This window comes from Diplotaxodon limnothrissa, linkage group LG1, assembly GCF_057381915.1.
Source record: "Diplotaxodon limnothrissa isolate DT_005_m linkage group LG1, D_limnothrissa_male_GT1.1, whole genome shotgun sequence".
NCBI lineage: Eukaryota > Metazoa > Chordata > Actinopteri > Cichliformes > Cichlidae > Diplotaxodon > Diplotaxodon limnothrissa.
The window spans coordinates 39,415,340-39,703,697 of record NC_140596.1 but is presented as its reverse complement, the minus strand read 5'-3'; the positions used below and the strand labels follow the sequence as shown (position 1 = coordinate 39,703,697).

Below are 288,358 nucleotides of genomic sequence, written 5' to 3'. Positions count from 1 at the left end.
TTATTTTAGGGCATATGTATGTAGATAAATGAAGGGAAACCAAAGATAGTGATCCAACGCCTCCCTCATCACTTCACAATCAGAAGCACATAGACTCTAACTGGTGTCCTGCTTTTAGAGTCCTGCAGGAAATGTGAAGAAGTGCAAGCTTTTCTTTTAAAAACAACTTTTAATCAGTTCAGAAACAAAAGCCTATAACTTGATTTTAAGTATATTGATATTTAAAAGAAATCACCACTGAATGAAAAGGCTTGAGCACTAAGTCATGTGATGTAAACGTCAACAGTGGGAAAAAATAATAAAAAGTGAAAATGGTGAATAAGCAAACATCTGGTTAAACTTAATACATTTGGTCAACAAAGGTATTTCGTATAGATCCCAATTTAGAATAGAATAGAATAGAATAGAATAGAATATAGAATAGAATAGAATAGCCTTTATTGTCATTGTACAGAGTACAACGAAATTGGAGTGCCACTCCCTTGGTGCAAGTTTCAATAATAAATATAAATGTAAAATATAAAAAGTACAAAAAAAAACAATCGTAAGTACTCAAACAATAGTATGTACAATATATACAGGATAGCAGCATTAATATAATGACAGTATGAATAGCAGCATAATATAATGACAGTGACGGTATGGAATAGGTTCAATTGTTTTTGTGCTTATTTACTACGGTGATAGCTCTGGGAAAGAAGCTATCCCTGAATCTGTTTGTCCTGGTTTTATGTGACCTGTACCGTCGGCCTGACGGTAATAGTTCAAACAGTTGGTTGCTGGGGTGAGAGTGGTCCTTGATGATATTGCCAGCTCTGCTGAGGTACCGAGAGTTTGCAGTGACCTCCAGGCTGGGCAGAGAGCAGCCAGTGATCTTCTGGGCTGTGTTGATGACCCTCTGCAGTACTTTCCTGTCTGCAGCTGAGCACCCTGCATACCATGTTGTTATGCCGTACGTTAGGATGCTCTCTATGGTGGCTCTGTAAAATGTCACCAGCAGCCTCTCCTCCAGGTTGTTCCTCCTGAGCACTCTCAGAAAGTGGAGACGCTGCTGGGCCTTTTTAACCACCGCTGTAGTATTTGCAGTCCAGGAGAGGTCATCAGATATCTGCACGCCCAGAAACCTCATGGAGTGTACCCTCTCCACACAGCTCCCGTGAATGTAAAGTGGGGCCGGGTCTGCTCTGCCCTTCCTGAAGTCCAAGATAAGTTCTTTAGTTTTCGTGGTGTTCAGTTGGAGGTTGTTAACTGAACACCACTCAGTCAGTCTGTTGACCTCATCTCTGTAGTCCGACTCATCCCCCCTTGAGATGAGTCCAACCACTGTGGTGTCATCCGCGAACTTTATGATGGTGTTTGAGAGATGGGTAGGGGAGCAGTCGGATGTGTAGAGCGTAAACAGGAGGGGACTCAAAACACATCCTTGTGGAGACCCGGTGCTGAGTGTGATGGTGCTGGACCGGTGGGGGCCGAGTCTGACAGACTGTGGTCTATTTGTCAGGAAGTCCTTGATCCAGAGGCAGATGGGGGTGGAGAGTCCCAGGTGAGACAGTTTCTGGACCAGGATCTCCGGGATGATATGATTGAATGCTGAGCTGAAGTCCAGAAAGAGCATTCTCACATAGCTTCCTCGGTGCTCCAGGTGACTCAGCGCAGTGTGGAGCGCTATGGTGATAGCGTCCTCGGTGGAACGATTTGTCCTGTAGGCAAATTGGTGGGGGTCCAGAGTGGGAGGCAGACCGGCCCTGATGTGCTGACAGACCAGTCTCTCAAAGCACTTCATCACTACAGGCGTAAGTGCAACAGGCCTGTAGTCATTTGGGCTGGCCACGACTGTCTTCTTGGCGATGGGGATGATGGTGGAGGTTTTGAGGCAGGGCGGGACGGTGTTTGATGACAAGGAAAGGTTGAAGATTTTAGTGAAGACTCCGGTCAGTTCGTCAGCACATGCTCTGAGAACCTTTCCATGTATTCCATCAGGACCTGCCGCCTTCCTGGGATTCACTGACCTTAGAACACACCTCACTTGGTGCTCCCTAAGTGTTAGTGTGCCAGTGCTGGGGGCGGGTGGAAGTGGTGTGGCAGCTGAGGGCTTGGTCGTCTCAAAGCGGGCGAAGAAACGGTTTAGATCCTCAGCCAGTGAGGCATCAGTCCTAGATGTTGCCTGGTTATTGCTTCTGTAGTTGGTAATGTGATTGATCCCCTGCCACATTTTTCTGGGGTCGTTGTCAGCAAAGTGATCTTCAATCCTCCTCCTATAGGGCTTTGGAGCGTGATGTCACGGGGGGTGGGCGTGGAAAGGATTTTGGCCTGATCCGCCATTTTGGGGGTCTAGCGCAAGTGAAAAGGGAGCGAAGTCACACACACCAGCCATGGTTCGTATTTGCTGTGTGGTCGGCTGCAATGTTCGATCACACGACCGGCAAGAGAATAAGGTTGAAAATGGTTTATCTTTTCATTCTTTCCCAACCTGGAAGCAACATGAGCAGCTCGTGTATTGATGTTACCAAACGAAGGCGTCTAGCCTGGATAGCAGCTGTGAGACGAGCTGACGTGCAGTTCTCTTCCATCTCCAAATATCTATTGGTGCTCCAGACATTTTCATTCCGGTAAGTTCTAAATATGTTCATATCACTCTTTATAGCCTATTAGTTTTATTTTCTATGCGCTCTGAGGTCATAGCAAATTAGAACAAACATCCTACTGAGTGATTTTGCAGAACTACCTTCTATCTATAGAGATGCTAATTATTTGGCATTATTGCAGCAAACCAGCCTATGAAATGGATGAAACATCGTGACTGGGTTCCAGCGCTACACAAGGGACCTGCTGCAAACATACCACCATGCCAATCAGATTACTTCTTCCATGTGAGGGTGAAGAGGGGACCCTTCTGGATAAGATGGTGAAGGTTTGCTGCGTTTTGGTGAACAGTGTGATAATAAAACCAGGGAAGAATGAAACCTGCTCCTGTTAAATATTCTTAAGTCTTGTGCTGTTAAAATTGCTGTATTTTTTCAAAAGATACAGTAAATAATGTTAGTAGTGGGTGATGTCATGTAAACACTCATGATTTTGTGTAAACATTTTGTCATTTGTAAACTATAAATGACATGGATTCTACACTGTTACTGATGTGATGCTCTATAAGGTGGTTTCAATAAAAAAAAAAAAAGAGGCAAAAATTAGTTTGTTTCTTTATTCAACTTTTGAACAGTGGTACTCAGTCAGTATATATTCAGTAAATGCAAATTATTTACACGGCAGTGCACTACAGGCATAAATCTAGACCCCTAGATAAAACATTATGGGTCATTCCCACAACCCACAGCTTTACTGTGTTCCAGCAAAGTATCCAATAGCAGTGACAACTCCTCCAAAGTAGCAGGTGGGATTTTTCTGTTTTGAGGACAGCTCCTTTTACCTGTCACTACAGATGGTCTGTTTAGGTTTTGATCAAGAGCCTTTTTTTGGGCAGCTGAAGAGGAGAAGTCTATCTTATGGCCAACCTCTGGCTGTATCTTGGTCATATTACCCAGTGTTAAGATTCAAAAATTGAGGAAGGGTACAAGAGGTGATCGAAAAATAACCACACTGGTCCGGCCGGGTGAAGTCAAACGAAGATTTTAATTCACACGTGGGAAGATCACTGGAAACAGCAATTGATCTTCAACTTACTCAAAGCATTAAACAGATATTTATACCGTCAGGGCTTAAATTTAATGACGCCCCTTCAACGTCACAGATACATTTTATACATAGATCAAATCAAAACCACAACGACTTTTGACACCGTTTAAAAGAACAATTGTCTCCTATCTTCACAACAGGTGCTTCCTGTCACTGCCGGATGCTCGCTTGTCATCCTGACACCTCAGCAGCAGTTCTGCGACAAACTGCTCTTATTGCAACCCCAGCAAAACATGATTAAACTTTCACCTATAAATGATTCTCTAACTAAGTGTGTGTCTGTGTGCTAACCACAATTGCACCCTGTTTCACCTCGCGACTAGCTCCTAACCTCTAACCAGACAGAGAGACAGAAGCCACTCTGATATGCAACAACTGAAACTATGTATGTGTCCTCTACTAAATAAATGTTTTAATCAAGAACCCCTACTTAAAGCTTAATACAAGAATATGAACATATAAAAGATATTAAAATGAACTGTTGTGTAAGCATGTACTGCAATTCCTTCTATGTTCTAGTTTTCCCTCAGCATGTATCACCTGAACAGTCACGTCAGTGAGGCTTAAGACCTTTAAAGAACCTGAACATCAACTCAAATAAGCACAGATATGCAATATGTATAAAATAGTTATAACTGCACCTGAAATACAAAGTTAACATCATCATAAACATCTTAAGGCCATCTCAAAGCTATCCGTTACATTGTTAAAGCAATGATCATACTGCAGATTATATTATGCTGATAAAATACTTTTTGTTCATCCCCACAATCCCCCTTTCGACCTCTGGCACACCAGAGGTCGATACATAGGTTGTTGTTCACTCCTCAGTCCACTCGGCTACCTCCAGATCCATCATCGGCATCATGGACATAGGGGCCACCGCCCCAGGGTCCACTGCCTTTACAATCACTTTCTCTACCATCCTTCGGGCACAAGGAATGAGACAACAACCACAGGTCACCAAAATACCCACCAATACAGATAGAGACAACATAATTGACAGAACAAGCCCCTTCCACTTTCCGAACACTGAGGTCATCCAGCTCTCCAGCGGGTTGTCAATTCCCGAGTGGTCATGCATGGTCCTAGAGAGACTCTTTAGCCCCTCCAAGGCTCGCGTCACCGAGCCATCTGGGGCAGTGTTATTCGGGATAAAAGTACAACACTGATCTCCGAACATCGCACAAACCCCCCCTTTTTCCGCCAATAACATATCAAGGGCCATTCTATTTTGGACTCCCATTAATGAGGTCGGACCCATTTGCTCCGCTAACCCTTCCATCCCGTCTCTGGTAAGGTTAGAGAGCCTCAGCAAATTATAGTGAACATAATTGATTCTGTCTACATTTTTGTTCGGGGTCACTGGAAAAAGAGCAGAAATTATTGGAAGATTCTCAAAACCCGCAGCTATTTGGTCTACGAGTTTATATTCATTCGGAACTCCTCTGGGGACCCCTATTGAGTCAATCCAGGTTGGCGAGTTCAGCCTAGGGTCATAAGCGTGTGTTCCCTCAATCCCCCTTTTGGACAGGATATGTCTCTTCCGCCTAGCTGCCAATGTGCGTGTGTTGTGCTGTGGAATGTTTTTTACCTGATTTCCAATTAGCATAATAGGTGCTCCTAGCCTCACCATCGCGCACGTCCCCACACTTCCCAGAGGAACACGAGCCAAAAGAGTCTTGTGCCCACAATAATAATAAAGTCCACTTCTAGCCCAAGTCCCAATTAAAGTGTTGGGATCACTTACATTGTTTGTGGTTCTTCCCGTCTGGGTAACAGCGCACCAACTTGGGTCGATTTCTCCCACGTTATATTTTACTTTATCTGTGGAGAACTTAAAGCACGTATAATTATCTTTTTTCGGCAAAAATGGTCCTGGCTTTGTCCGCTTGTCAACTGGAGGAAACAAACTGGATAACACAGTACAGTCTCCAGTACCCACCGCTCCTCTAGTCATTCGCAACATGCAATCATAACCCCACTTGTCCTCCGCATGGAGTGGAGCGGGCTCTGTGAACAGCCGTGGTCTAGCAGAGGCACAAGCAACACAATTGAATACCTCTTGTTCCCTAGCATTTAGAGCCATCCAGTCCAGCCAGAGATTACTGTCACTGAACCCAGTGGCGCGCTCAATTAAATCCTGAGGCTTCAGTCTAGTGTAGTCCACCGCCAGGACTCGTCTATCCTTTAGTTCCTGTTCCTCTGGTACCACATATGACGGCCCATTTCCCCTTTTTCCTGTAGAATTTGCAACAGCGTTTATTTGGTTGTTAATCATGTGTATTTCCTTTTCTTCTCTAACTGGCTCTACGGGATTTAATTGAGCGCGCCACTGGGTTCAGTGACAGTAATCTCTGGCTGGACTGGATGGCTCTAAATGCTAGGGAACAAGAGGTATTCAATTGTGTTGCTTGTGCCTCTGCTAGGTTATCTTTAAAATTTGTTATTGAACTACTAATTAAGTTACTTTTTAGGGGCAGTTTATCACTGATGCCATAAAAAGCAACTTAATTAGTAGTTCAATAACAAATTTTAAAGATAACCTTTGTTATTTGATAAGAGAGAGAGAAATTCAGGTTACATATAGTAAATAAATAAGGGAATGTTAATCTCTGCGTCATTCCACACTTTTAAATTGAGTTAGGGATTTTAAGAGATGAGGCCAGAAACAGTTAAAGTCTTGATACTGGTTAATTGGTCGTAAAAAACTCAGGGAGTTTATCCGCTGGGCGATTATTTTAAATTTGTCTAAATTGTGTAGGCGCTAAAGCTGACAGATCTGACAGTGGTTGTAATATAGAATAAGAAAATTTGGTGTGAGAGATCTCTGTGTGTCGCGTCAGGAATGCACTGACTGCCTGTTGCTATTCTTAGATGAAGAGTATGTGTGAATATCAAATTTGGCGCCTCTAAAATTTTGCTCAACCTTTGTTGCATCAGTGGAGTCATTGTGAATGCCTGTGAGTTCACATAGGCCACTACACTGTGTGTGGTAAGCACTTTCAGTGGGTGTTCCCTCACTATGTGTGCTGTTTTCTGAATTATCTTTGCTACTCCTGCTGCGTGTTGTGTGCATGTGGGATGCCTTGCTTCTGTTGAATTTAATCTTATGCTAACATACATAAGTACATCCCTACCTCCCCCTTTTTTCTGAAACAACACACCATTCACAACTCCCTTTGTTTCTGAAACATCAAGATAAAATGCCTCATCATAGTTAGGTGTGGCCAGATCTGTGGCTCTTGACAAATCCTGTTTTAGCGAAATGAACGCTGTCTCTGTGTCCGGCGTCCAAGGCAATTCAGCCTTCAGATTTCGAACACCAACCTTCTTGATCAGGTCCCTTAAAGGGGCAGTTTTACCCGCATAGTTCGGAATGAACTGCCTGCTGTAACCTGTCAAGCCAAGAAAGGAAAGCAACTCCTTCACAGTTCTTGGTTTTGGATGTGTCAGAATTTGGTCTCTGTGTGTGTTCATTAACCCCACTGATCTGTGTGCGATCACCCGGCCCAGGAATGTTACCTCTGGCCGGACCAACTGCAGTTTTTCTTTACTCACTTTGAAGCCACACTCCGCCAATCTGTTCAACACCACGAGCGATGCTGCCGTACAGGCCGCTGCTGACGGGGCTGCAATAAGAAGATCATCAACATACTGTATTAATGTACAGCCCTCTGGCAGTTGACATGGGGACAATGCCTCTTTCAACACCTGGTTGAAAATTCCTGGTGAGAGTGCAAAGCCTTGTGGTAGGCGTGTGTACCTAAATTTCCGGCCTCTATATGTGAATGAGAAAATGTCTCTGAGTGACTCGTGCAGTGGGAGACAAAAGAATGCATTCGCTAGGTCAATACATGTGAACCACTTTTGGTCCCCAGTAATTTCGGTCAGAGCCGTGTAGGGATTTGGTACAGGCACAGTGTCAGTCCTCAGGATGGCATTTATTGCTCTCAAATCATGTGCCATACGGTACTTCCCTGTCCCATGTTTTTCCACTGGCAAAATAGGTGTGTTCCAAAATGACCATGAGGGCTCAAGCACTCCTGCCTTCCACAGTCCTTCAATGGTTTCAGCTATACCTTCTTCTGCTTCAGTTTTGTGCTTATATTGTGGTCTGTTAATTGGTATGTCAGACTTCAGCTGGAACAGGACAGGCGAACAGTTAGCTAAACCTACATCTGTGGGCCCTGCGGACCACAAAGTATCAGGCAATTTTGAGAGCTCAGCTACTGCATCAGGATGATCCATTCTTTCCCTGCCGTGTATTCTGGAGATTTCTTTATGTTCTAAGATCACTGCATCGTTGGACAAACAAATTATGCGATATATTTTACATTTTGGTGCATACCAGACATTTGGAATTTGGGTGCTTTGCCAGCATGCGTTGTCCAGCGCCCGCTTGACCATTGGTCCCAGATCTCTTGGCCCATGACCGTTGGCCCGCCAATGCACCAAGGCAGCGTCAACCAGTGGGGAATTGGGGGACCGGTGGACCGCAGAGAGGGCGTGGTGGATCCGTGAGGGGAGGACAAAGGGCTCGGAATCCAGGGAATCCTAATAATGTGTCTTGGACTGGCTGTTACAGCTGTGGAGCAGAAGGACACTGGTCCCGAGAATGCCCTGAATCGCAGCGAAATTATCAGAGGCGAGGCTATCAATCCCAGGCACGAGGAGGCCCAAGACAAAGAGCTGCTTACAGGGGAGCACATCAAGCTCCAAACCCGAATGCAGCACCAGCCGCCCAGTACCCGGTAGCTGACTGGGGCTGGGAGGGGGAGCAATACTGACGGAGCCCGGAGAAACCGAACAGGTGTGGGGCACACAACCCAAAGCCAGCAGTAAAACCTGAAGCTGGTAAGTTTCTCATGCCAGAAAGGCCAGGAGAAGAGGTCGTGATTGATTATACCGACATGATTGATACAGGCCCAGGTGGGGTGAGGTATTTGTTGGTGTGTGTGGATGTTCTGACTAGATGGCCCGAAGCATGGGCGACCAAATGTGAAGACGCGAAAAGCGTGATTAAGTGCTTAATCAATCATTACATTCCAAGGCATGGGTTTCCCAAGAGAATTAGGTCAGACAATGGTACTCACTTCAAGAACAAAGATTTGCAAGAGTTAGAGAGGATGTTGGGAGTGCAACATAAGTTCGGGACGGTCTATCATCCTCAATCTCAAGGAAAGGTAGAGAGGATGAACCTAAATTTGAAAAACAAGTTGGCTAAAATCTGTGCGCAGACAGGGCTAAATTGGGTCGCAGCCCTGCCCATTGCTTTGATGACCATAAGATGTTCTGTTAACCAATCCACAGGTTTCACCCCTTATGAGCTGCTGACTGGGAGACAGTTTCCAGCACCCTGGACAGTGGTCCCGGTGGAGCAGCCCAGGACAAGCAACAGGTCTCATGCAGAATATTTTAATGAGTTGAAGGCTCTTGTGTCCAGCTTTACAAAACAGGTCACTTGTGAGAGACCCACGGGGAACGGAGAGGTCCCGGACGCAAAGGCAGTGTGGCTGAAGGTCATTAAGCGAAAGTGGAAGGAGCCCCGCTGGACTGGTCCGTATGAGGTGACCGCCCGGACGGCTACAGCAGTCCAGCTGAAAGGGAAAGGCGACACCTGGTACCACTGGTCGCAGTGTGCACCCGCACACGAGAGCTTGGTGGAGGAAAATTCGTCTTCAAAGAACGCAGGTGTCAAGAAACAGAGGCAGAATAAACCTCTTCACCTGTGCAACGGGCCGACCAGTAGTCCACCTGGAAGGCCGAAGAAAGAAGAGCAGCCTAGGAGGAGATCGCCGCGCCTACAGAAAGGAGTGGTAACAAATTGAGAGTTTGAAAAGGGGTGGTTCAAATAAAAAGAGTAAAAAGGGAAAGAGGAAAACAGAAACAAAGTTTTAAAATTTATGCTAAGTACAAATATACATACAAAATACATACAACACAATGCCATCCCGCGAACCGGAGATTCGTGAGGAGAAAGGACTGATTAAAATGTTGCTTGTGATTGTTAGTTTGATGACTGTGATGATATTGATAATGGCCCTATGTTTGCTTGTTTATATTTTGCAGGGAGGCCCCCGCGAACTGTCTGAACACTGGGGCCAGTTGAATCCAGCACCAAAAGAGAAACAGTTTATTGAAACAGGGCTAAAAAGGAGATCAAAACGCGAGGTTTCGGGAAAAAGGGATGAGTGCCTGAGTACATATGGTGGTTTAGAGTTGAACTATGTTAATGGGTCCACAACTTCATTCACCTTTGACTTATGCGATGTTTTAAAGTGTGAAGGAGCAGATAGTAGTTGGAGAGGATATAATGTGTGGGTTTGTTGGGATTATGCAGTAAGTACACATTGTGAAAGAGGGAGTAGGCCCTTTGCAAACTGGTGTCGGAACTGGAATCAGGTAAAGGGTTACACTGGGGAAAATGGGGAAACGTCAGGACAAGGGTCAGAGAACGTGTTAAAACTCCAAAGAGATTATAGTCCATCTAAGAATCCTTTGACTATGTCACTGGGCAACTGGCGGCGTAAAAACTCTTTGTATTTAGTCTTGGGTGTGGAGACTGTGGGAACTGACCCGAAGGGGTTAATTAAAATTAACTTTCTTTCTTGAAAAGGCCAATCCCGTAAATCCCGGACGAGCCCCCAAATGTTAAGATTCAAAAATTGAGGAAGGGTACAAGAGGTGATCGAAAAATAACCACACTGGTCCGGCCGGGTGAAGTCAAACGAAGATTTTAATTCACACGTGGGAAGATCACTGGAAACAGCAATTGATCTTCAACTTACTCAAAGCATTAAACAGATATTTATACCGTCAGGGCTTAAATTTAATGACGCCCCTTCAACGTCACAGATACATTTTATACATAGATCAAATCAAAACCACAACGACTTTTGACACCGTTTAAAAGAACAATTGTCTCCTATCTTCACAACAGGTGCTTCCTGTCACTGCCGGATGCTCGCTTGTCATCCTGACACCTCAGCAGCAGTTCTGCGACAAACTGCTCTTATTGCAACCCCAGCAAAACATGATTAAACTTTCACCTATAAATGATTCTCTAACTAAGTGTGTGTCTGTGTGCTAACCACAATTGCACCCTGTTTCACCTCGCGACTAGCTCCTAACCTCTAACCAGACAGAGAGACAGAAGCCACTCTGATATGCAACAACTGAAACTATGTATGTGTCCTCTACTAAATAAATGTTTTAATCAAGAACCCCTACTTAAAGCTTAATACAAGAATATGAACATATAAAAGATATTAAAATGAACTGTTGTGTAAGCATGTACTGCAATTCCTTCTATGTTCTAGTTTTCCCTCAGCATGTATCACCTGAACAGTCACGTCAGTGAGGCTTAAGACCTTTAAAGAACCTGAACATCAACTCAAATAAGCACAGATATGCAATATGTATAAAATAGTTATAACTGCACCTGAAATACAAAGTTAACATCATCATAAACATCTTAAGGCCATCTCAAAGCTATCCGTTACATTGTTAAAGCAATGATCATACTGCAGATTATATTATGCTGATAAAATACTTTTTGTTCATCCCCACACCAGCAAAACCCAGTATGCAGGTTCATCTGTAACAGTCCTTGTGCCACGGATCAACACTGTTGCTTCTACATTAAACAGAAGAGCAGCGACATGGCTGCAGGTCTCTGCGACTCCGGCCATACAGGTGCAGTGGGCGGCTTCAACCTTCCCTGTGATGCTCACAGTGACCCATGGCTGCAATGCTGGTTCATTCAGTCTTTGAGAGTGCAGGACCTGAAACACACACAGACAAAGTTCATTTAAAGACAAGAACTATGAGCCAAGGCCGACGTAAATGTTCAAATTCAAATTTTATTTGTCACGTACACAGTCATACACAGTACGATATGTAGTGAAATGCTTGGTGAAATGTGTTTTATCTACTTTATCATAAATGTAACAAAGTGTTTAGAAAGTTAGCACATACATGTAATTTTTCATTTCTTTATGTGTCCAGCTATAGAACGCTGCATGTTATAGTGTAAATCTGCCTGCAGAAAATGAACCTAAAGTATGTACCGGTAATGCAAGGATGTCATCACTTTAGAGATGGAGAAAGCATAAAGTGACAATTATGAATCACTTAATATGATAAGGAGATTCTGCAGGTCATTGATCAATATATAAAATTAAAATAAATTGTATTTTTAGTGACACAAGATACAAACATGGAAGCAAGATGTTTAATTAGGATTATTTATAATAAATATGAATAAATTAGTGCAATTTCTTTAACCATAAAGAATAACAATCCTTCAGGAGAATGTCACATCAATGCACTGAACTCGCTATGTTATCCACCTAACAGCCTCCACATGTTCTCACTGTAATTTCCCCTCATGAATGAATTTATGCTGCACTAATCTGAATGTTTGCAAGGAAATCAAACGCATTTCACTCGCAGTACTCGAGCTGACTTACCTTTGCTTGAATGACGACTTGTACGCGCTGATTCCACAGATAAGGTACGAAAATATGTCAGGCTACGTCAGTAGCGGTTGGTCTTCAGGGTTTCTACTCCACGGCCGTATTTCATACGGGTCCACATTTCCAATGCACGCTATTTTCTGCAAGTACCGCTGCTTCGCCTCTGAATGAAATCGGTCTCTATACAGTTCATTCTCTTTTGAGCTGCTTTTAAGCATCTTTCTTGTAGTCGTCGTTCCAACACAGTGTGTTTGGTTTGATTCGTAGACCCCGAAAATGGCGCTGCGCTCCCATAATGCATTGCGGCGTGACATCAACTCCAAAGCCCTATAGGCAGCCTTAGCTTTCCTGATGCCTCTACTCAGGTCTGCCCTGGCCGCCCTATACGCAGCCCTGTCCCCTGACTTGAAGGCAGTGTTGCGGCTTTTTAGGAGGGATTGCACTTCGCTATTCATCCAGGGTTTTTGATTTGGAAACACCCTGACCCTTTTGTTGACGGTGACATTGTCAACACAGTTCCTGATGTACGAGAGTACAGTGTCCGTGTACTCCTGGAGGTTGTGGCTGGAGAATAAATCCCATACAGTTGTTGAGAAGCAGTCCTGCAGTTGAGAAAGGGCTCCTTCAGGCCAGGTTTTTATTGTCTTTGTCTGGGGCTTTGTTTTTCTCAGCAGGGGGGTGTAGGTGGGGGTGAGGGACATGCAGAGGTGGTCAGATCCAGCCAGGTGGGGGAGGGGTGTCGCTATGAAAGCATGCCTGATGTTTGAATAGACATGGTCCAAAGTGTGTTCTCCTCTCGTAGCAAAGTCCACGAACTGGACAAATTTAGGAAGCACAGTCTTTAGGCACGCTTTGTTAAAGTCGCCGGCGACAATAAAAACCCCATCGGGGTGGGCAAGCTGTTGTTTGTTTATGGTGTTGAGCAAGAGGCTGAGAGCCGTGCTAACGTTAGCATCCGGCGGTATATAAACAGCTATCACAATAACTACTGTAAACTCCCTCGGGATGTAAAAAGGTCTGCACGAGACTGCCAGAACCTCCCAATCAGGAGAACAGTGTGTGTGAATGATCCTGCTGTTACAACACCACTATTTATGCACGTAAACACATAGCCCCCCTCCTCTGCTTTTACCTGAGTTGCTGTTTCTGTCATGCCAGTGTAGCGTGCGGCCTGCTAACTCGACTGCAGCGTCGGGAATCAGCGGGTGAAGCCACGTCTCCGTAATAAGAATAATGCTGCAGTTACGTGCAAAGCTTGTGTTGGCTATCTGTAGCTCCAATTCGTCAAGTTTGTGGGTGATGGATCTGGCGTTCGATAGGAAAAGGCTCGGAAATGCTGGCCGGTGTGGATGTTTGCGTAGCCTAGCGTCTGAGCCCGACCGGCATCCCCTGTTCTGCTTTCTTTCCCTCCGTCGCCTTCTACGCTTGCTGGGCGGGCAGACCATCCACGGTGACCCTGGCGGTCTCGCTATCTCCACCAGGATGTTGTGTGTTCGCTGATAGTCGCCAGAAACAGACAAACTATCTTTAAAACCTAGATCAATTAGGTTCTGGCGACTGTAAGAGATGGCGGCGTTGCAAACATTCAAAAATATCCACATTAAAAGTAAAAACGAGCACCAAACTGGAGAGCTAAGAGCCGTTGCACCCGTGCGCGCCGCCATTTGAAAGCATTGGTGGAACCATCACCTCTTCAGCTTGTTTTATTAAGCTGGGCAGGGCAGAAGTTTCCCTTTCCATTGTCAAAGCTTTCATTTCTAACCACTAGACATGTTATTAATGGTTTAGCAACATAAAAGTCATCTGTTACAGTGATAAATCAGAGTGTTTACTTGCCGATGCTAGCTCTGTGTCCATAGAAATAACAGATGGTAACTGATCTCAAAGCAGTGAAATATCACTCTCCAGTCAGAGACTTTTTATCCACTATGGATGGTCACAAACAACCAGAAAAAACTGCTGGCCTCTCAACTTGATAAGCTCCAGGCACTGTTAATGGGACAAAGACACCTGCCCCATTCATATTTAATTGGCTCAGTAATCAAGTTCAGGAAAAAAAGAAGTTTACATCAAGGATGATGAGCTGGTCCTGATGAAGCTCGGTCCTGTGAAACTGAGATTCTGGGTTCTTCTCATGAGAAAACAGCCGCAGCAGGAAGAATTTCATGGTTTAATCGAGGAGTTGAAGCTGTTGAGGCTTGGAAGCATATCTGAGGTAAAGAAATCATTTCAGATAACCGATCAATCCAGAGCAGCGTCTACCTGACTGTCTGAGGGAAAATAGTATTAGTAATAGTGTTCAGCACTGGTTCGTGATATGGGTCACGAGCGCACTTGTTGCCAAATGCAGATCTAATCTGATTGATCAGATCTGTTTCCTAAAAATTGGAAAATTCAAGCTTGTTTCGGAAAACATATACAGTGGGACAAAAAAGTTTTTAGTCAGCCACCAATTCTGCAAGTTCCCCCACCTAAAATGATGACAGAGGTCAGTAATTTGCACCAGAGGTACACTTCAACTGTGAGAGACAGAATGTGAAAAAAAAATCCATGAATCCACATGGTAGGATTTGTAAAGAATTTATTCCATGCCCTCCTGGGTTTTAATTGCACCTTAGAACACACATGCATCAACACTACAATGAGCGGGTGGAGGGAGGTTTGGAGTCTTCTCCCACCCCCATTCTCTGCGGCCTGCTGGGGCGGGAGGGCTAGGTGGAGTTGGCCGTCCGACTGCGGTCTGGAGTGTGGGGCCTCCCTGCTGCTACGGAGTCGGGGTGGTCTGCCTCTCCCCACCGCAGGGAGAAGGGTAACACCACCTGGGTCTGGGTGCAGTTCCCCCTCCAGGGGCAAGGGTACCTAGACCCGGTTTGTAGAGTACGCTTGGGGAGTGTGATCGTGTGTACAGCGTCTCTTTATGTCTGTCTCCACGTTGGTTGAGTGTGGAGTGAGTGCATATGAGAGCATGAGGGGGGGGAATGGATGTTTGTGTCTGTGTGTGCCTGTATGTCTGTGTCTATATGTCAGGTTGGGTATCAGACGCCACCTCTCTGGGGACACCTCAGGCCCTCCAAGGTTTGGAGGCCTATCTCCACCTACCACCACTTCCCCTGCCGGTGGCGGACTCCCTCAGGTGTCGGTGCGTTGGTGGTTCTTTGTGTCTGGGGGTGGGCGTCCAGGTACACACCGGCTCACTCCTTGGCGGCCGCTTATCGGGGCCTGGAGCCTGGGGCTCACTCGGGCCCCTTCGGGGGTGGGGTGCCCCCGGCCTCTCGGCCTGGGGCTCGATCACTCAGGCACAGCTGGCGGCCGGCGGAGCTCACGGGCGCGTCACTGCAACTCCCCCTGGCTTCTGCTCCGCGGCTGCTGAGTGAACCCTCATCTGGGACTCTCCTCAGCTCTTACTGGAACAGTGGCGCGGCTGCCCCTCTGTTGGTCTTCCATGGTTTCTTGTGTTCTGGGGGCCTCTGGATGTCTGGAGTTTTGATCTCCTCCATACCTGCTTCACACCCTGGAGGACGGGGCTGTGGCCCCCCCACACTCCCTAGCAGATCGTTACATGGAGAAACCTTTGGAATACAAGCGCGCTGATCCACACAGGTATGCACACGGGTGTTCACTGCTCATAGACCCAAATTACACCTTTCTTGGCTGCTACCTCGAAGCACATCTGTCCTGCGTGCTGCACAACAACATTGAATATTTAGTATTTACTGCTGTTTACACTTAGCTAGATTAATGCGATGGTGTTGTGTTTAGTATGTTGCTTTGTTTCTTTTTTTTTTGTCTTTTTTTGCTTGTTTTCTATTCTTCTCTCAACAGGTGATCCAGGAGATTTTTATTTTTTTTCTCCCCCCCTTTCTCACTGTCCCTCTCCCCTTCTGTTTTTCCTTTCCTTCCTCTCTCTTTCTCCCTTTCCTATCTCTCACTCATGTCTGTCCCGTCTGTAACATCTGAAAATAAAATATAATAAATAATAAAAACAAAGATCGACCAAATGGACCAATACGGCAATGCCACGATGATCCATTTGGCAAAGTAAAACCATTGGGTATCCTTGTTGGTCTTCAGACAACAATTCTGATGGCTAAAGAACCAAATGGGACAGGCGAAAAAAAAAAAAAAAGAAAAAAAAAGAATTTATTCGTAAATCAGGGTGGAAAATAAGTATTTGGTCAATGACAAAAATACAACTCAATACTTTGTAACATAACCTTTGTTGGCAATAACAGAGGTCAAACGTTTACTATAGGTCTTTACCAGGTTTGCACACACAGTAGCTGGTATTTTGGCCCATTCCTCCATGCAGATCTTCTCGAGAGCAGTGATGTTTTGGGGCTGTCACCGAGCAACACGGACTTTCAACTCCCGCCACAGATTTTCTATGGGGTTGAGTTCTGGAGACTGGCTAGGCCACTCCAGGACTTTCAAATGCTTCTTACAGAGCCACTCCTTTGTTGCCCGGGCGGTGTGTTTTGGTCATGTTGGAAGACCCAGCCTCGTTTCATCTTCAAAGTTCTCACTGATGGAAGGAGGTTTTGGCTCAAAATCTCACGATACATGGCCCCATTCATTCTGTCCTTAACACGGATCAGTTGTCCTGTCCCCTTGGCAGAAAAACAGCCCCATAGCATGATGTTTCCACCCCCATGCTTCACAGTAGGTATGGTGTTCTTGGGATGCAACTCAGTATTCTTCTTCCTCCAAACACGACGAGTTGAGTTTATACCAAAAAGTTCTACTTTGGTTTCATCTGACCACATGACATTCTCCCAATCCTCTGCTGTATCATCCATGTGCTCTCTGGCAAACTTCAGACGGGCCTGGAAAATGCACTGGCTTCAGCAGCGGAACACGTCTGGCACTGCGGGATTTGATTCCCTGCCGTTGTTGTGTGTTACTGATGGTGACCTTTGTTACTTTGGTCCCAGCTCTCTGCAGGTCATTCACCAGGTCCCCCCGTGTGGTTCTGGGATCTTTGCTCACCGTTCTCATGATCATTTTGACCCCACGGGATGAGATCTTGCGTGGAGCCCCAGATCGAGGGAGATTATCAGTGGTCTTGTATGTCTTCCATTTTCTGATGATTGCTCCCACAGTTGATTTTTTCACACCAAGCTGCTTGCCTATTGTAGATTCACTCTTCCCAGTCTGGTGCAGGTCTACAATACTTTTCCTGGTGTCCTTCGAAAGCTCTTTGGTCTTGGCCATGGCGGAGTTTGGAGTCTGACTGTTTGAGGCTGTGGACAGGTGTCTTTTATACAGATGATGAGTTCAAACAGGTGCCATTCATACAGGTAACGAGTGGGGGACAGAAAAGCTTCTTACAGAAGACGTTACAGGTCTGTGAGAGCCAGAGATTTTCCTTGTTTGAGGTGACCAAATACTTATTTTCCACCCTGATTTACGAATAAATGCTTTACAAATCCTACCATGTGAATTCATGGATTTTCTTTTCACATTCTGTCTCTCACAGTTGAAGTGTACCTCTGGTGCAAATTACTGACCTCTGTCATCATTTTAAGTGGGGGAACTTGCACAATCGGTGGCTGACTAAATACTTTTTTGCCCCACTGTATGCCGCAAATTCATCCAGTGAAATGATCCAGTCCATATGATCGAAGTACAGAATTGCCGATTTAAGTCTCGTGCTTCTGTAAGTGTTTTTAAAGAGACTGCGTTAGCTGCTGGGCAGGCTACCCCTGACCTGTATAGCCCCTGCCTCCAGGATCGGTCCGTACCTTGTTGGGAATTTTAAAAGTCTGCTGGGGCTGATTGGCTTTTGGCTGGAGCCTGCTTCAAGTGGCAGTTTTTCAATGTTAGTGTCATTTTCCTGCCCCAGACATTGTTACTTGACTTAAGCAGTTGGACATATTACACAGTAAAAATGCCTACATCATTAAGTTCATTCAATAGTTGTCAGTTAATAAAGAAACAAAACAGACACATGCATCCCCAGAGCTACAGACTGATCAAGGATTGCTATAATTTTTCATTAAAAATGATAACAGCATGAGAAGAACAACAAAATCATATATTAAGAAAATCATCACTAATCAAACAATTACTGTACAAATTGAAGGAAATGAGCTAAACTAACATTAAAAAGCACATAAAAGTTTCTCATTAAACTGTTGTTCAGAAGGAATTTAAAACATGCGTAGAGCTGACTAATCTCCTTTTCTGGCAAACTATTCAGCAGCCTTCAGCTCTTTTATATGGATAATCCTCTTGAGATGTACCATCTCATTTTCCAGGGGTTCCTACATCTACAAGATGATGGAGTGGATGGACTAGGGGGGCAATTAATCCACAGTTGTTTAACAACAATTCACAGTCACTACTTCCTTCCTCCACAGAGCTCACAGACCAAAAGCAGTACAGTTCCCGTCTCGCAAATCCCTCTTACGTCTGGCTCAAACAGGTACTTTAGCTTCACATCACAACCATACTTTCCTAATGAGCCTGTTTGATCTTAATGACTTGTTTCCTCTGTCTTTGAAGTGGAGCAACGTGTGTGTGTGTGTGTGTGTGTGTGTGTGTGTGTGTGTGTGTGTGTGTGTGTGTGTGTGTGTGTGTGTGTGTGTGTGTTCAATCTGAGTAGGCTGAACAATATACATGTGACAACTAAATCTGCATCTGCAGAGTTCCACCCAATCAGACCACAGCTGGAACTGGGAAGGGATTACAGGTAATCTAACTGTGTCCTGAAATAACCCACTCTGAGACTACTTCTAATCATATTTCACAAGTCTGATGTACAGGCTTTCAAATGTTATGTGGACTTTATATCGCTTAAGCGCCTCATAGATTTACATGTTTTATTCTTTACAATATGACAGTAATGACAGATAAAGACATAGAGAGAGAGAAGTTTTCTCTTGAGTACAGCTAAGTTAATACATTCTTCAGTCACCAACTGTCGTCCCTATAACAGGTGTATGAAATTTTCCCTCTTTTTTCCAAAGATCAGGAGGCTTACAGAGGGTGTTGATGTCAACGATTGTTGAACTTTCTTTTTTATTAGATAATAAGTAAAAATGTATTTCTTCCAAAGTGCAGTCCGACTATGTGTACAGTTCAGGAGTTACACTAAGACGCCCTTCACATATTGGAGGTCAGATTAGCGTAACTAAATATTGCATGTTTCTAAGTAATATTTTGCTCAGTTTAGTATTTTGTACTTACTTTACCCCCACAGTGACTACATGTTGATACGGTGGCTAGTTTTAGGTCCCACCTTTTCAAAGCAGAATTTACAATGAGACAGACGAGTAAAACCAAAAAAAGACAAAAGAGGCCCTGCCTTACAACACACAGAACCCAAAAGCTCCAGTGCCATGTGATTTAGGAGTGGGTTTAAAAAAGAATCCTGAATCATTTTTAAATATAAATGTATTTTGCCAGAAACGCCAGAATCTCAGCTTAAAGCTTTCAAAACTGTTTCAACAACCGCCAGACTATTAAAACAGCAAAGGATTAAAGAGAAGGTAAAACAGAGGCCGCAAAAAGATGATAGCACAAAGCGTGACCCGACGCCACGCATGTGGACATGGCATCGGGTCGCACTTTATGCTCGCGCCGCTTTGAAAGCCAACATCACACAGATTCTTAACCCTCTCAGGCCCAAATTAAGTTTTTTGTTGCTAATGCACAACCAAGTCCTGCAGTGGTACTTCTGAGTAAAAAAAACCTCATAAAATATGCATGTGGGGCAATCAGGTTGTTAGTTCTTAACTGTTGCAAATCTGCAACGTCTGCCTGCAGATGGTTAAAACTGCAGGTTTTGTCACTCCGACCAAAATTCACTGAACCAGCAGCAAAAGAAGATCAGATCTACCCTTGAATTTCTTACTTTGGCAGTTCTGCTTCCACCATTTTAAAACCACACCTTCTGCACAGCTCTCTCAGTGTACTTTAAGACCAGTTTACCATCAAAAATCATTATTTTATGCATTATCACTGTCTGAGTCAAAATTGAACTTAACTGAATGTAGAAATCAGGGATAATACCCATCTCTAATGCAAATGCTGTTATGCTCTCTTTAAAAAGTGATAAATTTACAGATCTGTTATATTACTGTTTAAACTTTTCACAAAGTAAGAAAATTTGTGTTTGGTCAGTTATTTCTTTGCTATAACAATGTTTCCTGGGGATACATTTTATACAGTTGGAAAACCATGTTTATTTTCCCTTAAATGGTGCCACAGGAAGGGAAATGTATGAGTATGTGTTTGGGTTGCCAAATCTTCTCTGCCAAAACCAAACAGCTGATTCCACTGTTGACTCTAGTTCGGTGTTATTTCATGGACTGGATGATTAGAATTTGAAGAAACATGACTTATTGGCAACAGTTTTTTTTCATTTAACATGCAGGAGCCTCAACATGTGTGTGAAAAAACCATACACAGCCACAATAGACTGGCATAGGCTTAAGCTACCCTATGAGACCTTAGATTGGCTTTATGCAGTCTCATCTGGATTGTCTGGGTAGAAATCTGCCGGTCACATCATCCTGCAAACCTTGAAGGCTACCTACAGTTCCTAAGTGCTGACAGGGTGAGGAAAGGGCATCAACTTGTGGCATCATCCTGTTGAGATGCCCACTTGGTGGCCTGTCTCTGACAATTTGGATAAACTGCTCACTCAAAATAATGCTGCAATTATGTTTTCCAGAAGACCAGTTTAGAGCTGCCTTATGGCATGGGCCTTATCCAGATCAGCCAAATGTGCCATCCTTCCATTCTTGGAAAAACTGGACATGGAATTTATTAGCAGAACATTGGCCATTAATGGCTTTGTTCTCTCAGGCAGCAAAAAATGCTGAAATGCGCTTAGTACTGCACCGTGGAACTACACTGCCATTTTAATTAAATGGTTTTTAATAGAGCTTTTAAGATTTTAATCCTTAATAAATAGTCTTTGTTTTACAGGATAAGTAAATGAGGATACTTAGCATGCAGGTCAATGTCATATCAATCTTGATTTTAGGAGGTTAAAAACTGATAAAAGAAGAAACAAAGGTTACTGGTAGTGATATTTATATCAGAAATGCCTGCAAAATCCTCTCCTGCACACACAAGTCCTCAAAAGCAAAAACCATTAGAAACACTGCTGCTTAATGCTAAAGGATCTACTCACTGTGTGAAGAATAAAATGTGTGTTTCTATTAAGTGTTGAGAGGGATTTTCTTGATTCAATTGATTACCCAGTAAAGTTTGTGTTAAATTAACTTACAGGTAGAACAATCAATCAACTCTGACACAGCTTCACCTAAACATGGGCACAGCAGAGAGGGAGTTTCACATTTACTGATGTAAAACCAGCTCAATACGATGATCAGTGGAGGTTGATGAATTATAAGGAAAGGGTAATTTTATACCCCACTTCATCTTAAAAGGTACATGCTCACATGTGACATCAGTAGGAGAGGAGAGAGCAGTTTGAGATTAAACCTTAAATAAGAAATAATTTCATGCCATTAAAGGGGAACTCTTTAAAAATTACTCTTGGGATCAAAGTTTGCAGTTTATTTACCTGGGTGGACAGACTTGTCTCTTAAAATTTAAGCTACACAAGTACACACTTGTCTCTCCTCATTGGAAGTCTAGTCCCTGAATCTTTTGACAGAACCAAAACAATAAAGGGGTTAGGGCGTACTTTGGAATTCACAACATGCTGTACAAAGCATGACGAACATTATTTCCCAGGGACCGTGACTGTGTTTGGCAGCCTTGGGAGGTGTAGTATAAACACTAGTGAACTTTGAGGATTCTACACAGAGAGGAATGATTACTTTATGCATGATACTAAGTTGTGTTATGCTGATATGACACAGATATGAGAGGCCAACACAGCAGGCACTAAGTCTTAAAGTTAAAGGGCCCTGTCCACATGCCAAAAATGCATTTTGCCCTTTTGTCTACATGCAGTCAGCAACTTAGATCAGTTTAGATATTTTTGTAAACTCCTTCCAAGGTGTGGGGTTTTCAGAAACCTTTTATCCAAGTTTCTTCATGTAAATGAAGAAAACTGAGACGTTATCTCTTTTTTTGTCTTCAGACTGTGCACCATGTAATATTTTGGAGCCTTTTGACCGGCCAACTTTTCTATACGATGAGGGTTATTATTTCCACCTCGTGCTCTCGAGAGCATCTGGCATTGTTCTTCAGTTTTTCCTTGAAATATTTTCAAAATTAAAGTGGTAAATTAAAGTCCTACCATTACTTAATGCTTCAGTCTTAAATATCAACCCATCTCTAATAATCGGCTATGTACCACAGGCCTTCAAGGTGGCTGTAGTTAAACCTTTACTTAAAAAGCATCTCTAGACCCAGCAGTCTTAGCTAATTATAGGCCAATCTCCAACCTTCATATCAATCATCCTTGAGAGAGTAGTTGTCAAACAGCTAACAGATCATCTGCAGAGGAATGGTTTATTTGAAGAGTTTCAGTCAGGTTTCAGAGCTCATCACAGCACAGAAACAGCTTTAGTGAAGGTTACAAATGATCTTCTTATGGCCTCTGACAGTGGACTCATCTCTGTGCTTGTCTTGCTAGACCTCAGTGCAGCGTTCGACCATTGAATAAAGTAGGCTGTAGCCTAACTTGCCCTGAAATCTTGTTTTTAAAAGTTTTCTCTCAAAATCTGTTTAGGAATTCGTACGCCCTAAAAAATGCTGGTTATTTTCATAACTCAACTTCTGGGTAAAAGCCATAGGTTCGTAAGCTGGGTTACTGGTTCAAAAGTCATGACTCACGAGTTGGGTAGGTGATGTGCAGGGTTCTTCAATTCACTCCACAGCTTGACTAATTATGTTGGGTCATAGGTTGGGCAGCTTTGATAAAATATTAGGTCAAAATTTTACCAAATTGATGGGCCGAAGATAAGCCTCAGAAGAAGCCACATCATTCTTCACAAACTGCCGTTTTCAGCTGAGATGTGTCCTGATCAGATATCACTGGACTCTTCTAGTATGAAATAAAAAGTAAAAGTAAAAAGTGAATTCTAACAGTTTGAAAATCATAGGGTTGATAATTTATTGGTTTATTCTAGAACTTTACCTACTCATTAAAGGTCTATTAACAGATAACGCCAGCTAGCTTGTGATGAAGAACGCTAGTTCTACTTAAAAATGCTTGATATCATCTTTTAAAGTTATTATTTGAAACGAGGCTGAGGCTGAGGCTGCTCTGTTTGACAAACTATTTAGAGATCACTGTATATAGAACGAAGAAAGCATGAGATTGGGTGTTGCATTTGTGGGAAAACATTTTTTAAAGATAGATTGCTAATACTTTGACCCTTTTTTCCCCTCGTTCACTAGACCGCGCAAAGGGCACGTGCATCCCTGCGCTTAGCTAGTGTGGGATTAAACAAGTTATTTTACTGCTATTTTATTATCAGTATTATCATTGCATTAGAACCACGTAACAAGCATTGCGTTAAAGCATTTATTGAAGCTGTTAAAATTACATTAAAGTCTGTATTACAGGTGGTATCATAATCATACAATAATCTTTCATTGCAGGAGCAACTGTAATCATTTTATACACATTGCATTTTGGTGCTTATGAAAGAGCTGAAGCTCGGTCAGTTAATTGATGGTCGGAAGCTTCGTCCGGCGCGATGTCCGGCCGATCTATTGAGCAAAGTGGCTTAGAGCTATGGAAGGATTGCATACACGCTTACAATACATATATCACATATAATCTAGAAACAGGCCTGAATAAAGGCCTGAGTGTATTCAGCAACCTGCTGCGTTTGAGTTTGCTTGGTAACAGATGACTCAGAATAAGTCAGGAAGTGTACTTCTGAAATGTCTTTGTATCCTCTGTAAAGTGTGCATTTTTTGGTGGTTATTTTGAGGAGCTGTCTGGATAAGGCTATTTGAATAACCAGGTTATTCATTGTTATCTTTTATTTATTTATAATCTTAATATTAAGCTTTGAGTAGTGGCATTCATTTACAGCATTTATTCAATATATTACATATATAGTTTTAGTAGATTGTTGCACATATGAGAGTGGACTCTGTCTGGTTGTGCGCCATATACACACACATCTTAGGTAGATTCATTTCTAGGTAAGAGTTCAGACATATTTTTCTTGCAACTGCATTTTGAGTCTGCAAAATTGACAGTTTTTGTTGCAGAGCATGCCCTGAGGTTTTGGAGAAGCGAGAGCGAGATGGGCTACAGGAAAGGCACCTGGCATGGAGATGGAGGCGATGTTCTTTTCACTGTGTCAAAAGTCGTCACCAGAACATTTGTGGTTTTGAAACTTATGCATGTATTGTATCTGCTTGGCGCATGAGGGGGCGTCATAAACAATACCCTGAAGGTATAAAAACAACTGATTGTGTATTGTTCGCGTGAGATCGATGCTGTCTGCGTACAGTGTTCATCTCCCACACGTGTGTTCATTAAAATCATCGTTTGACCGACTCTCCTGGACCAGTGTTGTGATTTTGAATCCCTCCTGTATCCCTCCTCAATATTTGAACCCTTAACACTAGCTTGCTACTAATGAAAACGTGATGGCAACAGCAACATATGTGAGCATTTATACTGCCACCACCAATATTTAGCCACCATCTTCGATCCTCACCATGAGACCTCGGTAGCTTTAAGGTCCACCACTCCGAAGTTTACGTGTAATCAAAGTAAAATAAAAAACACTAATTTACTGCCTTCTAAATATCGTTTGTATTAAGCCATTTGGTTCTTAGTCAACACACAAGGCTAAGTTGCACTCGGACCCTACTCAGTATACAGCTAATCTGCTCTTCACTTAGATGGAGGCCGTGCTAGCTACTCTATCACCCTGGGTGAAAGCAGCCTGTCATTACTTCACAGACGAAAGTCACCGACTTAATTGTCCGAATGATCGGTCCCGGATACACAAGCTGTGCAATCAGGCTTGCTTATATCTATGTACATTCACTTTAATGAAAATTAAAAATGAGAAATGTTATCCTCGCTAACTTTTGAGTATTGTGACGGACCGAGCAGTGAAGGAACGTCAGGCACAGGTTAAAGTGAAAAAAAATTTTTTTATTTGACCCTAAAACAAACTTGGTTAGATTATACAGAGAATTCAAAATCTTGGGCCCATAAAAGAGGTCAAAGTAACAGAACTCTTCTCAAAACCTGGCAACAAACAATACTACTAACTCAAACAAACTAACCTACCTAAACGAGACAAAGGGGAAACTTAAACAGTGGCTGATCAGCCAACAAAAACACAGAAAGGCGTAGAACACACAAAACTCGGCCCCTTTTCAACCTTTTAGCTCATCAACCAGGGACTGGGAGCAGCTGCCACTGAGGTAACTCAGAAAACAAAGAAAGATTAAATCAGACATACATAACAGTGTAAACTAAAATGTGCGCACTTATTTTAGAATACAGTATTACGTGATTGTATAAGTAAATTCATTCAGCTCCTATAGTGTGTGCACAGGGTGATGAAAACAAAGAGGATCAGTCAAAAATGCTTGATTTCTTTTTTTTCCAAAGCTTCTGCTCTTTGTATTTGTTTATTTTAAGAGAAATCTACAGAAATGTAAAGTTTTTGTTTATGAAACTGTATTAAGTGCAACTGTTTTTTCTTGCAGCCCAACTTCAGGAATAAAGGCAATTTTGGCATCATCAATAGCAGGTCAGTTTCCATGTCTAAAGGACTGTCGTGGCACAGGATATATAAATATCTACACTTCAGTGGATACACACAACAACAATTAAAAAACCCGAATACTGGTCAGTTTTTCAATCAGTATACTGAGTGTCATTGTGATTAGAAAAATAAATATGCAGTTTGTATGTACTCAATTTCCATATCTTTAAAACATGTATGCACATTATATGTCACTCAGTCATATGCACACTATAGATGCATAAATAATAACATTTGTTTAAATCTATTGCAAAGTTGGCAAAAAGGTTTGTACAACCTTGTGACTGTATAAAGTGTGTGAAACATGATACTTGACCTTGGCTTAGTCCATCTCCTAACAATTAACTGCAAGCATTCACAACCACAGACTGGTCTGCTTCATTGTTGTCCTCTCTGAGCAAATGTCAGGCACAGTGTTGGAGCTCACCGCTCCAGGATTACAGACAACTTAACGTTAACCAAACAACTGCAAATAATCTTTGAAATCTTACTTTACTGACCCTTTTATTTTGTTTAAAAATTATAGGACGTGTGGTTCAGCCCTTGCAGAACTCATAGGCCAGCAAGTGGATTTCTGGAGGAGTGTCTACGCAATGTCAGGAAAAGGCTTTGTTCTATCAGGAAGAGGAATTCAGCACCAAAGGATCAAAGAACCCCAAGAAAATGTTCATTTTGCTGGTACTAGAAGATAGATTCGTTTCTGTTTTTGCAGCAATCTAAGGTCTGTTGATGGCTGCTTCAAAGCATTTTTTGTTTGCGCCCAGCAAAGTCATGCACCCAGGTTTGGGAATTCCTTCACACTGTCGTCTGTCCCAGGAATAGATGAATCCCAGAACATGACTCAAATATGATCAAATGAATGAGGGCTCATTTAGCTGTGAGCCCTCTCACTTTTCCAAAGTGTTGATGTATGTTAAGCACTGAAAAAAATCATCAATTCATCAGTTTTTTTAAAAGTTAAGAGTTTTTACATGTAATTTGTTCTAAAAACAGAGCCAGCTTTACATAGCATATCTTCATGTGTATTAACATGTACATGTGCTGTAACCAAAGATTGATTTGAAGTAATGGATATAATAGTCAGAGGGCCCGGTGGCGCCAATGTCCGGCAGCCTCGCCTCTGTCAGTGCGCCCCAGGGCAGCTGTGGCTACAATGTAGGTTGCTATCGCCAGTGTGTGAATGTGTGTGTGAATGGGTGGATGACTGAATGTAGTGTAAAGCGCTTTGGGGTCCTATGGACTAGAAAAGCGCTATACAAATGCAGGCCATTTACCATATAATATAATGAATTATATGTGAGGGCTCTGTGTGCGGGCAGGCGGAGAGGATCCAAGCGCAGGACTCGAACACAGAATTGTAAATCAAAACCTCAGCTTTATTGCTGACATGAGAACCAAACGTGAAGTGACGTGAATACAGAAACCAAAAAACACACAGGCATAATCTGAGGGTACGACGCGACACCGAGCATGGGAAAACACAGGGCTTAAATACACAGGGTAGTAATGAGGGAATGGGCCACAGAAGGGAGACACAGCTGGGGGAGATCAGGGCTAACGAGATGGGGGAGCTAAGCTGCACACACTAACATAAGACAAAGACTTTCACAATAAGACAGGAAACAAGACTTACTAAACCAGATGCAGACATGACACTGAGAGACAGACTAGACACTGAACAGAAACTGCAATACACATGAGAACCCAAAACCTAAGAACTGATCCCTCACCAAGAATAACAGAAACAGATCCATAATGATAATAATAAACAAAGCACCAGAACATCAGAAAACAATCCATAATGCAAAAATAAACCAAAACATAATAAACTCAAAATACTGGGTCCAACGGACCCAGAACCGTGACATTATATACGTTTTTGTTACTTGCATTTTACTTTCATTGCTGTCTATGTATCATATGGCAATAAAAATATTGTTTGAGAAAATCTGCTTTGAATCTAGTTTTTATGAGCTGAATTTTATACCAAGTAGAAATTTTAACCCAAACATTAATGGTAATATAACCCTTGTGATGGGTTCTAAGTTTCGACCCAATTTTTGGATACTATCCTAACCCAGTGTGCTGGGTCAAACCAGTAACCCAACTCTGTTAAGCTGAAACAACTCAGCACTGGCTCGAACCATATTTGACCCAGTGTTGGGTTACAAATTGGGTCATTTTTAATCCAGCATTTTTTAGGGTGCAGAGTGTCACCAGAGTGCAGCAACTTTGTTTGGTGTTTAGTAATAACAGGCTGAACACTTAAAGATTACTGTAATTGGGGACTGTAGAGGTGGAACAAAAGGTGCTTCTCTCTGTCAGTGAGGTGGATGTTGTACAGTGGAGAGACACACACATGCATGCAGAATTGAAGTAGAGGATGTTAAAGTGAAAATTCCCTTGAAATGTCTCAAGCCAGCATTTCCACAAAAAGCATGGATAGGTGTCCTTAAGGGGTCTCGGCCAGGTTATGATGACATTTTGTATAAACTTGCAGAGATTACTTTGTAGAAACGGTTTATCCAAGATAAATTGATACCTTCATTCTGTTACTATGTATCTACTCAAATCACTTTGTCCCTGCTGTTTTTCTATCCATCCAGGATTCCTATAATCACATTACTTTTTACTACAGCACTGTAATAAAAATACTGCTGTAAAGCTGTTAGCTCATACCTGTTCTTTATGATGCACTTTCCAGGATGAAGGAACAGGTCTAAAGCCCTGGCTGCAAAATATGGGTATAATAATATTTAAAGGAATCATACAAAAATTATTTATTCACAATTTATGGAATTTACTGCAAATTGCACTGAAATAGCGTATTGTCAGGAATAATGGTGAGGAGAGGACCCCAATGCAGGACACACAAAGTAACTAAATGTGAGCATTTAGGCTTATGTTTAGACTGATGGCAGATGTTCCCTAGGATGAACACAGTGAAAAGGAAACCAAATGAATGCAAAGAATCTGACGGTAAATGATGCTTCATGCTCTTCTTCTCCACATTTAAATGTCACCTGTTACACATAGATTTGATTAGATGTGGTTATCACAATTAGGCTTCCATCAAATCAACAGAGATGCACAGAAAAGTAGGTCAGACATTAACTTGGGACAAACGGGACAACATTGTCATCCTTTATGTAGCAGTTTCATCAGAGAAACTCAGGAGAGTCTTTTCCAAGCACGACATCCAGGTGTGCTTCAGACTCAGCCACACACTCAGAGGACGAAACTCCCAAACACAAACTTAACAACGTGGTGTATGATGTGCAGTGTAGCGAGGAATGCTCAGACCTCACTAGGAGAGGCCAAACAGCCACTTCATAAACACATGGCACAACATAGAAGAGCCACCTTGTAACAGTCACAATGGTGTGGTGTCTCTTTAAGACAGCCCAAGTCGAGGGTTAATGTTGTCATCGGTATGTGCCACTGCCCTCTCGGTGCTTGTGTGGACATGTGCTTGCACGCTAGTGCATGACGACGGACGGATTTTATGTTTTACCCCTCCAGACACCTTTTTTTGCAACATTATGGGTTGTACGAACACTGTGCACTATGTTTGTTAAGCTGCAGCCGTTCAACCGGGCTTATATGGTTGATGAAGAAAAGGTGTATTAAAGAACACGCTGTGGAATTCCCAAAGAATGTGTATTCTTTTGACTATCCTGCTAAGTGTTTTTACCGCCTCCTCTCAACCACTAAACACAACCCGACGTTACAACTTCCACAGGACAAGACTGTCCATCTGCATCTAAAGGTCAAAGCTCACTCTTTGAGGATAACAATGTTCACATTTTGGATGGAGAAGACAGATGGTTTGAAAGAGGAGTGAAAGAAGCATCTATGTCCACTGTGAACGACCATGTTTGAACAGAGGCGGTGGCAGTGGCAGCGCTTCTGTTATTACCATGGTACATTGACAAAAACATAAACTTTTATTCACAGGATAAAACTGTTGTTTTGTATCACTAATTGCCCAGTACGATTACAGCATACAATATTATTGTCACTGCTACATTTCTGTAATGCGAACCAGAAATTATTTCCACTACTAATTAATTACCGTTGAGCTCAAAGGTCCTATTAATAAACGGTTAACGAATGTGTATTTATGAAGACGATTTGTGAGACTGGTAAACTTATGATACGTACGATGGTCTTTCGTTCTACACGGTGCATTTCAAGGTCCTGCACCCATCCGTCGGTACCTGGGCTTGTTGCAGTGACCTGAAGTTACTAAACTTCATGAGTGTATGCACTCACTCCAAGAACCGTATAATTATAAATATGAGCGCGGTGAAAGTTTGGCAGCACGCTAACGTCTTTTGTCCACTCTGTGTGCTCGTAAGGGTCTGACCCTTTCACTCCTTTGATTTTTTTCCTCGTGTCTTTTCTTTGCCTTTTCGTCGAGTCTGTCTTTGTACAGACCGGCATTGTTCTCCTTCGTTTTGTACATACCTTTTTTGGGGGGCAAAGAAAAACCAAGAAGGTTTTGGAACCGGAGAATGAACGTTTTGCGATGCTGCAAATGCTTGCATTTGATGCGGTACTTGGATTGTTTTGCCACGAGTTCCCGGCATGCAATGTGCAAAAGTCACGTGGTCTGTCAATCTCTATTAAGGATTTTAGGTTAACATATTTTATTGTAAAAACTTTTGTTGGAACCATGCTGAATTTAACCAATATTTATCTCACACATTAACAAACATAACAACTTACATATATTGGGAAAAAAGCACTTTAAATATAAAAAAGAAGTCAAAATAAGACATGCATATCACAGTTATTATATTAAGTGTAAAAGGCAGATACAAATAAGGCATTCCTAATTGCACATTTATCATGTTTGCACTTCACACAACACACACTGATATGAGATAATTGTCATCTAAATCCTAATCTTTCTTGCCTTCCTTGATGCAAAGTCCTCAATAATATCATCATATGAAATCTGGTCAGTAATTGCATGATTGATGCTGATGATGGCAAGGCCAGTGAGGTGTTCCTGAGCCATAGTGGACCTGAGATATGTTTTTATAAGTTTCAGCTTTGAAAAGCTCCTCTCTGCTGCAGAGGCGGAGCCAGACATTTGAAACACCCGGGGCTTAGCCCTAAAGGGTAGTATGCATGTGGTATTTTTTTTTTTTTATTTTTTTTATTTTTTGGGGGGGGGGGGGGGGGGGGGTTAGAAATGACTGAAAGATTAATAGGCTCTGTTTTGAGTTTTGTTCAAAAAAGAATGACTTCATATAGGGAAAAATATATATCACATGTGCAGGACATCTTAAACTAGTTTTTTAATTAAGCAGCAAGGCAGAACAAAGTCGGGGCTGTATCAAGACACAGGGACTAAACCCCAATTCAACCAGACCCAGAACTGATCCGGAATTAAAACAGGACTACAACAGTTCAAAATCAGGACTACTGAGGACTTAACCAAGACAGAACCAGAATCAGAACTAGATGATAGTAGCACTAAAAATCATCATAGACCTGCACTACACTTATTTTTTAATTCCACCAAAGTACAATATTTAGATTGAGAAAAGTTTATATAATTATTTATCCTTGTTGTGCGAACAAGCCTGCATAACTTAATAAATATAGAATTTGAAAAATAGCAAACCTAAAAAGAAACACTAGGTACGAGATACATGAGGACCTATGATACGGTGATACTTTTGGCAAATGACCATTTGACTAACATGTGTGTCTCACCTGCTCTTGTTCATCTCTGTTCTGTCCTCATTCTCCATCTCCCTCTCTGTTCCTCTTTGTGCTGACAATCATCAAATATACAGTTGAAACCAGATATTTATGTACTGTTCAGATCAAAACACAAACACTTTTTAATTGTAACATCAAATCGGACTAAATGTTTATTTTTTTAGATTGATAAATATAAAAAACATATTTGTTAACTTTAAGAGTAAAGAGAGAAACTGTCTGTATTTCTTAATTGTAAATGGCACCAAATTGTATTCAAACTGAGCCACACTTATGGAGCTCCACAGTTCTTTTCCTGGTGTTTTGGTTGACATCTCTTGATTTTCCCATTTCAAAAAAACAGGCTCTGTGTTTTGCCTTATATGCATCCACAGCTGTGCCACCAGTTTACTCACATGGACTCTACTAACCTATCAGAAGCTTCTGCAGCTCAGAATGGAATCGTCTGCAGTTTTCTTATTAATTAACAATAAACTTAATGTATATGTACTCCTAAATTTGATCCAAGTGATAATAAATAGACAGCTCTGTCTCTCTTTATTCTGACATTTAACTAATTCAAAAGATATTTCAATATTTATCTAAAACAAAAGTTTACTCTAAATTGATGTTGTACAGTAAAAATGTTTTATGTTTTCTCCCTAAAGTGTATGTAAATATCTGGTTACAAATGTGAATATCCTGCTGTGTACTGAAATCCCTCTTATTTTGCATAGAAATATACTGAACAACATACAAAGCATAATATATAAAATAACATTTACCTGAGTTTTTTCTTTGAAAGAAGCCTCTAATGTCCATTCTTATGTTTCAGTACATTACTGAAACCGATTTAGTCGGGGAGGGTAAGAACTGAAAATATGAAATAAACACACGTAAGCTAAGACTCTAAAAAAATAGCATTTGTTCTGCTTTTCATTTCGCCATTTGTTGATTCACTTGAAGAGCGAGTAACGTAATATTGGTCAAGTGATCAGTTTGATATCAATCTTTCGTGATGCACCGTCATATTTACATTATTTGTACGGTATGAATGATTTTCTTTGGTAACTGGTCAAACTTAAGCTCTCCTTAGTATGGCTGGCTCCGTTTCTCCAACAGCGCACACAGGCAGCAGCTGCCCCGCCCCCTCGCTCAGTCACTTAGTGCCTGAGCTCGGATCATACCAATATCAGGGGGGATTCATGCACAGTCGTAAATTCCCACAGTGTGCACTATGTGCTTCGAATATTGTGTGTACTTTTTGTTTTATACAGTTGTCAGCCAGACATCTAACTATGAAAAAATTACACTCCAAAAGACCCCGGGCTTAAGCCCAGTAAGCCACCCCCACGCTCCGCCCCTGCTCTGCTGAAGCCACAGTTACAGGTAGAGTAACTGCAACTAGTAAGTAACTCTCAGAGCAGTCCACAAATTTAGGTAAATTTCTGAGAGATCATTGCCATGCACAAAGTTCAGGAGCTCAAAAGAGGTCATAGATTTTGACGGTAAGTCAGGAAAATTCTTAATCTTCTGTGCAAGCTCTCTGGCATTCACGTCTGCTTGGTCCTGAAAAAGCAAAGTAGCGCTGAGGGCTTTACACTGTTCACTGCTCATCATTTGAGAAATTTGGAAAATGTGTCAGTACTCCAAATTTCTCTCCCACATTTTCCAAAGTGGTGAATGTCTCTTGGATGGAAGACACTGCAGCATCAGCAACAACATTAAAAAAGGTCACCTCCAGCTTCTTTAGGGCATCACTCAATGGCTCAGCAAATGACTCATAAGAAATGTGCCGCTTTGTAGATCTCAGTCTTTTCTGTTGCAGAACAGCCTCTATGTTCATGTCCTCACACATATCCTTGGCTGACATTTGTGCACCTGAAAAGCCTGTTGCTCTGTAGTTGTGGAGAACTCTTTCTGTGTTTTTGAAGAGATTGACTGCTACATCCACATGCATGTTGGGAGACTGCATGAGCTTGCTCACATGGTGGATTTGGTTCAGGATGTCATACCACACCACTGTACAAATGCTGAATCTGTATGATCCCACCTCCTCAGACAAAGACTGGGCCTCAATCGTTATGACTGAGTCTTTGGTGTGGTCTCTCACCTCAATCAAAGCCTCCCTCACTGCAGATGCTTGGTACCTTAGGGGCTCAACGTCGTTGATCTTACTTTCCCACCTTGTTTCAGACCACATCTTCAGTGTAATGTTAGCATGTTTTTTCAGGATGGCCCACCTCTGAGTGGAGGCTGAAAACAAATTGTAAAGTTTTTGCAAAATCCCAAAGTAACTTGTGGCACGAATAGATCCCTTTGCAGCATCAGCCAGAACAAATTCAGTGTATGAGCTCCACGGGGAACAAAAAGAGCTCTAGGATTCAGTTCCAGGAGCCTGGCTTGAATGCCCTTGTTTTTTCCCCTCATGTTGGCCCCATTGTCATATGACTGACCTCTGCAGTCCTCAAAGGGAATTTTCAGCTCTTCTAGCCTGTTTAAAATCATGGATGTGAAATGCTTCCCTGTGGATTCATCAGCTTCCAAAAGACCCATGAAATACTCCTCAACATGGGGCTTCTCTTGTAATGACACAATCCAATTCAAACCTGACAGCTGTTCAGTGTGGCTAATATCTGGAGTGCAATCTAGAATTATGGCTATGTGGCTGAAGAGGTGGATGGCTGCTCATCTTGGGCAGTGGCAGTTGCAAAGGGCGCTCCAAAATATTTCAGAAGTGCCCCTGAAGAGAAAACCAATATAAAACTCTGATACATGCCTGCATCATTTTCATAATTAAAACAAGAATATAATTTGGCTAATTTATCAAATATTCAGAATTATATGTATAACAAGCATTTTATTGAATATGCTACCACACTATCAGTGTTTGAAAGTCATTCATTACTCTGTAATTACAGTAAGATACATTACAGTAAGTAACTTTCCTAAAAAATGTAGCCTAATAGTGTAAGGATTTTTCTGTTTTCCTACGTCAGCTAGTTCTTGTCCATAGCCATGTTTATTTTGCCCTCCAGTATCAAGACCCATCCCCCAACCTGAGAATCACAACATAAACTAACAGCCCTACACATTAGTGCGCAGACTCAGTTTGTATGGTTTTTTTTCTGCGATTTCGCACAACCCAGGAAAATGAATTGTGACATAATGGGTTTGGACTTCAGCACAGCAGCGGCAGGCGCACCGAGGGCCTTCAGCTCACTGCCCGCATATATGGGTGTGTGTGTGACAGAATACACATCGATGCAAATTTCAAAGTTTATATCATGATGTCTGTTGCTTTTACGTTTGTTTCTTTGATTTCGCAAGCTGGTTATTAGAAGGCACTCCAGTCAGCCAGAGAGTCCCCGGCCGCCCCACCCCTCTCCTCCCTGTGTGGCAAGCGGCAGGCGCACCTTGCAAATGGAGCTCATCCCCACAAATCGGCGATAGAAAACAGATAGGTGCCTATGCAAATGCAATGCAACATGGGTGCGAGCAAAAAAAAATGCCCATGATGCCGCCCCCTCCACGATGCCGCCCCGGGCAACTGCCCGTCTCGCCCGTATCAAAAAACGCTACTGGGCGGTGGCTTACGACACCAACTGTCTGCCATCTATAATCCAGTTCTGAGATCCTTCCCAGATGCCTTACCTCCCACTCACATTCTGGGTCTTTTGATCTCAGTAAGTCACATGCTTGGTTGGGGCTAGGTCTCACAATGAGCTCACCCGAAACCTTGGCTGATTGTTACCTGCAGCCCTTTTCACACCTTGGCTCATGTGAATAGGCAGTTGATCAATAGTGGGTCCACGACCCTCTTAGGGACACTCCCATGTTGGTTAAAATCTGTGACTCTTCACCACTTGCTCCTAGGACTAAAAAAGCTTCTCTGCTGAGAGGTGAAACATCTTTAAGGAAACTTAAAGAAGTTCAGACGCTTTTCTTTCCAACCTCCTTAGACTACGATGACCTGGATGACTGAGAACCTTCACAGACTCAAAAAAAGTAATGTATTACACATTATTTTTCTTAAAAGTAATGCAATACTTTACTTAATTACTCAAGAGAGAAAGTACTTTTTTTTTTTTACCACCCTTGCTACCAGTGTTGGGACTAACGCATTATGAAGTAACGCGTTACAGTAACTACGTTATTATTGTGGTAACGAGCACGGTAACTAGTTATTATGCCAAAATCAGGAACGCGTTACTCGTTACTGGGATTTAAATAGGCTCGTTATTCGTTACTTCGTGTGGTGGCTATCGCGGAGCTTCCACAGATTCAGTAACATTAGCAAGTGGTGGAAGCCAGCAGGTGGATGAAGGAAAAGGGAGGCAAGAGGAGAGACCCGAAGCGGCCACCCGTCCGAGTGTCAGGTGAACTGAACTTCAGGTAAGACGTTATGACCTGCAGTCTATCTGGGTCAGATATAAACCAAGTTTAGTTGGAGTTTATTTTTGTTGTGTTGCCTTTTTCGTACTGCGTGCTAGCTAGCATGACGGAGTTTCTATACAGCTGGGTGGTGCTATGTTACTGATGTTGAACTTTATTTTGTTCATAAGGTTAATTATTAGAGTTGCCAACCGTCCGGAAAAAAACGGAATCGCCTCGTATTCAGAGAAATTATTACGCGTTTCGTATTGAGGTGAAAAGGAACAGTTTGTCCCGGACTTTAGCTACAATGAAAAAGACACAAAGCTGCAGTTATTCTGTGTCTTTGCTGCACAGCTGCCTCTTCTTCTCTCATCCTCTCACCCTCCCTCTCCTGTTGCTAGTTTAATCATGAAACTGATCAATGATCAGCTGATAGGCTTTTCTCTCTTGTTTATTTATCGTCTACTTTGCGCCAGAAAGAGGAAACCAGCGGATGTCGCGTTAAACAACAGCAGCACGTTTAAGCTTGATCAGCTGTTGTTAGAATTTATTTAATATTACTTTCTAGTATCAGCTGATGTTTGCTGGAGCCACAGCTGTAAAAGCTGCTGGTCATGATATCGGTTTGTATATCTGGTGAGTGGGAAATATGAAGATGAAACCAGGCGATGTCCTTACTGAATCATCAGAGCTGAACAGGTGATGGAGAAACAGGTTTACCTTTTAGGTGACATGAATGAGTTGAAGGGAAGTTATGAACTGTTTCTGAGAGACAAATAACCCCAGGATCCTTTTCTAAGTAGCTGACAGCTGGTAACTGTGCAGGGGCGGATCTAGCAAAGTGTTGCCAGGGGGGCATGTAGGGCATTAACAAGGAGAGGGGGGCACAAAGAAATACTTTCTTATTCTCATTTAAAATGTCTAGCTTTTAATAAATAATTATCTGAGTCTTACAACAAACGATTGATAGATTGATGCATATATACCATCAGAACAGTGTACAACACTGTCACAACAGTGTTTGTTTTCATTCAAAGGCTTTATGATTTTTGCTATAATGGTGGGCCATTATAGGGCCATCTAGTCAAAATGCCCGGGCCAATTTTCTGTCCCAGTCCAGCCCTGTATGCAGCTCATCTGCAGTCTGGTGTTACCTACATCTTCCTATTCAGAAGGCAGAATTTCAGAGTTCTGAGTACAATCGAAAGCACCACGACTGCAGTTTTTGTGTTGGATGTAAAAAGCGCACATGACGCTGTAACGTAGGCTAGAATCGTGGCGGCGGTCAACGACGGTCCAGGTGTGGGATTTCTCTCGTGGAAATATGCACATTATTTTTTCCTTTGGTAGGCGGGGCACAGTGCACTTGTGGCAAGTAAGCAAGCTAAAAGACTGGCAGTCTTGCTGGGTATCCAGTTAGCAACACATTAACAAGAGAAGTCTAAGTAAAACCAAAGTTACTTTCCCTAGTAACTAGTTACTTTGAAAGTAACGAGTAACTTGAAGTAACTGAGTTACTTTTGATGGAAGTAACTAGTAATGTAATTAAGTTACTAATTTAAAGTAACTTACCCAACACTGCTTGCTACATTACTGCATTACATCTCGTTACAAAAGCAAAATGACCTGAAACACACCGTCACAAAATTCCCTGTTAACAATATCAACCTTATAAATCCTTATTATGATGAAGACACACAGGATCTTATTTTATGTTTAAGTATGACCACAAAGCAAAGATAAAAGCCAGCCAAGAGAGACTTCAAAGCCGTCACCTGACTGCTCATCACTGCCTTTGTTACCTGCTGAAGTTCAGGCTCTGCTGGGCTCAACATTCACTCAGCTTTAACGTCACTGAAGGTGTTTGGCTAGCTTTGCATTAGCATGCTGTCTGTGCGAACGTTTGCAAAGAGCCAAAGTTGTGTTAGCAGCATGATGTGGTTGTTTATTAGTGATGGGATTTCCGACTCTTTTTAGAGAACCGGCTCTTTCAATTACACAATTGAAAACATATGTGTATTGGTTGTGTATTTATACACAAGCACTCATATATAGTCAAATGATTTTTTTTTAAAATGTTCATTTACCTGTTACTACCACACACCAAATCCGGTCGTTGGTACTTGCTGGTAGTGGTGGGCGGATCGATCCAAATATCGATAGTATCGAGCCCAAGTCGGGATCGATATCGGATCGATACTAGCCTGGTTAGATCGATTCTTTACTTTGAGTTCTGCTTGTTTGCTATGCTGTGCTTTCGGCAAAAATAAAACAGCCAGGTCGCTGGACTCGCCGCTCCTGTGTCAGCGGAGAGCAGGCACACTCCCCCCCCTTATGTTTTGGTGTTGCGCTGACACATTGTTTTTATTGATGAGAATTTTAATTGTAATTTTTGTATTATAGTTTATCAACAGTATTTGTTTTTATTTGTTTACTGGTTTGTGTGCACTTAAGATTTTAAAAAAAAATTCTTACAATAATCACACGGTTGCTGCTGTAACAGTACATTCAACGGCTGCAGCTCTCCCGCTGGCAGCGGCATCGCAGAACACGCCCTGCCACATACCCCCATCGCCCGCTTCACCCCACCCCGCGAGCAGGGGCGGGAATCGGCCCGGACCATCGGCGCCCCAGCGATGGGGAAGTGTCCACTCTGGCGGTCGCCCATGCCTCCAGCGGAAGCCCGGGAGCTGGCCTGATGGCCACCCATATGGCAAGCAGAGGCGGCGGAGCCGGAGTTGAAGTGAGCCGGGGCTCAGAGGCAGCTGGGCAGACGGCCGGTGTTGTGCAAGAAAGTGATTGCCTGCCAAAAACTGATTTCCAATGTTTCCATGTATTTTTTATGTGTAATATCTTTACGTATGTTGGTAAATACACTTCGGTGAAAAGGGTTTACAAAGGGGTTATATATAGAATTAAAAAAAATATCTGTTTTTCAAGTATCTTTACAACTCTGTGTTATTGCACTTACAATATAACCAACCAGTCCTTTATCGCCACTTAAAATATTTTTGCAGAACTGTCGTAATATTTGCTGCCATTTCTGCTGTCCTCTTGGCCAACTTACTCTTACAAAAGAGATTTTTAATGTTAATGAGATTTGTTTTTTTAACTGCATAAATAAAGGTTATATAAAAGTCACTGCCAAAAACTGATTACGGCTTCTACCTTGTTACACAAATGTTGTTTGTGGCTCAAGATGACTTTATGACATCCATGAGGGATGCATTTGACATATGTTTCACATATTATAGCCCAACAAGTTACTAGCAGTTTAAATACAAGCAATCAGTTTTTGGCAGACAATGACTTTTTGGCATAACACCAGCACGCAGGCATGCAGCCTGCGTGCCGAAGCGGACAGCATGCCGCCGTCTGGCAGGATCCACGCGCACCTCGACCTCCATCTCCAGCTTGGCAGGTCCCGCTGGCGCGCCAGCCTCCAGCTCACCCCGAGCGACCGCCACAATAATAAAGCATTTTTTATTTAATTATAAATAAATTATTTCTCCTAATTATGTCCTGGGTTTTAAGTAATTAATAATACAAAAGGAAAAATCACAAAAAACACTTAAGGTCATGAAAATTAATTGCGATTTAGCAATTCAATGAGGCATCCATCTTATTTATTGAAAAGTATCGGTATCGGTATTGGTATCGGCGATACTGGCCCGTATTTACTTGGTATCGAATCGATACCAAAATATGCAGTATCGCACACCACTACTTGCTGGCTTGTGTAGCCTCTAGATAACAAAAGCTCAACACTGCCCCCTAGCATCCTGGAGCACTTCTGTTGTGTTTTGTACGTGTTTTGGAGTTTGTACGTGTTTTGTCTCTAGGGGCCACCGTAAATATACTTTTATTCATTCACTCCACAGAAAATGTAATAAATAAATCATATAATACAAAAAACAACTATTCACATTTCAACTTTTAACTATTTAAATTTTCAGCTTTTTCCTTTTAAACAAATTTAAAATGAAACAACACAAAACACTGCAAACCACAACACAATTAAATATAAATTAAAATATGAAAACAAAAAGAAGATGCACATTCTCTGTCATATGGACCTGCATGAATAAACTTTCTGAATCCTTTATCATCCACAACTGAAAATAGTTGTGGATGATTACTATACCTTTCTAATGTGACGTTGTTGTCCCTGGCTCTCTTTCTCTCTCTCTCCCTCCCGCTCTGTTCCTGTGCTACTGCCAGTGTAACTATCGCCCCTCACCCCTCTGCTCAGAGCAAAGCACGAGGCTCACGTGCGGAGTGAAGCGGGAAAAGTGCAAGAGAGAAAAAAAAAAAAAACGGCTCTTGATAAGGAGCCGGCTCACGTCAAACATCCGGCTCTAAGAGCCGTTTCGTTCGCGACCGACACATCACTATTGTTTATGTCCTGGAGGTATTTTCCCCTCTATCATTGTGCTCTTGCCACTTTGTGTGATAAAACTAAAGGTAATGTCCACTGTAGGCCACTCCACCATCGACCTCCTCCCACACGCAAACTGAAATCAGCTTATTGTAGCTCATGTGTTTGATTTTTTTTTCTTTCTATCCATCCAGCATCTCAGTCACTGAAGAACTTTTGTAACGTGACAACAAAATTGTAAATATAATGTAATTACTGAAAAATGTCATGTGCTTTGAGTGAAACATTACTTTGTAATGCATCACACTCTGCAACACTGGTTATAACACAGCTTTCCTGTGTGTGAGATTTGTCCCAAGAAGAGGCGCAGTCTTCAACAATTTCTAACAGAAGAGTTGGAAATTATACATTCAACATATTGATTTCCACCATGATTTCCAAGCAGTTCAAATCAATCAGGACCACTGAGAGGTCCTGATTGATTTGAACTGCTTCACTGTTTCCAGAAACAAACAGAAAAAACTCTTCTAACCTTCTATTATTCGGGTTTATAGATTAATCACTCTCTGATCCCGTCTGCTCGGTTGTAACCGACAACTCTTGGTAGAATACTTATTCTGACTTCAGGTAAACACATCGTTGTGTTGACATTGTAATACAACTGTAGTACAACTTATCCATTTAAGTAGGAACATGTTTGCAAATGCAGCATGTTTAATTACTAAATCTGCCCTCAGATTACTCCAAGGGCCTGCAATGACATGCCAACACAAAGCTTGGAGTGGAAGCACCAAACCCAAAGTGATGCTCAAGCTGAGTGTATGTTGACCTGATCCAAGCACAGCTGTTTCACAGTTTCCACAGATACTGCTCCACAGTACAGATTGGGTCACAGGGCAGGAGTCTACCCCAGCTGTCATTGGGCGAGAGGCAGGGTGGTACAGGTTGCCAATCTGTCACATGGAGACCAACCAGCATTCACACTTACATTCCCACTGACGGGCAATTTAGTATCACCAGTTAACCCAGTGGTTCCCAAACTTTTTTTGCTAGGCCCCCCTTTGTTTTACAAGAAAAATGTTCACGCACACGCACCAACACACCTTCCAACCACACACGCCCATATTTTGCTCCATTGCGGTTTATTTCACACCTCAAACATTTAGTAAACAATTAAGCAAATACAAGTAATCTGCAATAAATTACAGGTAGTAATAAAATAAACTACTGACTCTTTTACGCTGCGTCCACACCTACACGGGTATATTTGAAAACGCAGCTGTTTCGTCCACACGTAAACGGCGTTTCGAATCACCGAAAACGGCGATTTTTTAGAAACTTATTTTTTGCGTTTACGTGTGGACGAGGAATACAGAGTTCGTCACGCAACATCAAAGGTATGTGCCTTTATTCACGTCACGCTGTGCGCCACATTATTGTTTACACGAGATGAATTGCAGAATGGCAGATAGAGACGAAATACTGTTAATCTGACTATCTGCAGGTTTTACACATTTACATACACACACACAGTTACTGTCCCTCCATTTACAAAGGCAGAGGCGTCACGGTGTGATTATTTTACGTGTAGCTGTTTTTTTTTCCTGTGTAATAATATTCAACATTGCAATCAAATCCCAAAATGCCTCTCTGTGCAAAATGGGTTTAAAAACATAAACAGCTGTGGGATGCTGTTTGTCCATGATTTGAACCGCGGGACAAATCGTGGCAGGATCAGCCTGATATTATTTGTATCCCGCTGTAACTTTACTGTATAAAGAGCTAACATCTCCAACATGTCAGGAGTAGTTAGTCATTACAACAAGTGTTTGTGAACTAAGAATCAAGAATGTGGGATACTGTTTGTCCGTGATTTAAACAGCCCAGCGCTGCTCCCCATGAAGGGAAAACCAATCCTGCAGGGAGACCTACCTCGGCACTTGTGCAGGTGAAGCCAAAGGGAAGATATGCTTCACCATATTTTCTAGTCTTTGGCTTAGAATAAAGTTGGTTTGGAAACATATTCAGCGATGCTTCATCTCCTGCTTTGCGTTTCTGTAAGGCGCCTGTGCTAGCAGTGTCCAAGCGTTTTGTTTTTTTTTCCTCCCTTTTCATACCGCGCCCCCCCCCCCCCCCCCGCCATGGCTCTGCGCCCCCCCTAGGGGGCGGGCCCCACACTTTGGGAAGGTCTGAGTTAACCCAACATGCATGTCTTTAGACGGTCTATCCGAAGAGAACTAACACAGATAGGAGGAGAACATGCAAAATCCACATAGAGAGACTGCCTTACAAACTAGGACCCTCTGGATGTGAAGTGGCTAAGCCTGTGCCAGCCCTAGCTTTTCAAGTAAACTTTATTTTTCCTGTGATAAAATGAGGTTAACACTCACTGTGGTATTTATTAACCTTATTTAATCTCCGCTGCTAGGAAATACAAGGAGGAATTTGGAGCGGGGTGTGAATTCTCACAGTTACATCACGACTCAATACACCGGAGAATAGTTAGGAATAATAAAATTACCTTCTCATTACCACTTTAGTTTTTGTGGTGACTCTTGCTTGCGTTGTCGTGAAGCTAACTGTTGAGGTGGCAAATGGGTAATGATTTCTAATTGTTCGACTCACTGTGCCGATACAGGCTGACGTCCTAGATGACTTCCTAAGGGGTTTTGTGCTGCTTGGCTTCCACTCAATGATCTGTTCATCTGTAAATTTTCGCATGATGACACAGAGCGCCAGGTACACTGAAGAGGTTTGGATTAATCCCTTATTGGCCTCATCTGTAACAGGTCACTGATGCAAAGAGGAAAAGCTGATTCGATAAACTCAGCGCTTGAGATGACACACATTACCGGAACACTCCAGAGTATTGATCCTGTGCTGAATTTAAAGGGAAGGAAGCTGTCTGGGAAAATAATGTGGATGAAGTTCTTCGGGCCTGAGGGCAGAATCCTCTTAGCTGTTTTTGTCAAAGTACTTCCTGTACAGAGTATATTGTCATAAAGTACAGTTCACTCGGGTTCAGCTTACAGCAAATGTGAAAACTGTAAGACAATCTGTGTTTAGGAAATGTTAAATTAGTTGGCAAAAGAGCTGAAATATGAACTGTACAAACTTTGTTTAGTGCTCAGATTTTCTTCAAGGTATCCAGAAAATTCTGTCACGATCATCTATCAGTGTCCCTTCCTGCTCAGTGTTCTAAATAAATGACATAATCAGCCAAAGTTGACAGTGTGTAACTGGCTGTCTGCTTCCTAAGATGCTTCACTTACTATTAATGAATATTTTTCTTCCTTTGGCCCTTTTTATGCATTAACTGAAACTCTCTCACATTTCCCTAGTGTATATGTTTACTTGTCTTTTAAAGTTTCACACACATGAGTGATTAGTGTTTTAAATGCTCTGCATACGGGTGAAGGACACTGTTGCTCTCAGCTCTCATTCCTTGGCAGCATCTTACTGACAGAAGTAGCAGTGAGCAGAAACATGCAGTTTGACACCAAATGGTGAGATAAAACTGGGGTTCTTAAACTCATCCTTCTGCATCACAGCATCTGCTTTTAGGCTGAACTTGATGAAGTGGCTAGGCTTGAACAAACTGGGAGTAAATATGTACACCAGTTGTGGATTTTCCCAACACTGATTCATTTCAAAACACTTGGATACTTTAGGTAATTTTTCCAAAATGTCTTATCATTATCATTAGGGGTGGGTTATTAAAATCGATTCTAGCTAATTCTAGATATCGATTCATTAAAATCCTGAATCGATTTTTAAATATAAATTTATTTACAAAACGTCAGCATCTCAGGTTAAACCTCACAAATTTTCGACAACCACCAAACAGCTAACACAGTAAATGAGAGCAGGTACACGGATTCTGCACAAAGATCTAAACACGAAGCGCCAACCCACCAACGCATCAAAATCAGTGAGATGTGGCTTTCTCACCCGACGACACGGACAAAGCCGACAGCTCGCAGATTCTGATGCGTCGGCGGGTCCGCGCTTTGTGTTTACGTCTTTCTTTGTGCTACATTCTGAAGCTGCAGGTTTTTATCTCTCTCCAACCAAACCTGACTGAACCAGCAGCAAAAGAAGATCCAAACTACACTTCACATAAACATCGTCACGAATTCACTCTGACTTTTGCTGTTTTGTCTTGACCACGATAAAATCACACTTCCTGCACAGCTCTCTCTCTCAGGAACAGTTTCCCATCTAAAAATCTGTTTTCTGCATTATTCGCTTGCTTCTTACGCACCGCGTGTACAGCGCTGTCGGCTGCTTGTGTGGGATTTTTAATTTAACTGACTTCCGACATGAAAGCCTCATCTCTGCTGTTTAATACTGAAGTAATTTAAACTTTTTAAAATTATGTGGAATTGCAAAACTCTTAGTTGTGTCTGTAATCAAACCTCTGTAACTTTGCTCTGCTTCACTTCAGCAGCTTCAGGTAATGTTCAGATGTTGATTCATGGTTTTCTTCCGTTTTTGTTCTACTGCGGAATATTTTTAAGGTTATCTGTTATAAAAAGCCAGAACAGGAAAATCTCCTTCATGGTTTTCTGTTTTATCCTGAGTTACTTTGATACAAAGGCCTCTGCTGTGATGCTCACACCTCACGTGTGTCAGCTTTCTTTTTATAGATATAAAAATATGGATATGCACTGATAAGTGATCAAAATAATATTAGTGAGAATGATAATAATAGTAGTGATAATATTTCTAACTGTATGAGGGAAGATTTCCCCAATTCAAATCGAATTGAATCGAAATCGTGAATCGGGTTCGAATCGATTCTAGAAATCAGATCACACACACCACACCAGACAGCAGCACACCTGATCAGCCAGATTCCAAGACATGGATCAGATTTAGTCCTAGACTGGAAGAAAGAACAAGTCATTGATCCAAGGTTACGCTTAATCTATATTAATCCAGTCTAATCACTGGCATCCAACCTCTGAATGTGAAGGTGTGATAAATACTGATCTTTCTTTTTTCTGTCTGATGTAAGATTTCAGATTTCTTAATAGCCACTTATGTATTAAACAAAACATATTCATATTACTATATCCTATTTCTAATGACAATTAGAAGCAAGTCATAGAACAGAAACCCCACTAAAAATAAAAACAATACAACACCTAATATACTGGTTTTATACTGGGTGTATTGGACATTAGATTTTTTTTGTCAGTCTCACAACAACAAGGAGAATTACTTCTGGACCATTAAGCTTTGAAATTCATCCTCCCCTCTGTCACAAATGAACGGTGCAAACGTATTCCAGTGTAATGACAGCGTTAGGAGAGATGCATCCTGCAGGCTGGCTGGTTATTGAGGTGTGAGAATAACACAGTCTGAACACCCCACAGGCTTCAGTGGAATCACTTAGCAAAGGTGTTTTCACCCTGGCCTGTGATCTTGACACATGTGTATATGTGCGTGTGAGTGTCTGCTTAAGGCATCTGAGTAGTGCAGAGTGAGATTTTCCTCCAAGGCTGTTTGAGATTCATAGCTTTCCAATTGGAATCTAAAGTGCAGCGCTGCCACTTTTTAAAAGCAAGCACAAATTCTGGCGCCTGTCTGACCCTTATCCTCTGGAGACCTACTTAAAAAGGTTTTTGGCTTGTTCAGAGTTCGGCATCTAAAATCACAAGTGTCAACAACAACAGCTGTGAAAGTGTGGCAAAGACAGTTTCTTTATTAGAAACGCGAGGCGCTGCTTGCCAAAGCTAACCCAAGTAAAATACAGTTTTTAAATCATGATTGCATTCATTAAGATTTAATGTATTAGTTATCCAAACTGCCCCTAAACCTTGGTTGGTTGTGCCAACCTTGGCAGCAAGAACTCCAATCAAGCATTTGTGATAACTGAGTTTTTACATCACGGTGGAGGAATTTAGTCCCGCTGTTCTTTGCAGAAGTGGGATGATTTTTAAGGGTTAAAAAATAAACAGCGTAGCTTTGGGTTGGCTGTAGCTCAGGAGGGAGCGCAGGTCATCTACTAATGGGAAGGCTGGCGGTTCGATCCATGGCTGCTCCACTATATGCCCAAGTATCCTTGGCCAGGATACTTAACCCCAAGTTTCTCTCCAATACGTCCACTGGTGTGGATGCATGTAAAACAAATGAACAATGACAGCGTCTGTATCGACTCCTAAATGCAGACAAATTGGACGTGTTTTGCTGTTGAAACGTTCACTGAGAAAAGTAATTCTCAAATCTTGGTGTGCACAGTATTCAAATCAGAGTGTGCTTCATAAGCTGACAGAACAAATATACTGTATTTTCTATATTTAGGACCGTACAGAGATTTTTTAACAAGTTAAGCACCCACACTCCCAGTCCAAGGGGCATGGGTGGAGGGAGGAGGGAAGGGAGGAGATTGCATTTAATCGGTTATAACACGGAGTCAGAAATATAAATCCCGACATGTGTAGAAAATTCTGAATCTCAGCTAAAATCTCATATAATGTCACGGGGTGCCGAGGCAGGCCGTGTGAGAATATAAACGGACCCAAGATGCAGACTGCTTAAGTTGTGAGCGAGCTTTATTAACAAAAGGGTGAAACAAACAGGGACGAGGAGGAAGAAAACCAAAACCTAAGAATAAACTAAACTGGGAAAAGCTACGCAAAAACAAACCTGAAAACTTGAGTCGAGAAACAGAGATGCAGGGAGAATACAAGAGAACATGGAGGGGAACAACACAGACGAATAAGCAACGACTAAGACAGAAGACACGACTTAAAAACACTCAGAGAACACAGGGAGATTACACACAGGTGGGAGTGATTAATGTGACGAGACTAGGGAGGCAAACTGAAAACACTCACATAAGACGCAGACCTTCACAATAAAACAGGAACTTACACATGCAAGGACACAGACTAAGAAACGCAGACTTGATACAGGAACACACGGGCAGAACAGAGTAAACACTAAACAGAAGAAGAACAGAACCAACAATCACACTAATAGAAAACACAAAACGCTGGGTCAAAAGGACCCAGGACCATGACATATAAACCATTTCTACAACCACCAAACAGTTAAATGAGCAGTTAGGTGAGTTTCTGGAGTTAAATGTGAACCAAAGCATATTTTCAAAGGTGTTAGAAAATACTTTTTAAAATTTGGTGAGGGAAATAAAAAAAGTCTAATGTTTCTATGTTTGAGTCACAGTAACTTTGACATAGTAACATCTGCAGTACTATTTACACCTCTGATGAAATCTCACAAGTGTTAGCTTTATTACCAAGATTGTAAACACAGAGTTTGTAATTGCAGAGAATTACAACATTTATTTTAATTCATTTTGGAGCAGGAAGCTCAGAAAACCCCGAGGGGCTTTTTTTTCTATCCCAGCTTTTTTGGGATGTGTTAAAAATAAGCCAACATTTCTCAGTTTAAACATTTGATATATTGTCTGTTTTCTATTGTAAATAAAATACAAGTTTACAAGATTCTCAAATTCTGTTTTTATTTATATTTTATACAACATCCCAACATCTGGAAATGGCATTTAAGTCCATTTTTACTAGATCTTCACAGACACGCTGTCACTTTGCAAATGGGCATCCAAATGGACAGTGGTCGCTCATAAACCCAGAGGCTCGACCCCTGTGTTGCATGATTATTGTTTTTCTGCTGGGTTTTGTATCAACATGAACTGAATGCTTGACTTTATTTAATGCTTTCTCAGTCTGACCAACAGAAGTGCTCCTGCTCATGTCACAGGCTTCTTCACTTTTACATCAGTTACATAACAGCTGAATTGATCTTATAACGTGCAGCCTGAGAAACCAGGAGAATCAATGACTAACACGTGTTCATGACTAAATAATTATTCGTGACATGTGAAAAATAAAAAAATAATCCAGAAGACGCCGACGTGTCTTTGTCATCTACATTTGCTCTGAGACATAAAGAACAGCACGGCAGTGTGAGGAGACACTGCTTGTTTTTCAGCTGACAATGACTGTATGTGAGCAAAAAAAAAACAAACCTAAGGAGAGATTTGAATCTCTGATTCTTATATAAAGACGCACGTAATAGATGCATGGCGTGCAGCTTGTACAGAGCCTGTGGGCTGAAGGCCGAGCTGCACAAACAGCGTCAGCGTTACTGAGAAGGCACAAAATCTGTCAGCAGCTTCCCACACAGAGAGAGCAGGACAGGAATAACATTAATCTGACTGAAGCCCAAAATAAAGTGCCTCAAAAGCTGAGCACTAAGTCAGCTACCAATAATATTTCACTGACGAGCGCAGATAGACTACGGCATTTCAGTCCTCAAATTAAATCCAGCTCAGTGCATTTTGTCATGAGAAGTGGTCGCTGTGCAGAGAAGCTGAACTGTCTGAATTACTGTTGTCTTGCTTTTATGCTTTCTCTAAGTCTATACAACAGTCAAGATGTACATACATCACATAAACGGAGTTTCCCAACATCCTCATCACTGTTTCTCAATGCAGGCAGAGTCCATGCAGCTGTATCTACATCATAAGGGACACGGGTACTTTTAAATTTCCCTTTGAAAAGCAGACGAGAGCTAACTCCTTAGCTCCTGCTAACTGTCCTGTTCATCATGGGGGGGGGGGGATACTGAGGGGCTCGTGCAGAATATTCAGCACAGCAAAGATTAAGTTTATATGTTTGTTTTTTGGAAGCTAAAGACTCTCAGCATGCCTCTACAGAACTGTGCAGCTATAACGCTATATATATGTGAGCACTTCTACACATCATTGCAGAAGAGTTGCTAGAACAAGTGAAGCTGTGGGTGATAGTTCAGAAATGTGGAAAGAGCCTAGTGGAATACCACCCACAGCCAGCTCAACCTGCTGCAGGGGTTTCTATTCACTCACTCAGCAATGAACCGAATCGTTGTGCTGTTTTCCTCTATTTGTCTATTCGATGGCTTATTGTCAAGTCAATGTTTTTATTATTACTAATATCATTATTATTAGTAGTATACTAGTATTAGTATTATCCAGTCGTTAAGTGATGACGTATGAACCCCGCTTCCGGGCCTAAACGCTCCTGTGTTCAATATGCCGCAACGCTGTGTTCCTCGTTGTTTTAACCAATCTGGTTCAAAACAACAGTCTAATCTGTCATTTTACCAGTTTCCTTGTGAAAAGAGAGAGAAGAGGAAGTGGCTGAAGTTGATAAGGTATGTTACAACTCGTAAGTGGATGAATTAGTGATGGTAAATTTGATTCTTTTTACTGAATCGAGTTTTAATGAGTCACTCACCAAAGTGAATCAGGTTTTTTGAGTCATTTGATTCACTGAGTGATGCTCAGTGAATGCTCTGAGGTCATTTTTGTATTTTTCTCATTTTGATATGTGATTAGTTTTTGTGTCATTTCCTATCTAGCTTTAGTTGGGCAGTTATTGTTTATTGTTCCCTTGGTTTTCTATGTTTGAGTTCTTGCATTATTCATCACGTATTAGGTATGTTAAGTTTGTGTTGTCATGTCTAGTTTTAGTGTTTCCTGTTTTATTCTGACAGTGTCATGTGTTCTTTGGTCATTGTATTTAGTTTCACTCCTCCTGGTCCTGTCATTAGATTCATGTCAGTCAGCTGTTTCCTCATGTGTCTCCACTTCCCCTGATCACCTCATGTATGTATTTAAGCCTTCTGTTTTCTGCATGTCATTGTCGGGTCGTCTGTTTATCTCACCAGAGTTACAGTTATAGTCTTTGTCTTCGTCTGTTTTCCTCACCTCAGTCATAGTTATAGTTTTTGTCTGTTATTCTACGTTAGTTTTAGTCATAGTCTTTGCCTGTTTATTTCCACCACAGTCATAGTTATAGTTTTTGGTCTTAGTACCTCATAGTATTTTGTTTCTTAGTGTTTTTGTCAGTTTGCTCCACAGTGCTTCTTAGGATTTGTTTCTTAGTGTTTTTATTTCGTTTGCTTAGGTTTTCCTGGTTTACCCCTACCGTCGTCTCAATAAAGGATCACTTTTCTGTTACATCTTACAACTCCTCGTCTTCATCTGCTTTTGGGTCCTGTTTCCATACACATCGGCGCACCCCGCCGTGACAGGGACTATCATGACAAAGAGAATTAGTGTCACTTTCAGAGCTTATTTTAGATCAAAACTCCAGGCCGAGCTCAGCGTTAGATATCACGGTGACCTTGCCAGGTTAAAGCGGCACGAAGCAGATTTTATTACTGTCCCTCTGAGCACTAATTAGCTGATATCTGTGTATGGTTCATTGCACCCATATAGTTTATGAATGTTAACCAGGCTAACTAGCTTTAGCTGATAAGGACTCCACCTTTTCACTCATGTAAAGAATCAAAGATTGTTTGTTCTAAGAAACAATCTGATGGCAAAATGTGTAATCCAAGTAAAAGCCTGGTCCAAGAACCCAAGTTGAGAAAGTGGGCTCTTTCATGTGTCATACTCACTAGCCGGTCTTTAAGTGATGATGTATGAATCCGGCTTCCAGGTCCAAACTACTCTGTGTTTAATAAGGCTGTTGTGTTTTTAACATGTTTTAATGTTTTGTATCTTGCTGAACAAGCCCCTAAAAACAGTCACTGATCATTGTCGGCCTCTCTCAGTTTTTATTACCACTGTTCATTTTAAAGCTCAGTTTTTAAACCTTTACGATGTAACTACAGCCCAGCCCACGCAGCAGTGTATGAATGACTAACCTCGTATTGTGGATGGATTATCTCAGTTGTTCTCCTGACTGAAGTTTGGTCCGTTTACAGCATCCTGCCATGCGATTACATTTGTCCCTAACCATCGGGAACCCTCACGTTAACTTTTATCAAGTGGAAAAAAAGTTAGCGTTCATCCTCCAGCTTCACTGTGTTTATGTTATGCTAACATAGCTGTGTAGCTAGCGATCACGTAGCACATCATTATATACCAGCTAGCCCAACTTCAGTAACCCTACAAACATTACTGCTGTTTAGTTTTCTGTCTTCATTTCTGTTGGAAGTGGTAGAAGAGCTGTACGTTTCAATTTTTTTCAGAAATCTCTCAGTCAGAACATGCTATATCATTTTTAGGTGGAAACTAGCGAGCTAACTTCCTGCTAACGTCTAACATTATTAAATGTAATAAATTCTGTTTTCATGGATGGCTGGATGTTAAACTTAAATAGTTAAACCTGGTAAAGCAGCAACGCTGATCATTTTATTGAAGATGAAAGAATTTAGACAGTTTGTAACTCTCAGTGATGCTGCAGTGTTCGTTTGACTTTGGGCCCTGAAGCAGAGTTTGGACCCAGACACGGCTAATGACGTCAGACTTAAAGACTGTATAGCGATATTTTCCCCCAAGCTCTATGCACAAACCACAAAATACTACAACATTTTGTAAATGGAATTTTTTCTTTTGTGTTATACGCATAATGTAAACAGTGTGAACTAATCCCCAGTACAATCTCTGGCCATACAAGGCTCTCCAGAGAATATACTGTAGATACTGTACGTACTGTACTTGGGCTTATACACAATTTTCAAGCTCGAGCAAACAAAGAACACATTAACCAAACTTTCAGGTGTTTTAGATTACTCTGTGTCATTGTTAAGCAGCAGATCTATGAGGTGCAGCTGTCGGTGAATGCTGCAGACGAATAAATTGTTTAGCTCACTTCATTCTATAGTCTAAATACTGCGTGTATACAGCTGCGCCTGCTTGTAAATAAAGTATCTTATAGCTTCAGTTATTGCCCTCAACCATGTAGCATTAACAGCTAATCTGCTCTGAAAGTAGTCTCTGACAGCAGCACTGTTGTTAGCGGTCTCAGACCGACTGTTCCTGCACCCACTGGCATCTTCATACAGTGTCACTTTCACAACATACTAGTGAGGCTGTTTCAGCAAATGCTGCAATTTGTTTTTTGCACACAATACTTCTGTTTGTTTCATCAACTAGCTAACTATGCCTTTTTCTAACACCAATTTTTTGAAAATTATTCTTTACTTATTTTGTTGTTTTAAACAACTGTGCTTAGCCTGAGACTACTGCATTGGATTTCATTTATTACACCACGAACAGAGCTGTAGAGTCTTTACAGTTTTGGTGAAAAAAACAATACAGGACAACTATGAGGAGTGCATGTTGGGATATTGACATTTCATCACTGTTAACTTAACTTAACTGAGAACGTTTTTATCGCTGTAACGTTTGAAAAGACTCGAGAACATGAAGGCCTGTCCTGATAACAATAATGTCTGCTCAGGAGTCGTCTGTCTCTTCTCTTCATCTAACTTCTTTCATACTGACGAGCTACTTTTAGAGAAAGTAGCTTCGAAATGACTCCTAACTGTAGGACTGACTCACTCCTGATTTTTTGTTTCTTTCATTCTTTCTATTCAGCAGTGAGGAGCTACTTTTAGGTTAGAGTGTTTTGCAAATGAGGCTCCCGATAGGTATTATTGATGAGGCAAGTATGATTAAGAAGATGTTAGCTAACCACAGTGTAAATGTATGCAGTTACTTTAGAGCACAGGTGTCCAACTCCAGGCCTCGAGGGCCGGTGTCCTGCAGGTTTTAGATGTGTCCTTGATCCAACACAGCTGATTTAAAGGCTAAATTACCTCCTCAACATGTGTTGAAGTTCTCCAGAGGCCTGGGAATGAACTAATCATTTGATTCAGGTGTATTGACCCAGGGTGAGATCTAAAACCTGCAGGACACCGGCCCTCGAGGCCTACAGCTGGAGTTCGACACCCCTGCTTTAGAGAATACGAAGACAGCAACATATTGCTTTATTGTGTGGTTGTGAAATCAAAGACCAGTCATGCCTGGACTGCAAGTGGAAACCACCAACAGAAGCTTCATGTTTACTAACACTATGGAGCCTGTTAACCTCACAGTACAAACTCAGCTTCATTTTCAAGATTAAGCCAAACTCCAAGAGCTCCAGCGATCTGGCAGTTTTACATCCCCTCTCTGCAAAACGTTGCACAACAAAGAGAAAAGCATCTGTTATTTAAATGCTTGTTTAAATGTGTTTAAATATTCCACCCTGCATCTGATCTCATTCATCGCTTCAAAGTCAGTGTCAAATTCAGTGTCAATGACATCAACCTGCCACTAGGGACTTCTGTCTGTTTAAAAATGAGAAGCAACTCTGGCGACCCTGTCAGTCTTGTCCATGTGGAACGCAGCATTTTTGGTTTTGTTGTTTTTCTTGTACTTTTTAAACATATTTTCCAAAGATGTTTCTGAAATATTACCTTTTCTGTTTTCCACAATCTTTTAAAAATTTTTGATTCATTTTTATTTTTTTATTTACTTGAATTCATGTTTTTACAAAAAGTTGCACTTTCTGAAATCTTGCAGCGTTTGTGCTTTTGCTGCTTTGTTTTCTATATTGACTGTACGAACTTCATGTCCTTCAAGGCGCTTAAACTGAATCCAGTTTAATCTTCAAAATGTCTCCAGCATATCTTCCATCGCTGCAGTTTCCTCCACTTGGAGCGTATGTCAGTGTGCTGTTCTGTACACCTGTTGTGAGGCTTTGTGTTTCCGGTGTGCCTGTCAGGATGGATACGACTGGTGGAGAGCAGGCCATGCGTTAAAAGCCTGCCTGATTACAGCCTCTCTCTGATGACAGCAGGATCTTCAGGCTCCATTAGACTCACAGATGTGCTCAACAGTCTTCACCTCAGAGCCCTTTTAAACAACGCTTCCTGCCAAACTGTTCAACTTGATGGCTTCACAAGTGAACTGAGATAGACAGATGCATTTACCACGGGAACTTTCAGAGGGAAGAGTTGGCATCAGAATATTTTTTTCTTATCGCTGTGCTATCCAGAGTAGTCTCTGTACTGATTTAAAGGAACACTCACATATTGTCATCTCAGATTCGAGTCAGATACATGCTCTGCTGTTTGCACTGCAAAAGTCTGGAAGTAACACATTTAACAACTTATTGGAAACATGAACAGCTTCTGCAAACCCTCTCACCATCGTGTTGCCTTAATGAGGCAGGAAGAAAGAAAATTACAGTGTAAATCACAAATGTATTTTACGTTAAAAAAGTACATATGAAAATCATTTTAAATTCACCATAATTATTATAATTCTGCAAATCTTCCAGGTGTGTTCAATACAAATTTAACATCAGCAAATTTACTGTATCGTTTCTCACTGGTTTGGGTTTGTTTTTGGATAAATGAAGAAACTGAAAATGTTTCTAGATCTTGGAAATTGCCAAAAAATCTGACATTAACAAACCTGCGTAATGGACAACTGCTGCCCAAGTGATAACCTGTAGTGATCCCGTATGTGTCAGGAGAATCACACCAGCGGAGACACATTTTTTCTAAACACCGGGTCTCTGTGGCTTTGAAACCCCAAAACACGCTGCGCCAAACATCGGTTCACCCCAAGGATCAGGTCCCCCGACACAAACAGGGTAACATAGTGTACGCTGTTAAGTGCAGGAGGATTGCCAGGATTTATACATCGGGGAAACCAAACAACCTCTGGCTACAACACAGAAGAGCTACCTTGTCAGGTCAGGACTCTGCAGTCTATTTACACCTACAGGCCAGTGGACACTCTTTCAATGATGAGGATGTAACATCCTGGACAGGGAGGAACGCTGGTTTGAGGGCGGAGTCAAGGAGGCCATTTACGTAAAAAGGAAAGGACCACCTCTGAATCGAGGAGGGGGCCTAAGGGTACATCTGTCACCATCTTACAATGCTGTGATTGCAGCCATTCCCCAACTCTCTGTGGATGGTACTCGTGGCCATTGATCAGTGGGCTTTGGTCAGTGGTTGTTGATCAGTGGTCATGATAAAGACCTCCCAGCCCATTGTTCCTTCAGTGGGCTGGTTTCAGTCATTGTGCAAACCTGCAGTCAGCTGAGACTGGATGAGTGATGAAACGTTTCTCCTGCTAAAAACATCCAGATAAACAGATTCAACCTTTTGGGGATTTCCTTACCTGGATGATTGAGCATGCATCAAGACATGATAAAAGTCCATAGTTGTTAGGGGTTAAAGTGGGATTTTAAAGGTGGGTGAACCCTAACATCTTGTCTTTCATCATCCTGAAATTACCTGCCACTCAAAAAATTATTTCTATTATAACCCTTTTTTCACTGCTCTTCTGGAGCACCAAAAAGCACTGTTCCACCCACTTTATCCCCCGAATATCATGCTATAAATAATGCGTTAAATAATTCATATATAAATAATGTATATGTCTGTTTTGAAAATGTAAGGACTGGAAAGTACAGATAATATAAGAAAGTGTTGTAACAAAGTAATTGTACTTGTTAGCAGTAGTTGATAACAGCTCACTTTACTCAGCTGTAAAATATGTAAATTAGCTGAGACTACAGCATTGTAGGTAACTGAAGCCTGTAACTGCTGTAATGATAAACTGCAACGTGATTCTGCATTGTGTTTATCATTTCAAATCATACTTTTCATATCACAGTTATTTTCAGTACCAGTGTGTTTTACCACAAACTTGCACGTGATTTCATCCTGAGAAAGACGCCCTTGTTTGAAATAACAATTTCACTTTTAATTCTAATGCATCGCCATCACAGCACCACTTAGTCATCAATATTTAATATTTAAATAACGGCAGAGACAATATTTCTGACAGCGATGGCTGCTGGTGGACCTACGTCAAACTATCAAATGTACCTGAATGAAATCTAAATGCTGCCTCAGTGGAACGATGAAACTCATGTTTGTACAAAGGAGTAACCACGGTCGGAAACACAGTTCTTATACAGGATTTCTCTCTGTTTCTGTGTGCTTACAGTCTAACATTCACACTTTGATGAGTACGTCGGAAACAAGGATATTTGGACATGTGGGCTGGCTCCGCCACCTGATCCTCAACCTGAAATAATCTACATTAAGAGTGTTTTGTGTTCCCTGTTTCTCATTCTTCTATTTGCATGTTTTCATAAATTTCTATTTGTTCTCAAGCATTTGATTCAAATGTTACTTTAGCAATGAGTCTGTCAGACTAATGTGTTTTGTGTGAGGTAATGACGGAGCATCGAGTCATAAGATGTACCCAAACACAGGCAAACATTCACCACCTGAGAGCTGGTTTACTATTTATTTCATTGTGATCCAAGGTGGTGTTCAAACTTAAAAAATGAATGAAATAAAATAAATCAGCACAGCAGTAACCATGGCAACTGCAGATAGTACTCATCAGTCGTATGTATATATACGATCTTTTCTGCTCATCCTTTGATCCGTAATCAAGTTTCCCTCTATCAGCAGAACGAGGAGAAGGCAAAACAGAAGCAGCTGTAGAGTAAACACAGTGGGAGCACTGACACTATTATCTTATAGCAGCACTTCACCTCCTCCTCCACCTGCCCCTCTTTGTGCTCTAAATGCAGCCTTTCAGTTTGCTGCTTTTCCTCCATCCTGCTGCGTGATAATACCATTGATTTATGGAGCTGCTGACTCTGGCTTCTAATGGCCCGCTCGCTACAATAAACATCTCAAGGCTAAAAACGGAGCGTTGCCTATTGATCAGCCATGTTTACCAGCTCTGGCACATCGTCTTCCACAAAGGAAAACTTACAAAACAGGTCAACAAATAAGGCGGTGTCACAAATACTAAATACACAGTCACGTTTAGCAAATGACTGAGTTTCTCATTTTGCTATCGAAGTTCGAGTTTTTGTTCTCAGTAAAAAAGTTGCAACAACGTGCGAAATAAAGATTTTTTAAAAAGGATTCAGATTATTGAATGCAAACATCTTTGTACTGACCCTGGTATGACACACACACACACACACACACACACACACACACACACACACAAACAGGCCTGAGTGGCTGTTTAGGTTTTTGTTCATTTACAGTGTTCAGAGCTGATCACTCTGTTCGTGTATTGCTCCTGCTCCCAGGTCGACCCACGCTGCCACCCAACAGGCCCGACCAGCTCCTGCAAAGCCTAATTACTATGATGAAGCGAGCTGGGCCACCTGAACCTACTGCTCCCCCTCCCCGCCCTGCGGCTCAGAACCACACCCCGCCACATGTAAAATCTAACTTTACTCGAAAGTGATGAAAAAATATCAATAAAGAATTTTTCGGACGGCAACATTTTGAAGCATCATCTTCACATACAAAAGTTAGTCCACGAGGGCCTGTGCTGCGACCAGTACTTTTCACATGATACAGTATTTTTCTTTTAGGTGATAGTATTTGAAAGACAAAGCCATATATAAATTTATTGTCCAGCTTTATTTAGTCAGGAACTAGTTAATCTACAAACATCTCTTAAAGCCATACATGACCTCTAATTTACTGCTTCTAAATTCAGACAAAACTGGCCTTATTAAACTTGCTCCTAAAAATATTAAAATATGATTATCTCGGGCTCCGGTAACACTGTGACGAATCTTTGACACAATTTGTCCATCAAGAAAACGTGTAGGACCACCTTTATTCCTCGTTCATTCATTAATCGCCAAAGTTAAAAGAAACATCCTGTCTCAGAGTGACGCTGAAAAGCTTTTGCATGCATTTGTTACTTGTAGGGTTATTATGAAGTGGCTCTAAAAGCTCCCTGAAAGGATTTCAGTTGATGCAGAGCGCTGCAGTCAAAGTACTAACTGGGACCAGAGAGTGAGATCATATTTCTTCCCTGTTAGCTTCTCTTCATTGGTTCCCTGTTAAACTCAGAATTTCATTTAACATTCATCTCCTCACATAAAGAAACTTGAATAATTAGGTGTTGTGGCATAATGTCCAGGTGTGGCTGATTTCCTGTTAAACTACCGTTTGAGCAGCTGTTAAAGAACTAACAGCTGTTAAAATCTTAACATTCCTGTTTGATCACCGTGGTAATGGTTCCCAGCCGGCTTTGCTGTCACTGTCAGGTGTTTCCGGATTCTCCATCTCTGACGGCCTAATAGTAGATGTACTCGCACGTTCAGTCCACCTGCTCCGGTTCACTTCTGTGAAGAGTCCAGGCTCGGCTCCCCAAGCACGACACTCATGAACACACGTTCCATCACAATAAGACATTCGAAAAGCTGAATTTAAAGGCTGAAACCTGGCAGACTGAACCGGGCCTACCTCGTTGAACTGCATCCTTTACATCGCTCAGGATGTGATGGAGAGCTTGCAGCCGGTTTAAGGATCTGCTTCCTGTGCTGACATGTGAGCATAGAGCTGTTTCCTTTGTTTAAGCTCCAGATCACAAAAGTTAGAAGAACTAATCTGTTTTACTGCATTATAATAGAGCGTCTGACATTCCTTGTTTCTGAAAGAGTTTACTGACTTTTCTGTCGTTAACTCTGAAATTGTCACTTATTGTGATTCTTCTTCTGATTTGCTACATAGTTACATAGATGAGTCCACAGAATTCATCGCTCCCTAAATCAGGCCCCACTTGGAACAAGGGACGTGTTTTAGATTTAGTTTTTACTCTAATCGACTTTCCCTGCTCTGAGAACATTTTATTTATAACCACATTTATATTCTTTTTAATTTATTGTCTGATTCTAATCATCCTTCTGGCTGTCAACCTCGCGCACTTTTAATCAGATAAACAGATACATTTTCGCCTGTTTTTAACCTTGATGATGCTTTTTTCCTGAATAATGATATCAATTTCACGCTGCATTCTTTTAATGATCACTTTTTATGTGTTTTTGATAAAATGGCTCCTTTTAAAAAAGCAGAAATACCTCTTTGGCTAATTTCTGGATGAATGACACCGTTCAGCGTTTCAGCTGAGTGTTTGTGGAAATCCACAAAGCTCCAGGTACGTCTTAGTCATCTTTTGCAAGGGATATAGATTTTTCAAACTTAATCCATAAGAGAAGAAGATATCCAAAAGTTCTGACACTATTAGAAACATTCTTACACCTGTATCTCCAGCTGTTCACTCTTCTTAGAGTTTCAAATATTAATATTATCATATTTTTATGCATAGAGATGCATTGTTCTGTTGGATATTTCTGCAGTCTTTTACACAGTTGACCACAGAGTGTAACTTTTGATCTGCCTTTCGGTTTTTATAAGCATGCCCGCTGTGCTGCACAGACTTGTTTGAAATAAATCAAAGCATGTATAAACTGATCATACATGATTCATAATGCATTATTCCTTTGCCTGAGTGTCTATGCCTGGATCACTTGCAAACACTCCAGAGTGACATGTGAAGCTGCTCGTCAAGTCCTCTGAAAGGTCCCGTGTAACACCAATATGGCTACCCTTAAAGGTTTAGTTTAATACTTAGGTGATCACTTTCAGAGCTCTGCATGGTGAAATGCCTCCCTATGTTAGTGAAGTACCTCAGGAGGTTAGCCAATCAAGCCAAGCTTGCTGGCTGTACCTAGGTCGAGGTTACGGTAGGTTTGGTTAAAATTGAGACTGTGCTTTCAAGGTTGTGGCTCCCAAGTTGTGGAAGTCACTTACATTGGACTTAATGGAGTTACTGTTGATACCTCAAAAAGACATCTGAGACCCGCGTGTCTGTTTATACTGTTTGTTTTAGTTACTGATTGATTTAGTTTTCTGCGTTCACTTTCACCCACTGGCTGTTAAATGTTAGGATAAGATCATGGTTTTGGTTTCACAACAGTAACCCTGCAGCCCTGATGAGCTGGGTGTGACAGTGCATCATGGCCCACAACTGATGGACACTATGTTAGCAGCTTTTCTTGCCAAAAATGAGAACAGGTTAGGTCAGCTGGAGCTGTGGATACCCTATCTCCTTTCTCCCCTCTACATCTGTGTAAATCCATCCATCCATTCTCTTACACTTATCTTTATCAGGGTTGAAGGGGGGCTGGAGCCTATTCCAGTGACCATAGGACAAGAGGTGAGGTACACCGATCGTTTGCACTCACATTCACACTTATGGGCAATTTAACCCTCCTGCCATCCTTTAAAAAACTCACACCCATCACCCTAGGGACCATTCTCAGCCACGCCATAAAAAGACCATATATCCATATCTTATTCCACTTTAAATTAGCCAACCTTGTAAAACTACTTCTCCCTGAAATATTCATGTAAAGTTTTAATTATATTTTCGTTGTTTTAACCCTTCAAATCCCAGTGTTATTACATGAGCGCCCTGTGTTATAAGCCCCAAAAACCAAAAAACGAAACTAAATATTTCCACAAAAAACCAGTTGAAGTAATATGTGATTGTCATTATAAGTAGGCCTTTAGATGGACCAAAGATTGGCACCAACATACATTTTGACCTGCCATTATTTTTTTTGCATTTTTTTTGCAATTTAAAAATTAAAACTTCAAGGCCCTGAGTCTTCATTGACATCCAAGAAAAGAAGAAAAAATAAAATCATATGATGATAATTTGGGGTTGAAAAATAGCGTTTATAATGGAAGTCAATGGGCAGAAAATGGTCCCCAGGGTGATGGGTGTGGGGATTTCTGCTGCTCAGCCATTTTAGGCTGAATTAAGGAATTCACACTGGAATATTAACATTGACAGGTAAAAACTATCCTGTGGCAAGTTTGGTTATATTCCACTGAACACAGTGGAAATGGCAGCCATTTAACACATAGCAGTGGCACAAAAAGGTCCCAAGAAGGCAGGAAGGTTAAATCACCAGTTAATCTAACTCCACTAACTGAAAGCCAGGAGAGAACCCATGCAAACACCGGGAGAACATGCAAGCTCCACACTGAAAGGCCCCGGCCAGGCGGTTGAGTCTCAGGACCTTCTTGCTGCTGCCCCATCAGTTTAAATTAAACAGTAAACTAACATAAATATGTTTTAAATAAGCACTTGTGAAAATAAATGCAGGAATTGTAAAGTTGTTTAGCTACATTTCAAGGGTAAACAATGCTTTGTGACTCCTAGTTTTGTGTCAGTGTAAGCTAAATATCTTTGCACATTTGGTATAGGGCGTGTAAATATAGTAAATAACTGCATTGGTTCAGGCCAACTATGGCGTTATTTTTGTGCCACTATTCTGAGCGCACGTAAAAAAAAATTGCAGGTGCAAGTGTTGCATTTTGAGGAGAAATTTATTTTGAGCTTACAAAAGCTGAATTTGAGTGAACAAAATTCATTGCTGCGTGCAAAAAACGTATTTCAGTGTTTGCGCTTATCCATATACACACACAATAGCACCCCCTCTCGCTCAGTTTTTTCATTTGCGCTTGCTCGCAATGTGTTGCTTGCGCTCACAACATTCTCTGCTTCGTACGCTCAACTCTCTGTACACCGTTATAAGTGTGCCACAAAACCAACCAATCACAGACTTGGTTTCAAAAATTCTGATTGGCTCTTACGGTCTCCAATCAGCTCGCTAGCTACTGCTTTCCGGACACCGGAAACACTGTCCACTCAGCCTCGCTTCTTGCAGATAGAGGGATTTTTGATTTACTCTGCAGCTAAAGAAGAGATGGCAGAATCAAACAATGGCTCCAATAATACTACACCACAGTATCAGGTGAGTTTAATTTTTTTTGTGTGAATTTAGTAATTTGCTGTCCTTTCTGTTTAATATGCTGTGAAATTGTAGTTACAGATGCAGCTGTAGAGTTTAATCTAGCCTTATGGGTAATTACCAGCGTAGTTGTCTTACTGAGGCAGTGTATCCTAATCATGTTTTTTAGGGTAATGGTGCAGTTGAGTCAGCAGTAAGAAATCTGGTGTCTTTGCTGCTTAACAACATATCCACAAATCCTTCAGGGAGGCCAACAGAGAGTGGGCAGCCGGAGCCTAGAAATCTGACTATCCAGCAAGAGATGACAAGGTTTTTGCTTTTTTTGTGTGTGTTTTTTATTTTAACTTTTTGCAATCTTTTCTGTTAAAGTTATTTGGTTTGTGGATTTATCAACATTGATTTTTAAATTAAAATGTGCTATTAAGGACTGATGTCATATTTAATACCTTTATTAAACAATAACCCTTATGTTATGCAACACTGCATTTTTTAAACTCATGCATTTTCATCCCACAGATCATTTCCAGGATATTTCAAATCACACTTGAGCCGTGGTAAAAAGAGATGTTTAACATCTACTAAGCAGCTTGTTAAGGCAGGCAGTAAGACCACAGGCCTCAGTTTTTATTTGCTGTCAAAAAACACATCCTACACACCTTTGCCAGCTGAGGAGCTTGAACTCCTACAAGCTGGCATGGGGAGACAAACAGTGTCTCTTCCAGAAGATGGTGACCATGCAGAGGTAAGTTTGTGTAGTCAGTATTAAAATCAGTCATTGGCAGACGCATTTAGCCTGAATCATATGCCACAGTCCATTTAGTGTTCCATTCTGCTTAACGGTGTTTTTAACTAAGATTTCTAGACTTCTGGAAGAAACCTTTCCAAAAATGGAATATCTTTGTGGAGGATGGCTCTTACATAAGGCAACAGGTTTGTTGTTAATTCAGTTTTTATGTATTTTTTTGGCATTCTTGCGTGCTCATACTGCATTATGATTATGTAGTTGATACTTTTGCTGCTTGATTGTTTATGCTATTTTTCTGTCAATAAAGGTGGCAGTGGTCGACGAAAGCTCACTGTAATTCCACCTGAAACAGAAGGATATTCTGTCAAAACACTGAAAGCTGTGTCAGGAGGTGGCAAATCCACTTTTTACATAGTACCTCTTCAGGAAACATTAGACACATCTCCTCTACCTCCCGACTCACAGCACTTTTCAAAGATGCCAAAGAAGATATGTTACCAGTGTAATGAAGTTATGCCTCTGCAGATGCTTGCAGTACACATCAATACGTGCAAAGGAAAATTCTCTCCTGATGAGACTGATGATGAGGTGAGACAATTTTGATGAAATCAAAATGAGCAATTTTGATTAAATAATATAGTATCACAATTACTGTTTTTTGATTCAGCAGGAATCGGAGTTATGCATTGTGAAAAGCAAATGCAAGGTAAACCTAGCACATTACTAAAAACCATAGTAACTACAATGAATTTTGTATCGGTAATGATCTTTTTCCCACTATGCCTAACATGTACCCATTTTTGGAATTGTAGGTTATTTGTCCAATATGCACTAAGGATTTTCCTGAAGATGAGATCACAGTCCATGCGAGTCTGTGTGGGGATAGGTAATCTTTTTTCAGCCGTTTATGAAAAAATGTTAATCAGTAACAGTCCACGCAAACATATGTATTTTTATTTTATTTTTTTTTTAACTTTGTTTTGTCATCAGCTTTCAATGCATGGTGCCTGAAGAAAATGACCAAACTACAGGGACACCAGCTCAAACTTCAGTATGCACAACAGACAGGTACTTTTTGCTCTATTATAATTCATATACACACTATTATGCAGAACCATTTGTTAAAATTATGTGTAAGATCTTTTACACAATACCTGGGGTTTAATTTCATATAAAACATTTTATGATCACACTACTTTAAATTATTGTTAAAGGTTGTTGCACAGAACATGCTGCAATAATTTCTAATCACGTTTAATGTGGTAGCCTCTTTTAATCTAAAGATGATTATTTTTCTTTGAGAGCTTAGGATGTTTTCTACCCTGTTTTTGTTAAGCGTGGAAGATGTATTGCGTTGCCTTGAACAACAAGTCGACACCACAACAGAATTTAAGTTGTGTGTGGACAGAGAAGACCTTCCAGACAGAGGCATTCTCCAGTGGCAGAGAAAAAAAGCTGCATCTCCCACCAGTGTTCTTAGGGTGGTTTTCATTGGAGAGGCAGGCGTGGATACAGGAGCACTTAGGAAAGAGTTTTTGAGTGGTGAGTTGCCTATTACCTGTTTTGTCCTAGTGTCAATAAATAATGGATAACTTAAAAATGCGGATATTTTTTGTATGAAAGACATGATTTCAGGTATTGAAAGCAGATTCTTTGAAGGACTTGAGAACAAGGGCAAAAACCCCAAGTATTCTCTGACCGATCTTGATAATGAAAACTTCAGGTTGGTTACATACGAGCTTTGTGTATTACATTTAATACGCATCCGATATTTTTGTAAATGTTACCTGAAAATGAATTATAATCATTTGTCTACACAGAACTGTTGGTGAAATAATTGCAGTCAGCCTCGCCCAAGGAGGCCCATCTCCTGCCTTTTTCAAAGAATGGTGCTACAATTTCCTCTGCTCAGGAGAGGTTGATTTCAGCTGTCTGTCTAAGGAGGATGTTGCAGATGTGGAATCTTCCCTGCTCATCCGCAAAGTGAGCACCTGGTTTAGCTCTGGCACATGATATATTATGAGTATGGTGTTTTTAAACACTTTTAACCTTCTGTATTTCCTCTTTCACATTATACATTTCCAGGTTGAAGATGCAGCAGACATACAGTCTCTGATGATGTGGGCTGATGAAATTGTCAGCTGTGGATACACAAACCAGATAAAGATGGATAGTAAGGAAAGCATGATCCGGTAAGGGAGAAAAAATCAGAGAGATCATTAACCCCCCCCATCCCCAACTAGTTTTTCATTTTGTTTTTTTTTTGTTTGTTTTTTTTAAGTGCTATTGTCTTACACTCTACAACAAGACTGATTCCAATGCTACAGCAGCTCCGAAAGGGCATGGAACTGTATGGTCTTGTGAACCTGATGGCTGTAAATCCTGAAGCTTGCCACAGTTTGTTTGTTCCTGGGAAAATCCTCAAAGTAAGTATTAACATAGCAGCTTCAGTCTGATCCAAAGACAGTCCACTTATCTGTACTGTAGTTATCCTGTATTTATTTATTAGTTTTGAATGAACAATATATCTATAATATAATCTACTTTATTTCCTTATTTACAGCCAGACGCTGATTTCATTATGATGAGCTGCCAACCACATTTCAGTGAAAAAGGGACATCTAGGGAGAGAACTGAGAGGAAGATCATAAATTTTTTGCAAGATTTCTTGCAGGAGATTGAAGTATCAGGTACTATATAGTATTAGCTGTATATACCTATAGTATTGTATATATACCGTATGCATCTGTTAAATATTTTTGCTTTAACATGCAGGGCACTAGAAAGTATTCTTAGTTGTTAATTTAAAACATTGTAATCCAGATTGCTTTTTATTTAGAAAAGACTTCAGAAACATTTTCAAACATCACAGATGGAAACACAGGCGGTGCAGGTGGTGAAAAATCAGAGTCTCTTGCTGTCCACCATGTGCTCCAGTGGATGACCGGCCAGTCCCATGTTCCCATCCTTCCTGATGAAAAGAGACATTTCAAAATAACATGCAAGTTTGACCATGAATGTAAGGAGCGGCTGGGAGATCACTCCATTTGTTACCCAGTTGTGAGTGCATGCACTTGTACTGTGACTTTTCCAGTGCAGCATCTGGACACTTACACAGTGTTTAAAACCATAATGAGTGCAGCAGTTAAATATGGTGGCGGATTCCACAGAGTTTAACACATTGTTGTCTTGTAATTTGGAAACTAAATGAGTAAAAATGTTTGTAAACATTAGCTGTTAAGATGTTCGTAGCCGTTTCATGAAAATGACAAGACTTCAAAACTTTGTGTAGGGTCCTACGTTGATAGATAATAAGCAAGTGCTTTGTTTGCTTGTCTACTTGTAATCTGAATGTTTTAGCAAAGAAATCCAGTATTTGAGAACTTAAAAGAACGTTGACTTTCACGTCCATGTTAAGTGTCACTGTTGGTTTGACACCTGTAGCAAGAATTGTATGTACAGGTCACGACCGTGTGACTCAGAATGTTCCAAGGGATTAATAGTTCTCTGAAGCCCCTCCAGGGTTTCCTCATCCAGTGGGCATTCAACTTCAGGAACCACAACTGTGCTGTTAGATTCTTCTTGCAGTACAGCACTCTCCCAGTCAATGCCTGGATCCCGAAGCTCCTTCAAATCCACAAACATATATAATGGTCATTATTCCAGAATAGGTACTTTTGGGAGGAATGTTATTTTGTGTAAGCGTTTTTTCCATTAAAATACAACAATTTAAAAAGAATGCCTTTGTTTTCATGTTCTTCTTACTGTAATTTAGATTAGTGGTAATTGATAAGCAAGAATGTATAAAATCACCAGAAGCATCTCCCAGATGTGCTACAAGTGTTTTAATTTGTTAATTTCAGAAGAGCAGAGTTAACTGCTAACTAAAATTTTGAAATTCAACATTTAAATAAAAAAAAAAAAAAAAAAAATCAGATTATGAGCTGGTACCTCAAGTCTCTCGCCCTCGTCCAGCTCTTGTAGATGTCCCATACACCAGAGCTGTTCAGGAGTGAGACCACCTTCTGTCCTGAGGGGATGATTATTCCATCCTCCAACAAAGGTGACAAGATCTGCTCGGAGTCGAGGGACAAAGATGTAGTGGACACCAAAAAGATGAATGACATCTGAAATGTCAAGCAGGCCATCCTCCTCGAGTGAGTGAAGAATATCATGGTACTTGCTAGTGACTGCAATCCAGACATCACACCAAAGTCGTTCTACTCTGTAAATACATTTGAATTTGGATTTCAGGTATTTCATGCTTCAAATCAATATCAGAACTGCTACAACAATCTACCCATGCAGTCAATAATAATATAAAAAACATCAAAAGACTAACCTCTGATTGTGGACACTCTTTCCAGATATGAAACTCGCTCTCCCTGTTCCTCTTGTGGCAAACATGAAATGTGCAATGTCCAGGTTTTCTACTCCTTGATCTGCCCTAACCCTATGATAAAAATACATTTTTAAGGAATTTTTAAAGTTTTCTTTAATGATACTTGTTGCTAGCATATAAATTAAATCAGGGCATAAAACCTTGATGGCAAGCCGTGAAGCTGGGCTGATCTCAGGAAAAATGAGAATGCAGTTTTTGCCCTGTTGTTAGTTGCTGCATCCAAGTACAGGACCTGCAGTAAAAACAAATGGAAAATTAAAGATCTGGTTTCAGATCATGTATAGTTTTTCAGTTAATAATGCAGTTTCATAATAAGTGTTCAAGGAATATTGTACGGTTCTATGTTCATAACCATAATTCAAAGCTTGAGTAGTCTATACATCAATATTGGTAGTACTTATCAAAAAATGAAAATGGCCTTTTAGTTTAACCTTTTTTGGTAAAGAACTGATTAGAAATTTAAAAAAATAATAATTGCAAATCGTCCACTATGTTGGCTTGCTGAATAATTGATGTTCATAAAAAAACAACCTAATAAAGCTCTCATTTCAAAACTACCAAATATTCTACATAACAGTTACACTTTTACCTTCCTTGAGTAGCCATCCACTCCACCAAAGATCACAACATTGTACCTGTTTCAGAGGGAAAACAATCTCACTAAGGCTTGATTTGCAGAACATGTAAGACATTGAAAATACATTTTTCAGTATGCACACTTGCCACTGACTTAAACTGGACACTTGTCAGGTGTGCTGAAAATAATACCAACATTTTTATATGTTTATAAGTTCAATGAGACTAAATATTTTAGTTCTCTTGTCATGATTTTTTTTAAGTTTTCTGGAGCACTTAACATATTATGTGTTGATAGGCTTGTTATCATGGAAAATATCGATATACAAAGTGTAAATAATTGCTCAAGAAAATTTACAATTAACAATATTGCTGGTTTTGTTACACATCCTGTATTCCTTTTACTTAATATTACTCTATCAAGTGCTTTTTAAAATATTATAAATACACTGAAAGACCTATCAGATAAGGTTGATTAAAGCAGATTTAAAGTATAACGTGCATCTTTCTGCCCAACTTGTGTTAGAGCTATATAAGTGGGTATTTTACCTTATTAGCTTGTGATTTGTGTCTATGTGGACCAGGGAGAGAGGGCCTCGCACCGAGTAGCTTCTTCGCACAACACAGCCTAGTTCTGTGATCCGTTTGAAGATCCCTACAGCATCAACTCGATGCATGGAGGCCATCATTCTCCACCACTGAACACGGAGACCCATAGAAACCAAATGTCCTTGAACCATTCGATAGCCAGCATTTGGCATCTGATTTTTGATAGCCGATATGATGTTGTCCAGCTCTTGGTCATTCATTGTGCTGTATGTTCCTCTCACAGACAAGTCAAATTCTTGCATCCTCCTGTAGATTGTTCTTCTTGAAACACCAAGACATTTAGCAATGCAGCTGACTGGCAGCTGAATGTCCAACAAATTCTTGAGTCTTTCTCTCTCTAGTACGATTTTGGGGTGGCCAGGTCCCAGACCAACTTCTGTTTCCAGTTCAATAATGGCCACAGAGCTGATGTTAATTTCACACTGAACCAGATGATGAACGTTTTGTAGAGCCTCTGTAATCTCTGACAGACCGCCTATTTGCTGAGAGAAAGATTCAAACAGAACAAGCTCATGACGAGTCAAGAACTCCAAATAATCCAGATTTAGTGGTTGTTGGTTTAAAGCAGCTTCCAGTTTAGAGAGGAGTCTATGCATCATTTGCTGTCTCAGTATGTCCTGTTAAAAGCAGCAAGGAACATGGACAAGTACAATGAAATGATGTATCTCAGACAAAAATAAACAACCCATAAAACAAACTACATGAGGTACATCATTTTTCAAGTTTGCATAGTTTGCAAATTAGCTAACGTCAGTTATCAAGCGAATAATAATTAACAAAATGATTTTATATTACTTACATGTGGCCGGGACATGCTCTTTTCGTGCTGCTATTCAGTATTCGACGACATAAAAGAGAGCTACTCAAGTATAATTTGGAAAAATTAGTCAGTTGGCATGGTTGTATGATGCAACTACATTCTACTACACCAACAATAGTCTTAAAAAATAATATATTTTAAAATAAAATGATTAAAGATATTATCCGCAAATTGGGGTTTAAGAGATTTTAGCTGGATTTAGCTACATTTCGGACAGTGTTTCCGGAAAGCAGTAGCTAGCGAGCTGATTGGAGACCGTAAGAGCCAATCAGAATTTTTGAAACCAAGTCTGTGATTGGTTGGTTTTGTGGCACACTTATAACGGTGTACAGAGAGTTGAGCGTACGAAGCAGAGAATGTTGTGAGCGCAAGCAACACATTGCGAGCAAGCGCAAATGAAAAAACTGAGCGAGAGGGGGTGCTATTGTGTGTGTATATGGATAAGCGCAAACACTGAAATACGTTTTTTGCACGCAGCAATGAATTTTGTTCACTCAAATTCAGCTTTTGTAAGCTCAAAATAAATTTCTCCTCAAAATGCAACACTTGCACCTGCAATTTTTTTTTACGTGCGCTCAATTTTTTTTTACGTCCGCTCAGAATAGTGGCACAAAAATAACGCCATAGCCAACTGGTTTGAGAGGCATGTCCACTAACCACTTTGGAAGACAACGTGTTAAAAGCTTCTGAAATGGTCACACTGTAAGGTGAAGTGAAAAGCCTCCCTCCAAATAGCAGGGTGAGACACATAATCACTTAAATGTGTGGATGATGGCACCTATTTTGAGAAACGTCTCTCTAAAAGCCATCTTACGTATGAAAGAGAGCGAGAGGAAGAAGTTCAAATGACACATCTGAGCGGATGATCTGATATCGTCGTGTTGGTGTTGTTCCCAGACCATCATGAGAATGTTGTTCCAGGTTCAACATTGCAAGTGACCAATCACATTGTTGTGACGTTATTCTTTTGCGCGCCAGGCCCATTCGTGCATTTATGAAATTCCAATGTTGCAAGGACAATATCAATTCTGCTTACTGTTTATTAAAGGGTTACGGTCAGGGTCAGGGTCCGTTGATCGGCGGACAGAGGCGGTTTCACGCAGCTTTAGTACAGTTTTTTGTTTTACGCCGGTTTTTCCCGAAGTCGAAAAGGTATGACGTCACAACATCCTGATTGGTCACTTGCAATGTTGATCCTGGAACAACATTTAGTATGATGATCTGGGAACAACACCAACACGAGGATATCAGATCAACCCATCTGAGCAGTCGCTGCCTGGACTGAGTGTTAAAAAATGGCCTGCATTTGTATAGCGCTTTTCTCAGTCCCTAAGGACCCCAAAGCGCTTTACACTATATTCAGTCATTCACCCATTCACACAAACATTCACACACTGGCAATGGCAAGCTACATTGTAGCCACAGCTGCCCTGGGGCGCACTGACAGAGGCGAGGCTGCCGGACACTGGCGCCACTGGGCCCTCTGACCACCACCAGTAGGCAAACATGGGGTTAGTAGTCGTCCCAGCTCCATCGGAAAAATGTGTGGACCACTACTGCTCCACCCAGCGGGGTGTTCTGATGAGTCTCCCAATCCTGTCACTGGTTTTTGTGCAGACACCATAAATTTCCACACACACTGGTATCATTGATGCATGCTTTTGCTTTCCAATAAGCCCACATTCATTAGCAAGGACACAAAACCTCCAGATTGGAATGCTATATTCAGTCTGTACATAGACTACTGTGTCTATAATGCGTTGGGTGTTTGCAACAGGTGTTATTTTACCATAACTGCTAATTGAAGTGTAGCTGTTGTGTGGTGCACGGCAATTAAAAACCAACAATGTTTCTGGCTGCGTGCACACACACACTGTGTCTGCCGCTCAGCGACAGCTCCTATGTGTGAGCAGACTGAAAATATGCGACTTGTTAGTCTTCACTGCTGGGGAAGCCTGTATCTGAGAATTAAAGGTGCCAAAAACAAAAAATGCACAATTTATTTTATTTTACTGGTTTAAAACAAAGCAATTAAAACATTTAAATGAACAGAATTAATAACTCGTTAGTTAGCACAGTTGCCTCACTGCAAGAAGGTCCTAGGTTCAAATCCACCACCTGCCCAGGGCCTCTCTGTGTGGAGCTGTTCTCCTCGCGTGTGTGTGGATGCTCCAGCTTCCTCCCACAGTCCACAGACATGCAGTTAGTGGGGTTAGGTTAACTGGTGCAAAATCCCCATAGGCATGAATAGTCGTCTGTATCTGTGTTAGTCCTGTCACAGATTGGTGATTCTTGCTCTATGGCAGATGGAATAGTTTCCAGCTCCCCCACAAACCTGAATTGGATAAGTGGAAGAGAACAGAGGGATGGATAATAGCTGTGGTTTATGTCAAACTTCTTTTTTTATGTAGCCTGCTGTTGAAGTTTGAAACACAGCTCACATGGAAACCAGTACTGGTGACTAATATGAACCAAGAAGCAACCTGTGGTGCTGAAAAATGTGCCACAAACTGAGCCACGTGAGGCTGGATCAAATTAAACCTCACGAGTTAAAATGGGACTGTGATCTTTGTGCAGCCAAACAGCTGTCTAAGTTGTCATATAACCTGTTGGTCATGTGACCGTAGTACATAGCAATTTTCACATACGTACATAGGAACCAGGAGTGTGCTGTGTCAAAGTGCATGATTCTGACACATTTAGGGATTCGGTTTGAGACACAGGGTTATCTGTGTTGTTGTGGAGAGAGCAGGCTCTTCGTTAGCTTTTGTTCTCAGTCCATTTACATCTTTGGGTTTCTCACCTACCAGGCTGTTAATTAAACTGGCATCTCAGCCATACATCAGCTCCTGATTAGACGGGTAAAGAAAAATGCCAACAGACACATACAGCTTGGAAATCAGGACTGAGAATCAGTGGCCTTTTCTATTTCTTTGTGCACATACTTAAACTCCTTTGGGCAGCATGCATCCTACAAGAAACCCACTCTGCAGAATATATTTGAATATTTAATTTATCCTCAGGTGTTGAAAATGTCTCATTAGCTGGTGTTAACAGCACTGTATCATCTATTTATGTGGAGCTAAGTTTGCTACAATTTTATTAATGTGTAAAAAAACAAAAAAAGCAGAGTTTGTTCTGGCAGAGGAACCTTATTACTGTGTCCCGGCCGTGCGGTCAGGGGTGACTGACAGCAGTTTTGGTAAATGGGGCCAGGTTTCAATTAGCTTCGTCCTCAGGGGGGAACAGAAGCTGCTCAGCCACAGCAATGAGCACAGAAACCTGCCAAGACCACTTTTCATCTCTGTAGGTCCAAAGGGAAAAACAAACAACAGTAGAAGTCCTGTGTTTCACTCTCCATTTACTCACTGAGAGACACGCTGCCTGATTCTAGTGTTAGCCACTGAAAAAGCTTGCCTGCACCTCTTAATGGTTTTTACAGAAGTTTTGGTTCAGTTGCTAAAACCTACTTCGCTTCTTAACATCCATCAGCTCATCAGACACCGGTTAGGGTTAGGTTAACATCAGGGTTCTTATAGCAGAAGGTCAGATGCTGTAAGAGATTTGGGACAAGGTCAAAATGGAACTTAACCATAACTGTTGAATGTTAAGGCCTCACCGATCCTAAATAGGATCCTTGTTATTGTTGATCACTGGCACTCGTGATAGTTTCTGTTTATTTCCAAATAGATTTGGGAATTCAGTGTTCACTGGTCTGAAAAGAATCGCATCGTTCTGATGTAAAGTTTGATCATAAACGTCATACAGTACAAATAAAATAAGAATACTACAATAGGATACTGAAAGTCACTGCAGATGTATGTTTCAACGTAAGGAACCATCATTTGAAATATTTGATATATAGTATCCAAAAACGTAATTTATGCAAAAAGTAATTGATGCCCGATGACCCCGGATTGTACAAATAACATTTTATGTCTTCAGCTGGACCGAGGATAACAACGACCCTTAGCCTTAGTATGTCATCTGTCCGGTGAAGTTGTCTAACACTATCAAACCTGTAAACGTTCCAGGGTGGAATGGAGGGAGTCATTTTGCCGATGACAAACAGTTATATCTCTTCTGCAGGCCTGATTCCTCCCTCCCACCTTCTTTTCTTACAGAATGCATATCAGAATTAATTAATCCTGGTTCAGCTCTCATTTTCTTAATTCAGATTCAGATTCAGAAGACTTTATTTATCCCCAAGGGGCAATTAAGAGACTGACCTTACTGACCGTACTGAGTGACATATGTGACCGTAATGCATACGGTCACATATGTCACTCAAAGATCACATTGGGGAGACAGGTCAGATTAGGTAGCTGGCCGGTCAGCCGCACGAGCAGCGACCCGGAACCGAACCACAATGGAAAATGCACAACATGAGGAAAGACGAGGAGAAAAAAGAACTCCCCCCAGACTGAGCTCCAACAGGGAGATCAGTTTGAGAACAGAAAAAAACACCTCAGCACATGAATCATCACATCTCACAACATGGAAGACATAAGCTTCGAAGCGTTTGGGGGGGTGAGTGTAGGTCTGTGTGTGTGTGTGTGTGTGTGTGTGTGTGTGTGTGTGTGTGTGTGTGTGTGTGTGTGTGTTCCGTGTCGAGAGAAAGTGTCCCTTCACCCGGTTAAGCAAAAGTCAACAATCTTCGGTCGACGCGGGTGGCCTTGAATGAGGAGGGAAAGAGTCACAACAAACAGTCTTATTATCTAAGGGAGAGTTTTGTTATTCCCGTCAGCTTTTGCTTTGAGCATCCAGCTGGCGCCAGGTGAGCCGCATGAGATGAAGATGGTAGTTGTTTTGGTTAGTGTGAACAAACTGCATCCAATTTCACAGTTGGTCTAACGTCCGTCACTGGTCACCAGGTCTCTCAATTCCCGTTGTTCTTCTCCAAGAGCTTATCCATATTGCGTTAAAAAAAACACAGTCTGAGTACTCACAGTCCTGCCCATCGTCTATCATGACGGCCAGCCTTGTGGGATTTTAAACAGCTGTAGCCGCTTCTTGTTCTTCGATAAGCCAGGTCCGAGCCAGCTCCAATCAGCCAGAACTCTGTTATCATAGTTGGTAGATGTTGTTCAATGTCCTCCATCAAGAGTGTTGCCAGACACACAACGCAACCAACCATCGAGTATCCGGCAGAGAACATCTCTGCAGGACAGTCGGGCTCTCCCAAGCCCAGGAAGGTGTCAATTCCGTTAAAGGAGCAGTTAATCAAATCCATAATTCTTCTTTATGTTTTTAGAAAACAAGTCTGGGAGACTCTCTGAGGGTTAGAGAATAAGTGAGACTATACAAAAGACATGAGAAGCCAAGCAGGAAAGATAAGGGAGAGGGAGAAAGTGCGACTTCCTCCGTCAAGAGCCAAGAGAAGTGAGGATAAAACTGAAATCCTCCTTGTTGGCACTAAATCCAACCGACTGAAGGTGAACCATTTTTCTCTCATTATTAATAACTCCACAGTTTTCCCCTCACCTCAGGTTAAGAGCCTTGGTGTCATCCTAGACAGTTCACTATTCTGAAAATCTCACATCAGTAATCTCACCTGTTGCCTTTTTCCATCTACGCAACTGAAGTTCTATTTCCACCCAGTCTACGTCCATTCGTGTCCATAGTATTGACGGTTATGATTCTCTCATGGTGGTCTCGCATGGTCTTCCCCAAAAATCCCTCCATGAGCTTGAAATGGTTCAAAACTTCTTGTGCTCCCCTTCAAGGCCCTTTATAACCTCACTCCTCCTTACCTTTCTGATCTGTTAATCACTACCTCTTCTGCCCGCTCTGCTCCCAGGCTGTGGAACTCTCTACACCCAGATATAAGAAACACTGGTTCTCTCCCACAATTTAAATCTCAACTCAAAACCCATCTGCTCAAATCTGCATATTCACAGTGAGCCCGCTGTTTGTAATTTTATCTTGTGCTTTTGTTTTCTTGTTTTTCTTCGTTGTCATCTATTATGTGTTTTATTCTATTGTTAAGTGTCCTTGGGTGTCTTGAAAGGCGCTTCTAAATAAGATTTATTATTATTAATATTATTAAACCTCCTGACCAAGAAACATCTTACTGCATATTACTCGATGTAATGTGTACTTTTTTCTGGCTTTTCAGTTGGTATTCTGTCTCTGTTCATTTTGTCAAAGTGAACAAACTTACAGATTCAGCAAGGAATCAAATAATTACTTCCCCCATTGTACCAAATATCCCTTCTGAGAGGAACTTCAAATCCCTATTGGATCTGGGCGACTTCTAGACTCTTTTGCACTGTGAAGGTGTCTGACAAAGCAATAAGGGGAAGGTGTAGGTCAGTGACATGGCAGAGCTCCTGCATTAAAAAACTGTGGGTGCCTAAATCAGGTGCAGATAGGTGGCCTTATCAAATTCAGATGATTCTGACTGCCTTTTGGGGGCATTGGTAAAGTGCTGACTATATTTAAAACAGACGTCCAGATGAGCAGAGTTGCATTAAAACTGAGGTTTGCAGGATCACTGTTCTTAAAAATGCCCAAACTGCATATATTACACCCGCACCTCAGGTTTGGTACGAGTAAGGGGACTATACCGTTCCTCACTTCCTGCTTGCCTGCTGTTACTTAACTTAACAACAACCACCAAACTTTTTTTCCTGCTGTACAGGCTGCCGACAGTGATGACCTGTTCTACATCCATCAGCCACAGTGCTTGAGTTGTGCCCTACTTTCACTCATCCAAAACTACACACCAGCGTCACTGGGCCACAGATGCACTGCTAATTGCTTGCCAGAAAACCTCTTTCTGAATGCAGCATATCATTTTCGTATTTTAAACAACTGTGTTTTACAGCTCTGTGTAACTTATCAGGCCAGCTGCAGCAGCTGTGTGCATAAATTTGGATTCTCTTCCCACATTCTCTGCACCTCCGCAACACCTTTCAAACCTACGTACAGTAACCCAAACATTACTTATGCAAACCCTCTTTTTTATTCAGTTCTGTATATTATACTGTGTATGTCTGTTTTGCATTTAAATAAGGGTTATTAAAGATTTCCTGAAACACTTAAACATGCTAACCACAAATGTTTTGTTGCAGAGTGGTGGCGTGCTTTGTGCTCAGAGCTAAGCGAACATGTTTAAGGATAATGAACTGAATGGATAACACTGAAGTTCAGTAATGAAATGCACACTGCAGCAGATGAAACTGTTTTTGTTTGTTTATTTTTCAACTCTTTACTTCTACCATTCTCAGCTATCTGTTGATGTGATTCAGTGATATTACTATAGTAACTAATATCATCCAATTAGCCTGCATCTATTTACTTATGTGTTTATTCTGTAGCACAGGAAGATGAAATGCAAAGGAAACATTTATGATGTTATTCATAGCATATCATCTTACATCATTTACAGAATCAGACAAAACTAGTGGATTGCTCCCTGTGCTGCTTCCTCTCTCTCCCTCCCTCTTGTCTTTTCCCTTCCTCCCAGTATGTGTGTATAGCAACCCGTTCTCACTCCCAAAGCGTAACATTTTACGCTAGGTGACAAATCGTCACCATATTACGTTTTCGGCTACCCACCACGTTCCTAAATGACGACCTCGGAAAAAGAGGAAAATATGAGAACCGTCTGGACTGAACCTACACATGTTCGCTCTTTTTCTTCAAATCGCTTAGAAACACGCTATTTAACATCATTAAAGTCCTGGTTAAGGTCAGGAATAAGGTTATGATCAGGGCTAGGGATAAGGTTAGGTTTAGGGCTGGAATACAGGGCTGGAACGTCTACTCCCGCGGGAGCGTCATTGCACTGGATTCCAGCCATAACCCGCCGCGTACCATAAGAACGCCGAAGGTCTCCTTTCGCGTTCCTCAGGAACGCCGCGGGACGTGACAAAACGTCGACATGTTACGCCTCGGGAGTGAGAACGCTCTGTGTATAGCGTTTCTCTAATTCCTGCCTCCTTTGACCTTTGTGTTGGTGCCTGTGACCATTAACATCTCCGTGTTAATGCATCTGGAGGCCATGAGAGGAGCGAGAGGCGGATTGCTGGAGAAGCTCTAATCGAGGATGCTCAGGTGAATCCTGTTCTCACCTTCAGTGTTTAAACAGTGATAGACAGAACATACAAACCACGGCGGGACTCTTAAAACAGCTTATCCTGTTTGCTTCAGACAACACATTGTTACACCTCAGCCCAGGGAAAACCGGCGTGCAACGTAAGGAAATTTTTTTTTAAAAAAAGGAAAATGCCCCCACACTCCCTGCTCTCAAGGAAGACGAACCAAAAAGACATCAGCCCCGGATTTTGCAACAGCCAGTCAGTTTATTAAGTCCCAAAAGGTAGCGGGCATCAGGGTGAGCATGGCCAAAACAACAAACAAAAACTTTAGAAATGAAATGCAGCTGGCTTACCTACAGAGAAAACCCCAAAAGAAAATTACAGGTGTCTTACCTGCCTCCCTAACCAAAAATAGGAGAAAAGGTGTTAGGTATTTTAGTACCATGGTAGCATTTACTGGATATTGTTTTATAGTGACATTATACAGGAAAACTCTGTCATTCAATAAGGCCCCTTTGTTTTAGTTATTTTTCTCTTTGACCCAAGAATTGATGTGTGAGAATCACAGGCTGGTACAAGGTTGAAATACCACAGAGATCACTCCCTCAGCTACATTAGTTTCTTAATCTTTTAGGAGACGCCTGTTGAGGCCAAATGGTTTGTTTCAGATTTCACTAATGTAAGAACTCTTTGTTTTGTGCCTTGAAAATATGTCGCTGAGATAATCACAATTGTAGCTGAACTGATACACTACACAAAGGATGCTTCTTCACCCAAGGGCAGGAAGACGCTCCCTTATCTTGGTCTGTACTGGTTTAAACTGATAATCTGCTGTCTCATGAATTTTACCCTCTATATAAACTGTTGTACTTGTGAATAAAGTTGAGTCAATTTGGGAAGACAATCTAAAGCAGTCTCTGTTTTCTTGTTCTCCCAAGCTGCTCCCGAGCTCGTACTAACACGCTGAATGGCATGCTTGAATATTACTTGAGAATATATTTGACTGTGTTACAGACTAAGGGACATTCTCTGCTGATAGGTGAAGGTACATTCTCTGCTGATAGACGTCCACGCCTCGGAGGAAGCCGATCCACGGAGTAGGCCCTGGAAACCGTTTCCTTCAAAAGGTTTCTAAGGAAAAATGGTTCTCACTAGTGATGGCCCGCTTGAAGCTGACGCTCCGGAGCGTGTGTCAAAAAAAACAACACACTGGTTCAGAAGCACTGTGTCGAGGCTTGCTTCGTTTGGCAAAAGTCACGTGACCAGTGACGTCCGAAGCTTCATTACGCACGTAACTGCTTCGGTACCTGATTCAAACAGATATAAGGAAGTGAATCATCCACGGGATTCGTGGAGTGTGTTGATGGTGACAGATAGCGACGAGGTGATCATTCCACTGACAGATATGGAGCCAGCGAGGAAGAGAGGACGTTCTGGCGTGTGGGAATATTTTGAGTTGATTTTGCTCAATTCATTTTATCTGCCGAAGTGAAAAACTTGAAATGTCCAAAATCATGTTTTCATAATGTAAATCTCATTACAGCATATGACTTTAGGAACACTTCCATGTGAATTAAAGCTAATGAAGACTACAACAATGTATTTGACACTATACGTACATTACATTGCTACACAGTTTAGAAAATCATTTTGTTTATTGTTTTTAGGTGATAGTCTGCAGGACCCAAGAATACCTGCATATCTACCAGCTTGCAGTGTGGTTCCTGCACTCCACAGCCTCTTCTGTTCCATGCAAGTGGATTTTCTCCAGGGCAGGAGAAACTATTTCTAAGAAAAGAAACAGACTCAGCCAGCGCACAGTAACACTAATCCTCTTTTTAAATGTAAATAACAAAAGGGCTACCTGACATAGAGCATGTTTTTACTTTGCAAGTTCTTGATTAGGGGTGGGTTTTGATTATCGCTTTTCTGATTACAATCCATGCTAAATTGAATAAAGTGATATTGATTCATTAAAATCCCGTGTCGATTTGTAAATTAACGTTATTATGCCTGAAACGCCAGCATCTCAGGTTAAACCTCACAACATGTCGTCAAACACCATGCAGCTAAAACAGTAACTGGGAGCAGGTTTACGGATTCTGCATACAAACGTGAACACAGAGCGCGGACCCGACGCGTCAGAGTCAGATTTTGGTGCGTCGTCGGGTCCGCGCTGTGTTTGCCTCTTTTTTCTTCGCTGGCTTCTGCAGCTGCAGGTTTCATAACTCTCTGTTTACATCTCTAATTAAGTCTCACATGTGTCAGCTTTCTTTTAATAGATACGAAATTATGGATATATACTGTTAAATGATCAGAATTGTAATATTTCTGACTGAGGCAAAACTTTCCAGATTCCAATCAAATTGAATCGGATCCTGTATCGAATCAAAATGATTCTACAAATCAGTGACGATGCAGCCGTACTCAGCTCCCTAAGCATTTTCCCTTTCCAGTTCACAATCAATCCCACCCCTAGGTCAAAAATATGTATAGGACAATTGGCCTCATCTAATATTTTGTATGAACCTGTCCAGCTGTCCAGTGATTAAACGACAAGTAGATGGAGGCAGGACTTCACAGCAGGGGCATACTCCATAATGTGCTGTGCATTCTCATATGTATATTATATATATTGCTCACTTATTGTATTTACCAACATCAAGGAGTTATGAGCAAAGAAAGGCCACACCATAGTGCATGTTTAAATAGGGAAAGTTTATTGATCAAAATGTATTACGCAAATACGCATTACATTTTTTTCAGCCCCCCAATCGAGAAAACAAAACCAATTACATGTTCAAAGCAACGGAACGGTGGCCCAATATCAGAGAGAACTCCACTCTTGAGTGAGCAGTGATAATTGAGCAGTCCGTTTTATTTTGCAGATTCAAGCTGCTCTTCAAAATTTTCACCACCAGATGTCACCGGAGAGGACTGTGTTGAAAAGCTTCGAGTAATGAACCGTTTTTCAATACAAGCTTCAGTGCTTCGGAAAGCTTCATTTGGCCATCACTACCCCTACAGCTACCGAGTAAAAAAAATATTGACAACTATTTACAACAAACTATTTACAACACGGCAAAAGCTTCCAGAATATAAACTCACACGCAGCCAGATGCACAGTTTGTTGGGAACAGGAATTAGGCTGGGGCGTGCCGGTTGAGAAGGGTCCTCATTTATAGCCGGCCTCTCCCAGTCCTCCACCAATGGTCAGCCTCCACCTGGAACTCACATAGCAGCAATAACACAGGACACAAACTATGCCACCCTCTGGTGTGGCAGACAAAAAACACAGTACAAAAAATATCCATAACATTGAATCATAACAATATGAATAAACTTTCTGCCTTTCACTGCTTCTGTGTATGTGATTAAAAAAAAAATAAAAAAAAAATTTCAAAGAAATACAAATAGAGGGCTTGAGAAGAGGATTTTGTATTTTGTGGACCAGGTGAGAGACCCTTAGAGATCCAGAGACACGAGCATCTGCTGGCAAGTGCTGATGAGCCTTTCAGTGAAAGTCACAGTTTGTGATTTGGTTGGTCTTATCGATTGAAGGCTCTCTTTTAGTTGAGCTGAGTTTGGGCCTTTAGTAAGTGATGAAACTGCACCATTGTAAAGCAAAAACAACAGCAATGTGTTTCTTATTTGTGTATTTTGTGGATCTGTTACCAGAAATGATATTTTTGCCACAGTTTGCTTGCACTAACCAGTCCAGCAGCCGTTCCCACGTGTGCACCTCTCTCCATGTAGATGCCGTTTCGTGCCATTACCTGCCCATTCAGCCTCCAACACAGACTTTTCATTTTCTAATTATCTGAAGTCCAAAGACTGTTCCACACCAAGTGTGTTGGAGAAAAAGAGCACAAAATTCAGAATTTTTCTGATGGAAGCTTGTCGTGTAAACTTTGTCCTCAAAAAACTTGAAGTTGACATGTTAAGGAAGAAAAAAGGCGATTATGGGCTCATCCCATTCTCACCAGAAGGCAGCAGCACGGAGAATTTCAGGATCAGTGGGACAGTTTGAGCTCTAAATGGAAGAGCTGGGACCACATCTGAGGAGGCAGAGAGCCGACTGACCTGGAACAGCATCTAGCTGTGTGTCTGAGTTAAAATAGTGTTACCTACTATTTCATTATTTTACTTTTTTCATCTCATCCTGTACTATTTCCTGTTTTATTTCCCATTGTGCTACGAGCACACATGTTCCCAAACGTAGTGCTCTGATTGGTTAGATCGGACTAAGAAAAGAATCACTGTGACACACATCAGACAGTATTTACAGTTTGTCCAAGATATAGGGTTAGAATCATCACCAACGCTGGCTTAGACCTCAGAGGGTTGGACCTGTGTACATGCACACAAATCAGTAGATCCAAAACCAGTGTGATGAAAAATTATGAACATTAAAAAAAAATGTTCTGGTTAATTTATAACCTGCTGTGAGCGAGCCTGTATGGACAGGAGATTTTACGTCCCAGCTAGGACGCTATGTGATGTTAAAATGAATTTAAATAGGATGATATAATAAAGGAATAAAATAGGAACTGTTTTTTATTATTATTCTAGCCTCAAAGTTGTGAAAAGACTATGCGCATATGTGCTTATATTGCAACAACAGCTGCCTGCAGTGAAGCCAAAGAGCTGTACATGAGATTGGAGGGACAGCCGGAGACAGGTAATGAACATTGCTCCCTCGCTGCATTGCTCTGTTAACATGAGGCCTGGTTAGAGGAACCACCTGCAGGCCGGATTAGAAAGTCCTCTCGCTACCTGCTGGACGTGGCGCTGTGTGTTTTGATTTACTGCTTTACTCATCTATCGTGTGTGTGTGTGTGTGTGTGTGTGTGTGTGTGTGTGTGTGTGTGTGTGTGTGTGTGTGTGTGCGCGTAGGTGTTATGGAAGTAGAGAGCAGATGGAGGCAGATGGCGACTCCTACTGCTGCAGTAAAATGGCATCTCATCACAGCTCTGCCAGTTTAATCTGCTACCAATAAAAATATATTCCAAAGTAAAATAAGAGAAATAAAACTGAGCAACAGAGGAGAGAGATGGGAGAGGTGGGGGCGACGGAGGAACAGGTGGTAGCGGGGGACAATGGTATGATAACAAGAAGCAGACAGAACAAGCAGTGGGACCTGTGCAAAATGTCGAGACCTGAACAGAGTGACGTTTATTTTTACACGAATAACATCACAAGTACAACAGCAACCTCAACATCTCTCCAAATTCTGCTCCACTTAAAGGAGAATTACACTTACTCTGCTATATCTGCCATTAATGTGCCTACAGTGGTTAATTCTACCTCCGCTGTAGAGATAATTACAATGTTAGACCATTGGTGCGGTCCAACAGGCACCAACAGCAAAAACACAGAGGTGAGGCCGAGCAGGCAGCTATTGTGCTGACAGCTCCCTGGCTCACCACCTGTAACTTATACTGCTTTCTTTAAGGCTTCACATCCATAGTTCAGTTGTTAAGAAGAGGGAAGCTACCCATGAAAAATAAAAAAATATTTTGTGCAAGGCTGAAAGCATGTTTCATTTTAACAGCCAGCCTATGAGACTGACTGACTTTTGGAGCCATTTGTGGAACAGCCCTTTCTGAAACACTTTAAAACCAGCCTGAACGATTACCACCCTGTGGCCCTCATACCGGTAATCATGAAATGCTTCAAGAGACTAGTCCTTCAGCACATCAAGGACTACCTCTCCCCAGAATTCAACCCCTACCAGTTTGCATACTGCACAAACAGATCTACAGAAGGAGCCATCGTCATAGCCCTCCACTCTGTGCTGAGTTACCTGGAACAGCGGCAAAGCTACGTCCGAATGGTCTTTGTGGACTACAGCTCAGCTTTCAATACAATCATCCCGGACATCCTCATCACCAAGCTGGTCACTCTTGGCACAGCACAGACTTAGCCCCCCTATACATCAACGGGAAGTGTGTGGAGAGGGTCCACACCTTCCGGTTCCTTGGCGTCCTCATCTCCGCTGACATCTCCTGGACAGACAACATCACAGCGGTCGTCAAGAAGGTCCAACAGCGGCTGCACTTCCTAAAGGGTCCTCAGGTAGTACAAGCTGCACTCCAACCTGCTGCTGACCTTCTACCGCTCGTCCATTGAGAGCCTGCTAACTTACTGCATCACAGAGTACAGCAGCTGCACTAAGGCAGACAGAGCAAGACTTCAGAGTGTAGTCAGGGCAGCAAAGAAGATCATCGGCTGCCCTCTCCTCTCCCTGATGGACATTTATTCCTCCCACTGCCTCAGCAGAGCAGCAAACATCATCAAAGACAGCTCCCACCCTGGTTTTAACCTGTTCAGCCTACTTCCCTCAGAGAAGCACTGCAGGTGCATCAGCACAAAACCCCACAGACTCAAGAACAGTTTCTTCCCAAAGGCCATAACCACCCTGAACTCACACTGATGTGGACCAGAGTAAGCTAACTATACGCACGAAAATGCCTCTGAATGGTGAGGTTATTAAGTGGACTCTAAAGCAGAACCCAAGAGACAGCAGGTCACAGATCGTACTGATACAGTGTCCTAAATTTAGGCTCCTCCATTCTCAGCAAACAATTATTTAAATCTATTGTTGACGTTGATTTTGTAGGTAAATGATTTAAATGGCGACGCCTACGATGAATGTGAAGAACGTTTGGCGTGGCAGCATTCTCTTATGTGGCTTTTCACCCCGTGTCCCATTTCATGTCTTTCTGGAGGGAAAAGAGGTTTGAAGTTTGTAAGAGCTTTGTCAGCTTCCTTGCAGGTTCACCTTCAGGTGTGACATCGGGGATAATGCTGTTGGAGCAGCTCCCCAGGCCCCCACAATTACACAGTAATGGAGGTCAGAGCGGACTCAAGCCGTCTTCACAGATCTTTATTATAGCAGCTACACTCTGGTAAGTCACACCCAAGTAAGCGTTCACCTCTACTGCTCCACCAGCTAAGGAAATGTCACTTTGCCACTGCTATAGCCCACAACACACACACACACACACACACACACACACACACTCTCACTCTCATTGCTCTGACTTTTCTCTGGAATGGACCAAGGGGCACACAGCCAACACAGGGGTAGTCACAAAAGTGCTTCTGAAATGAAATAAAATGTTAATATCTGTTAACAGTCATCTAGGTGGAGATTTGTTCTTAATAAATCTGCACTCCTGAGTGAGACTAGCCTCATTCAAGAATGACCCGCATCTGTACAAGCTGGATCAAAGTCCTACCACTGTCTCCAGCTCCCTGCTAACCTTCACCTGAAAGTTATCACTGCTTTTCAACAAACTGCTTTGGAAACGGATGCATTACCATATTCATGTCATGGTGTTTGACGCAGTAGGAAAAAACTAAGACAGATGACATTGGACCTATTATTTAGATTTTATTATGTCTGCGTGCATTCCAAGAAGTGAGGATATTTTCTGCAATTAGCAAAAGAGGCGTGTGAAGGACCATGACTCCAGGCAAGACAAAGGAGGCAATGAAAAATGTTAATTTCTAATTTTGTCATTGTCACTGAGCATCTCCTGTTAAAGTGGGACATCGTGAAATTGTTTCTATCAGCTGGAAAGGAAATGTATTTTTCGCACCTTGCCCAAGGAGTTGACCACTGTGTAGGTAACGTTTTGTTTATGAACAGGGTTACTAACAGGCAGCATGCTGGCAAATGCTATTAAGCAGAAGTGTTCGCTGCTGAAGCTAATCCAACCTTGGCTAACTTGCCTTGTGATGAAGGTTAATACTGACTGACAACCACAAACCCCCACAGCTTCACCCCACAGCCGACATGTACACACACACAATAGCAACACATCTTATAGGATGGGGTGTGGAATAAAAATGAAATGTCTCTTGCACGTCCCTTTGTAAATGGTAAATGGACTGGTTCTTATATAGCACTTTTCTACTCTCCTGGAGTACTCAAAGCGCGCTATACAACACGCCACATTCACCCCATACACACAAGCACTACTATCTATACGGTGAGTGCTTTCTAACTATCATTCATACCCATTCATACTCCAATGGATGCATCGGAGAGCAAGTCGGGGTTAGTATCTTGCCCAAGGATATTTGGCATGCAAACTGGGGGAGCCAGGGATCAAACCACCAACCTTCCGATCAACAGCTGCTCTGTAGCTCAGGAGGTAGAGCATTTGTCTCCATCTACTATGCCACTCACTCATTTAATGTCAATGATAAACCTGTTAAATATATTCTCACGTCAGCCGAGTGTTTGTCAGTGTTTTTCTCTTTCAATGCAGCTGTCGTCTCTTCATCGGGGCCCTGAGGCCCTTCAGGCTCATTCAACCTCAGTCACAAGGAAGATTTCATAAGACAATGATTACAAAGCCAACACACAAAGTGTGATATTTGTGGGTTTGATTTTTGCACTTAAAAAATCTTTATGAACCCAAATTATAACAAATTGTTATTTTGTGTATTTGTTAACACATTATTCATTGTTTCTGACTTACATGATAATTCATTATAATTTTATAAGGCAAATCTTTTCAAGTACATAATTATGCTAAGCCTGATGTATTTATAGCAGAACATAGGTTTGGAGAGCTTTTTTCACCCTGATAAATAAAACCCTATTTTAAAAACTGCATTTGGTATTTACTTGGGTTATCTTTGTGTTATATTCAAATTTGCTCAATCATCTTAATCATGTAAGAGTGAGAAGTATGCAATAAAAAGGAAATAAATCAGAAAAGGATTAAATACGTTTTCACAACCACTCACTGGTTAGGGCAATCCCGATGTGAAGCCTTAGCATAAGCATCTTGATTTGTCCATGTTGATTTCTTTGAAATTAGATGTCACAAAGATGAGTTTTCACCCAACTGAGAAGTACAACACACACTCATACGCTACCAATTTGTCAATCACTTATACCTACATACAGACTGGGGATTTGAGCAGCATGATAACAAGATGAAAATGGGCTGGGCTAACTAGGATTATCAGATGAGTTAAATCTATGGAAAATCCATAATTTTAAAACTGTTTAATGCGTTCTACCATTTTTAAAGTCAGGCCAACCCATAGACCTGTAGAGTCACACAGTTAAAACAGTTTAGCTCAAGTCTAATGGGTGGCTGTAGCTCAGGTGGCAGAGCAAGTCAGCCAATAATCAGAAGGTCGGTGGTTCGATCCCAGGCTACCTCCTGGCTGTATGCTAAATATCCTTGTGCAAGATGCTAATCCAGGGCTTGACTGCGGCATTTTGACTAGAGACCGGCCCACCAAAAATGTGACGTCATTCAGGGGTAAAACCACAAAGGATTCTGGGAACTTGTGGCAAGAGGTACTAGCGCATGCAGGCTTTCAATTGAACTCAGTTACACAGCGATGAAAAGAAACACAAAAATTAGCAAGAAGCTGTTGTATTAATAACTGCAATAGCTGGTGTTGTGCCAAAAAGTGATTGCTCGTATTTAAATTGGTATAAGTAACTTGTTGGGCTATAATATGTGAAACATATGTCAAATGCATCCCTCATGGATGACATAAAGTCATCTCTCTCTCCTGCTCTTTTATTTCTCTCTCTTGCTCTTCTGTCTTCTCCACTTTTGATGATAAATCAGCCTGGTGCAACATGTAAGGATTGGCACAATTTGTTAAGATTTTGAGGAGTTTGAGAAACTAACCTTAAGCATAAAATAAAATTTACTATCAGTAACTTCATAGCACCCGCCCAGCAGTATATAAACTCTGTCATGCTAGCTAGTACGCAGTACCAGTTATTCTAAGCGACTGTAAAAAGTCAGCACAACGAAAACAAACTACAACTAAATCCGGAATCCAAGATGGCGCCGTTGAGTTCGGCTGCCGCCCTGGCAGCTCTGCGACGACTGTGCTTTTATTTCGTTTTATTTATGTTTTTTATTGGTTTTTTTGCTCGTGTTGCACTAGGCCGGACTCAATATGACTTTGGCACACTTTTGGATATAGGACAACACTTTTCACTCACCTCTGCTACGGGTTTACTGGACACAACGTTGTGGCCGGAAGAGATCCTCCGCGACGAGAACAATGACTCCAGAGGATGTTGGAGACAAAGGAGACGGCGATACAGAGGTAGAAGAGCAGGGGTCCGGAACAGGCTGCGTACCAGAGCATACCGCCCTCCACTGCCTAGCATATTGCTAGCTAATGTCCAGTCACTTGAGAACAAGCTGGACGACATCAGGGCGAGAACCAGGTACCAGCGAGACATCAGGGACTGCAACATCTTCTGCCTGACCGAAACCTGGCTGACCAGCTCTGTGCCGGACCATGCGATAACCCCGGCGGAATCATTTTCTATTTTCCGCTCGGACAGAACTGCGGAATCCGGTAAACTGCGGGGCGGTGGGGTTTGTTTTATGGTTAATAACAGATGGTGTAACCCTCAGAATATCACGGTCCTGTCCCGGTCATGCTCACCCCATCTGGAGCTTCTCACCATCCTCTGTCGGCCATTTTACCTCCCTCGGGAGTTCACGGCTGTGATTATCTCTGCGATTTACATCCCGCCACAAGCGGATAACAACAAGGCGCTATTGGACCTCCATGATGTGCTGAGCGGCCACCAGGCTAAACATCCAGATGCCGCCCTCATAGTGGCGGGGGATTTTAATAGGGCTAAATTAAAACAGGTCATGCCTAATTTTCACCAGCATGTTACCTGTCCCACCAGGGGAAACAACACACTGGACCACTGCTACAGTCCATTTAAAGGCGGCTACAAAGCCATCTCCCTACCGGCTTTTGGGAAATCGGACCACGCCGCCATTTTACTCGCCCCGGAATATAAACAAAGGCTTCATCAGGAAGCTCCGGTGACGCGAGAGGTCAAACGTTGGACTGTCCAATCAGAGGCGACGCTGCAGGACGTACTCGGTGATGTAGACTGGGACGTATTCCAGGATACTTCCGCAAACATTGACGAGTTTGCGGACACAGCGATTAGCTTCATTGGAATGCTAGTGGATACCATCATCCCCTCGACTACAATTCGGACCTTTCCCAATCAAAAACCTTGGGTTGACTCTACTGTCAGGAGAGCTCTCAAAGCACGGACCACGGCCTACAATATGGGGCTCACATCGGGCGATATGACCAACTATAAAGCAGCTTCTTATGGTTTAAGGAAGACTGTGAAAGCGGCTAAAAGGCGTTACAAGGACAAGGTGGAGTCGCATTTCCAATATGGCGACTCCCGACGTATATGGGACGGGCTACGAACAATCACAGATTATAAACCCAGCACTGTGAGATGTACGAAACCGGAGTTAGCTGACGAACTCAATGCTTTTTTTGCGCGTTTTGAGGCGCCTCAGTTTCAATCTCAGAGCCCTGCACCCGCCCCCGCTGCTGAACCAGCACCACTGATACTCTCTGAGCATGACGTGAGGAGAGCTCTGAGGGCAACCAACTGCAGTAAGGCAGCGGGACCAGATAGCATACCGGGACGTGTGCTAAGAGTATGTGCAGATCAGCTAACTACAGTTTTCACTAACATCTTCAATGCCTCCCTGGCCCAGCAGGTAGTCCCCACCTGCTTTAAAACATCAGTGATTGTTCCGATCCCTAAGAACACCCGCCCAGCCAGCCTAAATGATTATCGCCCAGTGGCCCTAACATCTGTAGTGATGAAATGTTTTGAGAGGCTCATGAAACCCTTTATTAGTTCTTTCCTCCCTCCCGACTTGGACTCATTGCAGTTTGCATACCGGACAAATAGATCCACTGGAGATGCTGTAGCACAGGTCCTGCACACCACACTGAGCCATCTAGATGAGGGACGTGGGAACTATGTGAGAATGCTGTTTATAGACTACAGCTCAGCGTTCAACACCATAGTGCCCCACATCCTTACGGATAAGCTCCGGGATCTGGGATTCAGCACATCCTTGTGCAGGTGGATTCACAGCTTTTTGACTGCGAGACCACAGTCGGTGAGAATAGGGGATGTGTACTCTCATACCCTTTCACTGAACATAGGGGCCCCCCAGGGATGTGTGCTTAGTCCTCTTCTTTATTCCCTCTACACCGCGGACTGCACGGCCAGATACCCCACTAACTCCATTGTGAAGTTCGCTGACGACACAGTGGTGGTAGGACTCATCTCCGGGAATGACGAGAGGGCCTACCGAAGCGAGGTGGACGGATTAGCAAAGTGGTGTGTGGCAAACCACCTCTCCATGAATATCAGCAAAACAAAGGAGATGGTGATTGATTTTAGGAGACAGAGAGGCGAGAAAACTCACACCCCAATTCAGATCAATGGAAACCCTGTGGAGAAAGTCTCTAATTTTAAATACCTCGGTGTTTATATCAACGAGGACCTTAATTGGAACACACATACGGACTTCCTCATCAGCAAAGGCAGACAGCGCCTCTATCATCTGAGGCGTTTAAAGAGGTTTAAGATCTCCAAGAACATCCAGAGGAGATTCTACACCGGGGTCATTGAGAGCATCCTGTGTAATAACATCACGGTGTGGTACGGGAACTGCACAGTACAGCAACAGAAAGCCCTGCAGAGGGTCGTGCGCACAGCTGAACGCACTATGGGAACATCTTTACCAACACTGCAGGACATCTACGCTGAAAGGTGCAGATCCCGGGCCATCAGGATCACTAACGACTCCAGCCATCCCGCTTACAAACTGTTCAGGCCACTGAGGTCAGGGAAACGCCTCTGTAGCCTGAAAACAAGAACTGAAAGGTTCAGGAGGAGTTTTTACCCACAAACAGTGAGACTCCTCAATCAAAACACAAATCGGACAACATGATGGACAATTCCATACACAGTATATAATTTTCTTTTGAGTTTTATCCTTATTTTTATTTGTATTTTATCATTTACATCTGTATTTACGTAAATACGTACACTATAGCTCTTAACTATTACAGCGTAATATTTTGCACGATATTATACATTTTTATACTTTTATATAGATATTTTTTTATTATAAGTTTAGTAAGATGCACAGTCGGGGGGGGAGTACTTTTTAGCCGGAAAAAACATTTCACTGTGTGTTGTACTAGTTATAACTACATGTGACAAATAAATAAAGAATTGAAGAATTGAATTGAACTTGGTTTATATCTGACACAGACAGACAGCAGGTCATAACTTCTTACCTGAAGTTCAGTTCCTCTGCCACTATGACCGGCGGCCGCCTCGGGTCTCTCCTCCTCTTGCCTCCCCTTTCCCTTATCCACCTGCTGGCCTCCACCACTTGCTGATGTTGCTAAATCTGTGGAAGCTATGCCATAGCTACCGCCAAACAATTCAGTTATTTTTACACATTTGGCAGCGTCTGCCTGAAGGGCTTGTTTCTTTTTGGCCCTAATTTTTTCTGCACCTCCTTTCCTTTTTTTGTTTTCCATTTTCTTTAGTTCGTCTACAAGATTGCTAAACAAGGGGGAGGGTGCATCCGACCTCCTCGGCTGTAATTGGTCCAGCCCAGAGTCGATCATGACCAATTGGCCAATCCAACACCTTTCATTATTTATACCCTTCCAAAAAAAATAAAAATAAATCGATCGGCCCATAAAAACAAAAAATCGCCAACGGCCCACCGGGCAAATGCCTGATGGCCGGTCCAGCTGTGTACTAACCCCATGTTTGCCTACTGGTGGTGGTCAGAGGGCCCGGTGGCGCCAATGTCCGGCAGCCTCGCCTCTGACAGTGCGCCCCAGGGCAGCTGTGGCTACAATGTAGCTTGCCATCGCCAGTGCGTGAATGTGTGTGTGAATGGGTGAATGACTGAATGTAGTGTGAAGCGCTTTGGGGTTCTTAGAGACTAGAAAAGCGCTATACAAATGCAGGCCTTTTTACCATTTAATGTGGTTTTCTAACATGTGAAATAATGCAGCTGTTTTTTACATAAGGTTGTTCAGCTATCCGGTCTTTAAGTCTGACGTCATTAGCCATTTCTGGGTCCAAACTCTGCTTCAGGTCCCAAAGTCAAACGAACACTGCAGCATCACTGAGAGTTACAAACTGTCTAAATTCTTTCATCTTTAATAAAATGATCAGCGTTGCTGCTTTACCAGGTGTAACGATTAAGTTTAACATCCAGACATCCATGAACACAGAATTTATTAAATTTAACAGAGTTAGAAGTTAGCAGGAAGTTAGCTCGCTAGTTTCCACCTAAACATGATATAGCATGTTCTGACTGAGAGATTTCTGAAAAAATGCAAACGTACAGCTCTGCTATCACTTCCAACATAAATGAAGACAGAAAACTAAACAGCAGTGACGTTTGTAGGGTTACTAAAGTTGGGCTAGCTGGTATATAATGATGTGCTACGTGGTGGTGCTACTGTGTACAGTTTGCTGCAGTGTGGCAATTAAAGACCGCTGAAGGTGAATGACATTCTGCAACTTCAAGTGACTGTGGGCAAAAAAACCACTAGTGACAGTAAGTGAGCCGAGCCCAAGATCATTTTTTCTCAACTTTCAGGCGTGACACTGAAGTAACAAACAGTGAGAGCAAAGATTTTCCCATGACCTGGCAGTAAATACATTAGAGCGTCACCTAGGCAACCAGAGCCTGGAGCTTTATGGTTAGATGCTAAGACCCTGGCTTAGCTAAGCTAGCTTAGTTTAGCTCGTAGCTCGCTAGCAGTATGGCTGCCTCAGCTGTCCCTTCTGCATTTTCCTTCTCATTGTGGCAGATGTTTAGTTACTCCTTGACCTCTGTTAGTATTAACGATACTTGTAATAAATGTACACTGTTTGCTGCTCTGGATACCAGGATCGCTGAATTGGAGACCTGCCTTCCCTTGAAAAATCCGTAGTTAGCCAGGTCCCTGTAGCCGCTGTATCTGAAGGTAGCATAGCCACCGTTAGCTTTCCCCCACTTTTTCGCACAGTGCTGTGTAGGTTTGGATTTTTCCCCTTAAGAAGAAAAGCCTTGATTGAGACAAGGGAAAGTGAAGTTGTAATTGTTACCTCCTGACATCGCTCTGGTGGAAAGGAGGATGACGCTTGAAAAGACTTTGGAGATAACAAAAAACGAAAGAAAACACTGAATGCAGACATTTACACTCAGTCTAAATCGCTCATTTTGACATTTTCTTTATTGTGTTAACAATATATAAAAAGATTCAGAGCACTAAAACATTTACATCAGTGTTGCCAACTTAGCGACTTTGTCGCTATATTTAGCGAGTTTTCAGACCCCTTAGCGACTTTTTTTCTAAAGAAAGTCGCTAAAAAAAGACGTGAAAGCGCGTATCGCTTTTACTCTCAACAAGCAGCGGGTGCTGTAACGCAGTCAGTTCTTCTTTTACTCTTATGCTGTTTTGTGGATCACAAGGTTTAAAACTACTTATAAGCACACACACACAAAGTAACTCCACCAGAGTGCCTATTTCGGGTCACTTGCCGGTCCAAGCCCGGGTAAAGGAGCAGGGTTGGAATTGTGACATTAAAAAAAACAATAATTGCTAAAAGAAATTTAATTTGTAGATCTAAATAAACTCTAAATGCATTTAGGACGTTTTTTACTCACTTTATGTCTCTTCCACGATGTTATTTCTCTCTCCAACAACATAGGTTACAATTAGATTAGCATGACCAATTATGCAAATTAGGCGATGACGTCATTTAGCGACTTCTAGCGACTTTTAGGACAACCAATAGCGATTTTCCTTACTGAGGAGTTGGCAACACTGATTTACATATTGCAGTGTCAGTTCCATTACCTAAAGCAGCGGTCCCCAACCCCCGGGCCTCGGACCGGTATCGGTCCGTGAGTCGTTTGGTACTGGGCCGCGAGAGTTGAGGCTCAGGTGTGAAATGTATGGTTTTCAGGGTTTTTATCGGTTTCCAGCGTTATTTTGTTATCCTTTTTATCATTAACTCAGTTTTCCTGAGTCTTTTCACGTGTGTTATAAATAAATCTTCTTTTTTTTCGGTACCGGTACTAGCTTTATTTTGTTGTATTTATCCGCGACCAGTGTTGGTCAAGTTACTCGAAAAAAGTAATCAGTAACTAATTACTGATTACTTCCCCAAAAAAGTAATCCCGTTACTTTACTGATTACTTGTTTTCAAAAGTAATTAATTACTTAGTTACTTAGTTACTTTTTAAAAAGACGATTTACAACCTGAGTAGGTGATAAAGCGATAGATCTTTCAGCCCTGTCACAGGCTGGGTCTCTGACCCAGCGCTCTGAGTTCATGTTTGTATTTGTCTCATTTTGTTATGTGATTTAGTTTGTGTTATTTCCTATCTGCCTTTAGTTTAGGCAGTTATTGTTCCTGGGTTTTCTATGTTTTGGGGTTTTGTATTTATTCATCACATATTAGGTCTGTTAAGTTGTGTTGTCATGTTTTAGTTTTAGTATTTCCTGTTTTATTCTGACAATGTCATGTGTTCTTTGTTTATTGTATTTAGCTTTCCTCTCCTGGTCCTGTCATTAGGTTTATGTCTGTCAGCTGTTTCCCCCATGTGTCTCCACCTCCCCTGATCACCTCATGTATGTATTTAAGCCCTTTGTTTTCTGCATGCCATCGTCAGGTCGTCTGCTCATCCATGTCTCATCTCCAGGTACCCATGTCAGTTCACTATGGTTAAGGTTTTTCATGTTTTGTTATTAGTTCACCCAGTTTAGGTTATTGTTTAGTTTTCACCGATGCCCTATTATTTTGTACCCTCGTTGCTAACCTCAATAAACGGCTTGTTTTGTTAATCCACACCACGTTTTGGTCTGCGTTTGAGTCCTCCTCTGCAACACATACGGTCTGCCCCAGTCAGACCGTGACAGTACGACCTGACCACTATGGACTCAGCAGACCGCGAGCTTTACGAGCGTCGGGAGGCAGCCTTCGCCCAGCTGGAGGAGGAGCTCCGCTGGAAGCCGTGGCGTACCCCCGACTACGAGCGCATTTTCCACGGGACTCGGCTAGCTCTCGGAGGTCCCAAGAGCTGCCGAAAGTCCCCGCCTGTTGCGCTGCCTGCATCTAAGCCTCGCTCGCTTCAGGTGGGAGTCCTCCGTGTGGCTTCAGGCGCTCACGCTCCAGCCTCGGTGTCACCATTCTGTGCACCAGGGGCTCAGTCGCTCGCTCCGCCAGCTTCCTCTGTTCGCAGGAAGCGGCGCGCACGCCGCCATAAACCGGACATCGCTGAGCAGCTCACGGTGGTGAGTGAAAATGACTTTTATTCTCACGTCCCGTCTGACATTAACAACAATCGGCTCACTTCCGATCCATGGGGAATTTCCCTTATGGATGACGACGTGGACTGGGAGGATCCGTTTTGTTTTACTCCCTCTACGCAGGGAGGGATGAAAGACAATTCCCGCTCGCTTAAGTCTGCACATGCGGTTAAAGGAAAAACTGTTAACACTTCTACCAGGTCTACAACACTCAGTTCAGGTTTTGTTAAGTCTGGTTCAATCATCCCCAAGTCAGCTCACTCTAAGACCGTTAACCCAAGGACTGCTAATACTAAGACTGCTAAACATGAAGTGGACGGCGGATTCATTTTTGCTAGGTCTGTTTTTGTCGACCCAATACATATTAACCCTAAGCCTGCCGTTTCTAAGACTGTTTTTTCTGAGCCTGCTCCTTTGCCTGTTCGTGTTTCTGCTGCCAGGGCAGCTCGGGCCCAGCGTACCCCTGCACCCGTACCAGTTCCTCGGGTGAGGGAGTCTGAGGCCCAGCTGGTCCCTGCTCTGGTTTCCAGGCCAGCTGAGGCTCTGTCCGTTTCTGCACCCGTACCAGCTCCTCGGGTGGGAAGGGCAGTTGCCCAGCCGTTGCCGGTGCCTGTCCCGGCTTCCGGGGTGAGGGGGGCTGTGAACCAGTCCACCCCTGCACCCATGCCAGTCCCCAGGGTGAGGTCAGCCAGGATACAGCCCGTCTCCGCACCCGTACCTACTCCTCGGGTGGGAGTGGCTAGTGTCCAGCAGGTGCCTGCACCCGTTCCTGTTTCTACTGAAGGCTCAGGAGAATTCAGTCCGCAACCAACACCACCATCACTACTGCATGCTTTTCAGTCTATAGCTCAGTCATTAGCTCTGTTAGCAGCCCAGTCAATAGTTCATTTTCCTGTGTTTCCGTTAGCTCAGCCCTTAGCCCACTGTGCAGCTCAGCCAGCTCCCCATTGTTCAGCTCAGTCATCTGTTCCGTCACCCACTCAGCCTTCTGTTCAGCCGGTGGTCTCTGCACCTACTGGTCATGCCACGTCAGCTGGTGGTTCCGGAGAACCACACCAGCCTCATGCCTCGTCCGCTGGAGGGCCCGAGGAGCCCGTCCAGCCTCATGCCTCGTCCGCTGGAGGGCCCGAGGAGCCCGTCCAGCCTCATGCCTCGTCAGCTGGAGGGTCCGAGGGGCCCGTTCAGCCACCTGTCTCCGCTGGAGGGTCCGAGGAGCCCGTTCAGCCTCACGCCTCGTCAGCTGGAGGGTCCGAGGGGCCCGTTCAGCCTCCTGTCTCCGCTGGAGGGTCCGAGGGGCCTATCCAGCCTCACGCCTCGTCAGCTGGAGGGTCCGAGGGGCCCGTTCAGCCTCCTGTCTCCGCTGGAGGGTCCGAGGAGCCCGTCCAGCCTCACGCCTCGTCAGCTGGGGGTTCAGGAGAACCGCACCAGCCTCATGCCTCGTCAGCTGGAGGGCCCGAGGAGCCCATCCAGCCTCATGCCACGTCAGCTGGAGGGCCCGAGGAGCCCGTCCAGCCTCACGCCTCGTCAGCTGGGGGTTCAGGAGAACCGCACCAGCCTCATGCCACGTCTGCTGGAGGGCCCGAGGAGCTCGTCCAGCCACCTTCTGCTTCTGCTTCGCCTGGTCCAGCTTCAGCCTGTGCTTCGCCTGGTCCAGCTTCAGCCTGTGCTTCGCCTGGTCCAGCTTCAGCCTGTGCTTCGCCTGGTCCGGCTTCGTCAGAGTCTTCATCTTCGCCTGGTCCGGCTTCGTCAGAGTCTTCATCTACGCCTGGTCCGGCTTCGGCCTCTGCTCCTGCTTCTGCCTCACCTGGTCCGGCCTCAGCTTCTGCCTCGCCTGGTTCGGCCTCATCCGAGTCTTCCTCGGCTTCTGCTTCTGCCTCGCCTGGTCCGGCCTCTGCTACGCCTGGTCCAGCCTCTGCTTCAGCGTCGCCTGGTCCTACGGCTGTTATGCCGCCGCCCAAGCCTCGCTCTGCACCTGGGAATCTTCGGCCACCTGCTGGACGTCACCGCCGTCGAGGTCGGCCACCTGAACTGTTTCTACGCCGTTGCCGTCCGCACGGTCGGCCCCCTGAACGGTTTCCATGTCGCCACCATTGCCGTCCGCACGGACGGCCCCCGGAACTGTTCGACCATGGACTTCTGTGCCGTCGGCCTCCGGGCCGGCCCCCTGATCACATGAACTATGATTTTCTGGACCGTCACCCTCCGGGTCGGCCCCCTGAGGAGTCATGAACTGTTCCCTGCGCTCCTGTGATTTTGATGGACATTTTGGTTTTTTTGGCCTTGTTTCTGACAGACTCGGGTGTGAACATTCCCGCGGTGCTTCAGGGTGTGTGTGTGTGTTGTCTGTTCATTTTTTATATAGTCATTTCTCATTTTGCCAGCAGCTTAAATATAATTTCAATGAAGCTGGAGAGAGTTAAGCTTCAATTCAAACTTCTTACAATGTGGAGAATTAAAAAAAACAAAACAACAACAAGTGTCTTCCAGACACTAATCCAAGGCACAATGTACATTTCAATTCCTTTAATTTTAAATATGTTTATATTGTCTATCCTGTAAAATAGTCAGATGTCTATTCATACTAATGTACAGAATTCACCTGCTTGCTGCTACTACTGCACATTCACCCAATGTATATACTATATATATATATATATATATATATATATATATATATATATATATATATATATATATATATATATATATATATACACACACATACATACACACATATATACATATATATATATATAATGTTCTTCCTCTACACCCCCCCCCCAATTTTTTTTTGCACATGTCGAGGAGCGTGTCAGGCTACATTTCACTGTGTGTTATACTTGTATAACTATGCATGCTGTGTTGGTCAAGTTACTTGAAAAAAGTAATCAGTAACTAATTACTGATTACTTCCCCAAAAAAGTAATCCCGTTACTTTACTGATTACTTATTTTCAAAAGTAATTAATTACTTAGTTACTTAGTCACTTTTTAAAAACACGATTTACAACCTGAAGAGGTGATAAAGCGATAGATCTTTCAGCCCAATTCTACTTTTTCTGCATAATCCATCATACAAAATGTAATCAAATGGAAAAGTCTCTTTTTAAAACTTGTTTTATTAGTTTTAACCTTTTAACTTTATGCATCAAGCAAAAATTTAATTATATGCAACATTCTCTGACTGGAAGAAATTTGTTTAACATTTAAACTTATTTTCTGCACATTCCAGCACATAAAATATATATATTTTTTTATGTTTACACTCACTCTTTCAAATAGATGCAAGTAAAACACAGCAGAAAATAAATAACATCAAAGACTAGCAGTCCTGTTGCTCTATTTTCACCTGTAAAGCAGGAGTGGCGTAGGCGGAGGTTCTCTGTGAGTTTCCCATTACGTCATAGCGCACTCGGTGCTTGTTTGGAAGTTTAGGGTTTTTTTTCGCTGTAAAAAGAAGTTTTCTTCCCACGCACAACGGACACTAATGTTTTTGTCACTTTTTATGGAATCAAACTCAAAGTAAGGTCAGTACTTCCACGCTTTAAATGCTGCACGCTCATACTCTCTCCCGCACTCATATGATCCATTGTTGATCTGCACACAGCTGTTGTCACGAACGTCGCACTTGCTTACGTCACTGTCATGAGACATTCTCGCAAAAAAAATCACGGTTTTAGTAACGCAGTAACGCAGCGTTCCTACAGGAAAGTAATTACGGTTTTTGCAATAGTAATCCCTTACTTTATTCGTTACCTGAAAAAAGTAATCAGATTACAGTAACGCGCTACAAGTAACGCGTTACTGCCCATCTCTGTCTGCGACACCTTAAAGGCCGGTCCGTGAAAATATTGTCAGGCATAAACCGGTCCGTGGTACAAAAAAGGTTGGAGACCGCTGACCTAAAGCACCCACTGAGTGCATTCATAATGTTGTTTTCTCATTCTCAGGGGGAAACTAGATGCACCGTACTGTATATACTGTTATAAATACAGCAGAAGGCATTCTTTGGACATTCAAGTTAACAAGTGTTTTTCATTAAAGAAAATCAGCCTTACACTTTATTTCAGATGTGAGTTTTTCTCTTGAAGTTTGAGCGCTGCTCACACACCTGCATTCTTACCGCATCATGATTCACAACAAATTAAATATTTAGGTATCGGTGTATTAGTACCACATATTGGATTCTGTTAATGAAACCCTGTTGAATATGAAAATGTCTTGGCTGGGACTAACACAGTAAAACCACCATCAATTTTAATATTCATTTAACAAATATGCTGTAGAACTAATGACATTACTGTGAACATGCGATAAGACTTATAGTAAATCTTCCATACCCTAAACACAGGTCTTATATTTAGAATTAACTATTAATTAAGAAAATTTGACAAATAAAAATCTATTTTTCTGGTCCTCTGACAGCCATACTTTTAAAACTGTAGACCCACCCATAGATAGGCTTTTTGTAAAATAACTGGTATACATGTCCTCACAAATGAATATAGCAGACTGATCATAACTGCTCTCCCATTTTAATTAAGGATTTTGTGGATTTATGAAAAGAGAAGCTTCAAATTCCCGGCCTGAATCATCATTTCAGTCCAGCTATGCATATCTTTCCATATTATTATACAACTGGTCTTGCAGCCATTGTCTCAGAAAGCATCTATGTCTGTGTCTGACAAAGATGATAAAAAAAGAAGTCATTTAGTTTTGCTGGTTGACTTTAAATCCACTGTTGCTGCTAAAATGATCTTGTGTTAGACAGACACCTGGATTTACTCTAATTATTTCTAATCTGTGATCCTGATTGCGCCAATTGTAATTAGGCTGTGATGATCTGTTTTGTACGCTGCATCTGTCAGTTTAGAAGAGCGACCTGCTTTTCTTTCATTTCTGACGAGTTTTTCCTCATGCACGAGTTTTAGAGCAGAAGGTGTCGTGTGCTATGCTAAGCCCTCTGAGGAAACTGTATCATTTCCTGGCCTTTAATAATAATCTCTACCTTGACTAGTTTCATGTTGTTAATTAATGATATAGCTCTAGTCCTGGCAAGGTTTGCAACTTCAGTAAAATCCATCCATCCATTCATTCACTTCCACTTATCCTTTTCAGGGCCGCAGGGGGCGCTGGACCCCGGCCTGATGGTGGAGTTGAACTCAGGCGGCAACAGTGCTAACCACCGTGCTACTGTACTGCCCTTCAGTAACTGCCCAAAGAGCAAAAAGACAGCAATCTCTCCAAATAAACTAATGACTTAATTCATAAATAACTAAAAAGATTATCTCAACTTTTGTTCCAGTTCCAGCCTGGCAGTATGAATGAATATGAATCAGCTGCTTTAATGATATAGCATTTAATTACAGCTTCTGTTTCAGCATAAGCCCCCATTTTTGGCACCAACTCGATGTGTGTGTGTGTGTGTGTGTGTGTGTGTGTGTGTGTGTGTGTGTGTGTGTGTGTGTGTGTGTGTGTGTGTGTTTTGATGAATTATTGATGTGTGCGTCTGGCTCTCGACGTGTGTCTGCCATTGGAGTGGCTTCTTTGATCGCAGGAACCCCACAACCCACCAGTGACGAACACACACACACACACACACAAGTACGCTTGACTACCTTTATTAAAGATGGTTATTAGGAGCTCTAGTGTGCCATCTGGCAGCTAATCAAATATTAAAAGTCTGTCTGTCTGCACCAGACACACCAACACACTGCACATACAGATGCACTGTGTGAACATGTGATGTGTAGTCATACCGCATGTAACAATTCATCCTTGTGAAAAACTTGATTTTGACCTTGGAAAGATTTCTGTTACGGGCAAAGGAAACAAAGGTGGGTAACAACAGTTATGACACACACTGTAGATGCTCTGGGGTGATTAGTTAGATTAGTTTCATGGAAATCTGCAACCACGGTGACGTCTTTGGATTTAATTCATTCAGGTACACGTGAACTATCTGGAATGAAGCATTCAATAATCATTAGAACACTTGGCAGCACTGTGAAGTTTTGTGTGTGTCATTTTCTGAAAATGGAAACGTTTCCAACTTTATAGTCTCTTGCTTGTTTCAGTCTTTACTAATATAGACTGCTGCTGTGGATCTCAGCCAGGCACCCCAAAACAGGAAGGTCTGGAACTGGCTCGCTGCTTAAAAAGTCAGAATCTCTGATCCTATGAGTGTTACCCAATAGGCAATGTAGAGCTTGGATAGAGCTAGAGAAGAGAGTCGCCCAGCTCTAACGGCTTCTTAGTCCTCCGGGTGTCGATCCCTGGCCATGCTCGCCAGGGTTGCCCTCTGGTAAAGTCGTCCCCTCGGTCACGCCCATTATCAGCAGCTTTCTTCTAAATCTGTGTACTCTCTGACTAACTGGCTCAAATTTAGTGGCCTGGAAAACTAGGCCTCAGGGATCTTATTATTTTTTAAGGCAACAGTAACCTGTAAGAACCCTTTGAGTGGTGCTATAATAATACACAGCTTTTTTTCCTTTACTGTTTCACAAGGTGTTAAAAAGGGAATGTCCACAATTTAGCAGGAGCAATGCAAAAGCCAAATCAAATAATAATAGTCACATGATCAAATCACTGTAATTATACTTTTCTACTTAACCTACTCCGAGCTAATGCTGAGTTCAATCAAAATTCAAACATTAATATCACTTTATTGCATTTTCTTCTTTGGTATGTTATATTTTAACGTGATCTATCATTACCTTCATCACATATGGATATACTTTCCTTCATGTTTCATTCAGTTTGTACTTTTTACTTCAACAGGATTTATCATTAGCTCAGCCTCATGAATATCCAACATGATTTTAATCAATAAGCTTGTTTTTTACTCCCTTTTTCTTTTTATGACTCTGTGATTGTCAGTCACAATATATTCAGTATAACTTCTTTTTCAAATTATATTATAAAGTCAGAGATTCTTTGAGACTCGTGTCTCCTTGGTGTCTCACTCTGTCCTCCCCTCCCTCCGTCTCACTCACAGCCTCCAAGGTCATCTTTAGCATAAACAAGCTCCTCTGTGCCGAACCGCAGTGAGAGGCTTGTTATTGGGATCACTTCACAGATTACACTTTCTTCTTTGCTATATTGGTCAAACTTACACTTGATTATATTCTCATCAGTATTAAGCATATATAGAATTATGTATACAAATTATGGTTATGTGTTTATCAGTTATCAGAGACAGATGTCCTATCTTTCACATTCCTGCAGCCAGTCTCAGCACACAGACACTAATCTGCCAAGGTCGAAGCTGATTGGAATAATTTTAATTACTCAACCTGCATTTCTCATTTTTCATGTAAATAAGACTTTGGTTATATTTTTGATCAAGAATCAAACATGATTTACTATGAGCAAACTCACAGATGGCCTATGCTGTGGCACTCTGTATCACTTTAAAACATAAAAGTTCTTTCACCGTCTCTCAATATGTAATGAGAGGTAAAATTCAATCCCACCTCTCTTCACACTGTACAATATTTAATTCCCTTTTTCGTTATCTACTCTGGAATTTATTTGGATTTTGGCATTCTGAGCGCCTAATGAAATATTTCAGCCAACTTCATGTGTTTTAAAATGAGTGGTTTCAGAGGGTTTTCTCACCTGTAGATCCTTCACTTTTGGTCAAATCATTTGATGGCTTTGTAACCCTGTAGCTTTTTAATGTGATATGGTTCCTTTTTACACCAAGGACTCTCCTGATGAACTCCAAGCAAATGCCTCACTACAAATCCCGTGGGAATGTTCAACCCACTTACAGACTTGATATGTCTGGAGTAGGAGTATCAAAAATATAAATACAGGATGAAGGTGCTGTGTTTGTATATAATCAGGTCTATGGTACATTCATGAGTGCACAGTATACATTGACTGCAAGATGGTGTTTAGCTCAAACTTGCAATAAACACCTTGTAATTGGGCAAGATCAGAGTTGGACATAAACACGGTGGGGTTTTATTTTTGTCTTTCCTTCCACTATTTGTTAATTGCCCTTGACTAGATACTAGGAACTAAAAAAATAAGAAACTAGACAGCTGAGAGCTAGAAGCTAGGAGGGACACGAGGACCGCAGGAGAACACACAGCAACATGAGACAACGCAACAACAAGTAGAGGAAGACAAAAGTCTTAAATACACAGAAGGGTAACAAGGAAAGTAGAAACACATGGGGAACACAGCTGGGAGACATCAAACATAACGAGACGGGAGGAAGGAAATCTAAGCACGCTAACACAGGACACAAGACTGTCAAAGTAAAACCAGAAACATGAGACACACTGAAGATGCTGGCTTGGCACTGGGACTGAGGAAGAGCAGACATGAGAACATAACTGACTATGGAGACAGAAGGAGAACACAATCTGGACATAGAGACAAGGGTGACTAGATGTGATATATGGAACACGGGAGAGGCACAGAAACAAAACCTAAATCCTAGAAATGACAGAAAATAACTAAGAAACTAGAAAACACCACGAATAATACTAAATCAAAGAATCTTCGAAACCAGAAAACACATAAAGTGTGTGAATGTGTGCGTGAATGGGTGGATGACTGGATATGTAAAGCGCTTTGGGGTCCTTAGGGACTAGTAAAGCGCTATATAAATACAGGCCATTTACCATAAACCCTAGATTCCCAGGACCGTGACACCTTCACCTGAGAGTCCTCATCAGATTCATTTGGATCAGAGCCCCACGGTCCTGCACACCACATATCCTCTCTGGCCTCACCACCTCAGGAGGAAACCTCTCGTACCAGCCAGTCACCTGCCTGCCCGCTTTCCACCAGAAGATCCCAGGAACCCGATCGACCGACACACTGCTTCTTGTATAAAATGCCTGCAGTGAAGACCCAGAGACATAGACTGTCTTTTGTACCTGCTGCTGCTATTATCATGGTTAATAACACTATAAGGAGGGTTGTTGCCATGCACATTGCACTTTGTTGATGATAAAATTTGGGCTGTTCTCTCTGGGATTTTTTTAAAATTAATTAATGAATTTTTTGTGGGTGCTGTGTTTTTTGTGTCTCTGTGTATGGGCAGACTGCAAATCAATTTCCCACTGGGGACAATAAAGTTACCATTGACCATTGACCCCATTCCACCCCCAACCTTCCAAAAGGAAGACTTCACCACTCTCTTTCTACTCATGCTGAACTCATTTTCTGGAATGGACCATAACATATCCTGTCCTCTCTGGTCCCTGAGGACTCACAAGACCCAAAGGGTCTCGCTCAATTGCACCCTAAACCCCTCTATAAATGACTAAGGTTCAATAAACTTTTTGCTACTGAGTACCGCTGTCTGTACTCTTTGGGTCCTGCCAGATCTGCATCATGGCAGGATCATCTTCTCAACTTAAATGAACTGTTTTGGAGTTTGCTTGGAACTGGACCAAGAACACCTACTTCAAACGTTCTCGGTGCAGTTGTCTTGTTCCCCACCAGTGTGTGGTTACCATCTTCACATCTGCATGAATGAACCCCTCCGTGGGAGAAAATAAACCAGAGTTTGTTTTAAACTTACTAAATTATGCAAGTGTGAAAACAGCTTAAGGGAAGGTAACAGATTTATTGGCTTGCACTTTGTGAGGAACACCCTTCAGTTTATCAGAATCAGAGTACTTTATAATTCCCTAAGGAAATTTAGCAGGTCTATGAAATGGAATCAAGCAAACCTGCAGACTATAGGAACCACCTTCAGATGCAGAAGGTCGAGACTGATTCCCAAATGTTTGGGTCCTTGGTTCCTTGGAAAGCATAGAGCCAGTTCCTGATTGAAATGATAAGACCTTTCACTCTGACTGAGAACCTACACATACACCCAAATCAATATATATCTAGTCCAGCTGCAACAGTAAAATAAAAAAAACCTAAAACTAAAAGTTCCAACCAAGCAGCAAAATGCAAACCGATGTCCAAACACAAAAGAGGTGGAAATCATGCTTTGAACTGTAAATAAATAAACACACTCTCAAAATTCTAAACATAAAACAGGAAGAGAAGACAAATACTGCAAGCAACAGAAGGTGGGTTGTGGAAGGTTAATTATATTGTAAACCTATGTGTGTGTTCATCCATGTGTACAGCAAAAAGGAGTTCTCAAGACCAACATCCTCTTGTCCTTTAGGCATCCTAACTGACCTTTGACCCAAACACACACACAGGCATATCCCCATGTGTGTGTGAGTATCTGGGAGACAGCGTCAGGCAGCACATATGGGCTATTTGCATATGATAGTTCTTCTGGATCTTCAGGCTCACCTTGAATATTTGTGTGTGTGTGTGTGTGTGTGTGTGTGTGTGTGTGTGTGTGTGTGTGTGTGTGTGTGTGTGTGTCTTTGTAAAAATGAAGAGGGTGGCGAGCTGAGTGCGTCTGTGATAGAAGTGTTTGTTTCAGAGTTGAGCTGCAGCTCAGTTAAAGTTGTCCTAGTCTGATTTTTTCATGCTCTTATAAAAAACAACTTGTCTCTGAATAATTTATGATCTGCGGGTTTTTGCTTCTCATGCTGTTTCTGTCACGGCTGGCGGAGTGAGCCGTGTGGTGTGGAGGAAAGGGAGGACCCAAAATGCAGCAGTGACTGATGATACGAGTGATGTTTATTTACAAAGTGACAATGGCAGAAACAGGCAGTGAGGCATGACAAAACAACTGAAGAAACCTAAACTGGGAGAACTAAATGACAAACCTGAGACCATACAAAAGGGGTGCGGGGCAGAGAGACGCAGAGACAGAAACACCATAGAACGCAGACGAGCCGACAATGAACACAGACCGACACCCACTAAATATACACACACAAGGTAATCAGGTAATCACACACAGGAGGGAAGAACAGCTGAACCTAATACACATGAGGACCGGAGGACACAAGCTGAACACAATGACAACAGACACAGACCTTCAAAATAGAATAGGAAATCCAGAACATGAGCCTTCAAAGTAAAGCAGGAACACACAGACTGATTTACAACACAACACGGGGACATGAACAGAGCACCAAGGACAGACACAGGTAGGGCTGAATACACACACCAAACTACAGGTTCAACCCTAAACCAATACAAAATCAGAATAAACACAAAGCACAAAAATGAACTTCAAGGAAACACAAAACGCTGGGCCAAAATGACCCAGGACCATGACAGTACCCCCCCTCCAAGGGCTGACTCCAGACAGCCCAAAACAAAAACAGATGACCAACCCAGGGCGGGCGGCGGGGGCCCAGGACGGAGGGACCAACACCAAACAAAAACAAGCCCCAGCGAACCAAGTGACCAGTCCAAAACAAACACACATGCCGGAGCACAAGGACAAAACACAGTTCAGGCGGCCGGCCCGGAGGCTGACACAGATCCAAAAGCCGACCGAGCGGAAGGCAGCGGTGGCGGAGTGGAGGCAGTTCAGGGGGCCGACCGTGCACACAGCAACGGCAGCGACGGGCAAACAGTTCTGGGGGCCGACCGTGCACACGGCAATGGCGGCGACGGGCAAACAGTTCTGGGGACCGACCGTGCACACGGCAACGGCGGCGACGGGCAAACAGTTCTGGAGGCCGACCACTTGGAAGGTAGTGGTGGCCACCGAGCAGGTCCGGAGGACGGCCGCGATGCCAGCGGCGGCGACGAACTCTTTCCGGAGGCCGCCCCCGAAGGCCGTGATGCCATCTTAGAGGCCCGGAAAACGGCCGGCAGAGGCGAGGCAGAACGGGTCGAGCTGGCTCCGACGGCGGTGTGGCAACCGCAGGATCAGACGAGGCGGGACCAGACGAAGGCGGAGCCGAGGCCGGACCAGGCGGCGGCGTGGATGACGACACGGAGGCCGGACCAGGCGTGGATGACGACACGGAGGCCGGACCAGGCGTGGATGAAGACACGGAGGCCGGACCAGATGAGGATGAAGACACGGAGGCCGGACCAGACGAGGATAGAATAGAATAGAATAGAATTCAACTTTATTGTCATTGCACATGCACAGGTACAGGGCAACGAAATGCAGTTTGCATCCATCCAGAAGTGCTTTAGTGATATAGATATATTACAATATATATTAGCAATAATATAGATATGTGAGTATATTACAGAAATGGGTCTATTATGGTATGTTATAATGTACACGGTATGAAGTATGTTGTGAATATTCTATAACTATAAGTATGTACAGGCTGTAGTGAGTACAAGCTATGTACAGGATATGAACAGGATATAAATATGAAAAACTATACAGAATATGAAATAAATAACTTTACAGAATCTGGGATATACAGCTATACAGAAATGGGAACTATGCAAGTTGTAAACAGTTGTAGGATTAAAGATTATCGAATGTACAGAATGATTATTACAGAGCTATACAGTAGTGCAGTTAAGATAAGTGAGATATGTGGATAATTCTACAGAGGCTATATAAAGTGCTGGTGGTTGTGAGTGGTGGTTCAGTCCATGTTATTATTGTGTGTTTGAGGGTACAGTTGTCCATTGTGGGTGTGTGTATGTTCAGTCCATGTGTTAACGTGGGTCAGATGTCAGGAGGCAGAGTTCAGGAGTCTGACAGCTGTGGGGAAGAAGCTGTTCCGGTACCTGGTGGTCTTAGTCCGGAGGCTCCTGTGGCGCCTCCCAGAGGGCAGGAGGGTGAAGAGTCCATGTGATGGGTGACTGGGGTCTTTGATGATTTTCCCAGCCCTTTTCAGACACCGCTTCCTGTAGATGTCTTTTATGGCAGGAAGTGGTGCTCCGGCGATGCGCTGGGCAGTTTTCACGACCCTCTGCAACGCCTTCCGGTCCGAGGCAGAGCAGTTCCCGTACCAGACTGTTATACAGTTGGTCAGGATGCTCTCGATGGTGCAGCGATAGAAGTTCACCAGGATGTCTGAGGACAGGTGGTTCTTCCTCAGAGTCCTCAAGAAGAAGAGGCGCTGGTGAGCCTTCTTGACCAGCTTGGAGCAGTTGGTCGTCCAGGTGAGATCCTCGGAGATGTGGACTCCCAGGAACTTGAAGCTGCTCACACGCTCCACAGCCGTCCCCTTAATGTGGATGGGTGGATGTGGGTCAGCATTCCTCCTGTAGTCCACGATGAGCTCCTTGGTCTTCTCGGTGTTAAGCAGCAGGTTGTTTCTGTCGCACCACTCAGCCAGACGATCCACCTCCTCCCTGTAGGCGGCCTCATCGTTGTCACTGATGAGGCCAATCACCGTGGTGTCATCTGCAAACTTAATGATGGTGTTGGAACCATCAGCAGGTCTGCAGTCGTGGGTGAAGAGGGAGTAGAGGAAAGGGCTCATCACACAGCCTTGTGGTACACCGGTGTTCATTGTGATGGTAGATGAGCAGCGGTTATCCAGCCGGACATGTTGGGGGCGGTTGGTCAGGAAGTCCAGTAACCATTTGCAGATGAGGGAACTGATGCCCAGGTCTGTCAGTTTCCTGATGAGTTGTGAGGGGTGGATTGTATTGAACGCTGAACTGAAGTCTATAAACAGCATTCTGGCGTAGGTGTTGTTGTTGTCCAGGTGTGAGAGGACAGAGTGCAGTGCGATGGAGACTGCATCCTCTGTGCTCCTGTTCCGGCGGTATGCGAATTGGTGGGGGTCCAGGGTGGGGGGGAGACAGGATTTGAAGTGTGCTAGGACCAGTCGCTCTAAGCACTTAGTGATGATGGGGGTGAGTGCTACTGGGCGGTAATCATTGAGGCAAGATGGGTTGGAGTTTTTGGGTATCGGGACGATGGAGGTGGATTTGAAGCAGGCCGGTACCACAGCGTGGGCCAAGGACAGATTGAATATGTCTGTGAGCACTCCTGCAAGCTCCCCAGAACACGCTCTGAGAACATGCCCGGGGATGCCATCAGGGCCTGCAGCCTTGTGGACATTGATCCTGCTCAGCACCGCTCCTACATCGGTGGGGGAGAGAGTCATAGGTTGGTGGTCTGGCGTCATGTCTGCTTTGGTTGTGGTTGTGGGGTTCCCTCGCTCAAAACGAGCATGAAGACACGGAGGCCGGACCAGACGAGGATGATGCAGAGGCTGGACCAGACGAGGATGATGCAGAGGCTGGACCAGACGAGGATGATGCAGAGGCTGGACCAGACGAGGGTGCAGAGGCTGGACCAGACGAGGATGATGCAGAGGCTGGACCAGACGAGGGTGCAGAGGCTGGACCAGACGAAGATGATGAGGATGCAGAGGCTGGACCGGATGAAGCCAAAGCAAATGCTGAAACCGGACCAGGCGAGGATGAAGCCAAAGCAGATGCTGAAACCGGACCAGGCGAGGCCGAAGACTCTGAGGCCGCAGCAGGCGAGGGTGATGAGACTGCAGCTGGTGATGAGACTGCAGCTGGTGATGAGACTGCAGCTGATGGCTGGACGGGCTCCTCGGGCCCCCCAGCTGACGAGGCAGAAGGCTGGACGGGCTCCTCGGGCCCCCCAGCAAAAACAGTCTCAGACCCAGTGGGCACTGGAGCCCCTGGCACACACAGAACAGAACCAGCAGGCACACGGGCCTCTGGCAGGAACGCAACAGAACCAGCAGGCACACGGGCCTCTGGCAGGAACGCAACAGAACCAGCAGGCACACGGGCAGGCACACGGGCCTCTGGCAGGGACGCAACAGAACCAGCAGGCACGCGGGCCTCTGGCAGGGACGCAACAGAACCAGCAGGCACGGAGACCTCTGGCAGGGACAGAACGGAACCAGCAGGCGCACGGGCCTCTGGCAGAGATAGAACAGAACCAGCAGGCGCACGGGCCTCTGGCAGGGACGGAACAGAACCAGCAGGCGCACGGGCCTCTGGCAGGGACAAAACAGACTGCAGCTGCGCGGAGCACCGACCCTGCTCAGGCAGCGACAGCCGGGTGCAGTTCTCAGCTGGGTTCTTAGCCTCCAGGGGTCCAGAGTCAGCTGAGGGCTGTAACTTAACCTCTGGTGAGGCCCTGGAGCAAGTAGCAGTCTCTAAACTAGCCAGCTGTTGAGGAACGATTGCATTTTTAACGTGTTTGTCTCTCTGCAAATAATACGTACTAGAAAAAGAGTCAAAAATGGGAGGCACAAGCGCAGCCTCCCGTACAGAGGGAGTCTGTGAAGACGGAGACGGCATGAATGACTGGGCTAGCGGAGATACCGGAGTCCGAGTTGCTTGTGGCTGTGCAGCTAAACGAGGTAAAGACAGCTCAGCAGGAGAATGAGCAAGCAACACACAGTTCTCCTTGTCGTCTGCTGCACCAAACAAAGTCCCTGGATAAACTGTTCCACAGTCCAAGACAGAAAAAGGGTCCTTCTCACTCACCACGGCCGGCAGTTCTGAAGTTCCAATATCTGGCTGTGGGGTGACGCGCCGACGGCGCGATCGTCGCTTCCTCCCGGGCAAAACCTCCGGCGGGCCGGGCAAAACCTCCGGCGGGCCGGGCAAAACCTCCGGCGGGAGAAGCTGACGTGGCTGTTCCGGGGTGGCCGTAATCCGCTGCTGCTGGACAAAGTCTGTGGATTCCCGAGCTCGCACCACCCCCCGGGCTTTATGCAGGTTGCAAATTAAGCCTGAAACTCCCTTAAGCTGGCAGAGGTAGGGATTTTCTTCCAGGATTGCTTCGATGGCTTTTAACCCCACCACTTGTGCCCTTGCGTTGGTGGTGTGGGTTACCCAGTCCATCAGGCGTCGGATGCGTGCGAGGTCGCTCTCTCCAGACAAAGCTGCTGGGTCCATGTTTGGTCGGCTCGTACTGTCACGGCTGGCGGAGTGAGCCGTGTGGTGTGGAGGAAAGGGAGGACCCAAAATGCAGCAGTGACTGATGATACGAGTGATGTTTATTTACAAAGTGACAATGGCAGAAACAGGCAGTGAGGCATGACAAAACAACTGAAGAAACCTAAACTGGGAGAACTAAATGACAAACCTGAGACCATACAAAAGGGGTGCGGGGCAGAGAGACGCAGAGACAGGAACACCATAGAACACAGACGAGCCGACAATGAACACAGACCGACACCCACTAAATATACACACACAAGGTAATCAGGTAATCACACACAGGAGGGAAGAACAGCTGAACCTAATACACATGAGGACCGGAGGACACAAGCTGAACACAATGACAACAGACACAGACCTTCAAAATAGAATAGGAAATCCAGAACATGAGCCTTCAAAGTAAAGCAGGAACACACAGACTGATTTACAACACAACACGGGGACATGAACAGAGCACCAAGGACAGACACAGGTAGGGCTGAATACACACACCAAACTACAGGTTCAACCCTAAACCAATACAAAATCAGAATAAACACAAAGCACAAAAATGAACTTCAAGGAAACACAAAACGCTGGGCCAAAATGACCCAGGACCATGACAGTTTCACATTCTATTCCTCCCTGAATCTAGTTTGTAAACTCTCTCACTGTCTGTGTACAGCTCTTTCTGTTATCAATGTTTACAGTTTTTTTTTAACCTTTGTTTTCAGCAGTTGTTTTTCTGAACCTTTGGGTCTCTCGCTGGCATAGAAGAGATGCTCAGTCTTTTTCTTCCATCACCTATTTCTGAAACTCCACAGTGAAATGTTACTGGGTCATCTGTTGTCTGCAGTTGACTGCTTTCTTGGATACTTGCTACTTGATCTAGTATTTCTTGAGATTTTCCATTAGTCTTTGCTGTTCTCTAATATAATGAAGAATAGTTTTTAAATTACTGATGATTAGCCTCTGTGCCTCACAAGACAGGCCCAAACCATGACACCACTACCATCATGTCTGACTGATGAGTTATCGGTCTGATGCTATCGTGATGATGCAATCTTTTCTGTCTTCTATTAGCGCACTTTTCATTTAAACTCCTAAGACCCGAACTCTTTCATGGCATGCATTTTTAATTTCTCTTTGCTATTTGGCTGATTGGGATCTGATGAATGTAAAAACAAAGAATTATCTTTTTACCTGATTTTGCTCTACAAGGGCCGAGATCCCAATATGAGGACATTTGTTTAAATTTTTGATAGAACAGTGGCTGTATAATGTTCTTGTAAGTGGATATCAGGGCCTTGTGGAGCAAAATTTAGTATTGTGGTCTAGACAACCCAAAATGTGATGTCCACATACGTGATCTCCTCTATCCACATAACATGGTTTCAAAAGCCTTCTGCCTTACTCACCTCCCTGCCAGGCCCACCGGTCTTGTTCAGTTTTCTTAGATAGTGGTCCAATGAACATAAATAGCAGTCAATGACAGAGATTTATTGCTTACAAGTTACTCGGGGTCCCTACTATATATGACATTCAAGACTATTACTGTATTTTCCGCACTATGGCAGAGTTGGATGTCTCAAGACCGGTCTTGGTCTCGAGACCACTTTTACGTGGTCTTGGTCTCACTGTCTCGGTCTTGCTGTCTCAGATCGACATAGTGGTCAGGAGATTTGGAGTCAACAGTATCCATGACACACAACAATAATGTGTCATGCGCTAAAGCATCAGCTCTAAGAGCCGTGCTTAGAGAGTGCTTTGTGGTGAATCAGAGTCGACTCCCATTGAGCGAGAGCCTACAGAAACGCAAAGCAGGAGATGAAGCATCGCTGAATATGTTTCCAAACCAACTTCATTCTAAGCCAAAGACTAGAAAATATGGTGAAGCATATCTGCCCTTTGGCTTCACCTGCACAAGTGCCGAGGTAGGTCTCCCTGCAGAATTGGTTTTCCCTTCGTCGGGAGCAGCGCTGGGCTGTTTAAATCACAGACAAACAGTATCCCACATTCTTGATTTTTAGTTCACAAACACTTTTTGGAGATATACATACTATACTATGGTCATGGTCCTAAGTCTGCCGACTCAGTGTTTTGTGTTTCCTTATGATTTTGTTTATTGTGATTATGTATTCCGTTATGATTTGCCATTTGTTAGGTTTCTGTTCTGTGCCTGCCCTGGTCCCACTTCCGTGTTCCCTCTGTCTGTCTATGGTGTCACACTGTCTGCTTGTGAATCTGTCTGTTTAGTTCAGTGTCTTGTCTGATTCTTTGTGTCTGAGTTTCTTGTTTTATTCTGAAGGTCCCCGTCTCGTGTGAGTGTGTTCAGGTTACGTTTTCCCTGTCCCGTCAGCTCTGACTTCTCCCTGGTGTGTTGCCCTCCTGTCTCTCATCCCTTGATTACTGCTGTGTGTATTTAAGCCCTGTGTGTTCTCCTGACTGTTGCCAGTTCGTCTGTGTTCCACGGTGTCCTGTTCCTCGTCTGCGTCTCTCTGCCTCTCACCCTGTTTGTATGATCTCCGGTTTGTCATTTAGTTTTCCCAGTTTAGGTTTGTTCTGTAAATTCTCTTCCCTCACTGCCTGTTTTTACCACCCCACCACTTGTAAATAAACGTCACTTGAATCATCAGTCACTGCCTGCATTTTGGGTCCTCCTTTTCCTCCAACACCACATGGCTCGCCTCGGCAGCCGTGACAACTATACTTTATACAGTAAAGTTAAAGCGGGATACAAATAATATCAGGCTGATCCTGCCACGATTTGTCCCGCGGTTCAAATCACAGAAAAACAGTATCCCACAGTTGTTTATGTTTTTAAACCCACTTGGCACAGAGAGGCATTTTTAAAAAAAATATTGATAGCAATGTTGAATATTATTACACAGGAAAAAAAACAGCTACACGTAAAATAATCACATCGTGACGCCTCTGCCTTTGTAAATGGAGGGACAGTAACTGCTTGTGTATGTAAATGTGTAAAACCTGCAGATAGTCAGATTAACAGTATTTCGTCTCTATCTGCCATTCTGCAATTTATCTCATGTAAACAATAGTTGGGTTGCGGTCACGTGGTTCTGATGACGTGCGGAGGCAGCGCGATTTTTGAGTGGAGGGCGGAAGTAAACATGGAGGACACTGTGGAGAGTCAGGAGAGCAGCTATTGTGCAACTTTAGACCCCGTTTCTCGGGAGAGATATAAACAGATAGTTAAAAAAATATATCGGACGTGATCCGTATTCTTTGAAAATGTCCGAATACACCACAGAAGTAAAGGATTTGCCTACTATCGAGGCTGTGGATATCACCAACTACTTGGTCCTCCAGACTTCTTACTACACTAGGCAGCAAATGAAAGCTTTCAAGAGTCTGGAGGCGTACAATTTTTTTGTCAGCGGGTGGGTCCACAACCTTGGAACAAAACGTCTCCGTGATGGATACAGTTTGGTGTTTGCAAGGGTGAGTGTTTGTTCTTATATTGCTTTATCTTAAACACGCTAACAGTTAGCGGTAGCGGCTTTAACGTCAACAAACATGCCACATCCTTAGGACTTCGTTAGAGTGACAGTTGTTTGTTTCAAGGTAAACCATTCTCAGCGGTCTAACGAGACACCTCTGAAGACTTGGGTAATTGCAAAGGAGGATGGAGAAGTGATTGCAGCTCATTGCAATTGTATGGCAGGGTTAGTAGCCTAATTAAGTAGGATGTTATTGCAATGAGAACACACACATACACACACACACACACACATATACGCATAGGGCACTGCTAGCATTTTGCAGGTGTACTTCAGTAGTAGTGGGGAGAGAGTGTTTTCTTTTAGCTAAGAATTCATCAGCTAAGAATTTGTGTGATTGCCTTAGATCCCTCATGACACTCAGATGCATTTTTCAGATAGAGGGTATATACAAAAAATATATTTATATGTTTCTCACCACAGAAACCTTACATTACGGATATCTTTACTTATCTGTGAAAGGAGACTGTCTGGAATCTGGCAATATAAGAACCATAGCAGTGTACAAAAACCTGTGGTGTGTGCCTGACGGTAATAAGTGCCACTTTTTCTTTTTTTCTGAATAAAATGGTATGGATTTACTCTGTGATTAAAAAATCACAAACATGTAATATGTAACTTGGACCATAATCATTACAGATAATGGCATCTTTTTCTCTTTGACATGATTCTTGTTTGTTTTACATCTCAGCACAATATCTTACCTGGATAAGTGAATGTCTCATTCACACTGAAGTCTTCTGGTTGTGGATTCTCAGCTGGAAGCTGCAGTTCGGGGTTCTCCACTGTCACTAGGCTCAAATCCGGGCTCTCAGCCGTCTGTTGCATATCCAAAATCGCCTCTGCACATCGATGCTGTTCTGCCTTAAGCTTCATTCTTTTCTCTCGTTTGAGAACTGATTCCGATCTGGGTTTTCGTTCGTAGCCGAGATTGACCGTCGGAGCCCAGTCCTCCGACTCTTCGTCATCCAAAGCACTTGGGCAGCCTATAGTCCCAATCAAGTCAATATTAGACTACTAACTTAAAAGCACTAAGTAAACGAGAATTTAACGACAACCTAATGCTAATAAGTTCGTTTGCAAACATAACATTACCTCTGACGAAGTGGTCGCTGCAGACACGGGCATTGGCAGACTCTGCTCCTCCCGACTGTAAACGTAAATTTAAAATCCATTTTTTCCTACGTTTTTCGGTTAGAATTTTCCATTTTTCTCCTCTTCGTTGGGCTATTTTTGGTACCCTAAAATACCGTTTATCAGTTTCTCTGGTCGACCTACTGGAGCATCCGTAAACACAACAGGACATAGGCATTTTGCGTACTGTCTGTCTGTGATTTTGCGCTTATCTTTTTCACTTCCGACCGCCAGTCAAATTTCGCGCTTTACGTCGACGTCACGTCTACGTCAAATGAAACCTAGCTATAACGTGCGCACAGCGTGACGTGAATAAAGGCACATACCTTTGACGTTGCATGACGAACTCTGTATTCCTCGTCCACACGTGAACGCAAAACAGGAGTTTTAAAGAAATCTCCGTTTTCGGTGATTCCAAACGCCATTTACGTGGACGAAACAGCTGCGTTTTCAAATATACCCGTGTAGGTGTGGACGCAGCGTAAAAGAGTCAGTAGTTTATTTTATTACTACCTGTAATTTATTGCAGGTTACTTGTGTTTGCTTAATTGTTTACTAAATGTTTGAGGTGTGAAATAAACCGCAATGGAGCAAAATATGGGCGTGTGTGGTTGGAGGATGTGTGCGTGCGTGTGCGTGCGTGTGTGTGCACGCGGGGGGGGGGGGCGCGAACGTTTTTCTTGTAAGACAAAGGGGGGGCCAGCAAAAAAAGTTTGGGAACCACTGTTCTAATCCATGCCTGTGATTTAATGTTTTTCAACTCAAAAATAATGTTTCAACTTGAGCCTTGCAGGTAAGCGTGGAGGTGTTTGAGAGTCCTGACTTCAGTGGGGAGCCATAGCTGGACTGGTTTGTCAAAGTAACTCAGTTGTTTGGCATCGTGGAGCTTCCACAGATTCAGTAACATTAGCAAGTGGTGGAGGACAGCAGGTGGATAAGGGAGAGGGGAGGCAGGAGGAGAGACCCGAGGCGGCCGCCGTTCCGAGTGTCAGGTGAACTGAACTTCAGGTAAGAAGTTATGACCTGCAGTCTATCTGGGTCAGATATAAACCAAGTTTAGGTGGAGTTTATTTTCGTTGTGCTGACTTTTTACAGTCAGTTACAATAACTCGTACTGCGTGCTAGCTAGCATGACGGAGTTTCTATACAGCTGGGTGGGTGCTATGAAGTTACTGATAGTTAACTTTATTTTATTCATAAGGTTAGATAGTAGAGTTGCCAACCGTCCCGTAAAACGATGGAATCGTCCAGCATTCAGAGAAAATATTATGCCTTTTGTATTGAGCTGAAAAGGAGCACAGTTTGTCCTGTACTTCAGCTAGGATAGAAAAAGACACAAAGCTGGAGTTATTCTGTCTTTACGCTGTCAGCTGCCTCTTCTTCTCTTATTCTTTCCCCTCCCTCTCCTGTTTCTACTTCAATGAAGATGATCATGAAACTGATCAATGATCAGCTGATCGGCTTTTCTCTCTTGTTTGTTTATCGCCCACTTTGAGCCAGAAAAAGGAAACCAGCAGATGTCGCGTTAATCAACAGCTGCATGTTTAAGCTTGATCAGCTGTTGTTAGAATTTATTTAATATTAATTTCTAGTATCAGCTGATGTTTGCTGGAGCCACAGCTGTAAACCTGCTGGTCATGATATCGGTTTGGATATGTGGTGAGAGGGAAACATGAAGATGAAACCAGGAGATGTCCTTACTGAATCATCAGAGCTGAACAGGTGATGGAGAAACAGGTTTACCTTTTAGGTGACGTGAATGAGTTGAAGAGAAGTTATGAACTGTTTCTGAGAGACAAAAAACACCAGGATCCTTTTTTACGCTGACAGCTGGTAACTGTGCAGGGGCGGGTCTAGCAAAGTTTTGCCAGGGGGCCAGGTAGGGCATTAACAGGGAGAGGGGGGCACAAAGAAATATGTTCTTATTCTCATTAAAATTTCTCGCTTTTATTAAATAATTATCTGAAGATTACAACCAAAGTTTTTATCTGACGTAAAATGTATATAAATCATACATATACCAACAAGACAGTGTACATCACTTTCACAACAGTGTCTGTTTTCATTCAAAAGCTTTATGCCTTTTCCTGTAATACCTGGGGGGCCGGTCTCTAGTCAAGATGGCCATTTTTTGTCCCAGTCCAGCCTTGTGGGGAGCTCAGTCAGAACCATTATATCCACAATGATGTGTAAAACTGGCTGACACTTGTACTTTATATTTTTTGAATCTGATTTTTCTCTTCTCTGCTCTGATGCAAAATGGGATGATTCAAAGCTAAAGGAATTTCCCTGAGTCATCTTAAACTAAATTTGAAAGTCCCTTAGTCCAAAGTGCTTCATAATTCATAAAGACAGGGCTTATTTAGACCTGGCTGTCTGTAGTGTTCAGACTATAACTGACTGCAGTTTTCTGGGACAATTGTAGGCACGGTTTTGGTTTGTTGTGGGCTTCAGACTGGACAGTAATTAAAACTGAAAAAAATCCATCATTGAATAGAATTTTTAATATATATGTAACCAAATATTCCAGTTATTTTTAATTAAATGACATATGAAGAAAACTGAAAATATATACTGTGAATTAAATGCATAAAATAACACGAGAAATAGCCTATAACTCAGTAAATGTGAAGGGTTCTTTATTTTAAAGAAACTGAATTAGTACGTTTACATTGAAATATTATCTAAAAACTTAGTTTCAAATTTCACAAATAAGTCATATTCATTTAATAAATAAAACTGCTAAGCTCTAGTTGTAAGATACATATAGTTTCTTTTATATATATTTGTTTGTTAATAATATGTTGTGCAATTGTTAGGCAAGGTGTTTGTTTGCAAACGAAACTTTTAATTTAAAGTTTGATAATAAAAATAAAATTAAACGGATAAAAAAAATCAGCGATAAGTATTCAGAAAGAGCAGACTGACCTGTTATCTCTTAAAAAATATGCATGTGTGTTCATGTTATTACAGGATTCGGTTATTTCATTTAGTTTTGGAAAAGCATTCATTCCTTTTGTTCTGCAGCTGTATTGTGATGCAACCTTCCTTTAAAACGAAAACGCTTCACGTCTTCATAATGGCCTTGAAAAGATGGTTTCTCAGTAATGTAAAATCTGGTTTGTACAATAAAGTAACTGTTTGCTTTCTATGTAACTGTGGTCATGCTGTGTGATCATGTGTGTCAGTTGTTTCGTATTCACATAATCCAAATAAATGCAAAATGAATCTAGAAAATATTTTTTATCAACTTCATGGGGAACGTCTTTTTTACCCTTGGCTATGTTTTATGTAAGTCAAAACGTATTGAATAAAGTCCGGCACACTGCTGTGGCTGTGAGCACAAAGGTCCTACTTGCTTAAATCTTCTGTTTATGAAGGGCAGCCAATCAGAACATATTTGACTTGAAGCTTAAACTGCTTGTTTCAGACAGCGGAGGATGAGCTAAATAAGGATTATTTTGAACTGTAAACCATGCAAAGCTGTTCAAGACAGATTAAACTGTTCGGTCTCAACAAAGCTATTTGGGTCAAACAAACAGGTGGACAAAGGAGGGGGGAACAACTAAGCTGTAGTGCCTCTTCACCTCACTGTGCAATACCTTTTGTGCAATACTTTTGTTAATAGTCAACGGTGCAATAGACTCCATACTTGAAATGTGCAATTCACTTGTATTTTTATTTTTATTCCTATTTATTCTATTTATCCCCTTCGTATATTTTATTTATATATGTCTCTGTATTTATTTATATGTGTGTGTGTGTGTGTGTGTGTGTGTGTATATATATATATATAATATTCTGTAACTGTAACTTCTGTCTGTGCTGTGCTTTTGGAAACCGAATTTCCCAGAGGAACCCACCCGAGGGATTAATAAAGTTTTATCTTATCTTATCTTATCTTAAACTAAATTTGCGTCACGTACATATGTCCCTCATAAAAAATTGATGCATCCACTGGTTTTGTGAATGTCATTGTTTTGAATATAAATGTTAACCAAGCAGGTACCCACATAGCAAAATTGGTATGGCCTGGATCTGGCCTACACAATGTTCTTACACAAGGCCCACATACCGCAAAGAATAACGGCCCTTTGGTGGCCCAGATCAGGTTTGCCAGAGGTGGCCCACACATGGGCCAGCACAGGGCCTGCAACTGGCCTCATGCTGGCCCATGTGTGGGCCACCTCTGGATTGAACCACTAACCTTCCTATCAGTAGGTGACTTGCTCTACCTCCTGAGCTACAGCCACCCAGTGGTAAACACCCTGCCATGACACCAGTCAGTCAGAAGTGTTTTTCTTGAATATTAACTATACAGTGTGTTATTGGTGAACGGAAGAAATGTACTTATGCTTTTAAATTTTGCAGTATTCGGTGCATTGATTTTTTTCTACATTTTGTGTTTTTTCTACATGTTTTTGAGTTTCCCACATATAGATCTTTGGGTTTTGTTTAATTTAAAAAGATTACAAAAATGAACAATACAATACACTTAGTTTTCTTAAACTGATAACATGACTCTGTTGTACTCGTTCCTTTTAAATTATTAACTTATTGACATGGGAGACATGAATGAAAAGTTTTAGTTATTAAATATTTATAAATTTAATTATTAAACATTTTATTTTTATTTTAGTTAAATGGAACATGTCAACTGAAATCTAAATATTGGAGTGCTGATAGTCTTCAGCTTCATAAACTTAAAAAACTTAAGCTAATCGGTTGCTTTAGGTTTTTCTTTAATTCAGATAATTCCCTTTGAAATTCTCCAAAGGCACCAATAACACAAACAGAAACACAAACAAGAAGTCCAGTTCAGCTACTTCAATTAGTAGAGCTGAATTCATGCCAGCAAGCAGAGCAGTCGGGCCTCTAACTCTAAGCCTCAGGAAAATACAAATGAATAAGTGTTAATGAAATTCCTCAGGAAGTTGTTATGAAGGAGGGAAATGCCGCTGAGACCAAAAGTGCTTAGTGAATATTTTAACAATGGAATCTATATGAATTCACTGTTGAAGCGAGCCTCAAGTGACAGTGGAGGGAATGCAGTTTATTTGCTTGGCTTTTGTTTTAGTTCAGTAAAATGAATATGCATGCTCCCCTCGTATATTCTTTCTTACTAGGAGGTGATTATCCACTTTAACTTGTCAAATAAAATCATTAAAATCCTGAAAGATGGTCATATAGTATCAAACTGAGCCCATGACCAAGTCAAACTGAGTTACACTAAAACCTTCAGTTCACTTTATTTTTTATCTTTATTTACAGAACCATCATCTTACACTTAGGCTGCCATGACGATACTTCTGGGTTACTTCACCCAGTTAGGAACCTTAATCAGTAAAAGTGACCATTAAAGTGCAGCTCTGGAGGCCGCTGCTTGGTTTGGACAGTCTCAAATACTGAGCACTTTTTGTGATGGGAAGTTGTTGAAGCCAATGAGCAAGCACAAGATAACATGGCTAATCCTACTTTTTGAAACATGACCAACATTAACAAATTAGACTGCATTTTTATTTGGTATGACCCAAAGTGACAAAGAAGACAAGACAAGGAAGGGGCTGCAACATTGCAAAGCAATTACAGAGGTCAAGAAGAAGCCCTTTCCCGGCAGACCTCTGTAGAACTTTTGTACCAAAGCTATTACCATCTGGTGGCCTACAAATAAATAGAAGTTTAAGGCCCTTGGCTTCATTTTTCTGAACAGAAAGCTAGTTTATGTAGAAATACCAACAACACCGAGCTGATAACGCCAAGCATTTCAAGATAAAGTCTTAGAAAACCCAGAGAGAGCAGAGCATTACATCTCATATTGCACTTGTGTATCTTCTTGCTCTTCAGATGTTCCCTGACAGAACTTGTTGAATCTGCTTCCAGGGTTTATTTTTGTCAAATGCTTGTGCACTGAATTGAGCTACAGGTTGCAAGCGAGTTTTAAAACGCTGTGAAATCCCTTTATTGTGCTTTGGTCAGGTGACATAAGTGGTTGTGCGGCTCAATGAGTATGGCTGAGTACGTGTCTACTCCTTTTAGAGGATGAATACGTGCAGGCGGCTCCTGGAGAGGAGCCGGAGCCTTTGTGTCGCCGAATCGGCCAGAGAAAGAGAGAGAGGGTGTGTGGCCGAGAGACAGCGAGAGGGTTCCTATTGGCTGAGCTTGTGTGGGGAGGGCGGAGTTTGTCCTCACGTCGGGGGACAGGAGGGGGTGGGGGCTGCTGAAGACTGCCCACCTCCCTTTATTTTTCAGGAGGAGCAGAGAGAAGGAGGGATCGTCGGTACTCCTCTGCTCACGAGCGTGTGGCGAACCGACAGAGACCGGATCTGACAGCCGCAGCGCCCCCGCGCTTCTTACCCAGACAGGGTGCAGCGCTCTGAGGCTGGACTCGGCCGATAAAGCTCGGCAACCTCGGCGCGGGATTCGTGCTCGACCACCTGGCTCTCCTCGTCGCTCCGTCGTGTGAGGACAGATTTACTGAGCCGTTAACGTGGAGCGTCTCTCCCCAAACGCACAAACACTACACACAGGCACGCTTTCTGGACCGGAGACGATGCCACCTGCTCCTTCGTCCTCCGCTGAGCTCTCCGCTCGACTCTGAACGGATTTCTGAATGGTTTACAAATCCGCTGGATTAGGATATAGAGCGACTGCGGCCAAGAACAGCAGAACAGTGGAAGTAACAGCGAGCAGAAGTTGAGACGCAGGTAAGGGAGGTTTGCACTCCGTGTGGCAGATCGAGCAGCAGCGGGCTGTGATGTGACTCAGGAGGGATCACAGCCAACATTTCAAATCTCTGATGTTACTGACGTGTAATGCTGCCTGTCGTGGATTATGTCTGTGATCGAGCGCGCGCGTGCCTAAGTCATCTCCATGTGACTTGATTGGTGGATAAGGTGTAATTGAGCAACATTCTTTTTCTCTGAGCCATGTTCAGACCCCCCCCCCCCCCTCCCTCCCCAAACACACACACACGCACCACCATTACTCCTGTGCGCGCACACACATCACCTTCCACTTCTTCATGCTATTACTTTAAATTCGCAGTGTGCCTCTCGATGGAGCCGTTACACATTGTATCACGCTGAATAACATTCAAATCCTAAGGTCACGAACATCGTCCTAGTTTCTGCGTGGATGCATAATCCTTAAATAAAAAAGAACGCACAGCTGCTGTATACGCAACCGGCTCCACCAGACCTCTGCAGCGCGCTTTATTTCATATTTGAAGCTCTTGAACTTTGAGTACATTTGGAGTGCTAGCCCACTAAAAACAAACACAAAACGATTTTTAGTCAAATATATGACATGTTTTTGTCGTTCTTTTAAAATATGAGGCTTTGTTATAAAGTAAGGCACTGAGTTACAGACAGCCTGTGCTTGGACATAAAGTTAATTTGCAGCTATCTGAATTGCTTAAGCATTTTCTTTCTGTAAATTGCATTGCTCATTATTTTTTCTCGTTTTGAATAAATTAAATTTTTTTCTTTTTTCTTATTTTTGTTTTTTCTGTTTTAGTAATTTTACAGTTTGTATCAGACAGTTAATGTGAATATAATCTGCAGGCAATAATGAAGACATAGATACATCGGTATGATAAGGCTGACCGTGCATATTGTATTATTGATAGCGTCTTATTTATTTTATCTATGTGAGAGTCTGAATATTAAAGCATAGTGCTGCTTGAGCCTGTTAAAATGTCTTTATGACTATGTGCCCACTGACCTCTGGTTTGGCTGCACTGTGAATGGATAAATGTTCTGAAGCTGCTACCCTTGTCCTCAGTGGTTCATGGTTCATCTGAAACAGACTTGGGGAGGATCTGGAGAACTAAAATGCAACTTGGTTCACTACCAGTAACCAGAGGTGTGGCCAGATTGACCTGGACTGGCATAAATGAAATATCACACAGGTGGAATAAAGATTATGAAAGGGAGAAACATTTTATTTCAGGTATAAAGTTCAATCACAGCTGCTTTGTGTTAATATTTACAATTTTTTTAAAACTAAATTTAAGCTTATTATTTTCTTTCTTCTTCTTTTGGCCACTTGGGGTCAGTGCAACAGAAATTGTTCTGTATTTGGTTCAAGCTCTGGACTGAGGAATCGCTTATGCCTCTTTTCCACTAGTACCTTCCCAGCTTGACTCGACTCTGCTCGGTCTCTGTTGTTTTCCATTATGACTGAGCGACCACCTCAGTGCGCCTGGCTCATTACAGCCGAAAGTCCTGTGATGTCTTTGCTTGCAAAACAAATGCAACGGAACAATGGAGGACGTCTGGGTGTTTGTGAGTCGGTGACCATGGTGTCGGTCTTTGTGCAGCCATTTCTATCGTTGCCGAATTTCAAAATGAGCAGTTTTGATTTTTGGGAACAAGCCACTCTCATGACTCATCGAGTGACATCATTGATGGGTCAGTTGTTGGCTTGCAGTCTGTTGATCTCACATTTTCAGATCGACTCGGATCACTTGTGATTCCAGCCGAGCAAGTACTAAAAAAGAACCTGGTACCAGGGACTGCTACCTGATCGGAAACACTAACAAGTAACACAAATGGACCTGAGCCGATTAGGTGCTAGTGGTCCCAACACAACACCAGTCAAGATGGGGGTTTTTTCTTTAAAAAAACAAACAAACAAAAGACCTGGGAGTGGTATGTTGAGCTGAGGGGAACTGCAGGATCAAGTGTTTTTTGCAAGATGCTCAGCTTTGTATTTTATTTTGTGACTTGCATGGAGTCTGGATGGGCATCCAGGCAGGACAGCAAGCTCTTCAACATAGTCTAGATGCCCATCTCCTCATGAGGCCACATGAAATCCTGTTTTTCTCCTCAGGATTCTTTAGTCCCGTTCTTCCAGTTATTTCCCCAGAGCTCATGATTGTAAGTCAGGGAAAACCTACATTTTTCTAAATCTCCTCCTTTTTAGTTCTGATACAGCAACAGCATTACTGCCCATCCTCTAGTCTGCCTTGTGCACCTTTTAACCTCACTCTGGAACTGCACCCAGAGGCACCAGAAACATGATTTGTTTTGCTTCTTAGCAAAGGTAGAGCCCTTCATGCATCACTAGCAGTACTTGTTAATTTGTCCACAGCTGTAGCACATTCAGCGCCTGGTCAGTGCTCTTCATATGGGTTAGCGAATCTCAAACACACGATAGCTTCCAGCTGGTAACTCGTAAATTCCAACTCCTGACCCAATCTGGAACACAAAAAAAGCCTGTATTTGTCATAGTATGATATTGAAAACTATGGCGTCTACCTCTGGGATCCCGTTGTGACAGCTGTTACTTCTTTAAACACTTGGCCGCTTCTGCTTCCTTCTAATCTTGCTGCCTCCTTCCAGAGACACTGTCCAGTTTGCCATTTGTCCGATGAACCATGTCGTCAGTTTCTCTTTTGTTTGCGCTGTCCTCTGTGTTTGTTACAAAGGAGAGCTCCCAGACAAACTGGAGTAAGCGTTTAAAAAGTCCGACCTTTTGGCTGCTCGTGTCTCTGTCTGCCCACCGTCTCTTTTACCCTGCTTCTCATCTCTGTCTTTTTAATAAAACAGGTGAACTCTTCTCCTGTGTGTTTTAAAGAGCAGCATTTAATTATTCATCACTTGTTAGAAGGTTCTCTGTGCTGTGTGTGTGTGTGTGTGTGTGTGTGTGAGGCGCTAGCAGCAGTAGGACTTTGCTCCTGCTGCCTTCACTGACTCGACACTCCCATTCCCATCCAGGAAGTGGAGGAAAAATGTTGTTAACATATTTTCCAAAATCCTTCAAGAATATGTCTGGAATTCCTGATGACTACGTTTGGTTACGGCCGCCTCAGAACCATTTCACACTTCGCATCAAGCACTTTAACTTAATATCTCGGTTAGTGAGGCTAGTTGAGGGAACAGCAGGTATATTGAAGGGCACATCCTAACCAATATTAGCGTTGTAAGTCCATTTTGAAGATCTCCTGTAGGGAGATTAGTTTGTGCTCAATCTGCAGTAAATATTTTTGATAGGATGCCTCCGTTCTGGGAACTCTGTCAGTGGGAAAAACACCTCTACACTCTTTCACGGGCAAACATGAACAACATCGAGAGATTGATGATTGTCATCGTCACTGATGGTGATTACTTGTCCATCGAGGCAATTTCTTTTCTCTCTTCTTCACTCTTGCATTATTGTGAGATTCATAATAATAATCGCAGAATGTTACATTCCTAGAATATAACAGACCCCTACAACACAGACATGAATGGGTATTCATGTGCATGTGTGCGCTATTTCCCAGCAAAAGCATAACTGCCTGGAACGATATTGGCTGCGTAGGTGGTTACGTTGTAGCGAGGGCAGGGCAACATGGCCAAAAATGTTTCTCACGATATATATTTGAAAATTTGTGATAACGATAGAATTGATGATATAATTGCTGCGAGACAAAATACTTTTACAACTCCACAACTTTATTAGTTGTTGTACTCCAACGAGCGCTTCTGCTTCAAATGATGAAATAGGTTTGTCGTGTTTCCTCCCTGCGCCACGATGGCCCGCTTGCATGTACTACAAAAACTTGTGCTTTGTTGTGTATCTGACAGACGAAAACCAGACCAGTTCCACACCACTGAGGTTGCACCACTTTTACAAACCAATTCTGGTTCATCTGTTGCTTTCGCCCTTCTCATTCTCTGTCGCCGCCATGCTTTTTCTGCCATGTGCGTATGAAAACAAGGGCACTGCGCATGCACATTTATTTCACTTTCTTATCACTGCCTAACATTGTACTCATATTACCATGAAAGGTATAATATGACCCAGCTCTAGTTGTAGTTGTAGCCTCTACAAAGATCCTCGCAGAAGTCTAAATCAGGTATAAGAGAGGCAGCTGGTGGTGTTGGTGCTGAACATATAACTGTTGAAAGGTTTGGTTGTTGTTTGCATGCTCAGACACTATATATGTTTATCTGAGTTGACCTTAGGTGGGTGCTGCATGGGTCATCCTCTAGTGATGTGTGATTCTAATGAAAAGGCTCATTAGTCCGGTGAATAACACCAGTGTATTGATGTTCTCGAAAATGCTGCGACTCACTCAGCAGCTCAACAGGCTGAATAATTGCTGTTGTTCCATGCACACATATGATTGTGACCAGCGCATGATGTCATGTGACTCTGGTGACAGATGGCTGAATCTCTATTTAGTCATAAAGAAAGCCGAGGAGGACGACGAGGTAGCGGAGGATTTGTGTGGTAAAGAAACGAATAATGTAAACGAATAATGTTTACAAAGAAATGACAGCTGTGCCGCATTTATTCTGCAGGAATACCTGGAGAGTTTCAGGTGTGTACATTAGTGAAGAGCAAATGTTTTAGCATATTTTCATCAAAGAAAACTGTTATCCAGTAAGTTTCTGTCAGGACCTGAAATACACTGAGAATTAGAATTAGTGAGAATTTTAAAATAAAATAAAAAATCGAACTTTGAAGATTGTCAAACCCAGTTATGGATGTTAGTTGAACATTTAAATAAATCAGTTCATTGATAAATATAATGTAGCATAGATTTATTGATTTTTTTTTTTTTAAATTGCTATTGGCTAATGATTATTTTCTTATTCTAATATTTGTAGCATATTGTGGATGTAGAAGGGCTGCTGAAGGTTACTCGTGCTTACTGGTAGGGCTGTGACCAAAGTCTCATATCCCGATATAAGACATCTATCGTCCGATAACGATATAAATCACAAAAATGTAACATTTTCTGTAAATTCTGTGAATCTCGACTTGCGTGAAGTGTTTCCAGCTGCGCGTCATGTAGCTGGAGTCGAGTGTTTTAACCGATGCATGAAACGATACATCTTTAGACATAAGTTGTAACGGCTGCTGTTTTCTTTGTGAGTATTTATTACACGGCGTGCTGCGGGGAAAAGCCTGTTCTAACGTTTGAGTCTAAGGTTTATTTTTTAGCACCTGGCGGCTCTTTTTTACTTCATCCGTAAATAATCTGCTCTTTCACGTGATTCAGTTTATTTTGAAAAGTCTCAACAGGATCTTGAGCTTTATTGTGAAAGGTTTATGTGGAACATAAACAAGCGGACACGCGGTGGTGTGACCGTCGTTGTTGTTAACCACAACGCATAAAAACAGGCGATTGTCCGTCCGTAGTGTGGTTATATTAAATATAACAAAAAGAGAGAACTTTAAGAAATTAATATAGCCACTACAGTGACCATCAAAACCATGAAAAAATATTGCCATAAACAGCTTATTTTGCGACAACACAAAACAAACGATAGCGTAAAATGAAACGATAGACGTTTTTATATCGTCATCCGATATATATCGTTATATCGAACAGCCCTAATTACTGGTGTACTAATTGAAGTCCAGTGTGGCCTGGAAGTGTATGAGAAAACTTTGTGTTACCTTGTTTTGACTGTAAAGTCTGTAAAGCAGCAGCTCAGTCACACGAGAGTAAACGTAGGTTGGCAACCTCATTGTTAGGAAAAATTGATGGTTTCCTGATGACTGCGTTAAATTTCTTCAAATATGATGTGACTTCTATCAGTCACATGGAAAGGTCATCAAAGGTCATCTGGTGGAAGGAAATGAAAATAACATGAATTTAAAAAAAATACAAATAGAAATACAACAAATTTAAAAAATGAACTAGTGAATTTAAGAACAACTGTGCAGAGGTGTGATTTTTTTTTTTTTAATTTTTATTCCTCATCTATTTGCATGAGTCTTAAATAAAAGAAAATGTACATTTCAGCTTCTTAGTTTCCCATTAATGTTTCAGATGGATTAGAAGAAATGCAGGAGATCATCGTTGCTTCACAATTTCCACCCACTTGCACAGAAGTGAAGCTAAAATATGTTAGAAATGATTGCTGGAAGCAGTCGTCTCTGTAGTCCAGTCGATTGAGGGACAAGAAGTATAATATGCATCCAGTAATAATGATGCAATGTAATGCTTGTGTCTGTCTCAGTAAGTTCCATATCGTTGCTATGCTGTAGTATCCCAGGTTGGTGCATCTGATATCATGATCCGAGAAGAGCTTCCTTTAGACTGTTGCATTGGTTCAATATTTCATTGATTAAAGAAGCGAAGAGTGTTTTGTCTGAAGGAGGTTTATAATCCAAGGCTTTTAACTTTTGGAATATACTGACATAAACCATTTAGTATAAAAGGAGTAGTTTTCCTCATCTTACAAAGGATGTGCTCACCAGAGCTATTATAGTTTTTGTGTTTTCTAATTGAAATTGAAGTTTTTATTTTATATTATATATGTTATATATCACCAAATTATCACAAGTTGTTAGTTTCAATGTTAGTTCTAGTCTTTTTATGTGTCATTGGCAAGATCTGATTCACAGTCTTGCAGACGTCCAGAGTCTCAAAGGACATGTCCATCAATGCCTCATCAGGCAAATTGTAATATATGCTTTTTCTTTTTTTTAATCTGCACGGCCTCTGCCTTTGTCTTTACAGTATGTATGTTCATAGACAGCACAGACCAATGGCATGCAATGCATTATTCAGAGCGTGTGCGAAAACCGAAAACTCTGTGAGAAGACGACATTTACACATTGGTTTGTCGGGGAAGCCGAGATAGTTTATACATTAGATGCCATTATGGGGAAACTTTTTCAACTTGTTTTAAAAATGTTATTTATGAATGCAAATCTTATTTTACTTGAAACGGAGGAAATACATTTTAAAGTTATTAGAGCTCTCCTGCTCATTGTTACAATTAATATTTACATAATATTAACATCATTTAAATATTGTTGAAAAGTGTTTTCTTTGCTTTATTTGACAGCTGTTGTTGACTACAAACATCGATATAATGACAGAAGGGTACTTCAAAATATATTGCATTGAATCATATTACATGTAGAGCTTACGATGTTCCAGACATTTGTTTGAGGAAACTGGATCTTCTTAAAATGTAATTGAATACTTGGGTTATAGACATTAAGTTGGTACAGTTTTGCTATTTTAACTGTGGTCCATGATGATTTTTAAAGAGTGAAAAAAAACAGGAAAAACAAAAAACAAGCAAAGCGAAAAAGTTTGCCTTCAAAATTTCACATTTATAGAATTAAGGGATCAAAAGTTTGAAAGGTGCCAGAATTGACACCCTGTAACCAAATGTTTTTTATTTTTTGAAGGTAAAGTTTTGCAAGACTTCATTGTCATTGGTTATTGTGTAAAATTGATACAACAAAACCCAAAACTAAACTCCAGAATCACCAAACACGTTTTACATCGATCAGGTGTAACATTAGCACCAGCTGCTTAATATTGTGCTGTGGTGATCCATCGACGTATGGGCTCCACTAGACCCCTGAAGGTGTGCTGTGGTATCTGACACCAAGATGTTAGCAACAGGTCCTTTAGGCCCTGTAAGTTGTGAGGTGGGGCCACCACGGATCGGACTTGTCTGTACAGCACATCCCACAGATGTTCGATTGGATTGAGATGTGGGAATTTGGGTCAACACTTAAAACTTTTTATCGTGTTCCTCAAACTATTCCTGAACAGCTTGTGCTTTGTGGCAGGATGCATTAACCTGCTGAAAGAAGCCAGAGCCATCATGTTCTACATCATGTTGTACATGGTCTCCAACACTGCTTAGGTCGATGTCAAAGTAACATCTACATGGCTGGCAGAACCCAAGGCTTCCCAGCAGAACGTCCCATAATGCACCTTGGTACCAGGTGTTCCCCAAGTAAGCAATGCACACCCGGCCATCCACGTGACCTAAAAGACAACATGATTCAGTAGACCAGGACATCCTCTTCCATTGTGCTGTGGTCTAGTTCTGACGTGGTCATTGTGTTGGCTTTTTCAGTGGTAGACAGTAGTCAGGATGGGCACCCTGACTGGTCTGCGCCAAACTGTGACGCATCCATCCATCCGAGAGATATAACCTCTCCATCATGTCCTGGGTCTGTCTTGCTTGTCATTCAGAATTTGAGCTTCAGTAGCTCATTGTTGGATCAGACCACATGGGCCAGCTTTTGCTCCCTGCATGCATCAATTGGCCGCCCATGACCACCACCAGTCCTTCCTTGGACCTCTTTTGATAGATACTGACTATTCAGCAGGAGCTGTAGTTTTGGAGATCCTCTGAGCCAGTTATCTAGCCGGCACAATTCAGCCCTCGTCAAATCCTCACACTTGGCCATTTCCCCCGTATTCATATTTCTCTACGATTTCATATGTATTAAAGAAAGAAAATATCTGTAAGATACAGTTTACTAAAGCTTTTAATCACAAGACAGTTTTCCAGGTCAGTTTCTGACTATAATTAGATTTTTTTTTTTTTTTTCAGCAGCTGAAAATAGTTTTTTTGTGCTTTTTCTGGAAGCAGTACAGTCTATCCATTAGCTTCCATAAGCAAGAGAATTACTCACATTTACGGCCGCAGCACAGCAGCTGTAAGTTCATTAGTTACTCGTAATAAATTATCCTCAACATGGAAATAGGACGTACGCAGAGCTAACAGTGACAGCTCACCTTTGTGACGTGAACAACACAAGAGTCAGTTTATTGCACAGCTGATGGACATCTTAATCAACTTAATGACTTCTTACTTACAGTGTTATATGTTCTTCTTAAGTGTTTATAGTATTTGGCCTCTGTAATTATCACGTTCAGACAGTGTGATAGCTTCTTTACTAAAACGGTAAATAATGTCTCGTGTTGATGTCATGGGAATATCTGAATGAAGACATGAAGAGCATTAAGAACATTAAGTGATTCATGTCTGAATGGCAGAATGCAGTCACGTTAATGAAGCCAAATTGTATTTCTGATTGATGGCTGTGCTAATTACTCCATGGATGGAGCCTTTCACAGTATTGATATCACACTCAAACTTGATTTATGATCAAAATAAAGATGGAAATGTTATTTTCTGCAGTACGAAACTTCTAATGAGCTCTTTCTGATCTATTGTGTGTTAAACTGAAAAGTGGACTATTAGAATATGATCAATATTTCAAAAGTATAATCCAGAACAATAATGTCATTAGGAGCTCTGCAGAGATCGTGGTCTAATGTACTCTGCAGCTAATGCAGTTGATGGAGTTAAAATAGATTTTGTCTGCGTTTGTGAACCATAAACTTTTGTAATGTAGAGGAAATTTCAACATTTGAAGTTCTTCTTTCTCCTTTAATTACATATGTGAAAGATTTGAGCTATTGGAAAAGAATAAAACTGAAAATATATGTACTCCTCTTAAAGAATGTCTAGTTATGGTCTGTCTAATGGAACGCATTCATTATGGACCAGAGTCTTGAGGTTTGCATCTTTAATAGAGAGCAGAGAGTTTGGTGCTGGGAAGGAAAAGTACTGAGAAAAATGCAGACTAGCCTTATCCTGCTCAATGTTTTTGAAAAAGAAGATCAGATTCCTTTTTAAATGAGTTTAATCCTGTTTTAATTGCTAACCTGGTTCAAGCAGTAAGCAGCAGGGTAATGGGCACATTCAAAAGGAGCTGAATTAATGACTAATATCGGCTAATTATGCTCCTGGTAGCATTCTCCTCTACTTTTCTTTTCACTGTCTTTGCAGCGATGTTCCCCTCTATGCCTGTGTTCATCCACTTTTTTGCTAATGGTTTCTCTATTAACCCCACCTGATGGCAGTGTAGGTAATTACAGATATATTTACGGCCTGTGGCCACACACAATGAGGAATAAATAACGTGTTTGACCAAGCAGAAGGAGATATTAGCCACCCAAACACACACTCACACACACTTCTTTCCTTTTTTAATGAACACCATCACCAGAAGGCGTAGTGCTAAAGTTCTGTTCAATAATTTCTTCAGCTGGTGAATCTCTCCTTTAACTCGAACTCGTGGGTTCATCCGGCCCTCCGCCTCTGCTGTTCTGTTGTGCAACAAGATGTTTAAAAATAAAATCAATATGGACGCTGATGTAGGGGGGCGGACCGCACTCTGATGTAGGGGGGGCGGACCGCACTCTGATGTAGGAGGGGCGGACCACACTCTGATGTAGGTGGGGCGGACCACACTCTGCACCTTTCACTGCAGAAAATGTTCATCAAATCAGAATCAGAGAGACTTTATTTATCCCCAAGAGGCAATTAAGAGTCAGTGGGCTTCTTTTTTACGTTTTACCTCCACCTACTGTATTTTCACCCAACAATCACACTTTTGTATCATTTTTAAGACCGTATAAACAGTGTAGTAGAACAAGTGCATATGGGTGAATCATTAGTTTGCTTAGTATATTGCTGTATAAGTAATCTGTGCAAAATCCCATTAAGATTCGCCAGTCGATGATAATCAAAAGGCAATAAATGCGTTCCACTGTTTATCTGAAACAAGAACATATACATTAAAAACTCATAATGGTCATTTATTTTCTCCAAATGCTTTAACATTTCTAGCTCCAGTTTGTTGTTTTTTTTAATTTTAACAGAAAAGCTTTTCATGATTCACAGTTCAGAATATATACCAGACTTTCCTGCAGCCCTTAGTTCATTTTCTCTTTGTAAACAAGTTTAAATCTTGCCTCTGCTTTTATGCCTTCTGATTGGCTGCCTTTCATAAGTAAAATATTTTAATGGTAGTTGGAGAGCGGCACTGACTTCATTCTTAGCCAAAAGCAGAAAAAATATGCCTGAAACTAAGGATTTAAAACAATCTGAAGCCTATTTTGACCTAATTCTTTAACATTTTAATCATATTATATAATATAATAACTGTTTTTACTATATATATTATATTTATTTCAGAGAAGATTTGTCCATGTCAAAAAAAGGGAAAAAAAGGTCTGTGTGTCATCTAAAATCATCATAATTTAAAACTCAGCTTTTTGCTTTAATTTATAAAGATGGAGAAAAACAAAATGAATTCATGGACCATTGGATACAAGTAATATTGCCATCTCATTTTTTTTCTTTTAGTTTTTATTGTCCGAAGAGTCCAATACCGCAGTCCCTCGTTTATCGCGGGAGTTCCGTTCTAAAAATAACCAGCGATGGGTAAAATCCGCAAAGTAGCCAACTTGATTTTTTTTGCAATGATTATAGATGTTTTAAGGCTTTTAAGGCACTACACACTTTATACAGACAGGCATGAACATTTTCACACTTTTCTCTCGTGTTTAAACTCTCAAAGTTCAAACCTTCGTATAAAAATAAGCCCAGTATTATAGAATGAAACCAAAGATCTGTTTTCAGGTCCAGAACATGGGAATAGAGCAGCTGCCAGAGAATTCAACATTAATGAATCAATGGTACGGAAGTAGAGGAAGCAAGAAGAATTAGTTGAGTAAAGTTTGACTTATCTGACTGTTTGGTTTCACTTAATGCGCCTTATAATCCAGGAAATATGGTAATTTCTATTTCTGGTTAGCATCTTCCTCTGCCTGTTGGGTGCTACTGCAGGAGCCTTTGACGGTGCAAAACGTTTCATCGACATTGTTGTTTGTTGGGGAGAAAACTTACAAACATACAGTACAGCACTTCAGAGTCACACTGCTAGTGATCGAAGATTTATGTAAATTTTGATTGACAATGGTCTACAGCCAATCAGGACGCAGAACACAATGTGCTGTTAAAAAACAAACAAAAAAGAAGGCATGCAAAATTGCACAAAAAAAATCTGCAAAATAGCGAGCCCGTGAAAGGTGAACCGCGTTATAGCGAGGGACCACTGTAATATTGGGATAACTATAAAAGGGAAATAAAGAAGATAATCAGTCATAACTGTTTTTTAAATAATAGGCTTTGTTCATTACATGTAATTCTAACACAGCTGTGTAGTTCTTTACAGCGTTGGACATGCTTCGTTACCTACCTCTAATATCTTATAATATTTATTTAAGCTAATAATAGTGCTTATGCAGTCAGTTCCCGTCAGGCTGGTTTTACACATTCCCTCGTCACAACATTTCATGACTTACATCAGAGCTGCAGAGGCGATTGCGGAGTTGTTGCCCATGCTGGGGTGCATGTGAGCGATGCTGCTGCAGTCATGATTGATTTCATGTCATTATCTGTTTGCTGTGATAATGTTTTAGCGCCTCCATGGCTGACTGCTGTTTGTCAAGTTTATAATTGCCAATACTGAGGGTCGAACAACAAACAAGTGTGTCAAAAGAAAAAAAAAAAAAGAGGCTGAAAGAGCTGATTAGGGGCTGTTGTTGTGAATGACTGCTGCACTTTGTGCTTGCCTCGAGTTCCTGCATTGGAAGAGCTCTGTGCAGAAAACACTGGAAGTGCACACTTCATCCAATCAGATATGAAATAATAACAATATGGGCTAAATGATAATAAACTCAAAGAAATGAACTGGTCTCTGTTAGCAGGCTATATTAGCTTAGTTAATGACTGACTTAGCTGAACGTAGACATTGTGGTGTGTTGTGTGTTTGTGTCAGTTTGTGTTTTGTCTTCAGGTTAAAACACTGGTGGAAACAGTGAAGATGAAATAGTTCCAACCACTGATCAGTTTTGTCGTCAAACATCTTATTTTGACGTTAGAATTGTGAAAGCAACCTTTTCTTGGACTAGTCCTGTGTTAACTATGGCAGCATTTACCTGAGAATAATAGAGAATTGACATAATTGGTCAAACATCAAATTACTGATTGAATCCCGGTGGCAGCAGCAGGATAGAGTCTAACCTGCCTCCTCCTCCTCCTCCTCCCTTTCCTTCATAATGTGAAGCAGAGCGGAACAATCCTGCTGCAGCTCCGATCGCCTTCAGCTCCGAACTGCACGTGGGAGTCCGACTCTGATTTCATGCCTTTTATAGAGGACACTGCTGTTTTTCTGCCTGCGCTCCTATTCCTGTGAAGTGTGACTGTGTGTGTGTCTGTGTGTGTGCCTGTGTAGTGGATCCTCCACCTCAACAACTGTGTTTACAAAGGAAAAAAACCCAAACTGTCATATTTGTTCTCTCCTGCTTAATTTGAAATTCACACGGCACCGTGTGACTCGCACAGTGTTGTTAAAAGCCCTTCTTAGTAATGGGCTACGTGACGTTTTGTCTGCTAAAGTAACTACTTCTTGTTTTTCAGACGTACTACGTGAGTGTATGCCCTCATACGGTCATTTGGACTTGATAACACATTCAGTTAAAAAGCTGGTGGAAATGGAAATGGTGACGTGAGAGGGCATACGTATTAAAAAAGGAAATCATGACTAGTGGATTAAAAGTGCGTTGTCAGGCATAATGATAGAGCCATAAAATATTTTTTAAAGGACGTTATGCTCATCACTAAACCTTACAGCAAGGTTACTGAGTTATTCTTCATTTTATGCTAGTTTGCTGCTCGTCTCAGTCTGCAATAAATCACTGGAAGTTGGTATGAATGAATGAAGCTGTCTATGAAATGCATAAAAGGCTGTTTTATTACACAAATAAGCAGAGAAATAGATAAATAGTAAAGTTTCTTAGGTTCGGTTCTTATCTAAACTTTCTAATACATGCGTAGTTTTAGGGTTGCAGCTGTCGATTATTCCATCGATTAATCGAGTAAGTGGATAAGAAATACTTTTGTCATATTAATGAGCAATAATAAATATTCAAAGTAAAAATAACAGGTTTTTCAGAATGAATGCTCATTGGTGACCGATGGTCTAGTACACTCCATGCCCCCCTTTAGACACGGCCCTGTCCTTCCATGTAAGCTATGATGGCTGCGGTCAGCCTTTAGCACGCTGCATGACATAAACATGGTATTCGCTCTTCATGCTGCGTGAGCAGACTCAAACTGTGCCAGCGTCATCATCACTGCTGCTGTTACGTTAAAAGTGGAGGCTTCATTGCGCCGAAATGCGTTTCTATTGCAGGTCTGGTTTTTAGTCGCAAACGTGGGTGAACCGGTGACGCGCTACCGAGCCTCATGTTGCGCCAAATATCAAAGCAAACAGTTTGTGTCGAGAATGTTTATAATTAAATTATTCGAATTACTCGATGAATCGTTGCAGCCCTAGATATGTTTTTACTAATTATTATCAATAATTTTTTGTGAAAAATCAATTTTTGTCTATAAAGTGCATTATTAGTATTATTGTTGTCATCACCGTGGCGGGGCGTGGTCTGCGGCATGGCTGCGGGTGATGCGCACGCACCTGAGCAGCATCAGTAATCACACCACAGCTTAAAACAGAATGAGCTAGGTCCTGTTGTTGTTGTTGTTTTTGTTGTTGATGATGATGTGTGTGTAAAGCTGCAGCTGCATGTCTAAGTCAACAGCGTAAAACCAGTGTACCGAACATGCGATCAGGTCTGTTGTGCATTGTTTACGATCATCTATCGTTTTTTTTTTTTTTATACCAACATGATGTTTTAAATGTAATTTAGTGCAGTATTGAAATCCACATAAGATAGAAGTGCTGTTCTTGTTACCTTTCATTTTCCTTTAGGTGTAAAGTTTTGGCTACTGCTTTATTACAACAACAACACAGAAACATTTGTAGTTCTATTAAATGGAAGAAAAGAGTTAAATTATATTAAAATGAAATTATTCTCACCAGCTAGCACATACAGTAAGTAGCTAGAGTTAGCTAGAGTGTAGGTTTACCCCGACCCCACCACCCTTAAACCTAAACTATATTTGTAGTGTTTTGGGGTTTTTTTTTATGGTCAGAAGTGATGCTGAAGTCTTAAATAAGTTTTGCCCAAATCTGTGAGCTGGCTGTAGGAAAAAAAACATCTGAATTAAGAGATGAAGAGACACAGCCTGGTACTTTTAATCTGTGGTGTATTTGTACAAAGCAGTGGAATGCTGAAGAAATCAGTTTAGTATAGTCATTTCATTCTCCTAATTAATTCAAGTCTGTCTCTCTGAAATCTGAAATCATACATTTTATGTAAAGCTAAGTTTTTAATCCAAACAGACACAGAGTCAGAAACACAAAGGGCTTCATATCTGGATCTTGGATGAACTGTGAATGTGTCTGTTCATGACTTCTGTTCTGGGTTTGACCTGCTTGAACTGTAGCAGGTAGAAAAAACAGTTTTTCTACAGTTTTGTAAACTTTGGGATTTAATTCAAGTTCAAAAACAAATCCATTCAGTTTAATACAGTTCATTTTTTTAATTATGACTTTTAGTGAGTCAGTCTGTCAGTTTGATAAGAATGGAGAGAGTGGTTTTGTTGTGAAGGCTGGCCCTGGTTGTGTTTGTGGATGAGAGGTGATGGTCGTGTTTTCAAATTTTGATTTAAAAAAGTATCTATAGAGTTATTGGGAGCATTTGTCCAAAAACAATTCATGATGAGCTTCACTTTGCTCAGTTTGTGACTCCTCCATGGCTGATGTCCACCAGCGACGTCCCAGCATGCCCCTGGCTTCAGGATGGCCTAAGTCGGGGGTGCTGGACTCAGGCAGGGCCATGTGAATGCAGGATCAGGCAGGGGGGGTTGTTTAGGGTGTGGGGGTGAGGTGCTTTAGCCACGGGAGGTGCCGGCAGGGTCTTTTGTCGGCGTGCTTGGCCTCTTCGTATTCAGATCAGCTGTTGTTGGGATACCAGTGTGAGAAGAAGCATTAACTCTGCTCCCTCAGATGGATTAGTGTTTCTCTGCAGGATGAGCTGCTGGTTCCCCTGACTCCTCTAAGGTAAGGCCCTAAACCTGAGCGCACGTCTGAGCTGCATAGATTTTTCTTTTGTTTTGATTTCTTAGAAATTGATTTTGCTTTCAGCTTATATGCGATGTGACTGCTTCCAATTTCAGGCAAGCAGAAGCAGGAGGGGATTGCATTGAACTATATTTTTATTTTGAATTTTTAAGAGCTCCACTGAGCACAAAAGACTTTCATAGTAGGAAAAAAAGTTCTTTCTGACCTGATCTTGTAGAGAGCTCAGATTTGCTTTGTAACCATAATGTTTTCTGACTGCTTCTCTTGGAAGACCTCGATCAGGTTTCAATAAGCAATAAAGAGGAAAATCTAATGGTTTGTTTCAGAAAGTGACAGAAAAGGTCTGCACAGGGCTAACCCCCAACCCCCATCAGCTTAATGTTAATAAGGTGCACGGGGGGAGGGGGGCTGTCTGATTGCACCAATGTGAGAATAACAGTAATGCTGTGGTGGAGTTACTGTGTCTGTTTGTGTGCTACACATGTGACACATGGCCTCTTAAGTATCATGGGAATGGTTTACTATCGGCTGAGCTGGACTCCAGTGTAGACACTGCAGTTAACACTGTTCTTTGATCACTGATCAGCCCAACAGTTCATGTTTTTAATGTGGTCAAATTTGTTATTTTGTTTCAGAATTGTTGTCAAATTTGAACCTGAAATGTCTGAGACTTGTCCTTATTTGGAAGTTGCAAAGGTGCTCTGGATTAGAGCAGGGCGATATGACCAAAAATATTTATCACGATATAATTTGAAAATTTGCGATAACGATATAACTGACGATATAATTGACACTAGACAAAATACTTTACGACTCCACAACTTTATTAGTGCAAAAAAAAACATCAATGTATTTTCACTTAAACAAGCAGCTGTTTTTTATGTGCATTAAAGTTATATAAAATTTAACAGTGCAAATGCAAATTCCTCGCTGACAGTTTAACCAAAAGGCATTTCCAGTGGAAACTGGCCGACATATCCTCAGCATAACCATGTATAATATCCACAAAACTTAAAAAGAGGTTAAACACACACAATACGGTGATATTATGTTGAAGCGCAGTACGTATCACTCCGCGAGGCTCCTGAGGCTCCGCGAGGCTCCACCGCGAGGTTCGTAGCTTAGCAAAGTCGCACTAAAACATTTGACAGATTTTCAAGCGCCGTGTACCACATAAAATCGTTTCGAGGTCAGTAAACACAACCAGAATTCATACATAAGGCACACGGGATTATAAGGGGCTCTGTCGACTTTCAGAAAAATCAAGGATTGATTTTAAGTGTGCCGTATTTTCCAAACAACACGGTAACAACGACGGCCCGCTAGCATGCGCTACCAAAAATAGTGCTTTGTTGTGTATCTGACGGACGAAAGCTAAACCAGTTCCACACCACTGAAGCTGCAGCATTTTACAAACCAGTTCTGGTTCATCCATTTCATTCAACGATCCACTTTTGCTCTTCTCTTTCTGCGTCACCGCCATGTGCGTATGTAAACAAAGGCACTGCACATGCGCGTTTTACCCATATTCTATCGCGATATTTCATTTTCCTATCGTTGCCCAAAATTACACCGGTATTATCATTGAACGGTATGATATAGCCCAGCCCTACTCTGGATGCCTTTTTAGTTTTTGCAGATGTTTGCAAAACCAAATCTGTGGTAGAAATCCTCAAATATCATCAGGGACTCTGTGGTATGTGGAAGTGTCTGCTTTTAAAGAACAAACAGTACAGCAAACAAATTGGATCAGAACAAAAAACAGTTACATACGTTCGAAAAAAAGATGAATTATTGTGATTATTGCTGCTTAAATCCGTTCTGCATGCGCTCTGTACTTTTCTTTTTGAAGGGTAATCATGGTTTGTGTCCATGGGCAGGACTTACTGAGAGTCTGTATAGAAAAAGTGGTGTTTCCTTCTGCAATGGGAAGGAAACGAAGAAAAGCATAACCTGGAGCAGATGTTTGGTAGTCAAATGATTGAGTTGTGTGTGCACGAGCTGTTTTGGAGTTCTCTTTGCAGATTAATATTTCACTGTGTTGACACAGGTGCTAACTGAGCCTTTGTACACTGCAGGAAGAGAGAAAGCAAACTGCTGTAAGCATCAACTCATGCTTCAAGCTAAAGGTTTAGCAGAATAATATTTACTAAGGGGTTTGGAACTGCACAATAAGAGCCTCATCCAGAGATTAGCAACCCTTTCAGCAACAGAGATATTCTACCTGTATGTAAACTGTGATGAATTGGGCTGCTTAACTGTGCAGCACCTCACATTATGAACATTACACGTTATATTCCAGACAACGAAGAAGAAAACCACTTAAACAGATGTTTAATGTATAAAATCATGTTACAAAAAAGATGTTCACATATTATTAAAATATGTCAAATTAATATCCAAGAACTAATAATCTGCCACTGAAAAGAGTGGCGCAGACAACCACTTCAATAAAAGGGAAAATGTAAAATAACAAATCGGTAAATCAGCCATCGATTTTCTTCCACTTCTCTGAATCGGCTCAGGGGGGCAGCAGACTAAGAAGGGAAGCCCAGACCTCCCTCTCACCAGCCACTTCCTCCAGCTTCTAAGGGAAAATATTTAGAGGTTCCCAGGCCAACTGATAGATGCAATCTCTCCAGCGTGTCCTGGCCTCTTCCCAGTAGGACGCGCCTGGCTGGAACACCTTACCCAGGAGGCACACACCTCAGCTGGCTCCTTTTATGCAGCGATTCTACTCTGAGCTCCTCTCAGATGACTGAACTCAGAGGATTTCTGTCTCTTGTATCTTTGCCTTTAAAAGAACTAACAATAAAACAATCAGGATTAACAGATTCATGGCGTTTTTCAGCGATGATCCTCCCTGTGGTGGCAGATGGTTGCATAACATTTAGGACACAACGATTGACGGGCAGGTTACAGTGTATCATGTACCGACGAGTGACAATGACGACGATCAGTTGTGTAGTCGAGCCCTCATTGCCCGGCTGTATGAATGTGCAGTGAATTTTAAGTCCAACTAAATCTCATACGCAGTGTAATCAGAACAGCTGATCTCATCCTGTCTGGAGGCCCGCACGTGAGGGAGCTGTCAGATGTTTGAACATTGAACCGTGGAAAGGTGTAGAAGGTTTTGTTGCTTAGAAGTCTTTCCCAGACTGTTCCACTTTAAAATACAACTGTTTAAGTACAGTTCATTTTGACTTAGATTAGAGGGCTGAGACGTCGCTGCGGCTGCTCGAGATACTCGTCTGAGTCCCAGGAGAGGACCTGTCATTTTCCCTGTCTGTATCTATCTCATCCTTTCCTGACAGTCCGACTGGAGCTGAACTTTGCTCCCGCCCTGTCGTCGTTGTGCCAGTTACTGAGAGCTCTGCTACTGACCTGGGTCGGCAGTGACAGTTGAAGATGGATAAGCTGGAGATGATATGGTTTTGTTTGAAATGGGTCCTGCTGAGCCTGACTTTGGTTGCTCTGTTTTCCTTTGTCTGTGTGATGTTTAATGCTGTCATTGTTGCCTGTTTAGGACTTCATGGAACGCAGTGTTCACTGTTAGCTCTCCGCTGTTGAAGAAACCTGGAATCCGCGATGGATTTTAAGACTTAGTCAATTTCAAACGATGCCTGTACACTGTGTATTCATGATGATAATATAATAATCAGATTGTATTAATAGAAAGTTTGACCTTAGACATAAATTACTGTTTCGAAAAAGCTTAAAACCTTCCAAAGTGTGGACAACTGCCTCATTATTCTTATACGAAACATCTACGTGGGGCACTAAAGAGATCAGCTGAAGCAAACTAGGAATTAATTTGGCAACTTATTACCAACATATTTTTTATGGAGCCAGTGCAGCTGAATCAGCCTCTGTCGTGGCTATATCAATTTCTCTCTTTCTCTTATATTTAAAATAACCACACTATGGACGGACAAGCGACTGTTTTTACATGTTGTCTTAGCAACAACGACGGTAAACCCAGCATGCGGCTCCGCCATCCATTTGTTTATTTTCCACATTAACCTTTCACAATAAAGCTGAATATCCTGTTGAGATGCTTCAAAATAAACTGAATCATGTGAAATAATATGCAGAGTGTTTACGGATGAGATGCTAAAAATGTTAGAACAGGCTGTTCCCCGCAGCACGCCGTGCAATAAATACTCACAAAGAAAATGGCGGCCGTTACAACTTATGTGTCGTTTCATGCATCGGTCAAAACACTCGACTCCAGGTACACAATGCCCAGCTGAAAACACTTCATGCAAGTAGAGTTGGCCAAGATTCACAGAATTTACAGAAAATGTGACATTTTTGTGATTTATATCGTTGTTGTCTTATGACCAAAATCTCATATCCCAATATATCGCACAGCCCTGATGGCAACTTGGCAAAAGGCAAAGAACTTTGAGGAAAGGACTAGATAAAGACTAGCACACATCCAAAAAAAACATGTCGACACACCCCCTGGGAAAATACTGCCCCCTAATGGTGAAACCTTTAGTTAATGTGTTGCAAGTATTCTTTATACAGTCGATTGAAGTCCTGTCACCCTCGTAGCTGCTTCCCTTCTTCGTCTGTCCTTGTGTTTTTGTGGGCCCGAGGCTCCATTCTTACACACTCAGTCAAACTTTGAAGGTCATTCCAAAATCCAGCGATTTGATCCTTTAAACTTCTGCCAAAGGGATGCAAGTAACTTCACTTGCAGGTCTGTATGTGTGACCAGCTCTCAGAAGCCATTCGATCACAGCAGTGTTCACCAAAGCCCAGAGTCCTCGGGGCGGTTTAGGGCTTTCAAGTCTTACAACCATTTCAAGACTGCACTGCAGCCTGATGTAAAAATAAAGTAGTTCATATTTCCTACAAATGTGTTATCCGTTCCAATAAACACAAACAGCCACATTCACCTTATCTTAAGAATATGAGCATTTAGGAGTATTTACTAATCTAATCGGACTCTGCAAAAATGTGCCATCAAGCAGAGATGTTCAAAATCACCTCAAGGCCCATCTGCAGCATCACATTATGAGACTTTAGCAAATTAGATTAAAGGCAGCAAGATGCTATTTGCGAGAGATGATCTTTCTGCAACTAAATTTATATTTCAGAAAGTTGTGTGCCCATAAACTGAACCCATCTCCTTTAACAGGCAGGAGAAAATCACAGAAATGACTTTAGAAAATGGCCAACAGCCACAGGAAGTTTAGCTACAGGGCTGTTTTTGTGCTTCAGGAAATCAGCAAAGCCCCACCCAGTGATGACGACTCACAATGACTTGTGTCTGGTTTTGTAACTGCTGCAAAATCACAATAGGCTTGACTTAAAGACTGTAGCTGTGCTGTGACTCCAGCTGTGATCACTCAGAGAAAGCTGGAAGCAGCACAAAGTCTATTACTCGCGGTACTGTGCCTCCTCCCTCTGTGTCACTCCTCTCACTCACCCATTATACTAAACAGAGAGACGGGGAGAGAGACCACTGTTACTGAACCAGGTGAAGAGTAGAAAACAGGCCTAGAAAAAAGAAAGTATCTGCTGAATGGAGCTGAAAAGCAGGTAAATCGCTCAACAGAGTTGCTGAATTAGCAACAGTCAGGTGAGCTGAAGTGTGACGATCACTGCTGTGAGTTAGAGGGGGAGTCAGGGTGGCGTATTTCCCACAGTTGCTGTTTTCCACAGAAGGAAATGGAATGTTTGAGACTAGGGCTGCCACGATTTGTCGACTAGTCACGATTACGTCGACTATCAAAATCGTCGACGACTGATTTAATAGTCGACGCGTCGTTTGAAACTTTGTACGATCACAAAAGACGCAGGAATAAGTGGCAGGATTTAAGAGTGTAATAACGGACTGAAACAGAAGATGGCAGCATTGCATGTACAAGGATGTCAGCTACAGTTAAACCCCGAAGAAGAAGAAGAAGAAGCAGCTGTGTCCCAGAATTCATAGCGCGGCCCAGCGCAGTTTCCAACAATGGCGGCAGCTAGTTAGTTTTAATGTTACTCTTATTATTCTTTCTGGGTCACAAAATAAACGTTTAACATATTTTCAGGCGAGAATGTAGCTGTGTAAACCTCAAATATCTGCTCAGTTTATCAGGACACCACATATTTTCAAAAGCGCTCCGACGTTTTCGGAGACGTCTGTTACCCACTAGCTCGTTAGCGAGCCGGGGGCTAGGCTCACTAGCGCCGTGAGAACACCGGACTCCCCGCAAATCGTTTTCAAACCCACCGCCGTCTTTCGCTACTCAGGTTAAATATATATGAGTCACTTAGATAACTTAAAATGTTATTGTTTGGCTTTTTTTTTTTAGTATTTTATTTGTTCCTGAGTAAATCAGTTTGTCTGAGATTAAAGTTATAGTTTTTGCACAGCTGAATAAACGTCAAGCAGACAGCTGATTATCAGAAGTGTGAGATGCTCCAGAATATACTCCAGTGTCCTGTTATATTTTAGATAGCAAGGAGTTTATTAAACTTCACCGAAACAATCTGCAAATTTCATTAAAATTTAATAAACTATCATCTTGTCTTTATTTTTAGTTAGCACAGACCTTAAACACTTAAAGCTGTAAGCTAATGATAGTTATATAAGAGCAGATGCTGCTGGTGCAATAAGCTGTAGTTTTACGTCTAATGGATGATGATCTGATTAGTCGACTAATCGCAAAAATAATCGGTGACTAGTCGACTATCAAAATAATCGTTTGTGGCAGCCCTATTTGAGACACGTTATCACTGGAAATAGTCTGAGGTCTACCTGAGAGTGCTCCTGAGAGCAGTGAGGCAGCACACATGACACCCAGTTATTAGCAGCTAATATATTAGACTGTTAAGGTCCTTTTATGTGGTAACCCACATGTACATGTTGTAGCTGTTTACTCTCACCAAAGGGCAGAAAAACTTGCAGTGAAGTGAAACAATGTGTAAAACAATGAAAACTGTCCAGCAGCCACTTTCTGTGCTTCTGTCAGCCCATCTTTTCTCTGACAGGTTGCCTGAAAAACAGCCACATCACTACCTTTCTGAAATATACTCTTCCAACTGCTCCCCAAGCCATGTGCTGCTGGCTGTGCGACCTCAGCTCTTTGTTGTTGCCTCCAGTCTGGAAAGCACAAAGCCCCACTCAATTCTGCTCGTATGTGTGGTTATCCCATTTTCCAACATGGCCTCCCGTCATCCCATTGTGAGTTTCCAATATCTGTAGTAGAGATTAGGGCTGGGCCATATTATACCGTTCACGGTAATACCGGTATAATGTTAGGCAACGATAGGAAAATGAAATATCGCGATAGAATGGGAGTAAAACGCGCATGCGCAGTGCCTTTGTTTTCATACGCACATGGCCGATTGTTGAGTGAAACAGATGATCCAGAATTGGTTTGTAAAAATGGTGCAACTTCCGTGATGTGGAACTGGTTTGGTGTTTGTCCGTCAGATACACGACAAAGCACATTTTTTTGCAGAACATGCAAGCGGCCGTTGTTATTGTCATATTTGTCGGACTAAGATGCTCTTAAATCTGGGAGTAATCTGGGTCCTAAACTCCGTATGCTTCAGGTCAAACAACACTGCAGCATCACTTAGAGTTAAAAACTGTCTAAATTCTTTCATCTTTAATAAAACGATCAGCATTGCTGCTTTACGAGGTGTAACTATAAAGTTTAACTTCCAGGCATCCATGAAAACAAAAGTTATTACATTTAACGGAGTTAGAAGTTAGCAGGAAGCTAGCGGAAGTTAGCTCGCTAGTTTCGCTAGTTACCCAAGCATGATATTGCATGTTCTGACTGAGAGATTTCTGAAAAAAATCAAACGTACACCTCTGCTATCACTTGCAACATAAATGAAGACAGGAAACTAAACAGCAGTGACGTTTGTAGGGTTACTGAAGTTGGGCTAGCTGGTATATAATGATGTGCTACGTGATCGCTAGCGACACAGCTATGTTAGCATAACATAAACAGTGAAGCTGGAGGACGAACACTAACACTTTTCCACTTATAAAAGTTAACGTGAAGGTTCTTCATGGTTAGAGACAAATGCAATCGCATGGCAGGATGCTGTAAACGGACCAAACTTCAGTCAGGAGAACAACTGAGATAATCCATCCACAATACGAGGTTAGTCATTAATATACTGCAACAACATGGGAATAGAGCAGCTGCCAGAGAATTCAACATTAAGGAATCAATGGTACAGAAATGGAGGAAGCAAGAAGAATGAGTTTAATAAAGTTTGATTTATCTGACTGCTTTGTTTCGCTTAATGTGCCTTATAATCCCGTGCACCTTATGGTCCGAAAAATGCGTACTGCACACTGCAGTTTAATGTTGCAAAGCACCTCTTTTTAACTTCAGTGGATATTATACATGGTTATGCTCAGGACATGTCAGCCCATTTCTAGTGGAAATGCCTTTTGGTTAAACTTTCAGCAAGCAATTTGCATTTGTACTGTTACATTTTTATAAAGCTTTAATGTACATAAAAACCAGCTTCTTGTTTAAGTGAATATAAATGGAAGGTTGTCTTTTTGCGCTAGTAATGTTGTGGAGTTGTATTTTGTCTCGCATCAATTATATTGTCGGTTATATCGTTATCGCAAATTTTCAAATATATATCGTGATAAATATTTTTGGCCATATCGCCCTGCTCTAGTAGAGATGGCACGATACCACTTTTTTTTAATGTCCGATACCGATATCATAAATTTGGATATCTGCCGATACCAATATGAATCCGATATAGTGTGTTTTTTAATCAATAAAACAGTTTTTTTAATATCTTTCTGCATTTTGTATAAGTTCATACTCAAGTTTAAATAAACAACAACACTAAAGCTATTCTGTTATACCTGTATGTAAAAAAATACACTGCACCCACAATATTTCATAGTTCAGCAATACTGATCAATCTAATAAACTTAAACCTGCACCATCCTCCCTATTCTGGTATTTTAAAGAGTACTTAGCAGAAATATTAAGCAACCTAACTAATAGGGTTGCAAACTCCCAGCCAAAAAAAAAAATAGGGAACCTCCCACCCTCCACCTCATGATGCTTAATCGACATAATCAACTTTAATTTGATGCAGTGTGAAAAAAAAATGCACAGAAATAAATTATTTTTCAAGAATAATTAAATAGATTCAACATCTTTCTTCAACAGAATTGCAGACTGCACAGATGGTACTTTCCCAAAGGAAAAAGTACTATAGCTTACTAGGGTATATTAGACTTAACAGTTACTATATACAGTAATGGACTTATATATTTTACATAAGATTAAAACTTTGGGTGTAAGATTCAGACAACTATTTATTAAAAGCTAGATATTTTAAATGAGAATAAGAAAGAAAAGTATGTCTTTGTGCCCCCTTTTCCCTGTTCATGCCCTATCGGCCCCCCTGGCTAAACTTTGCTAGATCCGCCCCTGCACAGTTACCAGCAGCCAGCTACGTAGAAAAAGATCCTGGTGGAGAAAGTAATATTAAATAAATTCTAACAACAGATTATCAAGCTTAAATGTGCTGCTGTTGTTCAGCCGCTGGTTTCCTCTTTCTGGCGCAAAGTGGGCGATAAACAAACAAGAGAGACGGACTAGCGACAGAAAAGCCAATCAGCTGATCATTGATCAGTTTCATGATTGAAGTAGCAGCAAGAAGAGGCAGTCGCTCCATATATCGGTCGTTAAGCTTAACGTGGGAATGCTTTACAAACATTCAGAGATGCTTTACTCCTCTCTGGGATAGCTTTCTTGGAGATGAAATGCTGGTTTGGTAGCGAGGCTACAAATACCCACAGCTGCTCTATCACATGAGCGCACTGCTGCGACGTGCTGCGGTTATGAGCCGAGTTACGCCGTGTCGCAAGTTTTGTGAGGTGCTTTTTTGATATTTAATGGATTGGATTACATTTTTTATTTCTCTCCGATATCTGATCCAGTAATTTACGTCAGTATCGGACCGATACCGATAGGTAATATCGGATCGGTCCATCTCTAGTCTGTAGTTTAAATTTCAAATCCAAAAGCACCGATTCTTTCCATTTATTTCATTTTCATGGTGTTAGACTCTGAGCTCTGTAGTCAAAAAGTAGCCCATTTTAACCCCGGTGCACTTGTAACTAGGGCTGCCAGGATTAGTTGACTAGTCACGATTACGTCGACTATCAAAATCGTCGACGACTGATTTAATAGTCGACGCGTCGTTTGAAGCTTTGTAAGATCACAAAAGACGCAGGAATGAGTAGTAGGATTTAAGAGTGTAATAACGGACTGAAACAGAAGATGGCAGCACTGCATGTACAAGGATGCCAGCTGCCGTTAAACCCCGAAGAAGAAGAAGAAGAAGCAGCTGTGTCCCAGAATTCATAGCACAGCCCAGCTCAGTTTCCAACAATGGCGGCAGCTAGTTAGTTTTAATGTTACTCTTATTATTCTTTCTGGGTCACAAAATAAACGTTTAACATATTTTCAGGCGAGAATGTAGCTGTGTAAACCTCAAATATCTGCTCAGTTTATCAAGACACCGCATATTTTCAAAAGCGCTCCGACGTTTGTTACCCACTAGCTCGATAGCTAGCCGGGGGCTAGGCTCACTAGCGCCGTGAGAGCACCGGACTCCTGGCAAATCATTTTCAAACCCACCGCCGTCTTTCACTACTCAGGTTAAACATGATATATAAGTCACTTAGATAACTTAAACATGTTATTGTTTGGCTTTTTTCAGTATTTTATTTGTTCCTGAGTGAATCGGTTTGGCTGAGATCAAAGTTATAGTTTTTACACAGCTGAATAAACGTCAAGCAGACAGCTGATTATCAGAAGTGTGAGATGCTCGAGAATTTACTCCGGTGTCCTGTTATATTTTAGATAGCAAGGAGTTTATTAAATTTTAATGAAATTTGCAGATTGTTTCGGTGAAGTTTAATAAACTATCATCTTGTCTTTATTTTTAGTTAGCACAGATCTTAAACACTTAAAGCTGTAAGCTAATGATAGTTATATAAGAGCAGATGCTGCTGGTGCAATAAGCTGTACGCTGTACGTCCAATGGATGATGATCTGATTAGTCGACTAATCGCAAAAATAATCGGTGACTAGTCGACTATCAAATAATCGTTTGTGGCAGCCCTACTTGTAACTATGTGTCAGATTTACTTGCCTCAACTTCAACAAGCGGCCCAGCAGGTGCCTCATGTTGGTCTTAGTCATCATGTGGACTGTGACTCTCACTAAAGTTCCCCTAAAGGCCATGTGAGTAGTGTTGCCCTTCTTGCCCTTCTAAAGTCTCCCTTTACCCTCTGCTCTTACCTTTGGGAGTCATTATTCTCAACTTTGGCTCCAATAAAGTAAAGAACTAATTTTTCATGTAGTAAACATCATCCACTGCTCCACAAAAGCTGTGTGGGGAGAGTCAGACTCAACCGTGAGTCACAGAAAAATGTGCCACAGCCTGAAGCAATGATCATGTTTTCTGTAACACTGCAACTCCTGTCATGATTGGTTCAGAACCTTTTGCCAGTGAGTTGAATAAGAATAAGTTACTCCATTATTTTAAATTTGAAGCACGTAATGAAAGTAAACTAACAGCTTTGGATTTTGTGGTTCATAAAACTTTAAATACTGAAAGTCCATAAGTGATGTTGCCACTCCATCTGAAATGTGAGAACCTTGAGTTTGAGTCATTTGAACCTCGTCTTTACATGAACACACTTTAATATACTTTGTTAATCACAGAGGAGCTGTTTTCTAAACTAAACCACATCTAAAGTAATTCAAATGAGCACAACCTTGAAAATGTGCTGTAGTAAAAAAAAAGCAGCGTTCATAGTAAAGCGGTTACATTATTCCCTACGTTGTACCCAAAGCTTTTGGAGGTGGTGGGCACACAGAGTCCACTAGCATCTTCAGATGACTTTAAGAAACCTGGATGAGATAATTTAGAAAAATCAGATCATGCAGGAAATCAGACATCATCATTTACTACACGTACTGCATAATCCCATTTTCCAAGACACAAGCTGCTACTTCTGGCTATTACACAGCAAAAATGCCAGTGTTGATTTTTCAGTGTTAGTAGATTTCAACAGAGTTCCGAGTTAGTTCAACACTTAATCGAGTTAAAATAACACATCGGGAGTTGATTCCTGAAAAGTGTAAGTGTAGATTTTAGTCGTTACTGCATTTTAACACTGTGGGTGTTAAATTAGACCACACCTTCATTTCCTGTGGAGCTTCGCAATCCAGAATCTTCGGTCGCCATTTTTTCTTGCTGATGCGGTAAGTTTTATTCGGTTAAATATTAAGTTTTAGATTGATGTTAGAACAAGTAACATGATAACTAGTAAAAGAAATAGTATTTATATCAAAATACATCATTTTTAAGTGTCATATTTGAATTTTAACTGTTTTTGTTAAGCTGGGCTACTGCTAGCTAGAACTCTGCAAAGTACCAGTTTCTTTCCTAATATTCATTTAGCATATTCTGGCTATTGGCAGACTGTAATGAATATTACATGTTAATATATTTCACAGTTTTTATTAAATGCCTTTTATTTATTTTCGAATTAAACTGCCAAAGCCTTAGGGTCAGTGGTCTCAAACTCGCGGCCCAGAGGCCACTCGTGGCCCAAAGGCCACTTGCGGCCCACGTCAGGTGAGGTGAAGAAGTATAATGCAATTTGGCCCTTAAAGTGACTTTTTTTTGTCATTAGCCAAAAATGATTTAATATAAAGGCAATGAGGGCAGAGTGTTACCGGCCCTCATGGGTAGTGTAGTCCGTGCTGCGGGGAGAACGTGTGGAACTGCCCCTCCCGTTGTGTGTTTGAGCGCGAGAGAGGGAGAAAGTATAAGCTGTTACCGATGAGAAATGGAAGAAGAGAGCATGTAAATATAATAATAACCACTGCCGCCAAAATGAGTGCCTGGTTGTAAGAAAGCTGTTAAGATTCGACTGTACACTGTGTTCGCTGACAGTAAAGCTACAAGCCTGACAACCCAGCGTATTGGCCAGAGGTGTCATTACCACGGTTCAGAGCCGCGGACCTGGCCGAGGTAACAAGAGAGTACAAACATGTGGAGGGATTGGCTTTGTTAGTTCAGTGAGAGTCAAAAACTAATGTGTACACTTATTTCTGCATTTTTATTTTGTTAAATATGAATAAAATTACAGCAGAAGTGCTGCAAAGTGTCTGACCAGAAAGAGAGGACCATTGTGTTAATTTGGTAGTTCAATTAAAGGTATCGGTTAGTTAAGAGGGAGAGGGGGGGATGCGTTCATATTTGCAGTTTTGTCTTGTTATACAATATTTGAAATTTAAAAACGAACAAACCAAACGCTACATTGTCAGGAATATTTGTGGGTGTTTTCTTTGTGGTTTCTTTCTTTCTTTCTTTCTTTTTTACTTCTTGAACACTGAAGTAGCCCTCCAATAAGATGACAGCTCATTTAAGTTTGAGACCCTGCCTTAGGTGAACTAGGATGCTTAAGGGTAACCTGAGAGTATTTTTACACTATAATGGCCCCTACATCTTGTAAATTGTGGGAATTTCATTATAGTGCGCATTTCTGTAGCCAGTAGGTATTTTTCTTTTTCTTTTTTTTCTTTTTTTAGATTTCCTTTTTTTGTGGTAAATTAAGCATTTTCTAGTCTAAAATGAATAACATGGTTATATTAGGGTTTGTTAGAGAGTGGGGAGGGTTTTTATGGCTTAAAATATATTGAAAATAACAAAATAGAAATATGGTTCCTACTAACCCCTGTGATAGTTGAGAGAATACTGTATTGCAGTCATGTTACACAGCTTGTACTACTTAAAAAATGGATCAAGGATGTTTTTCTTAACAAAATTAATTTTAACTCAGTCTAAAGGGACTAGACATGCTAGATATTTTGCAAAGAAATGGTGTTATATGCTGGACCTTATTTTACTCTTGGCAGGTGGTGATATGCTGGTTCCCGAGAAGAGATGAACTAATCAAAGTCAGCTTTTCAAGACAGCCCCAAGACTCTTCGCAACTTGTGTTCAAATGTGAGGCCGTTGTCAGGTGATAAATGCAAGGAAGAGGCACTCAACTGACATGAAACATGTCAAAGACAACATGAAGGTGACATTTCAACATAGGCAAAAAGTGGTTCAAGAACCTGCCATAGCTTCTACTGTCCTGGACCTTTTCCCAAGATTTCTGGATACACCTGGCTTGGTAAGGCATAAAATAATTTAATGACTGCTTTGTGGTTCCTTTGTTTGTTTTCTTGTTAATGTGTTGTTTCTGTTGTTACACTTTGTGTTTAAGATTGACCAAGACTTCACAATGCTGTTTTTTGGGGAGGAAGTGTCTGGTAAGTTCCTTGCAAAGTGGCCAACATTCTTCAAGCCAAGGATCATCAAAGATTACAAAAATCTGTCCCAGAGTACAGAATTGGATGAGCTGCTCATTTCTGCACAGCGTTACTCTAACGAGGCTGGTAAGTGTAAGTTGGAAATGGTAGATTTTGCATGCCTTTACAGCATTTGCTTAATTCCCACAACACAATATATCACTCATTTCTGTATGGTATGAAAACAAGCTTACAAACATGTTAAACCTGAAATGACATTTAATGTAGTTTGAACACAAAAAAAGTTACATAATCTTACTATTGTTATGACTCGATATCTACTTCACTTGGTGGCCAGAAGATTTTAAGTCTCTAGAAATGAATTTTTATACCAAGGCGCTGGAAAACTGCCTTATTAGAAAAATTATCAGGTGTCTAAAATGTCATCATGGTATTACATAACGTGGAAAAATGACTGCTGTGGTCCTTTAAATGACAGTAATTGTGATGATCTTAATTTCTATTCTGTAGTTTGGGACTGCGAGGCGGCTGCCATCTTTTGCTGCTTCACTTCACTCCATCATCTAAGGGAAGGACGTCTTCAAAGATTAGCACATCAGATGCTGCTCACCACCTAATGAAATTCATCAAGGTATGTTTTTTAGAATTGTATATTTCTCTTTTGATGAGAACAGATGCAAATTATCAACGGCTGATATTTTAAGATGGCAAGGTGATCCAACCTGCAGCAGATGTATCTATCCCAGACAAGCTTGGTGTTGCAGGACTGACATGTCATTGTTTCTATTAAAACTAAATGTACACATTGAAACAAAAATAATTGTGCGCGCGGAGTGAAACATTTTAATATTGTCATAATTTCAAACAGCAATGCCTCAACATCAGATTATCAATTTTGTTTAATGTGAATCACTTGGTTTCTTTCTCTCCCTCAGGTGGGAGGTAGCACAGAGGCTTTTCTTAAGGCTGGCCCCACTCAGCCATTCGTCCTGTGGGTTGGAGAAAGAAAGAACATCATCCAAAGTTTCTACCCAAAGTTTCTACATTGTCCTAGATCAAAAGGTCATTCCCTGTGTGACACAGATGGGAGATGCAGGTTTTGACAAGGCAAAACTTTTCAAGGCACATTTTTTAATTTGCCGTGTCCTTTGATAAGGCATTGGACAACTTCTACACATTCATCCAGACCATCAAGTGTATGGCATTGATGTTGGCAGCGTGAAGGACAGTCCTCGGGTCAATGAAACAAGAGGAAGTCTTCACTGTACGGTTTAAAGATATCCACTATTCAGCACTTTGACTGGAAATGTTCATCTGTTACATTTGCAAGATACACCACACAAGTTGCTCAGTGTTATTTAGACATTTGAAGTTCCAGCATGGTTTGTACCCAGGAAAGTTTTTACGTTTGACCTGTGGAGAGCCATGTGAGAGTTCATTTATCTTTCACACGTACTCTGGTTACAAGCGGCACTTATTCCGAGCACATGGAGACTGCGTTCACTCTGAGGTCATCAACAATTTTGAGCCTGTACCTAACGATGGAACCTCTGTTTCACAGCCTGTAAATGTGGCTCATCCCATGACAATAACTACACCGGTTCCAGTTGAAAAAAGGCAAATACTGAACATGTGCAGCTCTGTTATTGCTCAAGTACAATCATCAGGAGTTCCTGAAAGTACTATACAGTGTTTAGTTGGTTCATTGGAGGAACTGGTTAATGACATCCATGCACATGCAAAACAATCTGTTGTCGACTGTTTGTCAACTGATGCATCAAGAGAAACCTTAGAAAAAGTTGAGGATTGCTTTGATCAGCTTGAAAATCCATTTTCATGTCTTAACACAGAATCTAAAAGGATAAGATATTTTGAGCAAAAATGGAAAATAGTTGAACCCATAGAGCATGTTCTTGGTGTGCGTTTTGATGTACGCAAAGATAGAACAACAGGGACATACAGGCAAGTTCCTGTCAATGATAAATTCATGTACGTTCCTATCATGGGATCCCTTTCATCTATGTTTCGAAACAGTGAACTTTGTAGCAGTTTCCAGAAAAAAAAACTAAACATGGAGGGATTGTACAGAGATTTAAATGACGGCTCCTACTTCAAAAATCACAGTTTATTCTCACAACAAGAACATGCTCTCCAGATCCAGCTCTACTATGACGATTTTGAAACTGCTAATCCTTTAGGCTCAAAAAAGGGAGTGCACAAACTTGGTTGTATTTATTTTGTTTTGAGAAATTTGCCACCAGAGTTAAATTCTGTGTTGATGAACATTCATCTTGTAGCCCTTTTTCATTCAGAAGACTTAAAAAAATATGGGTTTGATCCTATCCTAAAGCCACTTGTTGATGATCTAAAGATTTTAGAGACTGAAGGAATGCAAGTGCCCTTTTCAGCCACACCTGTGAGAGGTTCGCTTTTTCAGATTACAGGTGACAACTTGGCTTTACATAGCATTTTTGGTTTTGTTGAATCATTTAGTGCAAACTATTGTTGTAGATTTTGTTTAACTGATAAGACAGAGTTGCAGTCAGTTTTTAGTGAAGATCATGTAGGCTTAACACTGCGTTCCAAAGAACTTCATTACAAACACTGTGGTGCCATTCAACAAAATCCTGCTTTGGCCTCAACATTTGGTGTAAAAAGAAATTGTTTACTCAATTCACTTCGGCTGTTCCATATTTCAGACAACTATGCTGTAGACATAATGCATGATCTACTAGAGGGAGTGGTGCAGTATGAGTTAAAGCTTGTGTTTCAGTACTTGATTAAGACCTCTTTGATATCCTTGAATTCATTGTCACAGAGAATTATAAGCTTTAACTACGGATATGCACAGAGAAGGAACAGGCCAGGTGGGCTAAAACTGGATGACAACAGCAAAGATCTTGGGCTTAATGCTGTGCAGATGTAACCCACATAAAAATAAAAAGAACTGCACCTATAACTAAATCGGAATTTTAAATTCCGATTTAGTTATAGGTGCAGTTCTTCCGTGAAGGCATCGTGACGCGTCGTGACGCACGCCACGCCGCGAGTCTGCACGTGCCTGTTGTGACCAATCACATTCGCGAGGCACCGATATATGCCTTCCGGGTTGTCGTCTCGAAAAGACGCGGGGGAGAGGCGTTAGCGGATGGAAGCAACAGGTACGTGGGGTGAGCGCTTTTCGCTGTTTACTATCTTGACTTGTTTTTGAATTAATTGTGGATTGCGTTCAACAGTATTTTGATACCGCCGCGGGTAGATGCGTGGGGGCTCGTATGTGACATCGCACGTAGTGAATGGTGAGTTGAGCCTGAATGTCTGTTTGTATTTGTAACCTGTATCAGTATGCCAGTGCTATCAGCTGATGGGATAGCTAAGGCTGAGGCCTACTACATTACTACTACTCTCACTTTACGTGGCTGTAGTTTTGTTATTTGAGATTGTTATTTATTTTAATTTATTACAATGGTTGGATATGTATTTGTTGTATATTGGTATTTTCTCCTGAACTTTATTGTGTACACTGGAACTAAAGCTAGCTTGGGAAATTTAGATGAATTTTGCTAATAGTGGTCCTGTGATTATAGTGCAGGCTAGTGGTGCCCTGGAGAGACCACAGCGACACCACTACCTTGGATGGCGAGCTAGGCCCAACGAGCCAGAACCCCAGCTACAACTTCCTGCGGTCTGGTAGGAGGCTGCTGCGGCCTACACTCTCCCCCCCTGGTTTTCAGTCCCCCAAATCTTACTTTTGAGATCTCAGTCTTGGAATCTCAGTTCTGATCATCACACTTCCAATTTCAACCTGTTACAGACTGTCATACGCGTTGGACTTATATCAATTATGAAATAGCAACTTTATGGACATTGTCTGCCGGGGGTTGGAGGAGGTTGCTGCACCACTGTGCAGCGGATACTTTACAAGCTTGAATTATGTTTTATCTTTTCCTGTCTGCAGATTTGTAAATATTGGTATTTGGTAATTGCACTTTATTTTCACTATAAATAATAACTGTAATCACAATATCTGTGGTTGTATGTTTATTGTACTTCACTCACCTCCTAGAGCCGAATCTGATATCTTCTGAATTAGCCCAACTACTCATAACCAACATAAATTATTTTAGCTTATGTACTTGCTACACAGTCATGGTGTCTTTTGCGGAATAGCCCATTGATTTTTGGAGATATCGTTTGCAGAAATGATGGACATTGGAACTTGCTACTTTTGTTAGTTCAAATTGTGAACATTGTTTTTTCACCCATTATAACTCATGGCATGACTTGCTATTTGAAACATCTGATTGCCGATCATCACAAGGCTTTCAAATCTCTCTTTCCAGAACGGAATTTGATTCCAAAGCACCACCTAATGATCCATTACCCACGCTGCATTAGAAAAATTGGGCCACTCATACATATGTGGTGCATGAGATTTGAAGCAAAGCACAAGTTCTTCAAAAGATCTGTAAAGAACTTTAAAAATATCACAAAAACACTAGTAAAAAAACATCAGAATCAATTAGCCTTTCATTTTGAAAATTTTTATTTTAAAAGATTACAGTTCGGCCCCATTAATGAAGTCTTGGCCAGCAGCTTAAAAGGCAGTGAAGCACTGAATAAAATGTTTGATGTTTCTTCTATTGTTTCTACAACTTCCTGGGTCAAAAGTTATGGTACAGAATATCAAGTTGGGATGTATGTTTGTTCTGGTGTTGAAAATGAGATGCCTTTGTTCAGTAAGATTGTCAGTATAATTGTTAGCGATTTCAATACTTATCTTCTAACTTGTAAGGTCTCAACAGTATATTTCAATGATCACTTAAATGCATTTGTTATTGAGGATGGATTAGATGTCTTTGCACTGATCTCTGTAGATGATCTGGTGTACTATAGACCTTATGATAGGCAATTTTCAAATGGCACTGATGACAAAATGTACATTGTCCCATACTGTAATTTTGTATGACTTGTTTACTTGTGGTGTATCTGAATACAAAGTATTTTGGAACGTTAATGTCTTGTATTTCTTTGTAATGGGTGGATGTTGGGGGTTAATTGTAGCAGTAGAGATATCAGAGATTAATGGGAGTTTATTGTAATCTGGTGGTATTAATGATTTGACTGACACTAGTGTTAGTGTTAGAAAATTAACACTATTCAGAGTTGAATTTTTTAACACCAGGGCTAGTGTAAAGTACCACCAACACTATTCGGTGTTAATTTTTAACACTTAACACCAGTGTAGAATATTTTTGACACTGGTCAGTGTTACTCAGTGTTAATTTTTAACTCTGTGCAGTGTTAAAATAACACTAGCTCGTTGTTAAAAATATAACACTTTGAAAAGTGTTAATTTAACACTCAAAAGAGTGGACACATATAGACACTTTTCTAGTGTTAAATTTAACACTCACAGTGTCAATTTAACACTGGCGATTTTGCTGTGTACAGTTTTCATATGTACTTCAGTGTAACCAACAACAGTGACTGAGCAGAGTGTGTAGTAACAGCAGGGATATAGACAATGGACCAGTTATTTAACAAATCTAACATTCATGAAACAATTATATTCACTGAACGATATACAGACATGCACAGGGAAAGCTATATACATATTTAAGAATCCGTCTTATCCTTTGAGAACCAATAATGTCGATTCCCTCATGTTAAAATTAGAAATCCCCCAAAATGTTACAGTTAGTGCTCTTTGTAAATAATGTTTTTAGACAGAGCTGATGTGCTTCTGCTCCTCCCTAAACATCTGCTGTCATTGAAGATTAATGCAAATATTTTCTATATATGAATCAGTCCCAGACAAACGACACACACAAGGACATAAGAATTATAAACAATTAGACTCCATTTTATTTTCTTCTTTGTTAATTGATACTATTTATCTATTTTTACACCACATAAGTAAATTATACATGTAGTTGGATAATCTGTGTTTAAAATGGTCAAAATTCATCGTTAAAAATTGGTTTCAAGACCTAAAATACACCTGGGGGCTTCTAATAAGTTCTTCTTTTGTTAGTTTCAAATATCAGTGATATTAAAATATGTTGGCCAACACTGCTGCTGTCAGTATTCATGCTGCATGAATTCATCCTTACATGTGCATTTGAGCTTTACTGCAGTAACAGGAGTATGGCAGCCTGTGTCAAGCGTCCCTTTGAAGTTGCTCTCTAAAAGTGAGATCTTGCCTCAAGTTTCATGTAAGCAGGATAACATTAGGGAAGTTTACAAAGCCGTACAAATACAGCGTTATTTAAATAAGCAGTGCAGGGTGTTGGTTGCTGCCGTGGATTCAGTGCAGCCCTCCAGCTCAAGTGCAGATGGGATTTGCCAAAAATGCAGCCTCCAGTCAAACACTGTCCCTGCTGTTATTCCAATGAATCCGTAACTCTGACTGTAACCATCTGCATGGTTAGCATGGCTTACAGCACTTACGTGTATAAAACTTGATATCAAAAGAAAGTCATTTTCTTTGTTACTCACAATTGATAATCATTTGTAAAGAGGAGGCTGAGTGAAGTCCAGGTGTGTCTGATGGGTGTCAGAGTGCTAGCAGAGTGGATATGATGCATTTTAATGACATGGCCAATAGGGGTGGGCGATATAAACGATATACGATATACAGTAAACGATAGAGATTTTGACTATACCGCTCTATAGAGATTGACAGACCACGTGACTTTCGTGCATTGCATGCCGGGAACTCGTGGCAAAACAATCCAAGTACCGCATCAAATGCAAGCATTTGCAGCACCGCAAAACGTTCATTCTCCGGTTCCAATAAATTCTTGGTTTTTCTTTGCCTCCCAAAAAGGATATGTACAAAACGAAGGAGAACAATGCCGGTCCGTACAAAGACAGACTTGATGAAAAGTCAATAATATTGTATGCTGTAATCGTACTGGGCAATTAGTGATACAAAAAAACACGTTTTACCCTGTGAATAAAAATATATGTTTTTGTCAATGTACCATGGTAATAAATTAAGCAAAACGCAATATTGTGTCAGGACAATTCACTATTTATGCACAATAAATAAAGGAGCATAACGCGACAATTTCTGTTCAGCGCCAGACTTGCTTGTAACCTATATCACCAATTATGTTATGAAAAATGACGTATTAACTACTACAAAACACTGACCTTTGTGGAAATGCTTGGAGCAGACTAACATGTGAGCTTGAGTGTTCTGGGACGTTATATTTGGTCTTTGAATGGCTGCAGTCCAGGCCATCTGTCGGCTCTTTGTTACTTCGTAAACATGGCTTGAACAATTTCTCTTCAACGACGTAATCCGATAACAACCGATCTCTTTACCTGTCGGCTTCCCGTGGCTGTCATGCGACCGACTATTGCAGTTAATAATACAACAGCTTCTTGCCAATTTTTGTGTTTCTATTTATCGCTGTGTAACTGATTTCAATTGAAAGTCTGCGTGCGCTAGTACCTCTTGCCACGAGTTCCCAGAATTCTTTGCGGTTTTACCCCTGAATGATGTCACATTTTCAATCTCTATCCGGTTGTTCAGTCTGACGTCACTAGCCGTGTCTGGACCTAAACTCCGCTGCAGGTCCATATATCAAACGATCACTATGGCATTACTGAGAGTTGAAAAACTGTCTAAAGTCTTTCATCTTTAATGAAGTGATCAGCGTTCTGCCCTACCAGGTGTAACAATTGAGTTTAACATCCAGGCACATTACTCCGCGAAGCTCCTCACTACCGCAGCCGTAATGCTCTGACAATCCATCAAACAGTGCGACTTACCAAAGTTGTACTAAAACATTTTTTAACAGATTTCTGCACGCCAAAATTGGTTCGACGCCAGTAAGCACAACCAGAATTCATACATAAGGCACAGTCTCGATTTTTGAGAAAATTAAAGGATTTTAAGTGTGCCTTATAGTGTGGAAAATACATTTATCAGAAGAAAAGAATATATCGCGATATATATCGTTACCAAAGCACATGCTTCAAATTATATCGCGATATGAATTTTAAGCCATATCGCCCAGCTCTAATGGCCAACCTTATCCACCTTAGCGGCTGCAGTCGCCAGCGGCAAGTCAATAGTCATCTTTATTATCAGTTGATAATGACATGTCCATTATTACAAAGTGGGGAGTAAACATGTATCTTATTGAGATTGCTTCTAGATAACTGCATCGACATGACCAATTATTTTTCTGTCAGTTGGCTAATCGATTAATCGATTACACGTGTAGCCAAAGACCCCTGTGAGATTCCTGGGTTGTTGGAACGGAGGTCAGGTGGGCGTATTTTTATTCCCAGGGAATAGATAGTCTTTGTTCCAGTTCATACGTGGCAAAAAACATCTTTCTGAGAGAAATCTGGCAAAAGCAGGTTTGTGTACTCTCCAACAGGAAGTAGCTCTCTTCTACGTGTGACATAATTTTAGAAAACCAGGAGTTACTAAACCTAATGGCTGCTGTTTTGAGCACGCATAGTGTGTGTAGATCTTCTGCATATAACTGTGAACTAAAGTTTCTCTTTAAAAAGCGTTTTCCAAGTACCAGGAAGCATCCTCCTCTTTATATTTTTACAGCTCTTGTGTGGGATGTGACTTCAGTGTTCGAGCAAACCTCTCTACCTTAGCTCCCACACACACTGCTGCTGTGTCACAATGTGAGTTTGTGTAGCCGGGGAAAGTTGTGCGAGTCTGTTGTGCGCTGTAATTTGTGACTGTTATCTTTCCTCTGCCCGTTTGTCTCGTCGTGCAGCCACCGAGGCTTCCTCGTTATTTTTGCTGTGCTAGTGGAAAGCAGCGCCGCTTGGATGGGAAGGCGATGTGCGACTAATGAACCCGGTGAGAGGAGGTGCGGCGTGGCGCCAGGATGAAGCAGCTATGAGAAAGGCAGCATAGAACAGCAGGATGGAGGAGAGATAAAAAGCATGATAATGCTTTAGACTTTGGTGTAAAGGCAGAAACATGAGCTGTTAATCTTCTTCATAAATAATCCAGCGTCCATTTAGCTGGAGCTTCTGACCCGACTGAACTGGGTGTGGGCTGCTGGAGAAGCAGTTACTGATGTTATCTCTTTGTGTCGGAGTGTAAAATCAGACTGAACGTGGGCTATGTCACCCTGAGAGATCGCTCTGTATCATTCTCAACAAACATGGACCTTACAGCTTTATACAGTAAATCCAAAGCATGCGATATCCATCAATGCTGAGTATTGGTGATAATTAATTAATGCTTGTAATTTAGAATGTGTTTCTTAGGGTAAGAGCTACTTAGATCTCAGACAGTTAAACAGCAGTGATCCCATAAGGCTAGACTGTACTAGAAGTTATGTATAATGTATTAGAGGATCTCATCCTTCAGCTGATGGGAGAACATCCTTAAGACTGTTTTTCATCAGTAGTTGCTCTGTTCTATGATGTCCGCCACCTTAACATTGGCATTAAAGACCTTTGGTCCTCTGGTTTGTGGGCTGGGACACATTTAAGTGGATCCCATGGATTATCGATCAAATTAGGATCTGGACAAGTTAGGGAACACACCGTGTCTTTGCTGTTTTTCTCATTCGCTGTTCATCTAATGTTTGGATGTTTTGGTAAGTGTAATAGCCACATGATTGTGGATATTATGGAGGTGTCCAAATTCAGAGGCTGCATCCTCCTGAGGACCTGGTTTTTGTGGTCTACGTGGGCCGGGTCCTCTAAAGACCGAGCAGGCCAGAAGGCCGGTCTAGTCTTCAGATTTGCGTCACCAGTTTTTTCGGTGGAGTTTAATAAACTCGGCCGTCTGCTCCTTGCTATGTAAAAAATAACAGGACACTGGAGTAAACTCTCGACCATCTCACCTTCTGTTTAATCAGTTTTCTGTGTGACATTAATTCAGCTGTGTGAAAACTAGAACTTTAATCTCAGCCAAACCGATTTACTCAGGAACAAATAAAACACTGAAAAAACCCCAAACAGTAACACTTTTAGTTATCTAAGTGTTCTCGTCGGCTCTAGTGACCTTCGACCTCCAGGTCAGCTATCGAGCTGGTGGGTAACAGACGTCTCCGAAAAACTTGGAGCACTTTTGCAAATATGTGATGTCTTGATAAACCGAGCATATATTTGAAGTTTGTACAGCTACTTTCTCACCTGAAAATATGTTAAAAGTTTATTTTGTCACCCAGAAAGAGGAATAAGAGTAATATTAAAACTAAGTAGCTGCCGCCATTGTTGAAAACTGGAATTGTTTGGGCCTCGCTATGAATTCTGGGATAGATTGGGCCACAAAGGACACACCTGACCCATCCTTCAAATCTGGTGAGAAAGAGGACGGATTTGTCGGCCACATTTGGAGGAGTCTACGAATTTGGACAGCCTTCGTTGCGTCGCTGTGACGTAATCTGCCTACAAATGTGGCCTCCAAAGGATGCGGCCTATGAATTTGGACACCCCCAATGAATTTTAATTACATTGTAAACCTTATTCACCTCGCCTACCTAGTTGTTTACTGAGGCTGCAGTCATCAGCTGCAAGTCAAGAGTTTGAGTTAGTCCCTGGGGTGATAGACTGACTAGAGAGATGCCTGGTTATGTTAATCAATTATTTATTTGACAGAAGGTACTTGGTTATTAAAGTATTCACAGAGAGTAGCTCCTTTTACTCATGTGCACATAAGCGCCAGTGAAATCTAAATATTTGGGGAAGAATTCTGAGTTTTAACAACTTATCAAAGTGCAAACATGAGTAACTGCCTGATTCCACCAAGCAGTGCTCTGACGGACACTTAAAGCCTCCTCTGTAGCTCAGACACGAAAGAAATAAAGACAGAGGTCAGATAAAATCAGGTGTGTTTTAAGAAGAGATTTAAGAGATGATTCTGTCTCAGACGGACTTATTTCTGCTGGCAGATTGGTCTCTGCAGCCTTTGCGCTCTGACTCTATCCACTTTGATTAAAAAAAAAAAAAAGAGGGTCTCATACAAAATACTGACCAATATTATTTGGTTTTTAAAGGGTCACTCCTTTATGACTACAAGTCTAGCTAACTGGTGTTGAGTTTTCAGTCGGTCAGACATTAGAAATCCACCTAGCGTTGTGCCACCAGGAAAACCCACTAATGCTCTTTTTAAATGAGATTCCTTATTTTGCACAAAGAAAAGTTTAATGTTTTTATTAAAGGGAACAGTGCAACTACAAACATCATGTACTGTAAAGCTTCTAAAGCGGGAAGGTTTTAGCATGGCTGGTAAGATTTTGAACTGACATAATGTGATATATACACACTGAACTATGCTTGATGCCATCAGAATTGCATTTACAGCGTTAGCTTCAGGCTCAAGGGGAACTATTAAGTTTTGTGTGTGTACATTGATTAGTGCACATTAACCTAATAAATGGCTTTAAATGTTAAAATGAAGAAATGGTTTGATAGTCAAATCCAGGCTTTATTAAACCTGATGGAGGAAATGTAACAGTTTGGACTATAAAGTATTCAAATCTTTGCCTGAAATATCTGCAGGTCAGTCATAAATGGTTTGGTTTACTGGGCATTATCTAAAGTTGAGCCCAAGTTTAATTAGATTGAGCATTAGATTTATATTTCTGTCCATGTTGTTGTGAATTTAGCGACACCTTTGTTGCAGACTTGTCATCGACTGTGTTGAAAGGAAACAAGATCACAACAGTTAGGTAAAAAATATTTTTTGGTTGAACTTTTATTTTATTTTGATCCCCTTTAACTTCTTGGTTGGCGTGGGGATGTGTAGGTTGAGGAACTTTCCACTTCCTTTATCCTCTATTAGCATGACTGTAGGAGAAGCAAATGGAAATGGAGGACAAAGGCACTAGCATGCAGTCCTCAGGCGGAAAGTTACCCTCAGAGAGGGTTACGCCTGTAAACCGTTCGGTCTAAAGGCAGCTTGAAAGTAAAGATGGTGAACTGGAAGTTAACCTGAGGACTGAATCTAAACCTCTTTCTGCGTATATGCACTTGCTTTATATCTATATTTAAAAAACAAAAAAATGTGAATAATGGATTTTCCTTTCTGCATAATTGTTTTAAAAGGAGATGCTGCATATGTAATTAAGAGTTGCTGTGTCATGCAAAGCAGTGTGCTGAAGACTTTGAGGCTTCTGGTCTATCCTCATTTGAACCTGGATGGATTAGTAGGTGCCAGTAGGATTCTCTGGTGCTGTACCCAAATGGTGATTACATTTCCTGACTGATTGGCTCCTGCCCACTTCACCTGTGATTGCATGTATGAGGTTCAGCAAATGAGGATAATCTAGATTTCTTTTCTCTGACTGACAAAGCTTTAAAAGGCCAAATGTGCAAAATAACCAAAGCTGCAATTCTTTAAGCTTGACAAGCTAAAATTGATTAATGACGCACACAATAGATCTTTGTTGTTGACCAACTCTTTAACTGACTGACCACCTCAGCAGTATCCTGAACACTACACATTCATGTGTTTGTTCTTCTGCTTGTGTACATACAGCTGTCAGGCTGGACAGCTGTGACTTCCTGTCCTGTGGGTCTTCAGGTTTTATCGGAGTGAAAAAGCAAAGTGTTGATGTGCCGAGGTTAATCTGTGAGTAAATGTCAGAGCGGGCTGTTAATGTGCTGTTTGTGTGCTCAGCCTTCAGACCGTGTGTCAGATTTCGGCTCTACACTGATGTGTGAATGTGACACCTCTGTGTGGCAGAGTGCTTGGGTTTGTTTGGGATCTCCAGCACGTTTCACTCTTGGAAACTGATGTATGCTCACAAAAGAGCAACGAAATCTGAAGCTACTCAAACATTTACTTTTGGAACCAGGGGTTTGGTGATATTGTCCCCAAATTATATCACAATATAATTTAAGAATTCTTTTTGAATATGTTTGTTGAAGTGTGTGTGTGTGTGTGTGTGTGTGTGTGTGTGTGTGGGAGGTCTCTTATTTTATTGTGTCACCCTTTGTTACATGTGCAGCATTTTGTTGTTTTTAAATGTGCTTTATAAATACATTTGGAATTGGAAATTAGCAATAATCATATTTATGAATAACATTTGCGTGAGTCAAATGTAAGCACAAAGTAACCTGGAAATTTATAGTATAAGTGGAAGATGACAGTTTAGCTCTGGAGCTTGCACAATATTTGTTCTGTCAGATAATGTGCGAATATTGTGCACTCATATGGAGTGAAGCTAGTTATGGTCAGTGGAGTCATTTGGGGTATTTGTGACTTCGTAGCCTGATCGTACTCAACAGTGTGGCAAAGGATTAGCTGTAGTTTTTAATCAGCTGTCTGTAAGGTCATATTTCAGAGTTAATCTGATTGATTGAATCTTGATTATTACAAGCTAAAGATGTTGGAGTTCCTGTTAAATGCTAGGTGTAATGGCAAAACCATTAAGCCAACATGGAACTGCAATTCCTCTAACTGCCACTTGAAGTCGTCCTGAAACGCGAATCACTCTCCAGAGACCCTCGCGTTGAAATGCCCAATGTTTATATCTGCTAAAAATGTACTGGATAGTTTTCAGCGTTATAACATTAAATTGAACTAAACAAGTTGGGTCTTCAGTTAGGTGTAGCTAATTTATGCTCGCCTTACAGAAAGTTTGTGCTAGAGTTGAGGGAATTCTAGTATTATTATAGTATTATTATTAGTCCATGAGGAGGTATCCGTGTCTGTACTGTTTTAGAATTCAGCTTCTCAATCAAGCTAAGTAGCATTGGCTCAAACCTCGGCTCTAAATTGGTCTAGTTTTGACTCCAAACACCCAACATGGTCGCAGCTGTTACACAAACATAGAAGCCTTAAAATGACAGCGACGACTGGGTGATATCACACTGAGTATGTCACAGTGATTACATCCTTCTTATATTTACAGCCTGTGGTTTAATATTTCTGGTCACAGGATTCGGGTGGCAGCAAACAAACTAACCGTGAATTTCTGAATTTATGCTGCACACATTATGTGTTTGAATAGCCCAGCATACTAAAAGGTGTTTGTTACCTGGCTGAAAATTTGTGCAGTCTGTTGCCTGAAGCACTTCGTCTAACAGTTTACTGTCCTGTGCTATTTCTCCTGTTTTCATTACACATTGCTATATTCTACGCTGTCAAAAGAGCCAGAAAACACATATTTTAGAAATATTATCGTTCGCAAGCTGCTCACTGTGAACACATTGCATAGTGGATAATGTCATTCAGCTCATTTTCACCTGTTAAATACAGCACTAGGAAATGTTTGCTTTACATTAAAATTAGAAATGTAATTGTTATTATTATGATTCTTTTTAAATCCTGTCGTGTCTGGAAGCTTTTCCAATCAGAGTTATGATCTGAGTGTACTCTTGTGCCAAACACATTTTGCTTTTCCAAGATCAGCTCCATAAATTGTATGTATTGTATGTATGTGTGATGTAATTACTTCCTTATCTGGTTTACTTATGTCAGTTTTGTTTACAAAGTTCACAGCTTGGGTGAGGTTGAGATACAGCAAATAAACCGTGTGGTCCTCACATATCCTCTGCCAGAATAGCATGCATATAGTTCTCAGCAGAGTTGTCTTTGCAATAGTTGCATATGTGTGAGTCTGAGGCCCATTTGGAACAACATTTGTTCTGTATAGTTTGTATTTGCTGTACGTTGCAGATTTTTTGACAGTGTTTAAGCATACTTGTGTCCAGAAGTTTTGATTGGTCGATCCATCGCCCTCCCACTTTATGGTTGGGATAGAAATTGATTCATCAATTTTAATTTTTAATAGCTTATACATTTTTGATAGTCATTTGAGGGTGCAGATATTAAAAAACAACTTTGTTGTATTCTGTATTCTGCAACCAGTTGGCAAGTGTTTGCCAACTGGTTACTTCAATTGCTAGCATGAAGTTTGTAGCAAAGAATGGTGTTGTACTAAAACATCCTTCCGTTTGCTTTGGTTGCTAACACGTTGCCCTGGTCATGAAATGTGCCGCATTCCCAAACACATGCAGACTCTTTGCCAAGTAGCAGTGAAACTGAAAAGTGTGATGCATATGTAACCTTTCACTTTCAAAGGAAAAGTTCCATCTTTGGAAATGTAATGGTTGCAAAGGGAAGCACACCAGGAAGGCATGACTTTACTTTTACAGTGGGGCAAAAAAGTATTTAGTCAGCCACCGATTGTGCAAGTTCCCCCACTTAAAATGATGACAGAGGTCAGTAATTTGCACCAGAGGTACACTTCAACTGTGAGAGACAGAATGTCAAAAAAAAATCCATGAATCCACATGGTAGGATTTGTAAAGAATTTATTCGTAAATCAGGGTGGAAAATAAGTATTTGGTCAATAACAAAAATACAACTCAATACTTTGTAACATAACCTTTGTTGGCAATAACAGAGGTCAAACGTTTACTATAGGTCTTTACCAGGTTTGCACACACAGTAGCTGGTATTTTGGCCCATTCCTCCATGCAGATCTTCTCGAGAGCAGTGATGTTTTGGGGCTGTCGCCGAGCAACACGGACTTTCAACTCCCGCCACAGATTTTCTATGGGGTTGAGGTCTGGAGACTGGCTAGGCCACTCCAGGACTTTCAAATGCTTCTTACGGAGCCACTCCTTTGTTGCCCGGGCGGTGTGTTTTGGATCATTGTCATGTTGGAAGACCCAGCCTCGTTTCATCTTCAAAGTTCTCACTGATGGAAGGAGGTTTTGGCTCAAAATCTCACGATACATGGCCCCATTCATTCTGTCCTTAACACGGATCAGTCGTCCTGTCCCCTTGGCAGAAAAACAGCCCCATAGCATGATGTTTCCACCCCCATGCTTCACAGTAGGTATGGTGTTCTTGGGATGCAACTCAGTATTCTTCTTCCTCCAACACGACGAGTTGAGTTTATACCAAAAAGTTCTACTTTGGTTTCATCTGACCACATGACATTCTCCCAATCCTCTGCTGTATCATCCATGTGCTCTCTGGCAAACTTCAGACGGGCCTGGACATGCACTGGCTTCAGCAGCGGAACACGTCTGGCACTGCGGGATTTGATTCCCTGCCGTTGTAGTGTGTTACTGATGGTGACCTTTGTTACTTTGGTCCCAGCTCTCTGCAGGTCATTCACCAGGTCCCCCCGTGTGGTTCTGGGATCTTTGCTCACCGTTCTCATGATCATTTTGACCCCACGGGATGAGATCTTGCGTGGAGCCCCAGATCGAGGGAGATTATCAGTGGTCTTGTATGTCTTCCATTTTCTGATGATTGCTCCCACAGTTGATTTTTTCACACCAAGCTGCTTGCCTATTGTAGATTCACTCTTCCCAGTCTGGTGCAGGTCTACAATACTTTTCCTGGTGTCCTTCGAAAGCTCTTTGGTCTTGGCCATGGCGGAGTTTGGAGTCTGACTGTTTGAGGCTGTGGACAGGTGTCTTTTATACAGATGATGAGTTCAAACAGGTGCCATTCATACAGGTAACGAGTGGGGGACAGAAAAGCTTCTTACAGAAGACGTTACAGGTCTGTGAGAGCCAGAGATTTTCCTTGTTTGAGGTGACCAAATACTTATTTTCCACCCTAATTTACGAATAAATTCTTTACAAATCCTACCATGTGAATTCATGGATTTTTTTTTCACATTCTGTCTCTCACAGTTGAAGTGTACCTCTGGTGCAAATTACTGACCTCTGTCATCATTTTAAGTGGGGGAACTTGCACAATCGGTGGCTGACTAAATACTTTTTTGCCCCACTGTAAGGTAAATGTTCTACCTTTCCAATTAGATTTTCACTTTTTTCCAATTTTCACTACTGTTTGGAAAGAAAATGGCAAATGTTTTTTGCAAACTACAGACAACAGCAGCAATCTGCTGGTGAGCAAAGCAACCAAAGTTAGTTGGGCAACATACACCCTTCCCTAGCAACCTTAATGGCCTTAGGCCTCAAAGAACCATTAATTTTGAGGTGCCTCTTCAGGGTTTGTAGAAAAATCTCTCGAAAAAGGTTTTTTTTTTTTGTGGAACTAAAACTCTTGGTATCAATCTGGAGAATTATTGATGGTTCTAGCATTAAAATGATCCCTTTCTTTTTCTCTCCCCCCCAGAGAAATCCCCAAAATACGAGGACAGGACACAGCAGTAAATCTGAGTTCTTGTGACTTCAGACTTCTCTCATCACACAGTATGAATGGTGAAGGAAGTGTCTAACATAGGAGACTAATAACATGCACACTTAAATCCGAGCAAGGCCTCTCTGGGCCTGGGAGATCTGGGAGCCAATGGGGGTGTAATGAAGCATGGAGCAATGGCATGATCACCTCATTATTCTTTGCTGCTCGCTCCAGAATCCTGTGCCAAGTCCACAAGCGACTGAGGCAGCAGCAGGGACAGCAAGAGACTGAGCTGATGGGTTGATTGTGCATGCAGAGTGGATGTCACAGGGTGTGTGTGAACCAGATCTCAGCTGCTGATTGCTAAGAATGGTTCTTTATTTTATTCAAAATAACAGCAACTTCCTAAGGATTATTTTGGATACATAAAGAGATCAGTCAGGTTAATGGATGGCACATCTGTTTTGTTTAATCGGATGAACTCTGGTCATGTACGGCACCTTTAGCTTTTTATGTTTTCATAGTTGTGGATCGAATTAAAACAGTGAAAGTGAAAAACATTAGTTTCCTTAAAAAGTGAAGGGATAGCCACATGTCCGATGCCCTCCCTCTATTTTGGTCCTCTATGCCAAGCAGAAGAATAACAAAGTCGAAGCTTTTAACCCCCCTCGACTTCCCTCCTCACTCTCCCATCTCTAACCAAAGCCAGAATCCCTCCCAAAGTCCCCAAACTCATCTGGAAATCTTTCTTATCTCAGCTCATCCCAGTTTTTCACCCAGCAGCAACGTTCTCGGCAGTTTGAGCAGCACTGAAAATTTAAGGATTCCAAACCCAAATTCATCCCAAAATCTAACCTGACTATGAATGTGCGTGCTCTCAGAAAAACATGCTGTGAATATTTGAAAAGCCCTGCAGCATTTCATTGCTTTAGTCTGTGTGTCCAGGTGAGAGAGAGCAGTGCCATTTGATCTTGAGTTAACAAGGAAGAGATGAATTAAAGAGACGTTTTTGTCCCCACAGAACAAGAGTCTTGATGCATTTGGATGCACCACGTGCTCTTAAAATGCAGAATTTCTCCTGAGAGGCGGAGCAGCATTTGTGATGTTTGTTTGTTGTTGCAAAGCATATGGATAGTGATCAAAGTTAGACATACTTTAACTTTAAAAGAAACGTGGTACGAAGCACGTTTCAGACCAAAAATTGCAATCTTGAAAGAACAGAGAAAACGTGATGCATACATTTCCATCAGCTTGTTTATTATGACCAGACCCAGTGACTCAGACTCTGTATATCTCGTAACATTCCTTGAAACTGCTTAACATCTCTGAGTCTTGGGTCTGAATTTCTAACATGTCGTCTTGGTTTTGACAGAGATCTGCAGCGTTCACAGCTGACAAAGACATATCGTCTGATTAAATGGCAGCACATGAAACTATGGGAGCTGATAACTATGGATAGCTGAAACTCACTGAAACGATGCAAAATAAACATGAAAATGTTTATTACTTTGAGTACTTTGAATGCTCAGAGTAGAAAAGTGCTATATAGGATCTAGCCCATTTAACATTGTTATACAATGTGGTTGTAAACTGAGACAAAATGTCCATTGCCAAGTTTAGAGTTAAAAAATGAACAGAATGGGATTCAAACTGACGACTACAGGTGAGGACAAACCTATTAACTTTGTAAAGCTCAAAGCGTGTAAAATCAAGTCAGATCTGAGGAACTGGAACTGGGAATCCCATCAAGGTGGAAGGAATCACGAAGACCTACACCTGAGCTACAGGTGTTCACCTACTAACCCGAAGGTTGGTGGTTCCATCCCAGTCTGCATGCCAAATGTTCTTGGGCAACATACTAACCCCATGTTCCCCTCCAATACATACATATGAATGTCTGTGGGAATGTTGGATAGAAAGCAGCTTAGAAAAAGTGTTTTGTGTGATTGGGTGAATGAACAAGTTGTGCAAAGCACTCTGAGTGCTCAGAGAGTAGAAAAGCGCTATATAAGAACCAGCCCATTTACCATTTACCAAGAACTGATATGTGAAAATTTTGAAAGAAAACCTCAAGCAGTCGGTTGTGAAACTGGGTCTGGGTCGTTTCTTTGTCTTCCAACAACACCAACCCAAAACATGCATCGCTCTTTGTAAGAATCATTTCCAACTGAATGGCCTGCACAAAGCCCCGACTTGAACATATGTTGGGTGAACTGAAGACCAAGGTCTGTGCCTGAAGATCATCAAATTTGGAGGATCTTAAGAGATTTGTCAAAGAAGAATGGCCTAAAAACATGTGAGACTTAAAAACTGCATGACTACAGGCTCTTATACAGCAAAAAAGATACACAACTGACTTTCAGCATCAGGGGTCAAATAATTCGATTTTTGTGAAATAATATTGTTTCTGTGTGCGATTAAAATATAAAGATCAGAAATAAAACTATAATATTTGGAAAGGCTGTGTTAAAGTTTTCTTTAGTTTTGGTGCCTCAAAATACTTTTAAAGAATGACATTTTTTTTATGGCGGGCTAATAATTCTGACCCTATCTGGATTAGACGCAAACACACAAAATTTATCTTTATGTCCAAAATGTTTCTCCCATCTTTTAGCTTGTGAGCCACACCTCCTTTTTCATCTCCAGTAGAGGCCATAATAGAGTGATTTTTAAAAACACATTTATTTACTTAATAATGATCCATATAAACATTCAGCTCTGCTACCACTTCCAACATAAATGAAGACAGAAAACTAAACAGCAGTGATGTTTGCAGGGTTACTGAAGTTGGACTACCTGGTATATAATGTTGTGCTACGTGATTGCTAGCGACACAGCTATGTTAGCATAACATTAGCACAGTGAAGCTGGAGGATGAACGCCAACTTTTTTTCCAATCGATAAAAGTTAACGTGAGGGATTCTGGTGGTCAGGGACAAATGCAGTCGCATAGCAGGATGCTATACACGGGCCAAACTTCAGTCAGGAGAACAACTGAGATTATGCATCCACAATACGAGGTTAGTTAATATACTGCAATAACATGGGAATAGAGCAGCTGCGAGAGAATTCAACATTAATGAATCAATGTTACGGAAGTGGAGGAAGCGCAGTTTTTGGCTTTCCCCATATTTCAAAAGTGCTTCATCTCTTTGCTATGACTGTCGGCATATTGTGCAGATGATAATAGTTGTAGCCACTGCGATGCTTTCGACCAAAACAGGCGCAGCTTGATGACATCATCAACATGCGCTATCGCGATAGAGTGATACAGTCAAAATCTCTATCGTTGGCCAAATTTATATCGTTTCTATCGTATATCGTTTATATCGCCCACCCCTACTCAACAGTGCCTCCTGCAGTTCTTCTAGAGTTGAGGGATGATTCAAGACAATGTTGTCTTGAATCATCCCTTGTTAATAATTTGCCAAAGGTTTGTTCTGAAACCTTTGGCAAATTATTAACAAACTCCTCCGTCTTCTATGCATTTCACAGATAATTTGAAAACGTTAACAGACAAGAGCTCCCTCTGCTCTTAGCCCTGGCAGAACAGTCGAAGCAGTTTTGTGCCTCAACTTTGCTGATTTGCATTGTCTTTGCTGATCATTATGTGACAACTGCTGCAGCAATACATCATTACCAATAGTTGGCAAATTGGACAGGATGATCTTTCACAAAACAACTCCCCTCTCAACTAGGCTATTCACCTTGTCTATAGAATCCAGAAACATGACAACCGCATTATTTCTCCTAGACCCTGCCTTCATGCTGTCACATTCGACAAGTTCCCCTACAGCCAAACAACACTTCTCAACCGAGTAATTCAATGGGTATTTTAATACCATACTGACAGGAAAGGCTCCAAAAGCCTTCAGAACCACATATCATTTCCGCTATCGTACCCAGCTAAGTGCTATATGCTGCTGAAAAAAACACCAAAAACACGCCAGTGAAAGAAAGTTGTGTGAACAGAGCTAAAATGTGAATCACCACTGTAAAAAGTAAAGTTCAAACCTTTAGAAAACCTCACACTCATTCTCCTCTCCACACATGCAGCAGACGCTCATGCATGCACACCCAAAAGAAAGACGGACAGACAGAACATGTTCTGTTCAGTATGCCTTGAATCTGCTTTAACTCATCAGGAAAGTGTTCACTGACATCACTGATCAAAGGGAAGTTATTCTCCCAAACTCTGCTATACAGCTGGATTCTGCAACCACAGGAGTCACCCCCTGCTGGCCATTAAAAAGAACTAAGGCGCTTCAGTATTGTCTACTCTTTTTAGAGCCAGAAGCTACATCCATCTTTTATTTCGTCTATGATAACGGCAATCCACAGATTCAATGTGGTCATCTCTCTTATGTAAGCAAAGCATGTCTGGTCGAAGGTTTCAATAAAATATGGAAGCATAACAGAACCCAGCATATTCACATCACTAAGTGAGCCCCCAGTAGCAGAGGACATTGATTGCAACTTAATCCATCCCATTGTGAGTTGCTTTTAAAACTGGTTTATTGTTTTTTACAACACAAAGACAAAACCATCAAGATTACGAAGCAAGCATGGAAAAGGAAGAAACCCTTAAGCTCTCTATAAATTACCCCTTTAGTTCCCTTAATTTATTTTCATCAACACCAAAGCTTCATATGCCCTAATACATGATACATGTGCAGCAGCTAGTCAGTAGCAATATTTAAAATGCATGCTCATCAAATGCACTCCAAATCGTGACACGGGAGATTAGTTTGTGGCCATAAAGGTTGTATAATATAAATGTAGCACAGTATTCCGTCACAGGAGGATCAAATATTCTCGTAAGGTCATCCAGTGAGAGAATCTGCCAAATCGAACATGCGGCGCTACCTGCCTCAAACCCTTGTGAATAAGGGAGTAGCTGAACGTAACCTCAGTGCAATGTAAGACTGAAAGCAGTGTGTGTTTATTTCATCGTGTTAGGGTTTGGTACAGCTTCACGAAATGATGATGATTTCTACAAATTAGAAAGCGCTGTTCTGTTTTCACAACAACGCAATAAATGTTTTAATTTTTTTTAAACACCAAAATCGATAAATAATCATCACAAAAGATTACGCTGTCAATATTGAACAAAATGAGTGTGATTATAGTTTTGCCAAGGACTGTGCAGCCCTAGCTTGTTGCACAAAAACGGAAGTGATTTGTGTCACTTGAAAGGTTGCCTTCAGTTGACACCTATGGTTTCCCACAGTTACTTTTTTTCTAACCATTACCTCGGTCACTCTTCTTTGATTGTGTCCTGACAAAGACGTGCCAGGAAGTGGATGTTGGGGACATTTCGGTCAGCGATATTCTTCCAAGTTGATTTTCCTTCTCCCAAGATTTTCCTCTTCCATCAGTTTTTTTTCCTGGTCTCCCGTTGTACTCTCAGCCTGCTGCGATCCCCCTCTTTTCTTTTTTTCTTTTCTTTTTTTTTTGCGTTGTTGTCTCCTTAACTGGACTCCCCCAGGCCTGATTCTTTGGCTCAGTGGGGCTGTTGCTTGGCCGCTTTCTTTCTGTGGGCACACAAGGACTCCTGGATTCAGAGCTGACATTGATTTTCCTTTTCTTTGGCAATTTGAACCATGAAGAAAATGCAGACGCTTAGTAGTAGTATGTTTTTTTTTTTTTTTTTTTTTTTTTTTTTTTTTAAATGAGATCATTTAGATAAATGGCAGTAAGTCTGGGACAGATGAAGACTATTCTTATCTTGAATTCTTTAACTCATTTAACTCGATGCTTTCAGGAAGCACAAGCAAGTCAATATTGTTTTTTTGCTCATACTGCTGCAGTTTTTCCTTCTGTTAACTTGCATTTCCTTCTTGAGCTTTCCAGAAACAGCAAAACAACCAGGGTTTCGTTAGCCGCTGTTTCTGCAAAGAGCAGAGCAAAAAGTGTGGACTACAGCAGATGTTCAGGCAGGACCAGCACTACGGGGAAGTGGCTGAGGGGGCAGTTAAAAATGGTGATGGGGCAAATTTTATCCTGCTGTGCCTATTTTTACCTTTTCTTTATTAATCACCTAGAAATATAATGGCATGTTTGACTCAATTTACCCTGGTTTATCTTCCATTATTACTTAAATTCCCATACAGAAAAGAAATAGTAAAAACTTATATGTGATTACTCATGAAAGTGGCCACTTTCGCATTACTTTCATACATTGTTTTAGTAAGTATCCAAAACATACAAGTTTCATTATATAATTTTTCAAGGGATCTTATATCTGTTTTCACACTTATATGCTTTTCATACAAGTTTCACACAAGACAGATACAAACTTTATAAGATTTATATATATCTTTTCCATATGGGTTAGTACCATTTATAAAATGATTTCCATGTTTTATGCAGTATGACTTGAAACTAGAGATTCTAGCCCAGAAAAATCATCAGAGATATGTTCATGCAGGTCATAAAATAGAGAGCTAAAAGTCGTTCTATACAGCTGGATTTGGTTTTTTTTGCGACCCGGGGAATTGCATCCAGCTGGGTATTAAATACAATACTGTTAATATTGTGAATTGAATGAAATTAGCGAATTCATTTATTTTGCATTAGCTCAAAAAGAATCTGTACAGCCATGAAGAGCAGCCAAAGCAGAAACATAGATGCGTTCTGTCTTCTGACACTCCCTTCAAGCACAGCGTTATGTCCAAATTCCTCGACGACATTGATCCGTATCAGGATAGCGTCACACAGTTGCTGCAGACTTGTCGGGTGCATCCGTACGTGAATCATAGAATCATACATGTGGTGACTATGGTCACCAAATTTTTGTCATTTAATTTTTTTGTAATTGTTCGTTTAGTTTAGCATGAATCCTCTTGAAAAAGAATAGTTTTTCCGTTTTTGTTTTTTGAAAAAAAAAAAAAAGCTTGCCAAAAAATACTTAAACTTTAAAAATGTATGTTGTCCTTTGTCCTTCTAGTGGGCCAGATTAGAGTCTTTGCTGGGCTGATTATGCCATATTTGACACCCCTGCTGTATACCATAGAGATGGCTGTGTGGGGAAAATCTTAGTAGATCAGCAGTTTCTGAAATACTCCGACACCAACACATCTGGCACCAACAACCATCCCAAATTCAGAGTTACGTGGATTGCTACCATGTTACTGATTGATTAGATATTTGTGTTAACAAGCAGTCAAACAGGTGTACCTAACAAAGTGACAGTGACTGTATAAGGGCTTTGACTTGACCACTGTTCAGGCAAATTAGCTCGGCTGACTCCAGTCAGTTCACTGTTGAGATTTTGCAGATCATTGTCATTTTGTAGAATTTGAAACCGCTGCAGCTGTGCTGTGATCACAGTTTCACACATCAAAGACTGTGTAGCAAGGGAAAAAATTAAAAGGCTGTAAATTGGCTTCAGTGTGGTGTGACTCGTGTCTGTTTGTGTCAGCAATTAAGTCACTTCAGTTTACATTTTTAATGTTGCCTCCACGTGTTCTGGCCTGAAAAATACAGAATTGGGAAAAAGAAGTGGTTTCAGTGGAAGTAGAGAGTTAGATTTGTGTGATACATACCCAGATAAGGTTGGGAAACGTGCAGTCTGCTGAGACTGACTGCACATCCAGATGAACAGAATCAACCTTTTGGGTCATTACTGTTTATTGTACCTTTCTAGCTACTCTTAAATCTGCTACATTGGATTGGTTGCGCTGAACAAGTCCCTGATGTGAAATGTGCCCTAGCCATTATCCTTACTTGACCTTGTTATTTAGCACCAGACCTCGCTGAAAATGGAAAGAAAGTCTGAATACTGGGTCTTAATTTCTCAGTTAAAGAAAAAAAGGAGGGGTGGCACCATATATAAAGGATGGATTTAACCTCCGGATACACAATATGAACCCAATGAATGCCGTAAATGGGGAAAATGACCCTATTTGTCACATGATTTATGGCCTCTGTAAACATTTCTTCTAATGACTTTATAGCCTGAGTCAGAAGTTTCAAGTTCTCTTTAATACTTCAGTAAGATGATGTTCATTTGGTAAATGATGCTCCCATTATAGTCTAATGGACAATAGAACAGGGAGTGCTTTAGGATGAGGTTATTTTGTGATTGACAAAGTACTGCTATTATAGTCATACAATGTTCCTGGAGTTATAATTCAGGTCCACCCCTCACCCAGCATGTCCAGTCTTGTGAAAAAAAACAATGCCAAACCTGAGGCTTTAAAATAGCCGCCCACTAGCCAGTGTGTCACGCCACAGTGACGGACATCCATCTCTTAAATAGTCTATGGTTGTTAGTTAGAGAGAGACATAACACAGAAGACACCGTCAGCAGCTTGGGGTTTTTCCATGTCTGGTATTGCATCAGTGTTTCCTTGTGTGTTTTTAGTAGTTTGTGACTTGACTGTAAACTTAGGACAGGTGAGTTAAAATGACCGAAATCTGCTCTGATATTTAGTAGTTTCAGTACAAGAGAATGGAGACTATAGCGGGGGACTGTTGTGACATGAGTGCAAATGAACTGGGCGAATAATATAAATCCATATCCTTCACTTCCACTGTATTTATTTTAGTTTTGTTGTTACAGCCATTTTATTTGATCTTGAATGCATTTGTTGTTTTTTATTTTAAAAAGTTGTGAAACTCTTGTTTAAATGATCAATTGTGCTGCCTCCATAGAAATTCCGTCTGTTTTTATTTAAAGGCCTCACTTAACTTGTGCATTTTTTATAGATGTACTCGAGGCTGGTACAACACACATCTGACTTACTTGTTAATAATTTGTTTTAAGAAACTGCCATGGTTTGTTTCTTTTCCCCTAAAGCCTAAATGAGCATTTAAGTATTTGTCAAGTCAAAAATTACATTGAGTTTACTTGAAAAATGACAAACTGTCCATGTTAAAAAGCTGAAGATGTGTATTTCTGGCATTCTGTGTGTTCTCGCATGCAGGGGTCAGAAATCACCCAACAGCTATTTTTATACAGCAGGTGGGGGGACCCCTGAGGCATGCCTACAGTGGAAATTTACCTGCCCCCCAATGTCTGTGTCTGTGTCTGGGGATTTAAGATTGGCACGTGACAGATAAGAGCAGTGATCCTCCCCCCGTGTCTGTGCACTCACACAGAGAGTATGCACCACGGTGCGTTTGCATGTGCTAAACTCTGCTAAGCCTCGGCCGTGGGGAAGAAGAGCACATTTCCTCTTTCCAGAAATATCTTCATTGCTGTAAGAAGAATCAAATAATCAGATTAGCTAAGGCCATGCAAACTAAGCTGAATCCCTTGATTGTGTTTACTACCAACTAAAACAAAAAGACAAGCTCCTTCTCACACTGGGCTGGACTCAGTCTGGGGTAGATGGCCCCCTCCTCCTGCTCCTCTCGCCCCAGGCCGTATGGAGGAGCTTTAATGGCTGCTGTTGTTTCACACTAAGAGCCAATCTGGCTGTGCTCCTGGAGCCATCAGACGGGCTGTTAGCACACAAACAACAGCATCACTCCAGCTATCAGCTGCAGTAAAAACAGTGTGGGACCTCCTGTGGTTCAGGATGATCCTAGCCCCCCCACATCCTCGTTGATGCTGGTGCAGATTAGACTGTCGGCATGCGAGGAGACTGTTTGTCACAGGCTCTGGCTAAGATCGGGCTCCGGGGCAGAATTTCTCGGATTTTTGACAGGCGTCGTGTCGCCTCCCTCTGTTCTATACAACAGAAGAGAGGAGCTGCCGTCTGGATGGAGCCCAGGCAATGCCAGGGAGGACAAAAGAAAGACAAGATTTTTTTGTGTATGTTAATTCTTTTCCCTCTTCTTTTTTCACTCCTGCCGTCTGCTTCTCTGTCCCCCTGTTTCCCTCCAGAGCTTCACCCCACAGTGTTCCCTTCCCGAAAGTCAACCGTTGTAACCCATACGGAAAAGAAATAGTAAAAACTTATATGTGATTACTCATGAAAGTGGCCACTTTCATGAGTAAATCATATAAGGCTTACATGATTTACTCATGAAAGTGGCCACTTTCGCATTACTTTCATACATTGTTTTAGTAAGTATCCAAAACATACAAGTTTCATTATATAATTTTTCAAGGCATCTTATATCTGTTTCCACTCTTATATGCTTTTCATACAAGTTTCACACAAGACAGATACAAACTTTATAAGATTTATATATATCTTTTCCATATGGGAAGCCCTGCCCACAGACTTGGAGTCACGTTTTACACAACACCCCTCACAACAATAACCCGTGATGTTTTTATCTCAGTAAATCAGTCTGATTGGAAGGCACCATTGATCCATTCCAGTGCTCCTGAGCTTTTTCATCAGGCATTCTTTATGGAAAAGGCAACGATGGATACAGTTCAAAAAGATCAAAAAGTCTGAAATAAAAATTTAAGGAAAATGATATCCTAAAATGCATTTACATTCATTTTTTACATTTTTTTTAAGTCGTTGTGGTTTTATTGTTGCTTGCTTATTTTTGTTTTGGCCCATTATTAAGTGCTTAATTTATTTGAGAATGTAGTTATTTGGGCCAAGGCCAAGAATAATGCTGGTCATCTTCTACTCTTGCATTAGCAACTTCAAAGTAGCTTCAGAGCTAGTCTAAGACAGCCATCCCACTTCCACAGTATAAAAGGTCCGGTGGCTACTGTGACATCACTCATGTCACCTTTGTGATTGGATCAGACTGAAAACACAAGCTCATTGGCTAAAGGAATTCGAAGTCATTAGCCAATTGTTTATTTCCGAATCTTATTCTATGACACTGAGGGGGGAAAAAATCTGTTTGCATTTTAATCAGTATCACTCCCTCCAGTTAATACACGACACCACGGTTCTTCATTCACTGATGGATTTATTCTTCCGTCAAACTTCTCCTCAGAAACACCATAAAATCCACCGTCAAACTGTTATTACATAAAAGTACAGAATGACCAACATAAATATTACAAATAAACATTTAAACCCAAGTTAACAAATACGCGATAAACAAACACAGTTAACGTACCTCGCTGGCTGCACGTAACCGTGAGGGAATGAGTCCGCTTCAGGAACAAAACTTAACAAAAATAATTCCCAATTTCTTCTTCTTTGCAGCTTTCTTTTACTTTAAACTGCTTATTTATTCCTTCTTCTGCCTTAGTTAACTTATTAACTTAGCTTCTTTGCACATGCTTTTTACTTCCCTTTACGTCACTTAAAAAGGCCTGTGTGCAACACAGAATGAACCTTAGTTCCTACCCCAAAAGGAACAACAATAAATAAAGAAAATAAATAACATAAATGAACACAATAAATTAAACAAACTGACATAATTTACATTTATGGCAGTTAAAATCAGTGTAATCCAAAACAAGTAACTGAAACCATAAATGTTTAGAGAGGTCTGGGCACTTTTGCAGCTACAGCTATTGCTCCCTGGTGGCCATTTAAGAGAATGCAGGTCTAATGGTGCAGACGACAGTCAGGACATGTTCCCCGACCCAAAGGCGCAGGGAACAAACGCTCTTGTCCACTGGAAAAACTCCAACGTACAGGCAGCAAGGCGAGGGGATACTAAGATTCCTACCTCAGCCTGCCGCCTCTCGCCAAGGGCAACTCTAGACTAAGGGAGTCCAGCTCCTCTCCAGGGTTCTGGAGCCCTTTGCGTTGAGCTGGTACCTCTCAACCTCACGCGGTGGATCGGGTCCTTCCCCACCAGAGAGGTGACATTCCATTTTCCAATCGTTAGTCTCGGTAGCTGGTGATTGGCCCAACAGGGTCTCTGACCCCGGCCGCCGCATGGGCCCACCCTACAGGTAGTAGCCCCATGTCCCATGGTCTCCAGGCGCTCGCCCTCGGGCACCCTCCCTGGGCCTGGTTCCAGGGTGGGGCCCTGGTAACCCTATCCTGGGCAGGGTGAATTGTTCCCTAGATCTTATACTCACAGGGGTTTTTGAATCCTCTCTTTGTCTGGTCCATCACCTGAAACCAGTTTGCCATGGGAGGCTGTACGAGGGAGCAAAAGCCCCCTGGCAACATGAGATCCCTGGGACACACAAGCCCCTCCACCATGTGAAGGTAGCGGATGTATGGATGGAAGGAACGTTTAGTATTTCCAAACAAAAATTGCTGCACTACATGTATTACAAATAAAGAAAACGTATCATGACAGTACCCGTAGATCTCCATCAAATACCATATCCCATCAGTATGACTACATATAAATTATTACCTATAAAGAATATTCAACTGAAAATAATTTGTTCTGTGGTAAACAGGCAAATGAGATACAATCGCTAAGACTGTTTGAAAAATCCATGCAGCTGAGGGTCTTCTTTGTTCTGGAGAGCTTTCAGTAGACCGGAAGAAACACTGCAAAGGAGAGGTAGAAATGACTGAAAAGTCTTAAAAATGATCCAAAAAGATTCAGTTTAATGTCATTAGGGCAAAGAAAGAGGGTATGTAACTAGTACTAATGGCTTATTTATTGACTTTTTTGAAAAGGTTTTGCATTTGATGTTTAAAATGGCACAGGAGTCCTTGTTGCTTAAAAAGACGAGCTGCTGCACTGCTGAACCCACGCATGCACAGGAAGTGATGTAGTATTTAGCCTCAAATTAAAGAAATAGACAACCTCACACTCCTGTGCAGGTTGATCGACAGAGGAGACATGGTTTCAGAGCGCTGGCAACCGAAAAACCTTGTGAATTTCAACTTGAGCAATGACAGTAATGAGAAGCTCTGTCTGCTGCGTGATTGACAGCTCAGTCTGTAGCTTTTGCTGTTTGATATTCAGATGCTTTTGGTTGAGCAGCTCAGAGGAAATCTTCACTCTTTCTGTTCATTTCTGTTAAAAAAATATTATTCTTTAGTATCTTATAAGATTGTCTGAATATTAGTAATTGTTCCAGTCCTGCCATACAGCTGCTGTCATCTCATAGCTATTTTTATTTCTGCAGACTGGATCTTCCCCGGATGGTTCCTGTTGACTTCGACTGAAGAGCCTCTCCGTCACTTCTCATCACTTTACCCCACACGGGGATTTACATTAGCCAATCTGGTGAGGAATCTTTTTAATTGATTATATTTTTTTGCCTGTAAAACACCCCCTCAGTGAGTGCGTGTGGACCTGCATAGAGTCTCTGAAGAAAACGACTGAAGAGTTGGTGTAAAATCAGCTGTGTGGGGACATAATAGGATTCAGTTTATATCTGATGAGATGCAGAGAAATCTTCAGAGACCAGATTCACAAATTCTTGGATGTAATCCAGAAATGAGCTGCTTGGAACTGGTGAATGTATTGTTTTGGCTCTTTGTTGATTCCTGTGCATGTGCGTTTACGTGACTGGTTTTGTGATATTTTTTTTCTGTTGTCTTGTTTGTGTGACATGACAGGAAATCTAAAATGTTCAGCAGCAGCAGCAGCAGCAGCTGTGGTGCTTTACCCAGCAAACACCTCTAGAACATGTTGTCCCACATCACAAAGGTCATTGCATAATTATGTTGTGTAAATTAGCATCCAAGGTATTTATCCCCTGTGGCTGTCACATGGTGTTATTTTTCTTCTTCTTCCTCTTAATAGAGCTGCAGTGGAAATTATTTATGTGTGCTTGAAGCAGTTTGGGTACAAATTTAGCTCAGAGGAGCAGCTCTCTGAGGAAGCTTCCCATACGATCGATGCTGCACTGTTATATGATTTTCTGTAGCATCGGACTTGCTAAATGGAAGCATCACAGCACTTTGTTTTTCTTCGGCTGTTGCTTTTGAATTGATGTCTGCATATTTTTAGTCATTTATGTAAAATTTTAATGTGCCAGACTTATAACAAGTAATGTCTTTGTAGATGTTACTCAGATGTTTGCAGTTTTACAGGTGGCCGACTAGTGTGTTTAATTAAAAACGGCAGCTTTTGAATCAGGGGCCGTTTGGACTGGGTGATGAATCAGATTTGAATTAAAATTAAAATAAATTACAATTTTGGCTTGGAGCAGTTTTGGGTTAAATGCTGTTAGGTCTGTGGATAACACAAACTGTAGACATCTTGAATCTTTACATTTAAAACTTGCATTTAAAGCTGCATTTCCTCCAAAAAGTAACAGAGGCAGCATCTGCCTACAAGGGTTCGAGTCTAGCTTTACAAAAGAAACAGTCACCAGCATAGAAAAAACTACAAATGGAAGATTTCAACTAGTGCAACTGCTGTAATAGCTCTGTCCTGTTTGGAAAGAAAAGCAAAGTAAGTTGTACAAGTACTTTGCATTCAAAAACTCCACAGCTGAGGTTTTGCTTCAACATCTGCCAGAGCAACACTCTGCGTGGCCTCTTAGCACAGGTCAGTTGCATCCAGTGTCCCACAGGCTAATTAAGCCCAACCAGGAGTCCTTCTAGTGCTTGATGGCTCCCTTCACTTCCAGTGTCCACCAACCCATTCAGGGATTACCACCATGACAGCTACCTTGAGGTTTGGAAACAGGGTCCATGTCCAGAGGCTGATGTCACCAGCTTTCCTCAGAATACTGTTGAAGTTGGGATTAACAATCCTATGGATCCCAGCCTCTGCCAGATTTTTCTACCTTCTCTGTATGTTTTGGGTGTCCCCGCCCAACTGCTCACCAGCTGGTCATCAGGAGCTCAGCTCCTCTCTTCACCTAAATGTCCAGAACACACAGCCACAGGTCTAATACAGAATCAATCATCGACCTGCAACTGAGTGTCCTGATGCCACTCTGCTGTGCGCTAAAGAATGCATTTGTGTTCAGACATGGTGTTAATCAAGGACAAACTTTGACTTGCAGAGAAGTCCAATGATACAACACTGCTCAGGTTCAGATCAGGCAAGCCGTTCCTCTAGAACGGGTGGGGAACTCCAGGCCTCGAGGGCCGATGTCCTGCAGATTTTAGATCTCACCCTGGGTCAACACACCTGAAATGATTAGGTCATTCCAGACCTCTGGAGAACTTCAAGACATGTTGAGGAGGTCATTTAGCCATTTAAATCAGTTGTGTTAGATCAAGGACACATCTAAAACCTGCAGGACACCGGCCCTCGAGGCCTGGAGCTCGACACCCCTGCTCTAGATGACTCACCTCCAGCCCTCACTGTCGTTTCACACATGAGCATTGAAATATCCCAGTAGGACAATGGAGCTGCCAGGTAGGGCACCCTCCAGCACTGCAGCCAGCAACTTCAACAAGGCTGAGTACTTTGTATTATTAAACTGCAATCTGGATGCCTTCCATGAGCCACAGTTGCATTAAAGCAATGCTCTTGTCCACTTGAAAAAAAAAAACCAATTTTCAGGCACAAGAATACCTTCCTCTGCCAGCCACGTCTCGCCAAAGACAACACAGCCCAAGCTGAGTATGACATCAGGACTCGCTAAGGCTCCTCCCACAACAAAGACAAAAGAGAGATCATCAGTTACACAAAAGTGTCATAATCCTATTTCCCACCAAACTGTTAATGGCAGCAGCAAAATAATAAGATGTTGGCTATCCCAGTGGTCTGAAACTATACAACCATACCTCATGCTCGTAGCCTGACAGTCCCGATTGGACAGAGTAGTTAAATGTGGTGTGTTTCAGTGGGGTTTTTTTTCACATTAATTAGATAGCAATAATTAAATATTAAAATGCTATTAAAAGTTCTTAAATGAAACTGCTGGACACCAGTTTAGAAGCTGTAACTCTAAATGTTAAGAAAAAATCATTAGCACCACTAATCAGTTACTTGAGTAGTCTTCAGTGCCCTGACTTAATAATGCTAGACTGCACCACAGGACAACCACCTGGTGTCTGACACCAGATTACCTTTCAGGTGGTAAATATCTCAAATCTCTCTCGCCTGTTAATGAAACAGGCAGCAGCTGCAGTAGCCTGTTGGCTATCGTGAATGATAGCCAACACACACACAGTTAACTGTCTGGTTAGGCAGATTTACATCACCAAGTTAGACCTGAGCACTGATGCACTGTTATCATATCTAAAAGACCTCATAGTACAATACAGGGAGTGCAGAATTATTAGGCAAGTTGTATTTTTGAGGAATAATTTTATTATTGAACAACAACCATGTTCTCAATGAACCCAAAAAACTCATTAATATCAAAGCTGAATGTTTTTGGAAGTAGTTTTTAGTTTGTTTTTAGTTTTAGCTATTTTAGGGGGATATCTGTGTGTGTAGGTGACTATTACTGTGCATAATTATTAGGCAACTTAACAAAAAACAAATATATACCCATTTCAATTATTTATTTTTACCAGTGAAATCAATATAACATCTCCACATTCACAAATATACATTTCTGACATTCAAAAACAAAACAAAAACAAATCAGCGACCAATATAGCCACCTTTCTTTGCAAGGACACTCAAAAGCCTGCCATCCATGGATTCTGTCAGTGTTTTGATCTGTTCACCATCAACATTGCGTGCAGCAGCAACCACAGCCTCCCAGACACTGTTCAGAGAGGTGTACTGTTTTCCCTCCTTGTAAATCTCACATTTGATGATGGACCACAGGTTCTCAATGGGGTTCAGATCAGTTGAACAAGGAGGCCATGTCATTAGTTTTTCTTGTTTTATACCCTTTCTTGCCAGCCACGCTGTGGAGTACTTGGACGCGTGTGATGGAGCATTGTCCTGCATGGAAATCATGTTTTTCTTGAAGGATGCAGACTTCTTCCTGTACCACTGCTTGAAGAAGGTGTCTTCCAGAAACTGGCAGTAGGACTGGGAGTTGAGCTTGACTCCATCCTCAACCCGAAAAGGCCCCACAAGCTCATCTTTGATGATACCAGCCCAAACCAGTACTCCACCTTGCTGGCGTCTGAGTCGGACTGGAGCTCTCTGCCCTTTACCAATCCAGCCACGGGCCCATCCATCTGGCCCATCAAGACTCACTCTCATTTCATCAGTCCATAAAACCTTAGAAAAACCAGTCTTGAGATATTTCTTGGCCCAGTCTTGACGTTTCAGCTTGTGTGTCTTGTTCAGTGGTGGTCGTCTTTCAGCCTTTCTTACCTTGGCCATGTCTCTGAGTATTGCACAACTTGTGCTCTTGGGCACTCCAGTGATGTTGCAGCTCTGAAATATGGCCAAACTAGTGGCAAGTGGCATCTTGGCAGCTGCACGCTTGACTTTTCTCAGTTCATGGGCAGTTATTTTGCGCCTTGGTTTTTCTACACGCTTCTTGCGACCCTGTTGACTATTTTGAATGAAACGCTTGATTGTTCGATGATCACGCTTCAGAAGCTTTGCAATTTTGAGACTGCTGCATCCCTCTGCAAGATATCTCACTATTTTTGACTTTTCTGAGCCTGTCAAGTCCTTCTTTTGACCCATTTTACCAAAGGAAAGGACGTTGCCTAATAATTATGCACACCTGATATAGGGTGTTGATGTCATTAGACCACACCCCTTCTCATTACAGAGATGCACATCACCTAATATGCTTAATTGGTAGTAGGCTTTCGAGCCTATACAGCTTGGAGTAAGACAACATGCATGAAGAGGATGATGTGGACAAAATACTCATTTGCCTAATAATTCTGCACTCCCTGTAGAGCATTTTAGCTCCTGTTTCAACAACATTAAAGTATTGAACAGTTGTCATGAATGTTAATCTGCAATTACCCATATTGGTCATCTCTCAGGTAGCGGCTATGGCTAATAAAAGAGCTGCAACATTAATGTGGGAGCTAGCTAACAAACAACATCAGTCCTGCTCCCTGACCTCTAACTATAGTTAATATAGTGCTCATTTAACAGAATTAAGTTTAAGTCTCTGAAAATTTGAATTTAATTAGCAGTTAGGGAGTCACGTGTCATGTGTAAACCATACAGTTATTTTTCACTTGGTCAGATAACTGACATGTTTCTATTGTCAGATTTTTCTTTAAAAAACAGAGCTGGAGATGTTCACCCCTACACGTCCATGTGTGTGTGTGTGTAACTCCGCCAGAGTGCCTGTTTCACTTTTCCTGGTCCCAAGTCCAGATAGAGGAGCAGGGTTGGAATTGAGATGTTAAAAAAATGATAATTGCAAAAAGAAATTTAATGTGTAGTTCTAAATATATTCTAAGTGCTTTTAGCATGTTTTTTACTCTGTCTCTCTCATTGTATTATTTCTTTCTCCTACAACGTAGGTTACAATAATGTAAGCATGACCAATTATGGAAATTAGGCGATGGCGTCATTTTGCGACTTCTTGCGACTTTTAGGACAACCAATAGCGATTTTCCTGACTGACGAGTTGGCAACACTGGGACTCTCTCCTGTGCGTGTTTTGTCCTGTCTGCTTTCTGCTCTTCCCTGATTGTCTATTGGAGGTTTTTTCTTCCAACCATTTATTTCCATGTACTTACTCATAAGAGGTAAACTAAAACAGAAATGAATTGAAATGAAAAGGAGGCGTTCACGACTTTTTGGCCAGCTGATTGAGCTTTTCTCCCGGTATCAGCTCGGGCATCTTCGCAGCCACTTGCCCAAATCCCCGTCCACACTTGCAAAATGGCTTTGCTTTCGATTAGCCTTTTTTCCCTTCTTCTGTTTTTCCCCCCTCTTAGAAACATAATTACCATCATGTCAACATGAAGCCCTCTGTGTTTTGTGTTCCATGTGTAGGTTTAATTTCTCAGGCTGGTTGCAGTGAGAGGAAACAGAAGGAGAACGACTCGCTGAATTCTTATTTTTTTATTTTTCCTCTCATCCTGATTACTGTGCCGTCCTCCTCCCTCTGCTTTACCCCTCGGGTTATTTAGACTTTGGGAATAAACTGCCTCTGAAGTCTGTGCGAAACGAGAGGATGTGCCAGTGCGCCGTCAGCTCCGTCACAACGCATAAAGCGGTTGGATGAGTTAGCGAGGGGGTGCTGTCTCCACCTGCGTGTGTGTTCAGGATATTTCATTGAGGGGCGTAGGCGGCATCTGGAGGCGTTTCCATTCCAATTTAAAACGAACCAACAATAATTTTCCACTTGATAAACCAAATGACATGTGGTACCTTTATAAACTGCAGCTCTTCACCCAGAGCATGTAAGTGGCACCTCCATAACGTTAATATTAAAAATCCAAAAGATGTAATTTATGGTAAATTTATGGCCTTATCTGCTGATAGATAAAGATACTTTAAAGCCATGATTCGAGCACTTCCTCCAGCCCTCACCAGATCACCATTAAATCAGTCTCACTTTCTCCTTTAGCGTACTCTTTACCCCAGAACTCGGATATTTTCCTTCCTTTTTATTGGTGCAGTTGTTGACAAAGTTTAAAAAGTGCCTTGTTGCACTGGCTTTGAAGATTGCTGCTTAGGGAACGACCTGGGACGTTCCTTGAGGTTGTCCTTTCGACCGTTCTCTCTTTGGTCCCTTTTTCAGAAGTTGTTAATGATGCCTGGAAGGATTCACTGCCTCAAAGGCTAAAGTCAGAGATCAAAAGTGTCTTATCCAAAAAAAAGAAACTTTACAGATTATAAGACTAATGAACGTAACCTGCTCCTGCTTTTTAAAGCAATTAAAATAGGTCTATAATCCTGTTGCTTTAAGGTACGAGTTTACTGATTGATTATAACACTATGTTTGCCACATCATTAGGTGCCAGATCGTTACGTGCAATGGCAATGTAGCTTACCATTGCCAGTGTGTGAATGTGTGCGTGAATGGGTGAATGACTGAATGTAGTGTAAAGCGCTTTGGGGTCCTTAGGGACTGAGGAAAGTGCTATACAAATGCAGGCCATTTACCATTTACCGTCTGGGATGGAGGAGGAGATGATGTTCTTCAGCAGCCTCTCGAACACCTTCATTACTACCGAGGTCAGTGCAACTGGCCGGTAATCGTTCAGGGATGAGGGTTTGCTGTTCTTGGGCACCGGGATGATGGCGGATCCTTTGAAGCATGTGGGGACCACATAGGGCTGTTCGATATAACGATATATATCGGATGACGATATAAAAACGTCTATCGTTTCATTTTACGCTATCGTTTGTTTCGTGGTGTTGCAAAATAAACTGTTTACGGTAATATTTTTTCATGGTTTTGATGGTCACTGTAGTGGCTATGTTAATTTCTTAAACTTCTCTCTTTCTCTTATATTTAATATAACCACACTACGGACAGACAAGCGCCTGTTTTTATGCGTTGTGGTTAGCAACAATGACGGTAACAGCATCGCGTGTCCGCTTGTTTATGTTCCACATAAATCTTTCACAATAAAGCTCAAGATCCTGTTGAGACTTAAACTGAGTCACGTGAAAGAGCAGATTATTTACGGATGAGAAGTAAAAAAGAGCCGCCAGGTGCTAAAAAATAAACCTTAGACTTGTCTTCTAACAACTTAGCTACTCAAGAGGACCTGGTACTTTTTTATAATCATAGCCTTAGCAGTATTTTAAATTCCCTGGCTCCACAAAAAACCAGAACTGTACTTTTTTCTCGCTCTGCACCCTGGTACACCCCTGAACTCCGACTACTGAAAGCTAAAGGCCGACAGCTTGAACGTCTCTATAAAAAAACTGGCCTTACTATTCATAAGGATATGTTTAATAACCACGTTCTGTTTTACCAGGAATGTATTAGTCAAACCAAATCTGCTTATTACTCTGCCATTGTCTGCTCAAGTGAGAACTCTACCAAGACCCTTTTCTCACTATCCAACTCTTTTAACAGGCCACCTGATTCTCTGCCTGCTCATCTCTATTCATCTAACTTCTGTGATGCTCTAATGCTATTCTTTATTGATAAAATTCATAAAATACACTTAGACCTGGACCCTAATGCTCAATGTAGCCTCTCTGTCCTAACTTCTCCCCCTTCTCACTTCCTCTCTGTTTTTCAACTTCCATCCTTAGCTGATATTGCTGATCTCATCCATAAATCAAAGCCTTCTACCTGCCAGCTTGATCCTATCCCCACTGTCCTCGTCAAAGCCTGCTTACTCCCTCTCCTTCCCCTCATATCTGCTATTATTCACTCTTCACTCACCACTGGAACTGTTCCTGCTTCCTTCAAAGTTGCTGCTATTACCCCAATTCTGAAAAAAACTGGTCTAGATCCCAACAACTTTAATAATTTTCGTCCTATCTCCAATCTACCATTTCTCTCAAAAATCCTTGAAAAAATAGTTGCTTCACAAGTCCATCTTCACCTAACTGATAATAACCTTTACGAACAGTTCCAGTCTGGCTTTCGTCCTCTACATAGCACTGAAACTGCTCTTATAAAAATAACAAACGACCTTCTTATGGCAGCTGATTCTGGTCTCCTCTCCATCCTTATTCTCCTTGATCTGAGTGCAGCTTTTGACACCATCTCTCATCCCATTCTCCTTAGCAGATTAGCTTCTATTGGTCTCTCTCACACTCCACTAGCCTGGTTTAAATCATACCTATCTGACCGCACTCAGTTCATTCAATTAAAATCCTTCACTTCTCAGCTTTCCCCTCTATCCACTGGGGTGCCCCAGGGATCTGTCCTCGGGCCCCTTCTTTTCATCATCTACCTTCTTCCACTCGGACATATTTTTCGTAAATATAATATTCAGTTCCACTGCTACGCCGATGACACCCAGCTCTATCTCTCTACCAAACCTGACTCTACTCTTCCTCCACCCTCCCTCATCCTCTGTCTAGCTGAACTTAATTCTTGGTTCTCCTCCAATTTCCTTAAACTCAACAGCAATAAATCGGAACTTCTTCTGGTTGGCACTAAACGACTGCTATCCAGAATTAACAACTTCTCTCTCACCATCAATAACTCGCTGGTCCCTATCTCTCCCTCTGTGAAAAGCTTGGGTGTCATTCTCGATAGCACATTATCCTTTAACTCACATATCAATAATATTACACGTGCAGCATATTTCCAACTCCGTAACATTAATCGCCTCCGCCCCTTCCTCACACCTCACGCCACTGCCATTCTCATCCATAATCTTGTTATCTCTAGAATTGACTACTGCAACTCATTATTATTTGGCCTTACACAAAAATCTATCAACAAGCTCCAACGTGTCCAGAACTCTGCTGCCCGTATTATTACTAGGACTTCTACCCACCACATCTCCCCAATCCTGAAGCAACTTCACTGGCTCCCGGTTAAACTTCGCATCCATTTTAAAATAATTCTGTATACATTCAAGGCTATTCATTCTCTCTCTCCACCGTACCTCTCTGACTTATTACAGATGAAGCTCCCATCCCGCTGCCTCAGATCTTCATCTTCTCTTTCTCTCTCTGTTCCCTCTGCTCGTCTGATTACAATGGGAGGGAGGGCTTTTAGCTGCTCTGCCCCTCGACTTTGGAATTCCCTACCCCCGGACCTCAGAAATATTAGTTCATTCTCTCTTTTTAAGTCCACCCTCAAAACTCATCTGTTTAAAATTGCCTATTCTTAAATTTCTGTATGCTTTAACTTTTATCTTCTATTTTTATTATTGTGTATATTTCCAGTTTTTATCTGTTGTACAGTGTCCTTGGGTGCTTTGAAAGGCGCTATTTAAATAAAATGTATTATTATTATTATTATTAAATGTTAGAACAGGCTTTTCCCCGCAGCACGCCGTGTAATAAATACAAAGAAAATGGCGGCCGTTACAACTTGTGTCTAAAAATGTATCGTTTCATGCATCGGTTAAAACACTGGACTCCAGATACATGACGCGCAGCTGGAAACACTTCCCGCAAGTCAAGCTGCCCGAGATTCACAGAATTTACAGAAAATGTTAAATTTTTGTGATTTATATCGTTACCGGGATGATAGAATTCTTATATCGGGACATGAGATTTTGGTCATATCGCACAGCCCTAGGACCACAGGCTTGGCCAGGGACTCTTTGAAGATGGAAGTGAACACACCTGCTAGCTGGTCAGCCCAGCAGCGCAGCAGACGGCCGGTGATGCCGTCTGACCCCGCCGCTTTCCTTGTGGTCACTCTACTCAATGCCACTCGGACGTCATGCTCCGCGATGCTGATCACCGGTCTCTCGCTGATGACGTCACTGTCTTCGGTAGTCAGGTGGTAGTTAGCATTAGCCGCCTGGCTCATTGTTGAATGCAGAGTCTGCGTTGATCGGCGCAGTGTCCCTGGCTTTGTAGTCCGTAATGGTGCGTGGTCCGTACCATATACTCCGTGTGTCACCCTGGTGGAAGCGAGACTCCATGCGCTCCCCGTACCGGCATTTGGCATCTCTCACCGCGCGCCACACGCCGTATGAGACCGCTTTGTAGGCACTCATATCGCCAGTGGGGAGACCCGCATTGTAGGTGGCGGTCCTGGTGTTCACTGCAGCACAATTTGTCCACCTACGGTTTCTGGTTCGGGAATGTGGCGACTCTCGCAGTGGGGATAATCTCCTCCACTAGCATATTAACGAAGATTACTGCTACGTCCATAAACTCATTGCTGTCAACTGCGCATGCTCTGAACATGTCCCAGTCTACGTCGTTGAGTGCATCCTGTAGCGTAGCTTCTGATTGGGCAGACCAACGTTTCGCCTCCCTCGTGGTTACTTCTTCCCTCTGTATGTTTTGTTTATACTGGGGAGTGAGGAAGATGGCGTTGTGGTCAGACTTCCCAAAAGCCGGGTGTGAGACAGCTTTGTAGCCCTGCTTGTATGGTGTGTAGCAGTGGTCCAAAATTCGATCCCCCCTCGTCAAACACGAGACACGCTGGTAGAAGTTTGGCATGACTTGTCCGAGGTTCACTTTATTAAAGTCTCCTGCTACAATGAGGGCTGCGCTCGGGTCCTTGTTTTGAAATGAACTCAGCACATCATGTAGTTCGGACAAAGCCATACCTGTGTCCGCTTGGGGTGGGATGTAGACCATGGCGATGACCAAGATGAACTCACGGGGCAGATAGAAAGGGTGGCACTTAATGCTCAGGAATTCCAGATGTGGCAAGCAGCCGCTGGAAAGAGTAGAAATGGTCCTGGCATCACACCACTTTCTGTTTACCCTGAAACACTCCTCCACCTTTGGTTTTGTTCGACTCTGCCGTTCTGTCCGCGTGGAGCACACAGAATGAATACGACGGAGTTACGGCCTGGTCCGGCATGTTTGGGGGTCAGCCATGTCTCCGTGAAGCACAGAATGTTGCAGTCCCTCATGTCACGTTGGAAGGTGACTCTTGCTCTTAGGTCATCAAGCTTGTTCTCCTAGCATCCTACTAGTATGTTGGCCAGTAGGATGCTGGGCAGTGGTGTGCGATGTCTCAGTCTGTTCCGCGTTTCCCCCGGCGCTTCTTTGTTCTACGCCTTGGATGAGCGGCCCATCCTTTGTTGTTGTCCGCGCTGTGTGTAGTATCTCTGGCAGCCAGGATGGGTCAAGTTTAAAAGTGTCCAAGATTAAATGTGCAACCTTGTCACCGATGTTTACAAGTGATCTGCTGTCGTAGACTATAAAACTAGAGGATTTTGGACTGTAAACCAGAGCAGAAAATAAGCAATAAACTAAAAAGGTGCATAGTCGGAGCCAAGCGGTCAGGAAGAATGTGGCCGCACCATATTCTGTATCATTACAGTCATTTTAGAAGCAAGTCTCCCAATTGCTACCACTAAGGATTCCTAAATGAATGAGGAGATAATGTGGTCAATGAAACAGAAACTGTATGGAATCACAGTTAAAATCCAAAGTAAAGGAAAAGAAAGAAAGAAAGCACATTTTTTTGTCATTGTAACGACACAATTGGCTGCTTTCTCACTGCATGTGGCATCACAAGCATGTCATACATTATGATCATTGTTACTGTGACAATGTGCACGACTGTCAGGTCAGTGTGTGCACCTGCTGTGGGCAGAAATGTGACACCAAAGCTGACCGATGAACGATTGATGTGCTCTGCTGCAACCACAGATGAGAGCTGAGACACACACACACTCACACATGCACGCACGAGCTGTCCAAAGACTGGTGATATGGTGTGCTGAAGGTGGACAGACAGAGGTGAACAGGGGTGAAATAATGTGACCACAGGTCAGTCCCCCCGACCTCTGTCCATTAAAACTTGGCTTTGATTGGACAGATAACAGACATCAGAGCAGACATTAGAAGTGATGTGGTGTGCTGATGGGGTCATCTGGGCTATGGTGGGGTCTTTTGTGTTTGGGTTCCCAGGACACATTCCATTGTTCTGCCGCAGGGGTATTGGACAGGGTGCAAAGGTCAACCAAGGCTTCAAATTAGGGACTGACCTCATGTGTGTGTATATATATGAGGTTATAGGTTGCTTTGATTTTATGAATAAACTTGGATTTTTTTATTGCCCAGTGCATTATAAGGTTTATAAATCATCTGTTTCTGGTAGAGGAACACTCCCATTGTTTGCATTTGGATCACAGATGGTGCTTGACATTACTTGGACTGTGGAACCCTGTGGGTTCTGTTTTGTTTTTTTCAATAAAGCCAGAGTGTTGGTAGTCTAAATGCCTGGACAGATGCTATTCCTGCAGTGACACAGCTTCTACTACACTTGGATCTGTGCCATCCAGCAGAGTCTAGACATTACCTGCACTGATCTGTAATCACATGTTTTTTATGTTCTTTAACTGGATGCTTTTATCGGTACAGTGTGTTATGGAGCATAAAGGTTGCAAATTTGCTAACACAAATTCAAATCATATCTCCTATTTTCCTTAAAGGTCTTTTGGTAGGGTCGGCGTTTTCTTCTGGTAACCATGTCACCAACACCTAATGCCACTCCATTGTCTAGTTTGTGTTGGCCATTTTTATGTACTGACAGGAGCTAGGGCTGGGCCATATCATACCGTTCACGGTAATACCGGTATAATGTTGGGCAACGATAAGAAAATGAAATATCGCGATAGAATATGGGTAAAACACGCATGCGCAGTGCCTTTGTTTTCATACGCACATGGCGGAAAAAGCATGTCGGAGAATGAGAAGGGGGAAAGTGGATCGTTGAATGAAACGGATGAACCAGAACTGGTTTGTAAAATGCTGCAGCTTCAGTGGTGTGGAACTGGTTTGGCTTTCGTCCGCCAGATACACAACAAAGCACTATTTCTGGTAGAGCATGCTAGCGGGCCGTCGTTATTACCATGTTTTTTGGAAAATACGGCACACTTAAAATCAATCCTTCGATTTTTCTGAAAGTCGACAGAGCCCCTTATAATCCTGTGTGCCTTATGTATGAACTCTGGTTGTGTTTACTGACCTCGAAACGATTTGATGTACACGGCGCTCGAAAATCTGTCAAATGTTTTAGTGCGACTTTGCTAAGCTATGAAGCCGCACTGCTTGATGGATTGTCGGAGCATTACGGCTATCGTAGGCAGGAGCCTCGCGGAGTGATACGTACTGCGCTTCAACATAATATTACCGTATTGTGTGTGTATAACCTCTTTTTAAGTTTTGTGGATATTATACATGGTTATGCTGAGGATATGTCGGCCAGTTTCCACTGGAAATGCCTTTTGGTTAAACTGTCAGCAAGGAATTTGCATTTGCACTGTTAAATTTTTATATAACTTTAATGGATAGGATATGAGGAGCTGAGGCCCCAGTGGACTGCTTACAGTTTTGAGAGCACTGTCCTGCTAAGACGTTGCATTGCTTCCACCTTACCCATGCAGCTTGCTAACATTACAGTTAGCACTGAAGTTATTTTGCTGCTGAAAGACAAAAAAAGAAATTGTGAGACTGTAGCGTGACCAACCATTATGGTGACCTTGTGTGAATAACTTCATTAATCTCAAATATCCACAAGGTTATTGCAAACCCATCGAGGTTTAGGTTTTAGCCCAATGCTTCTTACAGTTTTGCCTGTTTGGAAGCTTGTGACAGGAAAACTATAGTTAAAGCACGTAAACATCTGTTTGAGGGCAAAATATGTGATCCTGAAAAAGGCAAATATTAATGATCAGATGAACTTCTCTTTGGTTACCTAACCAGCTCCACGTTGATTCTTTGAAAAGTAAAAGACACGCGAGTCAGTTTGAAAAGAAAACTGGTCCCTTTGTGAACGCCACTCCTGCCCGCCTCTCCATTGTGCCTTGCTGTCCTCTTCTTCATTGAGAGTAAATGATGACGCCCTCCCATGAAGCCATCTACTACATTTGTTGTGACTGCTGGAGAAATGAAGGGAGAAGATTGAAGGAGGGTAAAAGTGACAAACGAAGATTGAGAGCGACAACATTTGATTCTTACAGTGAAAAGTTGTTATTAATGGATGTGAGCCACTCGTTCTCTTCACAGCGCCTACTTTCACTGTCCACACACACACACACACACACACACACACACACACACACACACACACACACACACACACACACACACACACTCCCCTTGCTGTCAGAGAGATAAATCTCTGTTGGCTGATGGAAAGAAATGGAGCCCGGGCTCTGCTGGGAAAATGAACTCACAACTATACTTAATCATTTACCTCCACTTCTCCTCTCTAAATAGTCTCTTCCCCTCCCTTTCTCTCTCTTCTTTTCTCATTTGAACTGAGGAATTGCTGCAATCTCAAAATCACATCCTGACGTTTCCTGAAAGGAATGCCTCTCAGCACTTTGTGATTCATCGGGACGCGACAGGACTCCCGTAGATCAGCGGCCGAAGGGGGGCGGGGTGAAATTACATTTCATGGTTTTTCGGCATTGGACTGCTGTTACATAATTTGTGCTAATGTGAGTGAAAATAAGTGCAAAGGAAGATTGTACTCTTCACTGATGAGGTAACACATGATGCAGCTTTCAAACAGAGTAATAATGCGTTAACCTTGAGCGTTTTTATTATATTGGGCCTGGTAGAGAAAAAGATTAGATTAAATCTTCACAGCTCATGTGACTGCTTTCAGAGCTTTGTCTTCTATGGTGAAAGTGAACCTATTGTGCTAGTCTTTATTTTCTGCTATGATATATATACTGTCACAGCGGTGGATGCTTATCTTCAGCAGGGCCAAAGAGGGAGATCTTGAGATCTTGGATCTGCACAATATCAGAGCAGAAACCTCAGACCTGGATTATACTCTGTAGGCTGGACATGGACAGCTGGAGATCCACTGCCTGGGAGCGTGTGTGGTTGTAACATCTGCGCAGTCATAGCCACAAATGGCAGACTGTCTCGCTCACTGTCCAATGGCAAGCTTTCCGTCAGTAGAATAAGGTTGGCCGATTGGACGAATATATCGACTATTGACGAGGCGGAGGCTATCGTCGATCATTTTTACAAAGGCGATTTATTTATTTGCCCATGAGCAAGTTTGCTAATAATGTTCGTTGAAGCTAACAGAAATGTCTCTTCCAGCGAACATAAGAAAAAAATTTCAGACATAAAGTCTTTTGTGCGATTTGGCGCATCACAATGCAATAAATAAATAAATGAATAATCCAAAAAGTAGATACATTAATACTGAAACAAACAAGAAAAGGTCAAATATTTCCTCCAAACAAAACGTATAAATTTAAATTTATCAGGTTTTAGCAGCATGCACAGGTGGTTAACGATATTAGCCGTTCTGAAGGCGTGCTCGTGGCCGGTATACACAGATGTTTCCATGCCATGTGTGACATCAATGGGAAACGTTTTTCATGCATTTTCCATCAAACCTATGGATTGTCTCCGTCTACGACCTCCTCGCTGAGCTAACAGTCCACTTCTATCTGCGCCCTCTCCTCCAGGGTGCAATTTGGCAATTAATTCGTCCATGTTTGGACTTCTTCTGTGTTGTAAACGCGCATGTGCATGATTACATTGCTCCGCCAATCAAAAAGTCTGCTCATGCGTGAATATATCGCCTGTCATCGGTTATTGGACTGACGATTTTTACATATCGCCCAACCTTACAGTGGAACCCAAGTGGACTCACTAAATCATGTGTCTACAAGGCTCAGCCAATCAGAAGAAAGTTGGCACAATTGAATGTTTCTGGGTGCTGATGCTTAATACAGTGTGCCATTTTCAGGTACCCGATATAACTGAATGTAAATGCATGTAAGACTCTTGGTTTGAAAAATCAGTTTCACACAACTAAACTTTATTATGTATGTAAGATGCATCCTAACCCTAAAGCTGTGTCCACACTGGAATCGGTCACAGCTGGTCGCTTGCAGATATTCCAGGCTCTTGTTGCCTGGGTAACCCTCTTGTATATATTTACAACAAGGTCATGTGTCAACCATGTGTCGGTATCATGTATTTCTCTGATAGCTGCTTAATTACCTCACCTGGAAACTGGGCCTGGTGTCACCAGCAGTTATTTTGTCTGTAGTTGCATGAAATTGCTGAATATTAAATTTCTGTGATCTCTGGTCCCGCCCATCGAGGATGGAGCCTAACGCTACCACAGAGTGGTTCACTGAAGATGTGGAAGATGAAAGAAAAGACCAAGTTGGGCCAAAATGTGAGTGAAAAGATTTGATTTAAAAGGGAGCATCTTCAAATTTCTTGAACTGTTTGTGACCAAGCTCTAACCTAACCGTAGCCCTAAGGGTGGCCTTAAAGAGAGAGGAGCTAAAATAGGTTATTTCAGGTAGGAGATGAATTGAGGGACTGCACAAAGGCCTATTGTACGATAAGTAAGCAATATTTTAAACTGTGGAGCTTGCACAGCTAGTAAAGTCAAAGAATACAACTGATCTAGAAATAAGCAAACTAGTTTAGGTTAGCCAGATAAAAATATGTGTGCAAAGTTCACTGTAAGTCACATCCAGTATAAGTCAAATGAGCAGTCACATTAATTCAAGGTTAATGCTTACAGGAAGATCACATTAACATTTCAGAACTGCTACTTCGGCTTTGGAAAGATCAGTGAGGCACAGAAGCAGTAATCAGTAACTGCAGTTTATCAGATATAGAAGAAAGCAGCTTTCTCTGTTTGCATGTAAACAGCAGTTTCTAAAAAGAAAAGCATGTGTAGGACCCACAGGTCCTGACAACTCTGGCTCAGTTTTTTTCTGTAATACGTTAATAAATAAAAGTAAAATATTTGTGGTTTTTTGCACTTTTTATTCACATTTCATTCAACCTTCAATTTGAAGATGTGAAAATTGTATTTGGAAAATGATACATTCGATCATTATGCAAATAATTCTTTGCACTGTAGGTGCAAAGAATTATTTGCATAATCACACTAATAATTGACACAAATTCTTCATACAAGACTTAAAAGAATTCAGCCTTCTAGATTAGATTAGATTAGATAGAACTTTATTAATCCCTCGGGTGGGTTCCTCTGGGAAATTCGATTTCCAAAAAAGCACAGCACCGACAGAAGTTACAGAGTTATACACACACACATATATATAAATACAGAGACAATATAAATAAAATATACAAAGGGGATAAATAGAATAAATAGGAATAAAAATAAAAATACAAGTGAATTGCACATTTCAAGTATTGAGTCTATTGCACCGTTGACTATTTACAAAAGTATTGCACAAAAGGTATTGCACAGTGAGGTGAAGAGGCACTACAGCTTAGTTGTTCCCCCCTCCTTTGTCCTCCTGTTTCCCCTCCCTCTCCCCTCCAGAGAGGAGTTAAACAGTCTGATGGCGTGTGGGACAAAGGAGTTTTTAAGTCTGTTAGTTCTTGTCTTTGGGAGAAGCAACCTGTCACTGAACAGACTCTTCTGATTGTTTATGGCCGTGTGCAGAGGATGCCCGGCATTGTCCATAATGTCCATCAGTTTCATTAATGTCCTTTTCTCTGCCACTGTCACCAGAGTGTCCAGCTTCATGCCGACCACAGAGCTAGCCTTCCTGATCAGTTTCTCCAGCCTGGATGAGTCCTTCTTTGCTGTGCTGCTCCCCCAGCACACCACAGCATAGAAAAGTACTCCAGCAACCACCGACTGGTAAAACATCCTCAGGAGCTTCCTGCAGATGTTAAAAGACCTCAGCCTCCTGAGGAAGTACAGTCGGCTTTGGGCTTTTTTATACAGGTGCTCTGTGTTGCATGACCAGTCCAGTTTATTGTCCACCCACAGCCCGAGGTACTTGTACTTGTTGACCACCTCCACCTCCTCCCCCTCTATCTGAACCGGCAGTGGACCTGCTCTAGACCTCCCGAAGTCCACAACCAGTTCCTTAGTCTTTGAGGTGTTGAGTTGCAGGTGGTTTGTGTGACTCCATGCGACAAAGTTCCTCACCAGACTTCTGTACTCCTCTTCCTGATCATCCCAGATACACCCCATGATGGCCGTGTCATCTGCAAACTTCTGAATATGGCATAATTCAGAGTTGTAGCAGAAGTCAGAGGTGTACAGGGTGAAGAGAAGAGGGGACAGCACAGTTCCCTGTGGTGCTCCTGTGCTGCTGACCACTGTGTCAGACGTGATGTCCTTCAGCCTGACGTACTGTGGTCTGTCGGTGAGGTAGTCGGAGATCCAAGCCACCAGGCAGGGGTCCACCTCCATCCTGTTCAGTTTTTCTTGAAGCATACAGGGCCGGATGGTATTAAAGGCACTGGAAAAGTCAAGAAACAGGATCCTGACCGTGCCTTTTCCCCCATCCAGGTGTGAGTGGGCTCTGTGTAGGAGGTACAGGATGGCATCCTCCACTCCGACACCCGCCTTGTATGCAAACTGTAGTGGGTCCTGGGCATGTTGTACCTGTGGTCGGAGGAGGTTGAGGAAGAGCCGCTCTAGAGTCTTCATAAGATGTGACGTCAGTGCCACCGGTCGGAAGTCATTCAGCTCATTGGGCCGGTTCTTTTTGGGGACCGGGACGATGCAGGATGTCTTCCATAGGGCGGGCACTCTCCCCAGTCGCAGACTGAGGTTGAAGACTCGTTGTAGCGGCTCCCCAAGTTCAGCAGCACACGCCTTTAGCATCCTAGGACACACCTTGTCTGGGCCTGCTGCCTTTCTGGGGCGAAGCTTCCTCAGTTGTCTCCTGACCTGATCCACTGTGACACTGGGAGATGTTTGGGAAGAGGGGAGGGGGGGAGATGTCTTGCTGCTGAGAGAGGGATTGGAGGAGGGGGGTGTCATGGTGTCAGGAAGGGGGGGAAGCGAGGGAGGTAGGAGAGTGGGGATTGGACTCTGTAGTGAAGGTGAGGGTGGGGGGGTTGTGGGCTGGTCAAACCTGTTGAAGAAGTTGTTAAGTTCGTTTGCCTTCTCCACAGTCCCCCCCACTGTGCTTTTCTTGGTGTTGTGGCCTGTTTCTATACAAACAAAGAGTTCTATAATCCAGTTTATAATTATCCCAGTAAGAAAAAAAAGTACAGTTCATTGGAAATGTAAGACCACGATTGGAGAACAATTACAAAAAATTAATTGCTAAATGTTCAAGAATAATATTGACCAGGATGTTCAGAGTTAAAGGACAGTTAATCACAGAATAACCACAGGAAGCAGACTTCTGACGAAACATTGATTTTGTCGATTGAGTTTGTCCTGAGCAGACCTCAAACTGATCAATGATTGAAGGCTGAAAACAGGAGGGAGCTTCTGTCACTGCAGCATTAACGTGTCCTGGACACAAACAGCATCATGTGACTCACCATATTATCTGAAGCCAGCAGAGGTCTCATGACATCACAGTGCAATGAGCACACATTCAGAAAAGCCTGATGTGCAGTAAATAATAACACACCAGGAAAGGTCTGGTCTGTAGGTTAATGTTTTATCTTTGCTCTCATTAGTCTTCTAGCAAACAGTGGATTCAATTTGGTGCCTCAACGACGCAATTTCCCAGTGGGATGAGCGTTTTGAACAAAATACCATACAACATTATTTCGAATTAGAATTATGAATGATGTAACTGAAAAGCTAGTACAAAGAATGGTATTTCCTCTACTGCCCACTGGAGGCTGGCTCCAACAGTGTTTAGTGTGTTTAGCTCAATAGCAATGCTAAAATGCTGTGGCCTCTATAACTAATAACTGTGCAGTGGGTGTTTGTTTTAATTGTTTATTATAATAATACTAAAGCCCAACCAATTGATTATTGGCTAATAGTAACTGCTTCCTGAACTACATCAGAGTTTAATGGGCTTTTCTCCAGGTCATGAGTGTTGATGTGTAGTTTTCCCACCAGAGGGCACTCTGTAACTTCCCTGTTAGCATCACGTGTTGGGAATGCCACAAACAGAACAACCATCTGTACCAAGCAGAGCTGGTAGATAACCCTTTACTTGAGTACTCAAATCACCTTCTACAACATTGACCCATACATATGCTGAAGTGCTTTCTGTTTATAATTCACACTCCAGTGAATGCCCGAGGTTTTTTTTGGCACACAGACTGAACTACCAGCCTTCCAGTTACCCTTGGCTCTTTCTGTGGTGGCTAATCTTCCTGTGTAAATTAACCAAGCATGGATTTTGAGCCGTCTTGAAATAGGTATGATGGGCTTAGGCAGCCACGGTGTGACATACTAAATCCATCATGCTGAATCCCATCAAAGGGGAAAAACCAAAACAAAAAGGACTTGCTCACACCGAGAGGACAGCAGAGGCTGTCTGACTGTTTGCATGTTTTTGTTGCGCCTTGGAAGGGCGCTCTGTGCTCCTATTAGTCAGCACCGTGAACATCTTGTTGAAATTGTCATGAGTGAGAGAATTATCTGGATTGGCTGTTAGAAGCTGTTGTCAATCATGAAAGAAAATGCATAATAAAATGAGTTTTGACAGTGCAAAGTCTGACTTTCTAAGATACTGAGTGTGTAACGAACACTGACCGTATAACCCAACTAACCTTTGCCCTTCAGGCTGAATTAGAGCACAGCCTCTGAAGGTCTAGATCCGATGCACTCCTGAAGTTCATGAAGATTCAAAAGCTCTCTGATGTTGAAGGTGAGTTGCAACGTGTGAGTCTTGAAATGTAACCGTTAGGACCTTAATCCATCCTGATTTCAGAGGGACGCCTAGAATGCAACTCCGGATTCAATTCAGATTCCTTCAATTCCTCTGGCAGAACGAGGCTCAGCGCGGGGGAGCTGCAGTGACCAGTTAGGGGCGACGGTTAAGAGAAGAGACGGGACAAGCTTCCAGAATCTGGTATTCCCAGGCAGTCTCCCAACCAAGAACTAACCACACCTGACCTGCTGAGCTTCCAAGGTTGGATGAGGGCAGTTTGGCTGACCATGAGTTTGGTGAAATTCTGACTTGTGTTCGTGCAGTACATTAGTTTTGAACGATGGTGTGTCCATCATCTGTGTACCTTAGACATCACGTGGCTCATTCAAAGGCTGTAATGCTGCTGTCCTCTCATATCATCACTGAGTAATGAGCTCAGGCCCTGTTAAGGTGAAGGACAGGACTGCACAGAGGGTTAACACTGGCAGCATGTATGTTTGTGTTCTGCACCCTGGAAAGTTGTGATTTGTGAAAATAAACCGTTTAAGTGTAACACCATTCCCATTGATTTAACTCATTGGCAAGATTGAACTTTAAATGAAGCTAAACTGGCAAATCATTCCCAGCTCACACAAACACAACAGTGCTGCTACATTTAAAATGAATTTCTTTGGGATCCAAAGCATCTGGGAGCTCTGGGACTATTTTATTTGAAGTCAAAGCTCAGTTTAGCAGACCACAAAGGCAGGAAAAAGCAGCCAAAATGTAAAATAAAGCTGCTGCAAATAGACAATAAACAACCAATGGGAATCCCACACTGACCATGAGGAGGTCGTGTTTTCTCTCTTGCTGGTGAAAGACTCTAACTGATCACAGAATGCCATAAAGCGAAACCATCGGTATGTAAATTGACCACAAAGACAAAACGGCCAAAAACAGAGATGAAGCAGTTGCAAAGGGACAATAAATGACCAGAAGGGAACACACAGTGGTTACAAAGAGGTGCAACTATAAATGGAACAGGACCACATAGGGCTAAAACACCTGCACAGAGCCACAGACGACATTACGGAGCCAAACGCAGCCCAAAGGAGATGCACCAAGAGATCAACAATGAATCTGATCATCAGGGGCCCGTTCTTCGTACCTCGCTAAGTAGGTTAGCCGGATTAGATTGTTGACGATTTCGCGTGATCCTGGATCAGTCGGTTCCCCGAAGCTCATCCGGGACTTGCTGTCATAGCAACAGAGCCGTAAGCGTAAACCTGCTCGGGAGCAGGTTTACTTTATGTAAACAGGATTAGATCGCGGCCACGCAGGTATGTCCGCTTCATTTATACGAAAGCAACAGCGATATTCCACCACTGTTTCACCATAAATAAATATTATCAATGTAACTAAAGACAATGCAGCACCTGATCCATTTATTGATTTCACACAGGTCATTTCCTAAAAAAGGGAAATGTACTATTAACATTCTATTACATGTATGTGATTATTACAGATTTAATTCATATTTCAGAGTAGCAATTGTAAATTACTTCGTGTAATCAAGATGAGAGACCACGGCTATAAAAGCGAAGGTGGATTTGGGAAGCCTGTCGCAGCCATGTCCTGTCCGTATACGCGAGCCACCCATTGCGGAAGGTGCAAGATTGATAAGGAGAGTTTTCAGAATTCAGCGTATATTGCGGGACAGACAGGATCCTTTAGCTCAGCGCGACAGTGTGCTCATAGAGAGATATCGATTTTCCCGTGAGGGTATTATTCACTTAACCAACTTGTTGACGAGGGGGTGCAGGACCACCACCTGTCTTTTTTTCCTCTGCCCTTTTCTTGGTTGCTGTTATAAACAAACAGATTATTCCAGGGTCTCTTTCCAAGAGACTAAAAGCAATATAAGTGATAAATATTACCATTCTGTAGGATATTCTTATATTTCACTTTTACCTGTTCCCATGTTCTAGTGGGTCCTGTCGTGGCTCTAATGTGAAAGAGGATAAAATATAACATATTATAATATAATGTAATGTAATATAATATTGGATAATATAGTGTAATATAATAAATCTACCCTACCGCCTACTGGTGTTGGCCAGAGGGGCCGATGGCGCAATATGGCAGCCTGGCTTCTGTCAGTCTGTCCCAGGGCAGCTGTGGCTACAACCGTAGCTGCCTCCACCAGTGTGTGAATGTGAGAGTGAATGAATAGTGGCATTGTAAAGCGCTTTGGGTGCCTTGAAAAGCGCTATATAAATCCAATATATTATTATTATTATTATTAAATTACTTACGAGTTTGATTTGTCAGCAACTTTCTGCCAGCCCTCGCTCCTTGCTTTTGCAGCCTTTGCAGTGTTCCCTTGCGTTCTGATTAAACTCTGAAACTCCTGAAATCCCTCACTCAGGAGTTCTTGCTCTGCTGCCGAAAAATACCGAGCCGAGCGCACTCCTTCGACATTTTCGCCGACCAATCAGAGGGTTGCCGATCAATGTTTCTACTATCGATGCGTAGCCCCTTTTACTACACCCAGTGATGTCACATTACTGCGTCCAGCTGTAGTAATCGTCAACAGCAGGTGTGTTCGGGGAACCGGATTAGCGAGCTCACGGTTAGCGCGATGATTTGCTCTTGGATGTGTCATTTGATCTTGGATGTAGTAAGCGACGTACGAAGAACGGGCCCCAGGTTGTTTAAATACTGGAATTCAACTCTGGTCTCATGTTATTGTGGCGTGCTGCTTTTGCTTACTCATTGCATTGGCACTGCACCATCAGCGTTGAGTTTTATTCGGTCCGCACATGAAACTTCTCCCCGCACTGTTCCAGATATATTCAGTATGTGACATGGAACGTGGAATACATCAAACTGTCTACGGTGCACGAAAACCCTGTGGTGTTTCTCCACTTTGGAGCTTATATTAAAGTGAGCGGGTTCTTTAGAAGTGCCACTTAAAAGAAAAAACAACCTTTTCCACATGCAACGAAAAGATTAAAAGTGGAAAATCCTCGATTTTCGATTCAGAGCTAGATGGTATGATGTGTGGAAGCTTTTCTGTCAACAATAAAATATCTTTAAAGGAGGAAGTGTGGACTATCTAAGCGATGGAGCTACATTAACAGTGCCAGCTGTATCTGTTTTTGGTCCCCTGTGAAAAACCCTGAATAGTCTCTACTGTGCCAACTGAGTTTGAATGTTAGTGGAAAACTTTGCAGACTATAATGTTGAAGCCTGAAGAACTGTGAACGGACTGGATCTGAGATCTGACTAATTAATCGCAGACTAGCCGTTCTGTGTGCATACTTTGTGTTATCGGCCATTTTATTCTAAATGGGGCAATAAATTAAAGAGAAATATAAAGAATCTAGTGACTGAGACTCGTTAGGAAAATGTTTGCTGTGGTCATAAATCATTTTCTTAGAGATCTCTGCACAATCTGCCTTTCTCTTTTCAGCTGTAGAAGTCTCCCCCTGCTGGCCATTAGAAAGAACGTAGTTTTAGCTCACTTCCACCTTCCATCCTTAATTTATATTTAGTCTATAGCTGCAGCACTTGGGATAGAAGTTTGTTATGTTTCCAGAGGGTGTAGAAGTATTTGGAAGTAGTATGAAAGTAATTACATTTTGATAGATGTATAGGTAGGCCTGCTCCAGAGGACATCGGAAAGTTGCTCAGAAATAGCAGGCGAGTGTACAACAGCGGAGGGGCTCTAAAAGAGTCTTAATAAAACCTCTGACCTGCTGTACTGTCCAGAAGCGGACTTTGTGGATATGACTATGCAGTGTGGAGGCGGCTGGAGCACGGCAAAACAAACACGAGCGCTCTTGTGTGTGAATGTGTGCATGATTCTGTACTCTGCGAGTCAATTGTCATATTATTTATGCAGTCCATGTGGGTGGGCAGTGCAGAGCCAGAGGGCACAGCATGTTTACACTGAAAGAGATGGAGAGAGATTCTCTGCTGTGCTATCAAACACGGATCATCTGCTTCTGAATTTCAAGTAGCCGAGCAGCTGTTGTCCTTTAACTATTTCTCTTATTGTTACTCTTTATTTTTAACATTGGTTTCCCTCCAAACAGAGTACAGAATTTAACTGAATTGTGAGCGAATCCAGTGCCGAGTATTGGAAACTTTTCTGACCCCAGTGATACCAGTGAATAAATCATTCCCACTGATAGCAGACTGATAGAGTGACTCAGTCTTTTTGCATTTTTTTTTTTTGCCGTGTGGACGCAGCAGACGGATGCTTGCTCTGAAGACCGCAGCAGACCTCCAGTAGACCCTGAATTTGAAGCAACCACTTCAAAGGCGGCAACATTTCCAGTTTACAGCACACTTTTGTGCCGCGTTCTCCACCCACACTCACGACCCACGATGAGTGCATGGAAAATTTTGATGGTGACGGTAAACATTTACAGTTTCTGTGCTTTCTGGAGCTATACCAGCTATCTATTAAAAAGTACATAAAAATTCTACAGAGTTCATCCTCTTCTGCAAGTGAGAAGGAGGAGGGGGGAGGTGCAAGTAGGAGACGCAACTCCTCAGCCACTCCAAAGACACCCACAATCCACCAGATTCTTTCTCTGCTTCTCTGAGGAAGCGCAGACCTATTTCTCCTCACCTTTCTGTCCCTCCTGTTGTTTATCTGCTAGCAGCCTTCAATAAGACCCCCCCTCCCTGGGCCAGTAAACCTGACCTGTGGCCCCATAACAAGGAGAGAAGTGTTGGTGTTAAGTTGTCAAATCATCCGAAGGACAGTTACCCACCATACACGATCCACAGCCAGAGGGCAGGAGGCATTAACAAAAAGTGTATTTTTTTTGGAGTAAACTGTGAAAAAAGATGTTGCTGACCTGCAGACCTCGCTTTGTAAAAACCAGATTTTATCTCAGAGGAGCAATAATGTTTCACATTGCACTGCTTCATTTTCTCTCTTTTTCTTTCTCTAATATAAAAAAGAAAGACACAGACTGCAGTGGTTTAAGGCTAAGACTGATAGCTGTGCTACTGTTGGCTGGTGAGTACTGTGCAAAAGTTTTGAGTCACCCCTCATTTCTTTATATTTTGGTAGAAAAATGGAAAAGAAGTACAGTAACTTATTGAACGGAAATGCAGCATAATGAGCCTGACAGTCAGTGTTTCGTATGTCTCAGCCAAGCTTTCTTATCCTTTCTTTAAGTCATCTTCAGGAATAGTCCAAGTCCAAACCGCTTCTTTAAATGTTGGCCGGCTTTAATCTCGTCCTCAGTCGAGATGATCCCGACTGCTGAGGTCCCGGCTCTATAGGGACGCCAATCCGTGATTAATAGTTTTCCATTGTATGTTTTTCTACCCAGGTGTGTTTGCAATCACTGAGACAAATGAAGCTGTTTCCAGTTAGATGTTATCCTGATGTTTATTCTCTGCATCCATAATTCCAACAGTTTCGATAAGTTCCAAACACCACTGGCTGAAGTGCAACCACGACCCACGGCAGAACCTCCACCATGTTTTAGACTCTCACTATTATCCGGGGGAACACCAAGGCGTTCCCAGGCCAGCCGAGAGATATAATCTCTCCAGCGTGTCCTGGGTCTGCCCTGGGGCCTCCTCCCGGTGGGACATGCCTTGTCAGATGCCCGAACCACCTCAGCTGGCTCCTTTCGAAGTGGAGGAGCAGTGGCTCTACTCTGAGCTCCTCCCGGATGGCTGAACTTCTCATCCTATCTCTAAGGGAGAGGCCAGCCACCCTTCGGAGGAAGCACATTTCCGCCGCTTGTATTTGCGATCTCGTTCTTTCGGTCACTACCCACAGCTTGTGACCATAGGTGAGGGTAGGGGCGTAGACCGACCAGTAAATTGAGAGCTTCGCTTTTACACTCAGCTCTCTCTTCACCACAACAGACTGCTACAGCATCCGTATCACTGCAGCCGCTGCACCAATCCGTCTGTCAATCTCCCACTCCCTTCTCCCATCACTTGTGAACAAGACCCCAAGATACTTAAACTCCTCCACTTGGGTGCCTGTCGTGGTGGTAACCCCCGAACCAACTGGTGGACACCTGAGGTGAGGGGAGCCATCACGCTGAAGGAGTCCTAACGGGCTTGGTTAGCCTGTGGGACTCCGGAGGCAGCTGATAGGTACCGACAGGCCAAGCGGAGTGCGACGCGGGCGGTGGCGGAGGCAAAAACTCGGGTGTGGGAGGAGTTCGGGGAGGCCATGGAAAAAGACTTTCAGACTGCCTCGAAGAGATTCTGGCAAACCGTCAGACGACTCAGGAGGGGAAAGCGGTGCTCTACCTGCAATGTGTATAGTGCGGGAGGAGTGCTGCTGACTTCGACTGAGAGAATTGTCAGGCGCTGGAAGGAATACTTCGAGGACCTCCTCAATCCCACTGGCACATCTTCCGTGGCAGAAGCAGAGTCTGGGGACGAAGGGGATGACCCGCCAATCTCTGGGGGCGAGGTCACTGAGGCAGTTAAAAAACTCCTTGGTGGCAGAGCTCCTGGGGTGGACGAGGTCCGAGTTCCTGAAGGCTCTGGATGTTGTAGATCTGTCTTGGTTGACACGTCTCTGCAATGTTGCGTGGAGATCAGGGACAGTACCCCTGGACTGGCGGACTAGGGTGGTGGTCCCCATCTATAAGAAAGGGGACCAGAGGGTGTGTTCCAAGTACAGGGGAAACACACTCCTCAGCCCCCTGGGAAAGTCTATGCCAGGGTGCTGGAGAGGAGCGTTCGTCCGCTAGTCGAACCTTGGATACAGGAGGAACAATGCGGTTTTCGTCCTGGTCGTGGAACACTGGACCAGCTCTTTATCCTCTCGAGGATACTCGAGGGCGCATGAGAGTTTGCCCAACCAGTCTACATGTGTTTTGTGGACTTGGAGACGGGATTCAACTGTGTCCCTCGGGGGGTCCTGTGGGGGGTGCTCCGGGAGTATGGGGTGTCTAGCCCATTGCTAATGGCCATTCAGTCCTTATACGACCGTTGCAAGAGCTTGGTCTGCATAGCCGGCAATAAGTCGGACTCGTTCCTGGTGGGTCAGCCAGGGCTGCCCTTTGTCACCAATTCGGTTCATAATTTTTATGGACAGAATTTCTAGGCGTAGCCAAGTGGCGGAGGGCTTTCACTTCGGTGGTCTCAGGATCTCATCTCTGGTTTTTGCAGATGATGTGGTCCTATTGGCTTCATCAGGTGATGGCCTCCACCTCGCCTTGGAACGGTTCGCAGCCGAGTGTGAAGCGGTGGGAATGAGAAATCAGCACCTCCAAATCTGAGGCCATAGTCCTAAGCCGGAAAAGGGTGGATTGCCCACTCCAGATCGGGCGAGACCCTGCCCCAAGTGGAGGAGTTTAAATATTTTGGTCTGCACAACCCAAAATGTGATGTCCATATATGTGGACGGCAGGTCCTAGGAGGTTAAGAATGGCTTCTTGACAACCAAGACCGTTTCTCACAAGCCACCAGTGAACGGTATGTGGATCAACTGCAGGGCGATACGCATTTGTCAGTTCCTGCATGAGAACTTGGCTGGATTTTTTTCTCCGCTGTCTGCCAAATCAAATATGTACAGCTACCGGCTGTGGCAATCCTTTGTGACAAGGGAGCAACCGAGAGTAGCTTATTCTTCTTAAGGTCGTTACTGTTCATCTGCTCTAGCTTTTTTTTGAGGCCTGTCTCTTCTTTCTTCTTCCTTTGTCCTTCACTTGCCTGGTTCCTAAAATGCTCAAGGGCACACTGTACACCATACTGAGATGTGGTGTGTTAATAGCTCTCTGCTAATCACCTTGTTGGTGCAAAAATACTTTTATTTATTTTCAGTAATTAGTTACTGATTACTTTTTTCAAGTAACTTGACCAACACTGGTGGACAATATATGTCTGTTACTTTATTTGGAATTTTTTTAAATGGGTTTGTTTTTAGAGGTAACAGTTTTTAAATTTGTTTTTCATATAGAAGCTAGAAAAGTTACTCTAATGTAACTATGCTAAAGAATGAACATGTGAACTGAAATAAAAATGTATACCGTGCACTATCAAAAGCAAAACAAAAGTACCAAATATATAGGAAGTGTATTTAGAGTTGGAGTGTGCAGCCATAGAAATGGCTTTAATTCCAAAACAGATGATGCAAATTTTTGATTCGTTGACTTAAAATTCACTGTGGTGGTCCACAGAGGCAAAATCACTATATTTGTGTTAGTGTCCAAAAACATGTGGATAGAAGAAGAATAAAAACACAATAATTCTCCTTGAAGCTACATTCCCAATCCAACAGTATTACTCATTTTGTTCTTTTTTATTAGTTTTTGAACAACATCGGAGTTCCACTGCACAGAGGAGGAAGCTACTGTGTGTCAGGCTTTAATGCATCACAGCTACATATTAGTAGACTTACTTACTTAGACTTAGATCCTCCCGCGCTGATTGGCACATCGGGTGAGAATGGAACGCCATCGAACTCGGTATATCGCTGCAGTTGTTGCTTCATCCCATGACAGTTCGACAGAACGTAAATCTTCAAGGAAAGTCCTCCTCCATGTTATTTTGGGTCTTCCTCGCCGTCTCTTTCCATTCTTTGGGTTCCACAGAACCGCGACACGGGCAGGTCTCTGGTCCGGTAGCCGAAGGATGTGACCGGCAAATCTGAACCGATGCTTGGTGACTTGGACATGGAGCGGCTCTACTCCTGCACGGCGATATACTTCTTCATTGGTAACGCGATCCCGATATGTGATCTTAAGCAGCTGTCGAAGACGTTGTTGGAAGATGTCAAGATGGCGGTTGATCTTTGCAGTTGATTTCCAAGTCTCCGCTGCATACAGTGCCGTCGGTATAACAATGTTCTTCAGGAGCCGCACCTTGGTTGATAAAGGCAGTGCGGTGGTCATTCATATAGGTCGTAGTCGTTGAAAGGCTGCCCATGCTTTCCCAATTCTGCACTTAACGTCATGCTCCACGTCCCCGTCACTGCTAAAAGTGCAACCCAGGTACATGAACCTGTCCACCTCTTCTAGCTGCTGCTGCTGCTTCACAGTCACCACTGTGTTTGATGGTGTAGCGTAACCAACTCGCATAATCTTCAACTTCTCACCACTGATCCTGAGTCCTATCGGTGCTGCTTTGCTTTCCAGAGATGAGGTTGTTTTCTGAAGAGCCTGGAGTGTTGGTGCAAGTAAGGCTATATCGTCCGCAAAGTCCAAATCTGTGAACTGCTGCAGGGGATCACGTCCGGCGATGCCCATCGTGTTTGGTCCAATTGCTCGGCGCATGACATGGTCAATGGCGATGTTGAAGAGGAATGGCGATAGGACGCAGCCTTGTCGCACACCAGTATCGATGTTAAAATATTCCGTGATGCTGTTGTCTGTTCGGACGCAACAACTAGAGTTGCAGTACAATGCTTGGAATGCGGTAACGAAGCGGTCGGGTACTCCGTAAGACTTGATGATTTTCCAGAGCGTGTCTCGATTAAGGCTATCAAAAGCCTTTTTAACCCTCTGGGGTCGCCGGACACGCTGGCGCGTCAAAATCACATGACCAATTTAAGACGGCACAGCTACAAGATGCAGCGCGTCAGAGTCTCCATTTCAACTTGGCTCAAAAGTGCGGACTTCAAACTATATACCAGTTTTTGAATTGTGTCGATGGGCCACGTAAAACCAGACTTATGATAAAAAATACACGCGATGTTTTTTTCTGAACAAAACAGTGGTGTTCACAGCGGGAAGAACGGTAAAAACTGCGTTTTCTACAGAGAGCGCTAGCAAACACTCTCCGCTTGCCAGTGAAAAAAGAAAAAGAAAAAACACCCCTTCCCTATTGGTGTTAGAGTTTACCATGTCAGCCAATCAAAAAAATTATATGGCAACATGCGGCATTTGGTTGTTTAGGGAGAAGGGGAAGTTTTTAGGAGTGACACCCGCAACGGAAAGCGAGCGAGCGAAAGACAGAGAGAGAGAGAGACAGAGAGAGTTTTCATATGTGAGACATTAGTGACGTTTAGCGTGTTTGGAGGCTATAGTTAGTGTGTTGTGTAGTTATTGTCTTGCATTGTGTGTCAGTTAGACTGCTGAATTTCATATTTGCTCTAAAAAAGCCGTCAAAGGCAGATTCCAGTGTAAACGCTGTTCCCACATGGAAAACTGGACTGATGCACCCCCTGCTGTCAGACCTGTAGGGTTTAGGCCTTTGGTGTTCTCCTCTGTCTTATACTGAACACAAACTACATTTTTTGGACTGGCACAAATAATTTGTGTGCCTTCTTATTTGATGCAGCACACCTGATTGTTCTGTAAATAGATTTAAATGGTTATGTAAAAAACACCTGAGGCCTTGGCTGCATTTTTAGGTAAATAGTACCATATAACTTTGTTGTTTGCAAAACTTGTGCATAATTTTTAGAAATGTACAATTTCTATTTGCATTTCAAGTTATGAAAATGATTCGTTAAACATGTTTGTGGGTTTTACAGTAAAAAATATAACCTTTTTCTACTCGGATTTTGAATTTTTTGTCTGAATTTAGATCAACTGCGCTAATATAGTATACCAAAATGAAAAAATAACTCAAATCTCAGATATTTAAGGTTGTGCTGAAAATAATGATACCAAACAAGGCAAAAAAAACATATTTTAAAGGTGAAATATAGAGGTAAAATCAAAAGTAGTCAAAAATGGCCAATTATACCCCGGACCCCAGAGGGTTAAAGTCAACGAAGTTCACGCATAGCCTTTGCTGGAATTCGAGGCTCTGCTCAATAATTGATCTCAGCGTGAATATTTGTCCAATGCAGGACCTTCCACTTCTAAAACCCGCCTGCTCCTCGCGTAGCTGTTCGTCCACCGTATTAGTAGACTAAGATTTATTTTTAAGTTAGATTAACTGATAATTAAAGATGATATCTGTGTGTGTAGCAGTGAAAAAAATGTCCCCTCGTAAGCTCCTGAAATGCTAAAGGAAGCAGGTAGATTGCTCAGAGCTGTGTTCACAGTTTACATAGCAGGCAGTTGTTCCAGACGTTCCAGACACTCCTGTACAAAGTTGAGTTTCCCCGTGTGTGAGCTGTTTCCGGAGAAGAAATAAGAGCCGTAGTTGGTTCCCAGCCTCCCCGCCGATCCACTCTGTTGATCTGCATCCTTAATGAAGCATAAATAATAATAAATAAATAAATCTTTATTTATATAGCACCTTTCAAGACAGAATCACAAAGTGCTGCACATAAGATTACAAGTCATAAAAAGATTTAAAAAGAGAAAATAAAACAGGCATAACATTAACCAAAAGCAGTTTTAAAAAGGTAAGAGTTGTTTTTTAAAAACAGCTACTGAGTCCACAGTTCTTAATGCGTGGGGGAGAGAGTTCCACAGTCTTGGGGCCACAGTGACAAAAGCTCTATCACCCTTAGTCCTCCTTTTAGTATTTTTTATAGCAAGTAAGCCCTGATCAGATGACCTCAGAGACATGCTAGGGACATAGGGCTGTAGCAGATCAAAGATGTAGGCTGGTGCCAGTCCGTGCACAGCTCTGTAGGTCAAGCAAACCTATCAGCAGAGCTTGGTTAGCTCAGGTATGCAGCGTGCTCAGACTGGTTCTTGGCATGCTCCTCCTCAACACTGTAGGTCTGTATACACTGTAATTATAGAGCACTCCCTCCTTTATGGTGCTTTTGTTATCATAGCGCTTACCTTCATGCCTGCAGGCACAGAAAAACAAAAGATGACCCAGGATGAATTTACTCGAATAACATTTGGCAAACTATAAAACAAAAAGTAAATCGCTGTCTGTTGATTGCAGGTCTAGTTCTTTAAGGGAATGTGTGCCTGGATTATGCAAGTCACGGCCGGAGTAAATGAAAAGAAAAGCCAAGTTTCCTGCTTGGTTATACATTAAACTAGTTGAAGGTCTGAACCTAATCTTCAGTGTCGAGCGGTATCACAGAGTTGTGTGTGAATAAAATACTAAATCATTTTCCTCAGTGAGCAACAGCGCAGTGTTGGTGTAACCTTCACTGTCATTTACCGCAGTAATACTGCAGGGCAAAAGTGATAGTACTGACTGATCCAAGTGTTACCCACACCAAAGTTTTGCGTGACCATGTCGACTTACAGCCTCGACTCAAAGCTGAGTTAGCCAGAGTTCTGCCTAAGATGGGCCAGATATAATGTGCGTTAAGACATTTGAGCCACTGTGCAGATGTGGCCCAGGATATAATCCTTGCAACACAAGTCAAGCACTTCACTTCATTGGCAGGTAAATAAACCTTTAGGTACATTGTAATCTGCACGCATGACCTTCAGCTATAAGGACATAATGAAGGTTAGTTGCTTTATGTAGACTTCTTGCAGGCTTTCAGTCAGGTTACTGAGTGATATTTGTAAAGCTTTACACTTTGATTCTGTACCTTTACGGTTATCACTTGAGGTCGGTGTGATTGTTATCAGCACATCCTTTACATCCTAGAAATAGTGAGTTGGACCTGTAGTGGATTAGACTGGTTTGCCCTTTATTTGGCCCAATCATCTGGACATAGCTAATAGACACTTGCTCGTGTCATTTAACATGCTAATTTCTCTTGCTTTATAAGGACACATAGACTAGAAATCTAAGTCTCTTAACTCAATCCAAAGCCATGAGATACTCTATGGCAGGGTTGTCCAACTCGAGTCCTCGAGAGCTACCGTCCTGCAGCTTTTAGATGCATCCCTACTGCAACACAGCTGAATGAAATGGTTGGATGCCATCACATTTGGCAAAGCTGTTGTGTGTCACAACAAGGATGCATCTAAAAGCTGCAGGGTGGTAGCTCTTGAGGACTGGAGTTAGGGTATGTGACTTTTGGCTTTTGCACATTCTAATCCCAGGTCGTGGCAGTTGGCTAAAAAAAAGGTCTACCAAAAAACAAAAAAACCTCCAAAAACAATTAACTTATCTTACAACTGTTAGTTTAGCTTCTGGTACAGTTATCTAGTACATGTATGAAATGTCATGTGTTTCCTGGACTGGATAAGAGATGCAGTCTTATTCTGTTCTAGCTGGGTTTTTAGTCTGATTATGGTCCAACAGCAGGTGTGGCAGGTGTATTCAGGCTATGCAAAAAGCCCACCCTGTGAAAAACTGAGCCTCACGTCTTTTGAATTCCACAGGTTTTTTTAAAGCTTCTTCTCCGACAAAGCTTCTCTCTTGTGTTCTTGACAGCAAGTAAGGCGACACCGCTTCTTTCCCTCTGTCATTTCTCCTCTTTCTACCTTTCTCTCTCTCTGAAGGAGCTCAACTCTTTTCTTGCAAAAGCCAGAGGAGGACAGCAGGGAGAGGTGGGGGCTGAAATCAGAGCCATTGCCTTGGAGGTGGAGGCGATTTATAGCGTGTTTGTGCAGGAAGAGGAGGAGGAGCAGTGGGAGGAGAGCAGGCAGAGTGAAGGAAAGGAGGGCACGAAGCAGTGACAGAGGGCGAAGAACTGGGACAAAAGTCTGTCGAGAGAGAAAAGAACTCTGGAGTTTATTGTTGGAGCTTTGAAAGAGGAGGATTAGAAGGAGGGAATGAGGAGGGCTTGACTCACTCTATGCAGCTGAATTTGGATTTGCAGCCACATGTGCAGGAGAGGAAAAACGCAGGTACGGCGACAGGGTAAAGGTCGCTTCTGCTCTTTCTGCGTGTGTGTTTTAAAGGTTTTATACTGGCTTGTTTCTGCATCGTCCGTCTGCTTTGTTTATGTATTCAATTCAAGAAATTATATGACGTACAGGACACTGTGAAGCGTTACAGGAGTGAAATAACCAACATGCAGTGCTGTTAGCAAAGATTTAAACCCATCTGTGTCCGGTCCCATTGTCGTTCAGCTTCTTCTCCTCAGGTTTCTGCCTTTGTGTCCAGAGCTGTGTTTTCACAGACAAAATGCATTTACTCGTTTGTCTTTGGGATGTTATTATAAGGCACCTTATAATACACCTGCTCAGAGTACTGTAGGTGGAGGAGGATTTCATTACATTCAGACATGCTGTGTGATCTTGCCTCTGCTGGTTTCACCCGTCCTTGTGGATGTTTTTGATTTACTTTGTCCTGGGTATTCACATTTGTCACTTACAGTTCTGCCCTGCAGTACAATGAAGCTGAACGTAATATAGTTGGAGAGTGTGCAACGCTCAAAAGTGACATTCAGAAACTCTGCAGTGACATTTATTTCTTAAAAGGGTAGCCCTGTTTCTAAGGATAGGTTTCATTTCTCTGTAGTATTTGTCTGTCCACCGTAAACAGATTTGCTTTGATCTCTCTTAACTCTGAGCAACACGTGCAGCTTTCTGTGGCCTTTGTCTCAAATGCTGTGTTATAGAAACTATTCCTACACCCATTCTTTTTCTCTATATATGGTTAACCATGCACCCTCGCAAAGATTTATGTGTGAATAGTTATTAAGTTATTCAACTTCTTTACATCCACCATCACGACAGTGATTAGCTGAGCTGAGGGTTAGGGGTAGCTTTACCTTACTCTGTAGAATTTTCCAGTATACGTCGATCCCAAATTGTAAACTCAAGAACAATAAGGCCACAGATGCATATTGGAGACTTGGTCTGAGTTATGTTATAGTCTCTGTTTGTTTTGGACTGTTTGTTTAGCACGTGGTGCATTTGTTAAACATGTCTCCCAGTAAGTTTATTCAAGCACTATGCAGGTTGGTTGTATTTACTGGAGTATTTAAATTGGAAATGTATTTTCATTATGAAATAAGCGTGGATTGCAGAGTTTAATGGATGTAGAATAATGGCACCATTGATCTACAGCTTTGAAGCTTCAGATGTCACTGGGTGTGAAATCTCATGGAAGAATAAAGGCTTCATAATGCAAAGAAAACAGAAAGAAGATGGGTTGAAGAGTGGGGCGTGACTTGTTGCTCGACTTTTTGACTCTTTGCTAATTTATTTGGCAGTTTGTTACTTTAAAATTAACATTTTTTTAAAGGAAATCTAATCTTACTTAGCATGTAACATGCTCTGCAGGACTACATGACAAATTTAAGAACCCAACAGTATGTAAAATATGTTCAGTTAAGTGTACTGCAGATTGCCACAATTCTAAAATTCTGCATCAATGAGAGGAGCTAAGTAATAATCAACAGTATGAAAAATGTAAATTAAAGTTCATTTATGTTTTAAACTTACAGGTCAGGAAGAAAAATTAGAGATATATTAGAAAAATAAAAGGCTGAATAATTCTTCCACCACAGCAATAAATCACGCTAAAGAGTTTTCTGGTATGAAGGATTGGAGTAAAACTCTTCAGTACTTTGAGTAATTTCTGACATGAACCTCCCAGGGATAATGTCGAGGCTCCAAAACTACTTGCACTGATTGGCAAAGGTTCACAGTTTGATTGAGGATTGGGGTCATTACCAATGATGGTGAGAACTCTTTATATTAGCAATAATTAAGACACATAGTTGTATTTGAAAAAATAATGTCTATAGCCGTTTTTTAAAGTGTAAAATGAAAATTGTGGCTCAGCTCATCTGAAAGAGCGAGACAAAGACACAGAAAGAGAGACAATGTATCATTGTCAGTTCCAGCTCTTGTCTGTGGGAGTACAGGGAAATGAAATGAAAAAGGTCGTTCCTGGTCACAAACTCACTAATCCCATCTCAGCTTACTCTGATACATCACAAAGAAACACTCTTGACCTGACAGAGCAGTCAGCACACTGACAGTACAGCTGATTAAATCCTGACCAAATGGAATCAAAGGAAAATCAATGGGGAATGAGCAGTACCTTACTCAGGCATGATTACGGGATCTCTGTAAATTATTAATAACAATAACAAAAGTAAGGAGAAGAAATGTTCACAAAGGACAAAGTGTCTGCTCTGAACTGACATTAAATTTGCTGTGCTAATTTGTTAAATGACATGAAACGGAAAATAGAACTGAGGCTGATGGGAATGCTGGATGGAGTGGAGCATGAGGAGGGCTCTGAGAAAAGCTCGGGGAGCGAGAGTTTCTTCATTTCATCTTCTGGCTTCAGGATAGCACCAACTTTTCATGGCATCAGCATGTCAAGATTTTTCTCTAGAACCAACAACGACAACCTTATTTGCTAAAAGAAGAACGGGCATGTGTTCACTGAAGTTTATTTTGACAGTCAATAAATACTAAATAATGAAAGTATTACAAGTGGAATCGATATTGAAACTTCATGAACGTAATGTTGTTTATCCTTTGCAGCAGCTGGCTGAGTGGACAAACATGGGCTAATGGTCTCCTCCTTCCTGGTTTTTGTTGAGCTAGAGCAAAAAGAAAAGACATTGATGTGTGTCATCATGTGTATCAACACAAAATTATAGAATGAAAGTTTTCAGAAAATGCAGCCATGGGGACTCGACATTGTGGTTGATGTTAATCATGGTAGAAACAAAATATCACCATAGCAGTCTCCCTGTCGATGTCCAACGAGCTATCGTTTCACCGATCAAGCTGTGCTCTCTAACTATTCGATATGTTACTTCAATCTGTTTGACTAAACGCTGCAAAGGCACCTTAAATATGATCTTTTTCATTTGGGTCATTGACCTTGCCGGCTTAACGGAACTGCCACAAACAGACTTTTTGTATTCGTCTTTTTAAATGTTTTAAATTTGAGTTTTATTTCCTCATAGCATGTCTCCTCTTCTGCACTGAGTTGAGTAATAGAGCCGGTGTGTTTTACAGAGGAAAAATCTGCACTAAAGAAAAATGTTTGTCTCTCTAGAGAAGCTGCAGGGAAAAGAGTGCACGTGTCAAGGCTCTGAGTGCAACTCATGGAGCAAAGGGTGAAAACTGGGTGGAAAGACTCTGAAACACGATGAACATTGATGCCAGAGGGAAAGGATGGAGAAAGTTTTCCTTTTCTTCACACTGACACTTGTCTCTCCCTCTATACAGAAATTCTGAAAAATGATGCTGGTGAACAAACCTGAGCAGCAGATTGGTGATACTGGACAAAGCTCTTAGAAAGGAGGTGGTTTTAGATTTCACTCAGTCTGTTGTTGCTGTCTGATTTAGTGAGTGAATCTTGACCATAGTCAAGAAAGACATCATGTCCCAGAACGCCGGTCCAATTCTGATCCAACTTTAAATAGGACATATTATTTCACTTCCCCATCAGGGAAAACCTTTATATAGCTTTTTATGCATGTAAACGTCCACAGACAACAGATGCTGTGTTCTCATACAGAAAACCCTGTTGTCGAACTACCTCAGTGCCTTGTTGGTTGCCATGGCTTTCCCCCACTACTTATCTGGTAGTGGGGGAAACGTTTTGGTATGCCATCACATAAAGTATGGCAACTGCCTCACTTTTATATACTTATACTCGAAGCCAGTCCTGCTAAATGTCTCAAATATCTGAGACATTTCCAAATATCTATTTCCAGCTGATGGCTGCAAAAATTAACACGGGGGCTTAAAAGGTCAAAGGTCAGGTTTTCCAAAAATCTTGTGAATGCAATAAGTCAAGAAGACCTTTCTCTGCACTCACTGTTTATACATGACTGTGCATTTAATCATGAATTATTATTCATCTCTGGCTCTTTTTTCCCATCTTCCTCCCCTCACCCTGGCTGCCCCTCCCTGAGCCTGGTTCTGCCAAAGGTTTCTTCCTGTCAAGAGGGAGGTTTTCCTTTCCACTGTTGCCAAAGCGCTTGTTCATAGGTGGCCATGTGAGGTTTCCTCTCTTTTCCTCTGCATTATTTTAGGGTCTTTACTAGGGTTGTTCAATATAACGAAATATATCGAATGACGATATAAAAACGTTTATCGTTTCCTATCACTCTATCGTTTGTTTCGTGGTGTCGTGAAATATAAAGTTTACAGCAATATTTGTTCATCGTTTTGATGGTCACTGTAGTGGCTATATTAGTTTCTTAAAGTTCTCTCTTTCTCTTATATTTAATATAACCACACTACAGACAGACAAGCGCCTGTTTTTACGTGTTGTCGTTAGCAACAATGATGGTAAAACGGTCGCGTGGCTCTGCTGTCCGCTTGTTTGTTTTCCACGTAAACCTTTCACAATAAAGCCCAAGATCCTGTTGAGACTTAAACTGAGTCACGTGAAAGAGCAGATTATTTACGGATGAGAAGCAAAAAGAGCCGTCAGTTGCTAAAAAATAAACCGTAGACTCAAACGTTAGAACAGGCTTTTCCCCGCAGCACGCCGTGTAATAAATACAAAGAAAATGGCGGCCGTTACAACTTATGTCTAAAAATGTATCGTTTCATGCATCGGTTAAAACACTCGACTCCAGGTACACGACGCCCAGCTGGAAACACTTCACTTGAGTCGAGCTGCCCGAGATTCACAGAATTTACAAAACATGTTACATTTTTGTGATTTATATCGTTATCGGGATATGAGATTTTGGTCATATCGCACAGCCCTAGTCTTTACTTTATAATTTAAAGCACTTAAAGGCAACTGTTGTTGTGGTTTGTCACAATATAAATAAAGCTGAGTTGAAGTGACCTGGGATTTTCAAATTTTCAGCATTGGTGCATTTCCTAGAAATTAGTGACCTCGACCTAAACATTAGAGGTCAAGTTTTCTCAGAATCTTGTGAATCCAATAACTTGAGAAGAAGACAACATAGAAATTGATACCAGAGAGGTGTGTCTACTAGTAACCTGGGGTGTAGCAGTGATGGTTGCCAGTACTTTTTAATAATAATATCATTTAGTAAGAGAAAAAAGTAACTATCCCGGAGAGAAAGCAAATATTCTTCACAACACTGTTCGTGCCCTCCATACTCTTGGATGGTTTGAGATCCTTATAGATAGTTATAAAAAGCAATGTTGCCTCGAAAGTTGAGATGGTTGTGTGTTCATGAAGCATGCTGAAGCCGGCAGAAGAAAAGAAAGACACTGTTAATGAAAAGGAAAAACTAATACGGGGCCCTCCTGCCTGCTATGAAATCAACATTTTCAATGATCAGAAGCTGGGAGGGATAATTGGGTTACTGTATATATAATAACACAGTGTGTGGTGATTGCTGCTCTCAGTTTACAGATAGTAATTCCTTGTTTTTCCTCATTACCTATTTATGGGTTAAAGAGGATCAGCTTTTATTGTTAGCATAATGTAAAGCAGTGCCTCTTCTGCCAAGGTTGTTGACAGCCATCGAGTAGTCGTGTGAGGGGAGCTTTGAGCGCTCTTCGCTCTTGAGGTCTTCTTCCTGCTGAATAGAGGATGAGTGGAGTTGATTATTGGTCTCCACTCTTATCTCTCTCTTCTAATGCAGAAGCATCTGCTGATTATTCCCTTAATCAGGACTATCCTCTTTGTGATTAGCTTAGGGCTAAAAGAGCTCCTCACTCACAACGAGGACACGCCCACTGGACTAAAGCTTTGCTCTGGGTTCCTAATTGCATTATCATATGTTGTGTGTGAAGACTGATGGGCAGAGGTGGGTAGTAACGAGTTACATTTACTCCGTTACATTTACTTGAGTAAGTTTTTGAAAAAAATGTACTTTTAAAGTTTTTTGCACGATACTTTTTACTTTTACTTGAGTACATTTGTGAAGAAGAAACTGTGCTTTTACTCCGCTACATTTGGCAATATTCGACTCGTTACTTTTAAAAAAAATGATTAATTTCACACATTACATAATACTGCTAATAATGGATCATGCCGCCAGTGGAGTTTTCTGTAACTCTTTTACCAATCAGATGTGGCCATGCAGTCACATGACCAGTTTGAAACTGTGGCGGGCAGAGCGGCCCAAGCGTTTTAAAGTAGCGACACACGGAAAGAAGAAAACTAGGGCTGCCACGATTAGTCGACTATTAAAATCGTCAACGACTAATTTAATAGTCGACGCGTCATTTGAAGCTTTGTAAGATCCCAAAAGACGCAGTAGTAGTATTTAAGAGTGTAATAACGGACTGAAACAGAAGATGGCAGCACTGCATGTACAAGGACGCCAGCTGCCATTAAACACAGAAGAAGAAGAAGCTGTGTCCCAGAATTCATAGCGCGGCCCTGCTCAGTTTCCATCAATGGCGGCAGCTAGTTAGTTTTAATATTACTCTTATTATTCTTTCTGGGTCACAAAATAAACGTTTAACATATTTTCAGGCGAGAATGTAGCTGTGTAAACCTCAAATATCTGCTCAGTTTATCAAGACACCACATATTTTCAAAAGCGCTCCGACGTTTTCGGAGACGTCTGTTACCCACTAGCTCGATAGCGAGCCGGGGGCAAGGCTCACTAGAGCCGTGAGAACACCGGACTCCCGGCAGATCATTTTCAAACCCACCGCCGTCTTTCACTACTCAGGTTAAACATGATATATAAGTCATTTAGATAACTTAAAAATGTTATTGTTTGGCTTTTTTCAGTATTTTATTTGTTCCTGAGTAAATCGGTTTGGCTGAGATTAAAGTTATAGTTTTTACACAGCTGAATAAACCAAGCAGACAGCTGATTATCAGAAGTGTGAGATGCTCCAGAATATACTCTGGTGTCCTGTTATATTTTAGATATCAAGGAGTTTATTGAACTTCACTGAAACAATCTGCAAATTTCATTAAAATTTAATAAACTATCATCTTGTCTTTATTTTTAGTTAGCACATACCTTACACACTTAAAGCTGTAAGCTAATGATAGTTATATAAGAGCAGATGCTGCTGGTGCAATAAGCTGTACGTTGTACGTCCAATGGATGATGATTTGATTAGTTGACTAATCGCAAAAATAATTGGTGACTAGTCGACTATCAAAATAAGCCCTACCATCCACTCATCCATCCACCCCCCCCATCCATCCACCCATCATTCCACCATCTATCCACATCAGCAAAATGTTAGATATAGGACTCAAACCTTGGTGCTAAACACCTAGCTTCAAAATCAAGTCTGAACCCCTTAAACAAGCGTTTGAAACAAATAATCCAGGTCAGCCTCTTTGAACGGGCTCTGCTGACGGTGTCGCTCTTTGTGGCAGCAGTTTCTATTTTTACATAATGCGACATTAAGGACTGAAGTGTAAGAATCTCAGAGTCTGTCGTTTTCTGTACAGGTTTGCATCAGTGGAGCGAGTTCAGGCGGACACGCCTCGCTCTCGTCTTCATACACCAAACACTCCTCTAAACCTGTCCACCACCCGGACAGTCATCCATATTCTTCTTCTGCTGCTCATCCCTGATCTACAGACTCGTTCTGCCCCATCAGTAATTCAGTAACACACCAGGTGCTTGACAGGAAAACTTTGTGATGTTTTTCAGAGGATGAATTTTACTGTCTAGTTGATGTGTTTCAGTCCTTTTTGACATAAATGGTTGCACCGGTTTTCGAAAGCCCTCGGCTTTGATTTAATTTGCGGGTGAATGAAAGTGAATTGCTGCTTTGGGGATGATAGCAGAGGAATGTTTAGGAATTGTTGCTTCTCTGTGGTTGCTGTGTTATCCTTTAATTTACAGCCATTAGACTGAGTTATCTGTTGTTGTGCCTCCACCCCGGTGCCACCCACGCTGTCCCTTCAGTGCTGTTCTCAGCTGCTTCGATGACAGAGGGGGCTGCAGACTGCCGCAGTCCTCCGGTGCTCCCCGCTCACAGCGTTTTTACTGCTACAATTAGAGCAGAGAAAACGTTTTGTGCAGCTCCTGCAGAATCAACAAAAGCTGCCTATTAAACACCTCTTTAGTGGCACTGCCCCTCACTTTTATTTCCTCTCTGAGTTTATGGCTGTTAGAGGCGGAGTGTCCAGTACACTGCCACGACCTATAGCTCAGCCTCCACCTCATTTACTTCCTCTCCTTTTTGCTTTTTTTGCTTTTCTCTGAATCTGGTAATCTTCTACGTACTATGGCTACCTTGCCTCTTCCTTTTCATTTCATTCTTTACCTCCAATTACCTCTGCTCCTCTTTTTTTCTGTTTCCCTTTGATCGTTGTTTTATACACCTCCTTAATCTTCTTTTCATTTCTTTTTCATTGTTTATCTCATTCCCTAGTACTTTTCCTCTGCTTCCTATGCCCTTTTAACCTCTCTGCTTCCCTTCTTTTCCTCATTCCTTTCTTCCTATCTTCTTTTTCCTTTCCTTTTTCCTGTCTTGACCTTTCCCTTCTCTTTTTATATATTCTTCCTCACATTTTCTCCTGTTTTTCTTCCTCATTTCTCTTCCTTTTTTCTTTACCTGTCCCTTCTTTCTTTTCTTGTTTGTTCCCACTCCCATTTCCTTATCTTTCAAACTTCTTCCCTCTTTATCTCTTTCCCTGTTCTTTTGCTTGCCTCTCTCATTCTCTTTCTCTTCCCCCCACCACACTTCTCTTCCTTCTCCCCTCTTCTTAATCTTTACTCTCCCTGCTCTCCATCTCAGCTCTCCTCCTCCTCCTCTCTTCCTGTCTCAGCACCTTTCATTGCTCTTAACGACATAGAGCGCATACATCAGCCTCACTAATTAACTCATAAATCATCTCTATGTAGTTGGAAAGTTGAAATGTCTGGCAGAGTGTTGGAGAGCCTTTCAGCGCGCAGTGTGATCCACTTTTACAGCAGATAATTGTTGTGGTTTTAATAATGCATCACTTTAAACCATGTGGGGCTGAACCACAAATAACAGTTTGGGTTTTTTTGTGGTTTAAGTCGTTGTAAATTTCTCAGTGTTTCTCCTTCTAGGTTTCGTGGGAATAACGTGTGGTTAAAAACTGAATCAACATTTCAATTCAGCTCAAACACCTGACAGAGCTCAGCTCCATTATTAAACAGTCGATTTGCTGGTAAAGTGATTTGTTGGAATCCTGTAACATTTGAGTCAAACAGGTGATGGTAATGTGGGTGGAGTGGACAATTAGCAAGGAAGAGGAAACTATGTTAGGCATGATATCCTGCTAACATTCACAGTAACACCCAAGAGTTATTGCTCTGACAGCCTTGTTGACCCCACAGCAGCACTGAGCACCACACATTTGTGTTTGTTTGTTTTTTAATTTAAAAAAGCTGTGGTTGCTAAGTTAGCTCATGCATCGTGTTAGGCTGCTGTTACAGTTACCAACTACATATACTGCTAAAAAAAAATTAAGGGAACACTTCAACATTTTTAAGTTGTGGGGTGGGGCGTAGGGGCAGTGCCCCCCTTTGGCCCCACCTTGGTGCCACTCCTGTTGTTGGGAATTGATTACCTTCTTAGACACAGATGTGACACAAAAATGGCAGGAAGAAGAACAAAAGTTAATTCCTGATGCTAGACATAGTTGATTTAACAAAACAAAAAACATTAAGTCTGTCTGGCAGCTGCTCTGGAGCTTTCTATCATATCACGTGGTCACATGGGTTTCCCCGCTAAAGACTGAAAACACTTTTATTAAACATTCTGAAAAATGATGTGTGTGCAGCTGATACGTGGGGATATTTCTTGCAGACAAGTTTTACATATTTGCATGTTTGGATGACAAAAAATACTTAAGTTTATCAGAAGTGTGTCAGCAGTACTTCATGTAGTACCAGAGGTTTTGCTTTTTGGGTAATTAAAACTTTGCAAATGAATGAAAAGAGGATCAAAAGACTTCCTGCAAAAAATATATTAAGGTTTTTAGGTAACAATCACTTGGCAGGTTACAGTCATGGTGTGTCAGGATTTAGATTAAATGCATATTGCCCACAAAACAACATAAAGGACGAATACATGAGAATACAGTCACGTGTTAAATGGGCTGCACTTCCACATTCACCAGCTTACACCACACATCAGTGGCACCAGAGATGTTACAGAATAAGATTTTTTTTCAACTTATTTCCTTAAATAAGGCCTCGTTTCAGACAGATTTAAAATTTCAAACTGAATATTTGGATGTTTGTTTGTTTTTAAACATAATTTTTAGACTTTTACACATAAAATATTACCTGTGAATCTGCTGTGTATGACGTATAACAAGGAAACATCACTAGAAATCATGGCTGCACTGCAGTGCGTAAGTATTTGGACGATGCTAATTTGTTGCCTTTGTACTCCACCACCGGCTTTCGGCGTTAATTGCAGGGGTTTAATAAAAGCACTGCATTACCTGTTGAGGAATTATAGCCCTTTTTATATGTAGTCCCCGTTTTTTAGAGGCTGAAAATGGGGGACTACAAATGACTGACAGTTTAATGGCCGCACAAGCCTGTGTTTAAACGGGCCAAGGAACAAAGTCAGCGGGTGTTTAAGCGCTTCAGTAATGCTTTTAAAATGTAAATTTAGCTCCTAGTTATTAAACGCAGAAATATTCTTGAAGATTTTTCTTCCACGTGAGCTGCAGCCTCCAGCACAAAGTTACCTTCTTTCTGCTATGAGCTTGCTTCCATACTGTTTCCCACTGGCAGCCCTCTCTCCTCTCCGGGCTTGTGTCTAATTAAAGAGGGATTAATGAATCACGTTGTTAAACAAAGACAGACCTCCCGCTCTAATCAGGCTCACATAGAGGGAGGGAGGCCAGCACAGACAGAGCTGGACTGACAAACATGGAGAGCTAAACTGAAACTTGTATGGGACTTTCCCCCTTTTCAAGTTTTCTGTGTGTATGGAGCAAAGTGACTCTTTCTCCTTCTTTCAGTTCAGTTCAGCTTCATCGACTGAAACAGTCATGTGAGCTCTACACGGTGACTCCAAACCTCAAGCTGAATGCTTTTAAAACATCGACTCTAATGCGTCTGCCTGTAATTATATAGTCAGCTAATCCATGAAGTTCTGCAGATGCAGCTCAGGAGCCTCGTGTTCACATCCAAGCAGTGGTTTCATCTTTGCTTTTTGGTTTGAGTATTTCTGTTGCTGACGTCCTGAATTTTCACCACATCAGGCTCTTTACCGAGAACGATGTGAAAAACGTTCGGTGTGTGGCAGAAAGAAATGTCCTGGTGATGAGAGGTCAGAGAGCGATCAGACGTGCTGGAGCTGAAAGGCTACAGTAGCTCACTAAGTCTCCACAGCTGTGCTGAGCTGAAAAGCAGCTCAGATTAACAGGATGCCCAACCTTGAGGCAGACAGGCATGAGCATGCCAGCCAAGAGCAGCAACTCGATGATACAATGAACAGAGATGTGCCAAAACTGTGAAGATAAAGGCTGAAAAAATGGTAGTGATGAATCACAATAGGGCATCAATCTTTTACCATCCACCAGCTCACCAGCTATTCATTGGTGAGCTAACCAGGCACATTTTCAGGCTCTACGTGTTACATTTGAGTTGAAGTCAAAGACTTTGGACGAGGATTTCCATTTCTGTGTCTCAGCACCGAAAAAACCCCTAGACAGTTATAACCCAGTCTAGCTGGGATAAAATGGCTTTGTTTCTTTCCTTATCTGTAAGAAACTCATTTTGTTTTGCATTTTAATCAGACTCCTTATTTTATCTTTGAAGGTCCAGAGTCACTCACTGTTTAGACTAAATATCACCTTCAGTCAGGGACAAAGTGTGGGCCATGAAGGTGCTGCAGTCATGACAGAAATTCAATTACAAGTACGTACAGTTACATATTATATAAATATATTGATTTAGTGGCTGCACGGTGGCACGGTGGTTAGCACTGTTGCCGCATAGCAAGAAGGTCCTGAGTTCAATTCCACCATCAGGCCGGGGTCTTTCTGTGTGGAGTTTGCATGTTCTCCCCGTGTTTGTGTGGGTTCTCTCCGGGTACTCCGGCTTCCTCCCACTGTCCAAAGACATGCAGCTTGTGGGGATAGGTTAATTGGAAAATCCAAATTGCCATTAGGTGTGAATGTGCGAGTGAATGTGAGTGCGAATGGTTGTCTGTCCCTGTGTGTTGGCCCTGCGACAGACTGGCGACCTGTCCAGGGTGTACCCCGCCTCTCGCCCTATGACAGCTGGGATAGGCTCCAGCGCCCCCCGCGACCCTGAAAAGGATAAGCGGAAGTGAATGGATGGATGGATGGATATTGATTTAGTAACAAAAGTGAATAAAACTGGTCACAGGAGGTGGTTACTTTGTGATGTTATACATTCTCCTTGAAGGTTGTGGACCAGCGACAGGAGTGTCACACATGGCAGCGTTAGCGAGTGTATCCAGCAGCACTTTTCCTCAAGCGTCAGTGTTGTATTTGTAAATGTTTGTGTGATGAAGAGCCAGATTTTAAAAGTTGTCTCTTGGTTTTGTAAAATTGTGTCTCTGTAAGACAGAGGTGCAATAATCGAGGTCGAAAGCAAATATCATTATGAGTGTAACAGGCTGTGAGTGTCGGCCTGGGTTTGGTTTGGTGATTTTGGTCCATCTGTGAGGACTCTTGGATGAGGTCTGGCTGTCCTCTGGTACTTTCGGACCGTGTGATTGTGTCTTCTTCTGTGGTTCAGATCTCTTACAGATTGGGTCCAGACTTCTTAGAACCGTAAGCTTTCTAACTCAGATAGTAATGAATCACTCATAAGAAATCTGCAGACTGCTTTGGGATGAGACCCAATCAGCTGGAATGAAGAGAAATTGTTCTTGGTTTTTAGACGTCCTTGAAACAAAACGAGCTTGGAAAACTGGACATGTGTCAGTTTTCCACATTGAAATCTTGTGAACTCAGTATTTGTTGGTTAAATTGAAAATTTTCTTCAGTAACGACTTGAACTCGGATGGCTCTGTTCTAAGTGTCCTGTTTTGACTCTGTGTTCTTCTCTACTCAGATGAAAGGATGCTGCAGAGACCTGCCGAGGGACTGAGCCCCACCTGATAACCCCCACCCCGCCCCTCCCCTCGTCCTCTTCCCGACCCCTGACCCTCAGAGCCCTCAGTGCCGCTGTCCCATCATGAACCTTCTTTGCCGCGGGCGCCTAAAGCTGCTGGCGGCGTCACTCACAGCCATCGTCCTGCTCACCTGGCTCTACCTTCTGGCTGGAAACCTGGAAAGTGAGTATGAAGAGATTTCAGGATGTGCGCGCAACAAAATCACTCAACGTGAGTTCTGCCAAGCATTGATCATTACACGGTCCAAACTGAGAATCCACACAGTGTAATTTTCATAGACGCTGGCTTGCGGTCTGGGTCAGACGGCGTCGCAGGAATCCTACCAGCGACAGCAACACATCAATTATCAGATGCATTTTGCAGCTCGGCTCAGTTTCCTTTCAGTCTGACTATGAAGTTACATTTTTAAACGCATGGAGGCAGTTTTCTGTTTAGTTTGCTTTTTCATTCAGAGACGTTTTTGCGTGGTGTCTCCTCGAGAAGCTTTAATAACACACATACTAACACAGGAAGTCACATGTTAGAGGCACAGTATCTTTGCCAGTGCAGCTTCAGGATTAATTGCTTTTTAATTATTTTGAATTCAACCTTGACACTTGTATGAACTTACATTTTCTGTGGATCATGTCCTCTGATCTGTAATGTAGTGCTGGATCAAACTATAATGAACCGATTTGGGAAACATTGTACCAGTTGTGGGGGTTTTTTGCCACAGACTTTGTTGATATAGGTAAGCAGCCTTGGCTTTAATCTCATTAAAACTGAGGATGCATATCTAATGATTCTCCTTTTAACAATTTATATCCAGGGCCAGCATTTAGTGCCAAAGGACTAAATAGTTTTATGTATTGAAATATTATCTACATGCTTAGATCCTCACAAGGCTTAGAAGTTTCACATAAATATAATAAAGACACCGATAAGGTCTTCTGGCACCTCTTCTGTTCTTGATGTGTCTCCCAGTCTCCCACTGTCAGACCACCAAAGCGCCCTCAAACCATCACACGGAGTCAAGAACTTGCTCAGGATTTGTATTATTTCTGTTTTGATCCAAACACCTCAAACCTTGATCAGTGATTCCTTAACAATTAATGTCACTTGGAACAACTCGATTTTATGTTAACCCTTAGAGCAGCAGGTGATATATCTGTGTGCTGGGCTGTTTTTACAGGTTAAAAAAATCAAGTCAAATCGTGCTGCGTCAGTGTGACTGCATTCACATTCATACCATGTTGGAAGCGATAAAGAAGCGAGGCCCAACCTATGAGGCTCAAAGATTGATTTTACAGAAAAGTGTCCAGTGTGCTCATCTAAGAGTGACACGTGACACTGGTGTCAGCGTTGATGGGAAGGAGGATGCAGGTTTACTCCTCAGTGTTTTTCACACACACGTACACACACACAGACACAGACACACACAGACACACATTTCCATATTCGGTGTATGTTTTACGTGGCAGTGATTCTCGGAGGGCACGCAGAGCAGGAAAATAGGATTCCTTTTTGGTGAGGCTTCCACGTTGCTCGAGCACTCCAACATGGATGACTGATGAGTTGTCTCTGTTCAGTGGATCCACTTTAGCTGTGAGTGTTCAAAGTGATGGAGTGGGCTCCTGGAGCACATTACCACAGAAATAACCAGCGTTTCCCTTTTTTCTTTCTGCTGACTGACTGCGAATCGGATTCTGGTTCCTCCATCTGTCCTGTCAGCTAAGGGTTTCCTCTCTACCTACAGTGTTCTTTGTAGTGAGTACACGCACCCTGGCCTTCCTCACCCAGTCACAGGAAATGACTGATCCTCTCTGAGACCAGTAATCCAAGTAAAAGGAAGTTCTTCCTCTCCCCTGTCACCAAGTCTCTGCTGATTCTCAGTGAGAACCATTCGGGTTCTGTCTGTAACACAGTAGTAGGATCCTTAACATAAAGCCCATTGAGAGCTTCATACGCATACAGCTACATTATTAAAATGCTGCTTCTTAATCATGGATTGTGTATAAAGATGAGCGCAGAAAGCCACTGTTTGCACTAGCACTGAAGCTGGATTATAGAACGACTTCTTGTTGGATTGAAATGTTGCTTAAATTCCTATTGAAGTCAAATAACAGTGGAAGAAAATAAACACAAAGGTGCACAGGGGGAAAAGTTGTTATTGTCCAAATAGTTGGACTTTACCGCATTATCAAATAATTCATTTTGTTATTTCCTTTTTTATTAGAAAGAGGGACAATACATATGAATGAACATTTTAACAAATGTAAATATGCCAGATTATAGCCTCAGGCTAATTTCCATCTGCAGACCCTCTGACAGGTTGATGTTACACACAAGTTAATAACAACATACAGAGACATTATTTACAGCCCATGTATATGGAGACAAGGACAAACAATGGGAACAAGCATGGACAACAGAGGATCAGATAAATAATCAGAAAGAGGATTTTGAAAGAGTCCAATTCCTTCTTGTCACTCAGCCATTAGATATGGGTGTAAACATTCCCATCATGCCTCTGTTCAGCTGTGGGCCGGCTGCTGCTCCGTGGGGTTACAGATAGGAAGGGAGGGAAAAGGAGCACAATGTAGAAGAAGAGAATACCAAGATGGGAGAAAGAGTTTTAAAAAAACGAAGTGAGAGAACTCAATCACAAAGGAGAACTGAGGGGTAAATATAGAGGGAGAGGGAAATGATGAGCAGGGCACGGTGGGAGAAAGATGCAATTGCTTATGCTTACATAAGAAGAGGAGGAAGACATCAGAGAGACTAACATGTAGAAAAAGGAGAAAGATGTGAAGACGAATAGAGATAAGTATAGATGAAGAAAAACATGGTGGACAAAGTCAAAAGAAAACCAGTGAGAGAAGAAGAGAATGGAAGTTAGATGGAGGCAGGACGACGAATTGGCTGGACATCGTCCAACATCATTTTTGTCAAATGTTGCTGACATTGAAGGAAATGGTGCGTTTGTTGGATAATTTCCAGTAGCAGACATTTGGTGCTCAAGTGAGTATTTGGGTCAGCGTGGCAGTGAATGTAGGACTGAGTGAAAACTCAAACTCCAGCCTGTGTGTGTAATCTTTTGTTCTTCTACATTTAATATTTCTGTCATGATGCTGCTGGAATGGAGAGAAATGGCTATTATTATATATATATATGCATATAATCAGGTTACAGGAAACATTACAGCACCCATTTATTAGTGAGGTCAGAGTGTGAGGTCGCTGTCCTGCTGGTTTGAAATCAGACATGAGAAGGGCCCTGCATGCTCATCAGTTATCAACTTGTGCATCACAAAGTAGTCCCACTTATAATGTGGAAGGATATGTGAAAGGACCTACTTGACATTGGCCCGGGGGCCCATGAGCCTGAGTTTCAAGTACTAATTAACTCTCATAAAGAGATTTAAAACTATCAGACTCAAGGTGACTGAACATAAAGAGCAGCTAAAGAACTAGAAGGAGAAGCAAAATGAGCACCAGCTGATACAGTGTGTTTGCAAACAGAGAGAAGAGTGTCCATTATTAAAGTTCAGTGTAACTGGGGGGAAATGCAAATGACCAGAAATGGAGAAACTGCAAACAGACGGAAAACACGTCTGCATGTTGGTGTTTTGTGTTTCTTAGCCTGTGAGACTCATCATGTAGGACGGGCGAGGTCCTTTACAAGTCTGTGCCTGGGGGCATGCTGTCTGACCTAAAGTAGGCCCTGATTTATCCTCCTGTTTGACTAATGAGAGCCACAATTTTCAAAGTAAACATAACAAAAATTCAAAAAAGGAAAGTGTTTACTGAGATCGTTGATTAACAGAGCCAAAGGCTGTTTTCTCATAAACTTCGATAATAACCTGACTTTTTTGTAAAACCACAAAATTCACCACCTACTGGCCATTAGAAGAATTGCAGTTTATCTCACTGATTCAAGGTTCAAGGTTCTTTATTTGTCACATGCATACAGAGATGGGCAGTAATCAGATTACAGTAACGCGTTACAAGTAACGCGTTACTGTAATCTGATTACTTTTTTCAAGTAACGAGTAAAGTAAGGGATTACTATTGCAAAAACGGTAATTAGATTACCGTTACTTTCCCGTAGGAACGCTGCGTTACTGCGTTACTAAAACCGTGATTTTTTGCGAGAATGTCTCACGACAGTGACGTAAGCGAGTGCGCCGTTAGTGACAACAGCTGTGTGCAGATCAACAATGGATCACATATCGATTGTGGGAGAGAGTATGAGCGTGCAGCGTTTAAAGCGTGGAAGTACTGACCTTACTTTGAGATTCCATAAAAAGTGACAAAAACATTAGCGTCCATCGTGCGTGGGAAGAAAACTTCTTTTTACAGTGAAAAAAAACCCTAAACTTCCAAGCAAGCACCAAGTGCGCTATGACGTAATGGGAAATTCACAGAGAAACTTGCGGATTCTTCCACTGACCGCAGCACACCTGCACCAGGGTAAACCTCCGCCTACCCCAGTCCTGCTTTACAGGTCAAAATAGAGCAACAGGACCGCTGAGTCTTTGACTTTATTTATTTTCTGCTGTGTTTTACTTGCATCTATTTGAAAGACTGAGTGTAAACACAAAAAATATTTTATTTTATTTTATGTGCTGGAATGTGTAGAAAATAGGTTTAAATGTTAAACTAATTTATTCAAGTCAGAGAATGTTGCATATAATTAAATTTTTGCTTGATGCATAAAGTTAAAAGATTAAAACTGATAAAACAAGTTTTAAAAAGAGACTTTTCCATTTGATTACATTTTGTATGATGGATTATGTAGAAAAAGTAGAATTGGGCTGAAAGATTTATCGCTTTATCACCTCTTCAGGTTGTAAATCGTGTTTTTAAAAAGTAACTAAGTAACTAAGTAATTAATTACTTTTGAAAATAAGTAATCAGTAAAGTAACGGGATTACTTTTTTGGGGAAGTAATCAGTAATTAGTTACTGATTACTTTTTTCAAGTAACTTGACCAACACAGCATGCATAGTTATACAAGTATAACACACAGTGAAATGTAGCCTGACACGCTCCTCGACATGTGCAAAAAAAAATTGGGGGGGGGTGTAGAGGAAGAACATTATATATGTATATATGTGTGTATGTATGTGTGTATATATATATATATATATATATATATATATATATAGTATATACATTGGGTGAATGTGCAGTAGTAGCAGCAAGCAGGTGAATTCTGTACATTAGTATGAATAGACATCTGACTATTTTACAGGATAGACAATATAAACATATTTAAAATTAAAGGAATTGAAATGTACATTGTGCCTTGGATTAGTGTCTGGAAGACACTTGTTGTTGTTTTGTTTTTTTTAATTCTCCACATTGTAAGAAGTTTGAATTGAAGCTTAACTCTCTCCAGCTTCATTGAAATTATATTTAAGCTGCTGGCAAAATGAGAAATGACTATATAAAAAATGAACAGACAACACACACACACACCCTGAAGCACCGCGGGAATGTTCACACCCGAGTCTGTCAGAACATTGAGGAGGCAGTAAGGTGGTGAAAGAGGAGCGAACAAATGTGTGAGAAGCCAATTTTCAAGTGTGAGCCGCAGGAGACGTTCTCAGACTCTCAGCATGCATGAAGCCAAACATGAGTGTGCTGCCTGTGATGTCACCTCCACAGGTCCTGGTCGGGTTTTACACTTCCTGTTGTCGTCTCCAGAAGTTTGGGCAGAAGACGACAGAGCCCGTTAGCAGCTTTGCTATAACTGTACTAATTAATCTGGTGTTTAATGGAGCTGTGTCTGGCTGAACTGCTTTTTTGGCAGGGATTGTGGTTCTTCAACATACCGAACTAACACAGGAGAATAATCATCTTTTACTCAACTGCAATTATTTGACAATTATAGTTACTTTACAGTGTTGCATATTATAATACATTTTTCTAACTACCAGCCAACCCAGTGAAGGAGTTTATGTGCAGCGCATGTTTGAACTGTGAATGAGTAGAAAACCAGCAGCACCTAGCAGCTCAGTGCAATAATATCAGTAGAAGACAGCTACCATGTGGAGATCCAGAAGCTACAGTACAGTGGGAACCACAGTGAGCTGTATGGATGTAATGAGCCGACCCTGGTAGATGGGACCAGTGTAACTGAACTAGATACCTGACTACAGATGCATCTACCGACTAAGTAGTAAGTTAAGTTTGCTGAGGTGCAGACAAGTGTTGGATGAATAAGAACTACAATAAAAACTGAGGCTCTAGAAATAAAGGCTAAGAATAGCCTCAAATGGGCCAAAATTGCTGCTGGAACATGAAACAGTTATCAGAGATTTCAAACCAAAAGACATGCGCCAAATGTTTTTGAATTGTTAAGGCTGTAGTAAAAAAAGAAGAGTTCTTTTTTATTAACTGCAGAGCAAAAGCAATGCACAGGTTACATGTTGTTTGCTTCCTGCAGACAGCCTGACAGTGCCTCACTTTCCTTCCTTAGATGGTCGTTCCCTTCTCCTGACTCCTTGCCTGGCGGATACTCCAGCTGCCCAGGTCCTAGAGCGGGCCGTCCTCGAGTCGCGGGTTCGGGAGGTGGAGGAGGAGAACCGACAGATCCGCCTGCAGCTCAGCCAATCGCAGGGTATGGCTGGCCAGGCAGCGGATGGTAACTATGGCAACCAGCAGTGGGGTGCGTCTGCAGACACGGGGCCCGAGGATGGCGACAACACGGCCGAGGAGAAGAACAACCACACGGGGTGTCCCCGCTCACCCACCGTCCAGAAGTGTGAGGTCAGGATAAACTCTGCTAATGTAACCGACCCAGAGTTTGGGCCGGTAAAACAGATTAAATGTTCCTGCAAAACAGGGAAATGATGAGACAGAGACGACTGGTGAAGTTTCTCTTTGCCTCGCTTCTGCCATATTTATTTATACAATCACATGTATTTTCAATTTGCATCACCAACATTCTCCATATGCAACAGAAATAAGAATACAACCGTCTGTATGTTCAAGCTGCAATACCACAATCTTTACATGGAAAACAAAAATACTTCATGTGTAGCGACCATTAAATCATCTACACTGCAAAAACTCAAAATCTTACCAAGTATATTTGTCTTATTTCTAGTCAAAATTATCTCATTACACTTAAAATAAGACACAATCAGCTACAGGGCAACATTTCAGTAAGCTAAAGGAACTTGTTTCAAGACAGTGAATCTTGAAACTAGAGAAAAACTAGAGATTTTTCATTTGTTCCACTGGCAGATTTTTTCACTTAATACAAGATATTTTAGCTTAAAATAAGTGAAAAAATCTGCCAGTGGAACAAGTGAAAAATCTCTAGTTTTTCTCTAGTTTCAAGATTCACTGTCTTGAAACAAGTTCCTTTAGCTTACTGAAATGTTGCCCTGTAGCTGATTGTGTCTTATTTTAAGTGTAATGAGATAATTTTGACTAGAAATAAGACAAATATACTTGGTAAGATTTTGAGTTTTTGCAGTGTACTCAGCTATTCTCTCTGAATGACAATTCAAAACAATATGAAATGCATGTTCAAATACATTTTTACCTCTAACTTTTGTCCCAAATACCTATGTATTCTGATTGTTTTAACCAACATACCAGTGCTTGGTCTTAAACCAATTCAGCTTAGTAGCTCACAAATACATGAAAGAGTCATGTGTATGCTGGCAGGCTTAGCTTTAGCTTTAACATTCTCAAAATCACTTTTCAGAACCAGTAAACAGTCGTTCTTCACTGCCAACAGCAGATTAACATTCATATTCACAATATCAGGACACAACAGGGAGCTTATTCAGCTAAAACGACCTGAAATAAGGGGAAAAAGGAAACCAAAATGGCACCCGCGGCTGGCTAGGCTTTGGCATTTTTCCAGTCCTTCTACTTCATAAAAAGTAACAAATAATAGGGTTTACCCACTGATTTATCCCCCCACATTTAGCTGTGTTTCTTATTAATATTTTACAACTGTTTTAATATAGTTTTACCGGTTACAAACCTGCAAAACAGGGAAATGATGAGACAGAGGCGACTGGTGAAGTTTCTCTTTGCCTCGCTTCTGCCATATTGACTATGTGCACAAGAAAATGCTAACTTCCTGGTTTGAGACTGGATGTAGGGTTGTGCATTTCCGGTAGCTTTACTTTGCGGTCAATCGCTACTGCGAAGATATGCTCCAAAATCATGTCCAAAACTCGAAAACGGAAAGATTGCGTTAAGTTACAAAGAGCAGAAGGTGGGAACACTCACCGCTGTTGTGTCATAAAAAATCTAATGATCAATTATGACGTTTAAAGCGTTTAGATCGATCAGTTGTTTACATCACTCAACACAAGCAGAACTGCATTACTGCAGCAGAAGACACATCGTCCACATTCAGAAGTATCTCTGTATAGTGACTGGTCTTGTGATTTAAACAGGCAAATGTTCAGCATTCAAACTGCAGGTGAACAATAGTCAAACCAGATGTTTCCCCGTTATGTCGATATCAGCTAGTCAAGTACACACCTACACAGCATGTTAACAAACCATGAAAAAAGCCACACAAAAAATGAATGATTGCTGGTAACGGTTTCTATACATTAGTATTTACGAAGGGTATGTTGTGACTTACCTTCAAAATTACTGTGGTCCCTCGCTATAACGCGGTTCACCTTTCACCTTGCTGTTTCGCGGATTTTTTAGTGCAAGTTTGCATGCTTTTTTTTTACGTCACATTGTGTCCTGCGTCCTGATCGCTGCAGACGATCTCCGTGACGTCTCTCCTGTACAGTACAGAATCGCTGCATCGATCGTTAGCAGTGTGACTCTGAAGTGCAGTACTGTATGTCCACGATGTCCACGAAACGTTTTGCACCGTCAAAAAAAAAAATTGGCTATTTGATTTCACCTATCGCTGGCTATTTTTAGGACATAACACCCGCGATAAACGAGGGACAGCTGAGAAATATAACATTTGAATCCCTTTTCTCTTTTGCTCTGAGGCGCAGGGGAAAAATATCGACAAGTCGATGAACATCATTTACAGATATATTGGGTAAATGCCCAAGACATCTATAGAAATGTAAATCGCCGCTTGATTCATTCATTTGCTTAACTTATTTTGGACGGTAAACAAGGCGTGAATAGGACACCGGAAACAAAGCTCCCCACAGGAGTTTCCGCACCGGAAGTAGCATATGCTAACGTGCACATAGTCAATTGGAGAGGAGGACCTATGACCTCGCTATTCTGTCTCACTGAGCAATGCGCCACCTGGAGGCCGGGGGGTGCAACTACCTCATTACACATAATTCACTTCGGTGACAAATCTCTCATTTTTTTTTAACAAGTACTACTTCTGATGGGATCACACATTAGTGTGTCACACTAACAGCTGCACTGATGGCTAATCACAAACAGGAGAGAATTTCCTGAACAAGAAGCTCAGCGAATCACAGTGGTCCATTCAAACTAATTAATGGGTGAGGCAGAGGTGGGTTAGCAGGGTCTGAAATCCAGGGGAACACTTTGTTCTTTGATGTGATTTGCTGCCTTTGAGCTCCAACTTTTCAAAGTCTCTTCTGCTGAAAAGCGAGTGTTGTGAAATCATATATGTTTGAGAATCTCAGTATGAAAGTTTACATCAGAGACGGGGGCGAGTGACACGCACCAGCAGAGCAATATAGCTTCAGTACTTTAGGAGAAGACTGATGACACTGTGTGTGAATTAGCACATAGGGCAGATCTATAACTGCAGTCACATCTAGTCTGCTGTGAGCTTGTGATGGAAGCTGTTAGCACCCATAATGGGAAGTATTCATGCTACAGGCTGACTTTTGCCAAAACTCAGAGCTTCTTCTTCTTCTTTTTTCCTTTAGCTGATCCATGTAGCGTGCGTTTGTGCCGGTCATAACGCCAGCAGAGATGTGGTCACACTGGTCAAGTCGGTCCTCTTTCACAGGTGAGTCTAAATTTGTGTCAGTTCTCTAGTTTAGGTTTTCTGTAAACAAAAATGTATTCTTTGAAGGTCACCCTAAAAAGAGTTATTTAAAAAATGAAGAGACTGAAACAAAATGAGCCAATGGACCTTTACACTGTAGAAATTAAATCAAGCAGTTTGATTGGTTGGTAGTTGCTGCAGGCTAAAGTCTCTGCTGAGGTGGTCCCATTTCCCAGTTAGATTCATTCAGCTTAAACAGGAAACAGACAAAGTGAAAATGTTATGGTTTAGATCACATAAGAGTCATATTTTAACAGACATTTTAAGGTTATTACTGAAAGGATCTAAAAGTATATTACATTGGTTTAATTAAATGGATGCAATCAGATGCTAAAAAATGAGCAAAAAGGGATGTACAATACTTAAATTATCTCAGCTGATCAAAATATTATTTCTGTCAACCAAACATTTAGCCTTCATTTGCTTTGGTCACATCAGCTAAACAAGCTAGAAATTGAATGTTCTGTCTCCAATTGCTCAGACAGGTTGCTTCCCGCTAGGTCAGAGGTCAGCAACCTTTGGCTGAAGAGCCGTATCTGGCTACGGGCTAGTAATAAAAACACTGATTTATTCCCTTATATCTGTCATCTGTCCGCCAGCACATCTGTGTGCTGCTCTCCCCCCCCCCCAATTGTTTGGTAGAAGGGTCTAAAATGGCTCATTTGATGTTGAAGGTTTCACACCTGTACTAGCTGGTCACTGCAACTACACTCAACAAAAATATAAACGCAACACCTTTGTTACTGCTCCCATTCCCCATGGGATGGACGTAGAGACCTAAAATTCATTCCAGATACACAATATAACCATCCCTCCCAAACAGTGGTCACAAATCAGTCCAAATGTGTGGTAGTGGGCACATCTGCTATATTGCGATAATCCATCCCACCTCACAGGTGTGCCACATCAGGATGCTGATCTGACATCATGAGTAGTGCACAGGTGTACCTCAGACTGCCCACAACAAAAGGCCACCCTGGAATGTGCAGTTTTTTGCGCTATTGGGGGTCTGGGGACCCAGAACCGGTCAGTATCTGGTGTGACCACCATTTGCCTCATGCAGTGCAACACATCGTCGCATGGAGTCTATCAGATTGTCAATTGTGGCCTGTGGAATGTTGGTCCACTCCACTTCAATGGCTGTGCGAGGTTGTTGGATATTCGTGGGAACTGGTACACGCTGTCGTATACGCCGGTCAAGCACATCCCGAACATGCTCAATGGGTGACATGTCCGGTGAGTATGCTGGCCATGCAAGAACTGGGACATTCTCAGCTGCCATCTGCCCTGAACAATGTGAACCATGATTCATCCGTGAAGCGCACACCTCTCCAACGTGCCAGACGCCATCGAATGTGAGCATTTGCCCACACAAGTCTGTTACGGCGACGAGCTGGAGTCAGGTCAAGACCGCGATGAGGACGACGGGCATGCAGTTGAGCGTCCCTGAGACGGTTTCTGACAGTTTGTGCAGAAATTGTTTGGTTGTGCAAACCAATTGTTCCAGCAGCTGTCTGGGTGGCTGGTCTCAGACGATCTTGGAGGTGAACCTGCTGGATGTGGAGGTCCTGGGCTGGTGTGGTTACACGAGGTCTGCGGTTGTGAGGCCGGTTGGATGTGCTGCCATATTCTCTGACACGCCTGTGGAGACGGCTTATGGTTGAGAAATGAACATTCAATGCACGGGCGACAGATCTGGTTGACATTCCTGCAGTCAGCATGCCAATTGCACGCTCCCTCATTGCTTGTGGCATCTGTGGCATTTTGCTGTGAGACAAAACTGCACATTCCAGGGTGGCCTTTTGTTGTGGGCAGTCTGAGGTACACCTGTGCACTACTCATGATGTCAGATCAGCATCCTGATGTGGCACACCTGTGAGGTGGGATGGATTATCTCAATATAGCAGATGTGCCCACTACCACACATTTGGACTGACTTGTGACCACTGTTTGGGAGGGATGGTTATATTGTGTATCTGGAATGAATTTTAGGTCTCTACGTCCATCCCATGGGGAATGGGAGCAGTAACAAAGGTGTTGCGTTTATATTTTTGTTGAGTGTACTTGCAGGTCACCAAATACGGAAAAATGCAATGCAACAACCTGCAGCCACCATTTTTTCATAGTTGCAAGGAGGACGCAATCCACTTTCAAACTGACATAATCTCATCATGCTAACTAATGTCACTTAGCTGTAATGTAATCATAACTTACCCCAGCCTTTAAGAAACACTAAAGTAAATCTGACAAACTAATTTCATTTCAAATCTACTCTTTACCATTCTCAGTGACTACAATGTTTACAGGAAGTTGGAAAAAGTGTTACTAAGATATAGGAATCTACAAAATGCTACAAACACATTTTTAGAGAATTGTGTTCAAAAAGACAAAGTGTTTACAAATGGTCAAAATGCATGACTTTTTCTGCTCTCTTTAGAAATGGACAGTCTGTGAAGAGCATACCAAGAGCACAATGTGCAATCATTAAAGAACCAGCAATGTGAATGATTTGTCATTAGTCAATACATAATAGGTTTATTTATTTTATTTATTAGTCACACTATGTTTGTCTATGTTGTGACTTGGAAGAAGATTTGTTTGAGTAATTCATACAAAAATCCTGGTCATTCCAAAGGGGGTCACAAAATTCTTCTTTTTGTAATAGATTTACATACAAACCCACTTTTACCTAGATATTCTCAGATATACATGACTTTAGAGTTAACACGAGATTGTACAGGAGAAAGAAGAAGCTAAAGTATTTGTGAAGCCTTCTTCAAACATGCTAAAGGCAAATAAAAAGAAAAGGATATTAAATAAAAGTGATAAGGGACAAAAAGAAATGTTTGTGGGGAAATTGGATAATCAAAAGCGAGATAAAGACCCATAAAGGCACTCTTGCTTCAAGCTTTTGTTCAAAGCAGGCAAACTGTAGAGCTTGTTGATGAAGATAGCAGCTCCATGGGCAGAGGGCTGCTAATTTAGAAGGCTAATGATGGTGATGCTTTTAGAGGGCTAACCTTAGCTAACATGAATAACTACTAGTATTCAGCTTTATCAGCGACCCTGTGTGGGGTTATTATTCAAGAGAAGAAATGTACTACAGATTACTTACTTCTTTTTAAATTTATGCAGTATCCTGCTTAAGTACTCATTATACTATATAAACCTCAGGCTACAGTCCCACACAGACACAAAATCCTATCCTAACAAGGACACGCATTTGATCATTTTGCTGGCGTTACATAATAGAATAAACCCACAACAAAAAGCAAAGTTTAACACCAGTCCAAAGAAACTTCAAAGTGATAGCCAAAGAGGTTCTGCTACAGACACATGTACAGGTGTGGTTTGGGGTTGGCATACACTTAGCTCTAATGTTATTCTGAGCTCTTCCCTTTGTGTTAGCGCACTAGCTTTACATTAGCGTGTTAGCTTTGTGTTAGCATGTTAGCTTTATTTTAACAGGTTAGCTTTGTGTTAGCGCATTAGCTTTGTGTTACCGTGTTAGCTTTGTGTTAGCACGTTAGCTTTGTGTTAACTTGTTAGCATTGTTTTAGCAGGTTAGCTTTGTGTTAGCAGGTTACCTTTGTGTTAGCAGTAAAACGCAGTTGTTTCTGTCCCAGATGCAGTTTGCCCTTTACCGTTGTACTGATGTGCTTTTGTGCACTACAAATAAAAGAGATGCCCATATCACCGTAGCATGTTACATCACTGTCATACTGAAAAATGTAATCTGATTACAGTATTGCATTGCCGTGGAACGTGTTGACATTTTTTTCCTCCTACTGGAAGGACCTCCTTGACCTTGATGCCTTTTTTTTATTTTTCAGGAGAAATCCTCTTCACTTTCATTTTATCACTGACACAGTAGCAAATCGAATCCTGAGTTCTCTGTTCCAGTCCTGGATGGTTCCATCTGTGCAAGTCAGCTTCTACGATGCAGATGAGCTCAAGGTAAGAGCACGCCTTGAATGTACACAAACCTCATCCAAATACATTAACACAGCCCTGTTTCCTGTTGTCTGTTAGACAAGGTGAGTCAAAGTCAGAACCTAAATTTATCACATCAAAAGAAAACCTGCACAGTTCAAAGCAACAGCAAGTTGTGAGGGTACCGTTGAATATATTTCCAAATCTTTACCAGAATAGTTGCAGAGCATCAAAGAGTGGGAGACAGAATAAGAGCTGCACGGTACAGTATGCATCTCTAAGAGTCTGACAGAGGTGGTCACAGCTAGTGTCTATGTGCTTGTCAGATCATTTGTCACTTTAGCAGAGATCAGAACATCGTTAAAGCTCTCTGATCTTACTTTAGGATGAGATAAAGGGTCAAGCTCCCATTTAGCTTCGATTGTACTCATGTTGGTGCTGAGGGGTTTCCAGCCTTCTGGTAAGGCACAATGCAACACACTGTAAAATTTGACTTTACTTTAAAAAGTTATGCAGACTTACGGCCCAAAAACGTTAAGTAATAACTAAAGTTATGCTACGTTGTTTATTTTGAACATGCAGCTCTTAGGTTTATTCAATTTAAAGATAAACTTTATACATTCAAAGTTTTATACGTGTTATGATGCACAGATTCAGAAAATGTCATCTCTGTAGTCAGAGATCTTAGTTTTTGTTGATTTCCTGTGCCACATACACCACACAGCTACAGGAACACTGGTTTTAATAACACCGGAGCCTCAAGCCTGAACATGAATACTGACAAAGTCATTGCTCTCCTTGTATTATTCTTGACCTGTTAATTCACTGGCCACGGTCACACAAACACTGGAAATCACATCAAACATTCTCATGAATCTAAGGATAAATATTTTTCTGTATAATTTCAACATTCTTTCTTTTTATGTATTTCTCAGATATATCATGATAAGATAGGTGGGGATTATGCCCCCCACCCCTTTATGTTAATGGTCTAGTCCAGTATTTACTTGGCCTGTGACTTAACCAATTAACTGCTGTCAGCTGGCTTACCTATGAAGATGTGATTGGTTAATTTGAATTTTTTTTCTGTTTCCTTTATTTAAGCACAAATTGTGTTATCTGTTTCTATGACCCTGATGAAAGCCACAAGCCGACACACGTTGGTCAGTTAAGAAAATTGTTCCTCTTTACTTTTAAGTGTTGCTGGAGTTCATGCTTTGTTAGTTTCTCATCCTCTCCATGCACCTTGGAAGTAGGTGAAGTTGTGGCAGAAATTTTGCTGCATGATATTAGAGATTACGAGTCTCACAAGTGCTTGCAGACAGCGGTGTACAAGTGTTCCATATTTAGGCCAGATAAGTTGATGTATGTGAGGAAACCAAGTATAAATAAAGTTAAATGCACTCATTTGATCTAGGTAAGGTTATTGTTGAGTTATCATTGTATTTAAAGTGGTGCCCTGATATAACACATTCATATAGTTATATAATGTTAGCAAACATTTGCTGTCTCGAAATGGTAACATGCGTTTTTCACATGTTTGATCTTTCACGTATACTTTTTTGCGTTGGCATGTGTGGTGTTTCCAGTGCTTGTTGACGTCCGCCTCCTTCAGATATAGAGTAGAACAAGAGTATATGTAATTGTATTGGTGTATGCTGCCCTCTTCAGTCCTGGGATGAATTGCAGGATTGATACATAAACTGCCTGATCCACTGCCCCACAGCAACAGTTGCCCAAAGGCATGTTACATTTTAAGATAACCCCAGAATAATACAGAGAAAACCCCAAATATCAGATGACAGTAAAGACGTCCATGGAATGTGGAACGTGGAACTCCGTCAGTCATGGATCGGTGTCCAAGCAGTGTGGGACCATCTAGACTGGGAATGGGACAAAACAGTCAAAACATCCAATTAAGTGTCACTGAATTAAGACTTCTGCTCGGTGATTCTGAGCCGCTCATCCACCTCCTCGAAGTTTAAAGACAACAATCACCACAGGAGCTTTGACTCGACAGAAACGACTGCTTGTTAAGTTCGAAAAGTCAAGTGACGCATGAGCACAAAGACGCCAAACGATTTATTTTAAAATCATAACTGTTCTGTTGGAGTGGCGGGGAGGGAACAAGCCTGAATTTGTTTGTGTTTCCAACCTGCATCACCCCCGTCACATCATCACATTCTCCTCTCCCTCACAGTCTTAGTGCTAAACAATGAGTCCTTTGTGCTGTCAGAAGCCTCGACCCGCAGCCTCTCTCTTCAGCTTCCTCACACTAAAACAGGGAAAAACAGCCAAGACTCTAAGCCGATTATGTTTGCAGATGATTCACTTATGCAGATACAATTACTCAGAATCAGGAGAATTAATTAAAAGAGTCTCTTAGCAGATACAGGGAAAAAACCCAACAAATTGAGGCTTTGCCAGAATGTCCTTATATGGCTTTGTCTTAGCCCACATACTGGAACTGCGCTCATACATAATGAACAGCTCAGAGCTGTAACAGCTTTAAGAGTTACTGTTGCATTTTTTTCTTGTTTCAGTCCGAAGTGTCGTGGATACCCAACAAACACTACTCAGGTATTTACGGCTTGATGAAGCTGACGCTAACCAAAGCTTTGCCCTCCGACCTGTCGAAGGTCATCGTCCTGGACACAGACATCACCTTCGCTACGGACATCGCTGAACTCTGGGGCATTTTTAGGAAGTTTACTGGTGAGATCCTCAAACCTGACATTGACAAAAAAAAAAAAAAGTCTCCAAAAAGTCAGCCGGTGCTGACACACAGAAATGTCAAACTATAAATGAGAAATTTGTGAAATTCCAAAACTTGGAATGGTGCGTAAAATATAAATAAAGACAGAACCCAACAATTTGCAAATGTCATAAAGCCATATTTTATTTACATGGCACGCTATACCACATTTAAAATGAGGCAATGTTTTGCCATTTTGACTTTTATGGCAGCAGGACATGTTTACCGCACTGTAGCATTCGGTCTCTTTGTAACAACAGCTGCCAGTTCCACAGACACTAATGCACCGCCCTACAATTGAAGATCTGGGCTTTTGAACTGAGTGCTGATAACAAGCCAGCTGACCGATTTCCTCTTTAGTCCAGAGGATGTGTTGACTATGTGGTGTGGCTGTAGCTCAGGAGGTTGAGCAGGTTATCTGCTAATTGGAAGGTTGGTGTTCGATCCCCGTCTTAGCCCAAGTTGCTCTCTGATCTATCCATTGGAGTGTTAATGTGTCTGAATGTTTAGATTCACACAATCGCTTGATGATATTATGTACTCTAGACACAATTTTCCATCGAGGAACATTATTCTGAAATTGTTCCACAAAGAATTTGAAGACAGAGTTTTTACAGATTTGTGAACCTCTCTGCTTCTCTTTTTTATGCCATGTTAAAGACCTGTTGCCAATTAGCCTAATTAGTTACAAAATGTTCTTTTGTTGCCATCAATTTCAAAATGAGCTATTTTTTTTCATGAAATAATAAAATATCTCAATGTAAAGTTTTGTTTTCTGTGTGCTACTGTGAATAAATTGTGGGTTTATGAAAATTTCAAATCAATGCTGTTTTTATTTTTAGGACTGCTGTGTACCATCACACGTATCGAAAACCATCAATAAGTTACTGTTACTGAAAATCTCCTCAAGCAGACCACAGACGTACGGATGTATCTGTGGGTTTTAGATTCATTAGCGGGCAGACGCTGCCAGCAGAGTGACTGCTGTTTAGTATGTGACGCCTCGATATCAGTTATCAAATAAGAAATTAGAATTTTTTTTAAACTAGCTGAATGAATGATGAAAGCAGTTGGTTACTGTGAACACTGACGCTCATTTAAGTTTATTATGTTTGTGAACTGTTGAGGGGAAAAACTTGTTTCATTCACAGATAAGCAGGTGATTGGTCTGGTGGAGAATCAAAGTGACTGGTACTTGGGCAACTTATGGAAAAACCACAAACCGTGGCCTGCGCTGGGAAGAGGCTTCAACACAGGTAAACGGGTTTTTGATCGAATCTCTGAGGCTGGCAGGTTTGCTCCAAACAGCACAGAACCTGATGTCGTCTCATTCCTAACAGCACAAAGAACCTCAGTGTTTGAAGAGTGAACGTTTAGCCCAAAGTGAACGTTTTAAGTTAATGTCACATTGTTAGCCAGTGTCCTGCTTCGTGGTTTCAGGCGTCATTCTTCTGTACTTGGAGAGACTGCGGCGAATCGGTTGGGAGCAGATGTGGAGGCTGACGGCAGAGAGGGAACTTATGAGCATGCTCAGTACATCACTCGCTGATCAGGTTAGGGATACCTCCAAACAGGATTGTCAACTCATTACACACCGTCATCAGTCTGTGGCCTTCACTGTAACTGATTCTGGGTGAGGACTCCTTTGATTGTGACTCCGTCGCCTCGGCGCCCACGTATACAGCTCATCAGTGGCATCATCCTGGCACTGACGAGCTGTTGGTGTTTTACAGTCTTGTGTTTGTTGAGCTTTATTGAATTTTTTAAAGACTATTTTTTTGTTGTCTTGGAGAGCAGGGCTGCAGAATTAGACCCTGAGGCCACGATGAGTCATGCTTTCACAAATTTGATTCTGTTTACATCATCACAAACATCAGCAGCTCTGATCTATGCATGTCTACAAAGTAATCCTAGTGTTAAAAGGATCGAGGCTCTTGATAAAGCGGTGTGTTGTCTGTGTGCAGGACATATTCAACGCCTTCATAAAGCAGAACCCAGTCCTGGTGCACCAGCTTCCCTGCTTCTGGAACGTTCAGCTGTCTGATCACACGCGCTCCGAGCAGTGTTACACCGAGGTGTCTGACCTCAAGGTACGCCAGCTCGCACCATCAGGTTTGTCGTTTACTGCCACAGGCTGCCATCAGGCTGAGTAGCAGAAACTTGCAATCGTGGCTCAAGAGTTGGGAGTTCGCCTTGTAATCGGAAGGTTGCCGGTTCGAGCCCTGGCTCAGACAGTCTTGGTCGTTGTGTCCTTGGGCAAGACACTTCACCCGTTGCCTACTGGTGGTGGTCAGAGGGTCCGGCGGCGCCAGTGTCCGGCAGCCTCGCCTCTGTCAGTGCGCCCCAGGGTGGCTGTGGCTGCAATGTAGCTGCCATCACCAGTGTGTGAATGGGTGGATGACTGGTTGTGTAAAGCGCTTACCCCAAAGCACTTTAAGGACTAGAAAAGCGCTATACAAATACAGTCCATTTACCATTTGTTATGGTTTCAGGTGATCCACTGGAACTCTCCTAAGAAGCTCCGCGTCAAAAACAAACACGTGGAGTTCTTCAGGAACCTCTACCTGACCTTCTTGGAGTATGATGGAAACCTGCTGAGACGGGAACTGTTCGGCTGCCCGACGCAGGCCAGTCCAGAGAGCGTCAAGGTTGGCGCACACACACACACACACACGGGCGATATTTGTGACAGTAGCAAACATCTGAGAGTAATCATTTAACATTGGGGGAAAATATTTCAAACATCACTCAGACTGTGTCAGGCAGGAAACAATAACATCCACCTGTTTTCTTATCTGCTCGTCCAGTTCAGGGCTGTGCCGAGCTGAGGTCAGCTGATCTGTCTCTACTTCACTTTGTGGCCTTTGCTGAGTAATATTGTACGGGGGCAGCGTCGTGGTTTCCACTGTTGCCTAAAGTATCTAGTAGTAGTAGTAGTGAAGTTTATTTGTTAAATATTTATGATGTTACCTGTCAGCTAAACACATGTGCATGTATCGTTTTCCAGTCGATTCCCATGAGATTAGTCTGCAGGACAAATCTTGTTTGCAATATGTTTTTATCTTTTGTTTTGTTTTTTTGATAAAGGAGGGTGTTTGGGGAAGAAAGAGAGAGCTAGGACAGACAGAGACAGAAAATATTTTTTGTGCCACTGGTTTATGTCCGACAATATTTTCACAGACCAGCCTTTAAGGTGTTGCGTATAAATACAACAAAATAAAACCAGTACCAAAAAAGAAGATTTATTCATAACACTCGGGAAAAGATCCAGGAAAACCGAGTTAACGATAAAAAACATTAAAAAAATAACGATAAAAACCCTGAAAACCATGAATTTCACACCCGAGCCTTAACACACACACCGAGCCGACAGGCTAGCAGATGACTCCTGCAAGACCAGAGGTGGAGGTTTGTGCATTTATATTAACAACGCTTGGTGCATGAGCTCCACCTAATCTCCAAAACCACAGACAGTGTCACCACCCAGAAACGGATCACCATGTACCCCAACCAGAAGCCTTGGATGAACCAGGATGTTCGTCTCCTCCTGAAGGCCCGCAACACCGCCTTTAGGTCAGGAGATGCACACGCCTGCAGTACAGCCAGGGCTAAGCTAAAGAAGGGCATCAAAAAAGCCAAACACCATTACAAAAAGAAGGTAGAAGAACACTTCTCCAACTCCAACCCCCGACGCATGTGGCAAGGACTCCAGACCATCACAGACTACAGGACCACCAAACCCTCCCCCGCATCCTCTGACGTCTCTTTCCTCAACGAGCTCAACAACCTTTATGCTCGTTTTGAGCGAGGGAATCCAACAACCACAACCAAAGCAGACATGACGCCAGACCACCAACCTCTGACTCTCTCCTCCACCGATGTAGGAGCGGTGCTGAACAGGATCAATGTCCACAAGGCTGCAGGTCCTGATGGCATCCCCGGGCGTGTTCTCAGAGCGTGTTCTGGGGAGCTTGCAGGAGTGCTCACAGACACATTCAACCTGTCTTTGGCCCACGCTGTGGTACCGGCCTGCTTCAAATCCACCTCCATCGTCCCAATACCCAAAAACTCCAACCCATCTAGCCTCAATGACTACCGCCCAGTAGCACTCACCCCCATCATCACTAAGTGCTTAGAGCAGCTGGTCCTAGCACACTTCAAATCCTGTCTCCCCCCCACCCTGGACCCCCACCAATTCGCATACCGCCAGAAACAGGAGCACAGAGGATGCAGTCTCCATCGCACTGCACTCTGTCCTCTCACACCTGGACAACAACAACACCTACACCAGAATGCTGTTTATAGACTTCAGTTCAACATTCAATACAATCCACCCCTCACAACTCACAACTGACAGACCTGGGCATCAGTTCCCTCATGTGCAAATGGTTACTGGACTTCCTGACCAACCGCCTCCAACATGTCCGGCTGGATAACCACTGCTCATCTACAATCACAATGAACACCGGTGTACCACAAGGCTGTGTGATGAGCCCTTTCCTCTACTCCCTCTTCACCCACGACTGCAGACCTGCCGGTGGTTCTAACACCATCATTAAGTTTGCAGATGACACCACGGTGACCTACAGGGAGGAGGTGGATCGTCTGGGTGAGTGGTGTGACACAAACAACCTGCTGCTTAACACTGAGAAGACCAAGGAGCTCATCGTGGACTACAGGAGGAATGCTGACCCACATCCGCCCACCTACATTAAGGGGACGGCTGTGGAGCGTGTGAGCAGCTTCAAGTTCCTGGGAGTTCACATCTCCGAGGATCTGATCTGGACGACCAACTGCTCCAAGCTGGTCAAGAACGCTCACCAGCGCCTCTTCTTCTTGAGGACTCTGAGGAAGAACCACCTGTCCTCAGACATCCTGGTGAACTTCTATCGCTGCACCATCGAGAGCATCCTGACCAACTGTATAACAGTCTGGTACGGGAACTGCTCTGCCTCGGACCCGAAGGCGTTGCAGAGGGTCGTGAAAACTGCCCAGCGCATCGCCGGAGCACCACTTCCTGCCATACAGGACATCTACAGGAAGGAAGATATATCTATATCATGGCTAAAGCACTTCTGGATGGATGCAAACTGCATTTCGTTGCCCTGTACCTATGACATGTGCAATGACAATAAAGTGGAATTCTATTCTATTCTATTCTATTCTATTCTATTCTAATGACAGACGACTCACGGACCGGTACCGGCTGGTGGCTCGGGGGTTGGGGACCGTTGGGTTAGAAGATAAAGGAAATTGAAAATGACATTTAATTGTTGTAACTGTGGCCCTGCGACAGACTGGCGACCTGTCCAGGGTGTACCCTGCCTTTCGCCCCATGACAGCTGGGATAGGCTCCAGTGCCCCCCGCGACCCTGAAAAGGATAAGCGGAAGCGAATGGATGGATGGATGTTGTAACTGTGTGTACTTTTGCTCAGCTACAAAAGGCTCTGGAGGAGCTGGACGAGGACGATCAGTGTTACGACTTCCGTCGAGAGCGACTGACAGTGCACCGAGTTCACCTGTATTTCCTGCAGTATGACTACACGCCCACTGAGGACAACACTGACATCACTCTGGTGGCCCAGCTCTCCATGGACAGGTACTGAACCCGTGTACTGTAATCATCTCCTGGCTTGGATCTGTGTGCTTTAAAATGTGTGAAATGACCGTGTGTGCCTGCTACAGGCTGCAGATGCTGGAAGCCATCTGTAAGCACTGGGAAGGCCCCATCAGCCTAGCTCTCTACATGTCTGACGCTGAGGCTCAGCAGTTCCTGCGTTATGCCCAGGCCTCCGAGGTCCTCAAGAACCGCAAGAACGTGGGTTACCACATTGTCTACAAGGAGGGCCAGTTCTACCCGGTCAACCTGGTGAGGAACGTGGCCCTGAAGAATGCCAACACACCCTACGTGTTCCTGACTGACGTGGACTTCCTGCCAATGTACGGTCTCTATGATTACCTGAGGTAAGTCCAACTGTCCTGTTGTAAAAAAACCTTTTCATGGCTTGTTTTTTTTTTTTTTTTTTTTTTGAAGAGTGTTACATACAGATGTGGTGTTATAACTGTACTTCTGATACCCTTACCTTACCACTGACTAAAATAAAATAGAGTAATGAACTCTGATGCCTACACCTTGACTTTCCGCTGTGCTTAGAGGTTGTAATGCTGCGCTGTGACATCCGTTGGTTCTGCGCTGACTCATTTTCCTTATTGCTGCGAGTGGAAACGGTGTTTGCTCCTCAGTGAGGACGCTCTCCTGCTACACAAGATGAACTGAAAACAAGAGTAGACATATTTTAACACTCCTTAAAATTATTATTGGACAAAGAAGAGATGACGTTTCCCTCCTTTTCACCAGGATATTCCTGCCATGATTCGGTCTAGGATTTCTGTCTATTTGCCAATTCATTGCGAGTGTTTTTGACTCGATTATATCCGCCTAATAGGAGACGCACTGATCACAAAGTGCTGTGTAGTCTGAGCCCAGCATTAGAGGTGAGTCATGAGTCCTGCATAAAATCCTTTTGGAGTAGTTTTCCTAACCAAGAACCAAAAATCATTCATTATATATTATTCATGGCATTTCTGGAAGTTTTACTTACTTTGAACTTTCAGACTGCAATCCTGTTTTCGAGGGTTTAGTCATCCCTGTTGGTAGATACGTGCTGCTTTAGCTGCCTCTCACTTCCTGTTTGCTGCTGCAGAAAGTCTGTGGTGCAGATGGACATGGCTCACACAAAGAAGGCTCTGGTGGTTCCAGCTTTCGAGACCCTTCGTTACCGTCTGTCCTTCCCCAAATCCAAAGCCGAGCTGCTCTCCATGCTGGACATGGGGACTCTCTACACCTTCAGGTTTCTAATTACAAACCAAAATGAACTTTTCTGATCAGTCGATGATGATTGGAGGATTATTTAACTGGCAATGTCTCCTTCTTCCTGCCTGTCACAGGTATCATGTGTGGCCAAAGGGTCACGCACCTACCAACTATGCCAAATGGCGAACGGCCACCACGCCCTATAAGGTGGAGTGGGAGCCAGACTTTGAGCCGTACGTTGTGGTGAGAAGAGAATGTCCTGAGTACGACCAGCGCTTTGTGGGCTTTGGCTGGAACAAGGTGTCCCATATCATGGAGCTGGATGCACAGGTAAACGTGCTCATGTACACAATAATCTAGTCAAAGATGGCAGGGGAAGAACGACTGGGTGGGGTGGGGGGATAGTAATCAGTTATAAACTGATTTAAGTAAATCCTTTCGTGTTTCTCGCTGATCGCTTGTCAACTCAGATGTCCGTGAAGTTGTCCCGTCCTTAGCAGAAAAGTATAATGTTTCTATGCTTGACTTTCTCTTTCTCCAAACGTGGCACATCGAGTTGATGCTAAAGAGCTTGATTTTGGTTTCATATGACCACACAGCTCTCTCCCAAGCCTTTTCTGAATCATTTGGATTTTTAAAACTAAGTCACGTGCCTCCTTAAACAGGAGGACCTTGCAAGCGCTGCTAGATATCAGTCCAGTGTGGTGTTCTTGTTGTCTGTGGTCCAACATCTTTCTCATGATCATCTTCACCCCATGATGCAAGAGCTCATGTGGAGGTCCAGACATAGGGGAGAGTAATGGTCGTTTTATATTTCTTCCATTTCTGATTAATCGCCTTCTCATCAAGCTTCTTGCTGATGGTCTTTGGTCTGTGCCTCATATGCATAATGTATAATGTAATTAAATTTAATTGCAGTTGTAATCTGTGTGTCACATGAGCTCACAGTCAGTATGTGGGAGTCTGGCTGGGCTGTAGGATCTCAGATGCTTGTTTTACTCAGTGTCATATAAATTATTGTATGCCTTTAGTGTAATGTAATGATTGAGCAACTTCATAGCAACATTCATGTGCTTTTTTTAAAATAAGGCAACAGTCCTACTATATTACTTCAGCCAATACCTTTTGATTAGCCTTGTCTCATGCTTTCTTGCTTTGTGGTAGATCTTTGTTCTGTTTTCACGTAGATATTTGAATGCTAATCAATAAAAATCAAAATCAAATCAAATCAAAATCAAATTACAGAGAGTACTCCAGTGATCCCCTATGAGCAGGATCCTTAGTGGGAAGGAGGAAGTCTCTTTTAATATGGCGTTATTTTTGTGCCACTATTCTGCACACGTAAAAAAAAATTGCAGGTGCAAGTGTTGCATTTTGAGGAGAAATTTATTTTGAGCGAAGAAAAGCTTAATTCGAGTGAACAAAATTCATTCCTGCGTGCAAAAACTGTATTTCAGTGTTTGCTATTATCCACACACACACACACACACACACACACACACACACACACACACACACACACACACACAATAGCAGCCCCTCTCGCTCAGTTTTTGCATTTGCGCTCACTCGCAATGTGTTGCTCGTGCTCACAACATTTCTGCCCGTGCGCATTCAACTCTTTCTCTACACCGTTATATTTGTGCCACAAAACCAGCCAATCACAGACTTGGATGCAAAAATATCTGATTGGTTGTTCTGGTCTCCAATCAGCTCAAAATGGCGAAATGCAATATCCCAGAATGCATTTCGTCCCAAACTCAAACGAGGCAGTGGCGGAGGAACACAGAGTGGCGGAGTTTGAAATATTACTCTTTCTGGGTCACAAAATAAACTTTTAAGATATTTTCATGCGAGAATGGTGCTGTGTAAACTTCAAATCTCTGCTCGATTCATCAAGACATCACATATATGCATAAGTGCTCTAACGTTTTTGGAGACGCCTGTTAACCACCAGCTGACCGGGTGGGAACTCGGGTTAAACATGATGTATGAAGCTGAACTGACAAAAATTCGGCCGACTACACCACCATAAATCATAAAGCCTTTGAACTAAAACGAACGATGTTGTGACAGTGATGTACACATGTATGATTTGTATCAGCTTCATGTTTCCAAACCGATATCATGGTCAGCAGCTTTTACAGCTGTGGCTCCAGCAAACATCAGCTGATACTAGAAAGTAATATTAAATAAATTCTAACAACAGCTGATCAAGCTTGAACGTGCTGTTGTTTAGAGCGACATCCGCTGGTTCCCTGTTTCTGGCGCGAAGTGGGTGATAAGCAAACAAGAGAGACGATCAGCTGATCATTGATCAGTTTCATGATTGAAATAGCAACAGAAGAGGGAGGGGGGAGAATGAGAGAAGAAGAGGCAGCTGCGCAGCGTAACGCCAGAATAACTCCAGCTTTGGTGTTTTTTTCATTCTCGCTGAAGTCCGGGACGAATCGCGTTCCTTTTCCCCTCAATACGGATGTATTGTAATTGGTCCAGCCCAGAGTTGATCATGACCAATTGGCTAATCCACCACCTTTCATTGTTTATACTGTTACAAAAACAAACAAACAAACATAAAAATGAAAAATCATCATCGGCCAACCAGGCATATGTCCGGTATGCCCAGTGGCCAGTCCAGCTATGCGATCAGCTGGTGGGTAACAGGCATCTCCGAAAACGTTAGAGCACTTATGGAAATGTGTGATGTCTTGATGAATCGAGCAGATATTTGAAGTTTACACAGCACCATTCTCGCATGAAAATATCTTAAAGTTTATTTTGTGACCCAGAAAGAGTAATATTTCAAACTCCGCCACTCTGTGTTCCTCCGCCACTGCCTTTTTGAGTTTGGGACGAAATGCATTCTGGGATATTGCATTTCGCCATTTCGAGCTGATTGGAAACCAGAACAGCCAATCAAATTTTTTTGCATCCAAGTCTGTGATTGGCTGGTTTGTGGCACAAATATAACGGTGTACAGAAAGAGCTGAGCGCGCACGGGCAGAAATGTTGAGAGCGCGAGCAACACAGGAAAAAGACTTCCAGCAGAACCAAAACCATGCTCCTCGTGGGAGATAACGTACAGTTTATGCATCCCAGAAGCTGGGAAATGACTGTGTTCCAGCAGCCATCTAACCATGATGCAGTATGGAGCCTAAATCTAAAATGAAGCATTGTCCACATCCATTCACCATATTGTGGAGCAATGTGTGTTTGAGATTTAATATGAATTTCTGTGTAATGGGAAAGATTTGCAATTTTTTACCAATGGATCACAGTTAATTGCCATATTGTCACAAAGAGATTGCATGTAATTGCCAGCCTGTCCCCATTAAATTTCAAGCTGATAACAGATGAACTCCAGGTTATTGCCATTTTATCACCTTCCTGTTGCAGACCTGGGCAACCAAAGATTGCAAGTTCAGTGTACACACTCACGATAATTTTGGTCATCATTTTTGGCTTTTCCCCCGCGTGACTGTAGCATAAAATTAATATTCTTAAAGGGAGTATTTAACCCGTCCCATCGTGTTTTGATAAACTTACCCAAACTGTGAGTGGAGGCTGAAAGCCATTTGAAAATGCATTTGTTCTCCATTTATCATCTCTTTCTTCTTTTCAGGAGTATGACTTGATGGTCCTGCCGAATGCTTTCATGATCCACATGCCCCACGCTCCCAGCTTCGACATCTCTAAATTTCGCTCCAGCTCCAGCTACCGCAACTGTCTGAACACCCTGAAGGATGAGTTCCACCAGGATCTGTCCAGGAAGTATGGCTCTGCAGCTCTCAAGTACCTCACTGCCCAGAGAAACATCTAGAAAGTAGACTTGTTAAGAGCAGCTCTGTCAGCCCTGCGAGCTCCGACGTGTACTGACGCTGGAGGGGCTTGGAGTGTATCGAGTGTGGATATAAGCTTTACAGCCCTTTTGAGCATCCCCGGGCTCCTGTGCATTAATTCTCCAGTCGACTGCAACTCGGAGTGACTGAGGACCGGACGCAGAGACGAAAACCAAAACAGGACAGCACAGCTGCGGATTTGTAACGCGGGACTCTGACACGGCCGAAGGGGACAATAGATGAGAGTGGAAACTGATGGGACTAGCTTTAAGGCGAGGAAACAACAACCATATTCTTACAATTTGTTCTGACAATCAGGGCTTTTTTCAAGCAGACACACAGTGAACCAGTCGATCTCCACGGATATTTGGATATTTGGCACCTGGGGGAAAAACTTCCGACATTAGGAATCATATTTGGGAGGCACGTCGAACTGGAGAAAGATTTAAGCCTTATCACTTTCCTGATATTTACTAAGATATTTAATATTTTCTTTTCTTTTTTTTTCTTCAGTGCAAATCTGAACCAATGATAGTGAGCATTTGCATTTACAATGTTTTGATTATGGCTTTACACAAGAATCAGTTTTTTTTCTTTCTATATTTTCTGACCTCTTATAAAGAAATCCATAGTGTCCTGGTCAAACGATTTAAGTTTCTTCTGTGGGCTTCAGGGATGTGCTGTGTGTGTGTGTGTGTGTGTGTGTGTGTGTGTGAGTGTGAGACAGAGAGAGAGAGACGGAACAAGCGATCCAGCTGCATCACTGGGCACGTCTTCAACACGCTTACAGCTCGTCTTCAGTGTCACGCTTGCTTCTGTCTTGCATGTAAAGAGTTGCACAACACGTTCTTTTCATGTTGGAAAAATCTACATTTTTCTCCCATGATTCCTCCCTTGGAAACAGAAAATTATTGATGAGATGTGTCATTACCAATTGGGACCAACTCACACGACCAACACCGACACATAATTGTCAGTGATGAGATGAAGCTATTGGCTTTGAAATAGGAGCACGGTGACGGGCAGGAGCTTATTTTTTTGTGCCATTACATTTATAATGTGTCTGAATCACTGGATTGTACGTGCCATCTACTGTACTGTTTTACCCACTGTGCTGCTGTTTTTGTAAAGTCCAGCTGAAATGTTTCTGCAGCCAAAGTTCAGTTTTTTGTTATTCCAACTTTACCTGCAGACTAGAATCTGAAGGATTTCTGCAGTTTGTTGTCAGATTATTTTGATGCAGATCGAGTCTTCTAATCAGGAGGTGACGTTGAATTATAACAGGAAAAAGAAGCTTCTGTGTCCTCTTCTCTTTGCCAAATTGAATATTTTTCCAAGCTAATTTTACATGAGATTTGAAGCTATTTAAAATGAAACAGCTGACCGGCTAACTCAGAACACAGGATGTGCTTGAATTTTTACTGACAGAGAAAAGAAAAGAGTAAAAAAGTAGTGTAGTGTTCCCAACTTTGTGTCATAGCCTGTTACATGATATCAGCGACGGGCTCGGTCACTCAGACCCGTCAATAAACCTGGAAACCTCACAGGAATAACGTTGGTGAGGGGTGGTGCAGTTGGAGAACTACATCCTGCACTGACAACCTTGTGATTGCTTTAGTTAATGCGGTCCCCCGTAGTTTTTTTTTGTTGTTGTTGTGAAATGCCAAGTTGCAAACGCTCCCTAACTAACCACTGAGTGATAGTAAAACTATCAGGAGTGTGACACAAACCCGAGAAACTTCAAAGTAAAAGTTGTATTTTTTCAATGAAATGCACAACTTGTACTCTGACACCTGACGTTCTCTGTTTCAGGTCAACCAGAAACCTGATAGTTTCACGATTAGTTAGTGAGTGTTTGCAGACTAGTCTTCCATATGAACTACAGGTGACCATGGCAATCTTCTAGCAACCAAAGAAATGACAGGGTAGTTTTCAGTGCAGCACTCTTTGTGATTAACGTCACTGAGGGACAGCAGTCACCCACCACCAAGCATTCTCCAACCAGTTATTCATCCTTACCCGACGAGCCTGCAGGCCTGTGAGACTGGAGACGAATTAATGATGTAGTGAAATCGGAGCATGAGGTCACTGGATATCAAGCGCAATTACAGTAAACTTCCTGTCCAGCAATATTTGGTGTTACATTTGTTTGTAAGGCTGTTTACATCCACCAAACAAAGTTACAGGTCAAAGTCTGACACAAAAGGCTTTTTTTGTTTTGTTTTATCTGTTACTGGCACAAAAGAGCTTCAGTACGTTGATGTCACAACTGGTAGTAGGGACTCAAGAGCAGAGCGGTTTGACGTCTCCAAAAACAGTTTATTTACAACACCGGTGCACGATATATACAGTGAAGGGAAAACATCCAACTCCAGGGAATCACGGGGAAGCTCTCTCACACTCGCTCTCGTCTTCTCGCCCAAACTCACACACGCTCACACGGTAGGGAGGTCACAGGTCCAGGAAGGAAAGTCTGTGGTAGAGGAAAGGGAGTCACTCACAAATCACGAAATACTAAGCAGATAAGCTGGGAGAATCACTAACGTCTGTAGTACAATCATCCAGCGACGAGAAGATCTGTGCTCCAGCCTCAAATAGTGCTTCAGGTGATGACAGCTGATTGTTGTCAGGTGTGTGGGCCAAGGGCGGGAGCCCACAGTGAGCTCCGCCCAGGCAGAGAGAGAGAGAAAACAAAACAGGTTTTAGATGTGTCCTTGATCCAACACAGCCTGGAGTTGCCTAGCCCTTGTCTATGCAATGAACACATTAACTTTCTATCACGCTTTAAGTTGATGTGGTGAATCTACTGAATAGATACGAAGCAATGCTCAGTAGTCAAAGTTGTGAGTCTCATCACTCAACGAAGCTTCTTTTTAGCTCTGCTAAATAATGAAGAAGAAAAATGGGCTTTTTGACTATGTAATACTCCTTTAGGTTTACCAGCTAATTACTAACTGTATCTTTTCTTGCCATAAACAGCTGTTTGCTGCATCTGGAAACAACTCTAATGAGAGCAACCAGAGTGAACTAAAAGTAACTAAGTGATAATCTTGTTCCTCACTTCTCACTTTGAGTCATTTCAGCAGTTTCAACAACGTGCACTTGCCTAATAAATTCCTTACCGTTCTGGATACCGAAAAGGAAGAGGCCAGCTTGTTGAGGCTGGCTGGATTGATTGACGCTCCCACTCACAGCTGTTTGAAACAGAGATCCTGGCTGTTGAACAGGGGAGGACGTAGTTGTCTGGAGGTTTGCCACGCCATTCTGTGAGGCAAACACGGCTGATTGTGCAAGCTCCTGAGCGGCCAGACCCCCCTGCAGAGAGGCCATAGTGGACTGAGGCATGAAGAGACCCACAGGCTGCTCCTCTCTGTTGCTGCTGTTCCCCAGCTGCATAGGTTGTTGCTCCTGAAACATGGCTTGCTGTGGTGGTTCAGTAGGGTTCCCTAAGGTCATGGGTTCTGGGCGATCTTGCTGGGTTACCGTCACCATGTTGGCTTGAGAAAAGGGCAGAGGGGTGTTTTGGGGCTCTTGAGAAACTAGACTGTTGTTGGTCAAAGGAGGCATTTGGCCTTGGTTACTGAAAAGGATGCTAGAGCCCTGGTCTGGTGTGGAAAGTGTGTTGCTGCAAAACAGCAAGCCAGCCTGCTGTTGCTGCTGCTGCTGGCCTGGAGAAAGTGAATTTGTAGATGAATGTGGGGAGATGTTCTGAAACAGGGTGGCCTGCTGGGCTGGCTGTGTGTGGTGTTGAGGCTGAGATGGTTGCTCCTGCTCCATGGGGCTTCTCTGCTGGATGGGGGAGATCTGGGTCTGAAATACTGACTGTGGTTCAGGGGAAGAAGATTGTAAAGCGCTAAGGAAGGCCAGCTGCTGCTGCTGTTGCTGCTGCTGTTGCTGGGAACTGTTGTTTGAAAGCTGATTGGACATAGAGGTCTGGGGGAGGAAGAGTCCAGGGGATGAGGCTTGCTGCTCTGGAGACTGTAGCACTGTCATGGTGCTTTGGAAGAGTGCAGCCTGGACCTGTTCCTGGGAGGCTTTTTGAAACAGCGCCCCCTGTGGATCCTGCGTTTCTGCCAGAGTGCTGGGATTGAAATAAAAGGAAGAAAAAAAAAAAGAAAAAAAAAAAAAGAGAGAAAACAAAACAAACACATGCAGCAATGCGGAGCCGGCCGGCAGGCACGGAGACCATGACAGTTGAGGCTTCATAAAGTCAAGATGGTTAGTTTTTTTCCACCAATGCACATTTATTTGCACTTTGCTCAGATGCATTTAGAAAAGTAACAGAGCCGTGAAAGTGCAGCATCAAGAATTAAATACAGTGTGACTGAATATTTTAAAAAAATCTAAATATTTTGATGAGGAAGATTATAAGAAATCTGATTTTCTCAAAAGATGATGTCCATTCAGTCTTAAAGTGTGGTTGAGGATGTCATCACGTGGAAATCAGTGCTGACATCTTGTGCCGGTGGTTTGTTAGTCTTTACAGTGGGGACGCTAACCCTGCACCCAGTTCAGATCTTGATACCAAGCTAAGAGCACAACCAGTCTAGTCAAAAATATCTGACGTGTATCAAACTGAATAACTTGGTTACAAATGGGTTTTCTTTAAAATCACAAGAATACAGCGAGCGTCCGAATCGGTAAATCTGTTGACAGCTACATGTTCAAGTTGTAAACATCCAACAGCAGCAAACTGGAATGCAGCCGTCAAACCAGAATGCTTCTCCTGAACTTTCCACAACTGATCCGTGTGCTGCAGAAAGATATTTATTTCAGTTGGACTTTATTCATTTTCTGTTTGTTTTTAATGATGCTCTGTCCAACATTTCCAATCAGTAAAGTATGATGAAATACATTTGTCATGTTGTTATGACATGTAGCATTGGACATGATAGATAAGTCCTACTGCTTCAGTTTAGTTTAGTTTTTGGTTATTTGAACGCTTTGGTCAGTTATGCTCAGAAGCATCCGTGTTTAATGTTATGTTGGAGCTGCCTGCAGGCTGATCACGATGTTTGCATCCTTCCCTGTAGCGCAGGAGAGCAAAACAAGTACCAAGGTGCAGCGTTATCGCTTGTAGCAGCATCGCGCTGTAGTTTTGTTTTTGAGCATTCTCTACAAATTTTCATCTCTACCTGCATTTAGAGGGGAGGGAAAGGCAAGCGGAAAAGACTTCAAGCAGATCTCGTGTAATTTCCACTGCAAATACGGCAAACATGGGAGGTGGGTCACGAGTGACGGTGTATGTGACGGCCGTTTGACGAGTCCAGACGGTGCCGTGAAGAGCCCTGCTCCCTGTCCACTCCCACCCACACCACCTCTATTGCCGTGTTGTTGATTGTGGTAAATGCTAGTGCCTTTGCTGTATTGTGAAACTGGATATTGATTGTACTGTTGTACCGACAGGGCCTGGGGATAGTCAGGCGCTCTATTTATTATTGTTGACTCAAATCGATCATATTTTTCTATGTAAGTGCTTTAAATAAATTTGCCCTTTTTATCACTTGGTCTGTATTTAGTTTTTCAGCATTCTTGACAAACACGACTCCGCTCTGCATGAGGATGCAAATACTCCTCAAGCTCGCTAAAGTAGCATTAAATGAACAAACGCTGCAGCATTTGGATCCAAGGATGTCTTGGGAACCTCAGGAATTCAGAATATTTGCCAAGGTCAGTGGTTTTAAGCCGGCTGAATCTTCCATGTGTGTAATTGGCCTAGTGAAAATTCCAAATACAAACCAAATTGTTTTGGATGAATAGGTCCCCTGATGGCTCTCATCCCTTTTAATGCAAATTACAATACAGTAATTGGATTCAGAACTTTGCCTGCAGTTTGTTCAGAAGTGAATCATTTCTTAACAAATTGGGGTGAGAGAGTAGAAAAGCAAATGAATACACATTTAGAAAAGCATTTATGTTTTCATTCATATATATATGTGTGTATGTGTGTGTGTGTGTGTGTGAAGCCAGAAATGCCGACAATACAAAATATTCTGAATATGAGGGAAAGAGTGGGCTGCAATGTGCCCCGGGCCATTTAAGCTTTTACAAATGCATCCAAAATATAGTAAAATGTAGCATAAGATGGAAATACATATAGTTACATACGTGTAGTATGCCCTTCTGCTTCTCTGCGTTACATCGTCAAATGCAGAGCAGGTCTTCATCTCATGATTAGCACATGACACATAGACGTAATATCGCTCAAGCTCCCATTTCACAGCAGGAGAACATCCACTTCACACCTCCAGTGTTCTTAGTAACAGCTTATCAGTTCTTAGTCAGCTTCCCTGCATGTAGGCTAACCAAGCTCATATGTGAGTGTAAGACTGTACAAGAACTTACTGGAAACCTCAAAGTACCTTTCATGCCTGTTTTTTACTGCAGTTATTTTAAACCTTTTCAGTAAAATCACTGCATTAAAGTGATCTGTGACATTCCTCAAAGACAAGGGCAGAGCTTCTTTGATGGCATCCCGTATGCATCAGAAGGATTATATAGGGAGGAGACGTGTGCAAAGACTTCTGTATTGAAATCTATTTCACACAACAGCACAGAAGCACAAATTCCACAGGACAAATCTTTTAAACCCTTTTATTGCTGCTGTGCTTTTAGAATGTCAACAGGAAATCGGTTTGTATCCCATTTTTAATAAGTAGAGCTCACTTGGAAGAACTGAATATGATTCCCTTTGATAGACCCCCCCACACACACACCTCTAGTGGTGCTGAGGATGCAGACTGAGGCTTGAATAGAGCTCTGTCTGAGGTGGAGATGGGGAGGAGGTGGGTTGCGCGAAAAGAGTCCGAAAAGGAGAATGCGCACAGATTTAAAAGGCGTGATGTCAAGGATGATTGGCCCAAAAAAGGCGGGTGAGAAGGTTCACTCTTCCTGTTCAGTTAGGTTTTGAAGAACAGTCCAAATCTAACTGAATGTTCTAGGATTTATTTAGTCCATCTACATCCCCACCTTGGCCTACGGCCGTGAGAGCTGGGTGTTGACTGAAAGAGAAACGTTGCAAATTTCCTCCATTTTCCTCCATCCTCACCCTCAGCCTTAAAAAGAAGGGGGGAGGAGCTTGGACATGTCTTGAAGCAGAGCTTCTGTTTCTCCGTGTTGAAAGGAGCCAGTCGAGGCTCTGTTGTTAAGATCACTTGTTGGGTCTGCGCTTCCACAGGCCCCGCTGGTTTAGAAAGTTATTCCCGTTAACGACAAGGAAGCAAGACGAACAGCGATTTTACTTGCGCAAGGGAGGCCCCGGTCGGTGTCTCAGGAAAGCACTCTGAATCCAACCACAGACGACCTCGACCCCGGCCTCCACTTCCCGCCTTTTATTGACAACAGTTACAGTACACACAAGCACCTCCCGTTGTAAACCCCCCCCCCATGGTTATAAAAGATAAGGTACCATGTGTGTATGTGTGCGCACGTGTGTATGCCTGTGCGAGAATGTGTGTGTTTGTGTTTTGGGGTGCGTTTGTGTGACCTCCTGCTCACCAAAAGGGTCATAAGGGCAGGAAATTTACTAAACAAGAAAACAGAACCCTCACATGTTATGTGTCCCTATAAAACACTACAGCCTCCCCCGCCAACAGGCTGGGGAGGGTAATAGAAACAAAGAAATGTCTTTGATGATGCTGTTTGAACTAAGACTTACAAATTTAAGTAACACAATGACAACATTTAACAATTTGACTCCAACATCACTCTTCATAGTTTCATTCTGACTACATACCCCGTGTACTGCGATTTCACCACGATCCTTTTCACAAACATCAACTTCTGTTTTAGCGTGAAAACAATTTCATGTAATAAATCACAGCTGAAGAGAGTTGATCTCCAACCGCCACTAAGCACTGTTCAATTAAAGAGCTACAATTTCCAAGCCTGAAACAAACATGTCAGAGGACGAATGACACGGGCAGGATGCTATTTTTGTTTTTAGGTTTTTATGACATGTATGTTTGTTTATTTGTTTGTTTATGACATCTTCGTTCTCCATCCCACATCATTTTTTTCCAGTTTATGCTACGTGAATTCCCTGTGTAAAAGCTCTGCTATTTTTATTGAATTGGAAGAGATCCAGTACACACTAGAGATGTATAAATACACTGGGACATAATTCATATGTCTGTGAAGAGTTAAGAATATTAGTCGCCCATTTTCCCCACTTTTTAAAATTCATCTGTAAATTTTGGCCTAAACTGTGATCTTGAGTGAAAGAACTTCAATCAAACTAAGTAAAAAACATCAAGTCACATGGAGTAGCATTTTTAGTCATGCAGCCAAACCTTACTCACTACCTGATGTGGACCGTGGATTATTTTTGTTGGTTATGCAGTCAGGTTAAGTTTCATATGAGAAGAAATACATTTTCCTTTACATGTTAATGGGCAATGCAGTTTAGGCGTATCTCTTTTTCTTTCTTCAGAGAGAAGGTTGGAGAATTTTATCAATAAAAATTTTAGGACTAAGCTTCTGACCTTCCGTCTCTAAGTGGGAGCTGAGTCCCATAGCATGAATAATACAGCTACACGCCTACACCTTCTCTTCAGTACAAAACCACATTAAGCAATTTTCTGTGAGCGTTTTCCTGCTCTGACATTTATTGCAAAAGCCTGGAAATTGAATTGTCCTTTGCAGATGTGTTGCTTGAATAATGGGCTCCCTCACCACTTTTCTTTCACTAAAAAAGAGAGGGAAAAGAACTGTGAAGTCAAGCATTTCCTTATTTCCAATATCTGCAGAAACAATTGAAGTACTGCGATAACAATCTCTTTCAAGACAAATGCCTCCCACTTCCAAAGCAATGCTCACCAAAGCAGAAAGCAGCTGATGTACTGCTGTCATGAAAAAACAGCAAAGGTAGAAAAGAACCGTTACGCTGCTTTCAAACGGTTGTTTAGAAACAAATACTGGCAGCACTGACCCATGGCTCTCTGGCGGGTTTTTCTCTTTTTTTCTGTGTTCTTGTTTTGTATGCACTTAATTACTGAAAAGTACAGTTTCTTCTCCCTCTATTGAACATACATGCTCAACAAAAATCCCCAGTTAATCTCAGGGCTTGCCCTGCAGCACAAGTACAATATGCAAATGAATGAATTCATCAAACGCTCTTTTAAGTATCAAACACGATTGCTGAAAAGTTTGTATTTTGCCTTGTAAATTAGATTCCAAGTGATGATACAGAAGCAAATGTAGAAAGGACTGACTGCAGTTTTTTTTCCTGGACAAAGAGCCACATTTATGAACAGCAGTCAGCAGGAGGTGCTTGGGGTGGATGGAGGGGAGTATCAAACGCAATACTCTGACCCCAAACACTGGCCATTAGGTTAAGGTTGGCGAAAGATGGGATTTTTAACCCGTCAACACAAAGTTATATAAAACCAGACGACCACCTTTATTTATCTCAGACTTTTCATACTGTTTGCCACTATGGTTATTAATACCTTTGGACCTTCAACATAAGTGATTTATTTGCTCATAACTAATATTTTGATTGAATTTGTTCACATATGATTTACTTGAATATCTCATATTGAAGCCTAGCATATTGAACTGTGAGCTGTTTATTCACATCATAAAACATTATCATTATGACCATCATTATTATCATCGCATTCATTTTTTAATATGTTGCTTATAGTTATCACTGTTAAAGACCTAACTCAGATCATAAAAATGTACATGTTAATTTTTTTAACTATTTTAATATTCTTTGTAAATATTTTTATATACTCTCGTTAAAATTCCTTAATTTGCTAAGTTTTTATTCCTTACTTACAACAGATCCACTGAAAAGTGCAGGTGAAAGGGAAACGAATGGTAAATGGTAAATGGCCTGTATTTGTATAGCGCCTTACTAGTCCCTAAGGACCCCCAAAGCGCTTCACACATCCAGTCATCCACCCATTCACACACACATTCACACACTGGTGATGGCAGCTACATTGTAGCCACAGCCACCCTGGGGCGCACTGACAGAGGCGAATGACAGGTGTGAAAAAAGATTTACCTCCACATTGCACATTGCTCCACCCGGACCTCAGCCCATGTCTCCAGTGGTGGAATAAACAACCTCCTGCTCATAAAAGCAGCTGTTTCTTTTCTTCTGTCATAAAACTCGTGTCATAAAGACACACAACACACGTCTGCTCCACGTTGAATAACATCTTCATTTCTTTCCTCTGTTGTTCCTTCCCAGTTGTTTTATGGATAGTACATTATAATACTGGCTTGAATAATGTCAGGTCTGTGCGCTATGATATATAGTTCTATAATGGTATATAGCTCATAGTCTGCCTCCGGGTATCTGAGGTTATCGTCCCATCTATTAGTCCTTCCCTTCACCTAAAACCAAAGGTGAATGGTCGAAAGTTTTTCTAAAACTGTCTACGCACCCCAGCCTTGTTGTTTTACCTATACAAACACTACATGTGTTTAACTAACGTCAGGTATGTCAGAATGAACCACACTCCCCACACTCACCTGCTTCATCCTCCCAGCAACTCCTCTTAGCTGCTCTCCAGTTAACGTCCAGTGTTTTTTCAACTTTTCAGTTTTATTCAATTCAATTTTATTTATACAGCGCCAAATCACAACATCAGTCGCCTCAAGCCGTTTTATATTGTAAGGTAGACCCTACAATAATAAGATAAGATAAGATAAGATAAGATAACTCTTTATTGTCATTGCACAGTCATACATAGTACAGTAGTACAATGAAATTGGAAAAACTGTCCTACGTCGGCACTACATATAACACAACACGACACGATATGACACATCACAACGTAACAAACAACACAACACAGTATATTAACTTAGTATAAAAAAGAAGAATAAGTGTATGTGTATTGCACACTGTTATTATTGCACATTAATTATTATTGCACCTTGTTATAAATATAAATATTATTGTTATCGTTTTAAACATTGTTACCTCCCCCTAAAAAGTCCAGGGAGGTATCCAGTCAGGTCAGCTATTTACATTGATCAGGGCTATTGCCCTGTTGTAAAAGCTGTCCTTGAGTCTATTTGTTCGGGACCTCAGCAGCCTGAACCTCCTGCCAGACGGCAGCAGCTTAAACACCCGGTGTCCTGGGTGTGTGCAGTCCCGTAGGATGCTGCGTGCCCTCTTGAGACAGCGAGTGCTGTACAGGTCCTTCAGGGAGGGAAGAGGATGTCCAATGATTTTTTGGGCCATGTTGATGACCCTCTGGAGTGCCTTTCTGTGTGCTGTGGTGCAGCTGGAGAACCACACACCGATGCAATATGTCAGCACACTTTCAATGGAGCAGCGGTAGAAGACGGTCAGCAGCTCCTTCTTCAGGTCCATTTTTCTGAGGATTCTCAGAAAGTGGAGACGCTGTTGGGCCTTCTTTAAGACCGCAGAGGTGTTAGAGCTCCATTGGAGGTCTGTGTCTATGTGCACACCCAGAAACTTGAAACTGGAGACCCTTTCCACGCACTCCCCGTTGATGCTGACAGGCTGCAGCTCGGACTTCCTCCTTCTGAAGTCAACTACCAGTTCTTTTGTTTTGGTGGTATTGAGGTCCAGGTTGTTGTCTGCACACCAATCTGACAGCCTCTGAACTTCAGCTCTGTATGCAGTCTCATCTCCCCCTGAGATGAGCCCCACCACAGTGGTATCATCTGCAAACTTGATGACTGTGTTGTCTGGGTGGGAACTAACACAGTCATGTGTGTACAGAGTGTACAGTAGGGGACTCAGTACACAGCCTTGTGGAGAGCCGGTGTTGAGGCTGAGGGCTGAGGAAAGATGAGGCCCCACTCTAACTCTCTGTACACGGTCTGAGAGGAAGTCTCTGATCCAGCGGCAGGTGGTGGAAGGAAGTCCAATTTCCAGCAGTTTATCTATTAGTCTGTCCGGGAGTATCGTATTGAAAGCAGAGCTAAAGTCAACAAAGAGCAGCCTGGCGTAACGGCCCTGCACTTCCAGGTGAGAGATGGTGGTGTGGAGCGTTGTAGCAATGGCATCTGTAATACATACAGAGAAAAACCCAACAATCATATGACCCCCTATGAGCAAGCACTTTGGTGACAGTGGGAAGGAAAAACTCCCTTTTAACAGGAAGAAACCTCCGACAGAACCAGGCTCAGGGAGGGGCGGGGCCATCTGCTGCGACCGGTTGGGGTCCACCAAAGCTGATCTCCTTGTAGCAGCAGAAGTTGTACCAATTACAAACATATACAACTGTCACCGTCTACAATACACGAAAATAACATCCAATTCGTATGTAATCAAATAAAGTGACAAAGTTTTAGCTCAATTTTCAAAGCTGAGACTTTGAGAAAAAAGTAACATTTTCTGAATATTTGTAAACTGACTTAAGAGTAACCAGCTCTGACAGCTTCATGTCCCTGCAGAGATTATTCCAGAAAAAATGGCACATTTTCTCTCTAATTCTGACTCTGTGGACAGATATTTGGAAACTATTGTGAGCGCAAAGACAGCCAGGATTATATTTTTACATGTACTGTATGTGCAAAGATAAAAGAGAAGCAGACCCAAGAGAGATTTATATTTAATAAAGAACCTACGGGCATATCCGCAGACACACAGATGGTTAGCAGCTGCATACAGACAAGAAAGGTATGTTTGATTTCCACTGCCAGGAATGTACATGTGAAGCTCCGTGTGTAGACAGTATCCTTGTTGTTTAGGAGCTGGCCAAGTGTAATTACATTTATTGTATTTACATTTTTTATATTTTTATATTACACTAAATGATCATTTATTTTCCCTGTTTTAATAATGACATTAATGTATTGTTGCTGGGCTGGTGTTTAACTTACAAGAAAAAACCCAACACTGTTTTGTATTGAGCTTTGATTAATCGATTAACCCTTTTAGAGCCGTTACCAACGAGTGTACCACAATCTTAAATTCCTCCCCAGATTCCACCAACATGTCTCCTGCCACACCAGAGGAGACAAGACTTTAGACCATGTGTATTCCAACCTGGCTGGAGCCTACAAAGCCACACCCCTCCCCCACATTGGACAATCGGACCATCTCTCCCTGTTCCTCACACCTAGGTATTCACCACTCATCCAACGTGTGAAACCTGCTGTGAGGACAATTAAAGTGTGGCCAGAGGGGACAGACGCAGTGCTCCAGGACAGATTTAAAAACACAGACTGGAATATGTTCACCCACACAGACCTGGACCAGTACGCCTCATCTGTACTGGATTACATCTCCAAAACCACAGACAGTGTCACCACCCAGAAACGGATCACCATGTACCCCAACCAGAAGCCTTGGATGAACCGGGATGTTCGTCTCCTCCTGAAGGCCCGCAACACTGCCTTTAGGTCAGGAGATGCACACGCCTACAGTACAGCCAGGGCTAATCTAAAGAAGGGCATCAAAAAAGCCAAACACCATTACAAAAAGAAGGTAGAAGAACACTTCTCCAACTCCAACCCCCGACGCATGTGGCAAGGACTCCAGACCATCACAGACTACAGGACCACCAAACCCTCCCCCGCATCCTCTGATGTCTCCTTCCTCAACGAGCTCAACAACTTTTATGCTCGTTTTGAGCGAGGGAACCCCACAACCACAACCAAAGCAGACATGACGCCAGACCACCAACCTATGACTCTCTCCCCCACCGATGTAGGAGCGGTGCTGAGCAGGATCAATGTCCACAAGGCTGCAGGCCCTGATGGCATCCCCGGGCGTGTTCTCAGAGCGTGTTCTGGGGAGCTTGCAGGAGTGCTCACAGACATATTCAATCTGTCCTTGGCCCACGCTGTGGTACCGGCCTGCTTCAAATCCACCTCCATCGTCCCGATACCCAAAAACTCCAACCCATCTTGCCTCAATGATTACCGCCCAGTAGCACTCACCCCCATCATCACTAAGTGCTTAGAGCGACTGGTCCTAGCACACTTCAAATCCTGTCTCCCCCCCACCCTGGACCCCCACCAATTCGCATACCGCCAGAAACAGGAGCACAGAGGATGCAGTCTCCATCGCACTGCACTCTGTCCTCTCACACCTGGACAACAACAACACCTACACCAGAATGCTGTTTATAGACTTCAGTTCAACATTCAATACAATCCACCCCCCACAACTTGCAGAGGGTCGTGAAAACTGCCCAGCGCATCGCCGGAGCACCACTTCCTGCCATAAAAGACATCTACAGGAAGCGGTGTCTGAAAAGGGCTGGGAAAATCATCAAAGACCCCAGTCACCCATCACATGGACTCTTCACCCTCCTGCCCTCTGGGAGGCGCCACAGGAGCCTCCGGACTAAGACCACCAGGTACCGGAACAGCTTCTTCCCCACAGCTGTCAGACTCCTGAACTCTGCCTCCTGACATCTGACCCACGTTAAACTCATGGACTGAACATACACACACCCACAATGGACAACTGTACCCTCAAACACAATAATAACATGGACTGAACCACCACTCACAACCACTAGCACTTTATATAGCCTCTGTAGAAACTATCTACACCCTCACTTATCTTAACTGCACTACTGTATAGCTCTGTGTAAATAATCATTCTGTACATTCGATAATCTTTAATCCTACAACTGTTTACAACTTGCATAGTTCCCATTTCTGTATAGCTGTATATCCCAGATTCTGTAAAGTTATTTATTTCATATTCTGTATAGTTTTTCATATTTATATCCTGTTCATATCCTGTACATAGCTTGTACTCACTACAGCCTGTACATACTTATAGTTATAGAATATTCACAACATACTTCATACCGTGTACATTATAACATACCATAATAGACCCATTTCTGTAATATACTCACATATCTATATTATTGCTAATATATATTGTAATATATCTATATCACTAAAGCACTTCTGGATGGATGCAAACTGCATTTCGTTGCCCTGTACCTGTGCATGTGCAATGACAATAAAGTTGAATTCTATTCTATTCTATTCTAAATGTAACCAAGTGAAACCAAGAAAACATCCTTTCCTAGAGAATCCTCAAGCTTACATTTCCTAGATCAACTCCAGATTGTGTCAACAGAAGCTTTGGCCTGTGCTCAGTGTTTGGCTAGAAGGAGATGATGAAGCCATCAGAGGATGGAGGTGGGTACAGGCCAGTTTTTACTCTTACAGTCTACACAGTGTAAATGTGGATCCAGCAGAAAAGTATTCGCATCACTGGCCCAGAAGAGTCGTCACCCGCCTCAGATCAATGGCAATACCTCTCCCCTCTCTTTCTGCCTGGTCTCTATGAGCACTATAAAGGGGAGGATGACACTTTCTCCCTGACTACAATGAAGAATGCATCCAACATAGTTATACACATATAGGATCATATCTGGGCTTTATTGACTGCTGGGTTGCTCCAGCCAGGGTGTCCTATAACAGATTTTGAATAAAAAAGTCCTGCTATTTATCATAATGTATTTGTATAAATGTTCCATCCACGCTAACCAAGTAGGTTGAGCACCTCTGCATTTCACACTGAGGTATAAAAATAGATGGACATTACCCAAACCCAAATTCCAGCCCGACCAGTAACCAAAGCTGGCTCATTGTCAAGCAAATGGTTGGTGAGAGGTATTTTTTTCTTCTATGCATTTGCTCTATTTTATTTATTGTAATATTATATAGTGACGACAGCCATTCCATTGTGACTCAAAAAAAGTTGGACAGTAATTTGGATGCACATCTATACCTGTTAAAGTCTGTTGAACTAAAGATGAAAAGTATTTCCTTGCAATTAAAAAGGTCAAAATGCCTCCATATGACTCGCAGACTGAAAAAACCCAAATATCATAAATGTTATAGCAAGTGTAACAGATTTCATCCTCTATCCATCCATGATGTGTTTTGCATATTATGTCTCTGACCTGGCAAAAAATTCAATCCACACTAAACATGAACTGTGTACCACCGTCCAGTTGGACATCTATTCAATTCAATCCAGTTTTATTTATACAGCGCCAAATCACAATAACAGTTGCCTCAAGGCGCTTTATATTGTAAGGTAGACCCAACAATCATATGACCCTCTATGAGCAAGCACTTTGGCGACAGTGGGAAGGAAAAACACCCTTTTAACAGGAAGAAGCCTCCAGCAGAACCAGGCTCAGGGAGGGGCGGGGCCATCTGCTGCAACCAGTTGGGGTGAGAGAAGGAAGACAGGATCTGAATCTGGATTTGTTGTATTTTCTAGAGAAATTCATGTTTCTCAATTTTTCTTTTCAAATTTGATCAGTTTTCAGTTGTGAATATGTGTCCTCGGAAAAATGATTTAAATATCGACATTTGCCTTTAGCAGTCGCAAACCGTACTTCCAAAAACTGTTGGAGTGAGAGCTGAAGTAATGTCATGACTTCCAACTTGAACCAAGACCTTTCTTAGCAGTCAATAAAGCACAGATATGATCCTATCCACCCCAGTTTAAATATGTTGAATGCATTCTTCTTCTTCATATAAATCTAGCCATACCATTATGAATATCCTGCTAATGTTTTGTGTGCAACGCTAACAGAGTAGTTTGAGTGCCTTAGTCCAGTGAACCCAGAGAAGTACTGTCCTGCAGTCTGCAGTCAGTGTTCTCCTCCTTCTGCCTCCATAGGTGGATGCTGTTTGTCCTTGGTGGAAACTTTTGTGGGGGGGTTTCAGGAACACTAGCATGAGTTGTGTGGGACCTTGAACAGTGCATAGCACTGCAAACACACAATGTTAATTTGCTGAGTGTGGATAACAGTAGCAGCCATCTTTTGCCAGGCTAGCGTCCACCCTCCTGTGCATAATTTTTCAGTCGAGTGGTTATATGTCAGTTTAGTCATATATTTGATTACCATTACGTTTCTGCACCAAAGTGCTATAGAGCCCTGCAGTTAGCGAGGCAGTCGTCTGTCTTACCTTCCGCTTTGCTCATGACTCCTTTCTGTAGCAGACAGAAGGTTGCTGTTGGATACACGTTTAGAGCAAAGTAATTTTACTTCACTGATGTTTTAAAATGTTTTCATTCTGGTTCAATCATTCACAGCAATTGATAATTCTGTCTGGAAAATTACAGTGTGAAATACACATCATCATTGTTGTTCACTGTTTAAGACTGAGATGATGGAACACTGAAACAATTTCATTTCTTAGTGGTTCTTGTTAAACAGTATCTGTGGGCTCTTTCTGCTCTGAGACTACAATAAGCCTTTTATGCATAATAATTGTAATGGTTTGTTATGAGGCAAGAAAGCAGGAATATCACTTGTTTGATTACATTTCACACATTTCATCTCACTTTGTGCTTCTCCACTAACAAAATTTTCATGATTTCAGTCTGCCTCTCTAAGGGCAACTTAGCTTTACAGAGTTGAACTTGCAGCACATAATACCACAACACCCACATAGTAATAACTTACAAATGATCTCTTCTGACCATTTTCTTGTAGCTGTGTATTGATTTCACAGCAACTAACAACAAAGTTACTTTTACTCCACGCTTGTGCGCGCTCGCACGCACGCACACACACACACACACACACGCACGCACGCACGCACGCACGCACGCACACACATTGTTTAAATTTTTTTATTTTTATTTACACATTTAATTTCTATTTTTTTAACTTCCACCTGACGGGGCCCCTGATGTGCTGTTGGCTCAGGTGCCTCTCAGCAGCCAACAGTTAGGAAAAGTGGATCAGAGATCCTTCCTCTCACATTTGACATCACACGGCTCAGTGAGGAGGCCACAGAAGCAGCAGAATTTAATGAGGGTGAAGGGGTGAACACGCATTTACACAACGGATTCATTAGAGAGACATATTGCAACATTTGGTAAATGACGCCCAAACGGTGCAGCATTGATGCTCTGCGAAATCTGTGTGTCCAACGTGGCCCCAGGTCTCCAATTACAGACCAAACTTCTCCCCTGGAGCAGAGGCCAAAACACCTGCTCACAACATCTGCTGAGCTCACTCGAGGAACTCTTAGTGTACATGTGTGTGAATGTGCACGTGCACACAGGGCTTTATTTTACATGGCTTCCTTATGATGGAGGAATTGTAAAAGCATGCGTATGCGATGCGTAAAAGCAGAATAATTCAGGATGAAACAGAACTGCAAAATTTCAGAATCTACAGGTAAATCTTGTGGTAGTGAGACTGAACAGATCTTTTAGAATTCCAACAAAGAACAAATTCTAGTTTAGGTGTGCCTCCAGAGGCTTTTTAAAAATAGACTGCAAACAATATCTCTACAGTGATGAAACTACTTCAGATACAATGTTACAGGCTTCAGACCACAAGCTAGGCTCCTTCCTTAAACACGATAACTGAATCCTTTTATAATCATCAAAGCAAAAGCAGTCAGCAAAGATAAAAGACATTTGACCGCAGGTGTAGTTACCATCAGCTAATGAGCAGTTTGCGCACACACACGCACACACACACACACACACACACACACACACACACACACACACACACACACACACACACACACATAGGCTTCGACCTTGCCTAAATCACGCAACAAACACAGCTTTATCTCGTCTTGGGAACTATTAAAGTTCCCTCTTCCTACAGCTCGTAGTAATTTATCTGAACATAACTGTGCACATGATTTGACTTTGGTTAAATGACACTTCAGAAAAGCTTCGACATGTTGTTTCGAGAGATGAACCTAGCTAACAGCCTGAGGAAAATCAGCAACAAAACATGTTAGCTTGTAGCAAAACTGTTGTTTTATACAACAACAAATAAGTTGATTTAAAAATAGGTGATTCTCAAATGCAGTTTTTCTTTCATCGAACTGGAAAACAAATACCGACATGCTCAGAGACAATGCAGGGCTTCATCCAGAAAATGGATACATGTGTCAATTTAGACCATGACATTCAGCTACTCTTCCATTTCAGTCACCACAGGCCACTTTATAATTTACACTTGAATTTTCCTTAATGGAATGAAGTGATAACACCGGAACCGTGTGGTACATTACATCTGATATTTATTCAGCTGGAAAATAACAGAAATAGTACCTGTGACAGAAATGAATATGAAAATATGGCTCAGGCAGGTACAACTAATCCACTAATGAATGTATGATTTATATCATAGTCTCGTGATATGGTTAAAAAGGCTGAGTCAGGTTCAAACTCCCTCCTCTAAACTACAATATATTTAATCCAGATTTCTAATTACAACCAAAAGAATTCAGCTGCTCGACAGACATCTTCACTTATACATTTACCATCACGCCCAACCTGATGTCAGCTATAAAAGATAGTTTGTATGATGCATCATATGATAGAAGCGTCCCATCAGTATTACTCATCACATGATAAATCCAAGTTAAAGGCTCATACTGCTTTATGTAAATAGTAGTGCTGTCAAAATTAACGCGTTAACGCGAATTAATCCACCATCACGGTCAACGTGATTACATTTTTTAACGCAATTAACGCATCTCGAGTGCAGAATGACTCAAAATCCCTGAAATGTTTCTGTCAACACATTTCGGGCAGACCTATTACTATCGTTGAGAACATGAGGTTCACAGAACTTTGGTTCCTCGTTTTGAGGACTTGAAGCCTCTCCAAGAGTGACAGAGAGAGAGGGGATAAATGTTTACAGAGTTTTTTGTTAACATGAATGTTCAAGATGTTCAATAAACATGTTAAGTGCAGATATTTTCCCTTTTTTCTTGAGTCTGTTTGCTCATGCAAAATGAAATGCGATTAATCCATCCATCCAACCATCTATTCGCTTCCGCTTATCCTTTTCAGGGTCGCAGGGGGCGCTGGAGCCTATCCCAGCTGTCATAGGGCGAGAGGCAGGGCACACCCTGGACAGGTCGCCAGTCTGTCGCAGGGCCAACACACAGGGACAGACAACCATTCGCACTCACATTCACACCTAGTGACAATTTGGATTATCCAATTAACCTATCCCCACAAGCTGCATGTCTTTGGACGGTGGGAGGAAGCCGGAGTACCCGGAGGGAACCCACGCAAACACGAGGAGAACATGCAAACTCCACACAGAAAGACCCCGGCCTGATGGTGGAATTGAACTCAGGACCTTCTTGCTGTGCGGCAACAGTGCTAACCACCGTGCCACCGTGGTGCGATTAATATAGAATAAAAATGAATTCAATTGTGATTAATCTAAATTAATCTACAGTAACCCTGCGATGAATCAGATTAAACATTTTAACTGTTTGACAGCACTAATATATATTATATATTAGTGTATACTTACCTATTAGTATATAGGTTTTTTTAAAAAGTTGTATTTCACAGTAGAGAACCTGTGCTAAAAGACTGAAGAAAACTATTCAAATTCTCTTTGAATTTAAGCATTTAACATTCTTTGTGTTTATTCTGCATTTACTTGATTATATTGCAGAAATGTCACAAGCTTAAATATAAAGTTGAAAAAAAAATTAGTTTTAGCCAGGTTATTGATCAAGTAATTGCGATTAATCGCGATTAATTACAGAAAATTGTGAGATTAAATTTTTTTTTTTTAATTATTAAATTGAGTTCTTTTGGATTCTTTATGGCCAGCTCATAGTGGTCTTTTACTTTACAAAATGATCTTTAATTTCACATATTCCGGAATACGGAGACTCAGCAGACACACAGACACGTCAGCCAAAGTCTGAAGCACAAACAGGAAGCCTAGTTATATTTATATACTCCATCCAGACGTCACAAACACTATAGTTTCGATCAAACACTCTGCTTAGTTTCACTTTCTGGTCCTGCAGTTACCATGCTCTTGCAAAAGCATGTAGTTTCCTGTCAGTACTTTTGGCACAGACTGTATTAAGAGACGGCCCTTTTAAACTATATTAAAAGCAAGTAACAATAAACACTAAATAAGGACTAAAAATATAATTATTTCATGATATAATCTATTGACATCACTGATAAATAGTGATTATTATATAGTAGTAACTCTGTTACAGACAGACGTAGCTTCCATGTCTGAAAACTGATCCCACAGTGTAGATTTAAGGCTTAACCTTAAATCTACACTGTGGGGTGAATGTAGCTCAAGAGGCAGTGCAGGTCACCCACTAATTGGAAGCTTGGCGCGTCGATCCCTGGCTGCTCCAATCTGCATGCCAAAGTATCCGTGACCAAGATACCGAACCCCAAGTTACTTCCTGATGTATCCATCAGAACACGAGTGAGCATGACTGTTAGGTAGAAAGCATTGGGCATAGAAAACAGGGCTGTATTAATGAGTAAATAAGGCATGTTGTATAAAGCACTTTGAGCCCTCCTGTATAGTAGAAAAGCACTATATATAAAAACCAGTGCATTTCATTCTTTTTAATGGTGATCAGGAGGTGACAGCTGTGACTCTCAGTCTTACTGAAGTCTGTGAGATAAAATCCCTCTGCCCAGTTTTGGGTCAAACAATAAAAATTCAATGAATTTTGCAAATTTTGGCCAATTTTTGAAAATGAAAAGCAGGATTATACAGGATATACTTAAAATGTTGTTAGCAAACATAAATGGTAAATGGACTGGCTGCAGACTCTGATGGATGCATCTAACAACTGTGTATCATGCAATAAACAGCCGCTTGTTACGGACAAAGTGCTAGCCACCGAGTGTGCAGTTTCACATTCAGCACCATCCCTCGGCCGCCACATCTGGCTTCAAACTCCAACACGGCAAAAGCAAAAACATCTCAAGTAGGGATGGGTATCTAAAACCGGTTCTTGTTGAGAACCGGTTCGCACTGTTTCAATTCCCTGGAATTGTTTGCCATTTTTGTAAACGATTCCCTTATCGATTCCAGTCACCCCGAAAGACGTCACCACGTTGTGGAGCGTCATTTACCTGGCAGGAAACATGGCGGCTCAAACGCTCAAAAGTTTGATTATACTTTACGAGAACGGATGACAACAGGGCCACTTGCAATACTTGCAAAGTAGATATTTCATTTAAGGGAGTAAACACTACGAATATGCAAAAGCATTTGCTCACAAAACACGCGATGACCTTAAATGAATGTCGTGTTTTTAATTCCGCTCCGGACTCGTGAATCTCAACCCAGCAGCAGCGGTAACGTTTGCACATCCTCTCCCGTTAATACGGCAGGTAAATAATCAACTAACAGTGCATATTATGTTAGCGCGATCTGCCTTATTACAAAACCTGCCATTACTGTGCATTTAGGTGACCGTGATGAGACAGACAGAGTCTGGCTCAGATGCTGGCAGTTGTCGCTGCAGTCTACCGGTAGCGTCTCCTTTCAGGCCAGGATAGACGAATGTCACTGAAGGAAATTGCCTTCCCGGGTTTCCTCCGTGGCGTGAGCGATAAGCAGAGTTTGTCCTTTCCTTATAAGACTCCTAATTATTCAAAGTAACACTCAGGTATGCCGTTCAGCGGGGTTAGTTACGATATCGGGAGCAGTTAGGAGAACAAAGTGATACAGAAACTGTTCAGATTGCTTTCCCAGAATCAACTCAAAGGTTTATTTGATACACAGCAGTTTATATAGAGAAAAAAAAGGTTCGTGTGTCAGCTTTCCCAGTTCAAACCGGTACAGACTAAATAAGGAAACGTCTTCCTGCCTTCTGAGCAAAGTATCCCTTGTGTAGTTTATCAGTTCAGCTATAATTTATGATCATCCCAGCAAAATACACTCCTAGACATAAAATACAGAGTTCTTTCATTAGTGAATTCTGAAACAAACCACCTAGCCTTTAACGAGCCTTTTTCTAAGAGATAAGGAAGGGAGGATGGGAGTAGGGAAGTGGTCTCATCTCTGTGGTGTTTTCGACCTTGAGGTACCAGCTTGTGAGTCCTACACATTAATTCTTGGGTCACAGAGAAAGAGAAAAACAACTAGTAGATGAGCCTTATTGAGTAACAGTTTTCCTGTATAAAACAATATCCTGTAAATGCTTACCGTGGTATCAAAATACCTAACAGTTTCCCCTCTTTTATTATTTTTAAAAATAATAACTCAAATAGAAAGGAAAAATCACAAATGTAATAACATAATATAAAGATAAATCATAAATGTGAAACAAATTATAAATGTGCCTTCGAGTGAGCTTAATATCAAAATCTTAAAAAGAAGAAAAGAAAAAGAAGAAAACGTCAGTCTCTTCTTTGACGATTGAGTAATTCACAATCTAATGCTCAATACAGACATCAGGATCATCATTGATGACATCTGACACATAATCTGGGTCAATTTGTGCCAATTGCAAATACATTGAAGTAGCTGTAGTAGTAGCTATACGGGTTATCATTGAACGTACACAGGGTACCACACAACAGGCAATAATCATCAAAAACAAAATAATACATGCTACAATGGTTACAAAAGCTACAATTAGTTCCTTCCATTTTCCAAACGTGTCCTGCAGCCACTTGTCTATCCACTGACCGTGACCTGCATTGGCTCTTAGTTCTATCTGCAATGCTTCAAGTTTATTCATAGCCTGTGTGAATGAACCGTTAGGGGCGGTATTATTGGGAATGAAAGTACAACAAACATCTCCGAACATCGCGCAAACACCTCCTCTCTCAGCTAACAGCATGTCTAAGGCCATCCTATTTTGCATGGTCATTAAAGAGGTAGCCGACATCTGTTCTCCTAGGGCCTTAAGGGCCGTATTGGTCAAATTAGTAAGTCTTTGCTGATTGTAATAAACATAATTGATCCAGGCTACATTTTTGTTTACCTGTATATGCGGTATTAGTGAGGCAAACCCTGCAGATATTTCCCCTTGTGCCTTCAATTCCCTTGGTATCCCGCGTGGAACCCCTATAGCATCTATGTAAACGTTATGTGAGTAAGCGGAGCGTTTTGTACGTCTGCTGGATACAGGCAGATCTGAGGTTTGTTGTATTAGTAGTTCTTGAGCTAAAGTTACTAGACCGCAGGTACCGGTCCAATTAACAGGTAAAGCCACTCTAAGGGTATTATTGCACATCCAATAAGCATGTGGGATTGGTCTGGTCAGGCGCGAAGCTGTAAAGCCTTTTAATATGCCTCCCCAGTACGAGTCGTTTAGTGTGTTGGGCGAATGCAGGATTGTGGAGTTATCTGAATGCGTACTTATATATGCATATAGATAAAAAAACATATGTTTATGTTGTGTCCTGTCAACACTCGCTGCTAGCCATGTTTCATTACAACGTGCTCCTGGAGAGTCAGAAAAAAATGTATAGTTTTGCGCGTCATAATTTATGTTTTCAAGTTTTGGTCGGTGTATGCATGTCATCAAGATATTTGGGTGATGGCGCACCTGTTTTGGGGGCGAGAGAGGTTCAGTGCGGTCTTCGGGGCGCTTCATTGGGTTACAGGGGTGGGTAGAGTCGTTAATCATGCTAACATCCTTACTAGAGACTTGTCCTGTGTATATGAGTAGACAATCTAAAGGACTTAGTTCCACTCGCACCGCTTCAATCAGGGTTACTGTTAAGGGCCCCTTTTCATCATTTTTGAATAGCATCTTTGTCAGGGGAAAACCTGAGATTGGGTATCCCACTATAACCTGTTCTGGATTACCCTTTGAACAGACATAACAATTGCTGTTTCCTAAATCACGAGCAGCTGTTCTAGCATTTTCATACCAGGAGTTGACTCCTGCTCTAGAGGGCGCATAAAATGGTTTATTAGTGGCGTCTATGTTGCCATTTACTGATTTTAGGGAGCGTGAGGAGTGCATTAAGTAGGTGTCTCGCAAAATAGAGCATGAAGTATCGTCAGCAAAATATGACCTGCAAAAATGTGAACATGGTTGCAGTTTACAATACAAAATAGCAAAGAAAAATCCTAAGGTTAATGCGATAAGTATGATAAATAACCTAAATATATAAGAAAAACAGTTCTTCAGTCGTCTTCTGGCCTGGTCCCAGGTTTGAGAGACATTGAATAAGCGCCGTATGATGACAATGGGCATTTCATTTTCTCCATTATCAGGATGGAGTGAGTCTAGCTTTATCAGGTTAGACATCATGTGGTACTTTTGGCTTTCTATTCCTGCTGGATGTTCGAGTACCTTGCTGTGGCTCTTTCAGACGTTGTGTGTTAATCAGTGATTGTGTGTGTGCACTGGATCCGGGCGCTGGCTCGCCTGAGATGTCATCTACCCGTGTGTGTTTATTTGCTCTAGTTCCGGGCGCTGGCTCGCCGGAGATGTCGTCTGCTTGATCCGACGCCTGAGATGGTCCGATTGGGCTGGTCTTAACCCTGCTGGCATGAATCCACTGAGGTTGTCCGTCCGTAAGGATGCTGGTTCTCGTCACTGCCAGTACAGTCTGGGGGCTGGAAAACGCGGCCTCCCCGAGTGTTCTTGGTTTTAGTGACTTCACCAGTACCGCGTCCCCTGGTCTCCACTTGTGGGTTGGATCTGTGGAGGGGAGAGGCTGGGAGAGACAAACTTTCTGATAGTTATTATTCAGTGTTTCTACCAGATTGTGGACATAGTCGGACAATGCAGTGTCTATGTCCCCTTCCAATAGCGGTGCCCCTCTGGAAGCTGACCATGGTGTTGGAAATGGTCTTCCCATGATTATTTCAAATGGAGATAATTTGGTTGCTGCGGATGGAGTCATTCTAATCTCGCAGAGGATTTGAGGAAGTAGTTTGATCCAGGTCATTCCTGTTTCTATCATTGCTTTAGTCAGGCGATTTTTTATGGTCCTATTCATTCTTTCTACAACTCCTGAACTCTGAGGATGGTATGGCACATGATATTTCCAGTCTATTCCTAGAGTTTTAGTACACTTTTGAATTACTTCTGATGTAAATGAAGGTCCTCTATCACTGTTAATTTGGTGAGGTATTCCGAATCTGGGTATTATTTCATTGCACAACTTTTGACAGACTACTTCTGCAGTTTCTTTTGATGTTGGATAAGCTTCTACCCATTTACTAAATTGATCCACTATTACCAGTAAGTACTTGATGCTTCCTTGTGCTGGCATGTGTGTGAAATCAATTTGTAATGTATGAAATGGAAAATCTGGTTGTGGTAAATGCTGATGTTCTGCTTTTGGTCTTCCTACATTAGTTCGTGCACATGTTAGACAGGTTGCTAATATGCTTTTTACTGCATGCAATGTTTTCTCAATTACAAATCTTGATTTTATTGCTCCTATTACCCCTCTTTGTCCGACATGACTCACACCGTGAAAATGTCGGACAAGGACTGGCAGCAGGGAAGATGGGAGGGCAATCAAACCCTCAAGGTTTTTATATAGGCCATCTCTGTCATCTAAGGTACAGCCATTATTCTCCCAATAGGTGTAATCACAGGCAGATGCTTGCGCTTGTATGAATTTTAAATCAACATTTGTTTCGAAATAGTCTGGGAGTGTAACAAGTGGCAGCTGTAGGGGCACAGATAATACTTCCTGTGGAGGTGGGAGCTGTGATGCAGCTGCAGCTTTGGCTGTCACGTCTGCTAAGGCATTACCTGTTGCTTCGTCTGTGTCAGCTGTACTGTGTCCTTTCGTTTTTACAACTGCAACGGCCGATGGCAGCTGTATAGCCTGCAAAAGTCTCTGCACAAGATCAGAATTAGCAATCGGTTTTCCATCAGCAGATCTAAATCCTCTTTGTCTCCACAATGTGCCAAAGTCATGTACGACGCCAAACGCATAGCGGCTGTCTGTGTAAATTGTCACACGCTTATCCAAATGGAGCTCACAGGCGCGTATTAAAGCCATGAGCTCTGCTTTTTGTGCTGATTGAAATGGTAATGAGTGAGCCTCTAGTATGATGTCAGGCAATGTCACCACTGAATAGCCACAAAGAAATGAGTTGTCATTCGGCCTTGAACAGGACCCGTCCACATAAACCGTGGCTGAGTCTGGGATAGGTGTTTGCTCTAAATCTGGACGTGGTGCTGTGGATTCGTGTATTCGTGTCATGCAGTCATGATCATCAAGCATGTCTGAGCCATCCTGTCGGTCAGAAGAACACAGCATATGGATCAATAAATGTGCTGGCGAATTGGGTGTGCTGCTCGCTTTTATGGTGAGGTTTGCTGTGGAGGTCAGTGTAGCTTCATAACCTGAGCGACGTTGTGCAGTCATGTGTTGTGTAGTTATGTTTGCTAGAATGGTCGTGACCTGGTGATTGGTGTGTAGAATAGTGTCATGTGAGGGTGTAAGCTTCTCGCAGTCCCTTATCATGATAGAGCAAGCTGCTACTGCTCTCAGGCAGGCCGGCATCCCCTGAACTACTGCTGGCAATACCTTTGAATAGAAGGCTACTGGACGGTAGCCACTGCCATGCTCTTGGGCCAGTACACCTGTGCAGGTCATGCCGTTCTCTGTAACGTACAGATGGAAAGGTAAGTGGTAGTCAGGCAGACCCAAACAAGGGGCGGAGGTCAGCGCTCCCTTTAATGCATTGAAAGAGGCAGTCATTTCTGTGGACCACAGTATTCGAGGAGGCTTGTCTTTTTTGCAGCATTCACGCAGAATGTGGTCATGAAAAGAACAGTCTGGTATCCACTGTCTGCAATAGTTCACCATGCCTAAGAAGGACAGCATTTCCTTCTGTGTAGTAGGCCGAGGGACGGAGGTCACAGCTTTGACCCTGTCTGCAGTCATGGAACGTTTTCCGTGAGACAGTGTAAATCCCAAATATTGAACAGAAGTCTGACAGTACTGCATTTTCTTTGCAGATGCTTTGTGGCCAGTCTTTTGGAGGTGCTGGAGAAGCATGTGTGTAGCAGTTTGACACAATTCCTCACTCGGAGCACAGAGGAGGAGATCGTCCACATACTGGATCAGAGTACAGCCCTCAGGAGGAGCGAAGCTGTCCAGGGTAGCACGGATCACCATTGAGAAAGCAGCAGGGCTGTCTATCATGCCTTGAGGCAGACGAGTCCAAGTGTACTGCTTATTTCTATGTGTAAATGCAAATAACGGCTGTGTATCTACATGCACAGGCACTGAGAAAAAGGCAGAGCATAAATCCACCACGGTAAAATGTGTGGCTGTGGATGGAATACATGTCAATATGCTGGGGACATCCGGAACCAGAGGTGGCAAAGGGATAATGACTGCATTAATTTGTCTTAAGTCTTGTGTAAAACGCCATACGCCAGGTTTGTTAGGCTTTGGCACAGGATTGACAGGAGTATTATATGGAGATACTGTAGGCTTTATCACTCCTGTAGTCAATAAATCTCCTATGATGACATCTAGGGCTGAGGCTTTTTCGACAGAAATGGGATACTGCTTGACATATACTGGCGTGTTGTTTTTTAGCTGTGCGTGATAAGGTATACAGTCAATAAATCCTACATCATTCTCACCTTTAGACCACAATGTCATATTCTGGTATTCAGCCGGCAACGTAAGTGCAGAAATAGTACAGTGGATAGGATAGGCTAGATCTATGTGACGACATGGTGTAGTTATGTCATAACCTATGTCTGAGTTATGTGACAAAACCACTGTTTGGCCTTCACTTGTGTGAGCAGTTATCATGTTGTTGAACAGTGTGAGAGAAACAAAAGTGTGGCTCCCAGATATGGGATTACCTGGCAGTGGTTTTTGAACACGTCTTTGGCACAGTGTGTGTCGTGGAATACCAGACAAAAAGGTGTTGAGTTCATTCTCTGCTGAGCCGTCCAGCTGACACAGAGGCTGTTCCTTCTCCATGGTACATAAGGCAGAGAAAACATAGCTGTTATCAGTATCAGCAAACATTTCACCTTTTGTGTTAAATGAAATACACAAATTCATTTTTGCCATTAGATCTCTGCCTAATAAATTCACAGGCGAGTTTGGAATAATTACAAATGGATGATATGTGATTTCATCTGGTTTAGAGCCCCAACGTGTCTTTAGAGAATGAGTTTTAGGGCATTGCACTACAGTTCCATTAATTCCCATAGTGTTGATGCACACAGAGGACACAGGCCCATTATAGAATTTCCCAGACAGTGAACTTTTAGTGGCTCCACTATCCACTAAAAATGGGTATTTTTTACCATCTATTTCTACTTATAGCATGGGCAAATGTTCTGTGTTAGGGGACAGCTGCAGATGCAGCATCGTGTGTAGTGCTTCACACTGCTGTCCCTCATCCTCACCTGGGCCTCCCTAGTAGCGACCCAGCCGGGGATTATCAGGTGATGGGAAAAGATCATGGTGAGAATTGTAACGCACCCTTTCCCATTCTGATTCATGCTCTGGGTGTCTGCGGTTACTGGAAAACTGAGCTAAATTTGCACCTCTAGCTTGTCTGCCTTGTGGGTTATAATGTGGGTTGTAAGGCTGCGGCCTAGATGTGGGGCCATTATTGCATGCTTCTTGTGGTTGCCAGTTACCTTGACTGGAAGAGCTCTGCTGACGCCTAGTGGCGGGAACTTGTACTGCGTTCTGTGGTTGAGGCGTGTGTGACCTGTTGGTGGCTGCAAAGCGACACTCTCTGTACCAGTGTCCTGTCCTTCCACAGTAAAAACAAACATCTCTATTCTTACCATTCCGTCCTCTGAAACTTCCTTGCTGTGCTGGAGCGGGTAGTCCTGCATACATTAATTTCTCACTTTCCTCTGAGCCTTGAACATCAAAATTCAACATCATCTTAACACTGTTAGCTTTTGTGATAGTAGGAAAAAGGTCTGCACTGGCCTTCAGTTGTACAAGCTTTAAGAAAGCATCTTTACTCAATTCGTAGAGATTATTAGTAGCTGTCACTTTTAGCAACTGAGAGCATTCGGGGTGGATATTGTTCAAAAAGGTGGTGATGAAAATCTGATCATTACCATACTCTGGCATGCATGCCTCATCAGTCCAACAGTGCATAAAGCGTTTTATGAATACTAGGATAGATTCATCAGGCTTCTGTTTACACATAGTTACTGCATTTAAGTCAATTTTGTCTCTGGACATTGTGAGCAGGAATTTCTTTAGATTCTTAAAGAAATCGGCGACTTTGTCATTATTTACCCACAAAAACTCTGCAGTTGTGGATGCTTTATCATGCTTTGGGTCTAATTCACCTATCTCTTCTATGAGTTGTGACTCGGTTACTCCAGGAATGCATTGACACAATATGTACCTGTAATCCGGACCACCCAAATGGTGATATCTGGTACTTCTCTGTAGTGCAGAGACAAAGGCTGTAGGATTTTTAAGAGGATTGGGAAGCTCTTTAATAGTTGTCACTAATTCTGAGATTTTAGGGGGCTGAATACAACACTGATCTCCTATTATCATAAAGGGGTAGGCGTCATTGACGTCACTAGATTTTGGGTCTGTTTGTTTACTACCGCGAGTGTTGGCGTGAGGACCTTTGTCATTCCGGCTTTGTTTTTCCTTTTTTTCTTTTAGATAAGTCTTTATTAAAGTTCGGGTAACAGGTATTTCTTTAGCTACCTCTAAACCTCTAGCTACGATATCGTGGCGTTTCATGTGGGTGTCTATTGTGGACACTGCCTGATGCAAAAGTTTTTCTTCATAGACGTCTAAATTGTTTTTCATAAGTTCCTCACATTCTTCTTTCAAAAGTTTTTCTCTCTTTCTATGTTCTGCTAATTCTTCCTCGCGGCGTATATATTGTTTTTCCTGATCTTGTTCAATTAGGTGGCTGAGACCCGTTGCATGTGATTCAGGTTTTGTGTCACTGTCTTTTAAGCTGGTTGGATCTAAGCGCTGACGTTGTTTGCATGCGGCTGCTGCAGCAACTATTAATTCGGTCTCATCTTCGTAAGGCGGCGGGGCTGTGGGCTGAATGGCTGAGCATGCAAGACTAGCTTTTCCCGCGGTAGATTTATTTTCTATGCTGGAGCCTGCACTAGTTTTATTTGATGTAAAAGTATCTACACCTGGTTCCGGTCCCTTTTTCCATAGTGGTAACATTTGATGCATCACGTCGCGGCATTCTATCATATATTTTCTACAGGACTTTTTAAGCAGACTACTTTTCTTATCACAAATGATATTCAACATTTCTACTGACCTGTTTTCTGGCGATAATCGTTCGGGATAAGGCTCCGGAAATAAATTAGAATGCATTGAACTTATAGTCCGTAAGTTGTAAACAAAGTCAGTCACATAAGCACTCCCGCATGTTCTGGATACGTAATCATGGAAGTCTTCGCCGATTCGTGGACGTGGGTTACACGTAACCGGAAATGGGAGTCGTACTGAGCTGTTGTTTGAGACTTTAAATTTAATTTTTGTTGGTTTTACAGGTAATTTTGATTTTTTATCGGACTTGTCTGTGGTTTTTGAATTATTCTGACCCATGTTCAGTGATTTCCAGAGGGGTTTACACGCTTGAAGGATTTATGTTAGTATTTTCGCTGCGGCACAGCTGAGGTTACTTTAAATTTATTGCTAGCAATTTTTTGTTTGTGTGAGCAACTCTCACTTAGCGAGCAACTTCTCGCCTGACGAGCAACTTCTCGTAAAACAACAGGCAACTTCCTGTGTCTTTCTGCTTTTAATTTACTGCTTTTAACCCTTGTATGGTAATCGGGTCTGTGAGACCCGTTTTCAGTTTTCTTTCGTTTTTTTTTTTTTTTTTAACAAAATTAAATTTAATTATTTACTAGCTTTCTGTGAGTGAGCAACTTCTCACTTTTTAACGTACGTTTCAAGATAACAGGCAACTCCCTGTGTCACTCTTTGGTGAGCAACTTCTCACTTAACGAGAAGTATTTAAGACAACAGGCAACTTTCTGTGTCACTTTTCTAAGTGAGCAACTTCTCACTTTTTAGCGTACGTTTAATTAAACAATTAATTATTATTATTTTTTAAACAAAATTAAAATATTCAAGACAACAGGCAACTTCCTGTGTCCACCAACACCACACAAGGGTTAATTTACTTTATTCGGGGACTGAGGAAGTCAGTCAGTGTATCTCTCTGGATCACTAAGTGAAACTTCGTCAGCATATCCCGTTTCTTTATGGATCGATCACTGAGAGAGGTATAATAGGTCTTTATATAAATATGAAAGACGCATATTTACCTTCTGTCAGGAATCCCACTTCTGACACCAAAATTGAAGGAAATTGCCTTCCCGGGTTTCCTCCGTGGCGTGAGCGATAAGCAGAGTTTGTCCTTTCCTTATAAGACTCCTAATTATTCAAAGTAACACTCAGGTATGCCG

General features: G+C 42.1%; 3 protein-coding genes and 1 long non-coding RNA gene across 6 annotated transcripts; 3 read left to right on the top strand and 1 right to left on the bottom strand.

Annotated features, from left to right (window-relative positions):
• Positions 1-61,662: 61,662 nt before the first annotated feature.
• On the top strand, positions 61,663-65,672 carry LOC146640191 (uncharacterized). Its single transcript, XM_085358370.1, has 15 exons — positions 61,663-61,753; positions 61,920-62,059; positions 62,267-62,492; positions 62,605-62,680; positions 62,803-63,083; positions 63,163-63,201; positions 63,308-63,381; positions 63,486-63,563; positions 63,832-64,037; positions 64,119-64,218; positions 64,316-64,478; positions 64,581-64,687; positions 64,777-64,921; positions 65,059-65,185; positions 65,335-65,672. The coding sequence occupies exons 1-15, from the start codon at positions 61,706-61,708 to the stop codon at positions 65,670-65,672; spliced, it is 2,148 nt and encodes a 715-aa protein (XP_085214496.1). The 5' UTR covers positions 61,663-61,705.
• Positions 65,673-65,720: 48 nt separating this feature from the next.
• On the bottom strand, positions 65,721-69,000 carry LOC146640190 (uncharacterized). The gene is made up of 7 exons (XM_085358358.1): positions 68,882-69,000; positions 68,023-68,699; positions 67,487-67,532; positions 67,038-67,129; positions 66,838-66,948; positions 66,447-66,720; positions 65,721-66,122 (listed from the first exon to the last, which is right to left on the bottom strand). The coding sequence occupies exons 1-7, from the start codon at positions 68,894-68,896 to the stop codon at positions 65,916-65,918; spliced, it is 1,422 nt and encodes a 473-aa protein (XP_085214484.1). The 5' UTR covers positions 68,897-69,000; the 3' UTR covers positions 65,721-65,915.
• A 51,792-nt stretch (positions 69,001-120,792) lies between these two features.
• large2 (LARGE xylosyl- and glucuronyltransferase 2) lies at positions 120,793-261,733 on the top strand. Of its 2 annotated transcripts, XM_085350346.1 has the most exons (16): positions 120,793-121,236; positions 181,464-181,564; positions 228,872-229,094; positions 235,398-235,687; positions 238,783-238,865; positions 242,738-242,861; positions 245,381-245,552; positions 246,744-246,848; positions 247,033-247,145; positions 247,557-247,682; positions 248,085-248,240; positions 251,029-251,192; positions 251,279-251,557; positions 252,298-252,444; positions 252,542-252,737; positions 256,030-261,733. In XM_085350346.1, exons 3-16 carry the CDS (start codon positions 228,995-228,997, stop codon positions 256,225-256,227), a joined length of 2,253 nt encoding a protein of 750 aa, XP_085206472.1. In that variant the 5' UTR covers positions 120,793-121,236; positions 181,464-181,564; positions 228,872-228,994; the 3' UTR covers positions 256,228-261,733. The 2 variants fall into 2 exon arrangements, with proteins under 2 accessions (XP_085206472.1, XP_085206477.1); XM_085350351.1 differs by lacking the exons at positions 120,793-121,236; positions 181,464-181,564 and adding an exon at positions 215,587-215,858.
• LOC146640189 (uncharacterized) lies at positions 145,959-154,428 on the top strand. Of its 2 annotated transcripts, XR_014905462.1 has the most exons (5): positions 145,959-149,418; positions 151,081-151,343; positions 151,437-151,608; positions 151,993-152,113; positions 152,418-154,428. It is a non-coding gene; the product is annotated as an uncharacterized LOC146640189 (long non-coding RNA). The 2 variants fall into 2 exon arrangements; XR_014905461.1 differs by having other exon boundaries at positions 151,437-152,113.
• Positions 261,734-288,358: the final 26,625 nt, after the last annotated feature.

What these genes read in the sequence shown, in the direction of transcription:
- LOC146640191 (XM_085358370.1), top strand. Translation starts at nt 61,706, where the DNA reads ATGGCAGAATCAAACAATGGCTCCAATAATACTACACCACAGTATCAG. An exon ending in ATACTACACCACAGTATCAG is followed by an intron (nt 61,754 to 61,919) that starts GTGAGTTTAATT and finishes CATGTTTTTTAG; the next exon opens with GGTAATGGTGCAGTTGAGTC. An exon ending in ATCCAGCAAGAGATGACAAG is followed by an intron (nt 62,060 to 62,266) that starts GTTTTTGCTTTT and finishes TTCATCCCACAG; the next exon opens with ATCATTTCCAGGATATTTCA.
- LOC146640190 (XM_085358358.1), bottom strand. An exon ending in TGGATGGCTACTCAAGGAAG is followed by an intron (nt 67,130 to 67,486) that starts GTAAAAGTGTAA and finishes TTTTTACTGCAG; the next exon opens with GTCCTGTACTTGGATGCAGC. An exon ending in CTTCACGGCTTGCCATCAAG is followed by an intron (nt 66,949 to 67,037) that starts GTTTTATGCCCT and finishes TTTTTATCATAG; the next exon opens with GGTTAGGGCAGATCAAGGAG.
- large2 (XM_085350346.1), top strand. Translation starts at nt 228,995, where the DNA reads ATGAACCTTCTTTGCCGCGGGCGCCTAAAGCTGCTGGCGGCGTCACTC. An exon ending in TCTGGCTGGAAACCTGGAAA is followed by an intron (nt 229,095 to 235,397) that starts GTGAGTATGAAG and finishes TTCCTTCCTTAG; the next exon opens with ATGGTCGTTCCCTTCTCCTG. An exon ending in CCGAGGTGTCTGACCTCAAG is followed by an intron (nt 247,683 to 248,084) that starts GTACGCCAGCTC and finishes TTATGGTTTCAG; the next exon opens with GTGATCCACTGGAACTCTCC.